Below are 212,578 nucleotides of genomic sequence, written 5' to 3'. Positions count from 1 at the left end.
TCAGTATTACCGAGTAATCATAAAAGCTTACACATTAGCAACTAGTCTTCTTTGCGTGTGTATAGTCTCCGAAATTGATTTTCCATCTCTTCTAAGGTTTTAAAAATCACCATCTCAAATCTGTTTGGAATATTCAACAAACTAATGAATTCATGTGAAACTACACCAGAGCATATTTTTCTAGATATACAACAATTATTAATTCATAGGTGCTATATGCGTTTGCAGTGTTCTTTAATTGTCCGAAAATCTTCCTTAATCTTTGGTTTTAAAATTAAATGAACATTATTATTACTTTATTTATACTGATGTAAAGTACATCGGGACAACAAGCCCATCTCTTGGAGAGGGGTTACCATTGCATTTCATCAACCACTTGCTCAGTTAAGTTTAAGTTTTCTGTTTGATTTTTGTGCTTGACGTTCATAGCCTATATTGTTATGTTTTTGAATTTGTCTTTGTGTAATGGATATGTATTTTATGTCAAGTTATACAAATAAACAGATAAAATGACTTTCTAGAGAATGAAATTCCTTTTACCCGTAAGAACTCCGATGGAACTTTCCACTTTTTGAGGTGAATTACGAAAAAGGAAAAAAGATTGGCATTACTTGAATGAAATACTACGTACTCTGCTTCAGCATGTATGAATTCATTTGATTGTGGAAAGAAGCAGAAACAAATCGATGTGTTTCTACACCCCATGCTCCATTATGAATAGTGGATGGACTCATCTTAGTAAAGGATGTTCGAACATAGGTGCCGATGCAAGAATTTCGTTACAAACGGCACCATTAGCTGTTGAATGAAAGGAAAATTTGAGAAGTACCATGAATAGAGACGATAAGCACGCATATTACGGTGAAGTGATATAGACAATAATTGGTAATTAGCACTTTTGTGCATGTCCTCCATATTATAATATAGTAAGTTAGTTTTAAGAAACATTCTATCAAAGAAATCGCTGTTCCGCGTCTGTTTAATTCCTCTGACTCAGGGACTGCATGTTAGTGTTCGTTTTAATACATACCTCATTTTATATACGCAACATACTTCACTCCCACCCAGCACAGAGGGGCGTGATAGTAAATCCATCCCTCTACATACAGTAAGGCTGGTATCAGGAAGGTCATTCGGCCGTAAAAAATGAAATGGCGTATGGCTTTTAGTGCCGGGAAATCCCAGGACGGATTCGGCTCGCCAGGTGCAGGTCTTTTGATTTGACGCTCGTAGGCAACCTGCGCTTCGTGATGAGGATGAAATGATGATAAAATGAAATAGCGTATGACTTTTAATGCCGGGAGTGTCCGAGGACATGTTCGGCCCGCCAAGTGCAGGACTTTCGATTTGACGCTCGTAGGCAACCTGCGCCTCGTGATGAGGATGAAATGATGATGAAGACGACACATAAACCCAGCTCCCGTGCCAGAGAAATTAACCAATGATGCTTAAAATTCCCGACCCTGCCGGGAATCGAACCCGGGACCCCTGTGATTAAAGGCCAGCACGCTAACCATTTAGGCATGGAGCCGGACGATGAAATGATGATGAAGACAACACATACACCCAACCCCCGTACCAGAGAAATTAACCAATGATGGTTAAGATTCCTGACCCTGTCGGGAATCGAACCCGGGACCCCTGTGATTAAAGGCCAGCACGCTAACCATTTAGGCATGGAGCCGGACAATGAAATGATGATGAAGACAACACATACACCCAGCCCCCGTGCCAGAGAAATTAACCAATGATGGTTAAAATTGCCGACCCTGCCGGGAATCGAACCTGGGACCCTTGTGACCAAAGGCCAGCACGCTAACCATTTAGCCGTGGAGCCAGACATCGGCCGTAGAACGTGGACAATTCCTCACGGAGTGTGCCGACCCCAACTAATTAGGAAAAGGTAAGAATAAATTTATTTATTAATTTATTTATGTATACATTTCTTTATTTATTTATACGTTTCCTTATTCGTTTATATAGTCTCTGTTTCTACACACAAACTCTCTGAATTATTGAGTATGTGGCAAGGGCGCTCATACACGGGGGAAAGGTGGGGCCGCCCCCCCCCCCACTAGCTCTCAGGGAAAGGCAAGAATGTAATGTAGTCGGGTGTTTTCCTTTCAAGAAAATGATTTAAAGGTCAGTATTACGTAGAAGTGGTAGTACCGTCTCGCACAAACTGGCAGGGGATACCGTGGGTTATTCTACCGCAAAATACAAGTCGCCATTTATCTTCCAAAATATTAAAAGTACTACGTACCCCCAGGTCTAGGCCCCCTACAAACTGTCATATGGGCGCCCATGATATGTGGTAGGCCAGTTACTGGCTGAATGCCGCACGTGTTGAAGTTAATGGAAAATTTGGAAGTTCCGTGTGTGTTTTATGGAGTATCCAGTGTGACCTCAATGTAACCGACAGCTCAGCGGTCTGTAAAATCAGCTTCTCCCTTCTCATCTGCCAAAGAGTTGGAGAGTCGTTACTCCTAGTGATATGGCTCCCTTGAGCACCACGTGGACGGACATCTGATCGTTAGTGGGCATATTATACACGTTATTTCTAATGATCTTAAGCTTCATAAACACAACTTTTACGCGATTTATATTCGGTCCTTTTCCTATTCTAGCAGAAGTCTGAAATCTTAAATTTTTAACTCAACCATTGTTACGGTGTATAGACGTCCCGAACAACAGGTACTGTCCGGTTTTTCAGCATTTTTCTCGGGGTCTCGAAAATATTACTTTAGGTTGAAAGATTGTCTTGGGTTTTTGCCATGTCATCGACAGAGAAACATTTATATGTGTATGTATAGCTAGATTAATTTACTATTTTCATAACCGCGTCAGTTGTCCATTGTTGAGCCGCATTCTGGTTGTCCGTAACGTTGTATGTTTTTAGCTGATGTGGTAAAGTATGTTTAATTTGCTGAAGTGATTTTTAAAATGTTATAAAGTTCCTTGAATAAGAGAAGACATGCCGAAATTTCAATGTTATTTTGAAGAAGCAGAAGGAGAAGGAGAAGAATGTATAATGTAAGACGTTTTAATGATGAAACTGAAGGTAATGTTTGTTCCTGGTTCTTAAATGTGGCGTATGGTGATCCTGTTGATATTAAAGATAGGTTAATATTACCTTCCTCTATATATATCAAATAAAAGTTTTGTCTGTACATTGTTCAGAATTTAAAACAAATGGTATTTTTGTATCGATTATGTCCACGGTAATAAGGAAATTTACTTTTTAACTTTCTGTCATCTCTGTCTGTACTGTACGTGCATCACGAGAAAATGGCTGAAAAGGATTTAATGAAAATTGGTATGTAAAATCGGGGAATGAGGCACTACAAACTAGACTATAAATAACTGTATTCACGCTGAGTGAAGTGGTAGTTTAGGGGAAGGTCTACATTTTAATTACCAAACATCTATGTTATTAGTGGTCCTATGGATTTAATACAACATAACTACAGTTATATAGAAATAAATTTCCGATATTGCATTTTAACGCTGTTGGCTATGACAAAGATATTCATGAATTTCGATTTTTGTTGCTAAGTCCATATACATGCCGATCCAGGAGAAAATGGGTGAACATAATGTAATGAAAATCAGTATATTAAATCAGGGAATAATTCTAGGCTAAAAAGAATTTAATTCACGTGATGAAGTGGTAGTTATAGGGGAAGGCACTTAAAATTTAATTTTTAATACCTATTCTATTGGTCTTATCGAAAAGTACAACATAGCAAAAGTTATAGAGAATACAATCAATCAATCAATCAATCAATCAATCAATCAATCAATCAATCAATCAATCAATCAATCAATCAATCAATCAATCAATCAATCAATCAATCAATCAATCAATCAATCAATCCTGATCTGCATTTAGGGCAGTCGCCCAGGTGGCAGATTCCCTATCTGTTGCTTTCCTAGCCTTTTCCTAAATGATTTCAAAGAGATTGGAAATTTATTGAACATCTCCCTTGGTAAGTTATTCCAATCCCTAACTCCCCTTCCTATAAATGAATATTTGCCCCAGTTTGTCCTCTTGAATTCCAACTTTATCTTCATATTGTGATCTTTCCTACTTTTATAAACGTCTACTAATGTTACTCCACGCCATCTCTCCGCTGACAGCTCGGAACATACCACTTAGTCGATCAGCTCTTCTTCTTTCTCTCAATTCTTCCCAACCCAAACATTGCAACATTTTTGTAACGCTACTCTTTTGTCGGAAATCACCCAGAACAAATCGAGCTGTTTTTCTTTGGATTTTTTCCATTTCTTGAATCAGTAAAGTAGCAGTTAAATACAGATGTGCTTAAAAAAGTTACTGTTTTTCCGATACAGAAAATGTCAGTGGCTCTCGAGTGAAAATGAAAGTCCAAGAACCGTAATTAGCTATATGTCCCATCATTTATGTCTTATACAGTTTTACCGTACCGACTATAACTGAATTCATTTATTTAGACTTTTGTTGCTTAGTCCATATAAACTGCGTGGTCATTACCCCATATCGACAAGGAAAATTGTAAAGGTGATCATAAAAATGAGAAAGAAATTCGTAAAGGAGCAATCTCTTGGAGAATAAGACAAGCGGGAATCATGAAAGAAAGAAAGACTCCTTTTACATTAGATGCCCTAATATCACAGTGTCGGAAGGGAAGTAAATGTGATTGCGTACAATATCGAAAGGTCACACAACTGATCAACAATAACATTACATTGACCATTGTGATGTGATTTGTCTCTTCTGTTACCACTCATCTCCGATAGATGGGATTACTTCTGTATCCCGAGTAAAACAGCTTGACGGGAAGTAGCTGGGGATTTAGATAACTTTGCACACGCTACATGATTGTTCCATCAACGACAGGTACTACAGCCAGTCAATTCTAAAAATATATCCGCTCCCAGCTCCAGTAAAAGGTTACATTCGTTTTCATACAGCAGAATAGACAGGAAGAAGTTAATGTTTGTGAAGCCGAATTACCTGAGGCCTATTACATAGTCAAGCGTCACCAAGCAAATTGTACCAATAAGCTAAGAGGTGTAATATTATTTCCAGACAGTAAAGTAGCAGTTAAATACAGATGTGCTCGAAAAAGTTACTGTTTTTCCGATACAGAAAAAGTCAGTGGCTCTCGAGTGAAAATGAAAGTCCAAGAACCGTAATTAGCTATGCGGAGATTTGCAATCAAGATCATCCCAGCAATGTTTCAAAAAGGCTTTGTACATCTGTCAGTACTTTGTGAATATTAACCTGATACCTGCTTTGTGTACTGGAATTTTGCGATCCGTATAAAAGGAAAGGAGTGAGGTGATAATATAAGGAAAGACCGCCACTGGGATAATCATACTAATGAAGTTGTAAATAGGGGTTATAGATCTCTTCATTTGGTTATTAGGGTATTTAGGGGTTGAAGTAAGGATGTAAAGGTGAGGGCGTGTAAGTCACCGGTAGGAACCCAATTAGAGTATAGTTCCAGTGTATGGGACCCTCACCAGGATTACTTGATTCGAGAACCGGGAAAGATCCAAAGGAAAGAAGTACGCTTTGTTCTGTGGGATTTCAGACAAACGAGTCGTGTTACGAAAATGTTACGATCTTTGGGCTGGGAATAAGGAGACGAGCTGTTTGACTAAGCGGTATGTTCTTTTCTGTCAGTGAACAAATGGTGTGGAATAATATTAGTAGACGAATAAGCTTGCAAATGGAGTTGGAAGTCGAGAGGGTAATTGGATTAAGTATTCGTTCATAAGAAAAGGACTTGGGATTGGAATAATTTATCAAGGGAGATGCTCGATAAATTTTCAACTTCTTTGAAATTATTTAGGAAAAGGCTGGGTAAACAATTGATAGGGAATATGTCACTTCGGGAAGCCTCCGTGGCTCAGGCGGCAGCGCGTCGGCCTCTCACCGCTGGGTTCCGCGGTTCAAATCCCGGTCACTCCATGTGAGATTTGTGCTGCACAAAGTGGAAGCGGGACAGGTTTTCCTCTGGGTTCTCCGGTTTTCCCTATCATGTTTCATTCTAGCAACACTCTCCACTATCATTTCATTTCATCTGTCAGTCATTAATCATTGCCCCAGAGGAGTGCGACAGGCTTCGGCAGCCGGCACAGTTCCTATCCTCGCCGCTAGACCGGGGTTTCATTCATTCCATTCCTGACCCGGTCCAATGACCGGAAACATGCTGTGGATTTTCATTCAATATTTTGTGTCTGATCTCCGAATAATTGGACAAATACAAATTTCTGAAACGTGTTTTTTTTTTTTTTTTTTTTTTTTTTTTTTTTTTTTTTTGCTAGGGGCTTTACGTCGCGCCGACACAGATAGGTCTTATGGCGACGATGAAACGTGTTTAACACAGAGAATTTAATATCGCGAAGTGATATGTAGTCATCAGAGGGAAATCTTACTAGGTGCTTGGAAAATATCACGAGCTTATTACTGCAGCCATCTAAGTACTGTAAAATAAGTACCGGTACGAGTAAATACAGTACATGTAGGGCTACTATCCTAGCGGTACAATTCCTGGTGAGTTGCTCAATGTGTGCACACATGTCTGTATGTGCGTTTTTGGAATTTCCCTGAAACTATTATGTATTGAAAATGCTTTTAAACCGTGGTTTACCGGGCGAGTTGGCCATGCGCGTAGAGGCGCGCGGCTGTGAGCTTGCATCCGGGAGATAGTAGGTTCGAATCCCACTATCGGCAGCCCTGAAGATGGTTTTCCGTGGTTTCCCATTTTCACACCAGGCAAATGCTAGGGCTGTACCTTAATTAAGGCCACGGCCGCGTCCTTCCAACTCCTAGGCCTTTCCCATCCCATCGTCGCCATAAGACCTATCTGTGTCGGTGCGACGTAAAGCCCCTAGCAAAAAAAAAAAAAACAACAACCGTGGTTTAATATTGTGCAGGGCAGTGTGGAATTAGTAGTACAATGCGTGTCGTCTCAAAACTCACGAGTCCCAAAACTCACGAATTCCAGGAAGAGGATTAATAAGAACAGGTTTCTCTACCTGGACCAGTCTCAAAACTCACGAGCAGGGCCAGTTCTTCTTTGAATGAATAAATGTCCACCCTATTATTTATGGGATAATGGAATACTTTTAATAATCGAATAACTTCCATCCGATTATTTAAATAATCGAATGAGTTTCAAATATCATTCAGTTATATCGCAACCGAGCTCGATAGCTGCAGTCGCTTAAGTGCGGCCAGTATCCAGTATTCGGGAGATAGTGGGTTCGAACCCCACTGTCGGGAGCCCTGAAGATGGTTTTCCGTGGTTTCCCATTTTCACACCAGGCAAATGCTGGGGCTGTACCTTAATAAAGGCCACGGCCGCTTCCTTCTCACTCCTAGGCCTTTCCTATCCAATCGTCACCATAAGACCTATCTGTGTCGGTGCGACGTAAAGCAACTAGCAAAAAAAATGTTATATCGCTCAGAATAATCGGATGCGTAATGGGTAAATTTTTTCGGTTTACGTGTGTCGGGTAGACTGTCTACTGAAATAAGCCAATAAAATGAACTCTTACTAAAAATAGAAATCCGCCTTTTTTCCCGAATGAATCTGCAAGTGTTGAAACTAAATGAGTGAATTAACTGTTTTGACCTTTAATGTCTCTAAATAAAATTCCTAATTCAAGTAAATGCCGCCTTCTGGCTGCATAATGGAACCAAGTACCAGTACTACCAACTGACAGTTTCTTTTAACTAGCAATGGGCAATATACCTACTTTAATTTTATGTCGTCCGTCTGCATGCATAAATTGTTAGCATGCTGGCCTCTGGACAAAGGGGTCGAGGGGGTCCCGGGTTCGATATCCGGTCGGGTCGGAGATTTTAACTTTCATTAGTTAGTTCCTATGGCTCGGGGACTGGGTGTTCGTGCCGTCTTCAGCATTAGCCTTCATCTTAGGAACGGCCTCATCCTCACAGACGTGCAGGTCACCTATACGGCGTCAACTCTAAAGACCTGCACCAGACCTCTCTGGAGGCCACACGTCATTATTATAAATTCATGTGAAAGGTAAAAATGCATTATATTAGCTTTAAGACAACAGCAAAATATTTTAATAATAATAATAATAATAATAATAATAATAATAATAATAATAATAATAATAATAATAATAATAATAATAATAATATACCTCTGTCTCTTTCATTCACCAGGCATTATTTTTCCCGTGTGGGTTGGGGTGGCAGAATCCACAGTATCCCGTGCCTGACGTAAGAGAAGCGTGAGTCACTGCGCACCTCATCCCTCCTGCGGTCATCGCTAGCACCTGCTGTCCGGACTCGTGAATTTTGAGACTCATTAGAATGTTTACTTTAGCAACCAGTTTGTAGTCGTGAGTTTTGATACTATTTGTAACTAATTTTAGCCCGTGAGTTTTGAAACTCGTGAGTTTTGAGACGTAACCGTACAATGTACACTTGCTTAAGCTGTATTTTGAGTCTCACTTTCCTTGATATAGAGTTTTGGGGGATCCCAGCCAATCCCAACGATTACAGAATGCATACTACCACAGACACTACAATAATAGAGGTTATCAAAAAGTTCCTATATACCGGGAGGAGTGTAAAAGATTTTATTCCATATCTGAACAGGGTACAGCAGTCCTCCTAGACGTTAACGCTGTCACTCTGATCAGAAAGATTTGTGTCAGTGGTGTGACTTTCGGAGATAATGACCAAGGATATCTAATCCCTAAATACAAATTTAAAACTTCTTCTTCTTCTTTATCAGTTTACCCTCCAGGGTCGGGTTTTCCCTCGGACAGCGAGGGATCCCACCTCTACCGCCTCAAGGGCAGTGTCCTGGAGCTTCAGACTCTGGGTCGGGGATAAAACTGGGGAGGATGACCAGTTCCTCGCCCAGGCGGCCTCATCTGCTGTGCTGAACAGGGGCCTTACGGGGGGATGGGAAGATTGGAAAAGATAAACAAGGAAGAGGGAAGGAAGCGGCCGTGGCCTTAAGTTAGGTACCATCCCGGCATTTGCCTGGAGGAGAAGTGGAAACCACGGAAAACCACTTCCAGGATGGCGGAGGTGGGAATCGAACTCACCTCTACTCAGTTGACCTCCCGAGGCTGAATGAACCCCGTTCCAGCCCTCGTACCACTTTTCAAATTTCGTGGCAGAGCCGGGAATAGAACCCGAGCCTCTGGGGGTGCCAACTAATCACACTAACCACTACACCACAAAGGCGGATCCGAATAAAAAATATGAAGAAATATAACTCCACTTCGCGAATCATGAGTCAGCGAGAGTCGAAAAGGGTGCGGTTAAATGCTTTAGAAACTGAATACTACTTATTCTTAGAAAGAATCAAGCAAGCAAACGACGGACTCTAGTTTAACGCGAAATCCAAACCAGTAATAATGCTATTTGCTTTACGTCCCACTAACTACTTTTACGGTTTCCGGAGACGCCTAGGTGCCGGAATATAGTCCCGCAGGAGTTATTTTACGTGCCAGAAAATCTACCGACACGAAGCTGTCGTATTTGAGCACCTTCAAATACCACCGGACTGAGCCAGGATCGAACCTGCCAAGGTGGGGTCAGAAGGTCAGCGCCTCAACCGTCTGAGCCACTCAGCTCGGCCCTAACCACATGAATGTGAATTTTCATTTCAAAAAATCTCTCGTACATTCGTTGCGATTTAAATCGTGGCCGTCTTGGTGAGTAGCCTGTGATGATGCCCCTCGGCTTTCACGCTCCTCACTTACTCTATATCTTCCTTCTTCAACTTAGGAAACATTAGGATGTCGAAATTAATTTTGTGACACGGGCTACTTTTAATATACTGTAAATGTCTACTGAATCTGCTGAGATTCAGTCTCGTAATCTTGAACGCTAGCACGTAACCACCTACGCTACGCAGTCGTTCTGCGGCGAGAAATGAATCAAAATAACATGTGGTACCAACGTCATTAATACTACTCAGACAAAAACAAGATCATGTTCATCGCATGAAGAGACAACCTTGGCCTAACGAGATACTAGAAATCATCCCAAGACTAAAATGACGGGATAACGTCAGAGTAGCCATATCTAAAGGAAGCAGTAGTTAAAACCATTGGAAAATAAACAAACGTCTTTGAAAAATGGGCTAATGGAGTTGTATTTACAATCTGTCTGTTGGGTCAACAGCCCAGAGGCTGGTTGGATCCTCAAATAGCACCACCAAAGGTTATGCGGTTATAAGGAAACCCCCAAAACCAATGGCAGCACCAAATGAGGCGTACTAGGCAAGATGAGGAGTGAGGTAGTTTGCCATTGCTTTCCTCACTGGGTCAGAAAGTACTATTGCACCACGACTGATCCTATGAGCAGCACCTTTCAAAACACCCAGATGCACTAGTCGTGATCTGAATGTCATTACTCAGCACTACCCATACCCCAGCAGCTTCCATATTGTCACAACCATGGATGTTGACTGGGACTTCGGTGGAAGCTACACTTTACTCTGGCGTGTGCCAAGAGATGGATGCAAAAGTACTGTATCCATCATAAAATAATAATTATAATGGCGGAAAGAAATTAAAAGTTCAGGGGTAGAAGATTGGGTGAGGCTAGGCTACAAGTATATGAATCTTACAAAAGACTGTCTACCCTTTGTAGATGATCTAGTGATCTTTTCAGACTTCATTGATAGGTCAGAAGAACAACTTAACCAACTGAAGACTCAAGCATTGAAGGCTGGGCTTCAAATCTCCTTTGAGGAGACACACTTCATGACAAACATAAAATCAGCGCCGAGGGAACTGGAGGTCGGACTAGGAAAAATTAAGGACGCAGAAAAGTTTAAATTCCTCGGCGAATGGAGAGAGCCTAACCTATCAGAGAAAGAAGCCTTCGTGTCACGCATTAACAGAATGGAAATGGCCTACCAACTAAATTTTCTTTTCTTTTGCTAGTTGCTTTACGTCGCATCGACACAGATAGGTCTTATGGCGACAATGGGACAGGGAAGGGCTGGGAGTGCGAAGGAAGCGGCCGTGGCCTTAATTAAGGTACAGCCCCAACATTTTCCTGGTGTGAAAAATGGAAAACCACGGAAAACCATCTTCAGGGCTGCCGAGAGTGGGGTTCGAACCTACTATCTCCCGAATACTGGATACTGGCCGCACTTAAGCGACTGCAGCTATCGAGCTCGGTGAACCGACTAACTAAAGACATCTATAATAAGAGATCGATTTCCTTAAACGCCAAAATTAGACATTATTGCACTGTTATTCGACCAGAGGCTCTGTATGCGGCAGAGACTCTTACAATGAACAAGAAAGGTCTAATGGAAAAACTAGAGGCTAAAGAAGGGAAGATTTTGAGAAAACGTCTGGGTCCCATCAAAGAACAGAGTGCAGAAGGTGTCACAACCACGAATTATACAAGCACGTGGAGAATATAAGTGACACGATTCGAAAAAGGATTGTCTTTTAAAGCCACGCGACGCGAATGATCCCAAACAGGATATCTAAACGGATATTAACGTACTTTCAAGAAAATAAATCCAAAGGGGCATGGTTCACATAAGTTGAGAAATATCTACGAGAAATGGTAATTTATCCTAAAGATATCCAGGAGCGTTCTCCGCTTAAGGAAAACCTACGTTCGCACAAAGGTTTCCAGGAAAAGCCGAAGCTGAAGACAGGGAAGGCGTGGACCTAAGAGAGAAAAGAACAACACCGGATACGAATACAGGAGCATTGGGTGGTAGTTAAAGCTCAAAAAACGAGACAGTTGAACTGACGTTGTCCGTAGTTGGCCGAAACGAAGAAGAAGAAAGAATAATAATAACAACATATTACTCAGTTTCCACAGGATTGTTTATGTGTAGCTACAAGTGACTTATTCTTGGAAATCACTGAAATTTCGAATTCAAGCTGAAGGATGTCTAGCTCTTTGGGTGAAAGCTCAGAAGAATGACATTTGGTTCAGAGGATCATGGGTTCGATTCCTGATTAGACCGGGATTTTAACTGCATTTGGTTAATTCCTCTGGCTAGTGGATTGGGTCTTTGTGTTCATCTTAATACAAATATCTTCATTCACATACAGCATTAGTAACCTCCTCAGAAACATGCAATAGGAAATTCATCTCTCAACATATAATTGGCGCTAGGAAATGTAGCTGGCCATAAAACTGGCCTTAAACTACGTGAAGAAATGGTGCTCGCATACTTGCTATACATGCGAGTGGTGATCACAATAGAAAATAAAGAAGGCTAAGGACTCCTGCTCCACAAGTACGTCGTTTTCACAGTTGTCCTCAATGGATCTGAATGCTGGCCTGCCTCGATAAAATATGAAGAACCTATACGTCACGAGATGCGTACGGTACACCTCTGGACCAGGTTAGACGAGGAAAAATGGGAGAGACAGCCTTGAGGACAGAGTTTTGAGAGACCTAAATAGGAACAAGGCACCTGGAATTGACAACATATCCTCAGTATTACTAACTGCCTTAGGAGAAACCAGCATTGCGAGGGGGAGAAGTGCCCATAAAGAAGAAGATGCAGGAAACCCGTTAGTGTTGGTCTGTTGGCGTCATCAGCAATAATGTGACAAAATGGGCCTTGGATCCTCGCCTGGAATTTATCCGTCCCTATGGAAGTCCCAGGAAACCGCGGCTAGATCATCTGAGGGAGGGAATGATATCCATCACTGTGTCCCTGAAGGACATACGTGGCAATCGGTATTCAGAAAAGCTTACCCTGCACCATGGGAAAAACTATAATAATAATAATAATAATAATAATAATAATAATAATAATAATAATAATAATAATAATAATAATAATAATTGTACCGGTTGGAACACCTATACGCCGCACATTTGAATTTTCCGCCTTAATGTACTCCTCTAAGCTGAAACTCTGAACTTTAAAACTGAATTAATTCAACCGTTTATCAGAAGATGTCACTGAGTTAATTTCGAATTCTTTTTGTTTACTAATTATCAAGAAGTGTGGACATTCTCTCACAGATGTCTCTACCAAAAACTATGATCATGCACCCTGGTGCGAAGTGAAGGAACTTTTCTTGAAGATATTTTGTATTCATAAGTTTTTTCTTTACTAAATGTTGTTATTTCATTTGTGGGTTGGCAATATTAATCTTTCTTTCCGCCAGTTTTGAAATTAGCCAATCGTAAATTTATGTCATTAATTTTCAGCCAATGGCGTCTTTCTTCCCCTATGTTGATGTGTAACTGTAAGCTACCCAATAAAAGACTGTGGGTGTGTCTTAATCATTCATGAAAGGTCTCGAATCTTCCCCGAGAGTATAAAACCTGCTGATTTTCCTGGCTCTCGGCCACTCGTACAACATCTAGCTTAGTGTATGGAAGTATAGCAGGAGGCGAGAAGCACCTCTTTCATCCGCCAGCAGCTCTTCTACAAGGTAATGGCCTTTTAACATCTTTATTTCTTGCTAGCTCAGCAGTTTAGCCCTCGGGGAAGGTTCGAAACCTTTTCAATGTAACCTACCTTTCGAAAAATGTAACTTAGTGCCAGCTTATATAAAAGTTTCTTATTATTTAACTGTAAATAGGGGATAGAGAGTGCTTTATCCTCTCGAGCTTCCCTTCATTTTGAATTGAGGTGACTACGTTTTCATAACCGATTTGCTACTCTTAATGTATTAAAATTGTTCTTATACGAGTCACCTCCCTAGTTTGGGAATAGCCCCTGTATCATCGGCCTAGTGCTCGTTAGGTTTTATAAAGTTTCATGTAGGAGTGCAAGCAACGCCTCCATTCATCTTGGTATTTTGGGCCATTTAATTAACCTATTACTTTTTTCTTTTAAGGTCCTGTAGGCTGGGTACGAGATACCCCTGTTTAATTCTTGTAAGTTGTGCCTCGATGGCAAGTTTTTGTAAAGTCTAGTATTGCCTTTAATAGGCTTGAAAAATTGAGAGCGGGTCAGCTATTTCTTGTGTTTGAAAAGTGCCTCTGGGAGACTTGAGGTTAAAAGTTGGGAGCAAGTGCTTCTTGAATGAAGGGGTTTTCTGCCCTTTCAATAAATGAGTGTACCTTGGTAATCTTGGGCTAGTAGCTCAAGGGTTGTGTAACTGAGGCTCGAAGCCAGAACTTGTAAAGACCCCGAAACTTGTGCTTTCGTTTGTAAAGTTATCAGTGTACCTGTGTTTTTTATTGTTATTCCACCTAGTGAAAATTTGTTAAATCTTGTTGTCTATTGAAAATATAACCTTTATTGAAATTTTAATTTATCTTTCGGACTTGTAGTTAGACCCATTCCAGCCCGCACCTTCTTTCACCTCTGCTGTTCCACGGATAACTCTGTAATAATAATAATAATAATAATAATAATAATAATAATAATAATAATAATAATAATAATAATAATAATAATAATAATAATAATAATAATAATAATAATAATAATAATTTACGATCGTCCAGGTACTCATGATGCCCTAGTAATCTAGGGCCGTGAAAACGACTGTTTCTCAGCCAAATACTATGCTTTTTTTCTGCTCGTGGTTTTCTTACAGGAAGCAACCAAACACTAGAAATAGTCACTCTAGGCCTATCTACTCATCTAGGTTCCACCATAAGCGAACAGTGGTATCACGCGCTTAAAATCAGATGTAGGATTAACAGAGCAAGAATGAAACACGTTCATGCTCTTTACAGTGGTCAAATTACCAGCAGTTTCACCCCAGTGTGGTTTTGTCAGTTGGATTATTACACCTTTCCAAGACGCTGGCGGCTAGTTCGCCGTTCAGGCCTCTTCTGTAGAACAATGCTGTTACGGCGCACTAGGGGAGGTATGCACCTCCACTTATATAAATGTCACCCTTCGTATTTTACATCACACCGGGCGAGTTGGCCGTGCGCCTAGAGGCGCGCGGCTGTGAGCTTGCATCCGGGAGATAGTAGGTTCGAATCCCACTATCGGCAGCCCTGAAAATGGTTTTCCGTGGTTTCCCATTTTCACACCAGGCAAATGCTGGGGCTGTACCTTAATTAAGGCCACGGCCGCTTCCTTCCAACTCCTAGGCCTTTCCTATCCCATCGTCGCCATAAGACCTATCTGTGTCGGCACGACGTAAAGCCCCTAGCAAAAAAAAAAAAAAAGTATTTTACATCTCACTGGGGCAAAACGCTGGTAATTTCAAGATTGAAATGGTCTACATAGCTTGAATGTTTACAATCGATGAAATTAAATTATACCGGGCGAGTTGGCCGTGCGGTTAGGAGCGCGCACCTGTGAGCTTGCATCCGGGAGATAGTGGGTTCGAACTCCACTGTCGGCAGCCCTGAAGATGGTTTTCCGTAGTTTCCCATTTTCACACCGGGCTGTACCTTAATTAAGGCCAGGGCCGCTTCCTTCCCATTCCTAGGCCTTTCCTGTCCCATCGTCGCCATAAGACTTATCTGTGTCGGTGCGACGTAAAGCCACTAGCCAAAAATCAAATGATGATTTTCTTCTGGAAACTGAATTTTTAATAGTTTGTGATAGCTGAAGCCATCTCTTTCAGTTTGGACTCAGTTAATTGTTAGGTTCTTCAGTGTGCCGGAACTAAAACAAATGGTAACAGGTATAATTCTATTACCATTTGTTTCTTGTTCAGATAGTTTATCACTTCATTTATTCAAAATTACGTGGTTGCGGCAGAATGAAGAACCTAACAGTTATAAATTAAATATCTGATGGAGCAAGAATTATTTTCATGTAGAAGAAATATCTACTACTCTGCCATGATATGAGTCTTTTTTTTTTTTTTTTTTTTTTTTTTTTGCTATTTTGCTTTACGTCGCACCGACACATATATGTCTTATGGCGGCGATGGGACAGGAAAGGTCTAGGAAGTGGAAGGAAGCGGTCGTGGCCTTAATTAAGGTACAGTCCCGGCATTTGCCTGGTGTGAATATGGGAAACCACGGAAAACCATCTTCAGGGCTGCCCACAATGGGGCTCGAACACACTCTCTCCCGATTACTGGAAACTGGCCGCACTTAAACGACTGCAGCTATCGAGCTCGGTGATGATCTGAGTCTAGAACTGAAGAACATACATACATACATACATACATACATACATACATACATACATACATACATACATACATAATCATAGACTGTTAACTGCAAGCCTCTGTGAATTTACAAAACGTCGCCACAATCCTCTGTTTGCAACTAGTGCTGTGGCCTCATTTAGTTCTTTACCTCTTATCTTTAAATCGTTAGAAACTGAGTCTGACCATCGTCGTCTTGATCTCCCTCTACTTCTCTTACCTTCCAAACAGAGTCCATTATTCTCCTAGGTAACCTATCCGCCTCCATTCGCCTCACATGACCCCACCACCGAAGTCGGTTTATGCGTACAGCTTCATCCATCAAGTTCATTCGTAAATGAGCCTTAAACTCCTCATTCCGAGTACCCTCCTGTCATTGTTCCCACCTGTTTGTACCAGCAATCATTCTCGCTATTTTCATGTCTGTTACTTCTAACTTATGAATAAGATACCCTGAGTCCACCAGCTTTCGCTTCCGTAAAGCAAAGTTGGTCTGAAAACAGACCGATGTAAAGATAGTTTCGTCTGGGAGCTGACTTCCTTCTTACAGAATACTGTTCATCGCAACTGCGAGCTCACTGCATTAGCTTTACTACACCTTGATTCAATCTCACTTACTATATTACCATCCTGGGAGAACACATAACTTAAATACTTGAAATTATCGACCTGTTCATTTTTTTATCACCAACCTGACATTCAATTCTGTTGAATTTCGTACCCACTGACATCAATTTAGTCCTCGAAAGGCTAATTTTCATACCATACTTATTGCACCTATTTTCAAGTTCCAAGATATTAGACGCAGGATTTCGGCACAATCTGCCATTAAGACCAAGTCGTCAGCTTAGGCCAGACTGCTTACTACATTTCCACCTAGCTAAATCCCTCTCTGCCAATTTATACCTTTCAGCAGATGATCCATGTAACCTACGAACAGCAAAGGTGAAAGATTACAGCCTTGTCTAACTCCTGTAAGTACCCTGAACCAAGAACTCATTCTGCCATCAATTCTCACTGAAGCCCAATTGTCAACATAAATGCCTATGATTGATTTTAATAATCTACATTTAATTCCATAGTCCCCCAGTATGATGAACATCTTTTCCCTCGGTACCCTGTCATATGCTTTCTCTAGATCTACGAAACTGAAGAAGTGGAGAGTAAAATGCTACGTCTTCGCAACTTTCTTATATGGCGTTGAAATGTGGACTACTTCTATAGCTACAGAGTAGAAGATCCAAGCTTCGGAAATATATGTGTCTGTCTGTCTGTCTGTCTGTCTGTCTGTCTGTCTGTCTGTCTGTCTGTCTGTCTGTCTGTCTGTCTGTCTGTCTGTCTGTCTGTCTGTCTGTCTGTCTGTCTGTCTGTCTGTCTGTCTGTCTATTAGGTCATCAGCCGAGAGGCTGGTTGTATCCCCAGATAGCACCACCAAAGGTTATGCGGTTATAAGGAAACCCCAAAAACCAATGGCAGCACCAAAATGAAGCGTACTAGGCAAGATGAGGAGTGAGGTAGTTTGCCATTGCTTTCCTCACTGGGTCAGAAAGTACTATTGCAGCACGACTGACCCTATGAGCAGCACCCTTCATAACACTCAGATGCACTAGTCATGCTCTGAATGTCATTACTCAGCACTACCCATTTCCCAGCAACTTCCATATTGTCACAGCCATGGATGTTGACTGGGACTTCGGTGGAAGCTACACTTTACGCTGGCCTGTGCCAAGAGATGGATGCAAAAGTACTGTATCCATCAAGAAATGACAGCAGGCAGAAATATGTGTGTGTAGATTTATACAGAGCATCTCCTCGATCAACCACGTGACGAATGAGAAGGTTATTCTCGAATAACCTTCTGTCTGGAGTTGTTTCCATCAGATGAGGGACCGTCTTCCTGTATCTTGCTCTCCACTTTGTCCGATCTTCAGCATAGCTCGCATGTCTTCTCGCAGGCAGTCCATCCTTCTCTTCCTCGGTCGACCTAGGAGGGTCTTCATTCAACTGCGCTGAGAATTAGTGCAAGTCCTGCTTTCATTGTTCGCACTGCCAATCAATCAATCAATCAATCAATCAATCAATCAATCAATCAATCAATCAATCAATCAATCAATCAATCAATCAATCAATCAATCAATTAATCAATCAATCAATCAATGATCTGCATTGAGGACTGTCGTCCAGGTGGCAGATTTTCTATCAATTCAAACTCTTTTAGGTTTTTCAATCGCCAAATAACTAGAAATGATCATAAATAATCAGAAATAACCAGGAATAAATAGAAATAACCAGATATAAACACAAATAATGAGGAATAACCGGGAATAAACACAAATAACCACGAATAACCAGATATAACAAAAAATAAAGAGAAAAACCAGGAATAACCAGAAATATCCAAAAATAACCAGAAATAACAGGAATAATTAGAAATAATCAGAAATATCCACAAATGAATTTTTAAATGATTTCGAAGGAGTTGGAATTTATACGTATATTTGTTTTACAAGTTGCTTTACGTCGCACCAACACAGATAGGTCGTGTGGCGACGATGGGGCAGGAAAGGGCTAGAAATGGGAAGGAAGCAGCCGTGGCCTTAATTAAGGTACAGCCCCAGCATTTGCCTGGTGTGAAAATGGGAAACTACGGAAAACCATCTTCTGGGCTGCCGACAGTGGGGTTCGAACCCACTATATCCCAAATACTGGATACTGGCCGCACTTAAACGACTGCAGCTATCGACCTCGGTTTGAAATTATACCTCTCCGTTGGTTAATTATTCTAATCCCTAATACTCCTTCCTATAAGCGAATTTTGCCGCAATTCTAACTTTATCTTCATATGATTTATATTTATATGCAGATACTTTTAAAAACTCCATTCGTTCACTAATATCATTCCACGCTGTACCTCAACGGTCAGCTCGCAACATACCACTTAGTGGCTGTAAGCTACGGAACCGTGCCATCGAAACGTTATCCTTATCTTGTCAGGAACGGAGAGAATACTGAAATTTTTGTTTCTCATGGGGTCAAATGGTGTTACTTCCATGGACTATCTCAGCATTCGTATCTCCAATACGTGCAGCATTTGTTCGTGTCTCTTCTTTGCTGGCCAGTATTCGGAACCATAGAACGCCACTGAACGGATTATCATGTGGTAGATCTTCGACTTGAAGCACACGAGGATCTCCCAGTTACGGAGGACACTGGTGACTTGGCGTCAGCTCATCAGAGCGGCTTTGACACAGTTCGAGCACTTAGGAGAGCCGTCCGAATTCATCAAGCCTGATTTTTCATTGATGCATCAGTCGTCAGCATAGAGCAGAATTCAAGGATGAGGCACTTCCAGTTTTCCGACACTACGTTCATACACAAAATGAAAAGCAATGGTGACATGACGGATGCTTGGTAAGGTAAATAAATAGATAAATACAGGAGAAGCAGAAGAAGACGTGGTTTAGCTCATATAGATTCGTTTTGGCGACGATGGAATAGGAAAAGTCTAGTATAATTAAGGTACAGTTTCAGAATTCGTTTGGTGTGAAAATGAGAAACCACGGATAGTCATAATCAGGGCTGGCGATAGTGGAGTTCGAATCCACCGCCTCCCGAATGCAAATTAACAGCTAAATGGCTCGAAATGTGCAACCAACTCACTCGGTACAAGAAGTCTTCATACTGGAAAGAGGGGGGGGGGGAGTGTGGTTAGAGCGACGTCTCCCTCAACCATAATTTCACAGTATTCATGATCGGTTTAACAGCACCTCATATCAGACGGATCTTCATTTGTACTTACATGTAGGAATGGACCCCGCCTATTCAGTAGACATGTTCTGAGATTAGGTTTTAAATCCCTGAACGCACCGGATAGCTATGCGTGCTCTTCCAAGTAGAGGGCAGAGGTTTTGCCTCAACACCATAGGACATGGACGATTAATAATAATAATAATAATAATAATAATAATAATAATAATAATAATAATAATAATAATAATAATTCCGACTCGTTGGTTGAATGATCAGCGTACTGGCTTTCGGTGCAGAGGGTCCTGGGTTCGATTACCGGCCGGGTCACTTCTGATTAATTCTTCTGGCTCAGGGACTGGGTGTTTGTGTCCGTCCCAACACTCTCCTATTCATATTCACACAACACACTACACTACTAACCACCACAGAAACATGCACTAGTGATTACATTCCTCCAAATAGGGTTGGCGGCAGGAAGGGCATCCGGCCGTAAAAACAGGGTAAATCCACATGTGCTATGCAGTTCGCAACCCCGACCCCACACGCGTGGGAAAAGCGGTAGGAAAAGAATAATAATAATAAATAAGAAGAACTGCTGGTTAGATATCGTGGTCATTATCTACGATGCTTAATCGTGGCCTTGCCATTTTCTTGAGCAAGAACTTAAAAAAAAAAAGAGAAAAAGTTAAAGATTGTGACGTACAGTGTGACCTCTCACGAATTGGATGAGGTCAAGGAGCTATGCTTCGAACTGCTACTGTAAATGTAGCTCAAGACAACTGGCATTAGATATGGAGTAAACTTTCAGTAACACAAAGACTTCACTGTCAAATTTCGTTCCTCTCTATCTAATTGGCTGATACGTTCAGAAGTAATCGAATTTAATGTTTCGAATTACACTGAAATACCAAAAGTCATGGGATAAGCGTCTAATATCGTGTACGCCATTGGCTAGCTCGGCTAAATGCAGCAGCTAGTCGCGGATCGATAAACAAGCGGAAGAAATACCTGCGGAGAGATTCTGACCCATACCGTTCGGATAACTACCCACAGCTTCCTACTCTTTGTGGGTGCAGGGTCTAGGGTGTGAATAGATCTCACCACTACGTCCCGTAAATGCTCGACGGCGTTCATATAAGGCGAACGAGATAGCTACAGCAGTCAATAAAACTCTCCAAACCGAGCTCGATAGCTGTAGTCGCTTAAGTGCGGTCAGTATCCAGTATTCGGGAGATAGTAGGTCCGAACCCCACTGTCGGCAGTCCTGAAGATGGTTTTCCGTGGTTTCCCATTTTCACACCAGGCAAATGCTGGGGCTGTAGCCTACCTTAATTAAGGCCACGGCCGCTTCCTTCCCACTCCTAGCCCTTCCCTGCCCCATCGTCGCCATAAGACCTATCTGTGTCTGTGCGACGTAAAGCAAAAAAAAAAAAAAACCACACCACTCTCCAAAACGCTCCTCGAAGCAATTCTGAACATGAAGAGCTCCAAGTGGTCGCCAAGCAGTTCAGTGGTAAACAACCTGTTCTGGTGGATTAACGGAGCCAGCTCATGCCATGTGAACACTCCCCACACCATTATGGAGCTACCACCAGCTTGTATGGTGCCCTGGCGAAAACTGGGGCCGATGGCTTTTTCCGAACCCTACTATCAGATCGAAACGTCTTGAACAGTGACTCATCGGACCAAGCTATTTACCGCCAGTCCTCCGTGGTCGAATTAACGACGCATAGTGGGGTATTTGGCCGATTTAGGCGGCCAAAATAATTTTTGTTGTTTCTGAAATTAGACGTTCCGTTATGTGTAATATTATTTAAATTTTAAGTTACTGAGTGCACGTGCGGGTAGAAAAAGTTGGTTTCAATATTTGGATGGACTGAATTATTTAAATTATATTATTCATGCCATGGTACAACAATTTTCGATTACGGTATTCTTAAAGTACACGAGTAGCAGCATAATGGGTTACTAGAAATGTACAATTTATCTTGTTTTGTTCCTCTTGAGTGTTGAGATATCTGAAGGGTTATGATGACAACCAAGATTCCTCATCCGAAGATACATACTCCTGTTCGTCTGAGAATTCATCAGGATCTACCCCTATGTACAGTAGTGGGCTCACTTGGCGGATGTGGAAGTAGCATATTCAACGTTTTTTTTAAAGGAGCTTCGTCCTCATTCTAGGTAGTGGCCTCATTTCAGTCAAAAGAGGATCGGAACATAGAAGACGTCGATGAAGCACATCTAGGTTACATGATTCTCTGGAGAACGTTCATGCATATTGTTCACGATACAAGCGAAAATACTTAATTCGTGCTTCAGCGGCCTCTTCAGAGAGCTGACCTATTGGAAGTAGAGCGTTGTTTATCGTTGTACGACCATGAATGGGGATTTTGTGAACTGTAGCTGTGATCTGATGCTATGGATATAACTGGACATACAGCTCTGTACTTGATATTACTTCTAGGATCACTTTGACGCGGTATATGAGATAGAAATTTACTCCTGTTATTTCAGCAGATACTTCTGGGTTGTGCAGCTTCCTCCAGGTATTTCAGAAATTGTGAAACGGTGTAGTCAAATGAAAAAAAAAAAAGAAAGAAAGAACACCCACAATGTTTCCGGTCATTCGACCGGGTCAGGAATGGAATGAATGAAGCCCCCATCTAGCGGCGAGTATAGGAATAATGCCGGCTGCCGAAGCCTGTCGCACTCCTTTGGGGAAATGATTAATAATTGACAGATGAAACGAAATGATATTGGAGAGTGTTTCTGGAATGAAATATGACAGGGAAACCCGGAGTACTGGGAGAAAAAACTCCGCTTTGTCCAAGCACAAATCTCACATGGAGTGATCGGGATTTGAACCACGGAACCCAGCGATGAGAGGCCGGAACGCTGCCGCCTGAGCCATGAAGGCTCTTGTGATCATACTTTGTAAATTGATTTCAGCACAAGTTTCGCTTGCTTGGTACGATTCTCTTCCTGTATATCACTCCCTTTTAGCCTTTTGAAGAAGACTGTGGCAAGAATAGAAGGTTTTATTTGAATTCCTCATTATTTCGTACTGTTTTCTAGAAAATCCTGCCTGAACAAAGATATTATAGGCAGAATTTTGTTCATCAGAGTATTTTTCGTCCGCCTCTGTGGTGCAGTGGTTATTGTGATTAGCTGCTACCCCCGGATGCCCGGGTTCGATTCCGAGCTCTTCCTCATTATTTCGTACTGTTTTCTAGAAAATCCTGCCTGAACAAAGATATTATAGGCAGATTTTGTTCATCAGAGTATTTTTCGTCCGCCTCTGTGGTGCAGTGGTTTTTGTGATTAGCTGCTACCCCCGGATGCCCGGGTTCGATTCCGGGCTCTGCCACGAAATTTGAAAAGTGGTACGAGGGCTAGAACGGGGTCCACTCAGCCTCGGGAGGTCAACCGAGTAGAGCTGGGTTCGATTCCCACCTCAGCCATCCTGGAAGTGGTTTTCCGTGGTTTTCCACTTCTTCTCCAGGCATGATACCTAACTTAAGGCCACGGCCGCTTCCTTCCCTCTTCCTTGTCTATCCCTTCCAAACTTCCCATCCCCCTCACAAGGACCCTGTTCAGCAAGCAGGTTTGACCACCTGGGCGAGGTATTGGTCATCCTCCCCAGTTTTATCCCCGACCCAGAGTCTGAATCTCCAGGACACTGCCCTTGAGGCGGTAGAGGTTGGATCCCTCGATGAGTCCGAGGGAAAAACCGACCCTGCAGGGTAAACAGATGAATAAGAAGAACTAATTTTTAACAAAATGTATTCACACTTAGCCCCTTCGCGATCCTGCATAATTATTTCGTTCACACTATAGCCAGAAGCAGAAATATTCGCTACAAAATGCGGACTCCAACAGAGCGCTCCGATGAGCTACGTGCACTTCAACAGGATACACTATCTTTGACTGCATGGCTTATTGACGTATTCTACTGAATCATCTCAAACAAATAGCCATATGGTTCCCTGATCTTCTAGCTTAGCTAAGTTGCGTATTTCTTCCATATACAGTGAGATTCAATAAATCTACTTCTGGCCGCCTAAATCGGCCAAATACCCCACTGTGCAGCGTCACGCACCCAGGTGAAACGCTGTGTCCGGTGTCGTGGTGTTAACAAGGGCACTCTGGTAGGTCTTCTGCTCCCATATCCCACTGATGTTAAGGAACGCTGCACTGGCCTGCTCGATATGCGTCTGGTACCTCCTGCATTGAATGTGGATGTGATTGGAGCCTGTGTGGCTTGTCTTTTACCACCGACAATTCTGTCTGCTAATCACAATTATTAAACATCCGTGGTCGACCACTGTGCTCTTCACTGTGGGTGGTAATGCCTTCCATGAGATATTCCCGATATACACGTGAATGTTATTACCCGCACAACTTCGACATTGGAGTGTTTCGTCCATCATGCCCCGTTCTAAAGGCAATAATTCACGCCGTCTTGACACGAGCAGCACAGTCAGTGTTTACACTCACTCTCGCGAAGTAAGATCACACCTGTTGCCGGTCTGGGCACCGACTATTATCTTTAAATACTTCTATCCCAAGACTTCTGGCGAGTTAGTGTAAGTTTAAAACATTTGAAAGGTCCACTGCGTCCACTGTTTATACGCATTGCCTATGGATAGAAGCCTGCATGGTTGTGGATATCCGCGAAATTTGTGTCTTGGCGGGTGCAAACTGTGTGGCAATCCACATAATTTTCCTGATAAATTCTAAGTAATGTTTATTGATTTTCACTTACGTATATTCGCATTTTTGCTTGCGGTTAGGCGATATCTATATATATAAAATAAGAGTTTTGTCTGTACATTGATCAGAATTTGAAAAGAATGGTATTTCTGTATCGGTCATGTCCACAGTAACAAGGAAATGCACTTTTTACGTTTCCGTAATTTCTGTCTGTCTGTATGTATGTATGTACGTATGTACACGCATCACTAGAAAATGGCTAAAGAGGATTTAATGAAAATCGGCATGCAAAGTCCAGGAGTACGTCTCTACAATGTAGGCCATAAACAATTTCATTCACGCTGATAGAAATGGTAGTTTAGGGGAAGACCTAAAATTTAATTCTCAAATATTTGTGTAATTAGTGGTCTTAATGAAAATCGGTGTGCAAGGTCGGGGAGTAAGTTGCTATAATCTAGGCTGTAAATAATTTAATCACGCTGAGTGAAATGGTAGTTTAGGGGAAGGCCTACAATTTAATTATCAAATATTTGTGTTATTAGTGGTCCTATGGACAAATACTACATAACTAAAGTTATATAGAATTACATTTCCGATCATTTATGTCTTATACATTTTTACCGTACCGGCTATGATAACAGAGATATTCATGAATTTTGATTTTCGTTGATAAGTCCATATCAGCGCTGAGTCACGAGAAAATAGGTAAACAGAATTTAATGAAAATCGGTATGCAAAGTCGACGAATAAGAAACTACAGTCTGCGCTAAAAATAATTTTGTAAGACACCCTAATATCACAGAGTAGAAAGAAAACTAAATGTGAAGGCCTACAGTATAGAAAGCTCATAACATTGGTCAACAATAATATTACACTGGCCATTGTTGTTTGGGGTGTGCTTTGTATCCGTTTTGCAACTCATCTCCGACAGATAGGATTACTGCTGTATACAACGTTTTTTTAAGTTTTCTTTACGTGGCACTAACACAGATAGGTCTTATGGCGACGATGGGATAGGAAAAGGGCTAGGAGTGGGGAGGAAGGAGCCCTGGCTTTAATTACGGTACAGCCGAGCATTTGCCTGGTATGAAAATGGGAGTCCACGGAAAACCATCTTCAAGGCTGTCAACAGGGGGGTTCGAATCCACTTCTTCCCAGATGCAAACTCACAGCTGCGCGGCCCTAACCGCACGCCCAACTCGCCTGGTCGTGCCGAGTATAACAGCCTGCCTGAATATTGGCGGGAAGTAGATGAGGAGTTGGTAAACTTTCTTCTTTAGTATGCCATTCCCCTGGTTCATACATTTTCTGATATTACTGGTACGTAACACACTGGTTCATCATAGCATTCGAGCTATTCAATCCCTACTCTGAGGCACTGATTGGAATGAGCAGTGTGCATATTTAACGGAATAATGGCAGAGGATTGTCCATGGGTGTCTGCGGCCTGTTCATTCCAGCACTGGAACTTTGGACTGTTAGATCGGCACCGTAGTACTGTTTGTTAAAGTGAGAAAATGTGTGGTTTTTCATTTTATCGAGTATTTTGTATGATAACATTACTTTTAATTACTACATTCCTACTGAAGATTTTGTAATGGCCTAAGTTGACTTCAGTTATGTAAGCCACGAAGACAGTCTTTCTGAGAATCCCGTAGCGAAGCACGGGTACATCAGCTAGTATATATATAAAGAGCATTAGGTCCATAAAGCCTAACTGACTTCTGCCCACAGTTAGTGGAAGAAGGCACAACGATTTCGTTCCGAAAGGGAAACGCTCAATACGTCGGTAGTTGTCGCAAGACAAATCTCTCATAAACCTGTGACTGTGGGGGTTCTGGTGCCAGGTGTCAGGCCTGTTGTATTATGTCTACAGATCTATCCGTTTCAATACCTTGGGTGCAATATAGTTAAATATTTACAATATCCGAGGGTGACCATTCGCGGATGCGGGTGTGGATGAAGAAAGTGGGAATGCGAATAATATTTTGTATATCAGTGCTAGGCTCTACCTGTGTGTCATACTAGGAAGCGAGATATACTAAAATGACAATTTCTTTTGTTTCAGGTTTCTACAGATATATAGAGGAGAGTCGTATAATATGGAATACCATTTACTTTTGGCAGTATAACTTCTTACTGAAATCAGTTATGAAATATAAATAAATATGGTTTGAAAATTCAAATAATTAGCCAAGATTCTCTATATTTTTAAATTGTAAATTGTTAATGTCTTCACGTCAAAATTATTTCTATCAAACAGTTGCACTTGGTGGGTAATACGGAATAGTCGGCTAATATGGAACAGTAGGGTAAATAATAAATGTAAATTAAAATACAGCTTCAATAAATTCTTTCAGTTATATTTAAGGGACGTTCTTAAAGGTGTACGTACAGAAATTTTAAAAAAATCGAAAGAATAAAATTGGTAATTAACTTAAATGATAATCTGTATACACTAATTATTCAGAGTTTCCTTTTTACAGTCACTTGTTCATTCAGTGACAAAAGTCACAGATGCAGAAACTGAGATCTATAGGTAGTTACATGTTATAATATTCCAGGATTAATGCAATTAATTTTAATTAATTTTAAACGTCATTTTACTTTGAAACAAAAACAGTATTCCATATATCCCGACACACCATGTTTGAATTAAAGAATTTGTCATGCCATAAACTTTGCACAACAAGGAAGTTACACTGGTGTAGCAATATAAGCAACTCTTGTACAATATATAACATTGGATTTCCCAGGACTAAACTCAGTGTTGGTAATTAATACAAGCTTTAAAAGAATTACCTGCAAAAGCTTTTCAAATATGAAAAACAAATATTCTTGCTCCACGCACTGACCTCACTCACGAGCATGTCGAAACTGAATACAAAGCATCATGAGAACATTTACCGTAATTCGACGAGTTTCCACCTGAGGGGAGTACGTTACAGGCAAGATATTGTGGTATTCCATATTGCTCGACTATTCCATATTACCCGATTCTCCTCTATTATTTTCTTAGCGATGAGGTCTTTCCAGTTTAGCCAAAATATTGATATTATTGATATTATAAGCTGATACAACCAAACAATTATTACCGCACATATCACGACGTTCTCTGATCCTTGCAGGAAAGCAGACCGTCACATCGTCAAGTAACAATGTTTACTGTCCGATAAATGTACAAAGGTTCAATATAATACACATGTTAATAAATACGTCGATATCTCTGAGCATTTTACTTCACATTATATGTGCACTGAAAAGAAACACAGGTGGATACAATATTATCATCATCATCATCATCATCTGTTTACCCTCCAGGTTCGGCTTTTCCCTCGGACTCAGCGAGGGATCCCACCTCTACCACCTCAAGGGCAGTGTCCTGGAACTTCAGACTCTTGGTCGGGGGATACAACTGGGGAGAATGACCAGTACCTCGCCCAGGCGGCCTCACCTGCTATGCTGAACAGGGGCCTTGTGGAGGGATGGGAAGATTGGAAGGGATAGACGGGGAAGAGGGAAGGAAACGGCCGTGGCCTTAAGTTAGGTACCATCCCGGCATTCGCCTGGAGGAGAAGTGGGAAACCACAGAAAACGACTTCCAGGATGGCTGAGGTGGGAATCGAACCCACCTCTACTCAGTTGACCTCCCGAGGCTGAGTGGACCCCGTTCCAGCCCTCGTACCACTTTTCAAATTTCGTGGCAGAGCCGGGAATCGAACCCGGACCTCCGGGGGTGGCAGCTAATCACGCTAACCACTACACCACAGAGGCGGACGGATACATTATTATACTTAATTATATTTGTTTTTTTTTAATTTCCTACATCCTTCCAAATGTATTCGAAGGATAAGTTGGATGGATTTATGTTTGTTATATGACATTTTGTGTCTTTGAGGATGTCGTTTATACTGTTATAGCTTTCAAGTTTAATTGGCAACAATAACCTGTCAGATGTTGAGCTGTGTTCCATTTGAATACAAAGATCACTTCTCTTTCTGATTTCGGACTTTAATGAGTAAGATTGTGAATGTTGTCGCTGTGATCATGGGACACAAAATGGCTTATTAAAATGGCACTGCGAAATATCTTTTTTTAAAAGTGAAAAGGCATTGCCAGAGGGATGGTTAGCGTTCTGGCCTTTGGTCCAGGGTGTCCCGGGTTCGATTTCTGGCCGGGTCGAGGATTTTAACCTTCATTGGTGTGTGTGCCGTCTTCATCATTAGAATTCGATCTTGCATACGGACGGATCCGGGGCGCATTCCATGATACTTAGATTCTGATCAAAGAATTAATCTATATCCAATTATGTGTGCTAAGCAATATCTCCTTAAATTGTGTGCGCGTATGCAATTGAGCAAGTGTAGTGTTAACCTGTTTTCTATTCATTGTAGGAGTGTTATCTGGAAGCTCCATGTGTAATTCATCTCTGTTGTAACGCCATCAAAGATGATATGATGGCCGAGTAATCTCCTGACGCTGCAGTTGTGCAGATGGTGTGAGTGCTGAAGACAACAAAGCTAAGTGGATATGTCAGATTTTTAAGCATGTGGGTAACATTTGAGGTCAGTTCAGTTTCATCCAGTTCTTAGGGTAATATTAACGGTCAATGTCAATTTGCTAAAGATGAGTAATTACATTGTCAATAAAGCAGTGGGAGATCCAGGGCAGCATGCATGCTAGTGCCCGTATTTGTTGCGGTGATTCATGGTCAGTTTAGTTATGGGAAAAAGGGTTGTAAATAGGTAAATCCTTTCAGAGCATTCCAAGGAGTATGTGTTAAGTGTTAGGAAGGTGGATAGTTTCATCATTAACGAGGCCAGGCCGCCTTCTCTTTGTGGAATAATTATCAGTAAAGACCAGTGTCGGCCTCTTATACTTTATCTGTGCGCGATTTCAGATATATATTCGCTGCCACAGGAACGCCACGACGTCGTCGTTGGGTAGTTAGGTTCTTCTAATGAGCAGAGACGACAGTAGATCGGGGTGGAGATTATTACGAGGGTTGAGAGGCTGAGATCGCCTGATATATGACGCGGAAGTCAGATATGGATTTGAATGCCTGTAAACATGGCAAGGAAGGGATGTTAGCAGGGCAAGCTGCTTTAAACAAGGATGGGCTTGGATATGCCCGCAGAGTAAAGAGACAGAGTCGAGAATCGAACTCCCGAGCCGCTAAGTCGGAAGGCCATGTGTGACGTTTTCCTTGAGAGCGATTTTTGCGGTTTATGTATTGAAAGGTGAAGAAGTGATGTTGCTGTTGTCATAGAAGATTTTATAAACGGGAGAAATAATTAGTTTACGTAACGAGGTAGCAGTATTTAGAGACAAACCTTCTTTTGTTGTGCGAGCAAGTCCGGCTGGGATAGCCGTGAAGGAAGCAATTACCTGCACCCCACCAAGTGTAAGCTGCACCCCGTTTGCCTGGAGTCCTTTGCGAGGCAGTATGAATCACGTTCCAGCTGTGTTCCGGTCCCATGAAAAGTGAAACTTTCCACTAGTCCAAGGGGAATGTCCTGATCGCCCTGGCGGACAGGGGCGTGCCACTAATGACCTGGTGATGAGGAAGTGCTCTGACTGCATGTATATATTTTCTTTATATTGTAATTATGCGGTTATTTTACAGGAGTTGTGTTTGTATACTTATGTACCTTGTATCGGAGTGCCTTGTCGTATTTGTGGTCAGTGTGTTGTGTCTTGACGAATTAATCTTTGTCTCTTAAATTTAGCCCGGAGCCAATTTTCTCTGGTGGTATGCAGCTTCAGGCTGGTTGTTTGCGACAGATCGGATCTGTCAGTAGAATCTGTGTAGTAGATAAGTTAGGATCCCTGGATTTTCCCTTATCAGGATTAATAATTTGGTATATGTAAATAGGTGTATTATGGAATGAAACTGGCGTGACTTTCTCTTGTCGAAGCATAGCTTGTGGACGGTCGTAATCGAAATTCCCCTCGGGGAAATCGACATATTCACTTGGCGGCGTTGCCTATAATTAACGATGTAGAACAGGCCAAGATTTAATATTTTGTTTGTATAATTTATTTGCTCGGTATTTGGACCGACCGATTTCAGTAATGTAATTTGTAGTTATTTATAATGTGCACGGCACATTATGCTGTTATTATGACAGTTTGCGTCATGTTTTATTGTATTTTGTGGAATTTCGTTAGTATGAATATTAATTATGTGCTCCATTGAATAAATCCATTTTACCCCTTTATCTGTCTCTTATTCACAACAAATGCAACTGTTTCCCATTCATATACACCATTGGTGATTATTTTTATAGAAGTTAGATTTAATTTTCGCCCATAGACCGAACGAAACCACGAAGCTCTAAGCGACTGAGTCTGGCATTGTGATATTGATGGATGGGAACGGTTCACCAGAATGTTGGCCTGTAGGGTAGAGGAGGTGGTGGTATACAATTTATAATCACTATATTGCGTGCCAAAAGCCTGGATTCAATTCCAAACCTTTCCGCAATGCTCATATGGAGTGAGGGTATATGACGATGTTGATGGTGATTCGTCTGTCGGATGGAGACGTTAAGCCTTGAGCAGACTCCTTGGTGCTATTCGACAGGAGTAGGCTGCGTGCCGGCACAGGGTTTCACCCTACCCCTTCCTAGTATCATATAACACGTCATTCATTTTATCTCATTAACTCCTCGGATGAGCTCGACGTCAGGAAGGGAATCCGGTCATAAAAACCCGCCACGACAGATTCATCTCACCTCACTTCATACCCGAACCCGTAGAGAAACGGGACAAGGGTTGGACAAACAAACAAACTGTAACATGCCAGACGTTCAAAAACATGTTCCGCTGATTCTTTTGGACAGTGTTTTAAGAATAACATGAAAAGGTGATGGGAGTGAAGTTCACAAACCAAACGTAGCATAGCTAAATTGTAAGTTTTAAATGTTTTGAGAAATCCCTGTAATTCGGTTACTCGTTAAGTATAATGTATTAAAGATATTAAGTATAATGATTTGACTACGTCTGTATTTTGGCCAATAATTTATGATTTTATGCCCTGTAAAAACAGATAAACTAGCGGAATACTCGACGTTTCGGGAGGACCTTGGTCTGCTTATGTACGAGGGCAGATCAAAAAATAAATTGCACTTCCCAGTTATGGCCATTTATTACACCACCTATACTACAGCAACACGACTATAACGACATACACTCTAACGTCACTTTTCCACATAGTTTCCAAGAGACTCCAAATATTTCTGCGAACGCACAACCAACTTGTCGATGTCGGATGTATAGAAATTTCCTCCAGAGTTCTGCAACCACTCGGAGACAGCGGCCTTCACCTCCTCATCGGTCGACCACCTAGCTCCGTTTTGAGCTTATCGAACAGTCACATGGCGCTAGGTCGGGACTGTAGGGTGGATGTTGCCAGACCGCCCTCTTGAAACGCTGCAGCAGTTCTCTCGTTTGGCGGTCCTTGTGAGGTGTTGCGTTATCGTGCAACAAAATCACACTGGCGCTCAATTTCCCCCGACGCTTCTCTTTAATCGCTTTACGCAACCGGTGCAACGTTTGACAATTCGACGCCGCGTTGATCTCGTTCCTTTAGGCACGAATTCCACTTGCAGCAAACCCTCCATGTCAAAGACCACTGTCGCCATAACCTTACCGGCTGAAGGTTGAACCTTGGCCTTCTTTCGTTGTGGTGATGAGGGGTGCACCCATTTAATTGATGTTCGCTTCGTTTCGGGGGTGAAGTGGTGGACCCACGTTTCGTCGCCTGTGACGATTCACCGCAGAAACTCGTTACCGTCTACGGCATAGCGTTGCAAAAATGCCAGGGAGGATTGGAAACGTTGTCCCTTGTGCTCAGCGGTGAGAAGACGTGGAACCCATCTTTGACACAGCTTACGATATCCAAAGTCCTCGTGAACAATGGCGAACACACTGCCATACGACATGTTCAGCTGCGTCGCGATTTATCTCAGTTTAATGCGCCGGTTCAGTCTAATGATCGCATTCACACTATTGACCTTTGCACGGGTCCTGGACGTTGCGGGCCTGGCGATGGTTGTCCGTGATATCCGTGCGTCCGGCTTCGAATTGCTGACACCACTTTACGATACCTTGCCGGCAAATGGCCCGCTCCCCATACACAGCACTAATTTCACGATGAATGTCCGTGCAATTCTTCCTTTTGGCCCATAGGAATCGGATTGTCGCACGCACCTCATATTTGGAGTGAACGTCCAGTTGACGCGCCATTGCATTTGGCCGCTATTCACACAATACTAGACGAGACACCACAGCGACCTGCCTAACAGACGTGTGGGCAGTATCTGTCCCTTTCTTCGCTGTGCCCACGTTTGCGACACACAGCGCGCTGCTGCGGCGCGTTAGTGCAACTAACCTTTTGATCCACCTACGCAGAAATGTAATGTGAGGTAGCTGAGAGACCCGGTACAGCTCTTTCTAGATGATGTCCATGGGCGACTTGCACGTCAGTGATGATGATACACGGTGAAACCCAGTGTTGGCACATAGCCTACTCCTGCCGAGTAACACGAAGAGGTCTGCTGAAGGTTTAACGTCTCCATCTGACGGACGAATCGTCATCAAGAGCGGCATATGCTCTCACTCCAGATGAACACTTCGGAAAGGTTTGGGCTTAAACCCAGGCTTCTTGCACTCACTCAAGCGATTAGAGGGTGTACATCACACCTCTTTTACACTTACGGTCAATATTCTGATGGTGAATTTTTCCATCAACGGGACTCGAACCCGATAACCAGGGTGCCAGACCATAAAGACTTAATGGCCATGGCCTCCAGGCGGTTATTTAGAAATGAACCACAGATACATAGTTTAACCATTCTGAAAATGTTGAATTTAGTTTCACCGTTGCTCTGCCCGAGACTGCCCGTGTGTGATTGGCAATGGAGAAGTAGCTCTGGTTTCCATATTTATACAGAACTTCGATGTTTGGGGATGCAACACAAATATGGCAGTATGAAGTGTACCTCCGCTTATAGCTGCGCATAGTGAGTTATTTGAACATGCTTTCGGTTTTATCTGACCATGCAGCCAGTCTCAATTTGTATTTTTGACATTGAAGAAATTCATTTAACTCACCTGCTGTGCAGAACGAGATGTAATGAAATCTATATTAAAGATGAACACAAACACCCAGTGCCCGAGCCAGAGGAATTAACAAGACGTGAAGTAAGTGACCGGCCCGGCCAGGTATCAGACTTGGGGCTCTCTATAACGAAGTTTGCTATACTGACCATTCGGCCAAGGAATGAGAGTATTTATCAATAAACCAAAGGTGGAATTGACAGTTCATTCATTCTTTCTTTCTTTCTTTCTTTCTTTCTTAATCTGTTTACCCTCCAGGGTTGGTATTTCCTTCGGACTCAGCGAGGGATCACACCTCTACCGCATCAAGGGCAGTGTCCTGGAGCGCGAGACATTGGGTCGAGAGATACAATTGAGAAGGAAGTCCAGTACTTCGCCCAGGCGGCCTCACCTGGTGCTAAACAGGGGCCCTGTGGAGGGATGGGAAGATTGGAAGGGACAGGCAAGGAAGAGGGAAGGAACCGGCAGTGACCTTAAGCTAGATACCATCCCGGCAGTTGCCTGGAGGAGAAGTGGAAAACAACGGAAAACCATTTCCAGGATGGCTGAGGTGGGAATCGAACTCACCACTACTCAGTTGACATCCTGAGACTGAGTGGACCCCGTTCCAGCCCTCATATCACTTTTTCAAACTTCGTAGTAGAGCCGGGAATCGAATCCGGGACTCCGGGGGTGGCAGCTAATCACCATAACCACTACACCACAGAGGCGGACGGAATTTACAGTAATTAACAATTTCAGGTATTATTATAACAGTTCTGGTTCACTTCTGAGGAAGCAAAGCAAGATCTTCGCAAGGCGTCGCATTTTCCTGCACTGTCTCGTTTAACCCAGAAAAATTCCAAAAGATGACCATGTCTGTACTTTTCCTGTTCAGACTTAGAAGCTCGTGCTGAAGGTAGATGTTCCGCGAAGAAAAAATGTCTTTGAGGCATCCATTATGCCTCGACTTTTTTTTAGATAGGAAAGTGCTAGGAGTAGAAAGGAAGCATCCGTGGCCTTAATTAAGGAACAGCCCCAGCATTTTCCTGGTGTGAAAATAGGGAACCACGGAAAACCATATTCAAGGCTGTCGATCGTGGGGTTCAAACCAACCAACCAACCAACCAACCAACCAACCAACCAACCAACCAACCAACCAACCAACCAACCAACCAACCAACCAACCAACCAACCAACCAACCAACCAACCAACCAACCAACCAACCAACCAACCAACCAACCAACCAACCAACCAACCAACCAACCAACCAACCAACCAACCAACCAACCAACCAACCAACCAACCAACCAACCAACCAACCAACCAACCAACCAACCAACCAACCAACCAACCAACCAACCAACCAACCAACCAACCAACCAACCAACCAACCAACCAACCAACCAACCAACCAACCAACCAACCAACCAACCAACCAACCAACCAACCAACCAACCAACCAACCAACCAACCAACCAACCAACCAACCAACCAACCAACCAACCAACCAACCAACCAACCAACCAACCAACCAACCAACCAACCAACCAACCAACCAACCAACCAACCAACCAACCAACCAACCAACCAACCAACCAACCAACCAACCAACCAACCAACCAACCAACCAACCAACCAACCAACCAACCAACCAACCAACCAACCAACCAACCAACCAACCAACCAACCAACCAACCAACCAACCAACCAACCAACCAACCAACCAACCAACCAACCAACCAACCAACCAACCAACCAACCAACCAACCAACCAACCAACCAACCAACCAACCAACCAACCAACCAACCAACCAACCAACCAACCAACCAACCAACCAACCAACCAACCAACCAACCAACCAACCAACCAACCAACCAACCAACCAACCAACCAACCAACCAACCAACCAACCAACCAACCAACCAACCAACCAACCAACCAACCAACCAACCAACCAACCAACCAACCAACCAACCAACCAACCAACCAACCAACCAACCAACCAAAGAATCCGGGTGGAATTCTATACGTCATTTTACACATTGTTTCCCAGAAACCACCAGTATTGACTAGACTATATGTACTTTTATTTTCTAAATCTTCCTCCACTTGGAGGCTGCCAAAGGCAAAGAATACACAAACAATTCATTCAAAAATAAAATAAGTAACTTATGTCTCAACCTGGAGAGTCTCAGTCTGGCGAGTATAAGTGGTGTTTGAGTATCAACAGAGAACCCCTGAGCGCTTTCAGCCCCCAGTCGATGAACTCATTGGTATTGATGTTAAAGGTCTTCATCAGTTCTATCGTCTTCTTAGGGACTGTCCTTCTTGCACCGATCATGAGACCCCTCACTTCTATGTCGTCCAGTTCGTATTTGTTCTTATAATACGGCACTGTAGGCTGGTAGATAGACTTCTTTTCTTGGTTCACTTCGTCTGGTTGGAGTGTGTTTCGAATCTTACTGTGGGGTCTAATATATATATCCTTTCTTCCCTTTGATTGCGATCATATCAATCCTTCTTGTACTGCCATTTACTCCGATGCCATGGACTTCCTCATGCACTTGATATCCTTTCTCACGGAGCGTCTGTGCTATGGATGACCTGATGTTATGATGTCTCGTGTTTCGAAGAGCTTCACCGAAGGCCAGGAACCCAAGACGTGAGGAAATGTTTCAATCTCACTACATCTTCTACAGCGGTTAGTATCACGGGACCTTCCCGGTACAGCTCTTAGAGGTGCAACGTTACATGCCATTTTCAGCGCATCTCTCCACTCCGTGCTAGTTAGGCCATCGTGGTTTCTAACCCAGCGGTTTGCAGGAGGGAACTCCTTGTACAGACACACTCCCTGACCTTTCACCGTGTTAACATTATTTGAAAAATGTCTCAAGTGACCGAGCCCTTGCCCAAATTTCGTGGTAAATGTTTAAATAATTAGCAAGTAGTCCAACGCCATGGCTGAGTGGTCAGCGTCTTGGCCTTCGATCTTCGGGGCCTGAGTTCGATTCCCGGCTGGCTCGAGCAATTTTAATCTTAAACGGTCTCTTAAATTCTCGTCCCTCTGAGACTGGAAGTTAATGCTGTCCCCAGTATTCCTGCAACTCAGACATTTCACGGTACATTATCATCCACCACAATGACGAATGACGAGCAATTTCCCATAAATGGCAGATGCTATCCACTCTTGTTGGCGGGGTCTTCTGCCTTCTGGCTACACCAGGCTAAAAATAGCCATACGAAATTATTTATTCACCAAGAATGATTTTTTTAAATTGTATAGATTCACTTAATCTCTGTAGCGTCTTCTATAAAGCTAGGTGATGTTCAGTGAGTGGCAAGTTACACATAACTATTTTATAAATTTCAGAGCAGATAGTCTTTAATTATGGACTAAAATATAAAATTTTTCCTAAAACTGACATACTTGTCTGATTTTCAACGAGTGGCACTGCTTCTGTGAAAGAATCAGCTGGTATTATGTTGATAACCCATCCAAGGATATAGACCTAAGTAGAGCGCGTTATCTTTCACGGTCTACTGGAGGGTCAGTGTAACTTGTTATTAGAGTAAACATACACCACCATCATCATCATAATCATCATCATCATCAACATCGTTGTCATCAACGTCGTCCACGGCGTCATTCCTGGTTGGTAGATAAATAGATACCGCGGTGTCTGAATGTATAGCCGGGAAAGAAAAACTGTTTGCATTTGATGACAACGTCAAGACCTTCCACTAGTTTCGTTTTGTTATTATTATTATTATTATTATTATTAATCTGTTTACCCTCCAGGGTCGGTTTTTCCCTCGGACTCAGCGAGGGATCCCACCTCTACCACCTCAAGGGCACAGTGTCCTGGAGCTTCAGACTCTGGGTCGGACTATAAAACTGGGGAGAATGACCAGTACCTCGCCCAGGCGGCCTCACCTGCTATGCTGAATAGGGGCCTTGTGGAGGGACGGGAAGATTGGAAGGGAGAGGTAAAGAAGAGGGAAGGAAGCGGCCGTGGCCTGAAGTTAGGTACTATCCCGGCATTTGCCAGGAGGAGAAGTGGGAAACCACGGAAAACTACTTCCAGGATGGCTGGGGTGGGAATCGAACCCACCTCTACTCAGTTGACCTTCCGAGGCTGAGTGGACCCCGTTCCAGCCCTCGTACCACTTTTCAAATTTCGTGGCAGAGCCGGGAATCGAACCCGGGCCTCCAAAGGTGGCAGGTAATCACGCTAACCACTACACCACAGAGGCGGACTCGTTTTTAATTACGGAAATAATCACTGTCATATGTACATTTGTCTTAAAAGAAGTTACTGGAATCTTACTCTTCCATCTCACTATACTTTCTCCACAAACAAGTTTATCGTTACATAACACTTTATGAAGATAAACCCCAATAATAACGGTAGCTTTACCTGAACTCCTGAACTCCAGTACTCCACAAGTATGGCACTCAACTTCGACAATCTCCCATGTGATAAAACGTGGCCGCCTCGGTGACAGGCTGCACTAATGTTCAAAACTAAAGGAAAAAAATAGATAATAGATGAAAGAAGAGTCACGGACCACCATTGTCTGCATAATGTATCCACTGTCAAACTCCAAGGCACGGGTTACTGCTCAGTAGGACGAGTGATCACCTTTGGCAATAATACAGGCCCAATAACAGTGCAGCATGCTATGAATAATGCTATCGATTTTGTTTTGCGGTATTAACGCCCATTCTTCCTGGACTACAACTCTTAACTCTTGGAGAGTGCTTGGTGGAGTCTGACATGAAGCAATTCGTCTCCCGAGAGCATCCCACACGAGCGGTCTGGCTCATTGGCTAAATGGTTAGCGTGCTGGGCTTTGGTCACAGGGGTCGTGAGTTCGATTTCCGGCAGGGTCGGGAAAATTAATCATCATTGATTAATTTCTCTGGCACGGGGGCTGGGTGTATATGTTATCTTAATAATCATTTCATCCTCATCACGACGCGCAGGTCAGCTACGGGCGTCAAATCAAAAGACCTGCACCTGGCAAGCCGAACATGTCCTAGGACACTCCCGGCACTAAAACCCATACGTCATTTCATTTTGTCGGGATTTAGTCGGGAGAGCAAGTAGGCCAATCTATGCGAACAGTATCTTCTGTTTATAGGAAGACATCAACCAGCTGCGCTGTATCAGATCGTGCATTGTCGCCATCAGTACGAAATCTGGGCCCACAGCATCTCGAAACAAATGAACATGAACTGTTGCAGTGGCAGCTGGGAAGACATGTACCTCCTACCGTGCAGTCCTACGGTTGTACTGTCTTGCTCTTATGGCCAAATAACGGTCCTCTGTTTCGGGTGTTACTCTTGGTCATCATTGTCCTGGTCTTTGGGACGCATTTTTGGACGCTAAAAATTGGTGCCACATCTGACGAACAACAAACCGATGCAAATTAATCCATCTGGTCACTTCAGTTTCCATCCGTTCAATCACCCTCCATTGCAGGTAGTCGTCCAGGCGTCTTCTCTGTGCAATAGCTGAACATTTACACAGAAAACATAGAAATTGGACGAATACGGTAAAACACACTACGTACGCCATTTGAGAGGGATACTGACGTAATCGCTTTCATATTTGTACGACGACAGGTATGCCATCTGACGGGCAGAATACAGGTGTAGTATCATTTGTTGTTGTCATCTGATCGTATTATTTACTCAAATTGATACAGAGAGAAGGAATTTCCGTTGGGTGCTTAAATTTTGGACGCTAGAGTAGAAGAGTGGTGGTGATAGTGGTGGTGGTGATTACTGTTTTAAGAATCATCTGGGCAACCATCCTCCAGTGTAGATGAGGAGATATTAGTTTTCAGGGTAAGTACAACTAGGCCACCATACACCTTTAACAATAGTCAGAGGTCTGACACTTCGGAAAATGAGGGCAGATCGGAAGCTTGTTGCTGTCCTAATTATAAGAGGGAAATCCTCATCAAATGATTATAATGAAATATACACTATGTTCATGTTGTCAACTGTGTGCCTCTTACTTAGAAGTTCTGGGTATGATTTACGGGTCGCTGAAGATTGTAAGGCCAAATGTAGTACTGAAGTGGGCATCATTCAGCCTCACGAGACCAACTGAGGAGGTGTGCGAGTGGCTATGAAGTGTGTCTCCATAGACTTAACAAAACACAGAGGTCAGATAGGAAAGATTAAAGTGAGGTGCCTGGCACAAGTAAGTGATGCCACACTCGATTAGGAGCCCCATTGTCACTATCTCAAGCTTCAGAACTAGAATCTCTGGATATTACCCATTTTAGTCGCCTCTTACGACAGGTAGGAGATACTGCGGATGTATTCTATCATGTCCACCCCATTTTTTGAACACAGCATTGGCACGCATCAATTGCATCTTAAGATGAAAGGCGGTTGAAAGCATGCAGTAAGTATATTCCTGTTAATAGTCATGTTTCTTGTAGCTCAAGTGAACTGACTAGCATATACTTCGACGTTAAATGCGGTAAAACTTATTGAGAAGATATACTCTATAATAAAGAGCTGAAAATAAAGACCTGCATCTTGTATATGAACGGTAAGCAACTGCGAATGGCGTTGAGTCTCCATTTGAAGAATAGAATAACACCCACGGTATCCCCTGCCTGTCGTATGAGGCGTGTAAAAGGGGCCCCAGGGGCTCTGAACTTTGGAGCGTGGGTTGGCGACCACGGGTCCCTTAGCTGAGTTCTGACATTGCTTCCACTTACTTGTGCCAGGCTCCTCACTTTCATCTATCCTATCCGACCTCTCTTGATCAACTCTTGTTCTTTTCCTACCCCGACGCTTTTAGGTTTGCGAGGGCTAGGGAGTCTTTCATTTTCATGCCTTTCGTGGCTCTTGTCTTTCTTTGACCGATATCTTCATTTTTCAAAGTGTCGGATCCCTTCCCTTTTTCCCTCTGATTAGTGTTAATCGAGGATGGTTGCCTAGTTGTACTCCTCTTAAAACAATAATCACCACAATCACCACCATCTGCATTTGAAGCACGAGTTTTCGGCCAGTGATACTTCCACCTCCAGTCTAACGCTGAGTTCTGCTGCTAACACTTGCCGGTGATATTCAGCTGAACCCATGATCGGAGAAAAATGCCAGCCTTAGCATCTACTACCAGAAGTATGTGGACTTTATAAACCTCGCTCTGAGTGATTATTATTATTATTATTATTATTATTATTATTATTATTATTATTATTATTATTATTATTATTATTATTATCATTCATTCATTCATTCATTCATTCATTCATATCATTTTTGCCCTTATAGATAGTGTTTGAACTCTAATATCTCATGATGACATAATTTTCACTTTTTTCCCTTCTTCCTCTTCACTTCCCAAAATCTTTTCATCCTTTACCGTGCTCCTGTTTCCTTTGTTCTGTCCACAATGTTCCTGTCTTCTTCTTCTTCTTCTTCTTCTTCTTCTTCGCATTTACTATAAATTTTGTATTCATAATTTTGTTTCTGAATTCCTTTCTGTCTCCTATCATTTGCCTGTTGATCCCCACCTGTCTTAAGTCTTCCTCCACTTCATGATACCAATTTTTTTCTTGCTTGAACTGTTTACTACATCAAAGATTTTCTTTGTAAGTCTGTTGCTGTCCATTCTCTGTATGTGCCCATAGAAAGTTAGTTTGCGTTTGATGATCATGTCTGTGAGTCTGTCAGTGTGCTGGTACAGCTCTTCGGTAGGCCGTTTCATCCATATGCCATCTCTGTGTATTGGTCCAAATATTTTTCTGAGAATTTTACGTTCTATTTTTTCTGTCTCTATGATGCCTGGTGCTCCAATTGTGGTCGTTTCTGACGCATACAATACTTCTGGCAATACGACTGTTTTGTAGTGTCTAAGTTTGGCCTGTCTTGATATGCTTTTCTTATAATGTGACCATGTGAGTTTGTATGCTTTCTGGAGTTTTTCCGTTCGTTCTATGTTAGACGCCTTGTTTGATCCTCCTATTTGTATGTATTCCTCTAAATATTTAAATTTTCCGACTCTTTTAACGGATCCACATACAGCATGCATGGTCTGCACATTGTTGTTCTGTCGTTCCATGTATTGAGACTTCTCGTAAGATATCTCTAGACCTCCTTCGGCAGCCATTTCATGCAAGCATTCCAGTGCTTCGTTTGCCTCCTGTATATTATTGCTGAGTATGGCTTATGTCATCTGCAAATGCCAGACATTTTATGATTGTTTTTGTTTCACGTGTTCTTCCCAGCTGTATTCCTTTAACTTGTTCCTCCCACTGCTTGATACTTTTGTCTAACACCATGTTGAACAATGGTGAGAGCCCGTCTCCTTGTTGGACACCTGCGTGTATCTGAAAGGGTTCTGAAATTTCTCCCATGAACTTGATCTTGGAAGTGGTGTCTGTAAGCGCCTGTTGTATAAGTGCTCTGCTTTTTCTGCCAATGCCATATTCTTCCAGTACGTCAACGAGCGTCTGTCTGTCTATGGAGTCGTATGCTTTTTTAAAGTTCCCAAAGGTAACTACAGTGTTTCTTGTTTGTCTGATTTTCAAAAGTGTTTTCAAGTTCCAGTTTTGTCCGAAACATAAGCTCCCTTTTCTGAAGCCTGCCCGGTATTCCCCTATTTGTGGATCTGCTTGTAGTTCTAGCCTGTTTAATAGCACCTTAGAGAAAATTTTGTATGTAACTGGTACTAGCAAAATATTTCTGTATTTATTTGGATCTGAATTATCACCCTTTTTATGTAATGGATGGATTAATGCACATTTCCATTACTCTGGCACTTTGTGACCCAAATTTCTGTGATAATCTTATGGATTTTTTTTTGTGATCTTGGAGCTTCCAGATCTCGGCGATAATATCATCCTCTCCTGCTGCTCTGTTATTTTGCATTTGTTTTATGATTTCCTCTCTCTCTTTGTTTGTGGGTGGATTAGAATCGGGGTTGGATGTAGTTTTTTGGAATGTTAGTTTTTCTGTGGGTTTGTTGAAATTAAGAGTTTTATCAAAGTTATGTTTCAGAATTTTACAGTTTTCTTTCGAGTTTGTTTCCAGGGATACGCGGGAAATTTTAAATGTCAGAACGCGTAAAGGATTCTTCGAGTCTGGTCATTATTTACTACAAGTTAAGATTAGGCCAATCCCAAGAGAGAAAAAGACAGTGCAGAGGTTAGGAAGTTGATAGCCCTTAATATTTTCTTTAAAAGTTCTATAAACATTTCTTGTATTATTTCTCTTGTAATCTTCCTCAATTTCTTTTAGCCTGTTATTGTCGTATGCTTGTTTTTCTCTTCTGATTTCCCTCGATGATTGTTTCTGAACTAAGTGAAATTCCTTCCATGTTTCTGATGTTCTGTTACTGCTGAACTTCTCCCATGCTTGTTTTCTTCTCTCAATGGCTTGATCACAAATTACGTTCCACCATCTGTGCTTTCGTTTCCTAGGAGTTTGTCCCCAGCGCATTACCTTCTGAACTGTCTTCGCAAGATCTGTCCCAGTGTATGTTAAATGCTTATGAATTTCTTCAACGATTTTATCCCTGTTTATCTCTAAGTATTGCGGATCAGGTTTGGCTATTTTGTTTTGCACTGTCTTTTTTTCTGTCTTGGGATTGGCCTAATCTTAACTTGTAATAGATAATGACCAGACTCGAAGAATCCTTTACAAGTTCTGACATTTAAAACTTCCCGCGTATTTTTATTGGAAATGGCCACATGATCAATCTGGAATTCTCCCTACACTGTGCTGGGTGCTTTCCATGTTGTAAGTTTTCGTCTTGGCTTTTGAAATTGCGTTGACATAATTCTGAGGTTAACATTTTGACAATATTTTATGAGGTGTTCCCCATTTTTGTTTGTGCGAATGTGTGCCGAGTATGGGCCTGTTATTTGTCCGTATTTTCTCTCCTTACCTAATTGCGCATTGAAGTCTTCCATTAAAATTTTCACATGTCTTTCTGGTACGTTGTTGGTTACTTCTTCCATGTCTTCCCAGAAGTCTTCAATTTCTTGTGGCTTCTTTCTGTTATGGTCATTTGTAGGTGCATGTGCATTGATAACTGTGTATGCTTTATTACCTGATTTGAAGAAGAGTGTGGAGATACGTTCTGATATGGAATTGAAGTCTATGATGTTATTCACGAGTGATTTGTGTACTGCAAATCCTGTACCAAACAATAATGGTGTGCCTCTTCTGACAGCAGGTTTACCTTTGTAAATCCTGTAATTTTCTGTGTCAAAATGGTTTTCATCTATAAAGCGCGTCCCTTGAATGGCAAGAATTTGGATGTGAAATTTTTCTAGCATGTCTGTGAGTTGTTTTAGTTTTTCAAGTTTGAAGAGCGTGTTTGCATTGAGAGTACCAATGTAGTGTTTGCGAAGAGATTTTGAGAAGCTCCGACTCTTCTCCTCATGATGTTCCTGATCCTCCAGAATCCGATGACCAGGAAAGTCCAGTGCGTTGACTGGGGTAGCGGATATTTTTCCTTTTGTTCCATCATGATTACTTCATGATGAAGTTGGTTGTGGCGATCTTTAATAAAGATCACGGTAATTACAGACCTGATTGTTGAGATCAAGCCATATTTCGCTGCCGCACCAACTAGGTGAACAGACGCAGACCCTAGTCGCTGGATACCAGAACAGACACTAGTGGATTCCTTGATGTTGATACTACTACTACTACTACTACTACTACTACTAATAATAATAATAATAATAATAATAATAATAATAATAATAATAATAATATACGAAGGAAAATGCTCGATAAAATCTCCAATACAATGCAAATCTTGGTCTTTATAAAGATACACTACAATAAATTTGACAGACCGAGCTCGATAGCCGCAGTCGCTTAAGTGTGGCCAGTATCCAATATTCGGGAGATAGTAGGTTGGAACCCCACTGTCGGCAGCCCTGAAAATGGTTTTCCGTGGTTTCCCATTTTCACACCAGGCAAAGGCTGAGGCTGTACCTTAACTAAGGCCACGGCCGCTTCCTTCCTACTCCTAGCCCTTTCCTGTCCCATCGTCGCCGTAAGACCTATCTGTGTCGGTGTGACGTAAAACAACTAGCAAAAAAAATTGACAGAACATTGGCCATATGAATGCAGATGAATGCATTATCAAATCATTACGTCCATTATAATGGCACCGAAAAGTATAAATTCCATGACCAATGCAACGCTGGTGAGTGCATGTAGAGTGTCTATCTTTTTCATGCTTTCCATGGCAGGGATGGCAAATAAAACAAGATGGCTGACACTCAGGGCACAAAAGACACAAAACATTTGTACCAAAACCAACAGTAAATGATCTCAGATCTACCAGATAATATCAACATACACTCAACACGTGCCACATCGTCACAAACACTGCCAGGAAGCCACGAATGAAGTACAGTTCCCATCCACAAACGGAGATACGATGCACCAAATCTACAGACTGCCTACCTCCGCCATTCTTCTTCTTGTTATTCTTCTTCTTCTTTCGAATGGGCCACCAGAGGACCACGTGCCAATTTCAATTCCTTCTTCTTTGTTCTTTCCTTTTCTTCCAGTACGCTTTCATCTGTTCACTATGTTTCTTCTTTCTGTCTTCAGACCACTTTGAACCAGTCGTTTTTACTTTCCTACCTTGGAATCCTTCTATTTTCAATACTTTTAACCGAAAGCCTTCTCTATTATTTATTTCTTCTGTTGTTATATTGTTTTTTTCTAAATCCTTTCTTACTTCGTTGACCCAGCTTGTCGTTGATTTCTTACTCCACAAATATCTGAAAATCTTACTGGTTAATCTACTATCTTGCATTCGATATAAATGTCCAAAAAACATAAGTCTCCTTTTCCTCATTACATCTGATATATTTTCTATTTTTTGATATATTTCAGCATTACTTCGTAATTTCCAACCTTCTGCTGTGTTTTGTGGGCCTAATATTTTCCTCATGATTCGCCTTTCTAGTATTTCTAGCTTATCTAAATTATAGTTTAATGCCAGACACTCGCTTGCATATAGGCATTCTGGCTTCACTACTGTGTTGTAATGCCTTATTTTTGCATTTTTGGATAGGCATCTTTTATTGTAGATATCTTTGGTGACACCATAAGCTCTCTCCATTTTATGTACCCTCTCCTCTACTGCAGATTTTTCTAAACCATTTTCTTGTTATTATTATTCATAATAATAATTATTTGCAATTTGTTTTACGTTGCACCGACACATACAGGGTCTTATGGCGATGATGGAATAGGGAAGGGCTAGGAGTGGGAAGGGAATGGCCGTGACCTTAATTAAGGTACACCTCCAGCAATTGTCTTCAGTCGACAATAGTGTAATACGGTACGATAATTTTGTCATTTTCCGACAAGATATGTCAAATATTCTTACTTGTAGGAATAAGAGAGGTGGAGTTTTAATGGCAGTGAACTCAGCGTACGGGCCGGTGCAACAAGTACGGTTCACGGAATTCCGAGAAACCTTACAATAGGTCGAATTCACCGAGTAGCAAAGCAAAATGACACTATCATTGGGTGCGGTGATTTCAATGTAAGTCAACTAGCCGGTGACACTGATGATTTCGGATCTGTTAATCCTATCCTTATCCATGTTAACGAAGAAGTCTGCTTTCTTCCAGAGATAATGAGCGAGTTTCCCAACACGAGGAAATAACTTCCTCGACCTTATTTTTGTGGCTGAAAAATGTATTAATAACACTCAGTATGAAGGAACAGAACAATTTTTGCCATGAGATATTTCTGCCCTTGAACTCAGACTCCTTCTTTTCCTCGTTTTCACCAAAGTGTTAAATCAGTATTAGTACAGATAAAAGCAGACTTTCTTCACCTATAAACCTCTTATCCAGCTGTCCGTGGAACTTGTTCGAATCCTGTTCATCCTTTGATGACGGAGTTTGTCTGTTTTAGGATTTATTGCACAGTGCTCATAACAGAGGACGTATCTTCCCGTATAATGAAAACCCAGTATCTTCCCTGTCAGTGTTATTACGGACTCACAGACAGAAAAGACAGAGGAGGAAAACAAGCCGCGAGGTCTTAATTTTCCAGCTCTAAGAAAGGAATTCAAACAAATGCAGTGACAAAAAAAATATAGAGAATATGTCGCATCTGTTCAGGAAGGTAATGACAGATACCCATAACGATTTTGGAAATATATGAATTACAAATCAAAATCTAGGCGTCTACCCTCTATATTGATTAGCGATGGCAAGGAAATTAGTTCGCTGAAAAAAAATCTGGATCCTTTTTTTGTCACTTTCCAAATATTGTATTACCTAGTGTTCTCCATTATTCTGACACCGAACAGTTCGGATAAATGAACTTATCAGTGGTGACTTCGGCTTCGAAAGTCTGGAAAATCTTGAAGTCGATGGGTACGAAGAAGTCATGTGGTCCAAACTACATTCCAGAAATTGTGTTACGTGAGTATGTTGAGGAAATGTAATGTCCCATTATCCATGATAATCAAATGGTCTCTTTGTACAGGCAATTTCCCGTCCGAATGGAAGAAAGGATATGTTATTCCAGTGTTCAAGAAAGGTGACAGGTCTTAATTTGTCTAATACAAACCACTAGTTGTTCCCTCACGCATTGTACATTGCCGGTAGTGGTTTTATTAATGTTAACCAGAATGTTTTTGTCGACAAATGTTTAACAACCACCAATGTTGCTGTTTACTCTCACTTCATATCTACCGCAATGGACAATTGCAAGCAGGTTGATTCCTTGTTCGCGTACTTTTCCAAAGCTTCCGACTCTTGCAGCACAGTGCTTCACTGAGTAAAGTGACAGTATACGGAATTCATGGAAGCTTTCTCGAAAGGTATAAGAGCTTACGAAAGGAGGTACGCAGTAAAATGCGATGGTCTCATTTCTTGTTGTCACCAACTCATGTCAAGAGTTCATGAACAAGGGTCATTACTGGGACCTATTAGTTTTTTCTTTTTTCTTATGTTTGTTAACGATCAGCCACCACACATTCATTGGGGCAACTACCTATTCTTTGCTGATGACCTTGAAGACGAGTGACTACGAATTGCTACAGCCAGATATAAATAGTTGGTGCGAAAAAATGACCTTTATCCCTAAATATTTCGAAGTGCATTGCTAGATTCTTCATGTGGAAATCAAAAGTTAATGCATTCAAGTACTATATAAAAGGTCAAAATGCGAAGTGTGTTGCCATTAATAAGGATCTTGGTGTTCTTTTTAGTATCCAAAATGGCACAAATTTCATTGAGCACGTGTTAAATATCGTCAGTAAAGTATTTAAAAAAGTAGTTTTCCTGAAAAAATTCCAGGAGTTTTCAATCCTTTGTCTCCTCCAAAACCCTATATTTGTCACTCATATGTTCGAGTCTAAAGTACTATTCTGAAGTGTGGACGCCTTCACAGCAATACTTAATTAATGCCTTAGAGTGAGTGCAGATCAGATTCTCAGAATGTATCAGTGCTAAGTGTTCATGTACTTAGCTGTCAGCGATGGAATCTGATCTCTTTTGTACAATGAATGGAATTTAGAACTCGACGCAGGTATGTTAATGTAAGTTTCATACAGAAATATGTCGGTAAATTCCTAAATTGTCCTAATTTACTCGAGCTACTACCAATTCCTGTTCCTTCCCGTAAGTTCAGACACATAGACAGTCTGTCATCTTTCGCTTACCCAAGTGCAGCAATGCTTTAGGACCCTATAATGAAATTAGTGGGATGAGGGGTGTACTCCACAGGCCAGGTAATGAAATTAGTAAATATCTTAAGGACGCCTCATATACAGAGAGTTCCTCATATCCTCATTTGGGTGTTTGGTAACTGAATGCCATATTTCTTTCTTTTATATATCAGCAATTTCAAACGTACATATATTTTTCTGTTTCCATGTTCTCTTCTTCCATATGTGTTTTTAAATATGTATACCGGGTGGAAAAATCTCATGCAGGAAAGTAACATAGGAATATATCGTAGGAAGAGATCCCCAAGTCGCAGGTCTGTAGAACATGACGTAGGACTGAGAAGACAGAGAGACACATTACGTGTGAGCATTCGGAAGCGAACTTTATAGGTCAGTGGCTAAATATTTAGCCACCTGAATTTTCCCTGAGTGATCAAATTTTATTTTTTATTAGAAGAACATTATTTGTAGTTGGATGTCATTTGATTTGATATTGTTTTTTCACAAAACCCTTTCAAACGAACTTCAGAACCTGGTGGCTAAATATTTAGCCACTGTTAATTTCTACTGACAATAGGCTGGTGGCTAAATATGTGCACTGTTAGCTATTAGCTTCACATGGATAATTGACAATAGTTAAAAATCATTATACATGAAATTATGAATATCGGAATATAATATAGCAATCACTCCACAAACGCTCAATATATAGCAACAAACTGAGAATATACACAACATGTGATACTGCTAGGTATGCAAGAACTCAGTGTCTAAATATTTAGCTACCTTCATCCCAAATGGCAGCAAAGTGCAGGAAATGACACACAGAACAGAAAGTGGCCAAATATTAAGCCACTGAACGTCTGCAGACACCACCAAATTCAATAAGGCTCAATATCAATGGCTTCTGTCAGGCATATCAACTTTATTGAAGTGTCTAAATATTTAGCCACTGTTCATGTACGCAAACTAAACATAAAGTAATGTGAGCGTTAAAGGGTTTTAAAGTGTGACTGCACTATGGGGCAGCATAGTGTTCAGCCACCACGTGGCTACGAACTATGTTTTCATTACGTGAAAATGCTGTACGAGGCCAACATTCCAGTGGTCTTGAGATCCGCTCTGTTAGAGTTTCTTGGTGAATGATGTGTTCTGAGTGCAGACAACATTCCTGAAATATCCTGTGAAGAACGTATCTCTCACTGTTCCGGTTCACCGCAATGTTGTGGAAACAGACTGCTTTTGTGGCTATCTGATCAAGTGTTCTCTTTTTTTTTCACTGTTGAGGATGGACAATTAAAAATGTAGATTAGGGCCGAGCACTTCATTGGAGAGTGGATGTTCTCACGCGCCGCGGTCGAAGGGCACGTAGCAGTGATAATCATTTCGCGAAGTCGCAGAGCAGTAAGCAGCTGAGCGCGAACATGAAGGGTGGACTAACTGGAGAGGATAACGTAACGTGGACCAAGGACGGCATAGCACCAGTCTTCGGAGTGAATCATACGGTTCTCAACAATAATAATGCCAAGGCTAAGGAAGCGGCTGGGACGGACGACTCAAATATACAGAAAATCTCTCTCCGGCAGATCCTGTGTAAGTGTCTCTGCTATCTCTATTGTTATAGGTCGGCATTCATGTACTTCAGCACAAATTTATAATAATTAACAGAAATAAACGGATAAACATAGCGTCTCCTAATTTATGTGAGGATGTAGCTTTTACTCCAATACAGTCATTCATTTTATTTTTATTTTTTTACAATTTGCTTTACATCGCACCGACACAGATAGGTGGGCTAGGAAGGGCTAGGAGTAGGAAGGAAACGGCCTTGGCCTTAATTAAGGTACAGCCCTAGCATTTGCCTGGTATGAAAATGGAAAACGACGGACAATCATCTTGACGGCTGTCGACAGTGGGGTTGGAACCCACTATCTCACGAATGCAGGCCCACAGCCGCGCGACCCTAACCGTACGGCCACTTGCTCGGTATACTGTAATTAGACCGATTGTGTGGAGTAATTTCAGACGACGTGGTACTTGTCTTATAAGGTTTCTTAGAGACCAGTGGTTCTCGATCTATTATGAGATTGTACCCCTCACTCATAGCTAAAAGTTCAATTTACCCCCACGATAAAATCCATAAATGGTAGGTTTAAGAAATATGATTACCTGGATAATTACTAAGGCATTTTAATTGATTACTAGCTGATGTACCCGTGCTTCGGTACGGAAAACTCAGAAAGACTGTCTTTGCGGTTTTCCCAGTTGAAATCAATAGGGCAATGCAGGCACTTCCGTGTACGTGGACCTTGCCATTTCTCCATCTACCACCTCTAAATTGTGGATATACAATTTAGGGGAAATAAATAAATAATAATAATTACAATGCCGTCAGTAGGAGTGTAGCGATTAAAAGCAATGTTATCATATAAAATACTCGATCAAATGAAAAACCGCACATTTTCTCAGTTTTAATGAACATTACTATGCTGCCAAGCTAACAATCTAAAGTTCCAGTGCCGGAATGACCAGGCCGCACACAGCAGCGAACACTCCTCTGCCATTATTCCGTTAAATGTGCTCACTGGTCATTCCAATCAGTGCTTCAGAGTAGGTATTGAATAGCTAGAATGCTATGATGAACCAGTGTGTTACGTACCAGTAGCATCAAAGAATTTATGATCCAGAGGAATGGCATGCTAAAGAAGGGAGAGATCTATCTCTCCAGCTACTTCTCACCAATATTCAGACAGGCTGTCATACTCGATACGCAGCAGTAATCCCATCCATCGGAGATGAGTGGCAGCAGAGGACACAAAGCACAGCACAACAAACAATGGTCAATGTAATGTTATTGTTGATTAATTTTATAAGCTTTCTATATTGTAGGCCATCACATTTAGTTTTCTTCCGACTCTGTGATAAGAGGGAATCTTATAAAATTATTTATAGCGTGGACTGTAGTTCCTTATTCGTCGACTTTACAGATCGATTTTAATTAAATTCTGTTTACCCATTTTCTCATGACTCGGCGCTGATATGGACTTAACAACAAAAATCCAAATTCATGAATATCTCTGTTATCATAGCCGGTACGGCAAAAAGTATAAGACATAAATGATGGGAAATTTAATACCATATAACTTTAGTTACGTAGAATTTATCCATAGGACCATTAATAATATAAACGTTAGAGAATTAAATTTTAGGCCTTCCCCTAAACTACCATTTCACTTATCGTGAAAAAATTATATACAGCCTAAATTGTAGCGACTTATTCACTGACTTTACATACCGATTTTCATTAAATTCTCTTCAACCGTTTTCTCGTGATGCGTGTACAGACAGACAGACAGACAGACAGACAGACAGACAGACAGACAGACAGACAGACAGACAGACAGACAGACAGACAGACAGACAGACAGACAGACAGACAGACAGACAGACAGACAGACAGACAGACAGAGATTATGCAATATTAAGAAGTGCATTTCCTTGTTACTGTGGACACGACCGATACAAAATTACCATTCTTTCTGAATTCTGAGCTTTGTACGGACAAAACTCTTATTTTATAGATAAACCATTATAAATACACATCGTAAATAAAACGAGATTGTGGAATTAAATACATTTTTATGACACATCACAAGAAATTTAAGAGCTTGTGTCTGTATCAAGTATAACACAATGATAAGAAAGTAACACAGGATACCCTGATTGTATGAAAAATTTCACAAAACGCTAGATTTTAGCCTCAATATCAAATTAATAAATAAGGATGAAATATTTTCGAACTTAATTCTGGAATTCAGACATTGCGAACCATCAACATTTCAATGGGATGGGTGCCCTTGCAGTTTTCTGATGTGTCGCAGTCCAGGTGAAACTTTGAAGCGAAACGTGACTCCCTATATACATATTTAACTTCTTATTTATTGCCATATTTCCCTATTTCAATTTTTCTTTATTGTTTCCCCTGAAGGCTGCTCGCGTACTCCAGTAAAAAATCTCAGGCGTACCCCTAGGGGTACGTGTACCACAGTTTGAGAACCATTGTGATAGACTGTAAAATCCTTCAATCATGTTCATCATTTATTTATTTATTTATTTAATTTAATTAATTAATTAATTTATTTATTTATTTATTTATTTATTTATTTATTTATTTATTGAAAACAGCGTGGTTCCTTGTCCCGGTCAAACCCGACAGGGGTAGTTGGGCTTTTAAAGAACGGAAGAAAGTCCAGTCGTCGACACTTCATGTCGAACAATGTTGGCAACAGAGGGGTCCAGAAAAATATAGACACTCTTTGATAGTCAATATTAAAGGAGCAAAACGACATACCGTTACAATTATTGCACAGGGGGAAGGTTATTTTATGTGTTCAAAGTGACCCCATTAGCAGCCCAACGACGTCGATGCCGCTGAACTGCTGACTGAACTACGGCTGTCAGTATTGGCGGAGTGACAGCTACACAGGACGCCTCGATGGTTTCTCGTAGCTCGTTCAGTGTAGCTGGCTTCTGTCGATAAACTTCATTTTTTTCAAGGTCCCTCCATAGGTAGATGTTAAGAGGTGTAAGGTCTGGAGACCGTGATGGGTATTCAAGAGCTCAGTTTCGACCTACCCCTCGTCCAGGTAGATTTACATCCAAGTAGGTTCTGACATCTCTATGGTAGTGAGGCGGAGTGGAGCGCTTTCTTGGTGTAGATAAAATCTTTCATTTTCAAACACCTCGCGGATAGCAGAAAAAATCGATATTTGCAGCATATGAAAATACACCTCACCAGTTACAGTACCTTTAAAGAAGAATGGGCCAATCAAACCGCGCGATGACAGACCACACCACACATTAACACCGGGTAGATTAACATGTTTGTTCACGTGAACGGGAGGATTTTCAGGAGCCAAGTACACGCAGTTGTGGCGGTTTACAGTACCGTTCAGTTTAAATTGAGCCTCGTCCGACCAGATAACCATCACTGCGATCCGTTCATCCTCGCGAAGCATGCCTTCAAATCACTCGTAGTACTCCATCCTTCGATCTGGGTCGTCATCGTTCGTAGCGTGAAGCGACCTTGGAATGTACACTTTCCACTTTGCAGCCTTCAGAATTCGTCGTACGGTTGATCGTCTTACCCCGCTCTCACGTGCATCTTGATTCAAAGATTTTTTAGGTGACCTAGTAAAATGATGCAACACAGCAGCGCTGGAAGCTGGACTTGTTGATGTTTTTCGTCGGCCAGACTTTTCTTATGCACATCCTGAACAGTCCCGCCGGCTTTATCCCGAATGCGATAAATTGTTGTACGTATTGATGGCTATATTCCGTGCACATTACGCCATTGCCGTTGTACCTCCATCATGTTTTCGTACTTCTAGTACCACTTCCATACGGCCTTGCGTTGCTCAAACGACAATCTTACTTCATTCATTGCTGCAAAGTCATCTGCTGGAAAACGCGCGCCAAGATTGTCGCGCCATTCCCTTGACCTTCATCATCTGTTGTCCGGCTCCATGGCTAAATGGTTAGCGTGCTGGCCTTTGGTCACAGGGGTCCTGGGTTGGATTCGGTTAATTTCGCTGACACGGGGGATGGGTGTGTGTGTTGTCTTCATTCTCATTTCATCCTCATTATGACGCGCAGGTCGCTTACGGGAGTCCTAGGACACTCCCGGCACTAAAAGTCATACTCCATTTCATTTCACCTGTTGAGAAAATAATGGACTACGCTACCGTGCAAGAATTGCATCGATATGTCATTTTGTTAGAGCCTTCATGGCTCAGGCGGCAGCGCGCCGGCCTCTCACCGCTGGATACCGTGCTTCAAATCCCGGTCACTCCATGTGAGATTTGTGCTGGACAAAGCGGAGGAGGGACAGGTTTTTCTCCGGGTACTCCGGTTTTCCCTGACATATTTCATTCCAGCAACACTCTCCATTAACATTTCATTTCATCTGTCAGTCAATCATTGCCGCAGAGGAGTGCGACAGGCTTCGGAAGCCGGCACAATTCCTATCCTCGCCGCTAGATTGGGGCTTCATTCATTCCACTTCTGACCCGGTCGATTGACTGGAAACAGGCTGTGGATTTTCATTTCATGTCATTTTGTTCCAAAGAGATTAACTATCAAAGAGTGTCTACATTTTTCTGGACCCCTCTATATAAAAGACAAATCATCCAACAGAGGTCCGGTTTCTCTGCCATCCAGTAGAATGAAACCGAGCGTGGAAAATGATACGCAGCCTGCATAAATGGCGTCAAATGAAGAAATACAAGCATACGATATTTGAGGCCAAGCTATTATTATTATTATTATTATTATTATTATTATTATTATTATTATTATTATTATTATTATTATTATTACTATTATAATTATTATTATTATGACGCCACTTTTACCATTATATTATACTTTAGTACTAATTTTTCTTCTGCGGTTTTTCCCACACTCATGGGTTCGCGAGTGCGAACTGTGTCGCACATGTGCATCTGTCCCGGTTTTATGGCCAGATGCCCTTCCTGATGCCAGCCCTATATGGAAGAATGTATTCTCTACTACGTGTTTCTGTGACATTTGGTAGTGTGCTGTGCTGTGTGAATATTAAGAGAAATGTTTTGGGACAAACACAAACATCCAGTCCCCGAGCTGTAGGAATTAACCATGTGCAGTTTAGAACTCTGGCCCAGCCGGAAATCGAACCGAGGGCACTCTGAACCGAAAGCCAGTACCCTCACAGTTCAGCTGAGGAGCTAGATTATACACTAGTACTAATAATATAATTACTACAGTAATGCATGTTGCTAGGGTCGCGCAGCCGTGAGTTTGCTTGTATTCGGGAGATGGCGGATTCGAATCCCACCGTCGGCAGCCCTGAAGATGGTTTCCCGCCGTTTCCCATTCTAAAGTTAGGCAAATGCTGGGGCTGCACGATTACTGAAGGACATTACCGCTACCATACCCAGTCTTAGCCCGTCCCATCCTGGCATCGTCGGAAACCTTCGATGTATTAGTGCGACGTTAAACCACTAGCTCTCTATAGTGCTGGGATTTGGAACCCATGTTAGCAGGTTCGGTCCCTACACAGACTTGTGGTATTTGAAGGTGCTCAAATACATCAACCTCAGGTTGGTAGATTTACGGGCACGTAAAGGAACTACTGTTGTACAAAATTCCGGTACTTCGGCATCCCCGAAAACAGTAAAAGTCCTTAATGAAACGTAAAACCAGAATGATTCTTCTTCTTCTTCTCCTTATTATTATTATTATGTGGTTCCCGCAGAGGCTTGGTGCAGGTCTTCCGACCTGTTGCCTGATAAACGACCTGCACGTCTGTGAGAATGGGGCCTTACCTACGATCGATGAAAATTCTAATGCTGAAGATGGCACACACATCCAGGCCACGAACCAAACAGTTAAGGTTAAAATCACCGGACGAGTTCCGACTAGTTGGCTGAACGGTCAGCGTAGTGGCCTTCGGTTCAGAGGGTCCCGGGTTCGATTCCAGGCCGGGTCGGGGATTTTAACCTTAATTGGTTAATTCCAATGGCACGGAGGCTGGGTGTATGTGTTGTCTTCATCACTATTTCATCCTCATCACGACGCGCAGGTCGCCTACAGGAGTCAAATAGAAAGACCTGCACCTGGCGAGCCGAACCCGTCCTGGGATATCCCGGCACTAAAAGCCATACGACATTTCATTTCATTTTTACCGGACGAGTTGGCCGTGTAGTTAGGGGCGTGCGGCAGTGAGCTTGCATCTGGGAGATAGTGGGTTCGAATCCCACTGTGGGCAGCCCTGAAGATGGTTTTCCGTGGTTGCCCATTTTCACACCAGGCAAATGCTGGGGCTGTACCCTAATTAAGGCCACGGCCGCTTCCTTCCCACTCCTAGGCCTTTCCTATCCCATCGTCGCCATAAGACCTATATGTGTCGGTGCGACGTAAAGCCACTAACAAACAAAGGTTAAAATCTTTGACCAGGCCGGGAATCGAACGCGGGACACCTTGTACCAAAGTACAGAAATATAGGTTCATTGAGGAAAGCGTATTTGTCCCACTTCTCATGTAGTGTGTTGGTGATCTACTCTTATGTGAATATACAGATTTCACCTAAGTCTCTCTGGTTTCTGTATTGTTATAGGTCTTATTTAATTTACTTTAGGACAAATTCACAATAATTAACGGAAATAAAGGATAAATATTTCTCGTGAACTTTCACTTGAATCTCTGCTTAGTATCATATAATTCTAGTGAGTAACAGTCCAAACTACTGACATCACTATCAACGTCTGGCAAATCATGGGGTATGACGTACGGCACAGCTGGTTGAGTTCGAGCTGACTACTGCATTATCCCGTTGCTGTTGTTGGACGTAATAGCAATGACGTTCTGTAACGCAGCATCGTAGGATGACAGTTCATTAAGTCATCATTTCTTCAATATGCCCATAAGCGTTTTTTTAAATCACACTTTTACCAGAAGAATTATACATAAGCCTACGTACGCAAGGGTAGATCGTGTGAAGTCTAGTGAAATCTGTGTCATGTATTCCTACACCTTACTGACTTGATGAATCGTAGTCTATACCTTCAACCTTTGTTCGAGTGTAGAATTTCCTTATGTAAGAAAAATACTTCTTTGTTGTTTAATAAAAAATAATGAGGTGAGTCTCTTGTGAAGAATGAATTCTAGGAGACAGGCAAGCATAGCTTATAGCTTTGGAACTGTGCCATGCGTCTCCTGCCTATTCGAGTTTGGCCACTTGTTATATAACTATAAGTTCATATCATCAGTCTATATCAAAAGATGTTGAAACAGGTTTGTGTAATGCAGTTTATTAGTAAAAGTTTGTCTCTTTAACATAGTGAACCCTTGAACTTAGCGTTCAATGTCGGTCGTCTGCCTCGGCTGCTTCAGTAGAGCAATATCGTACTCTTGGATCTTGGGGTCGTTGCGAGTTTTTTCTGTCACTTCATCGACCAAAAGATAGGGTTCAGAGGAAAGCATAACTACTTCAAATGAGGAGCAAAAATGTGCTTACTAAAATATTTATTCAATGTAAATCACGATAATTTATTAGTTAGATTGGCAAGAAAAGTCACTTAAAATGTTCACATGTTTTAGCGCAATCACAATGCAGAACGTGAGTGGTAAAGTTTTATTGACATGGTATATGAAAAAAGAATGAAAAAAGTGTAAAATTCGTGGACAGCAAAAACCAGAAAACGAGAATAAAACCTCAAAATCGGGCACCATTGATCCAAACGATAACTGAGAGTTAATCCACACGGTCCGTGGAAAATCTGGCCTTCAACAAGTAGAATTCCAGATTTATATATAATTAAAATTATCTGCCAGTCTACTATCCTATCGGATATTGAAACACCCCCTGAATGGATCATTAATCGAACCAAATCGACTATCAGTTGCTTTGGATAGGTTTGCAAAATATTACTAGAAAGCATGGTGTTCATTACAAATTAACAGCAATTGTCACAATCAAAAATAAAATTCCACCATATATTGTCATCCTGTGACACCCTTAAGTTACAGAAGAATCCCGATGCTGAAACATGCATCACCCCAAACAGATGTTCAGAAGGAACCAACAACACTTGATCCGATGGGATCTTACGTTACATCGTTCTGAAGGAACAAACCTGCGAAATGCAGAAAAACATTACTTCATTATCCATTTAGAAGAAATGTCAAACACTGAAGTTAAAGAAAAGTGATAAATACTTGAAAATGTTCTTACTAAACCAACTTTCAGATTATTAAAAAACTGCGTCGTTAAGTTTATTAAAATACAAATCCACAATAAAACACACGAAACGAAATCTTTCCCATTTTCTATAACTAAGACTACCATTACAATCTGTCTACCGGGCGAGTTAGCCGTGCGGTTAGGGGTGCGTGGCTGTGAGCTTGCATCCAGGAAATAGTGGGTTCGAATTCCACTGTTGGCAGACCTGAAGATGGTTTTCCGTCGTTTCCCATTTTCATACCAGGTAAATCGGTACCTTAATTAAGGCCACGGTCGCTTCTTTCCAACTCCTAGGCCTTTCCTATCCCATCGTCGCCATAAGACCTATCTGTGTCGGTGCGACGTAAAGCCACTAGCAGAAAACAAATCTGTCTACCTACACTTGGTCCCATGAAACTAAACTACAAGTGATCGGTAGAGCAGAACGTTTAATTAACAAACACATCCCCTCAAACACAGCCAGGTTATTGCCACCAGTGAACTCGTTATGTACACAAATAGATGTAGTCTTCCTTAGGAAATCCCTGACAGATAACACACACCTCTCCCCCTTTCCACCGCCTGCAGCTCAATTACCGCTCTGTTAAAAGAGGCCAAGGAGTTACTCTTGTCCCTCCCTTCGCTAGAACAACGTTATATTTAAATGGGTTTTACTCAAGGGCTGCTCGTACCTGGAACCTTATACCATCTGAGGTAAAGCTACTTCCTCTTCCTCACTTCCTCCGCGAAGTAAAGAAAATGTATATGTAAATATAAATCTATATGTGATGTATATACCTTGTATAAATTAGAATTGCAAGAAGGATGGGTGCAAGTACAGGTGTATGTGGGCGAATGTGTATGCGTGCGCGTGTGTGAGTGGTTGTGAATGAGTGTGTATACAGGGGTCTGAGTGAGAGTATAAATGGCTGGGTGTTCTTACTCTAATATTTTCAGGATAAATCAAGACAATTATTATTCTAAGGGTACAGTGTTTGTAGTGTAAATATGTAAATTTAAAATTGTCTACATAAGTTTGTATGTAAATATTCAGTAGAGTTTATGTGGAGATGGAGGCACTTCCGTGTATGTGGGGCTTGCCCTTTCTCCATCTACCACCCCTAAATTGTACATGTACAATTTAAGGAAAATAAATAATAATAATAATAATAATAATAATAATAATAATAATAATAATAATAATAATAATAATAATAATAATAATAATAATAATAATAATAATAATAATAATAATAACGTCTAACATGAATAATGTGAATAACAAAAAATGAAAATAAAATACATTAACAGCTGACGAATCGAAACCGCATTCGTAGTCTAAATCCTACATAAATCAACTAAGTGTCAACACACGGCACTATCATCATATATCGGATACTCGAACAGTAAATCATAAAGTAAAGACAAGCAAATAGAAAACGGAACTTCATCAAATTTGAACACGCGCGGGTAAGCAGTAAGGATCAGTCTCCATTAGCTAGGTTTCCACGTGGGACAGCCCTTACATTCATGCCACTACTGATGCAACGCTATTATGGGAGCACCTTCTGGCTAGAAAGAATTATGGCGAAACATGGCCTGAATAGTACCTGCTAGTATAGTAGTATAATACAGGGATTCTGCGGCCGCCACCTCCTCTGGCTCCCTCCCAGGGGCCTCCTCCTCCTCCTCCTCCTCCTCCTCCTCCTCCTCCACCCGAGGGGCCTTCCCAGGGGCCTCCTCCTCCTCCTCCTCCCGAGGGGCCTTCCCAGCGGCCCACTCCTCCTCCTCCTCCTCCCGAGGGGCCTTCCCAGGGGCCCGTGCCTCCTCCTCCTCCCGGGAGCCTTCCCAGGGGCCTGCTCCTCCTCCCGCGGGAAATTTGAATTTGTAAACAAAGCCACGTGCTTTTTGACAGCTGTCATCGACAACAACGCATCGCTAACCTCAGTACTGCCATCTTGACGGGCCTAAACCTCAGTGCTACCAACTTAACCTCACTAGCGGGAAATTTTAATTTGTAAACAAATCCACGTGTTTTTTGACAGACAACAACGCATCGCTAACCTCAGTACTGCCATCTTGACGAGCCTAAACCTCAGTAGTACCAACTTAACCTAACTAGCGCGAGATTTGAATCGGTAAACAAAGCCACGTGCTTTTTTGACAACCACGTGCGTTTTGACAGCTATCATCGACAACAACGCATTGCTAACTTCAGCGTTACCATCTTGACGGGCCTAAACCTTAGTGGTACCAACTTAACCTAACTACCGCGAGATTTGAATCGGTAAACAAATCTACGTGCTTTTTGACAGCTGACATCCGCCATCTTTTATCAACAGAGCACAGTGCTGCCCTCTTTAGCTACTTACCTTTGAAATGTGTTGGCGGATAATTTGAAAAATGGTTTTTGATAGCAGCCATCTTTAATCGACAGAGCACCGTGCTGCACTCTGGTGACAGGCAATTCCACGTGACAGCAGCTATCTTTAATCAAGAGAGCACAGGGCTGCACTCTATGTGGTGGCGGCAATTTGAAAAATTTCACATGCTCTTGTTTGGAAACAAAGGCACGTGCTTTTTTGACAGCTACCATCTGCCATCTTTAATCAAGAGAGCATCGTGCCGCACTCTCTAGTTGAAATGTGGTGGCGGCAATTTGAAAAATTCCACGTGCTCTTGTTTGGAAACAATGCTACATGCTTATTTGACAGCTAGCATCCGCCATGTTTAATCAAGACAGCACTGTGCTGCACTCTCTAGTTGAAATGTGGTGGCGGCAAATTGAAAAATTCCACGTGCTCTTGTTTGGAAACAATGCTACATGCTTATTTGACAGCTAGCATCCGCCATGTTTAATCAAGAGAGCACTGTGCTGCACTCTCTAGTTGAAATGTGGTGGCGGCAAATTGAAAAATTCCAAGTGCTCTTGTTTAGTAAACAAACTCACGCGCTTTTTGTCAGCTGTCATCCGCCATCTTACATCGCAAACCTCAGTGCTACACTCTTTAGGTACATACCTTTGAAGTATGGTGGCGGATAATTTAAAAAGAAAAATTCTACAGCAGCCATCTCTCGACGCTAATTGCACAAGATGGTGGCTATACATGACTCCTTAAAGGTGCTTATGCAAGATGGCCGCTATACATAGGTTCTTATGAGACTCCCTTGGGATGCTTGCGCAAGATGGCGGTTATACAAGGCTCCTTATGAGACGTCCTAGGGATGCTTGCGCAAGATGGCGGTTGCTCTTATGAAGCGGCTTAAGGGTCCTTGCACAAGATGGCTAGAGACGCCCTAAGGATGCTTGCGCAAGATGGCGGACGCAAGATGGCGGCTATACACGACTCCATATGAGACGCCTTAAGGGTGCTTGCGCAAGATGGCTGCTGCTCTTATGAAGAAAGCTAGCTTAGAGGCTAACGTGTCATGCTAGTTCGATTCATTAAATTTGGGGCTTAAATATAAAATGTTAAATATATAGAAAACGGTGCATCGTAGAGCAAAACGGACAAAAATTTTCTGACCAATACCTCGGTTCGCAGTATGAGGAACAAGAAAAACATAGTCTAATGATGAGATCAACGGTTCGGCTCCTACTTAGGCCCTTTGGCATTCGCTCTGTTTTAGCTTGTATTGAAGCAAGTCTTCGTAACATGATCAGGTCTAGCTATGGTAGAGAGTATAACGAGCCGTGCAGGTTCGATTCATTAAATTTGAGGCTTAAATGCAAAATGTTAAATATCTCGAAAACGGTGCATCGTAGAGCAAAACGGACAAACTTTTTCTGCTCAATACCTTGGTTCGCAGTATGAGGAACATGATAGCATAAGGAAAACATAGTCTAATGATGAGATCGACGGTTCGATTCCTACTTAGGCCCTTCGGCATTGGCAGCTATCTAATTCTACAAGATGGGGGCTATATATAGCTTCTTATGAGACAGCTTAAAAGCGCTTGAACAAGATGGCTGCTGCTGTTATGAGACTCCCTAGGGGTGCTTGCGCAAGGTAGCAGCGACAAGACGGTGACTATACACAGCTCCTTATGATACGGCCTAGAGGTTCTCACACAAGATGGTGGCTGCTCTGATGAAGAAAGGTAGCTTTGTATCGTGCAGGTATTTTTACAGCACTAAACCTCATACCATTGAAATGTCGTGGCGGGCAATTTGAAAAATTCGACGTGCTTTTTCTTCACAGCAGCTATCTTTAGACAAAAGCGGCTATACATAAGCTGTTAAGGCCTCCTCTTATGTCAAGGCATAGCTCTATCGAACAAGTTTAAACCTGCATTGGAATAGCTAGAGTATGCACGTGCTGCAGTGATGACGTCATTAAGCATGTTTAGACTTGCAAATCACGAAAGAAACGTAACAAGACTAGAATCGAACACTGCACTCTATGCCGTGAACTTTATCATGTGATCGGGACATTGATTGAAGTGTTTAGAACACTAAATAAGTAATCAAGACTAAAATAGAACACTGTACTCGATACAACATGTGTTTAGAACATGTCAGGGGATACCTTTGTTCTAAGAAGATTAGATTACCGCACATTCCTTGTAGGGCTAATAGGCTAAAGGGCTAATGGGCAAAAGGGCTAATGGGCAAAAGGGCTAAAGTGCTAATGGGCAAAAGTGCTAAAGGGCTAGGGTGCCTCTCCTCTCTTTATCCGGGCTTGAGACCGGCTCTACAACTAGAGGCGGAGTTAACACCCTATGGAAGGGAGAATGTTGGGAAATAATCTATACGAATATAGCTACTCGATCGGCTATATACTACAGATGGATGACTTGGGTGAGGGTAAGCGCTTACTTAATAATACCTACACGACGTAATTCATACTCTATTTCAAAAATATCTTCTTTGTACTGTGTGTAACCAGCATCATGATAGGCTCTTAGCAGTTGTAAACGTTTTACGAGTACGTTGGGGTCTTTACAGTATCTTATATCTACATAGGGTATCAGAGGCTTGTTGTGAAGTTTGAGTCTATATGCAGACAGTTGATGTGTAGGGACTTGTTTTTATGTAATACATGCTTCAGCAGTAGCGTTTGTAGGTACAAACTTAACTTGTTTCGATAGCAATGAAGCGTTGAAATTTCCTTCTTCTTTACCTTGCATCTCTTCTTGAGATGTTTGCACTGCGACAGAACGTGTAGTAGGTTTAGGAAATGAGGTAAAATCATCAAGCTGTAATGGCAATGAAACATTAAGATTTTCTTCTTCTTCTACTTTCCCTTTACTACTGTTTTGATCAACATCATTATCCTTAACATAATCATGATCTTGTCTCTCTTTATCTTGAAGTTTGTGCTTAGTAACAGAACTTGTAGCAGGCCTGGACAACAAGGGAGAATTAAAAATCTCTCGCAGAGGTGTACTTTTTAAACATAAATCAGTGTTCGCTTGAATATGGTTGAGCTCTTTGTAGTTTGTTCCCGATGAAGCTACATTACACGCGGCTTCATGACGTTGAGCGTTGTAAGCGTTCTTGAACTCTCTTCTACAATGTTTGCATTGAAAAATTGTCCTACATGATATCTCATGACGTCTCTTGTGATAGCTTCGGGAAAATGCTTTTCCACACTCTTCGCAAATATACCTAGAAATAGGTTTTTCCATGACGGACTTTTATCTTCTGCTAACAGATTCTTCTTTAAATCTACTTGACACTTGTTACTCTGTACTTCGATGATGCGAACAGCTTAGCGATTAACAGTAAACTAACACAAAAGCGTATAACCAAGGTAGCAACAGTAAGGTTTAAGCCCATCAAGATGGCAGCAGTGAGGTTAGCAACGCTCCTATCCAGGTGTTTTACAGATATGACTGACCGTGAGACAAAAGCTTATCTCCGCCAGTCTACAGTCCTCCCTTACCGATTACAAAAATATCATTGTCCGCAGTAATTCACAAAAGCTATCTCTGCTGTCTCTCTACGAGAAGTTCAGGAATCCTACAATTATTCAACTTATGATTTTCTCCCCCGATCTTGATAGATGTTGTAACTAGATAGATAGATAATGCCGTTATTGGTGGCGAAGTTAGAGCTCAAGGCCCTCTCTTACACTTAACCACTTAACCACTTACATTATTACAAACACAAATTAAACAATTAATAATAATAATAATAATAATAATAATAGAATCCTTAATTTTAAAATACACAAAATAAAGTACACTTAAATTACGTAACTACAATAATCCATTCATTCATCAAATTCATTTCTTCATTCACTCAACAATTATCCAGCAAGTCAGCGGGATATACTCAGCAAATGCTCGCGGCAAGCCACTTTGAACTTGCGATGGGAGGGATTATCTATAATGTTCGCAGGTTCGAATTCCATGACCTGGACACAGAGATCATGAAGGAGCGCTTGTAAACAGCAGAGCTGTTTATAGGTATGGCCAGGGAGGAGCCAGATCTTGTATTGTGGTCATGATATGACGAGAGGTAAGAAAAAAATGAAAACATAGTTGAGAGTATTAGTGGAAAGTATTTTATACAGAAGCGATAACATGTGAAGTTTACGGCGCTGGTGCACTCGAAGCCACGACAGCTACTTAAAATAAGGTGATATATGAGCATCATATCGCAGATTAAAGATATATTTTACGCAGCTGTTCAGGCTCCGATCCAGTTTCTTGTTACTGTCGCAGGTTATTTCAGTCAACACAGTATCACAATAATAAAATATAGGTAGTATCAGAGAGCGGATTGGTTGTATTTTAAGTCGAACAGAGAATATATTACAGAACCGTTTCAATGGATATAAGCATTTATGTGCCTTATTACATGTGCTGATTGCCTGTCGAGTCCAATTTATGGTCTCAGTCATAATAATTCCTTAATCACTGAAGTAGAGTAGGGTATGATTTTATTGTTTAAAATTATAGGTGAGATATCCTGTTGCTTGAGGGAGTATAGGTTTTTGCTGGTGCCAGTAATAATAACTTGAGTTTTATTTGGGTTTATTAATACACTGTTTTTATTTGCATAGTCACTAAGATGTTGAAGGTCGGAATTTATTTTAGTAATTGCAGTATAGATATCACCCGGTTTTGAATGATAGTAAATCTGTACACCATCTGTACATCATCCACGTACCTACACTTGCAATTTGCAGAATTTAAGTGCTTTTGATATATCATTAATTTGGATGTTAAAAAACAGTGGTCCGAGGACCGACCCCTGAGGGACACCGAGGGCCTTACTTTGCCATCCTGAACTTACATTTCCAACTGTCACACGTTGCCGGCGATTTTCAAGGTAATAAAAAAAACCGAAGTGACACATTAAAATTTAACTCAGGAAATTTCTGCAGTAGTAACTGAGGGTTGACAGTGTCGAAGGCACTACTGAGATCTAATAATGTCAGTACAGTCACGTCTCATAGGTCTATTGCACGTCTGATATCGTCACTCGTAGTCATGTTTGTAGCGAGAAATAAATTCAGTAGATTATTCGCGTCTCTAGTCCGCTTTAAAAGGCCAGTGTTTAAGACACCCATGTTTCAATAGTTAATTTTGTCTTCGTTCACCATTCATCATCATCATCATCATCATCATCATCATCATCCGTTTACCCTCCAGGGTCGGCTTTTCCCTCGGACACAGCGAGGGATCCCACCTCTACCGCCTCAAGAGCAGTGTCCTGGAGCTTCAGAATTTGGGTTGGGGATACAACTGGGGAGAATGACCAGTACCTCGCCCAGGCGGCCTCACCTGCTATGCTGAACAGGGGCCTTGTAGAGGGATGGGGAGATTGGATGGGACAGGCAAGGAAGAGGGAAGGAAGCGGCCGTGGCCTTAAGCGAGGTACCATCCCGGCATTTGCCTGGAGGAGAAGTGGGAAACCACGGAAAACCACTTCCAGGATGGCTGAGGTGAGAATCGAACCCACCTCTACTCAGTTGACCTCCCGAGGTTGAGTGGACCCCGTTCCAGCCCTCGTACCACTTTTCAAATTTCGTGGCAGAGCCGCGAATCGAACCCGGACCTCCGGGGGTGGCAGCTAATCACGCTAACCACTACACCACAGAGGTGACTTACCATTCATTACTTGGTAAAATATTCATCCCTCAAGCCAACTGGCTTTAGAGATTCTACAAGTCTATTTCGCTCACTTTAAGTCTTCTTAATGTTCCCTGGCGTAGGTTCACACTCTCGGAACAAAGAATGACGACTGACGCTCCTGCCTGAGGACGGGGTAGTTAAGCTTTTTCTAGGGACGCTCTGCTTGGCGTTATGTATTGTGGTGCAATCATTCCAACTGACGACCACTGGACCGATTTCTTCGAGACTCACTCCAGAGATTTCACCTATTTTTCCAGTCATGATGATGTTGTTTGCTGATTTTTCCCGTTACTTTAACGGGCATAATTAATTAATTTCGTGCATTAGGGTTGCCGCGCATTTTGACTGCATGTCCTTGACACGTGTCACTACTCTGCCGGTATGGATGCTAACTTCTCTCCAGGCCTAATTACATACATTTCCACCCTGTGGACTTTAGCTTCATTAGATATTTCCCAAAATTCTTAATTACTTATTTCTTTGTTAATGACAGTGCCGAAATCTCTCGCAAAGAGGGTTATTATCCAGAATTTCATTATTAATTACCCGAGGTCTTCCGAAATGTTCCGACCTTGTTCGAATTGGTGGGCCGCTCCCCGCTGTGAGTGGTCACGCCACAGAACGCGAGATGAGCTTCCAGTAAAAAATATGGTAGCACTCCATCTTGTAGTTGCAAATTTTTTAACAAGGTAGTGGATTCAATAGATCAAAATGGTATTGTGGATGGCTGCGCGGCCGAATAGGATTCGTGGACAAATTACGAAGTGTGTTTCGAAGAAATACTTCTTAGACTTTGATAAACCTGGCACCGCCGCGGTCTGTTAAGAAAACTGAATGAAGTGAGTCTGGGTAGAAGGAATGACACTCTGCTCGAGGTTGCAATAAAAAAAGAAGGAAAGAAAGATAGACAAAGAAACCATTATCGAAGCAGTGAGACAATTGAGGACAATATTGAAGAATTCAGTAGCCTCCGGGGCTCAGGCGGCAGCCTCTCACCGCTGGGTTCCGAGGTTCAAATCCCGGTCACTCCATGTGAGATTTGTGCTGAACAAAGCGGAGGCGGGACAGGTTTTTCTCCGGATACTCCGGTTTTCCCTGTCATAATTCATTCCAGCAACACTCCCCAATATAATTTCATTTCATATATCATTCATTAATCATTGCCCCAGAGGAGTGCGACAGGCTTCGGTAGCCGGCACAATTTCTATCCTCGCCGCTAGATGGGGCTTCATTCATTCCATTCCTGACCCGGTCGAATAACTTCTGAAAAATTGATGAATCCCCGATTCCAATGCAAGGCGTATATACTTAGAAGTTGTGGCATAGTGGTCATCGTACTTGTCTGCGAGCGTCGTAGACGTGAGTTCGAGTCTCGTTTCAGGGAACGTTATTTAAAAATTGGAACAAAAATATTACACAAATTGCAGTACCGGTACTCTTTGTTTTCTACCTGAAATTAATATCGGTCTAAACGTTCTCACAGTTACTGCTGGATCTCTTTCTCTGTATATATATTAATTTCGTCTTAATCTGTTTATTCTCCAGGATCGGTTTTTCCCTCGGACGCAGCGAGGGATCCCACGTCTACCACCTCAAGGGCAGTGTCCTGGAGCTTCAGACTTTGGGTCGGGGATACAATTGGGGAGAATGATCAGTAACCCCCAGGCGGCCTCACCTGCTATGCTGAACAGGGGCCTTGTGGAGGGATGGGACAGGGAAGGAAGCGGCCGTGGCCTAAAGTTAGGTACCATCCCGGCATTTGCCTGGAGGAGAAGTGGGAAACTATGGAAAACCACTTCAAGGATGGCTGAGGTGGGACCGAACCCTCCTCTACTCAGTTGACCTCCCGAGGCTGAGTGGACCCCGTTCCAGCCCTCATACCACTTTTCAAATTTCATGGCAAAGCCAGGAATCGAACTCGAACCTCCGGGGGTGGCAGCTAATCACGCTAACCACTACACCACAGAGGCGGACTATATTAACTTGAGGTAGGAAATAAAGTTCCACTGCAATTTGATCATTACATTTATTCGCATTTTTACCTTCACATTCCCTGAAATAATTAATTAAATTTGTATTTTTAAAAAGTAATCTAACGCGAGACTCGAACTCTCATCGTTGCGGTTCATACACAAATACGATGACCACTCGGCCACTGCTACACTTAACTAGTTTGCAACTTTTCAGGTATATACGTGGCGCTTTACAATCGGGAATTCATAATTTTTTCGGAAATTGTTAGTTTGCGGACCTAACAAGTTCAAGTTAAATGTGTTCGCATTTTAGTGTTCTATCCCTTCCACGTGGTCCGAAGCGGATCCTGCCTCATGACATTCGTCCTCACTTATTTCGAAAACGAAACTGTACGGTATTGACCCAAACCCTTCTACACGAGTTACTGTTGAGTGTCCCCCAACAGGTACATTAAGCTGGTTGAAATCGATTGGACGCAGGGCCTGACCCATCCTTGTAAAATCTATAAGCAACTGCTGCACTGGAGAGATTGGTAAGTTGCAATCTGTTGGAAACTCTAACCTATATCGTCTAGTACCTTGTTCATTATGGCTTCGGTAATTAGACATCTTTCTTCTGACAACTCTAAAAGGTCATTATTTCTTAGTATGGGTCGTCCTTTGCCTTCTTCAGTTTATAAATAGTCCTCATACAGCAGTAAAGCTTCAAACATACGTCTTCTACATGCCTCCATTTTGAAATTTTAGCAACTGTTCATCATCATCATCATCATCATCTGTTTACCCTCCAGGGTCGGCTTTTCCCTCGGACACAGCGAGGGATCCCACCTCTACTGCCTCAAGGGCAGTGTCCTGGAGCTTCAGACTCTTGGTCGGGGATACAAATGGGGAGAATGACCAGTACCTCGCCCAGGCGGCCTCACCTGCTATGCTGAACAGGGGCCTTCTGGAGGGATGGGGAAGATTGGATGGGACAGGCAAGGAAGAGGGAAGGAATCGGCCGTGGCCTTAAGTGAGGTACCATCCCGGCATTTGCCTGGAGGAGAAGTGGGAAACCACGGAAAACCACTTCGAGGATGGCTGAGGTGGGAATCGAACCCACCTCTACTCAGTTGACCTCCCGAGGCTGAGTGGACCCCGTTCCAGCCCTCATACCACTTTTCAAATTTCGTGGCAGAGCCGGGAATCGAACCCGGACCTCCGGGGGTGGCAGCTAATCACGCTAACCACTACACCACAGAGGCGGACTTAGCAACTCTTAAGAGGTTTAACACAAGTATTAACAATTGTTAGAGTTAACAATTCTTGATGAGACGACCATTTTGTTAAATTGTGTATTAAGTTTCCTTAACAGCAGTGTTAACACTTAACATTCGTTGAAGAAACCGGGCCTTAGTTAGTGCGACGTTAACTGCTACTGTCCTACAGTGATTGTGAGCGATTCTAATATCTTTAGTTAGTGCGACGTTAACTGCTACTGTCCTACAGTGATTGTGAGCGATTCTAATATCTTTAGTTAGTGCGACGTTAACTGCTACTGTCCTACAGTGATTGTGAGCGATTCTAATATCTTTAGTTAGTGCGACGTTAACTGCTACTGTCCTACAGTGATTGTGAGCGACTCTGATATCTTTAGTTAGTGCGAAGTTAACTGCTACTGTCCTAGAGTGATTATGAGCGATTCTAATATCTTTAGTTAGTGCGACGTTAACTGCTACTGTCCTACAGTGATTGTGAGCGACTCTGATATCTTTAGTTAGTGCGAAGTTAACTGCTACTGTCCTACAGTGATTGTGAGCGATTCTAATATCTTTAGTTAGTGCGAAGTTAACTGCTACTGTCCTAGAGTGACTGTGAGCGACTCTGATATCTTTGGTTAGTGCGAAGTTAACTGCTACTGTCCTACAGTGATTGTGAGCGATTCTAATATCTTTAGTTAGTGCGAAGTTAACTGCTACTGTCCTAGAGTGACTGTGAGCGACTCTGATATCTTTAGTTAGTGCGAAGTTAACTGCTACTGTCCTACAGTGATTGTGAGCGATTCTAATATCTTTAGTTAGTGCGAAGTTAACTGCTACTGTCCTACAGTGATTGTGAGCGACTCTGATATCTTTGGTTAGTGCGAAGTTAACTGCTACTGTCCTAGAGTGATTATGAGCGATTCTAATATCTTTAGTTAGTGCGAAGTTAACTGCTACTGTCCTAGAGTGACTGTGGGTGACTCAAGTATCTGAAAGTGGCAACTCGCTAGTCCACCGGTTTTCCCCGTTCGAGTTACGTCCACCTACGTCCTGCATTCCACTCGAGCATGCAATCGACACCGCTACTTGCCGCTCGCGAATGGCAAAATATTAAGCGCACACAGTTCTCAAGTTAGTTCATAACTGATGCGCCTCAATAGAAGTTGAAGAAGAGTAAATACAGTCCGTGTATCCCCCAATATCTTAAAGGTGTGTGACTTATTTCGAAAACGAAACTGTACGGTATTGACCCAAACCCTTCTACACGAGTTACTGTTGAGTGTCCCCCAACAGGTACATTAAGCTGGTTGAAATCGATTGGACGCAGGGCCTGACCCATCCTTGTAAAATCTATAAGCAACTGCTGCACTGGAGAGATTGGTAAGTTGCAATCTGTTGGAAACTCTAACCTATATCGTCTAGTACCTTGTTCATTATGGCTTCGGTAATTAGACATCTTTCTTCTGACAACTCTAAAAGGTCATTATTTCTTAGTATGGGTCGTCCTTTGCCTTCTTCAGTTTATAAATAGTCCTCATACAGCAGTAAAGCTTCAAACATACGTCTTCTACATGCCTCCATTTTGAAATTTTAGCAACTGTTCATCATCATCATCATCATCTGTTTACCCTCCAGGGTCGGCTTTTCCCTCGGACACAGCGAGGGATCCCACCTCTACTGCCTCAAGGGCAGTGTCCTGGAGCTTCAGACTCTTGGTCGGGGATACAAATGGGGAGAATGACCAGTACCTCACCCAGGCGGCCTCACCTGCTATGCTGAACAGGGGCCTTCTGGAGGGATGGGGAAGATTGGATGGGACAGGCAAGGAAGAGGGAAGGAATCGGCCGTGGCCTTAAGTGAGGTACCATCCCGGCATTTGCCTGGAGGAGAAGTGGGAAACCACGGAAAACCACTTCGAGGATGGCTGAGGTGGGAATCGAACCCACCTCTACTCAGTTGACCTCCCGAGGCTGAGTGGACCCCGTTCCAGCCCTCATACCACTTTTCAAATTTCGTGGCAGAGCCGGGAATCGAACCCGGACCTCCGGGGGTGGCAGCTAATCACGCTAACCACTACACCACAGAGGCGGACTTAGCAACTCTTAAGAGGTTTAACACAAGTATTAACAATTGTTAGAGTTAACAATTCTTGATGAGACGACCATTTTGTTAAATTGTGTATTAAGTTTCCTTAACAGCAGTGTTAACACTTAACATTCGTTGAAGAAACCGGGCCTTAGTTAGTGCGACGTTAACTGCTACTGTCCTACAGTGATTGTGAGCGATTCTAATATCTTTAGTTAGTGCGACGTTAACTGCTACTGTCCTACAGTGATTGTGAGCGATTCTAATATCTTTAGTTAGTGCGACGTTAACTGCTACTGTCCTACAGTGATTGTGAGCGATTCTAATATCTTTAGTTAGTGTGACGTTAACTGCTACTGTCCTACAGTGATTGTGAGCGATTCTAATATCTTTAGTTAGTGCGACGTTAACTGCTACTGTCCTAGAGTGATTATGAGCGATTCTAATATCTTTAGTTAGTGCGACGTTAACTGCTACTGTCCTACAGTGATTGTGAGCGATTCTAATATCTTTAGTTAGTGCGACGTTAACTGCTACTGTCCTACAGTGATTGTGAGCGATTCTAATATCTTTAGTTAGTGCGACGTTAACTGCTACTGTCCTACAGTGATTGTGAGCGATTCTAATATCTTTAGTTAGTGCGACGTTAACTGCTACTGTCCTACAGTGATTGTGAGCGATTCTAATATCTTTAGTTAGTGCGACGTTAACTGCTACTGTCCTAGAGTGATTATGAGCGATTCTAATATCTTTAGTTAGTGCGACGTTAACTGCTACTGTCCTACAGTGATTGTGAGCGATTCTAATATCTTTAGTTAGTGCGACGTTAACTGCTACTGTCCTACAGTGATTGTGAGCGATTCTAATATCTTTAGTTAGTGCGACGTTAACTGCTACTGTCCTACAGTGATTGTGAGCGATTCTAATATCTTTAGTTAGTGCGACGTTAACTGCTACTGTCCTACAGTGATTGTGAGCGATTCTAATATCTTTAGTTAGTGCGACGTTAACTGCTACTGTCCTACAGTGATTGTGAGCGATTCTAATATCTTTAGTTAGTGCGACGTTAACTGCTACTGTCCTAGAGTGATTATGAGCGATTCTAATATCTTTAGTTAGTGCGACGTTAACTGCTACTGTCCTACAGTGATTGTGAGCGATTCTAATATCTTTAGTTAGTGCGACGTTAACTGCTACTGTCCTACAGTGATTGTGAGCGATTCTAATATCTTTAGTTAGTGCGACGTTAACTGCTACTGTCCTACAGTGATTGTGAGCGATTCTAATATCTTTAGTTAGTGCGACGTTAACTGCTACTGTCCTACAGTGATTGTGAGCGACTCTGATATCTTTAGTTAGTGCGAAGTTAACTGCTACTGTCCTAGAGTGACTGTGGGTGACTCAAGTATCTGAAAGTGGCAACTCGCTAGTCCACCGGTTTTCCCCGTTCGAGTTACGTCCACCTACGTCCTGCATTCCACTCGAGTATGCAATCGACACCGCTACTTGCCGCTCGCGAATGGCAAAATATTAAGCGCACACAGTTCTCAAGTTAGTTCATAACTGATGCGCCTCAATAGAAGTTGAAGAAGAGTAAATACAGTCCGTGTATCCCCCAATATCTTAAAGGTGTGTGACTTATGGTGGGAGCCAGGAGCACGATACGCCTTTCTTCGTCGACTTCTGAAACAGACTCAGAATTAAGAAAGATGTCCATGCCGTTACCCTCACAGCACTGGAGTGATCCATCAGGATACTGAGATAGAGATCATGTGTATATTCATCCTCACGTTAAGGTACTCAATGCGCCTTAAATCAAAAATCTTCCATGTTGAAATTTATATTTCATTTCCCTTTTTCTTTTCGCCATTTATTTTACGTCGCACTGATTCTCACAGGTGACGATGGTTAGGACAACGCTGGGACTCGGAAGGGAGCGTCCTTGGCGTTAGTTAAGGTACAGACCCAGCATTTGTCTACGGAAAACTATTTTCAGAGCTGTGAACAGGGGTGTTCTAACCCGATCAGACCTACGTGACTTGCACCGCGTAACAAACTCGCTCGGTCATTTGATTTCCTTTATTCGTAACTGCTGTAGTAGTGCTGTATTCGGGATTCTTACGGTCACATGCAATTCCAGGCAGATTAATGAATGAACAAAATCTGCACTGGGTGTATGCCCACCCTTGGACCCCTTCCGTGATACGGGGTCGAAAATAAGGTGAGATGAAATGATATGGCATGTTTATTTATGGCCGGATGCCCTTCCTGACGCCAACCTCCTCAGTTAAGGAGCTAATGAAATGAATGATGGTGAATGAGATCGGGTATGGAGGTGGAAGAGACAGATTGTCCCAACATTTGCCTGGAAATGAAAACGGGAAACCACAGAAAATTATTCTCAGGACAGCCGATGGTGGGAAGCTTGGCTCCATAGCTCTAGCGCATAACGCGCGGCCACCCCCTCTCTGCAAATAAATATATACTGGATCACAGCTTATAATTTATGAATTAGATCTTATCATCTCTTCTTGCACCTTCATACAGTTGTCACTTCTTTCATACACGTACTTAATTCTCACAATTCTCTCATACATTTCTTTCTAGCGCTCCCTAACCATAACTCTGCATACTCTATCACATCGCTTCTCTATATTAGAAAATCCTTTTACCACATCCTTCCCTTATTTATTATATTACCGGGAGAGTTGGCCGTGCGGTTAGGGGCGTACAGCTGTGAGCTTGCATCTGGGAGATAGTGGGTTCGAATCCCACTGTCGGTGCCCCTGAGATGGTTTTCCGTGGTTTCCCATTTTCCCATCAGGCAAATGCTGGGGTTGTACATTAATTAAGGCCACAGTCGCTTCCTTCCCACTCCTAGCCCTTTCCTATCCCATCGTCGCCATAAGACCTATCTGTGTCGATGCGACGTAAAGCAACCAGCATATTTATATTTCTCCTGCAGTTGCCTTACTGCAAACACGGAATCTACCGTTAGTCTACGTCAGGGCCTCTCAGACGCCCAAAATCTCACGCGTGCAAATCGAGGTGCAAGAGCTCCGTGCACTGTGGATCGGTTTCGCTCGGCTCGACTCGGACCAACGCTTCGTCTCTGGGCTACTCGGCTAAGCTCGGCTCAACTCAGCTCGGATTTGGAGCGCTACGCAGCAAATGGGGAAGAGGAGACAGGGGGAGCGAGCGAGACAGGCGTGAGGAACGAGAGAGTAAGCGCTGTTGCTCCAAATCGAGGAGTGGTAGTCTGCACTCTGGTCAACAAAGCGAAGTCGTCTTTTGCACCGTGCACAGTGCATGCACTCTGAGAGGCCCTGGTCTACGTAGTCAGAAACCATATTGCTCTTCTCCTAATGCACTCTCTACAACCTTCCTTATCCGATTGTCCAGCATCTTCTCACAAATGTTTACACAGTGGCAGGTCAAAGTTATTTCCCTGTAGTTCTGGGAATATTTTCAATCACCTTTCTCAAAGGTGTCTGCTGCTCTTCCCCTCCTCCAATCCTCTGATATCGTCCCTTCATTCTGGAGTACTCTCAGCACTCTACATAGCCATTGTACCCGTACCACTCCAGCTGTTCCCAGCATTTTCACTCTCAACTCGACTAAACGTAGTGCTCTTCTTCTTTTCATACTGTTTACCGCTGCCTCCATTTCTGTCTACCTCATGTTCAGGCCTATTCAGATTTAATACCCCCTCAAAGTACTCCTTTCCATAATTTTCTAAGGTCATCTCCTATATCTCATTCAAAATGTATTACTTCTTTATTTACTATTTTGCTTTACGCCGCACCGACACAGACAGGTCTTATGGCGACGATGGAATACGAAAGGGCTAGGAATTGGAAGGAAGCAACCGTGGCCTTAATTAAGGTACAGCCCTAGCATTTTCCTGGTGTAAACGTGGGAAAACCATCTTCAGGATTGCCAACAGTGGGGTTAGAACCCACTATCTCCCGAATGCAAACTGATAGGTACGTGATCCAAACCGTGTAGCCACTTGCACAGTGAAAGTGTGGTTCAAATCCTCCATGTCCCAAATTCAAGGCAACAGCTACTCGGCCAGAACCACTCAGCTAACTTGTTCGATATATTAGAAAATGTTTAATCCTAGTAAGTTGCTGACTCTGCCGCCTCTGTGGTGTAGTGGTTAGCGTGATTAGCTGCCACCCCCGGAGGTCCGGGTTCGATTCCCGGCTCTGCCACGAAATTTGAAAAGTGGTACGAGGGCTGGAACGGGGTCCACTCAGCCTCGGGAGGTCAACTGAGTAGAGGTGGGTTCGATTCCCACCTCAGCCATCCTGGAAGTGGTTTTCCGTGGTTCCCCACTTCTCCTTCAGGCGAATGCCGGGATGGTACCTAACTTAAGGCCACGGCCGCTTTCTTCCCTCTTCCTTGCCTATCCCTTCCAATCTTCCCATCCCTCCACAAGGCCCCTGTTCAGCTTAGCAGGTGAGGCCGCCTGGGCGAGGTACTGGTCATACTCGCCAGTTGTATCCCCCGACCAAGAGTCTGAAGCTCCAGGACACTGCCCTTGAGGCGGTAGAGGTGGGATCCCTCGCTGAGTCCGAGGGAAAAGCCGAACCTGGAGGGTAAACAGATGATGATGATGAAGTTGCTGACTTTATACGATCCTACTAATTTTTACATGCTTTCGCTCTGAGACGCTTTATACTTCGCTCATGTTAGCATATATAGTCGAACCTCGATATCTCGAACCTCTATTACTCGAATTTTCAGTATCTCGAAGTACCTTCAATTTCGCGGCCATTTGTCCTATTCTTCTCCTGTATTTATTTTTCTATTACTGGAAATTCGGTTACACGAATTTCTTGATTTCTCGAAGCAAACGTTTCCTCCCTCGAAGCAGAAAATACTCAATAACTCGAATTTTGCACAACATTGACTGTGGAATACAGAATTTGTAGTTTGTGAGGAATAGTTAGCAAGTAAAGGAGCCTCCGTGGCTCAGACGGCAGCGCGTCGGCCTCTCACCGCTGGATACCGTGGTTCAAATCCCGGTCACTCAATGTGAGCTTTGTGCTGGACAAAACGGAGGTGGGACAGGTTTCTTTCCGGGTACTCCGGTTTTCCCTATCATCTTTCATTCCAGCATCACTCTCCATTCTCATTTCATACCATCTATCATTCATTAATAAATCACTTTGGGAGTGGCGACCCCATCGTACTAACAGCCTATATCTGTTTCATTCATTACATCCTTGCCCCGGTCAATGACTGGAAAACAGGTTGTAGGTTTTCATTTTCATTTTCAGTTAGCATGTAAAGAATGGGTTACAGTGATGCTGGAAGCTAATATGACGGGGAACGAAAAGGAAACTGCTAGTGATCGGAAAATCGGCGAAGCCTCGTTGTTTTTCGGGTGCGAATTCGTTACCGGTCATGAACGAAATCAACCCCATAAGTCGTGGATGACATGAGCCATTTACGAATCTTAGCTGCGTGGTTTTGAACCTGCATACAGAGTCAGTCGAATATAAATGAGAGTGTTTCTCACAGCAATGGATGTTGTTGAAAAGTATGTGGAAGGAAAAAAAAAGGTTAACAGCAAACAGAAGAGACTAACGATTTTTTTTTCCAAAGGTGTTAACGGAGGTATGTTTCTTGTTTCACTCCTGTATGCACTGTATTTTAACTTCTGAAAAGTTAGTTTAATAAGGGTCATAATTAAAGCGATGCCATAAGAGTTTTTTAGTATATTTTTAAATACTGTAAAAATATACTGTATTCAGTATAAGCCCGAAGACACATATGTTTCAATCATGCGCTATAAATGCTCAAAAATGGAATTCTCTATATCTCGAAATTTCGATAACTCAAAATAAAATTAGCTCGCGAGATTATTCGAGATATCAAGGTTCCACTGTACTATAAATTGTTTTATAAACAAAATTATTTATGCTTCTTAACTTCAAAATATATAATTCTGTTCTTAATTTAAATTACAATATGTGTATATTTATCAAAAATGCATATTGTTACCCTTAAAGCCTAGTGTCCTATTTTGAGAACGGTTCAAACTGCCCAAAATAAGAATACGAATATATATGACAGAGAATGCAATTTTTACAATTATGTGATTTATTTTCTCATTTGGAGCCATAGTGATATACACTGAGTGGCCAGAAGCCATGGGAAGACACTGAATGTGATATTAATAACGAGTTACTCATTCGCGAGCCCTCAAAACGGCAGTCCATGATCGTAACTTCTCTGAAGTGTTCCTCCAACCACCTGCGTGCCACCACAGAGAGGTGACATGGTGCATTGTCCCGTTGAAACATGCATCTCCATCAAGCTACTCTAGGACCAGGAAGGGATGCAGATGGTCCTAAAGAATGTCCGCATAACGTGCACCTGTCAGCGCTTCCTCCAGCCTAACAATAGGGCCTAATTGCGACCATGAGAACGCCGCCCAGACCACAACGGAGTCACTTTCCACCTGAACACAACCTTGTTGACACTCAGGATCCATAGCTTCATGGGGCATACGCCACACTCTCACCGACCACCAGCTCGATACAACTGGAACCGGGATTCATCGGACCATACCACGCACTGCCACTGTTCCATGGTCCATTTCTGATGTTCGCAGGTCCATGCACGTCGTTGAGCTCTGTGTCGAGGTGTCAGCAAAGGTACACGAGTTGGTCGTCGGCTGGTGAAGCCTATACGGTGCAGTCGCCTCTTTGCAGTTCAGGTAGAAATGGGTTCCTGACTCCCAACATTCAACTGGGCTGTGATCTGACTCACAGTAGCCCGTCGAGCGCCCAGTATGGTTCTGTGGAGGCGACGTGATGTCCGTTCGTTAAACACCTACGGTCTTCCCGTGCGGCGGTTTACGAGGGTGGTAACATTCTCTCTGCGATATTGAAGATCCATCCTCCCACTGTTGACCTCTGAAACCCGAATTCGCTTGTAATCTCCGCAATGTTATGAACCATGCGCCGTGCGCCGATGATCATTACACGTTCAAAATCAGTTAACACGCGAGTGTTTCCATCTTCAGGACGCTGGTGTCTGTGACAGACTGCTCAGCTACTCCGCAGCTAGCTGCAACGTTCAGGGGGTCATACACAGCACATTTCCTAACGGGACATCCCTTCCCGTGACTTTAGGCCACTCATTATCCATACATCTCAACATCTGTCTGTCTGTCTGTCTGTCTGTCTGTCTGTCTGTGTCTGTCTGTCTGTCTGTCTGTCTGTCTGTCTGTCTGTCTGTCTGTCTGTCTGTCTGTCTGTCTGTAGACTATGTAACGATGTTCCATTACAACCCGAAGACCACCTAGAGCAGTGGTAGCCAGGCAGGAGGGCTCGAGGAGCACTGTTTTACCAGGAAAGGTTTCCGTGTATTCATACTGAACTGCGATGATAGAACGCCGAGCTGAAAGTGTGCAAAGTTTGGACTGGGAAGAATTGGGAGAAAGAAGACGAGCTGCTCGACTAAGTGGTGTGTTCCGAGCTGTCAGCGGAGAGATGGCGTGGAATGACATTAGTAGACGAATAAGTTTGAGCGGCGTATTTAAAAGTAGGAAAGATCACAATATGAAGATAAAGTTGGAATTCTAGAGGACAAACTAGGGTAAATATTCATTTGTGGGAAGGGGAGTTGGGGACTGGAATTACTCACCAAGGGAGATGTTCAATAAATTTCCAATTTCTTTGAAATCATTTGGGAAGAGGCTGGGAAAGCAACAGGTAGGGAATTTGCCACCTGGGCGACTGCACTAAATGCAGATCAGTATTGATTGATTGATTGATTAATTGATTAATTGATTGATTGATTGATTGATTGATTGGTTGATTGATTGATTGATTGATTGATTGATTGATTGATTAAAGATATCCATACACTATATTCGTAAAAGTTGTAGAGCATGAAATATTCTACAAAACGTCCCCAGGACCACATACCTGTCTTTTAAATTTATCCCATAAAAGCAGTTTTAATGTTTATTCACAGAAGTAACTGCGCTATGTACGAGAAGAGCATTCCGTAACATGAGAACCAATGGGGAAGCTTTTATACGACATTCACTTTTGCCTAGAAGATCTCCCGAGGAAGATGTTCGTCTATTGAAGAGCGTCTTCTACGAAACAACTTGAAAGGGAAAAAGGTGACGGCAGGCGAACATTTTCTCAGCTTACGCTCCCTAAACCGTTAAAGACATCCACAAATTACACTAATGTTTGTGAAAATTGTGACCCTAAGAAGGAAACGCGCGACTGGAATTATCAGATTAGGAATATGTGAATACACAAATGCTTGAGTATTCAATATTTTGTGTAGCCTCCACGCGCTGCAATCAGAAAATCTAAACGAAGTGGTATGGAATCAAAGAGGTTCTGGATACGTTCCTGTGGAGTCTCTCTCCACGCAGTTTGTATGGGAGTCCACAAATCATCGACAGTGGTTACTGGAGGACGTGACGAACAAGTTGCCGACAAACTATATCCCAGACATGTTCGATGGGTGACATGTGACGCGAAAGTTCAGGCCAGGGAAGCGATGGTACCCCTCGCTTTTCGAAGAAGGCTTGGACATTTGTCGCCACATGTGGCCGGGCATTCTCCTGCTGAAATGTGGCATGTGGAGTTGCCCTAGGAATGGGGAGTATTTTTGATTGTGTGAAAATTTACGGTTGTCGTCGCCCCGGTTCAAGACTACTCCTTGATTTAGTATTCTTGATTAGTCTTCCCTTCGTAGATCCCCAGGAGTGGGAGCTCCGACTACCGCGCGATAACATTCAACGTTTCTTGCGGTCATCATTTCGGATCGGTAAACTTCTGATACTCAAATGATTCCATTATGTAAGCCTATGTTTCGTCGAATTCCACCTGGTGGAAATTCCTTGTTAGGTGTGACGGCGGAAACAGTGAAGTCATCTGCCATTGTTACTTCTGCTCACCGAACTACACAGATGCTGTAAGAGAAATAGGTGAAGTTCAATTTCTGCAAATTATAATGGAGGTATCATCGCTATAGAAATGACTTGTACCCCCAAGATCAAATTTTATTACGAACTTCCTTGGCGATGATTCAGATCAGATACGCGGTCTGTGACACAGGCTGGGGCTAGGTCAGGTCAACCTGATTCAAGGACGCCATTTCAGTCGTTGACTTGGTGACATCATTTGCCTAGCATTCAGAGTGAGAGTTCCGGCATCCAAAGTTCTTGTGGACGTGTCATCATCCCCTGCTAGCCCGGCTACTTATGGTGAAATTCATTTGGTGAAATTTAATGTCATATTATCCGATGCAGATGTCGCAGAAACTTCGTTAGAAAACAAACAATTCCTTTCTGAGAATATTTTTTGTTTATTTCAGATCCAGGTGTTTAGGACGACATCGACCCATATCCCAATAAATGACAGTACATGAAGATATGACGTCCTCGATCTCACTACCTCACGGCTAATTTCACTAGTACTTCCCTTCAGTGACGTCTAGCCTGTCTGTTATAATTCATTATGGATCTGTCGAGGCCTGCGGAGTTAACATACACACGTTGCCTCGGTTGCCAATTACAAATTGTTGACGTTAGGTCATTGCTTTGCAAATCGTTGACATCAGCTGCATTATTTTATTAAATAGTTGACATCAGCTGCATTATTTTTTTAATAGTTGGCATCAGCTGCATTATTTTATTGAATAGTTGACATCAGCTGCATTATTTCATTAAATAGTTGACATCAGCTGCATTATTTTATTAAATAGTTGACATCAGCTGCATTATTTTATTAAATAGTTGACATCAGCCGCATTATTTTAGCAAATCGTTGACACAAGGTATATTATTTTGCAAATGTTGACGCCAGATGTGTTATTTGCGGAGCAAGTTCAACGTTCCGTTCTCCTTGCCAGGTCACATAGTCAGTGCGTTACGTAAGACTCCTACTAATAAAGCAACGTATTAGAACTCCGAGAGATCGAATTTTACCGTGGACGTCGCATGCCTGCTGTAGGGACCTTTTAAATGCCGATATTAATGATATGGTTATGTTTAAAAACCTCTAGGCCTTAAATGGGATTGAATTCACGATTTGGAGCACAAGACATTCATTAACCTCCAGTGAACATTCTCGGGTGATCAGCTGTGGGACACCGGGCGAGTTGGTCGTGCGGTTAGGGGCGCGTAGCTGTGAGCTTGCATCTGGGAGATAGTGGGTTCGAACCCCACTATCGGCAGCCCTGCTAGATGGTTTCCCGTGATTTCCAATTTTCACACCAGGCAAATGCCTTTGCTGGCGAGATGTAATGTTTACAGTGTACTATGTCTTCTGGTACAGGCTAGAATAAATTTGTTACTTTCATTGTCCTGTCTCAGTCTCATCCTTGGCTTTGACAATGCGATAGTGACTGGGGTATGAGCAATGCTAGTAATACCATTCCTTATGCAGCCAGTCTCTGTTATGAATGGTGTGAAAATATCGCTCATAGGGTCAGTTGGTGTATGCATTTCAGTGGGCTTGGCAGACTGATATGTAATAGCAACTTCTGGCTCGGTGAGGAAAGCAACGGGAAACTACATCACCCCTCATTTCCCTAGTATGCCTCTTCAGTGACGCCTAGGCTGTTTATGGCAGCTCTTGACGGAGCTGTGGAGGATCAAACCAGCCTTCGGGCTGAATACCCAACATACATACACCAGACAAATGCTGGGGCTGTTCCTTAATTGAGGCCACGGCCGCTTCCTTCCCACTCCTAGGCCTTTTCTGTCCCATCGTCGCCATAAGACCTATCTGTGTTGGTGCGACGTAAAGCAAGTCGAAAAAAAAACTGTGGGTCAAAACTGAGAAATATAACCAAAAACTTTGTGATACAGCGCGAACGCGAACAGAGGCAAAACCACAAAGAAGCATGAATGTAGCGGTCCAACATTGCAATATATGAACACTAAAACGGTCTACTACGTGCCTGTATCTGAATATTACTGTTACCGTTTTTTTTTTGTGGTAGTTATGCGTGAAAGAAGGTGCGGGGTGGTGAACAGGTCTCAAGCTACGAAAGTAAAATTAATTTAAAATTTAACAAGGTTATATTTTCTTTTCAAAATAAAGAAATAACAAGCATGGCAGGTACAGAGTAGCAAGTCAAAAAGGTAGTTACAATATTTACAGGATTTGGGCTTCGCGCCCCGACTTCACAATGCTTGGGCAATCAGCCCAACCTTACTTCAAAATAAGTATTAACAGAGGGGCAGAAAACCCCATTCATGCTCAGGAGCACTTGCTCCAAATTACACCGAAAAGCCTCCACGAGGCATACAACACTCAATTTTCGAAAAAGAGCCACTCGCTCTCAACTTTAAGCCTCTCAAAGGCCACACCAAACTCCACCTTCAAGTTGTCCTCTCAGGACATAGACACAGGGGTAACATACCCAACCTACTGAGGTCAATTAAATGAAAAAGGGTAATTACAATGACCTCTAAAGAAACAATTTGAGAGGAGGCGATCTGCACTCCTAATGTATTTGTTTCAAAACCTAATTTGGCTCTAGGCCACTGATGCAAGGGCTAATCCCATACTACGGAGGTGACTTTAGAAAAGAAACAAATTTACATAATGTTAAGGAAGAATAGGTTGAGAAAATAAGTTCACCTCAAAACAATATGAGTGGGAGCTCGAGAGGGTTAAGCACTCTCTATCCCAATATGTAGTTTAAAAGATAGAATAGATACAAGTTTCTTTACATTTTAAGGAAGGTTACATAATGGAAAAACTTCGGACCCGCCCCGAGAGTTAAATTGCTGAGCAAGCAAGAAAAGAAGTAATTAATCGGCCATTACCTGGTTGTTGACCGCTGCCGGAGAAAGAGGCGCTTCCCGCCCCCTGCTATGTACTTTACACACTGAAAGATGGAACAGAAGTGGCCCGGAGACCCTAAAATCAGCCGTTTATATACTCTCGCGGAAGGTTCGAGGCGTTAGGGGAATGAGAACACCCTCCCACAAACACTTTATTGGGTAGGATACAGCAACATATTCAAGTTGGGGGAAGATACATCCGATTGGTCAGAAATTAATAAAAGAAATTCGGGATTGGCTAAATACAAAATAAGGGGAAAGAGAGGGGTATACAGCCAACTTAAACAATAACAGAAATAAATTTAACAAGAAACAAACTTTTGAAATAAAAATTTCTCCAAAAAATAGTTCTTTCACTCCGCACTGGGGTGCACTATTGTTGATCTTCAGTAGTGTCCTCTAGAAGAGAAAGTTCACACTTCTTACTACAAGCAAAACAAAAATACGTCGAAAATGACACAGTTCAAAAACTCTAAAATTTCCAGGTAGTGACATCTGCTGAGAAACTTGAAAATTAATACCGTCAATAAAGTTCAGACTTCCTCCAGCAGAGGAGTTTCAACTGGCGCACATTTTAAATTAGCGGCGTGGAGGTGTACCGCCCGGTACAGACCTCCCCCCCCCCCCTCAAAAGTTCCTCCAGGGGTGACACATGAAATCTGTTTGAAACAAGGTCCAAGTTATGATGTGGATATGAAGATTGATTGCAGAAGCATTTATAAGATTTTCTTAATTTGGTTTGATTCAGTTTCAAAAAATCTTGTAGTAACAGCGGAAGTACTGTCTTAATGTTTGTAGAAGGTTGAATTGAGAAGGAAAACTTTAGTTTTAAAGTTGTTGAATTCTCAGGTATAGTAATTGCTGATAGTAACTGTCCATGTAGTTGATGTTGATTAAGTTGGATGGCCAGACCGGCCGTTGCAGCTTGCGTCCAAAGGCGGCCGCTCGGACCCCACAAGTACCCTGAGATACCACTCGCCCGCACTATGAGGGGAGCAGTGGTGTAGAAGCACGCCGCGCCCGCGCTGAACATATACAGGCTGCGGGCAAGAAGCAGGTCGTGCGCCGCACATCAGCCTTGGCCGGGAGGAGAGCTCCGGCTCGCCGTGCACATGTTGTCCTCGCTGGGGTCGAGGGGGCCCTTCCTCTAGCCCAGTCGCGGCACGGCGCCGCGCGGCTGCGGGGGCACTGAAACATTAAAACTAGGCGGCAGAATTTGTTGGACCATCATCTTTTTTTTGAGGGCACAGGCTTGTGGAGAGGTTGAGGGGCCAGCGGCGTGCAAATATCCATGGCATAAGTTAAGCCACTGTGTAGAGTGGAGCAGGAGACGGGAGCGTGGTAATGGCCGTGGCAAGGACAGGATGGCAGTTTAATGGTTCGGGGCGGGTTTCACAAAAAAGCTTACATTTAATACAAAATCTTATAGAAGGGGCAGAATGCCTTAAAAGTGAAACCCCCCCAAAAAATATAACCTTCATATTCCTTTCAAAATAATATGAGGCAAGTTAGCACAGAAATTATACAGGTTTCACCTGCGACAAGTGAACCCTAAATATCCTCTCGGTGGCTGGATTGCTTAATAACAACGTAACCGGCGTAAGGAAATCGAGAATGACACACGGCCCGTGGAATCTGGGGGCAAGCTTGCCCGCGGGAACAAAATTCTTGACCATTGCTTGGTCACCTACCTTCAAAGGGGTGGGTCTCCGTCCACGATCATACCTTTCCCTAACCTTTTCATGAGACACTTTAAGATTGGCTTTAGCCTTCTTCCAAAGATCTTTAATGTTGTCCGGATCTATTGTCTCGGGTAGAATGTCACTCAGAGACCAGAGGTTAGAGAGCGGCGTGTTGGGAACGAACTTGAACATCAAAGAAGCTGGAGTAAACTTGTGAGATTCATGAACCGCCGAATTCAAAGCAAAAGCTAACCAATGCAGGGACGTGTCCCACCTGGAATGATCTTCATGATGATAGGCAATAAGCGCGGACCTGAGATTACGATTAACCCGTTCAGCCAGAGATTGTTGAGGGTAATAAGCAGAAGTTGTCACATGAGAGATGGACAGGTCAAAGCAGAATTTACGAAATAAATTAGATGTAAAAGCCTTAGCATTATCAGATACAATATATTGGCACGGACCAAAAGAAGCAAAAATATAATTTAGGCAAGTAATGGTAGACTGAGCGGTAGCCAGCTTAGTCGGAAATAACCAGGAAAATCTAGTAAAACCATCTACGCATACAAAGATGAACTTGTTGGCATTTCCCTTTGACTGGGGGAAGGGTCCTACATAATCAATATACAGGCGTTCCATGGGGCGCGACGCTTGATGCGAAGACAAAAGGCCTACCTTGGTGGACATGGTGGGTTTACTGAGCAAACAAGATTTACAAGCTTTTACAAGTTCACGGATTTCACCGTCCATACCCTTCCAGATGAACCTTTCACGAATCTATTCACGAGTTTTAAAGATTCCAAGATGCCCCCCTAATGGGGTCTCATGATAGTATTTGAAGATCATAGGCACAAGAACAGCTGGAACGACAACCTTCATCATCTTATCATGCCTCGATGGGCAACATAAAACACCATTCCTCAGAACATAAGGGACAACATGTTCCCCAGAAGAAAGGGTTTCCATTATCGGAGCCAGCGTCGGATCTTCACGTTGGTATTTCTCGATATCCCTAAAGAGCATGGGAGCATCTGTTAAGATGGCATTAACATCAGATAGTATGGACTCGGAAGGTGATGAACTGTCGACCGGTTCATGGGTCTCGACGTCGTTGGAAAACATACGGCTGAGTCCATCAGCAACAACATTTTCGGTACCTCTGATATGCCTGACATCGAATTGGAAGGCAGAAATACGGATGGCCCAACGGGCTATACGGCCAGTACGACGCGGCCTACCTAAGACCCAGCTTAAGGCTTGATTATCTGTCTCCAGGTCAAATTTGACATGTTCAAGATAGAGACGGAACTTTTCTAAGGCAAATAAGACTGCCAAACCTTCGAGCTCATAGATAGAATACTTGGCTTCTTGAGCCGACAAGGTCCTAGATGCATAGGCGATGGGTCGCCTCCCTAGTTCAGTCTCTTGAAGAAGGACTGCAGCTACTGCTGACGACGACGCGTCGGTTTGGACAATGAATTTCTTTGAGAAATCAGGGATAGCAAGGACAGGGGCATTACAGAGAGCTAATTTAAGATCTTCAAAGGCGGCTTGTTGAGAAGGTCCCCACTCGAACTTGATGCATTTCCTACGAAGAAGGTTTAAGGGCGCCGCTCTATTAGCGAAGTTAGGAATAAACTTCCTGAAGAAATTCACCATACCAATGAACCTGGCGATACCTTTAATGTCCTTGGGAGGTTTAAAATCACGGATGGCCTGTGTTCTAGAATGATCGACTGCTACACCATCAGGTGACACAATATGCCCTAGGAATGACATAGAGGGCTTAGCAAAGGCAACCTTGGACAACTTGACGGTTAACCCAGCCTTACGAAGGCGATCGAGAACTTCTCGCAGATGATCTAGATGTTCTTCAAAAGTCTCTCAAAATACGACGACATCATCCAAGTAGTGATATAAGTACTCAAATTTGATGTCGGAGAAGACCCTATCTAGCAGCCTAGTGAGTACAGCTGCTCCCGTGGGGAGCCCGAAAGGCACGCGGTTGTATTCGTATAAATTCCAGTCCGTGGCAAACGCAGTAAGATGTTTAGACTCTTCGGCTAGAGGAATTTGATTGTAGGCTTGATTCAAGTCCAAGATAGTAAAGAACTTGGCCTTACGAAACCACGAAAAACAAGAATGAAGGTCAGGAAGGGGCACGGATTGCAACACCACCTTCCGATTGAGAGCCCTATAATCAATGACAGGCCTGAAGCCTCCTTGGGGTTTCGGGACTAGAAAAATAGGTGACGAATACGCCGACTTAGAGGGCCTAATAATACCGTCCTTCAACATCTGATCGATGATTCCTTTCAGAGCCTTCATTTTAGGTGGAGATAGCCTATATGGTGGAAAACGGACAGGAATCGAATCCGTGACCTCAATTTTGTATTCAATAAGGTCAGTAACACCAAGAGTATCAGAGAACACCTCTGGAAACGACTGACACAACTTACGAATACTATCAGCCTGCTCCTCAGGTAGATGTCTAAGGTCTAACAACATCTCATCCTGGGTAGGCGAAATAGATGAACATGATACAGAATTACACTTTAACAAGGGAATTTTACAATTGGACGCAAATTTGAATGTGCACGACCTACTCTGGAGATCGAGCACAAGACCAGTGTGAGAAATGAAGTCCGCTCCCAGTATGATGGGGCAAGACAAGTGCTTAGCCACAAACAGTTTGGTTTTCCATGTAAATTTAAAAATACGAATTTTGACCTGTACAGAACCTAGAATTTCTAATGGAGATGAATTAGCCGAAACATATTGAACAGGAGATGAATCATAGTCAGGTAGTTTACAAACAGACTTCAATTTTGAATACCATTGGTCCGAAATAATTGAACAAACACTGCCTGAATCTAATAGAGCGGTTATAGGCTCGTTATTTAACTCAATCTTAAGAAAAGGAACAGGTGCGGGGGTATCCGCCGCAATCCTAAGATATTCTTTGGGGCATTCGAAAGATGGATTTACAAATTGAACGTTCCCTGAATTCACGACCTTTTTGCCAGGGGCTGAGCCTTGGGAAGCAGAATTAGTCGACTCAGCCGAAGCCGCTAGTCACATTTTATTATTGGCATTGGTGGAATTTGCACCAGAAGTTGAGCAGGAGGGGGTGCTATTTGAGTTTGGGCAATTCTTGGCGATATGTGAGAAAGCCCCACATTTAAAACAGCCTTGTGCTGAACCAGCTCCATTATTTGCCCTACTAGACTTGATCAGTGGACACTTATTGAGAAGATGGTCGGGCGACCCGCAAGCATAACATTTACGAGGTGTGACTGATCGGCGAGGTGGAGGCCGAGTATTACTAAAAGAAGGCGGGGGTTCTTTCGCGACACGCAAGGAATCGGCGCATCTCACTCCTTCCGCTGAGACGGCCAACGCTTCAAGTTCAGAGAAAGTTTGCGGGCACGCCGCGAAACACAAATATGACCTATAGGGTGGTGAAATTCCTTCTACAATAGCCTGTACAATCTGATCTTCAGGAAAATGAAGGGCAAACACCCTAGTATAAAACTTAATGTCTTGTATGAAATCAGCCAGATTTTCATCCAATCTCTGTACTCGATAATAGTACTTCTGAATCAGAGATGACTTCGCGCGGGCGGGAATAAAATTTGCAAGCAAGTGTGCATGAAAATCTTCAATAGATGACTGTTCGGCTATGGCTCTTACTATTTTGTCAGAGAGAATACCAATTGCATAAGGATAGATGATTTGCAAAATTTGACATGGAGAAAGAGAAAACACAAGGGCATGATCCTGAAATTCAACTAGAAATCTTAAAAATGAAATTACGTCACTGGTGGTATTAACGGAAAACTTAGAGATACCTCTGAGCAACATTGCCAATGGATGAGGCAAGCTGCTAAACCCGGGTGACATAGTAGGTAAAGGTTTCAATGGCAAGGAAGTTAATTCCGAACGTATATTATTCAACGATGCACGGCGTTCGGACTTGTCCAATGGGGCAGAGGTTGTTTGAGCAGCGATTGATTTCCTATTTACTTCTCCCTTAGGAGGCTCTTCCTCGCTACCTACATTCGCTGTGGTGGGTAGATCACTTTTGGGAGGAACCTCCCCAGTTAACAATTGAGTGACCTTGCTAGATAATTCAGAAATATTTTCAAGCAGCGTACTAGCTTCCTTCTTCTGAACGTCATTCAGCTTTAGAGACAACAGATCGTTAACTCTATATGAGAAATGAAACAACCTAGCTTGCACACGCTTAATTTGATTAGGAGAAGGATCATTTTCATCAAAAAAACTAACTACAGATGCTAGCCCAGTAATATTCTCGACGATCGTGGAAAGAGAGTCGTCAATTTCTTTCTCTCCCAAGGTGGGGATGGAAATGAGCAAATCAAGGGACTCTCTAAGCTTGTTTGTGTCTACCGCAACCGTGCCTCCAGATTGCACATTTCTAATAGTCAATTCATAGATCAACTCCTCCTTGCGCAAATAGTTAAGATGGAGAACATCGCGAGGGCCGGGCATGATGACAGAACAATTTTGAAAAACTCAAAAAATTCCAGCAACTGAGAAAATGGTTAGAGTTCGGATCAAAACAATGTTTAGCCGTTAAAAGGGGCTAAAATGAGACCCATTCAACCACGCTCTGCTACCACTTGTTACCGTTTTTTTTGTGGTAGTTATGCGTGAAAGAAGGTGCGGGGTGGTGAACAGGTCTCAAGCTACGAAAGTAAAATTAATTTAAAATTTAACAAGGTTATATTTTCTTTTCAAAATAAAGAAATAACAAGCATGGCAGGTACAGAGTAGCAAGTCAAAAAGGTAGTTACAATATTTACAGGATTTGGGCTTCGCGCCCCGACTTCACAATGCTTGGGCAATCAGCCCAACCTTACTTCAAAATAAGTATTAACAGAGGGGCAGAAAACCCCATTCATGCTCAGGAGCACTTGCTCCAAATTACACCGAAAAGCCTCCACGAGGCATACAACACTCAATTTTCGAAAAAGAGCCACTCGCTCTCAACTTTAAGCCTCTCAAAGGCCACACCAAACTCCACCTTCAAGTTGTCCTCTCAGGACATAGACACAGGGGTAACATACCCAACCTACTGAGGTCAATTAAATGAAAAAGGGTAATTACAATGACCTCTAAAGAAACAATTTGAGAGGAGGCGATCTGCACTCCTAATGTATTTGTTTCAAAACCTAATTTGGCTCTAGGCCACTGATGCAAGGGCTAATCCCATACTACGGAGGTGACCTTAGAAAAGAAACAAATTTACATAATGTTAAGGAAGAATAGGTTGAGAAAATAAGTTCACCTCAAAACAATATGAGTGGGAGCTCGAGAGGGTTAAGCACTCTCTATCCCAATATGTAGTTTAAAAGATAGAATAGATACAAGTTTCTTTACATTTTAAGGAAGGTTACATAATGGAAAAACTTCGGACCCGCCCCGAGAGTTAAATTGCTGAGCAAGCAAGAAAAGAAGTAATTAATCGGCCATTACCTGGTTGTTGACCGCTGCCGGAGAAAGAGGCGCTTCCCGCCCCCTGCTATGTACTTTACACACTGAAAGATGGAACAGAAGTGGCCCGGAGACCCTAAAATCAGCCGTTTATATACTCTCGCGGAAGGTTCGAGGCGTTAGGGGAATGAGAACACCCTCCCACAAACACTTTATTGGGTAGGATACAGCAACATATTCAAGTTGGGGGAAGATACATCCGATTGGTCAGAAATTAATAAAAGAAATTCGGTATTGGCTAAATACAAAATAAGGGGAAAGAGAGGGGTATACAGCCAACTTAAACAATAACAGAAATAAATTTAACAAGAAACAAACTTTTGAAATAAAAATTTCTCCAAAAAATAGTTCTTTCACTCCGCACTGGGGTGCACTATTGTTGATCTTCAGTAGTGTCCTCTAGAAGAGAAAGTTCACACTTCTTACTACAAGCAAAACAAAAATACGTCGAAAATGACACAGTTCAAAAACTCTAAAATTTCCAGGTAGTGACATCTGCTGAGAAACTTGAAAATTAATACCGTCAATAAAGTTCAGACTTCCTCCAGCAGAGGAGTTTCAACTGGCGCACATTTTAAATTAGCGGCGTGGAGGTGTACCGCCCGGTACAATTACTATTATTTTTTATAGCACTGAACGTTCAGTGCTACTGCAAGGTACGGAGCAATCTCATCTTCAAAACTGGCCGAGTAAGCATTGTCAAGTCCGCTGTAGGACAATCGATCATGACAATGCTGGTGTGTGCTCGTATATAAAAGCAATGCAAAGCTGTGATAATTGTATATTCATATTTATTTATATAAGATATTCGTGCTCAATTGTAGATACATTTCAGTGTTAAACGTATAGAAGAAAGAAGGCGAGTTTGATAAATACCGTTGCCTGCAGGACGTGCTGTGATAGCTACCGCTTATTAGCCGACGTTTTAAAGCAACATATTCATAATTTATAGTCCGGCTCCATGGATAAATGGTTAGCGTGCTGGCCTTTGGTCACAGGAGTTCCGGGTTCGATTCCCAGCAATGTCGGGAATTTTAACCATAATTGGTTAATTTCGCTGGCACGGGGGCTGGGTGTATGAGTCGTCTTCATCATCATTTCATCCTCATCACGACGCGCAGGTCGCATACGGGAGTCAAATCAAAAGACCTACATTTGGCGAACCGAACTTGTCCTCGGACACTCATGGCACTGAAAGCCATACGCCATTACATTTCTTATTTTTTATTTTATATTTTACTCTTCGGACTGCCTTCCATGTCTACATCTTCTTCCATATAAAACCTTATTTTAAACCCGTCCAACATTTTCTTTCCCTTATCCACATATGTTCTTCTTCTTCTTAATCTGGTTACCCTCCAGGGTCGGTTTTTCCCTCGGACTCAGCGAGGGATCCTACCTCTACTGCCTCAAGGGCAGTGTCCTGGAGCTTAAGACTCTAGGTCGGGATACAACTGGGGAGGATGACCAGTACCTCGCCCAGGCGGCTCACCAGCTATGCTGAACAGGGGCCTTAAGGGGGATGGGAATATAAGGGATAGGCAAGGAAGAGGGAAGGAAGCGGCAGTGGCCTTAAGTTAGGTACCATTCCGGCATTTGCCTGGAGGAGAAGTGGGAAACCACGGGAAACCACTTCCAGGATGGCTGAGGTGGGAATCGAACCCACCTCTACTCAGTTGACCTCCCGATGCTGAGTGGAGCCCGTTATCCACCTATGTTCATGTATCATTAATGCTATACTGTGAGCAATAAATATCATTTCAACTCGTTTCTGTATTTTAGTTAATAATGAGCATCGGAATTGAAATTTGGTCACTCGAATATTTGCGAAACAGTAGGCTTCATGAAATTATCGTAATATAAATAGGACGGGATATCGAACGTGACTCCTCCACCACGCAAAGAGGACCCAAGAGGGTTAATATGGCCAACATTTACACGTAAGACCGAATTGTTATTCTGTGGATCAGAGTTTCGGCCTCCGAATCCCAAGATAGCGGGTTCAAATCCGGCAGAGGTAGTCGGATTTTTAAAGGGCGGAAAAAGTCCATTCGATAATCCATGTCGTTCGATGTCGGCATGTAAAAGATCTCTTGTGACACATTTGGTGTTTACCAGACCAAATTCATTAAATCTCAGCCATAGACGCCCAAGAGAGTTTCGGTTTACTCGGTCTATCATCTAGTAGGCCTAGAGTAGAGCAGAACTTCGAAATTGACTAGCAGACAGCCAGATGGCGTCAAATTGAATTGTATGCACACGTTAACTGAGGCCATACGATTATTATTATTATTATTATTATTATTATTATTATTATTATTATTATTATTATTATTATTATTATTCCAACTATTCTGTTTAATCACGACCAATATAATATGAAGTGTGAGGATTCCTCGAGTTTAAGAGCACCTCGCCAGGCAGCGCTACAGTGGGCATGCTCCACAGAACCGATCAGCTGGTCTTAGGAATGATGCCAGACGAAACGTATTACTCCGTAACTGATAAGTATATACGCTGTCTTTTAAAAAACAATGAGAGATTGCAATTAAGATACCACGGCAGGGTACAATGGAAAAAAATCATACATGGAAATAAGAGCTAAGGCCTTCATCACACGTTGCGGAAAGCACAGGTTATTGGAGTATACATATACAGATAAATAGCACATAACTCCCAGCATATTAAAACAAACACCCATGAAATGTTTAAACAACATGTCTCATCTGATACATTTACATGATTAAGCTAGTTTTTAAGATAGATAAGATGAATGATATATTTGAGTTGACAAGTGATAATAATTGACTTGGTACTTGCCTTTTTCCTGATGCATCCCAAAACTGAAATACCAGAATGAACAAAATCGAATGCTCATCCTAAATAAATACATTCAGAATAAATAAATAAATAAATAAATAAATAAATAAATAGCTAAATAAATAAATAAATAAATACATCCTAAATAAAATAAATCGTAAATAAATAAATAAATGAATAAATGGTTAGAAGAAGAGTTATAGACGATGCTGAAATATAATATTTCCCAAGACAACTTGCAAAAAAAAAATCGAGAAAATTTAATTAGAGCATAGGAACATTTTCTTTTGTATATAATTAATAATGTGAGAAGACGATACGTGAATTCAGTTCAATAATTTTGATATTTAGAAGATTATTTATTTTTCTTGTTATACATAATTGTTATCACAATTCAACCAAGGATCCTAAGATTATGATGAAACGTAATAAATGAATTTTCTTTTGAATGAGATGATAATTTTCCTTTAATTATACTTCGTTTTTCTTGATTTTCTCAGAATTTTAATAAATAATAGTGAGTAAGATATATTGGTATTTATATTCTAGCATTTAGTGTTAATTTAAGGTACAATCAGGAAATATTTCTCGATATCTCTTGCAAATTGGTAGGGTGGAGACGTCCATCAGAATCTACGGCAGATGACTTGGAAATCTTTCGGAATCTCTTCGGAATCCACGAAAAATTTTTTTTTTAGGAAATAGACCCTGAGTAAGCTAGTCTGGATTTCTTCGCGACCCGCCCTGGACATAAGAAAGGTGCAGTATGTATCTGTTTTAAGCAAGTGCATCTGTTTAACCAAAGTCCATACGAAGATGTTAGTTCTATTTACAGGATGAAGATTTTTCCCAATCCATCAGTCTATATAATAAAACTAAGATGGTATTTGTTTGTTTGTTGCTGATAGGCTCAATAATAATAATAATAATAATAATAATAATAATAATAATAATAATAATAATAATAATAATTGAACAAGAGACGTGAATACTATGACTAATAATGAGGGGTCAAAAAATTGAAATATTGAAATATATGTTTTTCGTATGTATGGTCGTATATATATTTATTGTTATAAACGTTTCAAGCTCATAAGTCAACTAGAGGTATTTTGTTTAAATACTTTAAATCTGATGTTGCATAAAGATAGTCATTTTATGTCATTCAATGTCCTTACATGTATTATATACTAATCACTAGTCATAAAAGTATGTTTATCTGTGAAGAATCTCCACAAATGGGTTTTCTTTGGAACATGATGTGTAGTTCTGCCGCTAGGGAGCAGTATGTTATGTTTTGGAAATTTCCGTGTTGCAGATGTGTTGATATTTACATGAGGTTTCGATGAACTGGGTTCTGCACTTATGAAGCAATTATTAATCATGCCAGGAATCAAATCCTGTTTCAAGAAAAATAAATTCTAGGGTAATTTTCATACCAGGAAGATAATTCAGACATCAGAACTATCAGCTCAAGAACATAACCTATCAACTTCATTTACTAAACTTCGCTTAGATTTTCGCGGCCTAATTTAAATTGAAGGTTAACAATTTTCTACTTCTGGATATAGACTAATTGATCTTAAACTGTTGTCATAAGCTATTAGTGTTACGTGTTTGTTTGAACTGTAAAAATTCAATGCGTCTCAGTATTGTAGAAGAGAAGAGAGTAGGTTTAGTTAGTGAACTAACAGTTGTTTGTGAACTTTGCAGTAATAGTTCATCGTTTGAAACATCTTCAAAGATATCCTCTGGTATTTATGACTGTAATTACAGATTTACTTATGGTATGAGATGTATAGGAAATGGTAGGGAAGCTTGTACTATATTTTGCGGTGTAATGTATACGCCACCATCCACTGCAAGGTTTGATAAAATAAACAAACATATTTTGAAAAATGTCAGTGAAGTGGACAAAGTAAGTATGGCAACGGCTGTGAAGCATATCCAGGGGTTAAGTACAGGTGTTAGTCACAATCCTACCAAGCGTAGATATTTTCGTGTTGAAGCGTATTTTGTAATCGGGAAATTTTAATTTAAGAGGACAAACTGGGCCAAATATTGGTTTATAGGAAGGGGAGTTAGGGATTTGAATAACTTACCAAGGGAGATGTTTAATAAATTCCCAGTTTCTTGGCAATCGTTTAAGAAAAGGCTAGGAAAACAACAGATAGGGAATCTGCCACCTGGGCGACTGTCCTAAATGCAGATCAGTGTTGATTGATTGATTGATCGATTGATTGATTGATTGATTGATTGATTGATCGATTGATTGATTGATCGATTGATTGATTGATTGATCGATTGATCGATTGATTGATTGATTGATTGATTGATTGATTGATTGATTGATTGATTGATTGATCGATTGATCGATTGATCGATTGATTGATTGATTGATTGATCGATTGATTGATTGATCGATTGATTGATTGATTGATTGATTGATTGATTGATTGATTGATTGATTGATTGATTGATTGATTGATTGATTGATTGATTGATTAATTGATTGATTGATTGATTGATTGATTGATTGATTGATTGATTGATTGATTGATTGATTGATTGATTGATTGATTGATTGATTGATTGAGGAGACTGAGATTCCAACAGATCTCTGTGTTGCAGTCCATGTTTCATGGATGAAGGAGGGCACACTTCTCTCTATGGAGTGTCAACCATCATCAGCATTGATTCAGGGAATGTTACAGATGTTGAGACAATGTCTAAATATTACCATGGGTGTTCTGTTTGGAAGAAACTAGAAAATACCGGATCAGAGAATGCCTGGCAAGAAACACTCACATGTTTGTTACAAAAATTACAGTGGATCAAGTGGTGGTATGGCAAGGCAATTAGAGAAAACAACAGCAGTGTCGATGCTATGAAAACGGCTGTGCGTGATCTGTATCCTAAAGAAGAGTAGTGCAAGTACAACAGAGATAGCCAGACCTACATGCACAATAATTCACTTTCAGAGGCTGTGATGCTAGCCATCAAGCCCATACTTAGGTCTCTTGGTGTTCCAGAACTCCTGAAATATTGTTTGCATGACAAATCTCAGAACAATAATGATAGTTTTAATAATTTGATGCCCAAAAACAACATTTTGTGGTTTGAATCTGTTGAATATAGCAGTGTATGATTCTGTTCCCTAATTTAATGAAGGAATCAGGGGTAGAATTGAAGTCGTGAAGAGGGCTGGAATTGATATTGGTGTTTAAACTACACAATTCCTCCAAGAAATTGACTAGCGAAGGATTTGAAAAGGCCGAAGTATCACAAACTATCTGGAAAAGCAAGGTGAAATGGAGAACATGTCCAGAAGAACAGCACAAGAAGATGAAGAAGAAGACCAGGGTTATCACTGTGGTGGTATTTGAGAGGCAAAGTACCTCAGACGTGAATTACAGAACATTACCAACTTTAAGATGTTCTTTTCTCGACTTCAACATTTCCATCGCATAGGCACGCTTTTCTCTGAAACGTCAATTACTAAAGCACTGAAATTTTCAGTGATTATTGAATAATGGTACGCACTTTTATGAAGAATTATGCTTCTATTTAATCATCTGTACAACTAGCATGTCTTTATATTGACATTATTACTATTGTTTACAGTACCGGTACCCTAAATTCAAATTACCATAAAAGTTATTTCCATAATTCATCATAAAGTTAGAAATAATTACATATATTTACACTTGTGAAAAAATCAGCCAAATATCTTTTGCAGTTATGTTGTTAAGTGAACGTAAACAAGAGAATGTAGGAAACTCTTTTAACTGATTGTACTGGTGCCATTTCTCCAACCAAGGTGACTATTGTTTGCTACGTAATAGATGAAACATTTATAAGCAACTCTGAAAAATTTCAGATTTTTATGCCTTATATTGTAGACTCAGTGAACTTTTAAATCCAGCAATGCATTCTTCGTTACATCCCCCCTTAATTTAACCACTGTAAGCCCGGCTCATAAATCCATACGAGGAGCGGGTACCTTAGCTAGTAATGAATAAAGCATTTCCAAGCGATGGCGATCCATCGAGGTCTAATGAATGAATTAAGAACTGTTGCGTACTTCATATCTGTATCATACTGACTTCATGAAGTACGAATCATTATAGAGATATTATTACAATTTGCTTTACGTCGCACCGACACAGATAGGTCTTATGGCGACGATGGGATACGAAAGAGCAAGGAGTGGGAAGGAAGCGGCCGTGGCCTTAACCCATATATGCCCACCGCCCCATTTTTGGGGCAGCTGGAATTTTATTTTTATATTTCAAGGAATTTCTTCCTGAGGTAAGTTTGATGTTATATTTCAAGAAGGTTGGCATTGGTGGATAAGACCTGGGTCCCTGCCAACACACAGCTGCTTCAACAAAACAGTTATTCATTGTTGACTACAGCTCATTGTGAACATGCAACATGACCTCTCAGAACAAGTAAGTATTTTAATTATTATTGATAATTATTAGTATGTTTGTGTGATTCCTTATGGTATATAACTTGCATAATGTTGCTGTAATAGAATATAGCTGGTTATTTGTAATTTGAGTACTGTTTCCAGTCATTTCTTTCAATGCCCCAAAAATGGGGCAATGGGCATGGGCGGGTACACCTTATTTTATAGTACAATCATTACGGCAGCATATGTTCTACTGACTAAAATAATTTGTGTTATGATATGTAGATATACACGAGTTACAGATTCCCTATCCTACGCCGTAACTGATTATAAAACACAATATGCATCGAGTAATCCAGCAAAAATGTTGTAAAAATAACGGAACAAATGATTATAGACTATCATCTGCATTATATCAGTATTGTTAGCTACTGTAGATACATCGTTAAAATATTTTCACGTGTTTCTTATAATATTTTAGGTTGACCATCGATGAAATCTTGGCGATTCTTGAGAGTGACGACCAACAATTTGCAAGTGCTACAATATACACTTGTCCTCCGGAAAATCATCTTCATAGTGATGAGGAAAGTGGTGACGAAGACGGAAACATCAATCATCTATCTGGGAACCAACTTCTGGCTGAGGGAGAGCTGCGGGCTACTGTCATTTCTGAAAATCGATTTGAAGAAATGGTATTGGGAGTACCTGAGATACGGAATGATACTAGCTGTGCTGACCAAGTAGCATCATCAGGTAGTCACAATGAACAGACTGCATCCTCAGCTACTTCTAGTGATAACTACATTGCCACCAACACGTAAGTGGGAACATGTTGATATACCCTCCAAACCTGAACACGAATGGACAAGACCAGAATTTTTAAACACAAACAAATCTCCTGTAGAACTTTTCGAACTATTTTGGGATGACCAAATAATAAACCCCATTGTTAATGAGACAAAACGATATGCCATGTTCCAAGTTAACCATAATTTTGATGTTGACGTTAATGAAATCAGGTTACTTATTGCCATATTACTTTTGAGTGGATATTGTACTGTTGCTAGGCATCGTCTCTACTGGGATTCAGGTGCTGATACTTACCATCCCGGGGTCGCAGGTGCTATTTCAAGGAATAGATTTGAAGAATTACTTCGCTACTTACACATTTCTGATAATAACACTCTAAATCCAAATGATAAATTCGCAAAAGTGCGCCCACTTTGGGATCATGTAAATGGGAAATGGTTAAAATTATTTCCTAAAGACGCGTACTTGAGCATTGATGAAACCATGGTCCCATACTTTGGAAGACATGGAACCAAACAGCACATCCAAAATAAACCAGTAAGGTTCGGCTTCAAAGTGTGGTCTATGTGTTCGCGATTAGGGTATCTTGTTCAAGCTGAGCCTTATGAAGGTGCCTCTACAGGTAACACAAACCCTGACCTTGGTGTTGGAGGATCAGTAGTTGTAGACATGGTGAATAAACTGCCTCAAGGTTCGGCATATAGTATATTTACTGATAACTACTTTACATCCCTGCCTCTCTTATCAAAACTAGGAAGAAGTGGTCATGACTGCACTGGCACGATTCGTAATAATCGTATTGAAAATGCCCCTCTCCAGGACCCTGCTGTAATGAAAAAGCTTCCACGAGGTGCTTATGACCAAGTCACAGATGTAAACTCAGGAATAACTCTCGTAAGGTTTAACGACAATAATATTGTAACTCTGGCATCCAACAGAACAGGTGTTTCGCCAATGGGCATGTGCAGTCGTTGGAGTTCCAAGGAAAGAAAGAGGATATCCGTAAAACAGGTAGCGCTTGCTGCTCAGTATAATCTATATATGGGAGGAGTGGCCCGGCTGGACCAAAATGTGTCAGCTTATCGGCCTGGTATAAGGATGAAAAAATGGTACTGGCAGCTTATACTGTTACCGTTGAGCTGCAGTATCAATAATGCATACCAGCTGTATAGGATGACTCCTGCAGGAATGGATAAAGGCACTTGTGATTTTTTGGGCTTTATACGTTATATTGTCCAATGTTACCTAGGAAAATACACCAATCGTCCTGCAATTGGTAGACCTCTGAAATCTGTGAAACGGCGCGTGCAAGATGAAGTGCGGTTGGATGGGGTTGGGCATGTAATAATATCAAACCCAACCCAGATTCGATGCGCAGAATGCCATAAGAACACTACCAAGAAATGTAGAAAATGTGATGTGGGCTGCCATGCTAATTGCTTTGAGAAGTTCCATTGTTAAGTGACATAAAGCAAGTGATTTCCATCAAACGTTCTTATGTTTTTACGTGTATAATGGTAACAAATGGAAATAATTTAACAATCTCTCTAACTTGGAACACTATTCTTTGTTTATTTGACAAGTTTTATATTTTGTATTTGTATTTCTTGTGATGTAATTGAATGTGTGAACGTAGTAAACTTCTAGTCAAAAGGGAAAGTAATTTGCTTTACATGTACCCTCCCATGCCCACCGCCCCATTTATGGGGCGGCACTTTCCTCACGACTGGAATAGGAAACAATTTATTTTTCATTTTTTTACAACATCAGTGCATCCATTTGACCATTTTATGTGAAGATGTTCAAAACGAAAAAAAAAGTTGGGCATATATGGGTTAACTAAGGTACAGCCCCAGCAGTTGCCTGGTGTGAAAATGGGAAACCACGGAAAACCATCTTCAGGGCTGCCGACAGTGGGGTTCGAACCCACTATCTCTCGGATGCAAGCTCACAGCTGCGCGCTCCTAACCGCACGGCCACCTCGCCTGGTAATTGTAAAGATATCCCACATGTCATTCGTCATTCATACATGTTCTTGCAACAAAAGCTAAGTTGTCTACTATTTTATTTCCTATTCCTGTTCGTACTTATTTCTCCAAACTATCGAATAAACGACTTAGATGAGGAGAAACAGTCTTGAGGAGTAACTTAGTTATTTTTTGTTGTTGAAATAACCCATTTTCCACTCAGACTACCCAGCAAGGAATGTTCCCGAATTTCGAGAAGAAGATAATGTCACTTTTGTACCCTTACGACAGACTGTGTCCATCAACATGTTCGACAATCTACAGAACTGTCATGAACCATGCGTGAGAAGTGAGGGTGCACATCTTAAATAAATGTTGTACCGAAGTAGTTAGAGACGTGTTGTTGTCGTCGTCACTTTTCATGCTATAATGACGTGTTTTGATGTTCGGAGCATGTTTGTAAATTCACTACTGTTTGGTTTGCCACATACTGTGTTAATGACAACGGGTTTGTGACAGATGATTATTTTAAAATTATCCTTTATGGGGAAATTAGCTCTCATGTATTTAGGTATATGACAATCATGAAAAAATTGATGGTGGCTGAAAAGGAACATCTGTATAGCATCAGGAACCAATGATCCAACACTTACCTAACGACGGCTGGAAACAATAGAAGTACTGTAGGCTTAGATGTCTCTTATTCGGAGGCCCCAGGTTCGATTCCCGGCCAGTTAAAGGATATTTACTTGATCTGAGGACTGATACGAGTCCACTCAGACTACGTGAGAATAACTGGAGAGCAACCTGACGGAGAGATAGTGGCCCCGGTCTATAACCTCAAGAATAACAGCCATGAGGATCCGTCGCGCCGATCACGCGTCACCCCGTATTCTGCAGGCCTTCGGGCTGAGCAGCGGCCCTTGTTAGGCCAAGACGTCTTAGGGTTATAGAGCCATGGCGTTTGCTTTGGTTTGAACGATATTAAAGGAGAGCTTTATGCTGGCATAGTGATTGTGCCGAAGCAGTTATAGACGTGTTATCGTCACCTTGCACGTTATAATGACGTGTTTTGATGTTCGGAGCATGTTTGCAATGTTGGTAAGTTATTCCAATTCCTAACTACCCTTCCTATAATCGAATATTTGCCCCAACCTTAGCTTACAAATGTATCATACCTAATCTTCAGTATTATGGATTTAAAAAATCAGTATTGTCGTACGTTTCAGAAAAAAAACTTTAAATTTAGAGAAATATTTTATCACTCACTGTGAAGATGACGAAGATACATAGGTGTCATGGTGTCAGCAATCAGTCAATGAAACCATGCGAGGCAGTATGACCAGATGATAAATGCCTGAACGTGTCTTAGAAAGGGGAATTCCATAACAAGAGGTGTATGAGACAATGTAGCTGTAGCTAACTCCTGCAAGGGTTAATCTCGAATCTTTGGGAAGCTTCGGTATGCTTCGGTAGTATCATGAAATCAAGGGCCAAAGGTTACCATTGGCGCTACCGTAGATTGTTACGGCGGAGAATTATACTTCTACATTGTTTCTATTCACAGCATCTTCCGTCACGATAGTCATCAACCACCTGAGCGCGCTAAGTGTACCAACAAAATATCGGACAATGAGAACGCATGGGCATTAGTACTTTTTAAAAGTATCATATGATTTACCAGCATCGTACAGCCTAATATAGACATCGCTCCAATCCCGAAATTATCGTATGCTTCCAAAGGGTACAGGTTGGCATCCCTGGTTCAGCTAGCATGGGTGAGGGTAATGAAATGAAATGGCGTATGGCTTTTAGTGCCGGGAGATCCCAGGAGGGGTTCGGCTCGCCAGGTGCAGGTCTTTTTGATTTGACATCCGTAGGCGACCTGCGCGTCGTGATGAGGATGAAATGAAGATGAAGACAACAAATACACCCAGCCCCCGTGCCAGGGAAATTAACCAATGATGGTTAAAATTCCCGACTCTATCGGGAATCGAACCCGGGACCCCTGTGACCAAAGACCAGCAGGCTAACCATTTAGCCATGGAACCGGCCATGGGTGATGGTGATAGGATTCGATTGTTGTTCCTGCCTTATACGTTGGCACGAAAGTCTCAGTCTCCTGAGAAATGTATTCAGGATTTAAATAAGATGGAACCTGCCGCTCTAATCACATCAGCTGCTTCAAAGGAGACATTTTTACCAATTTCCGTTCGGATGGAAGGTGCAGACTTGAGCAGTGATAGAAACATGCCACGGTTGATATAGAGGTACGGTACCTAAAGAGATTGGAGGAACTACCATGAATGCTGACTGTATTCCACGTAAGGCACCGGGCGAGTTGGCTGTGCGGTTAGCGACGCGCAGCTGTGAGCATGCATCCGGGAGATAGTGGGTTCGATCTCCACTGTCGGAGCCCTGAAGATGGTTTTTCGTGGTTTCCCATTTTCACACCAGGCAAATGCTGGAGCAGTACCTTAATTAAGGCCACGGCTGCTTCCTTCCCATTCCTATGCCTTTCCTATCCCATCGTCACCGTAAGACCTATCGGTGTCGATGCGACGTAAAGCAAATAATAATAATAAATAAATTGTTTAATGCATTTCATAATATAGAAAAGTCAAGCCTCATTGTACTTGCTATTTGATATGGAGATATATCTTGTAATCGGATTCCGGTGATGATTGGTTTATCTCTCACATTGAGCTTACAAAACTGTTAACCCAATGTTTGTTTCACGAAGGAGGGAAATCCAGACACATTGATCAGAAATGTATATCTTATTCAGTTTATTTCTCACCACCCCATATGTTAAGAACACCATCTCTCTGTACGCATGAATATAATCTGATCAACTGTTCCAGGCTTACTCGGAGTGATTCTGGTGTTCCTGTTGAGCATCACGGGTACAGTCATTATGTGGGGCACCAACATGATCGAGGACATCGTAGACCAGGTAATATCTTACTACTGTACACTGATTACAACTACAAGTGCGAGTGCCAGTTACACGTCTGCTAGAATACAACGTGTAAGACAATTCAGAGAGCAGTGCGGTTTAGCAGACAGTGCTTCAAATAATCGGCGTCAAATATGAAACATAAAACCTTTTTCTTATGCGACTGTTTTGCTTGAAAAGGCACCGGAAAAGAAAGTCATTTATATACATGTTATCTTACTAACTTTTAAGCCAACAACATTTCAGTTGCCGGGCTGAGTGGCTCAGACGGTTAAGGCGCTGGCCTTCTAACCCCAACTTGGCAGGTTCGATCCTGGCTCAGTCCGGTGGTATTTGAAGGTGCTCAAATACGACAGCCCCGTGTCGGTAGATTTACTGGCACGTAAAAGAACTCCTGCGGAACTAAATTCCGGCACCTCGGCGTCTCCAAAGACCTTAAAAAGTAGTTAGTGGGACGTAAAACAAATAACATTATTATTATTATTATTATTATTATTATTATTATTAACATTTCAGTTATGTTTTAGAATCTAAAACCTTGAACTTACGTTTTTTTCTTCAGTAGCAATATTGATCCCGTATTGGCTTTGGCCACGAGGGCAATATTCGTCGATAATATTAAATAAATTTAACCAGACATATTATAAGGTAAATATACAGTACGATTTCCTACAAAGGAGAGGACAGGACACAATCCTGGCGCCGCGGTAATGGCAAAAACAAAGAAGGGATTATCAAGTGCGCCCCCCCCCCCCTTCCAAGACGAAACGATATTCTGGTAACAAGGGAATAACAGGCTGCACAGGTGCATGGAAGAAATAGCTTCCCCAAAACAAGGCACTTCCTTTACGCTTCAATTAAACTGTTAACCGCCGGAATTGGAAGTAAATAGACCTTGCACGAGTAAAACTATGCCAGATAGAAACTGAGAAATTAATCTGTTTTTGTGGATAGCAAACATTCAAGTATATGAGCTAAATAAATCAGTATTAAATCACGGTAGTGCATTGGACCAATAAAGTCAAGACAGAAGAGGGCGAACATGCCTGTGCGAGAGTGCACAATGGACTGTGGTATCCACGCCGCGCCGAGATAAACCACGGACCAATGGTGGCTGTATCATCGCACGATAGCAGAATGGAGGAGTAAACGTATGGGGCCTTCCTGGTCTGAGGTCTCATGGCAGTTTGCCGAAGGATGAGTTCACTGACTAGTCGTTGTATGTATGTATGTATGTATGTATGTATGTATGTATGTATGTATGTATTGAACCCATGACCTTTGTGCCCTAAGAACATTATGCATTATATAACAATTAAATTAAAAGTTGGATTCTTGATAGCATGGATTTGACACGTGACGAGGGGGGTGATTACCTTCGGTCCCACGCTCTGGGGTACGTGACGTCAACCACACGTGTCGACGGCGGAAGAATCTCAAGTCATTTTTATGAACTATTTCAAAGCGCGTGTACATGGCGTGACCACGCCAAGTCAAAAAAAATATAGTGCCTATCAAAGGAGGTCAATCATCTCACAAATCGAACCCGTAAAATTTTTAAATGTCCATGAACACTACCGCCAGAAATGTAGCAAGCATGTAGTCACTTTCAAAACTCTTGAAATTACAGTTTAGGTAAGTCAGAAAGTTTATAGGAAATTTCTTGGCGGCAAAAGGGAGAGATCCGAAGAGAGGGGGTAACTGCTATAAATATGAAGGGACGCCATGACGAAGCTTCCTTCTCCGGCATTTGTGATACAAAGCGGACGAAAAATTGTTGAGCTGCTCTGCGAAATCAAACCAACGAAAGTAGACTGAGTTCAACTGCAGATTTTAGCCATTGCGGCTAAGTCTTGACTCCATGACGAGATAGTTTTCTTGAGTGAAATAATTGTACCAGATAGGACGGTCAAAGTACTGAATAAATTCTAATGTGATTAAGTAATTCGTGTGCGGAAATAATTATAGTCCATCGTGTGCGTTCAAGCAAACAAGTGAAGGGTATTTTCTTTTTTTTTATGCTTTATTCCAGGAAACCTGAAGAAACACAATGATATGTACAGCCATGAATGTAAAAATGGCTAAATAAAATGCCAGGGTCGCAGGTGAGCCCTAAGACGAATACTGGCATGAAGACATGAGGTAGGTGATTTTCCATCTTACTACCTCTTATATCCTGTCTCGTGATTTCTTAAAGTGTATTTGAATGGGGATATACGACGCAGTGGTCGCCCTACTAAGTTTTGTAAATGTGAGAGTACGACTAAAAGAGTCATTTGTTTTATTTCCCACTTGGATAAAATTTTGAAGTCTTGCGAGTGTCGTATAATGTTCTAAAAGTTATTGAATAGGGTTCTGAAGTGATATCACGTCCAATGTAGATCGTCATCCGTGTGAGTGTACTGCCTGTATTTTGTGATGTCGAAGTAAGATGTTCATTCGATGTAATATTCTTCTGTCTGCAATTTGACGTTAATAATAATAATCCATGGTCACTCATTTTCAATCGAGTGGAAGCGCGCTGTCGGGTGAGAGCCTAGGGTGATGAATTTGGTCACGGAGAGAAACGTTTTTTTAATGCCCATTTTAAACTGTGTCTGACTGACAAATAAAAGATCTAGTAGAATGTTTCAGTCATTTCTCGTAAAAATCAAGTTATTAAATACGATATCATTTATGCGAAGTTATTCATGATTAATGCATTGTGCGATATTAGACGTCGGGATTTCTAGTAAGGATTTTATTCCAGTTCTTTGTCGATGATAATTGTGGAGCTGGGAAACAGAAGTTAGTTTGTTGATATGAGATTTGTGAATCAGGTTGGACCTGTCATTGAAGCCGGGACACGGTAGCCCGAGGATTGTTTTATATAAGTTGAGAGGAGATGTGCGAATCAGGTTAGAGTCCTGTCATTTGAAGCCGGGACATGAAAGCCCGAGGAATATTTCATAATGTTGAGAATGGAAAGAAATTCATTGAAATCCATAGCGGTATCAATTGGCGACGCGTATAATTAGTGTGGGCATCTTGAAGCATATCTGTGCATTTTGTTGGTTAGAATATCGTATTTGTTTAATCATGTCGGCAGAGTTTAAAGGGAGCATTTTGAGAAGTCAGTCAGGTAGAACGAACCGGGTGGTTTATGTAACTGCCAAGCGAGCATGGGGTGAGAGACCTCAGCTATGATAGCGGGAAAGAAGTGGAGTTGAGATTGTACTGTAATTCTCGGCCAGGGGAAACGTTAAAATGCTGGATTTAGTTGAAATTCATAGCCGGTAATGATCAAAGTATTGTGAAATACTGTAAATGGGGACGTAGTGAACATTTGAAATCACGAACTTTGAGTATAAGGAACAGAGTAACCCAATTTCAGGGTTGTCCAAAATATAGAGCGATGGTCGTGACGATCGGTTTGTCTGCGAGGGGTGTGCAAAATTCAGTGATGACGAGATATGACATCGTAATTATATGGCGAGTTGTTTGGTTTGTACGTAGATTATTATGATATCCAAGTGTTAATAACGGTTAGGACTAGATTAGATTTTTAAGCATGATATCACGAGATAGGATATATGTAGCTGGACATGAATTATGTAAAAATTCTTTTCCAGCCAGATAAACATCGCAATATTGAACTCACATCACAGCTGCGTAGGAATATGTGAAGAAACCAGAGTCCGCGGAGATAAAATTTACTGATCTTTAACATTTCGTTAAATCATTTAAATTTATTTAATTATTAAATTCAGTGAAACCGCATTTTGAAATAACTTTAATCAAGCGAATAACTTGGAGATGCATTCTGGAAATTTTAGTTTGTTTTCTGGGGAATATTAACATGTAGAGTAACGATTAAGGGGACATATCCGAAGGAAATGGATTTTACTGCCACAAAGTTTGTGAGCATTGCTATTGTTGTAATTATTGAACTTTGATTGATTGAACAGTGAATGTGCTGGGGATAGTAAAGTGGAACTTTGGTCATAAACCGATGTAACTTAATTGTGTTTAGCCTTCAGCCTAGAAACTTGGATGGTCAGGGGGTCATCAACCTCAGTGACTTAGATTAGGGCCATATGCCATCGTAGCATCATTTCCTTGCGGTCATCATCCACAATGACTTTAAAGTAACTTAGAAGATTAGATGTCGGTCCATGACATAGACGCAGGTCACATCGATTCAATTAAGGGTCCATGCCGTAGAACCACTGTGTGGCACACACCGATTGGACGGCCTTAATTATACTCAGAGTCCAGAATTCGTGTTACGAGGGCTGGACCATAACGAATCACTACGATGGTACATGTGGTCTCACATGGAAGCCGAATTTAAGGATTTCCAGACTTTCCTTTCTTAACTGATTAATAATTGAGACAATGGTTTCTAGTAAGAATGCCCATCAGGCAGTTACGTTAAAGTCTCACACCAGTGTTCTGACGTTTATGTAAAAATGATTGTGGTGTCCAGCGGACACAATTGACTTCTATGATACCATTGACATGCTTCAGAATTTTCCTGAATAAATAGGAATCTTTTAAACAGACCTTTCATTCCAGTAGATAGATTAGAATTAATGAACCCTACCTTTACCTCAGCAAGTGACGAAGAACCCGAACGACCCAAGAGACAGATCTCATGAACTTTGCTGATAGGTAAGGAAGGTAGGTATCCCTCAATATGGACCTAAAGGGTTCAGTAAGTTGTCGCACCAACGTTGGGGCATAAGTCACGATAACGATGAGGGAACCTAAGTCACGATAACGATAAGGATATTTTGAAAAAAATCGTGTACTAGGGGAAAAGAGAAATAATGTTGAGGCTATGCCACATTATGGATGATAAAATCGTGCGCCAGAGTTGATGGTGAACTCGAAGAAATAGATAAACGCCCGATGAGTAAGGCTAGGAGATACCACTATGAGAATAATTTATCTACTGAATGAAAGGTATAATTTAAGTGTGTTAGTGTAATTTCCCAAATTTTTTAATACTGGTTTGAGTGTTTTGGCTGATCACTTTGATCGAGTGAACATTGCATTTCACGTTTTATTAAATAAATTTTTTAGAGAATGTTGCATTAACAGTGTGATGTGTTAGATAGGAGGATGTTGTGATGTTTATCGTTGTAGTCTTATTATACGCCGTTGAAGTCTCGGGCTCACCGATGACCTATCGTTTTCTGTTAAATACAGTATGTTTATGCAGGAGGGAGAATTGGCCCAAGGGCAGGTGGTCCAAATGATGAAGGACTTTATGGAGAGAATGGAGGCCGATAGGAAGGTTGCGGAAGCCGATAGGAAGGACTTAAGTGAGAATATTAAATCTATGAGTGTAAGGTTGGAAACCGTGGACAATAAATTAGATAGTGCAGATGTAGAATTAAAAGGTATGAAGGAAGTTGTTCAAAATGTTGACATTAAAGTGCAGGACACTCAGGATAGTTGTAAGGAAGCTAGCGTTGATATTAGGAAGGACATTGGTGACTTTAAACATGAAATAAATCAGCAGTTTATAGAAACTCGCGAGCTACATCGTGTTCTTAGTGAAAATCAGGACATAATTAGGGGAGACCTCGATAGGCACGTCAACGGAAGTAGAGATCTTCATGAGCAGTTGATGTCAGATCAAGCTGAGCCTAGGGTCGATCTGAAGACAGAGGTAGTAGAGGATATAAGAAATTTAGGTACGACTCAGGAAGATACGCCTAGGAGTATTGAGGAGGTACAGGCAGACTTGAAGGAACCAATTGAAAATATAAAGGCGGATGCGAAAGACTCGAACAGGAAGTTAGAAACAGTGGAGGTTATACTGGCCCGTCTACTTGAATATTTTACTAACATGAAGTCTCCTAAATCAGCGTCACAAGTAGTTACGCATGTGGAAACCCAAGTGATTGTCGTAAACCATATCCAAGAGAGTAGACCGGATAGGGATGTCTCGCAGGCAGTCATATAAGAGAATAATGAGCAACGGTTTGAAACCATACTAAACCAGGATAGTAAGAACGTGGAACAGCCTAGCTACCTGTACGGAAAGTGCAATAGACGCCGTGATCCATGTAGGAGGAACCAGGGTCGATGTCGGGAAAATTCTTACCAAAGACGCAGACGCCGTTGTGTAAATGAAGCCGATAGAAGGTGGAATAATTACAAATCCAGACATTCTGATCTATGGCGTGGGTCTGAAGAGGAAAAAGCAAAACCTAAACGATTTGGTGCCAATAAGAAGAAGAGGCCTAAGAAAAGCAGCAGTGATGAGAGGGATGAACGTAGAGACGAGGATGCCAGTAATGACGAATATAGTCCGTCAAGAAAGGCTCAAGCAAATGCGAAGAAGTGTAAGCCTGCTGCTAAAATGAAGATTAGGATGGTGATGAAGAAGATGTGTAAACCAGCTGCTAAAATGAAGGACATGGGGATGATGATGAAGAAGAAGAGTAAGCCAGCTGCTAAAATGAAGATGATGATGATGATGATGATGATGATGAAGAAGTGTCAGCCAGCTGCTAAAATGAAGAAGATGAGGAGAATGATGAAGAAGAAGAACGGTAAACCACCTGCAAAAATGAAGAAAGTCAGTGACAACGATAGTAATGAGGACAGGGATTTGAACCCAGAAACTTCGCATTTTGATGTGAATGCAAGTTCGTCGAGAAGTTGGAAGGACAAACCACCTAACATACAATAAGTCAACTACAATTCACTGGAGATCTACCCCGCAACCCCGAACTCTCCAAGCAACCAAGAACTACCAGGAAGCCGAAGGCATCAACCAGTATCCGTACACCAGAAGATGACCAACTGCATAAGAGAGAAGAAAGGAATTTATGTTCAAAGGTCATGTTTCATCAGACGTCAAAATTAGAAATTTCGCCATCTGGAGTATTTAAAGGAAATTCCTTGTCACTGTGCGAAAGGAATTCGTGTCTTGGGGGAAATATGAACCCATGACCTTTGTGCCCTAAGAACATTATGCATTATATAACAATTAAATTAAAAGTTGGATTCTTGATAGCATGGATTTGACACGTGACGAGGGGGGTGATTACCTTCGGTCCCACGCTCTGGGGTACGTGACGTCAACCACACGTGTCGACGGCGGAAGAATCTCAAGTCATTTTTATGAACTATTTCAAAGCGCGTGTACATGGCGTGACCACGCCAAGTCAAAAAAAATATAGTGCCTATCAAAGGAGGTCAATCATCTCACAAATCGAACCCGTAAAATTTTTAAATGTCCATGAACACTACCGCCAGAAATGTAGCAAGCATGTAGTCACTTTCAAAACTCTTGAAATTACAGTTTAGGTAAGTCAGAAAGTTTATAGGAAATTTCTTGGCGGCAAAAGGGAGAGATCCGAAGAGAGGGGGTAACTGCTATAAATATGAAGGGACGCCATGACGAAGCTTCCTTCTCCGGCATTTGTGATACAAAGCGGACGAAAAATTGTTGAGCTGCTCTGCGAAATCAAACCAACGAAAGTAGACTGAGTTCAACTGCAGATTTTAGCCATTGCGGCTAAGTCTTGACTCCATGACGAGATAGTTTTCTTGAGTGAAATAATTGTACCAGATAGGACGGTCAAAGTACTGAATAAATTCTAATGTGATTAAGTAATTCGTGTGCGGAAATAATTATAGTCCATCGTGTGCGTTCAAGCAAACAAGTGAAGGGTATTTTCTTTTTTTTATGCTTTATTCCAGGAAACCTGAAGAAACACAATGATATGTACAGCCATGAATGTAAAAATGGCTAAATAAAATGCCAGGGTCGCAGGTGAGCCCTAAGACGAATACTGGCATGAAGACATGAGGTAGGTGATTTTCCATCTTACTACCTCTTATATCCTGTCTCGTGATTTCTTAAAGTGTATTTGAATGGGGATATACGACGCAGTGGTCGCCCTACTAAGTTTTGTAAATGTGAGAGTACGACTAAAAGAGTCATTTGTTTTATTTCCCACTTGGATAAAATTTTGAAGTCTTGCGAGTGTCGTATAATGTTCTAAAAGTTATTGAATAGGGTTCTGAAGTGATATCACGTCCAATGTAGATCGTCATCCGTGTGAGTGTACTGCCTGTATTTTGTGATGTCGAAGTAAGATGTTCATTCGATGTAATATTCTTCTGTCTGCAATTTGACGTTAATAATAATAATCCATGGTCACTCATTTTCAATCGAGTGGAAGCGCGCTGTCGGGTGAGAGCCTAGGGTGATGAATTTGGTCACGGAGAGAAACGTTTTTTTTATGCCCATTTTAAACTGTGTCTGACTGACAAATAAAAGATCTAGTAGAATGTTTCAGTCATTTCTCGTAAAAATCAAGTTATTAAATACAATATCATTTATGCGAAGTTATTCATGATTAATGCATTGTGCGATATTAGACGTCGGGATTTCTAGTAAGGATTTTATTCCAGTTCTTTGTCGATGATAATTGTGGAGCTGGGAAACAGAGGTTAGTTTGTTGATATGAGATTTGTGAATCAGGTTGGACCTGTCATTGAAGCCGGGACACGGTAGCCCGAGGATTGTTTTATATAAGTTGAGAGGAGATGTGCGAATCAGGTTAGAGTCCTGTCATTTGAAGCCGGGACATGAAAGCCCGAGGAATATTTCATAATGTTGAGAATGGAAAGAAATTCATTGAAATCCATAGCGGTATCAATTGGCGACGCGTATAATTAGTGTGGGCATCTTGAAGCATATCTGTGCATTTTGTTGGTTAGAATATCGTATTTGTTTAATCATGTCGGCAGAGTTTAAAGGGAGCATTTTGAGAAGTCAGTCAGGTAGAACGAACCGGGTGGTTTATGTAACTGCCAAGCGAGCATGGGGTGAGAGACCTCAGCTATGATAGCGGGAAAGAAGTGGAGTTGAGATTGTACTGTAATTCTCGGCCAGGGGAAACGTTAAAATGCTGGATTTAGTTGAAATTCATAGCCGGTAATGATCAAAGTATTGTGAAATACTGTAAATGGGGACGTAGTGAACATTTGAAATCACGAACTTTGAGTATAAGGAACAGAGTAACCCAATTTCAGGGTTGTCCAAAATATAGAGCGATGGTCGTGACGATCGGTTTGTCTGCGAGGGGTGTGCAAAATTCAGTGATGACGAGATATGACATCGTAATTATATGGCGAGTTGTTTGGTTTGTACGTAGATTATTATGATATCCAAGTGTTAATAACGGTTAGGACTAGATTAGATTTTTAAGCATGATATCACGAGATAGGATATATGTAGCTGGACATGAATTATGTAAAAATTCTTTTCCAGCCAGATAAACATCGCAATATTGAACTCACATCACAGCTGCGTAGGAATATGTGAAGAAACCAGAGTCCGCGGAGATAAAATTTACTGATCTTTAACATTTCGTTAAATCATTTAAATTTATTTAATTATTAAATTCAGTGAAACCGCATTTTGAAATAACTTTAATCAAGCGAATAACTTGGAGATGCATTCTGGAAATTTTAGTTTGTTTTCTGGGGAATATTAACATGTAGAGTAACGATTAAGGGGACATATCCGAAGGAAATGGATTTTACTGCCACAAAGTTTGTGAGCATTGCTATTGTTGTAATTATTGAACTTTGATTGATTGAACAGTGAATGTGCTGGGGATAGTAAAGTGGAACTTTGGTCATAAACCGATGTAACTTAATTGTGTTTAGCCTTCAGCCTAGAAACTTGGATGGTCAGGGGGTCATCAACCTCAGTGACTTAGATTAGGGCCATATGCCATCGTAGCATCATTTCCTTGCGGTCATCATCCACAATGACTTTAAAGTAACTTAGAAGATTAGATGTCGGTCCATGACATAGACGCAGGTCACATCGATTCAATTAAGGGTCCATGCCGTAGAACCACTGTGTGGCACACACCGATTGGACGGCCTTAATTATACTCAGAGTCCAGAATTCGTGTTACGAGGGCTGGACCATAACGAATCACTACGATGGTACATGTGGTCTCACATGGAAGCCGAATTTAAGGATTTCCAGACTTTCCTTTCTTAACTGATTAATAATTGAGACAATGGTTTCTAGTAAGAATGCCCATCAGGCAGTTACGTTAAAGTCTCACACCAGTGTTCTGACGTTTATGTAAAAATGATTGTGGTGTCCAGCGGACACAATTGACTTCTATGATACCATTGACATGCTTCAGAATTTTCCTGAATAAATAGGAATCTTTTAAACAGACCTTTCATTCCAGTAGATAGATTAGAATTAATGAACCCTACCTTTACCTCAGCAAGTGACGAAGAACCCGAACGACCCAAGAGACAGATCTCATGAACTTTGCTGATAGGTAAGGAAGGTAGGTATCCCTCAATATGGACCTAAAGGGTTCAGTATGTATGTATGTATGTATGTATGTATGTATGTATGTATGTATGTATGTATGTATGTATGTATGTATGTTTGTATGTATGTATGTATGTATGTATGTATGTATGTTTAGTCCTCAGCCCAAAGGCTGGTTGGATCCTCAACAAATCTGCCATCAGCTGTCATAGATGGCCTAGGCATCACTGAAGAGGCGTACTAGGGAAATGAGGAGTGAGGTAGTTTCCCGTTGCTTTCCTCACCGAGCCAGAAGTTGCTATTACATATCAGTCTGCCAAGCCCACTGAAATGCATGACCAACCGACCTTATGAGCAATATTTTCACACCATTCATAGCAGGGACTGGCTGCAGATGGAATGGCATTACTAGCATCACTCTTACCTCAGTCACTTTCATTTTGTCAAAGCCAAGGATAAAGCTGAGACAGATCAATGAAAGTAACAAAATTGCTCTAGCCCAGACCAGAAGACATAGTGCACTGTAAACACTAGGTCCCGCCAGCAAAGGCACGACTAGTCGTTACATTACCGAATTTTGGTACACAAATGGGGACACTGAAATTGAAATTCTACAGCTGTTTTCAGTCATTCGACCGGCTCAGGAATGGAACGAATGAAGCCCCATCTAGCGACGAGGATAGGAATTGTGCCGGCTGCTGAAGCCTGTTGAAAATCCTCTGGGGCATTGATTAATGACTGACAGATAAAAGAAACGATATTGGAAAGTGTTTCTGGAATGAAGACAGGAAAAACCGGAGTACCCTGAGAAAAACCTGTCGCGCCTCCGCTTTGTCTAGCACAAATCGCACATGAAGTGATCGGCTTTGAACCACGGAACCAGCGGTGTGCTGCCACCTGTGTCACGGAGGCTCAACAGGGACTATATGCTATATCAACACAATTAAACTGTTTATTTTCTAATGAGAGGTTTATTTCCAAACTATTAAAATCTTAGATAATACTTCTGCTAATGTTGCAGTGCTTAATGGCATACGATAATTTATGCCAAAATGTAATCGAAGTTCTGTCTGCATTATTTACACTCGATTTTGTAACAACATAAAATTCACTTCATGTTAGAAGATCTGCCTGTAAATAAGAACTGCAAGCAACAGCAAGCAATGTGAATTACCATGCTTGAATAATCACAACATATCGTGATAATGTAATCTATCGGGCTCCTTGGATGAGTGGTCAGCATTAAGGTCTACCTTTTCGAGGTTCCAGCGTTCGATTCCCGACCAGATAGGGTTTCTTGATGCATCTGGTTAATTCATGTGGCCCTGGAACTGGGTATTTTTGTCCGACTAAAGGTACACCTCTTCATTCACTCACAGTACACTGCATTACCAACCACGTCAAAAACATGCCAATAATGAATACATCGCTCGACGTAGAGTAGGCGTCAGGAAAGGCACCCGGCCGTAAAACGGAGTAAAGTTCACGTTTACCCCTGTGGCTCCACCAATATGTGTACAGTGCGTTGGGAAAAAAAAAGAAAGAAAGAAAGAAAGAAAGAAAGGAAATGTGTCTAATAATTTAATCCAATGGGACTGTCACTTTCTTTTTCTCATCTATTACCAAAGTGCTTTCAAATTTCCCCTCACTGAGAGATTTGTCTATGTCTCTTTCGTCACAGTCTTGAAAATATTATAATCACGGGATATGTTCGCTTCCTATTATGTTTTTAAAATCTACCTCATACTTTAACCAGGCATCCCACTGCTTTTGAGTTATTTCATCGATCAATTGGTTATCGAGATTTACAAATGCAGCCTGTATATTGACTCATTTAAATATCTGACTCCTTATCCCCCAGGTTCGATTCCTGGACGGGCTGGGTGTTTGTAATCGTCTTAATATACACAAAAAGTAGATGGAAATGATGGATTCATCCCTTCACATAGCGATGGCGAGAGGAAGGGCATCCGGCCGTATGACTGGGCTTAATCCATATTAGCGCTGACCCCACATAACTGGGAAAAAGGCCAGAAAGAATATATTAACTAATTTGGATGTGTTTACTTTTTCCAATGGCATTCTTTACTTCGATGACCTGAACAGTCATTCTGTGTCGGAGAAAAATACAGTGTTTGCCCAGAGGCATAATAGCCGAGTGGCGTAGTCACCGGATTGTCATCAAAACACCGTGGTCCGAATCCCGGCTAATACAAGTGGCCTTGACCATGATACCAACATTCGGGTAAAACTGCCAACTTGTTTTTCCACCAAATGTGCGTGGCATGTTATACTGAAAGTCGGCTTCCCTCCCTCATCTTTAAAATCATCTTTATTTTCGAAATCTTACCAGGTAGACTTTAACTGTATAGTTTTGATTCATTTATGTTTCATCCGTGGGTTCTCTGGAAATCCTAATGTGATGTATTTGTCGTAAGAGTGATCATTTTATAGTACTACAGCTATGTCACTGAAGTAGATTACGAATTTTTTGACTTATAGTAGAAATGCCAGGTTTTTCAATATTTTTAATGTGGAAGAGGTGGAACATTTATGAACTACTTTTCTCCTCGGAGCTACGGAAACTTTATGGAGTTACATTTACCCCTATCGTAAAATTCAAAAGCACTCCCACGAACATCTTTATGGAAATAATTCGTTTGAATCTTTTCGGGAAATTAGTAGTTCTATGTCTCCTGTATGTCGAAGACGTTGGTGTTCTTGGCAAGTTCGACTTCTTGGTCACTTGATATACACGTGCTGGAGTGAATTTATTTACGCCGCACGCTTTAACTGTGAGAATTTGACTCTTGGAGAAATCAAGTTTTGTTCTGTGTTCTTCTCTGATGCATTCTTCAAAAATAATTTTCATACACAAACTTCCCTTTCCCTCTTGTTATCGGTGTTTATACTTGATTTATTTAGCGATTTGTTTATGATACGGGTCCGATGACCTTAGATGTTAGGCCCCTTTAAACAACAAGCATTATCATCATCATCATCAGGCTGACAACAGCCGAAGCTGATTTAGACATTTCGCAAAATCACTGTGCGGCAAGGTGCACAATATCCCGTGTTATCAACACATGATCATCATAATCGTCATCATCATCATCATCATGTTTATGATACACATACAAAACACTAGAGCACTAAAAATCACATCACATTCAAGAAACTATGTTATTTCTAACAGCAGTATTGCAGACCCTCCAGAAACCGATTAAGAAATAGACCGAACTGATGGACCGGTACTCCGTAACCGTAAACAGAAATATCAGAAGATGAGGAAAGAAAACAATGAATAACATTCACCGTTTATTTATCTCATGCTGTTGACTAAAGAAGCATAACACGTGTGTCTTTTAAACTTCTTATCCAGATGTCTCTTAATATTAAACAGGCTGTAAGTCACTGTTCTCTGTAATCGTAGCTAACCATTCGTCTTGTTATATAATTAATCAGTCTCCCCAGGAAATCGCCATCTAACATCAGTTCCACCTATTTTAATTTGCTCTTTCACTTTAATCTTTCCTATTCGACTGTACTGTGTATTGTGTTGTATGTAAATGAAGATCTGTATTAAGATGTTCACAGACACCAGCCCCCAAGCCGGAGGAATTAACTAGACGTAGCTATAATCCCCGACCCAGCCAGGAATGGAATATGGGACACTCTGAACCGAAAGGCCCACTATCTTTTTTATTTTTGTTTATTTGTCATAAGTCTGTACAGAGTTCTCCTCCATTTTCACAGACACATATGTGTAGATAAATGCCTGAATGAGGTTTTTTTAAATGAATTATTCCATGACCGAATTAAATTGTCATGCATGCATGAATAAATGAATGAACACTTCTCTCCCAGTCACGGATAGCCACCAACTGAGGAGAGAGCACTCGGTTCGCAAAATAAATGCATGGATGGGATTATGCATAACTACTGCCCGGTCGTGTTATCCACCCCTGGTGAGAAAAGGAGCCACCTTCCCAAGGATAACAGGTCCGGCCCTTTCTCTTGAGGCCCAAACGGAAGACCTGATCTTATAGCTGTCAAACACTAATTTCTCACCATTCCCTAATTTCTGCGAGGCACACGTAAGCGGAAATCCCGCTCCCCATGTGCCCCCCTCCCTATTCTTCTTTCTCTGTTGCATTTAGGTCACTCTACATATTCGATTGGGATAGGCCCGTCCTATCCCGTCCTACTTCGGTTATAACCTTACATAAGTATATGAATGAATGAATGAATGAATGAATGAATGAATGAATGAATGAATGAATGAATGAATGAATTAATTAATTGGCTATGATTCCCTGCCTAAATTAGTGCCTCCTTGCACAGGTGGATCACCATTCCACATGCAAGGGCCACGCCTACGATCTTATCTACATGAATGTATGAATAAATGAATGAATTAATTAATTGCTGATTCTCTAAATGTATTGAGAAAACATGTATGGATGGATTTATGAATGGGTATATGAATATTCATGCATGCATGATAGGGGAGAAAAACTCATCCCTCCTAGTACCGATAACCAGTAACTGGGGAGAGAGCGAAGAGGCCACTACACTGATCATTCAACCAAGGAGCCAGTATCCAGCATCAGATCACGATCCTCAGAACTAAAGGAGGTATTACAGAGGGAAAACAACAGGCTGACAACAGCCGAAGCTGATTTAGACATTTCGCAAAATCACTGTGCGGCAGTATGCACAATATCCCGTGTTATCAACACAAGAAGCAAAGTCATTCTGATTACCATGACCTGCAGGACCGACGAACACTGTCAAAGTAGCAGAACCGCTCAGTGAGTGAAACTATAAACTGCAAAAATACTTTTCTCTTAATGAAACAGCAGATAAGCGTCCAGGAAAGCTAATTCGATTTATAATCAATCCATGCGTGATTTTGGAACGTTTTGAAATTAGAAGACATTTCCTGTGGTTTGGATTCTACATAGAATAGGAGGTCATATGGCTATGATCGCGGTACCAAAAGTCACGTCAAACTACAAGGTTGATTTTAAAACCTTCATGCCGAATTTCACGTCCAAATTAAAGAATCTCACTCTGGTAGAAACTGGTAGAACCTAATAATAATAATAATAATAATAATAACAATAATAATAATAATAATAATAATAATAATACAATACATGGAACGACAGAGCCACAATGTGCAGACCATGCGTACTGTATACGGATCCATAAAAAGAGTCGAAAAATTAGATTATTTAGGGGAATACATACAAACAGGAAGATCAATCAAGGCGTCTAACGTAGAACGAACGGAAAATCTCCAGAAAGCATACACACTCACATGGTCACATTATAATAAGAAAAGCATATCAAGACAGGCCAAAGTTAGACACTACAAAACAGTCGTATAACCAGAAGCATTGTATGCGTCAGAAACGACCATAATTGGAGCACCAGGCATCATAGAGACAGAAAAATCAGAACGTAATATTTTCAGAAAAATATTTGGACCAATACACAGATGAAACAACCTACCGGAGAGCTGTACCAGCACACTGACAGGCTCACAGACATGATCAGGAAACGCAGACTAACTTTCTATGGGCACATACAGAGAATGGACAACAACAGACTTACAAAGAAAATCTTTAATGTAATAAACAGTTCAAGCGAGAAAAGAAATTGGTATCATGAAGTGGAGGAAGACTTACGACAGGTGGGGACCAACAGGCAAATGACAGGAGACAAAAAAGAATTCAGAAACAAAATTAGGAATACAAAATTTTTAGTAAATGAGAAGAAGAAGAAGAAGACAGGAACATTGTGGACAGAACAAAGGAAACAGGAGCACAGCCAAAGGATGAAAAGATTGTGGGAAGAAAAGAGGAAGAAGGGAAAGAAGTGAACATTGTGTCATCATGAGATATTCGAGTTCAAACACTGTCCATAAGGGCAAAAATGATATCAATGAATAATAATAATAATAATAATAATAATAATAATAATAATAATAATAATAATGGTAATGACATTGATTTTACGTCCCATGAACCACTTTTAGTTTTCGTCGAGGTCGAGGTCCTGCAGCTCTTTTACATGCAGGTAAATCTAACAACAAGAGGCTGACGTATCTGAGCACTTTCAAATACCAACGGATTGATCTGGGGTCAAATTCGCCAAACTGGGGGTCAGAGTGCCAGTGTTCTATCTTCTTTAAGGCACTCAGCGTGGCACTGTTAGACATACTTCATTGAAGAAGATAACCAGATCTGACTTGTGTAATAAGTACACAGAGATGATGGCCACGATATTCAAATCTCTAAAGCAAATAGATTATAGGACAAATTTGTTATTACATTTCACAATTAATTTTACATGTGAAGTAATTCTTCGCCCTCATTTGGAGGTAAGCTCATTTCCAGCAAAATTTATTGAAGGTATTTACTTTAAATTAATATTTGGATCCATGATAATGATGATGATGATTGTTGTTGTTTTAAGGGGATAAACCTGGCATTCAAATTTACTTACCCCGATGCTGAGTTCTTCTTCTTCTTTAGGTGCCGTCTCCCCACAGAAGAACGACGACCATCATGGAGAAGTTTTTATTTTTTTATTTTGCATTTCCCATATCAGGGTTGCCATACCGTGGACGTTGAACCATTGTTGGAGATTGCACGTCCGGGATAATAATAATTTTCTGCAGGGCTGAGCGGCTTAGAAGGTAGGCGCGCTGTCCTCTCAGTTTAAGTGCGCGGGTTCAATCTTGGTTCAGACCGGTGGCATTTGAAGGTGGTCAAATACGAAAGCCTTGTGTATAGTTAAATTTACCGGCACGGTAAAGAACTTCTGTGGGCAAAATGCCGGCACCTGGGATTTCCACATCTCAGAAAACCCTAAACGTAGTTAGTGAGACGTAAAACCAATAACATTATTATTATTATTATTATTATTATTATTATTATTATCATTAATTTATTATTATTATAAACTTCTCCACCTACGCCAACGTTTCTCTTCTATAGCACCTTCTATGATCAGTTTTATCACGCTGCATTTGTCATTTCTGAAGGTGTGGCCGAAATAGGCTGTTTTTCTACGTTTTGCGGGGGTTAAGATTTGGTGTAATTTTCCGGCATGATTGGGTACCCCTTCGATGGTACGTGGTCTACCCATGGGATCTTGAACATTGTACATGCATTCGGACTTCAAAGACTCAGCATAATTTTTGTTAGTAACTTGCAGAAGCCCTAGTGTCCGACTCGTTGGCTGAACGGTCAGCGTACTGGCTTTCAGTTCAGAGGGTCGCGGGTTCGATTCCCGGCCGGGTGGGGGTATTTTAACCTTAATTGGTTAATTTTAATGGCACGGGGGCTGGGTGTATGTGTTGTTTTCAGTATAATTTCATCCTCATCACGACGCGCAGGTCGCTTACGGGAGTCAAATAGAAAGACCTGCACCTGGCGAGCCGTACCCGTCCAGGGATATCCCGGCACTAATAGCCATACGGTATTTCACTTTTCATTTCAGAAGCCCTAGTCAGCTTCCCAATGCTAGACTTCATTATGGTTGTAACTTTGACTTTCTGATAACAGAAAACAGGATATAACTTACTATTTAAATACACTGGGGGCCAGCAACTGTGATGCTCATGTACGTTGAAGTGCGAAGCGGTAGCAAATATAAGAATCTCTTTCTTGACATCAGTATATTCATGGATCCTTCATAAATACGTCATGAAATGGCAGTAATCTTGCTCACGTGAGTTACACAAGCAATGCATCAAAATATAGAGGGAGAACTTTAGATAGACAGCGAAGATTTATCTATGGTCGCACCAATGCACAGAGTCGATACCAAAATGTACTGGAGAATTATGAAGTAGCATATGCCAGAAAATAGATTTGTTTTATCTTTCTGTCTGTCCTAAACTTTGACCTTAGGGCTCTTTACACTTGCAGGCACCCACTTAGGCAGTGCACATACTTATTTACAAGAATACGAAGACGTATATTTCAACATTAATTGGCAACTTCAGCGCACAAAGAGTACGGGTCATGTAACTCAGTCTCTCCGACTCATCGATAACGTCCGGAGTCGGTTAACTCGAGGTGATAACAGAATATTTTCAAAGGGAGATTTGCTATTCTCCTCCACTTTCTCAACACATTGGTACGATGTGCCACACATGTGGTCTTGTACCTGTTTCACGGCCGGATGCTCTTCCTGATACCAATCCTATGTGGAGAGTTTTGTTCATGATTGCATCTGCCTGTCTATGATGGTTGATAATGTGGTGTGTTGTGCGTGTGTGAATAGAAGTGGCCACCTGGTCTATATGTTGGTTAGCCGGTTCGAGTCCCATTTGTGGAAACAAATTCACTAACAGAATGCTGGCCCGTGGGGTAGGAGAGGTGGTGGTATCAATTTCTAATCACTAGATTGCGTACCAAAAGCGCGGAGTCAATTAAAAAATAAACCTCTCTGCAGTGTGCATACGGAGTGAGGACAAAAGACGCTGTTGATGGCGACTCGTCCGTCAGGTGGAGAAGTTAAACCTTGACCAGACTCGTTGGTCTGGTCCAACATGTGATGATGATGATGATGATGCTTGTTGTTTAAAGGGGCCTGACGTCTAGGTCATCGGCCCCAAGTCCAACATATTGAGACTAGTTTCCCGACAGTGGGATTGGAACCCACCACTTCCCGAACAGCTACGAGACGCTAACCGCGAGGCCAAATCGCTCTGCTACTTTTCTTATTTGGACGTTTTTTTACTTTCGACTCACTGACCAGGAATCTTAACAAGTAGACCATAAGAGTATTCAGTTTGGGCACATACAATACGAGGTTCTGCAACGATATCTTCATTTATATCAAGCTGTTCCCTCTCTTCGGAACAGTTATCTAACACGAAAGTTAGTGATAGTAAACAAGGTCGCTGCCGACCACGTGATACTAGTAGCTGAATGAGCCACAAGTAGCATGAGGTGATGTGTGCCAGAAATGTCCTTGGGGACACTGGGGTTAGAGGTTAGGTGATAGTGAAATACTTCTCCATGGATCTTGCTCGTCATCCGTTAACTTTACAGTGAGAATGCCTTTGAAGTGTGCTGTTTCTTTTCTTACAACAGTCATCATCGGTACTTTTAAACGGACTGCCTGATATGGTAACTGTTTGCGTTGAACGAGACAGGTTTGGGGAAACTGGGGAAATGATCAATTAACATAAACTACTCGAATTTTTAATGGTGACTATCTACCTCATCCGCTAAGCATTCAGTCCAATTTACGGTCCGTGTGATAATCGACAATCACTGAAATATTATCGAACTGATATTATCATACCTGACTGACAACTGTTGTTGTTGTTGTTGTTTAAAGGGACCTAACATCTAGGTCATCGGCCCACAATGGTACGAAATGGGACGAAATATAATGACAAATTAAAAGTCCAAAATCCTCCACTGACCAGAATTCAAAACGTGAGGACGAAGAATGAATGGATGGATATGAATTTAAAACAATCAGTGGATCCGACCCGCAGTGCCTCACATTCACAGAAACTGACGTAAAACAATAGTATTACTGACCAAGGAACAGCACCTAAAGTACAATACTGTATCGATGATGCTTGCAGTCCAAAGGGGTACAAAATCCAATTCATCGGCCCCTCATAATGGTAAGTTACTTATCGCTAGGAAAGTAGAACCATGGTATTTGTCAAGATGCGATACTAATCAAAAGTAGCAGAGACTCGCGGTATTCCACACATTATGGTACTACTCACAGGTAATGAAATTCGCACATGTAACACAGACCTATGGTGTTTCGTACATTGCGGCGCCATTTACAGGCAACGCAAACCTATGGCGTTCATCACATAAGTGTACTAACCACAGAGACTCGTACTATCCCGTGGTGTTCCTCATATGATGGGTACTAATCATATGCAAGCCAGAACCATGGTGTCGCTCATATAGTGGTACTAATCAGAGATACTGTAAAAGCCGACAGTGCACTCTAAGTGCGGGGCTGACCGCACGGTGCTCCTGCGTGCTACTAATCAGAAACCTATTTGGTACCTAACATAGTGGTAGGCCTACTACTCGCAAGTGAAAGCGACCCATGGTGTTCTCCGTGTGGTGGTACTAATCACAAGTAGTTTCATGGTTCTAGTACAATCAACCCCTTGGTCGCCGCTTTTAGTCGCCTCTTACAACAGGCAGGTAATACCGTGGGTGTATTCTTCGGCGTAGTATTTAACAGGTATTAGCCCACCTAATGGCCATAATCGTTAAGGTGTGAAGCCCATATGGTCTGACACTGTGGTAGCCGGTTCGAGTCCCATTGTTGGAAAAAAATGACCATCAGAATGTTGGCCGGCAGGGTAGGAGAGGTGGCAATATACAATTTATAATCACTAGATTGAGGACCAAAAGCCTGGATTTAGTTCCAAACCTCTCCACAGTGTTCATATGGAGTGAGGGCGTATGACGCTGTTGATGGTGATTCGTCAATCGGATGGGGACGTTATGTCTTGAGCAGATTCATGGGTGCCGACACCGAATTTCACCCTCTCCCTACCTCATTATCATCATCATCATCCAGTCGCGATGGTCACCAATGGGCATCAAATAGACTTGCACCAGGCGAGTCAAACATGTCCTTGTACACTCCCTGCAATAAGTGCCATATGATAAATAATTAAAAGTTCAGTACATGTCACGCAACATTAGTACCATGGTTACCGCTTGCATCGGCAATATCTACGCGCGGTATGATTGTCCTATGTTTGTTTCTCGCAGATGACTTGCAGATGACGTGATGGAGCGAAGCACAACGCTACCAACCACTCTACTTAGGAACTAGACCATCAGTGAGCATAGGCCTCAAGGGGAGGGGACTGATTGCTCGTGATGTTAAATTATTCTTTTCGTTGCTATGGTAATCAACAAGTCTCTTTCTGGCAGCTACTGATTTCCATTAAGGTACGTTCAATGACGGTATGAATGTTCCTTTTTTTCTATATCCCTATATCCCTATAAATACTACGCGTTAGGTTACAAATCAGAAACAACTGCGAAACACCTTCGATAATTTCCAAACAGTTGTCATCAATCAGATCAAAAATTAGATGTATGGCTTTTTCAGGCGTTTGCTCTATTAACCAGCGTTTCGTCTTAGGTCTGACTCTAAGACGAAACGCTGGTTAATAGAGCAAACGCCTGAAAAAGCCATACATCTAATTTTTGATCTGATTTTTTATATGCTCTATTGGTGGAAAAATATCTAATTCCCTCCATGGGAACTTAGAATTTCCATTCGAACAGTTGTCAATCAGGTATGATAATATCAGTTCGATAATATTTCAGTGTGTGTAAAATAATTTTTCAGTATTTCTTTTCCCTGGACCAGTAAGTACCGCTACCTCTGAACCATTTCAACATGTCCGGCTAGTGACGAAACCATTTTGGTCTGTGAACAAGCAAACGTTAGAAGCCGCGAAGCGGCATTAGGCCTCTATTTCTTATTAATATTCAATCATAAGTCGCGTAGCTTTAGGCCTCTATTTCCAATTCATATTAAAGTATAAGTAGCCCAATCTATGCTTTCGACTGTTCAGAATCGTAATTACTGCATCGCTACGTCTCAACTATTTCAATATGTTATTATTTCTCTTTGGTGTGTTCATATACAATCGTGGCTGGCGGTGCCACGAATGGACTCTGCCGTCGCCTGAAGATTTGCCCTATGAAACGTTCCTCCCATAATTCAAGACGGCCGGATATTGTTATTCTTATTCTTATTTATTTCATATGCTTATTCTTTTACATTGCCTCATTCTCTTAGGTCTTTTCATCGCGTAAGTTGGTCATAACTTCTGGCTGTCTTGAATTATGGGAACGATATTTCATTGGCGTAACCTTCAACCAATGGCAGAGTCCATTCGTTCACCGTCAGCCATGATTACTAGACTATATTATAAACTTGCGAGAGTGATGTTGAACTTTTACCGATAAATAAAAAAAAAATAAATACAAGGCAGTGAATAAATCAAATACGGTGGCAATTTAAAAGGAAGATGAAACACACTCGTTATATCTCTTTCACTGTCTTAATCAGACTGCCTTGCTTTCCCCAAACTGTTCTAAAACCTCTTGCGCATAAGCAAGAAACCTACATAGAAAGAAAATTAATTTTCTTAAAAGCTATAAAAGTCATTCAAAAATAATAATTCCAAGAACACAACGTGTTACCGGCAAAACAATATCGAGAATACCACTGTCATCTTCATCACGATTGATATTTTCATAGTCATTAGGTTCACCTGAACTCTCACTTTCACTAAATAAGTCATTATCACAAAACAATTCTCTTTCAATACCATTTAGCAAAGAACACGAAACACCATGCGACGATGAAGCCATAGTGTAACAAATGGCGACTAGTGTCATTCTTTTGTCTCTAGTTCAGTCATGTAAGGAGGATAAATAGTTAAAGCACCGCTATTGCAAAGAGAATATTTCCGTGATTAAAACTATGGGCAACAAGCGGCGTTTGCATTTATTTCGACTAAAATTAAGGCAATTAAGGCAAAGCTGCACAAGCCTGAATACGTACTCGGGCTGACACCGTGCTGCGGTAAAGGGGAGGCCGAGTACGTGCTCGGGCTGACACCGTGCTGCGGTGAAGGGGAGGCCGAGTACGTACTCGGGCTGCCACCGTGCTGCGGTGAAGGGGAGGCCGAGCACGTACTCGGGCTGACACCGTGCTGCGGTGAAGGGGAGACCGAGTTCGTAGTCGGTCTGCCACCGTGCTGCGGTAAAGGGGAGACCGAGTACGTACTCGGTCCGACACCGTGCTGCGGTGAAGGGGAGGCCGAGCACGTACTCGGTCCGACACCGTGCTGCGGTGAAGGGGAGGCCGAGCACGTACTCGGGCTGACACCGTGCTGCGGTGAAGGGGAGACCGAGTACGTGCTCGGGCTGACACCGTGCTGCAGTAAAGGGGAGACCGAGTACGTACTCGGTCCGACACCGTGCTGCGGTAAAGGGGAGACCGAGCACGTACTCGGTCCGACACCGTGCTGCGGTAAAGGGGAAACCGAGTACGTGCTCGGGCTGACACCGTGCTGCGGTGAAGGGGAGACCGAGTACGTGCTCGGGCTGACACCGTGCTGCAGTAAAGGGGAGGCCGAGTACGTACTCGGTCTGCCACCGTGCTGCGGTAAAGGGGAGGCCGAGCACGTACTCGGGCTGACACCGTGCTGCGGTAAAGGGGAGGCCGAGTACGTGCTCGGGCTGACACCGTGCTGCGGTAAAGGGGAGACCAGGTACGTGCTCGGGCTGACACCGTGCTGCAGTAAAGGGGAGACTGAGTACGTGCTCGGGCTGCCACCGTGCTGCGGTGAAGGGGAGGCCGAGCACGTGCTCAGGCTGCCACCGTGCTGCGGTGAAGGGGAGGCCGAGTACGTGCTCGGTCCGACACCGTGCTGCGGTAAAGGGGAAACCGAGTACGTGCTCGGGCTGACACCGTGCTGCAGTAAAGGGGAGGCCGAGTACGTACTCGGTCTGCCACCGTGCTGCGGTAAAGGGGAGGCCGAGCACGTACTCGGGCTGACACCGTGCTGCGGTAAAGGGGAGGCCGAGTACGTGCTCGGGCTGACACCGTGCTGCGGTAAAGGGGAGACCGAGTACGTGCTCGGGCTGACACCGTGCTGCAGTAAAGGGGAGACTGAGTACGTGCTCGGGCTGCCACCGTGCTGCGGTGAAGGGGAGGCCGAGTACGTGCTCGGTCCGACACCGTGCTGCGGTAAAGGGGAAACCGAGTACGTGCTCGGGCTGACACCGTGTTGCGGTGAAGGGGAAACCGAGTACGTGCTCGGGCCGACACCGTGCTGCGGTGAAGGGGAAACCGAGTACGTGCTCGGGCCGACACCGTGCTGCGGTGAAGGGGAGGCCGAGTACGTACTCGGTCTGCCACCGTGCTGCGGTAAAGGGGAAACCGAGTACGTGCTCGGGCTGACACCGTGCTGCGGTGAAGGGGAGGCCGAGTACGTGCTCGGGCCGACACCGTGCTGCGGTGAAGGGGAAACCGAGTACGTGCTCGGGCCGACACCGTGCTGCGGTGAAGGGGAGGCCGAGTACGTACTCGGTCTGCCACCGTGCTGCGGTAAAGGGGAAACCGAGTACGTGCTCGGGCTGACACCGTGCTGCGGTGAAGGGGAGGCCGAGTACGTACTCGGTCTGCCACCGTGCTGCGGTGAAGGGGAGGCCGAGTACGTGCTCGGACAGACAGCGAAGGAGATATTACCCTTGAAAATCACTTGGCTGTGAAATCAACGACATTGTTTTAATAAATAATAATAATAATAATAATAATAATAATAATAATAAGAATAATAATAATAATAATTTTACGTCCTGGTAACTAATTTTACGCTTTTTCGAGATGCTGAGGTGCTGGATTTTTGTCCCGCAGGAATTCTTTTACGTTTCACTAAGTATACGGATACGAGGCTGATGTATTTAAACAGCTTCAAATACCGTGCGATTGCATTTTTTTTTGCTAGTTGCTTTACGTCGCACCGACACAGATAGGTCTTATGGCGATTATGGGATAGGAAAGGGCTAGGAGTGAGAAGGAAGCGGCCGCAGCCGTAACTAAGGTACAACCCCAGCATTTGCCTGGTATGAAAATGGGAAACCACGGAAAACCATTTTCAGGGCTGCCGACAGTGGGGTTCGAACCCACTATCTCCCGAATATTGTATACTAGCCGCACTTAAGCGACTGCATCTACCGAGTTCGGTACTGTGCGATTGAAACGGGATCGAAATCGCTAACTTAAACTCTACCATCTGAACTACTCAGCCCAGTTAGGTGAAAAATTTCGTAGCTGGGCGTTTCACAGCAGTTAGGTGATGATGACTTACAGCAGGGGTTTCCAATTTGTAAGGGCTCGAGAGCCACATTGGGCGGTTGCCGTGTAATTGTGGTCACGGACATTTGCAGTCGCCGGACATTTGCGGTCACTGAGATGAACTTGTGCTTACTCACCGAAATTCCTCAGTTGTCACAGGACTTTTGCGGTCACTGCAGCAGGGGGTGGGCCACATTAGCTTAATCTCGGTGTATCCCCGAAAACCTGCCTGAGCACCTGCCCGCTCCTTGCAGATCAACATTTTTCTCTCGCGGGCATTATTTAGGGATTGATACCTTCAGCCACCAACACAATTCTACACCGAAATTTTCTGGTGTGAGTACTGTATTTACTATTGTGTGCTGTAATGGAGTTGACAGTTACTAATCAGGGAAATCGATGTGCATTTTACAAAGGTTATATGTACAGAAAGTATAGGGAAAGTCAACCTGGTATCGTCACCTGGGTGTGTCTAAAGAAGAACAAGTGTAAAGGACGGCTTAGGACAAGAGGCAAAGAAATACTTCATACCGTCGTTCATCAGTGTGGACCACCTGAAGAAGAGGCCTTCACAGTGAAAAAGCATGTTCAAGAGGCAAAGAAGAGAGCAAGAGAAGAAGCGACTCCACTATCAAAGATTTACGTGCAGGAGTTGGGTGATCTGCATAACAGGGGCTACGACGTTGTCACTGATATGCCAGTTCAAGAAAAACTAAACAGAACAATGCGTCGGCAACGAAATAATGCACGCGGACTTCAAGTAGAGCCAAAAACAAGTGCTGAGATAATTCTTAATGAAGAGGCGTTAAGGATTAATGAAGGCAGCCCGTTTCTTTTAGGTGACGACGGCATGGGAGAAAGAATTATAATTTTTAGTGCCAAGAAAGGTAGAGAAAGTCTTAGGCATTGTGTACAATTTTTATGGATGGCACGTTCAAGAGTTCCAGCAAACAGTTCGCTCAGATATACACCATTCACGCAGACCTTGGAGGCCGGAGTGATGAAAGCAACGTTTATCCAGTCTTGCGTTCCTGCCTAACGAAGCGAAAGAACCTTATATTCGTTTCCTTCACCTTATCTCTGAAGCGGTTACCCAATGGAATCCTAAGAAAATCACTATTGACTACGAAGCACCTACGAGTAGTATTTCCGTCAACAGAGTTAAGTGGCTGTTCTTTTTTTTTTTTTCATATCAAGTAACGTCTGCGGAGAAAAGTACAGGAACTTGGCCCGACGAGCGACTACATCCGAATGTGCGCTGCTCTGGCATTTTTGAAGCCAGATGACGTCAGTGAGGGATGGCTGGTGATACATTCTCAGGCTCCTTCTACAGAAAATCTTACTGGCTTCCTCGATGATTTTGTAGACGTATGGCGTGAAAACAGCGAGATACCAATCACTAAGTGAAGCTGTTGCAAAAAGCGATATCGAACAACAAATACTGTAGATGGCATCACAATATCAACTCTTTAGTTGGAAATCCACAACCACGATTCGACAATTTGGTGGTTTGTTTAAAGAAGGAAGCAGAAGCGACCAACTGCATGTACCTGAAACTGGAGTTCATTCTTGAAGGTAAGAGGAGGGAGACGAAATATGTGAAGAAAGATGACAGGATTGAAATAACCCTTAAGAAATATGAAGAAACCAGCGACATCAGGTCCTGCTTAAAGGCCATTTCGTACATAGAAAAACTAGTGTAATCTTCTTGCTGAGAGCCTCCGTGGCTTAGGCGGCTGCGTGCCGGCCCCTCGACGCTGGTTTCCGTGGTCCAAATCCCGATCAGTTCAAGTGAGATTTGTGCTGGACAAAGCGGAGGCAGGACAGGTTTATCTCCGGGTACTCCGGTTTTCCCAGTCATATTTCATTCCAGCAACACACTCCAATATCATTTCATTTCATTTATCGTCCATTAATCATTGCCCCAGAGGAGTGCGACAGGCTTCGGCAGCTGGCAAATTCCTATCTTCGCCGCTAGATGGGGGCTTCATCAATTCCATTCCTGACCCGGTATAACGACTGGAAACAGGCCGTGGATTTTTTATTTCAATCTTCTTGCTGCTTCAGGTATTGCTAATGTAAACAGGTATGTACAAAGGAACAAAATTATAACGACGCTTACATTAAGTCGACAAAAGTAATTGACGAAGTTTAGTTACAGCTGATTTTATTCACGCCAAAATGATTTTAATACAATCATTATGCCAGTCCAGGGCCTGGATAAAGTGTGATGGGAATCAGCATTTTAAAACATCATTTACTGTCGACATAATTATTGTATATACTCGAGTTTGGAGGTTGTGATCTCCTTGTAGGTGGGGACGCAGACGAAGAATACATCCACGGTATCCCTTGCCTGTCGCAAGAGGCGACTAAATGAGACCCCGGGGTCACACAAGTTGGGAGCGTGGGTTGGCAGGATCAAATCTGCCAAGTTGGGGCCAGAAAACCAGCGCCTCAACTGTTTGAGCCACTGAGTCCGGCATTTATAATTCTTTCCCATCTCATTTTCTCCGAAAAATATTTTAGCGAGACGTTCGACTACCATAAATAAATAAATACATTAAACAAATAAAATTAATTAACGATGGATTAACTTTTGTTTTTCTAAAAATGAAGGACTGGTGCGGAATAAAACAGTGTATTTTACCTTGGCCTACGTTTAATTATTCCACAATAAATAAATAGGAAATGTATTTTTTTGAATAGCCTCTGATGTTTGTATGTAAAAATTACTTTGTGGTGTATTATAGTTTAAATATCAAATGTACGAGCTTGTATATCTGCGTGTCTTTTTATATCATGGTAGCCACGGGACCTTTTCGTGATGGTGGTTGTTACCGTGTTTTAGCGGTAGGTAGAGGCGTAAGAAGGTGCGGGCGTGAATGGGTTTCAAACTACGGAATCAAAGTTAATGTAAAAGTAATTTAAAATTTAACTAGGTTATATTTTCTTTTCAAAAACAAAGCAATAACAGACATGGCAGGTACAATGTAGCAAAACAAGGGGAGATGCAATATTTACAGGTTTTGGGCTTCACGCCCTGACTTCTGCGATCAGCTCAGTTTTACCACAAACACAAGTTTTAACAGAGGGGCAGAAAACCCCATTCATCCCTAGGAGCCCCTGGCTCCGAATTACAAAGAAAAGCCTCCACGAGGCATATGACACTCCATTTTCCAAAAGAGCGATCCGCTCTTAAAATTTAAGCCTCTCAAAGGCCACACCAAACTCTACCTTCAAGCTGTCCTCTAAGGACGTATTCACAGGGGTAAAATACCCAACCTACAGAGGTCTATTACATGAAAAGAAGGTTGATTACATGACCTCTAAAATAACAATTTAAGAGGAGGCGATCTTGCACTCCTAATACACTTTTTTTTTTTTTTTAAACCTAATCTGGCTCTGGGCCGCTAACGCAAGGGCTAATCCCATGCTACAGAGGTGACTTAGAGAAGAACACTTTACATTACATAAACGAAGAATAGTTTGAGAAAATAAGTTCACCTCAAAACAACTGTGAGTGGGAGCTCGAGAGGGTTAGCACTCTCTATCCCAATATGTAGCTTTACAAGAAAAAGATGAAAAGAGTAATTACATTTTAGGAAAAGGTTACATGATGGAAATGCTTCGAACCCGCCGCGAGTGTTAAACTGCCGACCTAGCAAGAAAAGAAGTTATTAATAGGCCATTACCTGGTGTTGAACGGCTGAAGAAGAAAGAGGCGCTTCCCGCCTCCTGCTATGTACTTAATACACTGAAAGATGGAACAGAAGTGGCCCGGAGACCCCAAAATCAGCAGTTTATATCCTCTCGCGGAAGATTCTAGGCGTTAGGGGAAATAAAACACCCTCCCTCAAAGTTTTTATTGGCTAGGGAAAAGAAACCCCTACATAGAGGAAGAAGAAACACATTATTGGTGGAAAATTAATTAAAGAAATTCGGGATTGGCTAGATCCAAAATAAGGGGAAAAAGAGGGGTATACAGCCAACTTAAACCATGACAGAAAGAAATTTAACAAAGAACAAACTCTTGAAATTAAAATTTCTCCAACAAAATAGTTCTTTGATTTCGCACTAGGTTGCACTATTGTAATTCTTCAGTAGTGTCCTCTAGAAGAGAAAGTTCACACTTCTTACTTCAAGCGAAACAAAACACATCAAAAGTGACACAGTTCAAAAACTCAAAATTTTCCACGTGGTGACATCTTCTGAGAAAGTAGAGAATTAATAGAATAGATAAAGTTCCACCTTCCTCCAGAAGAGGAGTTTCAACTGGCGCAACTTTTAAATAAACGGTGTAGAGGTGTACCGCCCGGTACAGACCTCCCCCCCCAAAAGTTCCTCCAGGGGTGACACATGAAATCAGTTTGAAACAAAGTCCAAGTAATGATGTTGATACGAAGATAGATAGCAGAAGCATTTACAAGATTTCTTAATTCAGTTTCAAAATGTTGTTGTTGCAGGTGAATGAAAGTCTTTATGTTTGTAGAAGTTGAATTTCCAAGTGTAGTTATTGCTTATGGTGACTGTCCATGTAGTAGATGTAGATTGAGTCGAATGGCCGGACCGGCCGTTGCAGCTTGCGTCCAACGGAGGCCGCTCGGACCCCAAAAGTACCCTGAGATACCGCTCGCCCGCACTATGAGGGGAGCAGAGGTGTTGAAGTACGCCGCGCCCGCGGTGAACAGATACAGGCTGCGGGCATGTAGCAGGTCGTGCGCCGCACATCAGCCTTGGCCGGGAGGTGAGCTCCGGCTCGCCGTGCACATGTCGTCCTCGCTGGAGAGGAGGGGGCCCATCCCCCTCCCCAGTCGCTGCACGGCGCTGCGCGGCTGCGGGGGCGCTGAAACATTAAAGCTAGGCGGCAGAATTGTGTTGGACAATCATTTTCTTTGAGGGTACAGGCTTGTGGAGAGGTTGAGGGGCCAGCGGCGTGTAGATATCCATGGCATTTACTATTATGAAGCCACAGTGTAAGGTGGAGCAGGAGACGGGAGCGTGGTAATGGCCGTGGCAAGAACAGGATGGCAGTTTAACGGGTCGGGGCAGGTTTTACACAAGGCTTACATCTAAAACCAAAATATTACAGAAGGGGCAGAATGCCTTAAAAGTGAAACTCAAAAAAAAAAAAAAAAATATAACCTTCATATCCTTTCAAAATAATATGAAGCAAGTTAACACAGAAATTACACCGGTTTCACCTGGGACAGGTGAACTCTAAATATCCTCTCGGTGGCTGGATTACTTAGCAATAAGGTAACCGGCGTAAGAAAATCGAGAATGATACAAGGCCCATGAAATCTGGGGGCAAGCTTGCCCGCGGGAACAAAATTTTTGACCATAACCTGGTCACCTACCTTCAAGGTGGTGGGTCTCCGTCCACGATCATACCTTTCCCTAACCTTTTCATCAGATACTTTAAGATTAGCTTTAGCCTTCTTCCAAAGATCTTTAATGTTGTCCGGATCTATTGTCTCGGGCAGAATGTCATTCAGAGACCAGAGGTTAGAGAGCGGCGTGTTGGGAACGAACTTAAACATCAAAGAAGCTGGAGTAAATTTGTGAGATTCATGAACCGCCGAATTCAAAGCAAAAGCTAACCAATGCAGGGACGTGTCCCACCTAGAATGATCTTCATGATGATAGGCAATAAGTGCGGACCTGAGATTACGGTTAACCCGTTCAGCCAGAGATGGTTGAGGGTAATAAGCAGATGTAGTTACATGAGAGATGGACAAGTCAAAACAGAATTTACGAAACAGATTTGATGTAAAAGCTTTAGCATTATCAGATACAATGTATTGGCACGGACCAAAAGAAGCAAAAATAGAATTTAGGCAAGTAATGGTGGACTGAGCGGTAGCCAGCTTAGTCGGAAATAACCAGGAAAATCTTGTAAAACCATCTACACACACAAAGATGAACTTGTTGGCATTACCCTTTGACTGGGGGAAGGGTCCCACATAATCGATATACAGGCGTTCCATGGGGCGCGACGCTTGATGAGAAGACAAAAGGCCTACTTTAGTGGACATGGTGGGTTTACTGATCAAACAAGATTTACAAGCTTTTACAAGTTCCCGAATTTCACCGTCCATACCTTTCCATATGAACATTTCACGAATCTTTTCACGAGTTTTAAAGATTCCAAGATGCCCCCCCAATGGGGTCTCATGATAGTATTTGAAGATCATAGGTACAAGAACCGCTGGAACAACAACTTTCATCAACTTATCATGCCTCGAAGGGCAACATAGAACACCATTCCTCAGAACATAAGGGACAGCATGTTCCCCAGAAGAAAGGGTTTCCATTATCGGAGCCAGCGTCGGATCTTCACGTTGGTATTTCTCAATATCCCTAAAAAGCATGGGAGCATCTGTTAAGATGGCATTAACACCAGATAGTATGGACTCGGAAGGTGATGAACTGTCGACCGGTTCGTGGGTCTCTACGTCGTTATGAAACATACGGCTGAGTCCATCGGCAACAACATTTTCAGTACCTCTGATATGCCGTACATCGAATTGGAAGGCAGAAATACGGATGGCCCAACGGGCTATACGACCTGTACGACGCGGCCTACCTAAGACCCAGCTTAAGGCTTGATTATCTGTCTCCAGATCGAATTTGACGTGTTCCAGATAGAGACGGAACTTTTCTAAGGCGAATAAGACTGCCAAACCTTCAAGCTCATATATGGAGTACTTTGCTTCTTGAGCTGACAATGTCCTAGACGCATAGGCGATGGGTCGCCTCCCTAGTTCAGTCTCTTGAAGAAGAACTGCAGCTACTGCTGACGACGATGCGTCGGTTTGGACGATGAATTTCTTCGAGAAATCAGGCATAGCAAGTACAGGGGCATTACAGAGAGCTAATTTCAGATCTTCAAAAGCGGCTTGTTGAGAAGGTCCCCACTCGAATTTGATGCCTTTCCTACGAAGAAGGTTTAAGGGCGCCGCTCTATTAGCAAAATTAGGAATGAACTTCCTGAAGAAATTCACCATGCCAATGAACCTGGCAATACCTTTAATGTCCTTGGGAGGTTTAAAATCACGGATGGCCTGTGTTCTAGAATGATCGACTGCTACACCATCAGGTGATACAATATGCCCTAGGAATGACATAGAGGGCTTAGCAAAGGCAACCTTGGACAACTTAACAGTTAACCCAGCCTTACGAAGGCGATTGAGAACTTCTCGCAAATGATCCAGATGTTCTTCAAAGGTTTCGGAAAATACGACGACATCATCCAAGTAGTGATATAAGTACTCAAATTTGATGTCGGAAAAGACCCTATCTAGTAGCCTAGTGAGCACAGCTGCCCCCGTGGGGAGCCCGAAAGGCACGCGGTTGTATTCATATAAATTCCAGTCCGTGGCAAACGCTGTAAGATGTTTAGACTCTTCGGCAAGGGGAATTTGATTATAGGCCTGATTCAAGTCCAAGATGGTGAAGAACTTGGCCTTACGAAACCATGAAAAGCAAGAATGAAGGTCGGGAAGGGGCACAGATTGCAACACCACCTTCCGATTGAGAGCCCTGTAATCAATGACAGGCCTGAAGCCTCCTTGGGGTTTCGGGACTAGAAAAATAGGCGAAGAATACGCTGACTTAGAGGGCCTAATAATACCATCCTTCAACATCTGATCGATGATTTCTTTCAGAGCCTTCATTTTAGGTGGAGATAGCCTATACGGTGGAAAACGGACAGGAATTGAATCCGTGACCTCAATTTTGTATTCAATAAGGTCAGTAACACCAAGAGTATCAGAGAACACCTCGGGAAACGACTGACACAGTTTCCTAATACTATCAGCCTGCTCCTCAGGTAGATGTCTAAGGTCTAACAACATCTCATCCTGGGTAGGCGAAATAGATGAACATGATACAGAATTACACTTTAACAAGGGAATTCTACAATTGGACGCAAATTTGAATGTGCACGACCTACTCTGGAGATCGAGCACAAGACCAGCGTGAGAAATGAAGTCCGCTCCCAATATGATGGGGCAAGGCAAACGCTTGGCCACAAACAATTTGATCTTCCATGTAAATTTAAAAACCCGAATTTTGACATGTAAGGAACCTAGAATTTCTAATGGAGATGAATTAGCCGAAACATATTTAACAGGAGATGAGTCATAGTCAGGGAGTTTACAAACAGATTTCAATTTAGAATACCAATCAGCCGAAATAATGGAACAAACACTGCCTGAATCTAAGAGAGCTGTTATAGGCTCATTATTTAACTCAATCTTAAGAAAAGGAACAGGTGCGGGGGTATCCGCCGCAATCCTAAGACACTCTTTAGGGCATTCAAAAGATGAATTTGAAGGCTGGTCGTTCTCTGCATTTACAACCTGTTTACTAGGGGCTAAGTCTCGGGAAGATGGATTAGTCGGCTCAGCCGACGCCACTAGTCACTTTTTATTATTGGAATAGCTGGAATTTGCACCAGAAGTTGAGCAGGAGGGGGTGCTATTTGAGTTTGGGCAATTCTTGGCGATATGTGAGAAGGCCCCACACTTAAAACAGCCTTGTGATGACCCTGCTCCATTCCTTGTCCCACTTGACTTGATCAGAGGACACTTATTCCGCAGATGTTCAGGCGACCCGCAAGCATAACATTTACGGGGATTGACTGGTCGGCGAGGTGGAGGCCGAGTGTTACTAAAGGAAGGCGGGGGTTCTTTCGCGACACGCAAAGAATCGGCGTATCTAACTCCTTCCGCTGAGACGGCCAATGCTTCAAGTTCAGAGAAGGTTTGCGGACACGCCGCGAAACACAAATATGACCTGTAGGATGGCGAAATACCTTCTACAATAGCCTGCACAATCTGATCTTCAGGAAAGTGCAGAGCAAACACCCTAGTGTAGAATTTGATATCTTGAATGAAATCAGCCAAGTTTTCATCCAAGCGCTGTACACGGTAATAGTACTTCTGAATCAGGGAGGACCTGGCCCTAGCCGGGATGAAGTTAGCTAGCAAATGGGCATGGAAATCCTCAATAGATGATTGCTCGGCAATGGCTCTTACGATTTTATCAGAGAGAATACCAATAGCATACGGATAGATAATTTGCAAAATTTGACATGGCGAAAGAGAAAAAACCAGAGCATGATCCTGAAATTCCACTAGAAATCTTAAAAATGAAATTACATCACTGGTGGTGTTGACGGAAAACTTAGAGATACCTCTAAGCAACATTGCCAATGGATGAGGCAAGCTACTGAACCCAGGTGACATAGTCGTTAAAGGTTTCAATGGCAAAGAAGTTAATTCAGAGCGGATGTTACCCAATGACGCACGGCGTTCAGATTCGTTGTTCGATGGGGCAGAGATAGTTTGAGCAGCAACGGTTATCCTATTGACTTCTCCCTGAGGAGGCTCTTCATCACTACCTACGTTCACTGTGGCGGGTTGATCAGTTTTGGGAGGAACTTCGCCGGTTAGCAATTGAGTGACCTTACTAGACAATTCAGAAATAGTTTCAAGGAGCGTATTAGCGTCCTTCCTCTGAACGTCATTCACCTTTAGAGACAACAGATCATTAACTCTATTTGCAAAGTGATACAGCCTGCCTTGCACACGCTTAATTTGATTAGGAGACGGATCGTTTTCATCAAAAAAGCTGACTACAGATGCTAGCCCAGTAATATTCTCGACGATCGTGGAAAGAGAGTCATCAATTTCTTTCTCTCCCAAATTGGGGATGGAAATGGGCAAATCAAGGGACTCTCTAAGCTTGTTGGTGTCGATTGCAACCGTGCCTCCAGATTGCACATTTCTGATAGTTAACTCGTATATCAACTCCTCTTTGCGCAAATAGTTAAGGAGGAGAACATCGCGAGGGCCGGGCATGATGACAGAACAATTTTGAAAAACTCAAAAATTCCAGCAACTGAGACAATTGTTAGAGTTCGAATCAAAGCAATGTTTAGCCGTCAAAAGGGGCTAAATTGAGACCCATTCAACCACGCTCTGCTACCACTTGTTACCGTGTTTTAGCGGTAGGTAGAGGCGTAAGAAGGTGCGGGCGTGAATGGGTTTCAAACTACGGAATCAAAGTTAATGTAAAAGTAATTTAAAATTTAACTAGGTTATATTTTCTTTTCAAAAACAAAGCAATAACAGACATGGCAGGTACAATGTAGCAAAACAAGGGGAGATGCAATATTTACAGGTTTTGGGCTTCACGCCCTGACTTCTGCGATCAGCTCAGTTTTACCACAAACACAAGTTTTAACAGAGGGGCAGAAAACCCCATTCATCCCTAGGAGCCCCTGGCTCCGAATTACACAGAAAAGCCTCCACGAGGCATATGACACTCCATTTTCCAAAAGAGCGATCCGCTCTTAAAATTTAAGCCTCTCAAAGGCCACACCAAACTCTACCTTCAAGCTGTCCTCTAAGGACGTATTCACAGGGGTAAAATACCCAACCTACAGAGGTCTATTACATGAAAAGAAGGTTGATTACATGACCTCTAAAATAACAATTTAAGAGGAGGCGATCTTGCACTCCTAATACACTTTTTTTTTTTTTTTAAACCTAATCTGGCTCTGGGCCGCTAACGCAAGGGCTAATCCCATGCTACAGAGGTGACTTAGAGAAGAACACTTTACATTACATAAACGAAGAATAGTTTGAGAAAATAAGTTCACCTCAAAACAACTGTGAGTGGGAGCTCGAGAGGGTTAGCACTCTCTATCCCAATATGTAGCTTTACAAGAAAAAGATGAAAAGAGTAATTACATTTTAGGAAAAGGTTACATGATGGAAATGCTTCGAACCCGCCGCGAGTGTTAAACTGCCGACCTAGCAAGAAAAGAAGTTATTAATAGGCCATTACCTGGTGTTGAACGGCTGAAGAAGAAAGAGGCGCTTCCCGCCTCCTGCTATGTACTTAATACACTGAAAGATGGAACAGAAGTGGCCCGGAGACCCCAAAATCAGCAGTTTATATCCTCTCGCGGAAGATTCTAGGCGTTAGGGGAAATAAAACACCCTCCCTCAAAGTTTTTATTGGCTAGGGAAAAGAAACCCCTACATAGAGGAAGAAGAAACACATTATTGGTGGAAAATTAATTAAAGAAATTCGGGATTGGCTAGATCCAAAATAAGGGGAAAAAGAGGGGTATACAGCCAACTTAAACCATGACAGAAAGAAATTTAACAAAGAACAAACTCTTGAAATTAAAATTTCTCCAACAAAATAGTTCTTTGATTTCGCACTAGGTTGCACTATTGTAATTCTTTAGTAGTGTCCTCTAGAAGAGAAAGTTCACACTTCTTACTTCAAGCGAAACAAAACACATCAAAAGTGACACAGTTCAAAAACTCAAAATTTTCCACGTGGTGACATCTTCTGAGAAAGTAGAGAATTAATAGAATAGATAAAGTTCCACCTTCCTCCAGAAGAGGAGTTTCAACTGGCGCAACTTTTAAATAAACGGTGTAGAGGTGTACCGCCCGGTACAGTGGTAATTATTGTTTTTGTGAAAAAGTAGAACGGTGCCACCATTCTCCCTTAAAACTAACCAGAAAAACAGTCGAGTAGGTCCGACTCTCTTTTAGGAAAAAAAGAAGGGAAAGACCAAGAAGGATGTGAAGACGCAAGACTGCCTGGGCTAGGCAAACATCGTACCGTGGGCGTCGGAAGAGAACAAGGGTTGACCAAGAGAGGCCGGATAGGAAATAAAATGGTATAAATTTATGTATCATCTACAGAATTGTATGTGAATATTGAATTTACTTAACATCTCTTCAACACGTACTACATGTACGTAACACGACCTAATACGTTGAAAGTCTGTTTCGATTACAGAATTGTATGTTACCAAAACATGACATGACTTGTTTTTCTCCTTCAGACACACCCAGGTGACGATTTCATGTTGACTTCCCCTATACTTTCTGTGCATATAACCATTTGCCTTACCGGTATTAGTAACTGTCAAATCCATTATAACACACAACAGTAAGTACTTACACCAGGAAGCTTAGATATAACATTGTGTTTGTGTCTGAAGGTATCAGTCTCTAATGCCCGGTTTCTGGAACGTGAGATATCGAACCAATAGTGGTATCGAATGGTTAACTTGTGTTTTGGCGTTGAACGAACGTAAGATACATCTATCGGTTCGATAAATCGCTTGCTAACTTAGAGGGCCCTGAGCAGGACATATCTATTTGTTAACTTGGTGACGCGTGCGCAGTACTTCGGTAACAGCAACTAACATTGTGTTTGTTAAAATTTTCTATGGCTATCTCATCTTCTTCCGACGAAGAAATTGTAGAAATGGTCAACATTGTAGAACGACCACGATTATATCATCGTCGGCCTGATGTTCTAATGAAGTATAGTGAAAATGAATTCAAAGACAGATTGAGACTAAACAAATATACTGGCATAGGTTTCGTAGAGGTTACAGGCGACAATTTGCGTCCTGTGACAAATAATTTTCCATTGTACCCTGTTGATCGAATATTAATTACGGTACCCTTTAAGACTCATATTTGTATCTGTGACTGCATTCGTGTCCATAAAAGCACTGGTACCAGTAACTGAGTATAACAGATAATTACACATTCATCCTAGTAGGCCTACTGCAGGCCTACTTGCACTGACAGTGAGCATATACCGGTACTTTTATCGTGGGATTGTTTTTAATTAACGATATTACATTACAAGGAACTAACAGGTTATATAATTATGTTAATTAAACTAAAACCAAACCAAACCCCATGGCACTACAGCCCTTGAAGGGCCTTGGCCTACCAAGCGACCGCTGCTCAGCCCGAAGGCCTGCAGATTACGAGATGTCGTCTGGTCACCACGACGAATCCTCAGTTATGTTAATTGCCCGATATATATCGTTACACTGTGGTCAAACAATGTTCATATTTTGGAATAAATACGTAGATAGATACATCTTCATTGAATACTGTTATGCCTTCCACCGCTCAGTCTTCAAGCCTCACAGTGCATTAATATATAAACATATTATGAATATTATGGTTAAAATACTTTTGTATCCTTTTTAATGGAAGCTGAAACATTATACAGCATGAAATCTTGGTCATGTATATCCCCTTCACACTCTGCGCCAACGTTTGATGGTGGACATATCAGTTTCTGGAGTTTCATTACTGCTATTATGACTATCTATAGAAGAGATTGTTTCTTCATCCAGAGTTCGCAGGTCATTTTGGACGTATGTGGTCCTTAGAAACATGCCATTTCAGGCCTAGTATCTAATTATGTGGATAAAATTATAATTATATTCACAATTATGTCAAAAGTATTGTTTATTTCATTCATCAACAGATTCAGTATTCTACTCTGCATTTGCACTGCAAATCAGCCGTTCCGCAATTTCAAATTTCAAATAACTCAAACAACGAATGTAGGTTTTCTTTGCAAATAGAACCAAGAATGTCCTAGAAAGGGACGTGTAACCATAACAGTAACCAAAATATGGTATGGGCACCACTGTCCTTTATATGTAGGATGTAGCTTCAATCAAAAAATTGTACGGGACAGTGTCATTGTTCTACCATCAGCCCAGTTAGAGCCTCGAAGAGGTCACAGAATGTTAATAGACAGTAAGTTTAAAAAAATAAGCTTTGAGCACACGCACTAAACAATGCGTGTAGGAAATTGAAATTACACTGATATTCAGAGCTTAAAATGTGGACTGGGGAGTTGTCTTGCACGAACTGTATTACCTCATCAGGATAGCGCTCTTTCACACTCGGAACCGTAATATTCTGCAGAATGTCCAAATATTGGTCCTATTTGAGACGGTCGCCTATCTGATGCAGCAATCCAGTCCAACGAAAGACGAATTTGTGAGCTATCAGGTATCCAACAGGAGATGACACACTCAAAGTCACGATCAAGGGTAATGGTTACAACGATGTACAGATTCACAGACCCCTGAATCCCAGAGGGACAACTAACCAAAGCTCACAGAAAGAAGTAGTGAAGGGAACTGCCTACCTGAATTACATTCAAAATACTACAGCTCAAATTGCCAAGGTCCTCCGCAAGCACAATATAAAAACCGTGTTTGGCACCGTCGCTAAACTGCTCACACTTTAGGTGAAAGCAAGGAAAAATCGCCTCCACTATTACACCCTGGGGTGTGCAAAAACCCTGTGACTGAGACAAACTATACGTTGACCAAACATGCCGGTCTATTGGTACTTGTATCAAGCAACACCAAAGAAGTATCCGTCTCAACCAGCCAGACAAGTCAGCAACAGCTGAGCACGCCCTATCGTCGGGCCATGATGTCACGTTCCAAGATGTTCCAGCTCTTACCCCTACTAAACACTGCAAGTATAGGATTATACGGGTAGCTGTGGAAATGCGTAAAGGTACTAACCATTTAAACAGGGACAGTGGCTATCAATTAGGTACTACATTGTTGCCAGCCATCCTTCCACTATTGTTATTTTGTTTCGGTGTTTTCCAAATTCGTACGTTCCTCGTCACCAGATGGTTCATTCCAGGCTATGTGTTAAGTGCCATACTTTCATAATGTTTGCACACCGATTATGCCCCCCTCCCCACTTCCGATACCGTCTCACATTATTTTCATCCTCTAGTATTTTCACACTCTCTTTCCGTTCTTCAGCCCGGTTCTATTCTAGGCGTCTTTCGTTGCACTTTATTTTATTTTATTATTTTATATTTGTTTCTTCTATTACATTCGTCCCTGATTCGTCTGATGTTCTTTCTCTCTGTTACTTCTCACACACACACACGATGTGATAGGAACATCTTAATTGGAGCTTAATGTTGTCAGCTCCCGCTCGGAGCGCTGTGCTATCATAGAGCGAGCCATCTGGTGACGAATGAGCGTACCACTACAGTGATCAGCGGTAAAGCACTCTTAAATTTAAACTTTCATTACTGTAGAAAGTTTTCCTCGTGAACAGTCGAGATTTTCTTCTGAAAACGCGGAGCAATGTTCTCTGCGAAGCGTAAAGAATTTCACCTTGTTTTCTCGACACGGCATAACCCGTACAAGTACAGGCCGTGAAAGCATCAATGTTAACAGTACATAATATAGTTATTGGGTGAAAGTGTATATCTTATTGTGTCAGTATGGAATGTCATTTCTCTCACTTACAAGTCCGTTCCATCAGTGGCATGTTCGACCATTCTGCACATCGTAATCAGTTCTCAGTTGCTGGACTGTATTCAACAGTGATTGACAAGTTAAGCACTTACGAGCGAGCTGATATGCTTGCTTTAGTGCAAGATAAGCAGAAGACTCGCTTTGGAAGTGACGTTCAATGCCAGTAACGTAATCGTCTTATTATAAAAGAAAGAACACATTAACATATCAAGAGAACTCAGCAGTATTAAATAACAATTAAGATTTTTAACTATAAATAGGCCTATTTGGCAAACTATCTGACACATACAGTCAGATTTTCAGAAAAGAAGGAGGTGATATTAATCCATATTGAAGAATTAAATGTATATAATGTTAACCGTTAACTCTGTGTATGTTTTACTGTTGCGACAATATTTAAGACAGGGTTTCCCAAACTGTTTGTCTCTGCGTACCCCTGAGCATATTACATGCATGTTCAAAGACCCCTTAGCCACAAAACATAATACTGCGTTCAGTAAACAAAAAAAAAACAGAATTTTGTAATTATACCGTGCTGATATTTATTTTAAAAATTTAATTTTACTTCATTTATATAAGCACAATGTATACATGCACATAAATTATAAAGCAGTGTGGCACTTAGCTCATAATTACAACAGTCTGGATCTGGAAACTTACTTGAGGAAATTCACTTGTTGCGGTTATTGGATCCAAAGACTAAGCGTTTTACAAGTGTAGTCACTCGAACTGAAGATCAGACTCTACATTCTCTGTTTCTGTACGTCGTTCTCATTCATGTGATAACAGAAAAGGTACACTCACACAGGTATGTCATCATAGGCAGTAAACGCAGTACAGTAGAGTCTCGTTAATCCGAACTAATTAGGACCGGAGTCTGTTCGGATTACGAAATTTTCGGATTAACCGTAAGATATTTTCTAATAATAATGTTATCGTTTTTACGTCCCGCTAACTACTTTTACAGTTTCCGGAGACGCCTAGGTGTCGGGATTTTCTCCCGCAGGAGTTCTTTTACATGCCAGTAAATCTACTTACACGAGGCTGACGTATTTGAGCACCTCCAAGTACCACCGGACTGAGCCAGGGTCGAACCTGCCAAGTTGAGGTCAGAAGGCCAGCGCCTCAACCAGCTGAGGAAAATAGAGTACAGTACAACTAGCATCACATTCAGATGCCGCGGCCGCCTTAGAACTTGCCGTACGCTACGTCGAGCAACACTCCGCTGCTACGCCCACTGATGTGATGTTTATGAGACGCTAGTTTAACACTGCATCTTCAAGCAGGTTCCAATCACTACGGCAAAATAAACTAACAGAATTTGTAAAGATAAACGACCAGTGATTGATGGTTTATGATGTGTAATTATGTTATTCTAGTAAAATATGACTAATAAATTGCAAGTAAATCTTCATTCTATAATATGTTATTTTATTTCAATAAGGATAATTTTTTAAAAAATTGAATATTTCAGTTCGGATTAACCGGACATTCCGATTAACGGGGTTCGGATTAACGGGGCTCTAGTGTATTTCCTTTCTACACATTGTAAGGTATAGGGGATATCATGGACACAAAAGTCGATCAGAGACGTGAAGTTGCGATACATTCATAGACCTTCCTGGAGCTAAACGTGCTACTCCACCTCACTGTCCACCCATAACACACTTCAATTTATTTTTCACTTTCTCTCTGCCAAGATACTTCGGCTAGTTGGTCTTTCTCAAGGTAAGGCAATTCATGTTTAGTTTCAAAGAAGATATTTCTGATCCACGAGATATTCTCAAACAGGAGAGGAAAATATGCTCTGAGTGTGAATACTAGCAATTCGAAGTGTTTCCCATTTATAGCACTTACACTGCCTTGTAGTATTTCTTCTTTCTCCGATGCTAACTTGTCCTATCTATGGGCCAAGTTAAGGGTTCTACATCAGCGAAGACATAATTCCTAAATTTAGTATAATGGTCTATAACCACCACAGGAACACGCAATAGTGATTACATCCCTCCATATAGGATTGGTGTAAAGAAAGGCATCCGGCCGTTAAACAGGGCCAAATCCACATGTGCGACGCAGTTCGCACCCGCGACCCCGCAGGTGTGGGAAAAGCGATAGAAAAAGAAGTATAATGGTCTATGAATTTTGTGCGTACAATAACATTTCGCTCTTTAAGTACTTACAACTTACATTATTATCGCGAATCCCTTGGATTATCGTTGCGCCCCCCTAGGGGTCCGCGAACCACAGTTTGGGAATGACTGATTTAAGAGATTCCTCGGTGGGATTCCTTAGAACCACGTTATATAAAATTGAATTAACAACATCTTAGAAAAAAGACTTTAATAGTCTATATCTCAAGTATTTCATATGACCTGTCATGATAATTATTATTAAGAAAAGAGCGCACCCAAAATTAAAATCTGTAAAAAAATAAATAAATAATAATTTCTATTTCATTTCGATCTGTTGATGTATTTATAAATGTAAATTTTAAAATTAAATTAAATGAGCATAAATTTGCTTAATATACAGTACTACTGCCTCTCAACAGAGGGTAGCCCAAAGGACACAGTATACTCTCCTATGATATTGCTATAATAACGATAAGTGCATTATGGTATTTATATAAATGAGAGTTATTTACAGGTCAGTAACATGCAACTTGCCAGGCTGAGTAGCTCGGACGGTAATTAGCTAGCCTTCTGAACCCAACTTAGCAAGTTCGACCTTGGCTCAGTCCGGTGGTATTAACGGTGCTCAAATGAATACGTCAGTCTCATGTCGGTAGATTTACTGGCACGTAAAAGAGCTCCTGCGGGACAAAATACGGCACATCGGTATCTTCGAAAATCGTAAAAGTAGACATGACAAACGTTTTGGCGTTTGCCTTGTCGAGGAAACAAGGTGAAATTCTTTACGTTTCGCAGAGAACTTTGCTCGGCGTCTTCAGAAGAAAATTTCGTCTGTTCACGAGGAAGGCTTCTCTAATAATCAGAGATATGTAAAGAATATCTCCTTATTTTCTTGACACGGCAAAAGCTCAAAAGCTTGTTATCATCTCTACAATATATTACGGACCGTGAAAGCAGCAATCTAATATCGTAAAAATAGTTAGTGGAACGTGAACCAATGACATTATTATTGATATGCAACTTGTGAGTAAGCACTCACATAGTGAAATATAATCTGAAATGACCTATTAAGACAAAAGTGATGATGTCATCTGTGAGGGTCGTAGGTAGTCCGAAGTCGTGATGAAACTTTTCAAATTACTTCGGAATAACACCGAAAACGCGTAGTTCGCTGGTTTCAGTTAAAGTATGGGATTGTATAGGGATAGATATGTATTTAATTTCCGTCTACTCTTTGCGTCGTCTACCGGGCGAGTTGGCCGTGTGGTTAGGGACGCACAGCTGCGAGCTTCCATTCGGGAGATAGTGCGTTCGAACCCCACTGTCGACAGCCCTGAAGAGGGTTTTCCGTGGTTTCCCATTTTCACACCAGCCAAATGCTGGGGCTGTATCTGAATTAAGGTCACGGCCGCTTCCTTCCCATTCCTAAGCCTTTCCTATCCCATCCTCGCCATAAGGCCTATCTGTGTCGGTGCGACGTAAAGCAAATTGTAAAAAAACAAACAAAAAAACACCTCTTTGCGTGAGTTCGCTTATGACTGACCTTATGAAGATAATGTCATCGTCATGCTCCCAAACATGTAGGTAGTAATCAGGGGGATAGATAGTTCACCCCAAAACACAAAGTCCCTATGAACATATGTCCTACGGGGGATCGTTTCGAGTTATAGACTTTCCAACTTTGTACGGGAACTATTAGTAATAGCCTTTATCGTACGTCGAGTAGCTGTGGTCATGAACCAGCATGCATACTGCATTTCAATTAGAAGAAGTCCTCAAAATGTCCACCATGCACCTAAGTGCACGACTGAACACGCCACCTCATTAATTGTCGGAGACGTTCGAACACTTCAGGCAACCTTGTTGCACACACTCGCGAAGTAGGCTACTGCAGTGTCCATAACGGCATGTCTGTATGCAAACTTAAATACGAAATACCACCCTCCCCCTCCCCCGACCTCCTCCCCTGCAGCTAATAATTAACAAATACGTAGCACGTAAACGATCGATTGTGGGGCATATGTTCATAGGGACTCTTTGTGCTGTTTTGTGGTGTACTATACGCTTTCCAATTGTTCGGGGACACTGTATGTCCACATTTGGCATTTTGTTCAAAAGGATTTTCAAATAATCTATGTGTGACCTTTAAGTAAGGTGAGATAAACGATTTTTGTTACTTCCAGGGATTGTATATAGCTTTATTTAATTGTGTAATTTTCACTTATCTACTTTTCCATATAGAAGTCTATGTACCCATATATTTTAGGGTCGTTAATATTTTCCAATTCATGTGCAATTAATTTGTTAAGTCCTTATATCATACATATTTTGTACTAGTTTTTAAAGCAAAGTATAGGAAACATAAATACTTTCTAAAGTAGCTTTATTTTCTATATCGTTCATGAATTAATCTGGTTATCATCTGTGAGAACTCTTTATTGCTGATCATAATATCCGAAGATCCTAAAGATAACAATTAAATATTTTCTGGACACTGTCGGTTATAACTATTACTAACTAAATTGATGGTGGTAGAAGCAATATTGCTTCCGGTACTAGATGTGTCTGGTTTGATTCCAATTTTCTCGTACAAACTCGGGAAGTAAATAAGGAATAGGTTAACCTCCGGGCTCTTTGGATTACCAAGGTCTACTGTTTCCTCTCAAGTTATCACTTATTTCAACAACTGATGGGATAATTAATGAAATATCGTTTGATTGATTGATTCCTTGTTTACTTACTTCAGAGACTGGTGCTGAGGAACGGCAGCGATACGTTCCAGAAGTGGATTAACCCACCAGTCCATTCCATCCGCAAATTCTGGTTGTTCAACTACACTAATGTAGAAGCATTCGAGCTTGGCAAAGAACCTAAACTGAAGGTGGAGGAAGTTGGACCATACGTCTTCAGGTAAACTGTACATACATTAGGAATTAAGGAACAGTTACAGGTGAGAATACATGTGGTGAATGCAGGTTCTTATTTTCTAATTACCATTATCACAGCGGCTTATGTTCACAATGAAGTTTTCAATTTATTTACCGCACTATATTCATTCTCAAGATTATATGCCATAGATTATGTAACCCATTGCAATCAATATTATCATAAACTTTATACGCTTTGCAGCCCATACCAGTGGAGATAGATTTTAAGAAAGAAGTTCAACGGTAAAAGTAACTTTCCAATGAAATGGATTGTATTGCAGTGACATTAACAAACGGGTGAAGAAAATGGGAAACCACGGAAAACCATATTCGGGGCTACCGACAGTGGGGTTCGATCCCACTCTCTCCCGAATGCAAGCTGATAGCTACGTGACTCGAACTGCGTGATCATTTGCTGAATAGGTCCATAGCACTTTTACAATTAAAGAACCAGAATACATTCCGTAAGATAAGTATATGAAAATTATTTCTCTCCTATAGATTTCAGTTTGTACTACTTTGTCTACACACTTTCTGTTCTGAGGCATACCGTCTCAATTCACTATACTTTAAGTCACGTGGCGAGTGTATTTTAATCAATCCTGACATTCATTAATCAGGACAACAACGGACCCTAATCAATCCATATTAATGTTTTACTATGAATTATATTTGCAGCAGCAGAACCCAGTGCCTACTGCCAACCAACAGGATCACTTCAATGGAATTTCCTTTAATCATAAATCGTGTATTCTTTCCTCCTTATCACCTCGAAAATTTCCCTCAAAATGGCCGGGAGCTTTATGTTATAAGTTATTTTGGACTATTAAGAAACATCTAAGCTCACGAAAACTATACATCGTTTTGGAAAAGTCTCCCGCAGGACGAAAATAATGCTTACAGTTGCCTTACTTAAACTGTTCTGTTCGAGTTTCCTTTAATCATCAATCGTGTATTGTTTCCTCATTATCAACTAGAAAATTTCCCCCGTCTGGGGCTTTATGTTAATGATGTTGGACCATTAGAAAACATCCAAGCTCACGAAAACTATACGACATCGCTTTGAAAGAATCTCCCGCAGGATGAAAAAAAGCATACAGTTGCGTACTTAAACTGTTTTGTTTCTGAGCTCCAATTTTGAAACCCCTCCCCCAGATAGGTCCCCAGAAAATATTTCTTGGAATTTCTATATTTTTCTAGGAATCTTGGGAATATGAGGTCCCTTGGTACCACGTTTTAAGTTCCTAGGAAACCTAGAAGTACCTTATTAATTCAAATCTATTTTCGCTTGTGTACGTAACGTAACACATCACAAAATTTGAATTCCATTCGTTAGTACTGATGGAAATTTGGGCCAATATATAGACACGCAAAGAAAGTATACCTTATTCTATTTTTGATAAATGCCAATTTTTCTCTCCTGTGAATCATGAGACCTTTGCGTAACAAGGAGCTTTACACATCTTCGTGAAGCACACAGCCACAGCCGCATCCATATCAAATCCATACATGTGGAGAAGAGCAGCAGGGCGATATTAACTGATTACAAGTTGAAAATATTCCAGATATAATGCCAAGTGAGCTGGTTACCTGGTACGGGTGAATAATAATAATAATAATAATAATAATAATAATAATAATAATAATAATAATAATAATAATAATAATAATAATAATAATAATAATAATAATAATGTCTCACAAGGAGCATTCACAAAGTGCCTGACTGATCATCATTATCATCATCATCATCATCATCACTAGTGTCGATTTATTCACTTCTGAGTATCGTGATCACACTGGTTTTGTCTTTGCTGGTCACATCTCTGCTGTAGCGTCGCCATCCCAGACGACCCTCTGTTTCACTTAGGACACTTTGGAAAGATAAACCAGTGACAGTCTTCACTTGCCCCATCTTTCTGGTTGCAGTCCTTTTCCAAGGTCTACTGCCCTCAACCTTACCTACTATGATCAACTTTTCTAAATTTTCTCCAAGTCGTCTCGCAATGTGTCCAACGAACTGGAGTATGCTTTCATTGATACGAGAAGAAAGGCGATTTAAAAACCTTCAGCTCCTGAAGAACGGGCGCATTGATTCTTTGTGCGGTCCAAGGCACACATGCATTCTACGCCAACACCACTGACAATGGTATTAAATAAAATACGATGGAAAATTCAGCTATAATTAATGCTTAGTGTAACAATTTTAACTGCCCATAGCAGTAATTATACATGGTTATTAACCTAGATAGATATTGGTATAATAACGAATACGACATCGAACTCAACCATAAATAATGGGTATTGTACTAATGTTTGCTATCCTCACATATGTTTGAACATGTTTGTGGGTCTGGATGTAGAAGTATGTTAAGCACAAATGTAAACGACAATAAGTACATTGAATGAATCGTGCATTTGTGCAGTTGTAAAATGAGCAACTCGAATCTTTAGTCTCCCAGATAACAATGACAGCAACATCAAAAAACCACTTTCAACTGGAAATATAGCTTTTTTCCAGGCATGCTTAATCATGTTACTGAACAGTGGGGTACTGAACTGATTATGGCATAGCGCATGAAGGTTGATGATATCGTTACGCCTCTGCAAGTCAATATCAATGTTATCGTGTAAAACTCACTCGCAAAAACGTTTGGAGAACTTCTTCCTTTCACGATAAAAGGATTGTACCGGGAAATTATTCAATGATAAGCGACGACTAGTTATTTCGGAGAGTTTAAGATATCTTAATCACAGGGAACACTAGGTGTAGACCTGGGGTAGAGTACAGAGAGAGGTCCTAACTACAATGACTTTTATATGTTTTTAAGTTGAATTTGTTCACATAAGGTTTACTTTACAATTGTGCTGGTTACAGTGAAGTTGTCTCCATAGATCCTCCTTGTCGAACAGTGACCCTGCCATGGAAACACGATCCCTCGTGTACAGGAACCACACCATGGAACCACGATCCCTTAAAAACAGCAATCGAGAAATGGAAACACGATCCCTCGTGTACAGCAACTACACCATGGAACCACGCTCCCTAAAGAACAGCAATCAAACAATGGAAACATGATCCCTCGTGTTCAGCAGCCAAACCATGGGACCACAATCCCTTATAGGCAGCAGTCGAACCATGGAAATACGATCCGTTGTAAGCATCATTGGTTGATTCTAGAAGGTCTCGGCGCGGGGTAATCACTCACTGATTATGTTACGCGAGTGTCCATACTTAACTGTCCCCCGAGTATTGGGATGATTTCACGTAAACCACAGCACTTCGTAATCGTAACGTAATATTTAATCATTGACTCAGCTGTGACTTAGAACCAGAATGCTAGTTTAAGAAAATAAGTTGCACTTGTGTGCAAAAATTGTGGTTGTTTCTCCCCCCCCCCCCACACACACACACAAATACGAAGCATGAATCCCGTCTCCTGCGTGGTGTCTTCCCACCAAACTGGAAATGAACACTGTTCTTTTGCAATAATAACTGCACAGTTTATTCCTAATCGCATCAGGAAATATAGTGTCTGATGGAATAATTTAGAATGATTCCTAAATGTTCTATAATTTGTAATGAAATTGAATGTCTGCAGCGACCGACCAAAAGCACTTATGAGATGAAGTGTAAATTAGTAAATCACAGTTCAAATGGAAATATCACTAGTAATTACTGCATTCTACACGAATGTCTGAAGCAATCTACGACTGAACTTGTGACATCAAATGTCTATTTGCAAAGTACAATTCACTTGGAAATAGCATTTATAATTACTGCATTCTACACGAAGCACTTACTATTATTATTTTCCATCAGCAAAGTTCAATTCACTTGAACATATCACTTATAACTACTGCATTCTTCAAATGACTGAAGTGAACTACTAGAACACTTGCAATACGAAAAGTCCATTAACAAAATATTCTATCTCTCAAGTCGTAATGTTAAAGTTTTCAATTAAGTTCACTTTTAAAATGTTCTGACATATGTCACATTGATTATACTGTGATTTACAAGTCTTGGAGTAGAACTCGAATATTTACAAGTTCCTCAATAAGGTTCTACTCACTGAAAATGTGTAAGTTTCGTAACACCGGAATTATTCTATGTCCAAGAGTTTGTATTTCATTCGGACATAGTCTCGTCTTGCAGGTACGACTTCGTCGCACGCGGCGAACTAACATTGTCGAGGCGTAGACTGCTGTTGAACTGTTGGTGAACTGAACTGAACTGCTGAACAGATTTTGTTGATGTAGTAAAAATGTACGAGGCAGTACGGGCAGCTAAAACTTACGTTACTATCATCTAGTGGATCATTCATACTTATTTACAAACTATGTGATAAGTACCCGCCAGATAGTTCACGAATATTCCTTATTGGTTACTGTGTGCGTGTATTGTAGTTTCATGCCACTTAGATTGCCAGCTTGTCAGTTTCGATGTTCCGATTCATTCTACCAAATGACAGCGAGGTAATCAATGTTTGGTGACCTAATGCCGAATTTACATTATTTCTTCCGGTAAAATACGGAGTGTATTACCAGAGATATTTTAGATGCCGACATCGCACGACAAGGAGTACCGAATACATTTTTTCCACCCTGCGAAACTCCGACTAACTCTCTGAGGTTTGAACCCCGATTTTGGGGTTCGGGTGTCAGAACTAATGACTGATTTACAAAAACTGTCGGCAATCGTGAAGATGGTTTCCAACGAATTTTCTCAAATTTCATATCATTCATACTTTAATTAAGGCCATGGTTGCCTCATTCGTGGTGGCCCTTACCTATCCCAGAGGTGTTATAAACCTTCAAGTGCAATGCCCGGTTTCTGGAACGTGAGATATCGATCCTATAGCGGTATCGAATTGTTAACTTGTGTTTTGGTGTTGCACGAACGGAAGATACATCTATCGGATCGATAAATCGCCTGCTAACTTAGAGGGCCCTGAGAGGAGATATCTATTATTCTATTTGTTAACCTGGTAGGCGTGTGCACGAAGTACTTCGGTATCGGCCGCTAATATTGTGTTTGTTAAAATTTTCTATGACTTTCTCATCTCTTCCGACGAAGAAATTGTAGAAATGGGCAACATTCTTGTACGACCACGATTATATCATCGTCACCCTAATGTTTTAATGAAATGTAGTGAAAGTGAATTCAAAGACAGATTTAGGATAAATAAATATACTGTCATACGTTTTGTTGAGGTTATAGACGACAATTTGCGTCCTGTGACAAATAAATTCCATTGCCCCTTTCGATCAAACATTAATTACGATACCCTTTACTACTACTGAGAAGTATCATATTTCTATCTGTGACTGTATTCGTGCCCATAAAATCACTAGTGCCAGTAAGTGAGCATAACAGATAACTACACATTTATCGTAGTAAGCATACTGCAGGCATACTTGCATTGGCAGTGAGCATGTACTTTTATCGTGGAATTATTTTTAATTAACGACATTACATTACGAGGAACTAACAGGTTATATAATTATGTTAATCACCCGATATTTATGGATGTACTGTGGTCAAACAATGTTCATATTTTAGAATAACATGGAATAGATAAATAAACCGTATCAGTTCGATAAGTTAGCTGCTATTCCGCTGTGCAACGCAGCGAAGATTTGTCGAATCCTCAGCTGTAACAAATTAATAGCCATTGGACAGATATCTCACCATTCCAGAAATCGGGCATTAGTGTGATGTTAAACAGTTACTAAAGTAAGATGTGCCCTGTTTGAATCTCCAGGTGCAGATTACGCAAGAAGGGGTGATCGTTAGAAACTTGAGTACTGATATTCTCCGAACCGGGTTAGTTAATATTTGATTTATTAATATTTCAATGGATTACGACGTCCGGAAAGTAATGGAGTATTTTTAATGCAAGGTTTCATTAAGATCGGAGAGTGACAGTTACGTAGGTTTAGCTTTTGCTGCTTGAGTGAGCATTAGAATGCATTCTTTAGTTCTCAACTGATTTCTGTTTTCTTTGACAGGGAGAAGATGACTCGTGTCAACGCAGTGTTCAACGATAATGGAACAGTCACGTATCAGGCGAGAAGACTATACGAGTTCTTACCGGAGCGCTCTGGAGGTTCCTTGGATGACATGATTGTTTTCACCAATATCCCACTCATGGTAAGTACTTCTCAGCGGTGAGGAGAGTGGACGACGTTTCCTTATTTTTATACTAGCGAATGTACCCGTGCTTCGCTACGGTATTCTACATTGTATTCGAATATCGAAGTAAATAGTGTACATGCAGTAAATAAGATAGTTTTAAAATTGCATGTCTCTTAGCGTTATCCGAGAAAGAGCATGGGGAGGTCCCCGTACGTTTCCAATGTAAAGTGTTTGTTACGGATTTGTGATATAACGGCAGGCTCACTTGCCTACTGGCATTCACAATCAGGTTGGGAAGTTTACATTATAATTGCAGGCCCCATTGCCTACTATGCGGACAGAATCGATTTGGGGAGTTTTCGTTAAAATGGCAGCCCCCCTTTCCTACCTCCAGACAGATTACAGTTTTTATTATAATGGCAGGCAATTACCCTACTATCACTCGAAATTGAGTTGTGCAGTTATCATTATAATGACAGGCCCCTTTTCCTACTGCCAGCCAGCGTACTGCCAGTCACACCAAGTTGGTGAGTTTCCATCAAAATAGCAGGCCACTATGCCTAATGCCAGTCACATTTTAGATGAGTACATTTCTTTATAATGGCGGGCACCCTTGCCTACTGCCAAACACAATCGGGTAGGGGAGTTTTAAACAAAACTGCATGCTCACTTACCTTCTGCAAGTCAAATCGAGAAGGGAACTATCCATTACAATTGTAGGCCTTCCTTACTAATGACAGTTACACAGGAGTTGGAGAAGGAACCCTTTCCTACTGCCAGTCAAAGTCGGTGTGGGGAGTACTGATTACAATAGCAGACCGACCCTTTCTCGATTGCTAAATCGACATCAGTGAATATATATAGATCGACATACGAAAGTATATGCGTGTTTACAATATTGAAGACCTTCATTTACAGATTAACTGCTACTAAACGTACGTCATATCGACAAAGGATTATACCATAAGACACGCCGGATTTAGTGGCCTAAATGGCTGGTCCAATGATATGTCATCTATTCTTGGGTCAGATTTAGAAACGTGGAACAGGGTAAAGGTTTTGTAAGATCATCTCACATTACATTACTTTTCGGATAATAATGTGACAGCTACATACGTAGCATTTGGCTCACATATGGCTACTGAGTGGGCCAATTTTCGTGAAGAGTTTGATGATTCTGTATTTCATATAAGTAATTGAAAGTATGAATAATGCATGTGAAAATTCCAAATTGACTTAACATCGATTAATAGAGAAAAATCAAACGTAAAAGGGATACAGATACGGCATAAAGTCATAAGACCAAGGTTGTAGATCATTCCAAATTGAACGGAGATTGTGCAATCCGTTACGTGATAGGAATTTCCGAAGGTCTGCACCATCATTAAAATTGCCTGCATATTTCGATATTCTTCGGGGATAAAAAATGAAAAATTTAATGATATAGGATTTTTCATTCGTTACAGGCTAAAACGTATAATTTTGTCAAATTTCAATTATCTTCTTATTCTTCTAGCAGATTATGCCACAATGTGGATTTTGGGCGAGGCGGGTAAAAATTAGGACTTTCAGGAAATCAAAAATTATGGAGATTGTTATTATTACCCCTTAAACGGAAAGCTGTACGAAAATTTCGCCAAAATAGTCAGTGTAGAGGTACACAGTCGTTACGATTTGATTTATATAGATAAGGAATCTGCTCCATGTAAAACACCTTTTGGGCTATGTCCGCTGGACTTAACCTGCAAAAGTGACCATTCATGATATCTCCCTTATTAATCCTCCTGACGAAAAAATGCACATGAAAAAAAAGGTTTAGAGGTGGAATTCCATCAGGTTTGGTCGATTTCCAGTCAGGTTGGTCTTGTTCTGTATATATTGTGGAAGAGTAAAATCACCATTTCGGTTCCTTATAAACCGCCAGTCCATTCCGGAACATGAAATGTTATTTACGTTTAAAACCTACCTTTGGACAGGTGGATGCTAAATATAAATTTTGTTTCGAATGTCTTCAGTAGTTTTCAAGTTGTAAGGAATACGCTTTACACGCACCCGCTCGTGAGTTAAGTCCGATGGGACTTGTACAGAAAAACGGTCCTTTAATGATATCTCCCTTATTGATCCTCGTATCGAAATGATGCACATGAGAAAAAAAGGTTTAGACATTAATTTCTACCAAGGTAGGTAGACTTCCATAAACTTTTGTTGTGTATATTTTTTGGAAGTGCAAAATCACTGTTTCGGTTTCGTATAAACCCCCAGTTAGTTCAGGGATTTAGAAACAATATTTGCCCTGAAACCTATCAAGGACAGGTGTATTCTAAATACGAATCTTGGTGGAAATGCATCCAGTAGTTTCTAGCATTCACGTACATACGGCGTAATTAAGGAAGAAAATAATACAGTTAAGAATGTTGAAACTAATAGAAAATGGATTATAACTGAGGACAGCCGGATAACGACAAATAAATAAATGCCGTGAGTTATGGATATAATAAAGCGCTAACAGAGGAGAAATTTAGGTTCAGTGATTCTTAGGTAAACAAATATGAAGATGACTAATGGTGTTATTACTTAATCTATTCGAGGGCGGTTATAACCTCCAACGATATTCCGCCAATATCCCGCAGATGAGCCGATTGATGCCTCTCTTGCCATCTACCCAAGGAACAACCACGAATTTAAAAGCATGATGAGGAAAATGGCAATACGTTACTTCCCTACTGGCATGCAGTCAGAGACGTTGCCATGGTAACCTGTAGGTTCGTTCTCGGTCTGTCGGTCACTAAATGCAGAGCATCATACCAGCAGAAAATTGTAAATTTCTCCGTCATGTGAAGAGTAAGGTAAATTATGAACATAACGAAAGTTGTTTATAATGAAGAGACGTTTTACGTACGGTAAACGAAGTTTACAGAAAATCAATAGTATAAGAGAAAATAGAGGAAAACCACTGTGGTTTTCCTATAAACACCCCGTCTATTCAAAGATTTTAAAATTATATGCATATCGGAACCTTTCCTGGGATGAGTATACTCTAAATATGAAGTTTGGCTGAGATCTATCCAGCCATTTCGACGTGATGGTGGGAAAACCACTCTGGTTTTCCTATAAACCCCCCGTCTATTCAAGGATTTTAAAATGATATGCATATCTAAACCTTCCCCGGGATTAGTATACTCTAAATACAATGTTTGGTTGAGATCCATCCAGCCGTTTCGACGTGATGGTGGAAAAACCATTCTGATTTTCCTATAAACCCCCCATATATTCAAATATTTTAAAATGATATGCATATGGAAAACTTCCCCGCGATGAGTATCCTCTAAATATGAAGTTTGGTTGAGATCTATCCAGCCGTTTCGACGTGATGGTGGAAAAACCATTCTGGTTTTCCTATAAACCCCCTGTCTATTCAAGGATTTTAAAATGATATGCATATCAAAACCTTCTCCGGGATGAGTATACCCTAAATATGAAGTTTGGTTGAGATCTATCCAGCCGTTTCGACGTGATGGTGGAACAGACAAACAGACAGACAAACAGAAACAATTTTATTTATATAGATTTTTACACTCGTTCTTCACCCCCTTTCCATCCCCGCCCAAAGGAGTCCTACGAGTGCCTTACACAACAGTATATTTTTTCCCAGATATTAAGTCTTATTTGTACCTATTTTGGTTGACAGCTATGCCCAAACGTACATCCATAATCTCACTGCTCTAGAATCCTGGAGCTGACGTTGCCATGGTTACGGCAGTTCATTTCTTTATCCGATTCCTAGAGCAGGGGTAGTGTGGTGCCAATATCTCCGTAACGGTTGGTTTTAGGGCCTTAAAACATGGTTTTCGGGCCCGTAGGGCTTACTGAGTTTTGTTCTTTGCGTCAAGAGGATTAAATTGAGCTTTGTCTCGTCCTTATACGACAAATTCGATATTTTGCCTATAATAGTATAAGAGAAAATGGAGGAAAACCGTTTTTCCTATAAAACCCCCGTCTTTTCAAAGATTTTAAAATGATATGCATATCGAAACCTTCCCCGGGGTCAGTATACTCTAAATATGAAGTTTGGTTGAGATCTATCCAGCCGTTTCGACGTGATGGTGGAACAGACAAACAGACAGACAAACAGACAAACAGAAACAATTTTATTTATATAGATAACAACAATGCTTCGTAAGCGAAATATGCATTTTGTGGAGAATGACATCTATGGAATAGATATCATCGAAACCATATGCCTTAGAAATTTTTAGATAACTATTCACATTTTGTTCGGTTTATGCTTTCAATATTAAGCTGGCAGATGCGAAGGGACAGTCGAATTCCGCGAACTTGAGGATCCTGATTAGAACTAAGTACAGTATCACTAAACGGCTATCTTACCGTGTGGGTGAAAGCTATTTCCAGTTCCTTGGGCACATTTTGAGGAGGGAAGGGCAGAATTTGGAAATATGTTGTTTTACAAAGCAGTGTGGAAGGCACAAGACCCCGAGAAGGAATAGCAAGCAGATGGCTTGATCATTTAAAGAAAAATCATCAGATAATTCCACCTTACACCACGAGGAGCTCAAGACCACTCTGGGTGTGAACTGATGGGATATTAATCCATTACTGTCTAACGCTATGCTCGTAGCGGTCGGATTCTTATGTAAATACACCTGTAGACCAGTGAAAGGTCGACGAAATATGGTTCTGATATGGTTATACTTGGGTTTAATTTTACATAATTTTAAATATTCTTAGAAATAATACATGTTTTACATATTATGTGAAGAATGTAACATTTTTATACATATAAATAATATTAACTTCATTTATTTATTTCATTTTCTGGGCATGAATCCAATAGGAAATTAGCTAGAACAATAAATCGTGTAAAATAGTACAGTGCAGTCTGCCTCGTTGCGATGGTCGTTAAGCAGTTAAGTCTAAATGATCTGACACTATGGTTAGCCAATTCGAGTCCCGTTGGTCGAAAAATGTTCTTCATCATCAGAATGTGAGCCGGCAGGGTAGTATAGGTGTTGGTACACAGTTTCTAATCACCAGATTGCGTGCCAAAAGCCTGGATTCAATTCCAAACCTCTCTGCAGTGCTCATATGGAGTGAGGGCATATGACGCTGTTGATGGTGATTCGTCCGTCGGATAGGGACGTTAAGCCTTGAGTAGACCCCTTGGTGCTATAGAACAGGAGTAGCGTATGTGCCGGCACAGCGTTGCACCGTCTCCCTTCCTAGTGTAATATAGGACGTAATTCATTTCATCTCATTAACTCCTCCGATGAGGTTCACGTCAGGAAGGGCATCCGACCATAAATATTCACAACGAATATTCATCTTATTTTCATACCCAGCCTCATACCTAACCCTGTAGAGAAACGGGGCAAGGGTTGGATAGACTCTCAGTGTATGGTTAATCTTTCTAAATAGTTGAAGTATTTTGATTATCCCCTAAACATGATTATTAATAGGGTAATTCCGGGAGAGTTGCCGCACTTTTTATGTCTTTTGTTATATCTCGGTATATTTACTTTAAAAATTGTTGCAAATTCATCGAGCATAATTTGAAAACATGTACATTTGATCAGGGATGAACAAAATATTGGCAATTGAAAGTAAATGGGAGAAAGGAGTGAACAAAGGAATTGTTGCATCTGCGGCGTCTCTCCCTGGATCCCGGTATAGATGCCGACTTGGCTCGGGAGAGATGCCGCGAGTAAAATAATTAATGACAAAATCAAATTTAAGCCAATTTCTTCAACTTTAATATAACCGAACACTAGAACGTACTACAAGACAATTATATCCACATAATATAATCATTCAAAGGAAAAAATCTATCTGATAATTTACAACATTAAAATCATATTTTAATTTCGATTTACTATAAATGTGCATGTGCAATGGATTCTTCACTGTGTTATATAAAACCCCACGGCACTTTACACCCTTGAAATGGCTCTGGCCTGCACAGCGACCGCTGCTCAGCCCGAAGGCCAACTATCAGGGAGAGACGCCGCACCCTCCTGTTTTCATACCTCAAGGCTATCATGGCCCAAAATTAGCTTACTCTCAACTACAGTTATGTTTCTGACGTCTACTGTACTAAAAACGTCTGATTTAAGCATTTGAAGCCAACTTAATATACAATAAATTAACACACGCAAAAACTTTGTCAGGAGGAAACATGTACTCGCCTCATGATATCGGCTATAATTGGCGTAATGTACGAGCAAATTTCGTCACACTCGCAGACAGTAGTTCTTCCTTAGAAACTGAAAAACCACACATATTGCCATCTAGCTGTAACGATGGGAACCTTTAGCTACAGTGTATGCGGCATCTCTACCGGGGCGGCATCTGTCCCGGATTTACCTTAGGTAACTATACTTACTGTCAAAGTTAGATAATAGGAGATAGACTATGCAAATTATCTAAAGCAACAACGATAACTTTGTCGTGAAATATGGAGTAGTGGACCCGTGCGCTGCTCCTCAGCATTATTTATAAATAAATAGGTTAGATAACTCGTCTTGATATGCCTGTCGCAATCATATTGTTTCGCCTGCCTTTTTCAGAACATTTAATATCGGTACATAGTAATCGATTCTTAATTTAGTTTATAACACTTCTTTCCATACAATATTCTCTGTGCTTCGATCGTTCGGCCGTATCTGGATCTTAACCCTTTCAAACGATCTTGGCCGATATTGTACAACATACAATTGGTCGCGGCTGATTACTGGTTAGGGTAAATAGACTACCCACATTTCCGGGCGTTAGTCCCTGCGTTTTATTTAATGGACATACATGAGGCTACTCGACGCGATACGTACACTGTTTTCTCTTAGCAACAGGTAAGTTATTAGGAACGTTCTGCCATCTGTTGAGTATATTCAGAAGCTGGCGGAGGTTAGAGAATCAAAGAGTATCTAGCAGAGAATAGTATTCTTCCATCATCAGAGGAAGTGTATACTCTCTGACTAGACATATAGTAATCATTAATGAAAATATTAGTCGCTTAGCAACCTGCTAAGTACAGAATGTATTGCAGGTTAGGGTAAGCCTTCGCCTGCAATTATTGGAGTGATCATTTAATGATTTGATCTTGAAAACAAATATATATCCGTTAACTTTTCAAGAAATGCAAGATTTTCCTGTACTGTTCAGATGATTTGGAAGATGTTCGTACAATCCGCAAATTTTAACTCCCTCTGGTTGAAGAGCTTGAGTTTAGTGAAATATACACGTTAGTGTTTTATATGGAGAGATTTTATCGTCTCATATCTTAACCGTAAATCTTAATAAAAGAACATGTTTGTAAATTTAATGCATTAATATTACTACATATTTTAGGAATATTACATATTTCACTGATATTTACTACATGGGTATGTCCGTATTTCGCATTTTGATATTACATAAAAATCCGGGCCCTACTCATAGCCATAACTCCTGCCCTCTCCAAAGCACTAGAACGGTCGGTACATGTTCAAATCCAGGAATACCTTCACTCTCATTCCCTTCTGGATCCGCTGCAGTCTGGCTTCAAGAAGGGCCATGGTACAGCAACTGCCTTAATAAAAGTAACTGACGGCATCAGACAAGCAATGGACCGAAGACAAGTGACTATAGGGAACGTGCAAGTCGCAAGGTTCAGAGCGCTCTAGCGGTTTTCCCTGAGTTACAACGCAGGCTAGCTCTGCGAGTTGCTAGTGAACAAGGAGTGGTCATCAAGGGATATTTTCATTTATGATGGATTTAATGCCGTGAATATCATACCCAGAAGTGAATCAAATAATACTACAAAAGAGCACGCAATTTCAAATGATAATATACATGTTAAATAACATAAGTTTCCTTTTATCAATTTGCTTTACTTCGAACCGATTTAGGTAGCTCTTATTGGCGACAATGAGATAGGAAGGAAACGACCGTGTCCTTAATTAAGGTACAGCCCCAGCATTTACCTCGGCATTTACCGGTTGATTTTCAAGATATGGAACGATGCCATGTAGGTATGTAAACGATCAAAGTTTCAGACCCATTGGATTGTTGCTACAGGTCTCCCCACGTGATTGGTCGCGGAGGAATGAACTCCAGTATACGGACTCTGGTGTAGCGTAGTTGACTTGCAGTCTGTGCAGTGAAGTATTCCCCGTCAAACGTGCCTCGACGACAGAGAAGAGCACGCTATCAACAACTTGGGGTCAGAGGGACCTGAAAGTGTAATCATCGAATCACAACGGAACACTCGTCCTGCATGTTCAATTGCAGTAATGTAGCACCACTCCTTCTTGGTGTTGCAATTTCCATTTTCTTCAGTGTACTTGTTCTGTCCATAAAATGTTCAATCGGAAATATCAGGTTATTGAATAATGTATATTTCTGAGACGGCACACATCTATAGCTGAACCATCTTATGTGTAGTAAATTCATAATGTACATAACTCCTACTCTTAAATGCAATAGTATGCTCGTAATATTCTTTGAAAACCATGGTATATTACCATCTCACCATCTGACGATGGAGAAAAGTCTTTGAAAAGCGTAGTAGAGTAAATAATTGAATGAAAGCGTGTGACTGGTAACATATTTACCGAGCTCGATAGCTGCAGTCGCTTAAGTGCGGCCAGTATCCAGTATTCGGGAGATAGTAGGTGCGAACCCCACTGTCGGCAGCCCTGAAGATGGTTTTCCGTGGTTTCCCATTTTCACACCAGGCAAATGCTGGGGCTGTACCTTAAGTAAGGCCACGGCCGCTTCCTTCCCACTCCTAGCCCTTCCCTCTCCCATCGTCGCCATATCTGTGTCGGTGCGACGTAAAGCAACTAGCAAGAAGGTAACATATTTCATAAAAGTTAGATCTGCTCTATCTAACGAATACAGAGTTATTGAAAGAATCCGTAATTATAATATTTAACTTCTATACTAAGAACTTTAAATACATTAGTGATTCGTAACCCATTAGTAATGAAGCGTAGTGGTGAAATAATTTCACACAAACATATTCCAATATTTAACAGAAAACCGTTTTCTGAAAATATCTGTATGATCACAAGAACATCGCCATCTTTGGACTTAGAGAGAATTATTTCGAGATCATGGAAATGTTCAGAACATCCTTTTATAACTACCACTGCATAACCTTGATTTACCCAGAAACTAACACGCCATTTTCTGTATTTCAGACAATGCACCACCAAGCCTATCAGTTGAACTACTTCCAGAGATTAGGAGCAAGTGCCGGTCTAAAGATGGTTGGAGCACAACCTTTCTTTAAGAAGACCGCCAAAGATTTTTTCTTTGGCTACAGAGACACTTTAATTACTCTTGCAGAGTTCCAAGTGCCTGATGTCAAAGTGGGCTTTCTTCAAGAGGTAAGGATGTGTTCAGCCATACAATATGGGTAGTCCAATGTTTAATTCACCTATAGGTAAGAAAATGTTCCTTATTCACTGAATTAATAAAATTGAGTTGGAAGATAGAATATCTGGAACAATGACAGTTGTCCAAGTTACAATCGTGCTGTTGTCAAGTAGCAGATCCTGAAATAAATGCTAGGTTAGTAACGCTTTTCAAATTTCAGGAAAGCTATCCCTATCATTAGTTCGAATGTAAAGTTGAATATATAAATTTAAAAGCATGTGCCAACAGCTACATTTATTTTTTATTATAAAGTAGGATAGAAAGTTGCTTGTTAATCAATGCTTTTTAAACTACTGTATTTTAATGGATATGTACTAACATATCCACATAATTATTTAGAGAATAATAAATTCATTTCAGTTTAAGTATTCGTGTTCCGAAGTAAATAACCAACTAATCAAATTTTATAAATACAAAATAATATTTCAACAATCATTTGTTTAAACTTTGCTCCAGCTCGAAAATCTAAGGTGTAAGATAAAAGACCTCATCCAGTGGAGAATAATTAAATAGTTTCGATAGATCATAATAGCTATCTCTGAATATTGTTCCCGTAAGACAATTCTCATGAAAATAGCAAAGAATGAAAATGAAATATTCCAGTGATTTGTCGTTTGAAACTGTATTAATTAATAGTATTTGTACTCTAATTACTATACAAAAAGGCTAAGTGAAAATACGTTTTAGTTTGTACTTCACAGTTTTTGTGACACAATTTTGTTGTATCAGTTTGCTTAGTTTGATTCTAAGAGAATTAGAATACTCATCTGAGTCTATTGTAAATATAATGTTATCCTTAATTTACCACAGTGACACTAGTTCATTATGGAGCTTGAAGTCAGCTAATCCCTGAACTCAACGAAAACATACCACGGTCACGCAATATTCGCTAAACGTCTGCAACTATTAAATTACCTGCACTTTGTGGAAACTTTACAACACAAAAGTGTCCGGCTCCATGGCTAAACGGTTAGCGTGCCTGCCTTTGGTCACAGGGGTCCCAGGTTCGATTCCCGGCAGGGTCTGGAATTTTAACCATCATTGGTTAATTTCCCTGACACGGGGGCTGGGTTTATGTGTTGTCTTCATCATCATTTCATCATCATCATCATCATCATCACCACCACCACCACGACGCGCAGGTCGCCTACGGGTGTCAAATCAAAAGCCCTGCACCTGGCGAGCCAAAACCGTCCTGGGATCTCCCGGCACTAAAAGCCATACGCCATTTCATTTCAACGCAAAAGTGGGAAAAAATGCCTTAGTGTATACAGAATGTTTGAGAGATAAGTACAAATAACCTTACAGTTCGTAAATTAACACATTTTTAAAAAAACATTTAGCCAATGGCTTGCCCGCTGGAAGAACTTGATGTAGATTACGGCGTTTGTGAGGTGGACAGTAACTTCGTTTACCCTCGGCTTAAACCACCTGCCGTACCATGCTTCAGGCAGTATGCATGCGTAAGTTGTATGAAAACATTCTACGTACAAAAGCGAACGTGTTCGCACCGGAAAATATTGTAATGTATGTCAGCGAAGCCTTACGTTGTTCATCATTTTATATTTCTTGAGGTTCAAACATAAAGATTTCAACTTTATTTTTATTTTTTAAATAGGACATACCGGGCAAGTTCGCCGTGCGGTTAGGGGTGCGCAGCTGTGAACTTGCATCCGGAAGATAGTGTATTCGAATCTCACTGTCGGCAGCCGTGAAGATGGTTTTCCGTCGTTTACCATTTTCAAACCAGACAAATGCTGGGGCTGTAATTTAATTCAGGCTACCGCCACTACTATCCCACTACTAGCCCTTTCCTATCTCATCGTCGCCATAATCCTATCTGTGTCGGTGCGACGTAAAGCAAATTCTAAAAGAAAAGGAGAGAAACAGGACAGTATTTTGGTGTCATATTTATTCACGGCCCTAACAACAACCAGCAGAAAAAAAACATGTGTGCTTGTCTCCGAATCACTTTCTACATACACTGACTGACAGAGCAAATGCAACACCAAGAAGGAGTGGTCAGAACTTTATGCCAATTGCAGGGTAGACTGACGTCACTGAGGTATGCTCATGATGTGAAATGCGCCGCTGTGCTGCGCACGTAGCGAACGATAAATGGGACACGGCGTTGGCGAATGGCCCACTTCGTACCGTGATTTCACAGCCGACAGTCATTGTAGAACGTGTTGTCGTGTGCCACAGGACACGTGTATAGCTAAGAATGCCAGGCCGCCGTCAACGGAGGCATTTCCAGCAGACAGACGACTTTACGAGGGGTATGGTGATCGGGCTGAGAAGGGCAGGTTGGTCGCTTCGTCAAATCGCAGCCGGTACCCATAGGGATGTGTCCACGGTGCAGCGCCTGTGGCGAAGATGGTTGGCGCAGGGACATGTGGCACGTGCGAGGGGTCCAGGCGCAGCCCGAGTGACGTCAGCACGCGAGGATCGTCGCATCCGCCGCCAAGCGGTGGCAGCCCCGCACGCCACGTCAACCGCCATTCTTCAGCATGTGCAAGACACCCTGGCTGTTCCAATATCCAATATAGACCAGAACAATTTCCCGTCGATTGGTTGAAGGAGGCCTGCACTCCCGGCGTCCGTTCAGAAGACTACCATTGACTCCACAGCATAGACGTGCACGCCTGGCATGGTGCCGGGCTAGAGCGACTTGGATGAGGGAATGGCGGAACGTCGTGTTCTCCGATGAGTCACGCTTCTGTTCTGTCAGTGATAGTCACCGCAGACGAGTGTGGCGTCGGCGTGGCGTGGAGAAAGGTCAAATCCGGCAGTAACTGTGGAGCGCCCTACCGCTAGACAACGCGGCATCATGGTTTGGGGTGCTATTGCGTATGATTCCACGTCACCTCTAGTGCGTATTCAAGGCACGTTAAATGCCCACCGCTACGTGCAGCATGTGCTGCGGCCGGTGGCACTCCCGTACCTTCAGGGGCTGCCCAATGCTCTGTTTCAGCAGGATAATGCCCGCCCACACACTGCTCGCATCTCCCAACAGGCTCTACGAGGTGTACAGATGCTTCCGTGGCCAGCGTACTCTCCGGATCTCTCACCAATCGAACACGTGTGGGATCTCATTGGACGCCGTTTGCAAACTCTGCCCCACCCTCGTACGGACGACCAACTGTGGCAAATGGTTGACAGAGAATGGAGAACCATCCCTCAGGACACCATCCGCACTCTTATTGACTCTGTACCTCGACGTGTTTCTGCGTGCATCGCCGCTCGCGGTGGTCCTACATCCTACTGAGTCGATGCCGTGCGCATTGTGTAACCTGCATATCGGTTTGAAATAAACATCAATTATTCATCCGTGCCGTCTCTGTTTTTTCCCCAACTTTCATCCCTTTCGAACCACTCCTCCTTGGTGTTGCATTGTCACTGTCAGTCAGTGTAGGAACATACAACTTAACAATATATATGATCCCGTTCCTCTTTTAATAAATGCTTAGTTGATTTCCAATCTTGAGATTTAGCCAAGTGGAAGCTGTTAGAGAATTTTCGTCTGCTGATAACTAATTCCAGTGTGTATTTATTTCTCCCCATATCATAGCTCACTCGATGGACACATTGTATAGTGTCGTTCTCCATACCGTACGATATTGGCATGTGAAAGATCTCTAGTGACATTCAGCGTTTACCCAGCAAAACCAATTAAAACTCTCCATTATATAACCCGATAGATTCCCCGTTTTTCTGCTATTTGTTAGAGTAAAATGGATCAGAAACTGGATAACTCTTGTAAATGATCAACAAATTTAACTCATTTCCTTCCAATTCCAGCTCTGAGATGTCCTTTATTATTTCTGAGAAGTACGTTTCAATTATTTGAATTACTTTCACAAAAGTATTCTTATTTATTTATTTATTTATTTATTTATTTATTTATTTATTTATTTATTTATTTATTTATTTATTTATTTATTTATTTATTTATTTATGTGAGGAAAGCAACGGGAAACTACCTCACTATTCATTTCCCTAGTACGCCTCTTCAGTGATGCCTAGGCCATCTATGACAGCTGTTGGCATAGCTGTGGATGATCAAACCAGCCTTCGGGCTGAATACCCAAGATAACATTTAAGGTTTACAGCAAGGTAGCACACCCTAGTAACAGTAAACCTACGATGATTATTACAATATATAAGCTATCTTAGTTAAAATATAGCCTAATATAATCTATATAATTATATAAAATAACATAAAATCGTAACGACCGTGTGTCTGTACATATACTATTTTGGCGAAATTTCCGTACAGTTACCCGTTTCAGGTATAATAATGACCATCTGTATATTTTTTAGCTTTGGTACTTGTTTGTTTGTTTGTTTGTTTGTTTGTTTGTTTGTTTGTTTGTTTGTTTGTCTGAGTTCTTATATTTTGAAAACTACTGGTTATATTACTACCAAACTTGATATTTAGAATCCACCTCTCCTTGGGTAGGTTTTAGGGCCAATATTATTTCTGAATACCAAAATTTACTGGTGGTTTGTCCGAAACCGTAACCGTGATTTTGCACTGTCACAAAATATGCACATACAAAATTAATAGAAATCAATTTCTGAAACTTTTTCTCATGTGTATAATTTCGATAGGAGGATTCATAAGGGAGATATCATTAACGGACGGTTTTTCAGCACAAGTCCCAACGGACTTAACTCAAAAGCGGGTCCGTGTAAAGCGTATTTCTTATAACTTGAAAACTACTGAAGATATTTCAACCAAACTTTATATTCAGCATCTGCCTGTCCAAAGGTAGATTTTAAGGTCCATACAATTTCAAATTACGGGGATGGACTGGAGGTTTATAGGGAACCGAAACAGTGATTTTATTTTCCCACAATATATACAAGACCAACCAGACTGGAAATCGAACAACCTCGATGGAAATTTATTTCTAAAACATTTTTCTCAAGTGCATTTTTTCAACGGGAGGAGTAATAAGGGGGATATCATGAACGGTTGGTTTTGCAGGCTAAGTCCAGCGGACATAGCCCAAAAGGTGTACGTGGAACAGATTCCTTACCTATCTATATAAATAATATCGTAACGACCATGTTTCTGTACATTGACTATTTTGGCGAGATCTTCGTACAGCTATCCGTTTAAGGGGTAATAATGACCACCTGCATAGTTTTTAGCTTATAGTTTCCTGAAAGTCCTAATTTTTACTCCCTTCCCCCAAAATCAAGATTGTGGCACAATCTGCCAGACGAGCTAGAAGATTAAAATTTGGCAAAATTATACTTTTTAGCCTGTAACCGACGGAAAACTTTCAAGATCTTTACATTTTTCGCTTTTTGTCCCCGAAGAATATCGAAGAATGGAGGCAATTTTAATAACGATGCAGACCTACGTTTCGAGGCATTTCGTGATTAAACGGTAAGTCCTATCACGAATCGGATGGCACAATCTCGAGTGATCTACAACTTTGGTCCTATGCCATTTTGTCGTATCCTTGTCCCTTATACATTAGAGTTGTCTCTATTTCTCGACTGTAAGTAGATATTGCCATTTTTTCACGCATAATTCATACTTTGAGTCAGTTATAGGAAATGTAGGATCATCAAAATCCACACGAACATTGGCCAATTCAGTAGCCATATGTGAGCCAAATGCTATGTTTGTACCTGTCACATAATTATCCGGAAAGTAATGCACTGTGAGTCATTCTTACCCAAATTTCACCCTATTCAACGTTTCTAACTCAATCTGACCGATCAATAGATGAGATACGAGAAAATATCATAGGACCAGCCATTTAGACCGAAAATACGGCGTCTTATGGCACAATCCGTTTGTCGATATGACGTACCCTTTAGCAGCAGTTTATCTATAAATGCAGGTCTGCAATGTTGTAAACATGCATATACTTTCGTAAGTTGATCTATATATATTCATTGATGTCGATTTGTAGCGATCGAGAATGGATGTGTCTACTATTGTAATCAGTAGGGCTCGGATATTTAGAAAAAGTCTTTTTTTTTTTGTCCCTATTTTCTTGTCTGATTGGATTTCGGTGCAAATCAGGTGGTTATCGTCACAATTAAGTGATTTCATTTGTCATATAAATGCATATTTTGGCTATTTTTTTACCATAAGGTCATATTTTGAGCTATTTCAGTAGAAACGTCATATTTTGGTCATATTTCAGCGGTTTGACGACAGCTGTGGTGTGCAAAATCATCTTCAACTTACCGAATGCGAACTAGTGTTCACAAAACTGCTTATCGGTGTCACGCTCTTCATACAAGTGGAATACTCTTTGTATACAGTGAAGGTCATAGACCTCACCCTAACCAACCCGCTGTACTCGGCAACTCGGTCTCCCAGGTAGAGACAGAAACAATCCGGAAAATCCCGTCCCAGCAGTGAGCTAATTACTTCTGGTAATCGCTCACTTGTCTTTCTTCAAATATTAGAATCTCAACCTCCTTTCACTTACATAAGCGTCCGTTCACAGTAGATCATATCCCAGCACACATTCCAGTATGCCTAAGGAAAAGTCTTCTACTAGTGTTAAGTTACGAAGCTTTGTTAAGGAATTTGAAGAAGAATATTTCTGTACACACGGTTTAGTTCTATTTTTCAAGTTGTGTGAAGTGAAAGGCGTGGTTGAAAAACGTTTTAATGTGCAACAACATTGTAACACGGCAAACCACAGCAGCAAAGTCAAACGACAACATGTCGATAAGAAGAGGCAGCAGTTGATATTCGATGAGGCTGTTATATCTTCAGTGATGGACAGATGTTCTGATTTTTCAAAGGAAATTTGTGAGATGATGGTGTCTGCAAACGTTCCTCTAAACAAGGTGAACAATCCCCATTTCAAGAATTTCCTGGAAAAATACACTAAAAAATCTGTTCCTTACAGAATTAACACTGTGAAAAAACTATTTATCGCATTGCTATGAAGATACTCTAAATCGAATACGACACAGTGTAGCAGACAATAAGATGTGGATATCTGTTGATGAGACGATGGACACTTCAGGTAGATATATAGGGAATGTAATTATTGGAACACCCCTGGGGATATTTTTCTAACCTCAGAAGTTTCAGAGATAGCAAATCATTCAACGATTGCAATTCTTTTTGATAATGCACTAAAAATATTGTGGAAGGATGAAATTAAGAGGAAAAACATTGTTCTCTTTGTTACTGATGCTGCTCCGTACATGGTGAAAGCTGTCCTCAAGCTGTTTTATCCAAGAATGATTCAGTTCACTTGCCTTGCGCTAGGGTGGCAGGAGAAATTCGTGGAAATTTTCCTGAAATCGATAAATGAATATCTAACGTCAAATATTTTTTGAAAGCACCACTGCTGGTTGCGACTTTCAAGGAGTCAGCTCCTTCGACACCAGTCCCTCCACAGCCAGGTGTGGGACGTGGTTCAATGCTGCCGCCTATTTAGTTAACAATATGTATCAGAGGACTTGCCGTTTCGATTTATAATTTATTTTAAAATGGCCATATTTTTATTAACCTTCTAGGGTCATATTTTGCAATTTTACGTCATATTTCGTCACTTTTGAGGTCATATTTCGTCATTTTGAGGTCATATTTGTTTGCTTATTTCGGCTATTTTTAGGTCTTAAACATCCGAGCCCTAGTAATCAGTACTCCCCGCAGTACTTTGACTGGCAGTAGAAATGGGGTCCTACTCCAACTCCTGCGTAAGTGGCATTAGTAAGAAGGGCCTACTATTGTAATGAATAATTCCCTCCTCGATTTGACTTGCAGAAGGCAAGGGAGCATGCAACTTTGTTCAAAACTCCCCTACTCGATTTTGTTTGGCTGTAGGCAAGGGTGCGCGCCATTATAAACTAATGTACCCACCTTAAATGTGACTGGCATTAGGCATAGTGTATTTTAATGGAAAGTCACCAACTCTGTGTGACTGGAAGTAAGCTGGCTTGCAGTAGGAAGAGGGGCCTGTCATTATAATGATAACAGCACAACTCAATTTTGACTGGAAGTAGGAAAGTTGCCTGCCATTATAATAAAAGCTCCTCAACTGTAATCTGTCCGCAAGTAGGAAGGGGCCTGCCATTGTAACGAAAACTTCCCAAATCGATTGTGGCCCCATAGTAGGCAGTGGTGTCTGCCATTATAATGTAATCTTCCCAACTCGATTGTGAATGGCAGTAGATAAGTAAGCCTGGCGTTACCATCACAACTCCGCAACTCACACTTTACATTGGAAAGAACGTATGGGGACCTGACCATGCTGTTTCTCGGATAACGCCAAGAGACATGCAATTTAAAAAATTAATCTGATTCACTGCATGTACAGAAATTTACTTCGATATCCGTATACAATGTAGAATACCGTAGCGAAGCACGGGTACATTTGCTAGTATAAAACAAGAGTTTTGTCTGTGCATTGTTCAGAATTAAAAAAAGAATGGTATTTCTGTATCGGTCGTGTCCACGGTAACAAGAAAATGCACTTTTTAATTTTCCGTCATTTCTGTCGTGTGTATGTATGTGCGCTTATGACAAGAAAATGGCTGAAGAGAATTTAATTAAAATCGGTATGTAAAGTAGAGTAATGAGGCACTACAATCTAGGCTATATATAATTTTATTCACGCTGGATGAAATGGTAGTTTTGGTCCTATCGGAAAGTATTTACGTACATAACAATAGTTATTGAGAATACCAGTTACAATCATTTATGACTCATACAGTTTTACCGTACCGAATATGATAATAGAATTTATGAAGTTAGACTTTTGTTGCTTAGTCCATATCAACGTCGAGCATTGTACAGTCGTGTTAACTGGCGATGTTTATTTGTCATGATTGTCTTAAGGTGTAAAACGGCGTGGTCACCGGCGGATGTCGACAAGGGAAATTGAGCAGATGATTCATAAAAAGCGAGAAAAACCGTATGGAACGATCACTTGAAGAATAAGACGTGAGGGAGTCGTGAAAGAATAATGGACTGCCTTTACATTAGACGCCCTAATATCCCAGAGTCGGAAGAAAATTAATATGTGAAGGCCTACAATAGTGAAAGCTCATACAACTGATCAACAGCAACATTATATTGTTGTGATGTAATTTGTCTCTTCAGCTGCCACTCATCTCCGATAGATGGGATTACAAGTAAAACAGCCTGCTTGAATATTGGCCGAAAGTAGCTGGGGAGTTAGATAACTTGATTGTCTCATCAACGACCGGTACTACAGCTAGTGCTTACTGTAGTAACCTACTTATTCGATTCAGAATTCCCTCTCCTTAAGAAAAATAAAGTGCCTTCATATTGATAATATTGTCTTGGCTTCTTTTGTTCGCAGAAAAATGGTACGTTTCCAGAGAAATACACCATGTACACGGGTGAGACGGATGTAAACCTCATGGGTATAATCAGTCGCTATAATGGCATGGAGTATATGGATTATTACAACGACGAAGAGTGCAATAGAGTTGACGGAAGTGATGGCTCCAAGTTTCCACCATCCTCCATTTACCCTGGCTCAACTATTTACGTGTATGACAGAGATGCCTGCCGCAGAATACCATTTATCTACAATGAGAGTGTCACGGTAAGCACAATATAACATTATATATCACAGAAAACTGAAAGTCTGTTTGTTCTGTATACAGTGCTATACCTTTCTATCGATCACAACCAAATGTTTCATAGTAACATTTTAGGACTCTGTGGGTAGCACCGTCTACCTTACATTTGAACATTCCACTCGCATCTACAGATGTCAATCCTTTGATATTTTGGCGATATTAGTTTTTGCATTACGCAATTTAATTCCTGTCACTCCCGAGTGGGTCATAGGGTACATGGTACATTCCAACTACTGTACTTTACAATGGCAGCCACCTCCGCTTCCAATGTCTGACACCTTAGTACTCTCGGTTTCCGTCTTCTTTCACTTTCCATCCAAAAGCCTGTTTTGGCATACTATCAGGACGGCGTGACAACGATTTCCATTTAGGTTGCTTTATCTACACTTCGAGAATGTTCAAGATCTATGGGCAGACCGCGGTCTCCAACGAGCCGGGAAATCATGTGAAGTCTTAACCCTCGCAAGATTCAGGAAAGCAGACCATTTCGGGCACATGTTCCAATATGATAAATGCAGCCTGATACAACTGATCATAGAAGGGACGACAGAAGGGAAATGAGGATGTGGGAGGAGAAGAGTTTTCCCGAACGCGGAAACTTTGATAGTGGTTCGACATCCGCGATACGCAAGTATTATACGGGAAACTCAAAATGGGAAATTTACCCAATGAGACCACCAACCCTCTGTGAAATACTCTGTCATATGCCTTCTTTAGATCTGTTGCCATTTGGGCCATCAGTCCGTAGACTGGTTTGAGGCTGCTCTCCATGTCACCCTATCATGTGCTAAAATGTTCATTTCTACTTAACTACTACAACCTACATCTGCCCTAATCTGCTTGTCATATTCATACCTTGGTCTACCGCTACCGTTCTTCCCGGTTGTATTTTCTTCAAAACCCGACTCAATAAGTCCTGGGTGTCTTAAAGTGTGTTCTCTCTCTTCTTCTCGTCAAATTTAGCCAAATCGATCTCCTCTCACCAATTCGATTCAGTATCTCTTCTTTCGTGATTCGATCTACCAATCTCACCTTCGGCATTCTTCTGTAACACCACATTTCAAAAGATTCCATTAACTTTCTTTCCGATCTAGTTATCGTCCATGTTTCACTTCCATACAATACCAAGCTCCAGACGAAAGATTTCAAAACCATCTTTCTAATTCCTGTATCAATGTTCGAAGTGAGCAAATATCTTTTCTCAAGAAAGGCCTTCCTTGCTTGTGCTAGCCTGCATTTTATGTACTCCTTACTTCTGCCATAGTTGGTTATTTTACCCAAGTAAAATATTCATCTACTTCCTTTAAGACTTCATTTCCTAATCAAATATTTCTTGCATCACCTGACTTCGTTCGACTGCAATTCATTACTTTTGTTTTGGACTTATTTATTTTTATCTTGTACTCCCTCCCCAGAATTCTGTCCATAGCATGAAGCAACTTTTCCAGATCTTCTGCAGAGTCAGATAAAATAACAATATTATCGGCAAATCTCAGTATTTTGATTTTCTCTCCTTCATTGTTATTTCCTTTCCAAATTCCTCTCCGATTTCCTTTACCGCATGTTCTATATAAACATTGAAGAAGAGTTGCATCCTTGCCTCACTCCTTATCATATTGCTGCTTTTTCTCAAAGCCCTCAGTTCTTACCACAGCAGACTGACTTTTATATAGATTGTAGATAATTCTTACTTCTCGGTATCTGATCCTGATAAACTTCAGAATATCAAACAGCTTAGTCTAATTAGTATTATCGAATGCCTTTTCAAGATCTACGAATGCCATGTATGTGGGCTTGTTTTTCTTAATTCGATCCTGTAAGATCAGAAGTAAAGTCAGGATTGCTTCACTTGTTCCTACGTTTCTCCTGAAGCCAAACTGATCTTCTCCCAATTCGATTTTTAACTTGTCCTTCCATTCTCCTGTAAATACTACGTGTGTTAAAATTTTGCAGGCGTGAGGTATTAAACTAATGGTGCGGTAGTTTTCACACTTACCCACACCGGATTTCTTGGGAATAGGTATAACAACATTCTGCCGAAAATCGGATGGCATTTCTTGGTATCATACATGTTGCACACTAAATGAAATAACCTCGACACGCTGGTTTCTCCTAAGGCAGTCAGTAATTATGAGGGTATGTAATCAATTCCAGGTGTCTTGTTCCTATTTAGATCTTTCTCTTTCGAATTCTGACCTCAAAATTTCATCCCATTTCATCAGGATCAACGGCCTCTTCTAGTTCCAGAACCATATCATCTATTTCTTTCTCTTGGTACAACTGTTGGATAAGTTCCTGCTTTCTGCCTTGTCTTTTTTTCCGAGAAGTGGTTTTCCATCTGAGCTCGTAATATTCATACAACTAGTTTGCCTTTTATAAAGGTTTCCTTGATTTTCCTGTATGCAGCATCTGCCTTCCCTAGGACCATACAGCCTTCAACATCCTTGCACTTCTCTTTGAGCCATTCTTCCTAACCTGTTCTGCACTATCTATCCACTTCATTCTTTAATCGTCTGTTTTCTTTTCTGCCCTCCTCATTTTTTGCATTCTTGTACTTTTGTCGTCCGTCAATCAGGTCTAGTATCCCCTGAGTTATCTATTGATCCTTAGTTGATCTTTTCTTTCTTCTGCAGCACTACTGAACTCATTATACACGTCTCTCCATTCTTCATCTATTGTGTTTCCTTCAGCGTTTTCATTTAGTTCTTGTGGAACATATTCCTTGAAACAAACCCTCGTACAGTTTTCTTTCAACTTGTCTAGATTCCAACATTCCTTTTCTTCAATTTATTCAGCTTCAGATGGCATTTCATGACCACCAACGTGGGAAAGTATTGCAATCCAACACCTGGTTTCTGAATCTCTGCCTAATCATAATGAAATTTATTTGATTCCTTCCAGTACCTCCGGTTCTGGTCCATGTATACAGCCGTCGTTTATGGTGTTTGAACCAAGTATTAGCAAGGACTAAACTATGATCTGCGCAGAATTCAACCAGTCGACTTCCTCTTCCATTCCTTTCTCCGAATCAGAATTCTCCTACCTTTTCTTTCTTGGCCTACCACTGTGTTCCAATCTAGCATCACAATTAGATACTCGTCTTCTTTTACAGATTGTATTACATTTTATATCTCTTCATATATTCTTTCGAATTCTCCATCATCAGCTGATCCAGTAGGCATATATACGTGCAGTATTGTGGTGGGCATTGGCTTGGTGTCTATTTTGATAACAATAATCCTAATGGCCTGATGAGCAGGCAGACATCATTTTTTGGAAATGAGTTAAGGTCTCTCATTGTTGATTGGCACTGCCGGTAGCTCCAAATAAGCTATGCAGTGGCCTCCACGGTATGCACTAGCCATGTGTCTTATTAGGTATGTTATTCACCAACTGATGAGCCCAAATAATCACACTTGGGCGAAACGCTGGCAACCAAGAATGAGTTAGCTGGGAAATTTATAATGTCCAATAACGGACCAACTATATTGGTTTTACAACAATAATCCCTTCACCATGCTGGTCGTAGTAGCATACCCGCTGTCCTATTTTATTATTTATTATTTAACCATCTACTAAATTTTCCCCGTTTGATTTTGTGTTGATAATTCTGTAGTCGCCTGTTCTTCTTGCCAACGAAGTTCACTTACAGCAACTATACGGTATCTAACTTTAGTATATCCATCTCTCTTTTCAGATTCTCTAACCTACCACAACGATTCAAATTTCTAACATTCCACGCTCCGACTCGCAGAATACCGGTACCCATCTTCCTAATGATTGCCCCCTCTCGTGTATTCCCCCACTCCCCCGCAGATATCTGAATGGGGGATTATTTTTCCTCCGGGATTTTTTCCCGGGAGGAAGACATCATCAGTACATCATTCATTCAGAGATAGCTACATGTCCTCGGGAGTTAGTTACGGCTGTAGTTTCCCGTTGTTTTCAGCCGTGTAGCAGTATCATCACAGTATTACTACAAGGCCATATCAGTCAATCATCTAGACTGCCGCCCTTGCAACTTCCGAAAGGCTGCTGCCCCCTTTCGATGAGCCATTCCTAACTCTGATCTCTCGACAGATACCTGGTTGCACCTGCGGCTCGGCTATCTGCTTCACTGGGATTCACAAACCTCCCCACCCGGCAAGGTCACATGGTTCGCAGGGGAGGTCTATAGATCTACGAAACATAAAAGTCTATTCCTGTCATAGCATATTTCAGTTACCTGGCGCATATTGAGAATCTGATTCTTACAGCACCTCTGCGGCCCGAAATCGCATTGGTTTCATTCCAACTTACTCCCGACCACAGATCGCACTCTCCATTCCGAAATGCCAGTGAACATCTTGCCTGGTATACTGATCACTGAAATATCTCGATAGTTGCGGCAATCCTTGCTACTCCGCTGCTTTCGTCCAATCAGAAGATACCTAACTAACATTTCGTGCTAATCGTATTGTATCGTTCTATGAAGCAGTTTAATCCCTGCCTTCCCACGATATTTCAGCATTTCAGGTCTGATTTCACCTAAGTTATTCCCGCAGTTTTATGACAATAGAGTTCATTTACCATCTTTTCCACTTCCTCAAGCGTAATTTCACTAACATCATTATCGTCCTCCCCATGAGCTCGGTTGTTCACGAGATGTCAACACCTAGATTTCCTTTTACGTTGAGAAGATTTACAAAATATTCCTTCCACTGCCCAGTGATTCCTTGGGATCTATTATGAGTACACCTGATTTACCCAAAATACTATTCATTTCCTTTTTACCTCCATTTCTAAGATTATCTATTACGGTTCAGAAAGATCTCTCTGCCACTTAATGTAGCCATCCCAGGTTTTTATCGGTATGTTCCCATGACTTCTCCTTTGATTCAACAGTTTTTTTGTTTCACTTTGTTTCTTTCATCTACATACAATTCTCTGCCTGCATTAATTCCTTTTGGAGCCATTTCTGATACGCCTGCCTTCATTTCATTATTCCACCAAGGATTTGCTTTTTCCCATCTTTACACAGAGTTGTTCCCAGGCATTCCCTTGCTGTTTCTATTACAGCATCGCAGTATGCCACCCATCCTCTTTCTATATCTTGATCCTGCTTACTGTCTATTGTTCGGAACTTTTCACTTATCATATCCATGTGCTTTTGTTTGATTTCCTCTTCCTGGACATTTTCAAACCTTATTCGTCTTCATGCAGATTTTACTTTCCATATCCTTGGCCCAGTGGTACTTAGTTCACTACAGATCAGATAGTGATCTATATCATCGAATAATCTCCGAAATGCCCGCAAAGTCCTTACAAATTTCCTGAATTCAAAGTCGGTTAAGGTATAGTCAATTACGAATCTGGTACCCTTGCCCTCTCATGTGTAGCGGTGGATAGCCTTATGCCTGAAGAATGTATTCGTAAATGCTTGCACATACCAGCATAAAATTTAAGTAAAAGCTTCCCATTCCTATTAGCTTCTACATCATCCGCACATTTACCCATCCGGTGTTTGGAGTGGATAGTCACGATCCCAGGCTTCTGTCCCTATCAGCAACCTCACGCACACAGGTTCGAACACACAGTCTGTTAACAATCATGACGCACGGCGACTGTTCCTTCACTGACACAATCATTTCACGTGGTCGCTCCACACAGTGAATTAATCAGGCCATATCACTTGCCAAGTCAATAATACAGCACCACTTATTAACAGCGACAATATTTTAGCATTACTCACCGTCGTACTCCCCCTACACACTCAGCACTACTCCTGCCCACTAAATCCAACAACAATATTACTGCTTTCCAGATCCACAACATGACGACGACAACTACAACAACAACAACACTAGCACTGATACAACTCTCCAGCACTACTGCTGTCCAACTGCACCCTTGTTAACGCAGCTAGCCTCCTTTTATATAGTTGGTGATTGAGTACTAGAATCTTTATAATTGGTGGAGAAGGAATATTATCGTTTCGCGTTCCAGAAAGCCCCGGAGAAACTAGACGAAGCCGTAATACAATGAGAGGCCGGCCATGCCCTCAGCCCGGCTGGGAGGTCACCGACCTAACTCACTCATCCCTTCCAGAAAATACCGAAGGGGGCTACGACAGGGAAGGTTGTAACTTTGGCACGTACCATAATAATAATAATAATAATAATAATAATAATAATAATAATAATAATAATGTGTTCGTAAATTTAACAAATATTCATTCACCCCCTATTTTCTTCAGCCTCACATTTAATTATTTTTTCTCGTATTTATTTCTAGTTTAATATGTCTGTTCCAGGTGTGGGATGGGATTCCTGTATTGCGCTACATGCCTCCAGACAATGTATTCGATAATGGATTCGATAATCCGGACAATATGTGCTTCTGTGAAGATTCATGCCAGCTGTCAGGGGTGTCTGGCATATCACACTGTAAACGAGGTAACGATTGTTGTTATAATTACCAGCATACTTACTATTCAAATTTGAGTGCAAATCAACAATTAATTGTAAATGTCTTGTATCATATCTTTACGACCGTTCTTTCCTGAGAGTACTAAGTAAAGGGGGATATTCCCACAGCTGAACCATTAGACCAGTCATTATATCGAACATGAGTTTACTCTTGTGACCAGTTTTCTACTCCTCCACCTGACAACAACACTCGGTTACTTTCAGAAGAATAGAGCACACCAACGTTGTTTAACTCATGAGATTTCATACTGTTGAAATGAACGAGATACTTGGCACGTGTTACGAAGCTGTAAGCTTGCATTCAGGAGATGATGAATTCGAATCTCCCCATCGGCAGACCTCAAGATGGTTTTGCAAGGATTCCTATTTTCACACCAGACAAATATTGGGGCTGTACATTAATTGATGCCACAGCCTCTATCTCCCCAATTCAAGCCTTATCCCATCCTCGCGTCGTAAAACACCTTTCATTTTGCCACTGATGCTTTCACGGCCCGTACTTATAGACATGATGCTGCATAGGCTTTTGGGCTTATGCCGTGTCAAGAAAATAAGGTAAAATTCTTTATGTTTCGCAGGTAACTGTGCTTTGAGTCCTCAGAAGAAATCTCGACTGTCCACGAGAAAGGCTTCCTAAACAATGACTCTTTAAAATTTAGACGTTATAATAGAAGTGGAAATGGTACGTTCATTTGCACCAGATGGCTCCCAGGACGTGGCACAACGCTAGCGTTCGAAGCGGAAGCTGACCGAACCATCAGACTAAGCGGTTCACGTAACGTGCGTACGTAACATATGACATGACAGCTGTATGATATAGACACAAGCCTGGAATGAAACATCTGGCGCTAAGGAACGTACGAATTTGGAAAACACCGAGGCGAAATAACAATAGTGAAAGGACAGGGAAGGGAACTACCTACGGAAATTCTTAATGGCTGGCAATCAGGTATTAATTGATAGCCGGTGTCCCTGTTGAAATTGTTAAGATTTCTATGTATTTCCACAGCTTCCCGTATAATCCAGGACCTGTAGTGTCTAGTGTGGGTAAGAGCTCGAGCATTTTGGAACATGACATCATGATAGCGTGCTCGGCTATTGCCGATTTGTCTGGTTGGTTGAGACGAATATTACGTTCGTGTTCTTTGATACGGGTACCAATGGACCGGCATGTTTGGCCGATGTATACCTTACCGCAAGTACAGGGAATTTCGTATACCCCAGGATGTAAAAGTGGGGACAATTTGTCCTTGGTTTTACTCAGACTGTGAGCAATTTTAGTGGCGGTGCCAAACACGGTTTTTATATTGTTTTTGCGGAGGATCTTGGCAATTCGATCTGTGGTGTTGTGAATGTAAGGCAAGTAGGCAGTTCCCTTCACTTCTTGCTTCTATGTGCTTTGCTTGGTCGTTTATCTGGGATGCAGGGCTCTATGAATCTGCAAATCGCTGTAACCATTACCCTTGAACGCGACTTTGAGCGTGTCCATCTCCACCTGGATATGTGATGGCTCACAAATTCGTCTCGCCCTCTTGGCGAGTGTCGTGAAAATGCCTTATTTTTGTGCTGGATGGTGGTGAGAATCTGCATGAAGATAGCGATTTGGGTGGGTAGGCTTACGATAGACGGTATGTCCTAAGCAGCCGTCCGGTTTCTTTCTTACTAGAACATCCAAGAAAGGAAGGCATCCGTCCGACTCCATCTCCATAGTGAATTTTATTGAAGGACGTTGCTGATTTAGGTGGTTTAGAAATAGATGAAGTTTCTCAGGACCTTCTGTCTAGACCACAAACGGTAAAGCATTCTTACATTCAAACCTTGATTATTAGAGGTCTTTCTAGTGAACAGACGAGCTTTCCTTCTGAAGACATAGAGCAGGGCCTCTCAAACGCCCGAAATCTCACGCGTGAAAAGAGCGGTGCAGAGTTCCTGTGCACAGTGCATCGGTCCCGCTCGGCTCGGCTCGGACCAACGCTTCGTCTCTGAGCTACTCGGCTAAGCTCGGCTTAACTCGACTCAACTCGGCTCGGATTTGGAGCGCTACGGAACAAGTGAGGAAGAGGGAGACAGGGGAAGCGAGCGAGACAGGCGTGGGGAAAGAGAGAGACAGCGCTATTGCTCCAAATCAAGGAGCGGAGGTCTGCACTCTGGTCAACAAAGCGAAGTCGTCTTTTGCACCGTGCACAGTGCATGCACCAGGCGCATGCACCTTGAGAGGCCCTGAATCGTAGAGGAAAGTTATCCGCGATACGTAAAGAATTTCCCCTTGGGAAATGAATGGAGAATGCAATCTGTCGTTTGGTTCCAAAGCAAATACGCTCCACCCGCACTTTGATCGACTGTATAGAAACCAAGATGATGATGCTTGTTGTTTGGAGGGGCCTAACATCTAGGTCATCGGCCCCTAATGGTACGAAATATAATGACAATTTAAAAGTCCAAAATCATCCACTGACCAGAATTCAAAACGTGATGACGAAGAATGAATGGATGAATATGAATGGATATCAGTGGATTCGACCCACAATGCCCCACATTCCTAGAAACTATCGTAAAACAATAGTTGTTTTTTTTGCTAGGGGCTTTACGTCGCACCGACACAGATAGGTCTTATGGCGACGATGGGATAGGAAGGGCTTAGGAGTTGGAAGGAAGCGGCCGTGGTCTTAATTAAGGTACAGCCCTAGCATTTGCCTGGTGTGAAAATGGGAAACCACGGAAAACCATCTTCAGGGCTGCCGATAGTGGGATTCGAACCTACTATCTCCCGGATGCAAGCTCACAGCCGCGCGCTTCTACGCGCACGGCCAACGCGCCCGGTAAAACAATAGTATTACCACGGCCGACTTGATGCGTCGCTCTAGCTAACTCCTTACCGGCCTTGACAATCGGGTCCGCGCACTGTAATCGGAATAGTTACACAGCTCGACACGTGGCGCTGGCGGCCGACCTCTTTGTGGTAGAAATGCATACTTCTGTATGGAAAATATTTGACTTTGATTGCCGATTTATCGTAATTTAGAGTTATGGAGAATGTTACGTAGGTTAATACTGTTAAGGTGATTAATCCTAAAGGTTACTTTCGTTGATATTTGCTAAAATGGTGTCATGAAATGAAACTGCGGGCAGATGACTTAGTCCAGCTGACGTTCTGATATTGACCTTGATTGCCGATGTATCTTAATTTAGGGAATAAAATAGTATGTTACATTGACTAATATTGTTAAAATTATTAATCCTAAAGGCTACTTTCAATGATATGGGCCAAAATAACGTCGTGAAATGAAACTGCGGAGGATGGAGTAGTCCAACTGACGTTCCTTAATTGTGAGGAATAATAGTAATCGTTTTAATTATCATGGCATTTAGATACATAGCAGAACTTACCACAATACTTTTTTCTTCTGATGTTAATATTGAGATTAAGAGTCATTGTTCAATTAGAGTTTTTAAATTCTTCAAGCGCTGCTCTCAGGAAGGGGGCTGGACAAAACATAAAAGTCTTACTTTTTTCCATATTCGATGTATGCATAACATAAATATTTTGGCTCAAATATGTTTAAATTTTAATTTCAACAAATATAGTTTCAGATTACATTTCATCCATACCTTTCACTAGAATATTAAATACCGGGCAAGTTGGCCGTGCTAAATTCAGACAATAATTTTTACTTGAAATGCAGTAGGGTGGAACAAGCTGGCCGCGCGGCGTGCAGTTGTGAGCTGTGAGCTTGCATCCGGGATATAGTGGGTTCGAACCCCACTGTCGGCAGCCCTGGAGATGATTTTCCGTGGTTTCCCATTTTCACATCAGGCTGTACCTTAATTAAGGCCACGGCCGGTTCCTTCCCACTGCTAGCCCTTTCCTATTCCAGCGGCGTGGTAAGACCTATCTCTGTCGGTGCGACGTAAAAGAAATAGCGAAAAATAAGAAGAATAATTTTAAATAAAAATTCAGTGAGAGAAAAGTATTTTGAGGAAATACATTGTAAACTGTTCTCTGCTTGCTGATGATGCTTGTTGTCTAAAGGGGCCTAACGTCTAGGTCATCGGCCCCATTGCTCAGGTAACAACACTTCACACGTTGGCTTTACCGTCATAGCAGTAGTGATTCTTACTTTTCAGTGTTTAAAAGTTAAATTTCAGATTATCTTGGATAAAAAATGTGTTGTGTTGCTGTCATATGGCAAATACGACACCGCCTAAAGGATTATTCTATGAAAGAAAATTCATGGGTAAAAATGCCTCATTAGCGTGATTAGCTGCCACTCCCGGAGCCTCGGGTTCGATTCCTGGCCCTGCCACGAAATTTCAAAAGTGATACGAAGGCTGGAACGGGCCCACTCAGCCTTGGGAGGTCAACTGTGTAGATGGGGGTATCGATTCCCACCTCAGACATCCTCGAAGTGGTTTTCCAGTTTCCCACTTCTCCTCCAAGCAAATGCCGGAATGGTAACTAACTTTAGGCCACAGCTGCTTCCTTCCCTCTTCCTTGTCTATGCCTTCCAATCTTCCCATCCCCAACACAAGGCCCCTGTTCAGCATAGAAGTTGCGGCCGCCTGGGCGAGGTACTGGTCATCCTTCCCAGTTGTATTCCCGACCCGCAATCTCACGTTCCAGGACACTACCCTTGAGGTGGTAGAGGTGGGAACCCTCACCGAGTCCGAGAGAAAAGCCAATCCTGGAGGGGTAAACAGAGTAAGAAAGAAAGAAAGAAAGAAAAGAAAGAAAGAAAGAAAGAAAGAAAGAAAGAAGGTAAATACCCGAAATAGAAACGGAAAACTAAGATGAGAGTGCTACCTGCTTTTAGCCACACCGTAGTTTTGTCCTGGTCTACACAGAATTCGTGAAATGATAGTGTCCCTTTGCTCTATTTTCCTGTTCGGAATACAAAAAAGGCACACAGCAATATATATTCGAATATTTCCTAACACAGTTAAATAAAACCAAATCACCACACCATTAAAAAACGAATTAGCGCATAAATTAAAATCCTTGTTTAGGATGAATTTACAGCAAGAAATCACTTTGTTCTTGTTTTCATAAAAATTTTGCTCGAAGTACGAAAAGGTGCACAAGAATGTCACAAATTCCAAGATTTGTAAACACAATTTAAAAAATATAATCACCACACCACACAATAAAAAATAAACTCACTAGCGCATAACTATCAGATCTCAATATCAAGCCAACAAGCACCTCATTGCGAACACACTGCCAACATTTACGACAGCAAATCCATATAAATAAAAGTGGAAATGCGGCAATTTGCGGTATTCAGCTTCCTGTCAGTGGGTAGTAGGCCAGCGCTCCAGCGGCATTAGGGTGAAACTTTCCAATTACAGCTTTATGCTGGGCTTTACAATCGATTGTCAAGGCCGGTATAAGGAGCGCAGTGAGGGATCCAGTAGGCCGTGGTATTACTGACCAAGGGACTGCTCCTAAAGCACAGTACTGAATCGATGATGCTTGTTGTCTAAAGGGGTCCAAAAATCCAGGTCATCGTCCCCTCATAATGGCACTTATCGCTAGTAAAGTAGAGCCATGCTATTTGTTATGTTGTGGTACTAATAAAAAATAGCGTAGACTCGCGGTATTCCACATATTATGGTACTACTCACAGGTAATGTAATACGCACATGTGACGCTGAACTCTGGTGTTTCTCACATTGCGGTGCCACTAACAGGCAACGCAAACCTATGGTGTTCCTCACATAGGTGAACTAATCACAGGGACTCGTACTATCCCGTGGTGTTATTCACATAGTGGGTACTAACCACAGGCAACGCAGACCCATGGTGTTGCTCATATAGTGGTACTAATCACAGGCAACGCACAGACCCGTGGTGTCTCTCACATAATGGTACTAATCACGGGTATTGTAAACCCCATTCTGCTTCACACTCTTCCGGGCGAGTTGGCCGTGCGGTTAGAGGCGTGCGGCTGTGAGCTTGCATCCGGGAGACAGTGGGTTCGAATCCCACTGTCGGCAGCCCTGAAGATTGTTTTCCCTGGTTTCCTATTTTCATACCAGGCAAATGGTGGGGCTTTACCTTAATTAAGGCCACGGCCGTTTCCTTCCTACTTCTAGGCCTTTCCTATCCCATCGTCGCCATAAGATTTATCTGTGTCGGTGCGACGCAAAGCTACTAGCAAAGAGAAAATCACACTCTGTTGCTACTAATCACAAATCTAGTGTGTACTACTCTCAAGTAAACGCGACCCATGTGTTTCCCGCGTGATTGTACTAATTACAAGTAGTCCCATGGTTCTAATTTGATCATGCCTTAGTCGCCCCTTTTAGTCGCCTGTTACGACAGGCAAGGGAAGCGTGGGTGTATTCTTCGTCTGCGCCCCCACCCACACGGTGTTGTGTATTTGGTCCGCGAGAACTATTTTATTTCGCTCAAGTCCGCCGGCACGCCGGTTAGGACCCATCTATCCGCCACCTGGGACGCGCCACGTGGGAGTATAACCTCTCTCCCTTGCTACGCCAGCGTAGTAGGTTCGTGGCAGAAACAAAGATGTATAGATGTTGATGCAGGGAGCTTTAAGTGAACGAATCACTGCTCAGAAGGAATAATCTGAAATCTCTAATTAATTAAAAGAATATAAAAAGTGGTGTTTGCGTAAACCTGAAATCAGGCCAGGAATTGTCACTGCGACCCTTTATTTTTATTGTTTATTGCCTCTTTCTGTTTATTTTCTTTATGTAACATTTCCATGGTGGTGGTGGTGGTGGTTGTTGGGGGAGTGTTCTAACCCCCAGTACCCCTCCTCCTAGCCACGCCCCTGCATGTGACACAAGCGGGCGAGTGTTGGTTCCTGTGAGAGTATGGGATTCGAACGCGAACAGTAAGAGAAATACGACCGGGCGAGTTGGCCGTGCGCGTAGAGGCGCGCGGCTGTGAGCTTGCATCCGGGAGATAGTAGGTTCGAATCCCACTATCGGCAGCCCTGAAGATGGTTTTCCGTGGTTTCCCATTTTCACACCAGGCAAATGCTGGGGCTGTACCTTAATTAAGGCCACGGCCGCTTCCTTCCAACTCCTAGGCCTTTCCTATCCCATCGTCGCCATAAGACCTATCTGTGTCGGTGCGACGTAAAGCCCCTAGCAAAAAAAAAAAAAAAAAAAAGAGAAATACGGGAAATGTAAGAAATAACAATTTGATTTCGTTTTCAGGAACTTCATGGAAAGTGACATCGAATCCGAAGAGACCTTACTTGTAAAAATCAGAAAAGCATATCAATATATCAATCAATATATGGCCTAAACTCAGTGACTACAGTGGTCAAATCTGTGTGTCGTCAACATTCACGATGTGTCAATACAATAACATGTTTGTGCACCAGATTTCAGTTCCATAAAGTGCTATTATATGCAGATACCGTACTTCATCTGGTTTGGCTATTATTGCGCTGAAGGCTCAAATTACAGTTATACCTGACCAGTAAGTGGAGGCTAGACTACCCACTATGTGGTCCACCCTGTCCGTTTGGTGGGAATGCAATCTTGTATATATACTTCGATCTCTCCAACTTTGCTGTAAAGAATTAAAGTTAATTGAATATCAAATATTGTATTGATGCAAACTGGAAGGTAGCAATATGATTACTGGTACACCATGAATAGAGACACTGGCAGGAGGGTATTCATAAAAGAAGAAATAAATGAAAAATTACGAATGAACATACAGAATGGAGCTATTTCAATGGATCATCTTTAATATTGCTGTGATATCTCTAATCGCTTTAGTATCTGAGGCCATGTGATCAGCAGCGTAGCCGATATGGGGGAAGTTATAGTTACAAATGACGATAGAACACAATGAAGATGATTGTGCGTGTGTGGTTCGCGCATGCAAGACTTGTCATTTTGACTCTGATACAAGTGAATTATGTTGATATTCATATTACAGTACACTACACAATCTTACGTCAAAATACAGAACAAGATCAACAGTTTTACAGCGAATGGCATGTTCAGTTTACAATCTAAAATCCAACTTTCGGGGCTTCTTAGAAAGTAGATTCAACAGATCTATTGGTTCCACAGTTATGTCTCCGAATGGTTATTTAGTTTATTTTTAATTGTCAATTTCTGTTTATTTTCTTTTTGTAAGATTTCCATTGGGGGAGGGGGTGTTTTCACCTCCAGTACCCCCCTCCATGGCTACGCCCCTACATGTGATACTAGCGGACGAGAGTAGGTTGGTTACCTGTGACACTATGGGATTCGAACGCAAATAGTAAGAGAAATACGGGATGTCTAACAAATAACAATTTGATTTCGTTCTCAGGAACTTCGAGGTAAATGACATGGAATCCGAAGAGACCTTACTTGTAAAAATCAGGACAGCTTATCAGTGATCAACTGTTCCATTAACTCGGTATAATAATAATTATAATTTCGTGTGGCTATTTCTAGCCGAGTGCGGCCCTTGTAAGGCAGACCCTCCGATGAGGGTGGGCGGCATCTGCCATGTGTAGGTAAGTGCGTGTTATTGTGGTGGAGGATAGTGTTATATGTGGTGTGTGAGTTGTAGGGATGTTGGGGACAGCACAAACACCCAGCCCCCGGGCCATTCGAATTAACCAATCAAGGTTAAATTCCCCGACCCGGCCGGGAATCGAACCCGGGACCCTCTGAACCGAAGGCCAGTACGCTGACCATTCAGCCAACGAGTCGGATATTAACTCGGTAGTGTGCAACATATCGAACACCAATTCAAGGCTATATATTTAACAGATGACGTCAATCTAGATATAGACTGGCAATATTCACTCCTATTCCAAAAAATTCCTGACTCTAAAAACTTCCTTACCGTATTCTCTGACCTATTTCTTTATCAACTGATAACAGAAGTTACCGTACCACTCTAACCTTACGGTTTACAGTAGACCTATTTCTCACCAATCAATCGTCTTCAGCGCAGACAAGGTAAGCGATCATTCAGCTATTATAGCCACGCTTCACCCCCAAAAGCCACTTTCTAAGAGTTCGGTAAGGACCGTCTATAATTACAAGAAAGGCCGACTAGAACATGTTACCATCTTTGTCCCTTCAATACCTTCCCACTCCAAATTCACTGAAAATCAAAGACATGGACATAGTATGGAATGAGTGACATGACACCTTTCGATGCGTGGATTAGGGCATGCCGAAATTAACCATTTCCCCTAAGAGAAATCCTCCATGGATCACTAGGAACATTATAGAAATGAAGACGAAAAGGAATTTGGTGAGCAAAATGTGGAGAAGTTGCACCACCGACTTTACGTGGGAGAGGTTCAAGATAGTAAGAAATTACACGAAGCAGCTCATTCACGAATCTTTCAACAACTACATCCACGAAATAAGTGACAGTAACAAAGAGATGCGGAAATTCTCCGCAATAAAAAAGCGGCAGTTCATCACCTAGTTCTTTCCACACTAACGGTAAAGTAGAAACCACCCAGAAGACACGCGTGAGGCTTTCAGCGACAGTTTCAAGGAGAAAGCCAGTAACAGCCGTTTGCTTGCATTTGGCCTGGTCCTTTCCTCCACCCCCACCCCCCCTCACCCGTACTTGTTTGTCTCCGTACCTAATGTGACTGCCACCTTAAGGAAAATATGACCCCATACTGCGACAAGCCCAGACAACATATCTCTACGGATCTTATTCCGGTGTGCATAAGTTGTAGCGCCCTCCCTGTGCGGGCCGTGCCGTATGAGTGGAAGAATGCTAATGTGGTGTCGGTTTATATATATTTAAAAAAACAGGCGATAAGAAAATGGTTGAAAATAACAGGCCAAGTGTCTTTAACATCCATCTTCTTCGGTCAAGGTGACCCCAGGCTATTTCATTGTATGGATTGTCGTTTTATTTACGGGTTGAAGGCGTAAACCCATGTTTCATCACCCTTTATATCACTGGAAAGAAATTTGGAACTTTGTTGCCTTTGATCATCACTTAGGAGTCTAGGCACGATCTTTGAAGCAACACGCCGTATGTGTCAATCCTCTGTTTGAATTTTGTAGTCAGTTCCATGATCGATTTCGACTAGTGCAATGACATCAATGGTTCGACGACTTTTTTCTGCTAGTGATTTAACCTCGCACTAACACATCGACGATTTTCGGCGACGGAGGATGGGAAAGGGCTAGGATTGGGAAGGTAGCGGTCGTGGCATTAATTAAGGTACAGCCCCAGCATTCACCTGGTGTGAAAATGGGAAACCAAGGAAAACCATCTTTAGGGCTGCCAACGGTGAGATTCGAACCTACCATCTCCCGAATGCAAGCTCACAGCTACGCGACCTTAACCGCACGGTCAACTCAAGGTTCGACGACTGTCTTCGCGGAGAGTCTGGCGGATTTTTTCGACCATTTCTGGCGTTGAAGTGGACATTTGGTGGTGACAGCGCACGGCATCAATCAGTGTTCTATCCACTAAAAGTGGGAAAACGTCTCAAATGTTTGGGAACGTCCCATACCCTGCTCCCTAAAAGTTGCCTTCAGCATTTCATAACATTCTGAAGCTGTTTTCCTGTTTCTGAAGGAGAATTTGATGCAGGGACACTGGCTGTTGATGTAAATTTATCATTTCATTATTAGCAGAGAGCACGTAGCACGTAGTTACAAACACGAATGTATCGTCACTCCTGATGGACAGACGAGCAGTTCTTCAGCACACTGATTCATCATAGCACGGTGGTACTGATTTTAACGGGTGATAAGGGTAACAATGCTCCGTACGTCCGTGAATTAACTGACTAGAGTGGTATGTCTCTTATAAAAGTGTGTCCATGTTACTAACTTTATGAGTCTTGATGCACTTACTTTCTGTTACAGGAGCCCCATTATTCGTCTCTTTGCCCCACTTCTACAAAGCTGACCCACTACTCTTGGAAGCAGTGGAAGGACTGAATCCAGATCCGGAGAAGCACCAATTGTACCTAGACATACACCAGGTGAGAAAATAACAGTCTCTTCATGTCTCACTTTGTAGGTGGATCTGATGACTTGGCCTACGAGGGAAGCATCTGATATGATCGGAGGAGATCTTATACTATTGAGTATATTCTCGTGACTCCTTTGTTAACGACAGACACGCTCTTGAAATCCACACTTGGGTCCACGTGGAGGTAAGCATGGTACTGGTCAAGAGCCATCTCCTATTGCCCGACAGTGCAAACGACCCCAGACAACCATGCATGAGCAATCCGCTATTGGTCGAGAGTCAAGCCAGCGATTGGTCCTACTTAACGTTTCAGTCGTTGGTCGTTAACAAGGAAATCGCGAGAACTATAACACTTTGTATCTTAAGGTGCGTATACAGTACAATTAAACTTTGTTATAACGACATCGGTTTCAGTGGCAACTTGTCTATAACGTCATGTTTTCTGTGGTAGGTAGAACATATTCCTCGTAAGAAATTTGTTTTTCAGCCTTGCTTAATACGACAAACGTTATATGCGTCTACCTCGCATATAACGTCATTTTCAACCTTTTTGGGGTAAGATTTTCTAAGAACCAAAATATTTTAAGAAATATTTTGTTTACATCTAGCAATCTGGCAAATTCTTTCCTGTCCCCTTTTGTCATACACCTCGGGGATGCAGGCAGATTCCCCACCCCATTCTAATTCTTGCGGTAGTAACGGTACCTGCCTGTGGTCAGATTTGACTGGAAGTTTCCTTTAAGTGCACGCATTTAACACAGCATGACTACTAAAAGAAAAAGTTAAAGTGATTCACGAAACTGAGAAAGGAATTGAAAAGCTGACGTGTGTCGTGCGTTTGACCTTGTTAATTCCACAGTCCCAAACGATTTGGAAGAGCAAGGATAAAATTGGTGCTGCATTTGAACAGAATGGTTCGAAAATTAAGCGGCTAGGAAAACCTGAACGGAGCGACGTGGATGAAGCCTAATTAAGTTTATGTGACTGTGTTTTTCATTTTCCATCTCACTAGACTGATAATACGAATCTCGGTTACTACGACACTCGTTTACAACGACACATTTTGCAGGTCCCTTGGATTTCGCTATAACCAAGTTCTACTGTATACATTAAAAGTACATTTGTGTTGTAAAGTCAGGTATATTTTATATCGTCGCTCGACCGGTAAAAGGTTGTATCCCACAATACTCTTCCTATCCATTATTCTCCTTAAGACTGGTCACGCCTCCCAGCCACATATGGATACACAGTCCATCAGAACAATGTCGTGTTCGTTTTCCTATGTCGACGATTAAACGAAAATGAACCTTACATGCTTCGTACACTAGGAGTGCGTACATACGTAATGCAAACGCACATTCCTACAGTACGGTACTGTAAGGTTCATTTTCCTTTACACATGGGCATAGGAAAATGAACACAACAAAATTTGTTCTGATGGACTGCATATCCATACGTGGCTGGGAGGCGTGACTAGTCTTAAGGAGAATAATTGATAGGAAGAGCTTTATGGAATACAACCTTTTACCGGTTGAGCGACGATATGTTAAGGGTGGTTTGGTCTAAAAAAGTAGAATGGTTCCACATTTTGCAAAACACATTGTTCTAAAAATGCGTTAATAATTATTTAATATTTACACAATTAAATTAATTTTAACTCCCCCATCATGAATATTTAGTGAAGTATTTTTATTCAGACCCTATTTTAAAAATCTACATCTGGTATAGAAATATTTTATATTAGGTTACTCTATTAGAAGAAATGGGGGGGCGATACAAACATCGAAATGAATGAAATATTTTACATATAGATTAACTGAACTTTTGGAAAATGTACAAGAAAGAAATCTACGAGTATAAAACATAACTATGTATTATATTTGCAGATTTTGGTTAGAAACGATGCCGTGAAGTTATCTTACAAAGTGCCAGAGTTATTCATGTTTGAAATCAGTAAATTGTAGAATAAATCATGTCTAAAAAAACACTTTAACATTTATCATATTATTCCGATGTCTCATATGTAACCACTTAGATGATCATCAATATCCAAACAAGATAAGTATCCTGTAAAGAACTACAGATTTTTAGAACGATTATTATAAAAAGCCTATGTTTATCAAAATTTTTATGCAATTCTCCTACTGTACATGAGTACCTTAAAAGTATAGGCTTCCTGGCCGAGGCGGTCGATGAATGCTCGATTCACCAGGAAGGATGTAGGTTCAATTCTCTGACAGGAATTCGAAACATTCAGAAACGAGATTTCTACTTCAAGAGAGAGACATGGCCTTGAGGTTCACTCAGACTACATCAGTTCCTAGGGGCAAGGGCGGGAGGGCATAGAGCTGACCCCTGCAGCCCCCCTCTCTCTCTCTCTCTCTCTCTCTCTCTCACTTAGTACCGAGGTTATGGATATTGAAAGCCTTCACCTTTCACTTCTCTGAGGGTCTTCATGGCTTGTATTTAGAGGACTTTACCTTTTTAAAGTACAAACGTTACTCAGAGCTTTGTTTGTAATTGCTACCCATGGTACTTCCCCGCCGAGGGACCAGTGAAATTCGTCGAATTCCCCGACGAGCTTAATTTTCACCACTATCAGTGGAAATGGAGGAGTTACGACAGCAGAACTATTACTGCCAGGCTAGTTGTGAGATTTTGTTGGTTATATCTGGACAAGGTTTTATAATGATAATGAACTACTCGTAAGATCAGACACTAAAACTCCTTTATTGTCCACATCGGCAAGTACACGCCGTTACACAACCATTTTATTACATCAAAAGAGGGCAATTATCTGTCCCAACAGTGAAACAATCTACGGTATTAAAAAAGAACAATAAAAACATGGTACCAGCTTCGACATAATAAAAATATAACATAATCTAAACTTAATATACAAACCGCATTATATACACAAAATGTATTAAAGAAAACCAATTACCAACACTCCCCCCTTTAGATACATACTGAATGAACTAATATAGTCCAGGATCCTTGAGGAATTTCTGATATTTCCTCTTGGCAACACCTTTGTAAATAGATCAGATATACTATCAGAAGAAGGAATATACTTAAACCTGATAAATCCCTTCTGAACAAGTTCTTTACAAGCATGAAACATAATATCTATGAGCTTCGATTTATCACTCACGTCAGTATTAACTTTATAGCTGAAGCATTATCAGAATAAATTTCACGCGGGGTAGTATTCAAATTCTCCTGTCCTGATTCAATGAGAACATCCTTAAACCACAGTAGTTCCCAGGTTGCTTCTGCTATACTCATGTATTCAGCTTCCATTGTGGATCGAGCAACACAAGATTGTTTCTTGCTATACCACGATATGGCAACTGCTGAAAGAATAACTGAACATCGACTTACAGACCTTCTAGGTTCTTCGTCCCCCCCACCCAATCATCATCACAATATATTTGCACAGTTTGATTACCAAAACAAAAATGCAATTTTACATCTCTCGTCGCATAGTGATACCTAACCATAGGCTATGTTTTAGTTCCTTCCAGTCCCGTTTAGTAGAATTTTCAAACCTTTGACATAAAATGCTGACAGCAAAAACGAGACTACTTATTGCTGTTGCTGCACAAAAATATTGAAGAGTAGAACACATGGTAGAACACTTGCACTTCTATACAAACTAAAAACAAAACTTTCATCGTCATTGATGGCAGATTCCCCAGGTTATACAGGTCTGATACAGTCTTCCATTAGACAATCAATCAATCAATCAATCAATCAATCAATCAATCAATCAATCAATCAATCAATCAATCAATCAATCAATCAATCAATCAATCAATCAATCAATCAATCAATCAATCAATCAATCAATCAATCAATCACTACTGATCTGCATTTAGGGCAGTCGCCCAGGTGGCAGATTCCCTATTTGTTTTCCTAACCTTTTCTTAAATGATTTCAAAGAAATTGGAAATTTATTGAACATCTCCCTTCATAAGTTATTCCAATCCCTAACTCCCCTTCCTATAAACAAATATTTGCCCCAATTTATCCTCTTGAATTCCAGCTTTATCTTCATATTGTGATCTTTCCTACTTTTAAAGACACCACTAATGTCATTCCACGCCATCTCTCCACTGACAGCTCGGAACATACCGCTTAGTCGAGCAGCTCGTCTCCTTTCTCCCAAGTCTTCCCAGCCTAAACTTTGCAACATTTTTGTTAAGTTACTCTTTTGTCGGAAATCACCCAGAACAAATCGAGCTACTTTTCTTTGGATTTTTTCAAGTTCTTGAATCAAATAATCCTGGTGAGAGTCCCATACATTGGAACTTTCACCCCATCAACGCAATAATTACAACTGAGAGGACTTTTCCTATTTGTGAAATTCACAACCTGACTTTTAACCCCGTATATCATCATACCATTGCCTACTCTCCATCTCACAACATTACCGAGGCCATTTTGCAGTTGCTCATAATCTTGTAACATTTATTATTCTGTACAGAATAACATCATCTGCAAAAGCCTTATATCTGATTCCACTTTTTTACTCATATCATTGATATATATACACATACAAGAAAACATAAAGGTCCAATAATACTGCCTTGAGTAGGGATGAGTCCAGTTAGTTCATTTGCTTGAATTAGTTCATTAGATACCGTTCGTTCCCTTGAGCCGTTCAAATGAACTAGTTCAAATGAACGAGCTAGTTGTGATGTCGTTGAAACAGCTTTCGCGGCACTTTGTTCAAATAAACGAGTTAGTTTATTATGAGTAAGAGCAGAAAAGTACTACCGAATGTCGCCGCCAGTCTAAGTGGAAAAATAGTATCTACGAGAGACGGAGAGACAGATAAGCTTTCTATTTTTTTATAACTCACCCCTTCATCCCAGTTGAGAAGTGTGTGAGGAGATGTGCTGTCATGTGACCATTAACACGGCGCACCATTTCCAATCGCGAGCGAGCTTATTTTGTCGTTCAAATGAACGTGGTAGCTCATTTGTGCTGCCTTCATGGAAAGAGCTAAGTCGTTCAATTGAACGAGGTAGTTCGTTTGTGCTCGCTTCATGGAAGCAGCTCTCGCGGCACTTCGTACAATGAACGAAGTCATTCAAATGAACGAGGTAGTTTATTATGAGCTATCTTAGCAACAAGCAATAGCGGCGCGAGCTAGTACGTACATTTTACAATAAATGGTGCTTGCTTAGGTCTTCGTCCTCCCTTAATATAAGTTACAAACAGAGAGTATTACTCCCTGGTGACAAACCATATAGCCTTCGACCGCACCCCACGCTGTTTAAAGTTCTGCGGTTCGAGGGGCGTATGAATCAGCTGTTTGAGATAGCTTTCACACAATAAAATCTAACAGATCTCCAGATAACGTCAAGTTCTCATAAAATATCTTCCAACAATCCCCACAAATCAAAGACACCAGTGAAACAAGACCGGCAGAAAAGGAAACTAATATGGATTTCAAGAAGGTAAGAAAGGGGTTGCTATAGTTAGAGAAATAAATAAACATGAGTCAGAAAGCAAGTAAAATAAGAGCAAAATCCTGAAATAAACGTATTAGTTGGCTGAGGTAGCCGGAAACGATGGCGACAGGAAGTAAGAATAATGACAAAAACAAATATAAAAAAGATACTGAAAATTAACACTGGACCGATAAGCACTCCACACTCACACACACTCAGAGACCAAACACACGACGCAGAGGGTATACAAGTATAATAACAAGGCACGTTACGACAAGTATCCTAACAGCATGACATGATTCAGTCAATGGCTCATGAGCTTGACCTGAGAACACAGATCAGAAATCTGGGTCGCCGCAAAATAGGCCAGGCTCACCCAGTCTAAACACATAACGTAAATAACTTACACACCGCATAATACGTATTCATATCGTACATCTAGGCAAACATGAATCGTACAGTATCAGCGTTAAATCGCAATACAGAATATAAGCTCGAGCCAATACGTCGAAGATACAGAGAAAGAAAAGGTCTCCAAACAAAACAACAAGCAAACCAATCACACACACACGTACAATGGATCGGTGCCACCTTTCGCTCTTTGCAGAAACGAGTATGTGTGATTCATATTTTTAACTTTTCCCCTTATATTAGCGTGATTTTCATCATGTTTAGCGGAAACTAATCGGACTCCCTTTGATTTTGCGGAAGGGGAGTCGGAGTTGGTTTCAGGATTTAATGTTGAATACAGAAGTGGAGGATTTGCATTAATCTTTTTAGCATAAGCGGACATGAAAAAAGGAAAAAACAGTGAAAAAAGTTTGCAGAAAAATTATAAAAAATACACTAAACAAGGGATCTCTTTGTAAACAAGCCAGCATAAATGTGGCAAGCCGAGAATGGCTGCAACAAATATCACCCAGAGAAAGGATACGTAGAATAAATACCTCGATATTGAAGTGGTCATATTCACGACTCTAAACTTTGAGATCCATTCAAGATAGATTAAATCGTTTATAGTACCATCTGTATGAGACTAAAGCCACCTCGCAGATCAACGTCTCCATCTTTTCTAAAAACATATTACAGTCAGACGACCAGAGATAACTCGAATCAAAGGTAAGCTAGAAAGAAATGCTTTGGCAATCCTCCGTTACATGAGGTGCCATCTGTCTAATCGGGACGAACTATACGTCAAGTCTAGCATAGCGAATGCTAAGCAGCCATAACAGACTGACTTATGATATCGAAAAGAATTCAATATCTGTAAAATACAAAAGCAAGATATGGAGGTAATGAGGTGGGGCTCACAACATTCTGGCGGAAATCGGATGGCACTTCTCCTGTCTCATACGTCTTGCACAGTAAAAGGAATAAACTCGCCATGCTGGTTTCCCCTAAAGCAGTCAGTAATTCAGAGGGAATGTCATCAATTGCAGGTATTTTGTTCCTATTAAGGTTTCTCAAAGCTCTGTCGAATTCTGACCTCAAAATTGGGTCACCCATTTCATCAGCATCAACAACCTCTTTCTGTTCTAGAACCTTATTATCTACGTCCTTACCTTGATACAAGTGTTGGATATGTTCCTGCCAACTTTATGCCTTGTCTTCTTTCTCTAGAAGTGTTTAGCAATCTGAGTTCTTAATATTCATACACCTAGTTTTCCCTTCCCCAAAGGTTTCCTTGATTTTCCTGTATGCAGTATCAACCTTTCCTAGGACCATACTACTTTCAACATCCTTACACTTCTCCTTCAGCCATTATTCCTTAGCTGCCCTGCACTTCCTATCCACTGCATTCTTTAATCGCCTGTATTCTTTTCTTCCCTCTTCATGTTTTTGCATTCTCTTATTTTCGTCGTTCATCGATCAGGTCTAGTATGTCACGATTTATCCATTGATTCTTATGATATTTCCTTTCTTCCTAACATCTCTTCAGCCGCCATACTGACCTCATTCTTAATGACTGTCCATTCTTCTTCTACTGTGTTTCCTTCATTCTTTCCAATATGTCCTTGTTCAACATGTTCCTTGAAATAATCCTTCACACTCTTTTCCTCCAATTTGTCTAGATCCCATCTTACTGGATCCATTCCCTTCTTCATTTCATGATCAACGAGTCGTGATCAGAGTCCACGTCTGCTCCTGGGAAAGTTTTGCAATCCAACATCTGGTTTCTGAATCTCTGCCTAATCATAATGAAGTCTATTTGATACCTTCCAGTGTCTCCAGGTCTCGTCCATCCGTACAGCCGTCGCTGTGTTCTTGAACCAAGTATTAGCAAGGACTAAAATGTGATTGGTGCAGATTTCAATCAGCCGACTTCCTCTTTCGTTCCTTTGTTCCTATCCGAATTCTCCTACTGCATTACTTTCTCTTCCTTGGCCTACCACTTCATTCCAGTCTGCCATCACAATTAGATTCTCGTCACCTTTTACATATTGTATTAAATCTTCTATCTCTTCATATATTCTTTCGATTTATTCATCATCCGCTGAACTAGTAGGCATATAGACCTGCACTATTGTAGTGGGCATTGGTTTGGAGTCTATCTTGACAACAATAATCCTTTCATCTATTACAGTTAAATGCTTTTAATTATCTACTTGTACATTGAAGCTTCCAGATATATTTTTCTAAACACATTTCTGTGACCACTTCCTTACTTAGGAATTTCTAGAACTTTTCCTAAAGCTTTCTCCTTTTGAAATGTCTCAGCTATTTTTTGGTTTCTTTTAAATAGTTGAAGAAGATGCTGTAGGTCATGAACATCAGTTTTCTCTAGAGTTAATATGGCACCAGTTGTTTCCTCACTGGCTTGTAAAGTTAAAATCGTGAAGTGCAGTTAACGAGTCCTTTACAACTGATGGCAAATTGATGATTTGTCAAGCATGCAACAAACATATCACATGTTCTATGAAACCCCCAGCTTGAGCAACATGCACGAAGTGCTCTGCATAGAAAAAGAAACAACAATCATGTCTACAGAAGTAACAAATACTTTTAATAGACATGCAGTCTTCACCTTCAAGTAACGCTTTATATACAGATTTAGTGTGATTATTGCAGCCAAGAATCTAAATTCACATCTTTTCTGGAAAAGTACTGCAAGTATCGTGTTCCTCATCAATCAACATTGCACAAGAATTTTATTCAAGTCTGCTATGACGAAGCAATATACAAGATGAGACAGTATATAGGAAATTCTTTCATATGGGTTTCTGTTGACGAAACAAAGGATGTCAAGGGGTAGATTTATTGCAAATCTTGTGGTGGAGGAGGTAGAACCTGAAAGAACCTCAAAGCCATGTTTGAGCTACTGTAAATAACTGGACTATACAAATCACTCAACTACTACGAGATTTGCGAATTATGGATTAAAAGCTCTGTGACCAACTGAGATTCAAGAGGAAAAGGTATTAGTGACATATTCTGACGCTACGACATATATGCTTAAAGCTGAAACTGTTCTGAAAGTGTTTTATCCCAATATGGTGCAGCTTTCCGGGCTTGGCTCATGGACTGCAATGTATTGCGGAATATATTAGAGCTATGTTTCCACAAGTGAATAGATTGATGTCAGCAACAACAACAAAAACTGCTTTATAAAAGGTGCCCAACGAGTACTATCTTACAAACAACAATTGCCAGAGATACCACTGCCCCCGGAACCAGTCTTAACAAGGTGGGTAATACAGACAGAAGCAGTTAATTTCTATAGTGACCATCTATGTACTATAAAGACTGTTGTAGATACTTTTGATCATCAAAGTGCTGTTTCTATTTGTGAATCAAAAACTGCGTTTAGTGACTCCAAAGCGGTCTCCTCAATGGCCTACATCAGCGGCAACTTTAGCTGGATTCCAGAAAGCATCAAACGCCTGGAAATATCAGGACTCCCACTGCAAGATTCTATTGCTGTAATAGAGGATGCTATTGATAAACTAAATGCTATGCATGGGCAAACTGGTGCAAGCGTATTGAATAAATTGCAAAAAAAAAAAAGTGTCGAAGAGAAATCCTGGTTATTCAGCATTTCACAGTGTGTGCCGAATTCTAAATAGAGACGATGTTGTTCCACCCGAGGACATTTCTCCAGCAAAAATTCCATATCTAAAATTTGCCCCAATTACATCACGTGACGTTGTAAGATCTTTCCCTGCACATAAGAACATCCTGAATGATAAATGTCTTTCAGTGGCCTCAGGGGACATTGAAAAATACATAACTGTTCAGTGTGCTACAAAATTTAATGTATAAAATTACTTCGAGTGTTGTAACTAAGAAAACAATAATTTTGCATTGAATGTGTCCGATATATTGATTTAATATGACTCCAGAGAACATTAAGAACAAAATTTAATATAAAACATGTTTTTGAGTTGTAACTGACAGAATTTTTTCCTATTAGATATGTAATATTACATATTTTACCCATTCTACATATTTTAGTGCTATTTGTTACAATTTTTTTGCCACTTGATACTACATAAAAATCTCAGCTCTACCTATAAATAAACGTTCATATCATTATATTAATCGTAGAATTGGAGACCCTTACGTAAATCTACAAGCTTCCTTGATTATTATTATTAGTATTAATAATAATAATAATAATAATAATAATCGTATGGCCTCAGCTATTATGTGCAGACATTTGAATTTGACGCCATCTGGCTGTCTGCTCGTCAATTTTGACGTTACGTTTTACTCTAGGCGTATTATTATTATTATTATTATTATTATTTAACTGTAGAAAACATAATAATGAAGATAAAGTTGGATTTCAGGAGGACAAATTGAGGCAAGTACTTCTGTATGGGAAGAGGAATTAGAGATTGGAGTAATTTATCAAGGGAAATGTTCGATAGATTTCCAATTTCTTTGAAGTAATTTGAAAAGATTAAGTAAACAACTGGTAGGAAATCTGTCACCTGAGTGACAGACCTAAATGCAGATTAGTGGTGACTGAATTTGGTCATTATTTTTGAAAGTACATACTATAACCTCTATCGTTTCAGCGAATCGGAACACCGTTAGCCGTGAAGATACGTATCCAGGTGAACATCCTAGTGACTAATGGTCTGATGCAGACTATTAACTCCAAGCTGGAGGGGGAAATAATACCCATCGTTTGGATAGAACGAGTATGTATACAAACCGTTACTCTAAGATATGTTTATTTAACTGTACGGGGTATAACCTATGAGAGTGATTTTTGAGTTATCTACTGTATATTTATTTTTGAAAATGTCTTTATACTTCAAATATTTGCCTCATTTTAAAAATTCTCAGATTAGGTATTGAAAAGTTGGTTCAGTTCAATTTTTGTTTATCTGCCTGTCTATCACATGTAAACGGTTTGATAGAATTTCTTTAAACTAGGTATTTCATTTCAAGGATATCTGCGATATTCTAGACTAGATAGTACATTATTTGATTCTTATACCGTGGAGTAGCAATATTGAGTAAACAAAGCAGGATGTGTCAAATATCTCTGTTAATATTAAATGTATAAAAAGCTGTGCATTATAAGAGTTTTGTAAAATGTAATTTAGGATCGTTTATGTTTTAAACACCTTAGAAATAATAATAACGGACATATTCGAGGTTATTAAATTTTTCACAAACTTTCGAATGAAGCGGCTGTACCTTTTTTAAGGTGCCCAGGAACTGTCACCACAAACGAGAATTGTTGTATACAAGGATCTTTGTATACAGTGAAACAACATAAAGTTTATTGCTTCAATGATTTGATACAATATACTGTATATAAGAAATAAAACTGAATTCTTCTTGAAACTTGTTTGAATGCACGCATTTAATGTTGAATGGGTTGCATACAGGGATGCTGTAGTAGAAACAGCAAGGGAATGCCTAGGAACAACTGTGTGTAAAGATGGGAAAAGGCGAACATCTTGGTGGAATGATGAAGTGAGAGCGGCCTGTAAACGTAAAAAGAAGGCTTAGCAGAAATGGCTCCAAACAAGGGCCGAGGCAGACAGGGATTTGTACGTAGATGAAAGAAACAGAACGAAACAAATAGTTGTTGAATCCAAAAAGAAGTCATGGGAAGATTTTGGTAATAACCTGGAAAGGCTAGGTCAAGCGGCAGGGAAACCTTTCTGGACAGTAATAAAGAATCTTAGGAAGGGAGGGAAAAAGGAAATGAACAGTGTTTTGAGTAATTCAGGTGAACTCATAATAGATCCCAGGGAATCACTGGAGAGGTGGAGGGAATATTTTGAACATCTTCTCAATGTAAAAGGAAATCGTCCTGGTGGTGTTGCAAACAGCCAAGCTCATGGGGAGGAGGAAAAGGATGTTGGTGAAATTATTTTTGAGGATGTGGAAAGGATAGTAAATAAACTCCATTGTCATAAGGCAGCAGGAATAGATGAAATTAGACCTGAAATGGTGAAGTACAGTGGGAAGGCAGGGATGAAATGGCTTCATAGAGTAGTAAAATTAGCGTGGAGTGTTGGTAAGGTACCTTCAGATTGGACAAAAGCAGTAATTGCACCTATCTATAAGCAAGGGAACAGGAAGGATTGCAACAACTATCGACGTATCTCATTGATTAGTATACCAGGCACCGGGCGAGTTGGCCGTGCGCGTAGAGTCGTGCGGCTGTGAGCTTGCATCCGGGAGATAGTAGGTTCGAATCCCACTATCGGCAGCCCTGAAGATGGTTTTCCGTGGTTTCCCATTTTCACACCAGGCAAATGCTGGGGCTGTACCTTAATTAAGGCCACGGCCGCTTCCTTCCAACTCCTAGGCCTTTCCTATCCCATCGTCGCCATAAGACCTATCTGTGTCGGTGCGACGTAAAGCCCCTAGCAAAAAAAAAAAAAAAGTATACCAGGCAAAGTATTCACTGGCATCCTGGAAGGGAGGGTGTGATCAGTCGTTGAGAGGAAGTTGGATGCAAACCAGTGTGGTTTCAGACCACAGAGAGGCTGTCAGGATCAGATTTTCAGTATGCGCCAGGTAATTGAAAAATGCTACGGGAGGAATAGGCAGTTGTGTTTATGTTTCGTAGATCTAGAGAAAGCATATGGCAGGGTACCGAGGGAAAAGATGTTCGCCATACTGGGGGACTATGGAATTAAAGGTAGGTTATTAAAATCAATCAAAGGCATTTATGTTGACAATTGGGCTTCAGTGAGAATTGATGGTAGAATGAGTTCTTGGTTCAGGGTACTTACAGGAGTTAGACAAGGCTGTAATCTTTCACCTTTGCTGTTCGTAGTTTACATGGATCATCTGGTGAAAGGTATAAAATGGCAGGGAGGTATTCAGTTAGGTGGAAATGTAGTAAGCAGTTTGGCCTATGCTGACGACTTGGTCTTAATGGCAGTCTGTGCCGAAAGCCTGCAGTCTAATATCTTGGAACTTGAAAATAGGTGCAATGAGTATGGTATGAAAATTAGCCTCTCGAAGACTAAATTGATGTCAGTAGGTAAGAAATTCAACAGAATCGAATGTCAGATTGGTGATAAAAAGCTAGAACAGGTAGATAATTTCAAGTATTTAGGTTGTGTGTTCTCCCAGGATGGTAATGTAGTAAGTGAGATTGAATCAAGGTGTAGTAAAGCTAATGCAGTGAGCTCGCAGTTGCGATCAGCAGTATTCTGTAAGAAGGAAGTCAGCTCCCAGACATCGGTCTGTTTTCAGACCAACTTTGCTTTACGGGAGCGAAAGCTGGGTGGACTCAGGATATATTATAATTTAGAAGTAACAGACATGAAAGTAGCAAGAATGATTGCTGGTACAAACAGGTGGGAACAATGGCAGGAGGTATTCGGAATGAGGAGATAAAGGCTAATTTAGGAATGAACTCGATAGATGAAGCTGTTCGCATAAACCGGCTTCGGTAGTGGGGTCATGTGAGGCGAATGGAGGAGGATAGGTTACCTAGGAGAATAATGGACTCTGCTATGGAGGGTAAGAGAAGTAGAGGGAGACCAAGACGACGATGGATAGACTCGGTTTCTAACGATTTTAAGATAAGAGGTATAGAACTAAATGAGGCCACAACACTAGTTGCGAATCGAGGATTGTGGCGACGTTTAGTAAATTCTCAGAGGCTTGCAGACTGAACGCTGAAAGGCATAACAGTCTATAATGATAATGTATGTATGTATGTACGTTGAATGTCTGTTGCATATGTACAATTATACAATACAAGAGTTCTATATACACTTAGTTCTATGTTGAGGAGATAGTCTGTTTCACTAATAAATTGTCCTGATAGTCCAAAACTATCTTCTGTGAAATTACAAGCGTAACTTGTAGAGAGAGGCAGAATGCTGGTACTAGGTTTATACTTGCAAGGAACTTGCATTAATTTATTCAAATAGCAGAATGCTAAGGTGGATGTCGGAGCACTGGTGAGGGTTAAAGGGAGTAGCAAAATGCTACACTCGGGGCTCGACGTGACTACGGGGATCAGGATAATGAGGCAATGTTCAGAGGTGAGACCTCACGGCCAGTAATGTTGTCCACCTGTTCAAAACACGTTTTTAAGAGGAATGCCTCCGTGTCTGACTTGCGGTGTGGTCTGGTCGTCGAACATTGGGGTAGTCCTGGAGAAGCTCGGAACGAAGCTCCTTATATATCGCTGGCTGACGTCATCGGTGAGCGTGCCAGGCGCAATGAAGACACCTCGTAGCTGCTAGAAACCGGTGATGCGGCGGGTTGCGGAGCTTGTAGGCGCAGAGCTTGCGATGCGGAGGACACACACAACAAGAATCACGGACGAATTCTCCAGCAGGTGTTCCACTCCCCAAAACACAATCTACGACGTACATCTTTGAAACACTGGATCGACTGGGAAAGAAGACTGAAATCATGTTGACCATTAACAAGTGGAAGCTGGAATACTTCTGCCATACCCAGGTGGCCCGCCAGTGCAGTAGTTTTCTATGTCCCGTATGCACTAATGATGAATGGGATATCTAACGATTGATTTTCAAGGGGCATTATTGCCTGCAGGTTAGTTATGTCCGAATTTGAAAGAGATAACAACAGGACGGCCGTTCGCTGCATATTCCTCAGCGCTAGCCGTTAAATGCGCCCCCTTGCGTTAGTAAGCATCGTTTTCGAACGCTCACTAGTAGGCTGGTGTTTGGTTGAGCAGCACTACAGTTGATGACAGCATATCGACAATGGCTGGTGCGTGCAACAACGGTAAATACACAGACATAGTTTTAATCTACGGAGAATCGGTCGGAATGCAGTCAAAGCTTGCAGACGGTATGCACAAGAGTTTCCAAACAGCCGCCTACTTTCTATACCCGTATATTGTCGGTCAGAGTTGCAATTATGTTTCGTTCAAGGCACATACATGCAACATTTTGGTAGAGTGGAATGTCTGTAATGAGTTATTAAATTTTATTTTCTACATCATTAGACTGCTTAAAAATGCACCCTGTTACAGAACGTGTGTAGTAAAATGACTGCTATTTGTTTCACATCCGAAATCCAGCATATTATAGCGCTCCTTTGTAAACCAGCGATCAGGCAACCCATTCATCATTACTGCATGCGGAACACTTATACGTAGAAAGTATGGGACTGGAGAGCTACCTGGTATAATGCGGAATGATAAGTACAGAATCCTCCAACTTGTGATACGAGGAAGAATAGAAGGTCGTATGAGACTTGGCAGACAATTAGATCTGTAGCTGAAGAATCTCGTGGACTGGTACTTGTTGAACACGATGTCCCTGTTCCGCGTCCCTGCATCCAAATTCAAGATCGCCATTTTGGTCGCCAACCTTCCCTAGAATATGGCACAGTAAAGAGGAGAAGGGGGGAGGACAAGAAGAAGACGAACAAGAACAAGAAGAAGACCACTTAGGAGAAGTCAGACTGTTCGAACGTAAGAAGTTTTTGAAAGCAAATTTTTGACGATTTCTTCAAAGTTTAACTGTTATTATTATTATTATTATTATTATTATTATTATTATTATTATTATTATTATTAACTACCGAGCTCGATAGCTGCAGTCACTTAATTGCGGCCAGTATCCAGTATTCGGGAGATAGTAGGTTCGAATCCCACTGTCGGCAGCCCTGAAGATGTTTTTCCGTGGTTTCCCATTTTCACACCAGGCAAATGCTGGGGCTGTACCTTAATTAAGGCCACGACCGCTTCCTTCCCACTCCTAGTTCTTCCCTGTCCCATCATCATTGTTTCAGTTGTGTCTTCCCCTTTGCAATTCAGATCACATTCCCGACAGTCAACTTGAGCAACTTGAGAAGGGTAGACATAACTCTGACTGATTTCTTACTGATGTGGCATTCCACATTTTAAGTCACAAACCTGCGCTGAGCCTTTGATCTTGGGGGAGGGGGGTGCAAGGAAGAAAATAAATATAGTCGAGGGGGGGGGGGGGCAACTATTGCTGTGCTGCTTACTTGAGATCTTAACCGGCAATATAGTTACAATTACAAGGAGCCAACGTGAACACTTCCGTAGCAACTAGCGAATTGGACGTTCCCCCCCTCTCATCCACGCCGCAACACATGGACATGATGCCCATATACGAAACTCATATTATGAGCAGGCAAGGTTTTGTACCATCAGACAGTGATCTACGTCTACCGTGTTCCACCCATTCTGCAGGTATTTCGTAGCACAGAACAACATCGTTCCTTCAGCTGTTTCTTTTACATTTGTAGCGGCAATCGTAGTGAGATTGAGTCTAGTTATTGAATATACAGTAGTGCTCGAATACATTTGATCAGATAGAGTATGTATAAAGCTGTAGTATAATGATTCTATGAGGATTGTTATCATTTAAGAGTTAGTGGGTGAAAACAACTGTAATGTAAAAGTCTTATGTACTGTACATCAAGTTTAAACTAATTATGTATTTCATATCCAAATACTGATAGATTCACCACTGGAGATTTTAAATCCCCTCCGTAAACATTCACTGCATGAAGGACAAGACATGCTCTAAAAACAATTTTATTCGTATAGGATTACGGTTCAGACATAGACTTAGGTAAATAAAATTACTTTCGTTAGAAGTACGTATATGAACAAACCAACGTTGCAAGAGCTGAGCACCGCACATACTTAAGACAAACAGGTTACTTGTTTCAGATTTTATTTCCTCAGACTTAAAATATTTACATCACTGTTTCACTGCAGAAGTAGCGTAGCTATGATCGCCGATGGTGGGAGGGGGGGGGGGATGTAGAACACAATGAAGGTGCAGGAATACTTGTCATTGTAAGGGCACCGATATAAGTAAATTAGAGATCTGTTGGTTCTACAATTATGCCTCTTAATGTGTGTTTAGTTTATTGTTTGTTGGCAATTTCTGTTTATGTTATTTTTAAAAAATTCAATTTGCGGGGGGTATTAACCCCCAATAACCCACTGGCTAAGCGCTTGCACTGCAGCCTATCTAGTAGGGAAGAAAACAAATTCTCTACTGAGAGAACTTGTAAGGTGGTGATTGTGACAGTTCTTTTTTTACATGATAACCCCATGAAATCAAATCAACAAGATTCCTGATAATATAAAATACACTACCTTGATACCAATAAGTGTGATACGAAAGAAGAGTTATTTCAACGGTAATCAGCGTCCTTCTTTGCGAAGGATATAGAGAAACTTCTTTAGCTCTGGGACAGGTGCCATTGTGTATTTTGCCCAATATATTCAGTTCTCGTTTCTAGACACCAGACTATGCTTCATTTTTTAATCTGTATATTAGTTGTCTTCTATATATTGTTCTGATGATCTATTGTTTATTTGCAGGAAATGGATACTTACCCAGACGACGTGAAAGATATCATATACATGATCACTTTCACGCTTCCTGTCGTGAAAACTGCACTCAGCTACATATTCCCACTGCTCATAGCCATCACGGGCATTGTCTTGCTCATATGCGCTTACATCGAGATCGCGGCGCTGTTGCGAAAGGACCCGCCTTCACGCGCCGCCTCCGAAACGGTCATCACCCGCCTCTAGATTGTCTACATTGGAGTTTCTCGTCGCTCATGCAAACTCCACGCAGTAGTTTGGTATGGCCTTTGGTTTCCTGGCCTGCTAAATCTTAGATCATCGACTTGCTACTCTGCTTAGGCGCTGTCTGAAGATTGAGCAAAATGAAACCTGCAATAATCGACAGAACAATATATTCAAGATGGCCAAACGTTCTGGTCATTGATAGGTAACATGCAACATTTTCATGGCTGGGCAAGAAATATCAAACTTCATCTTCGCTGACCCTCTCGCTGCAAAATTCTCCTCCTTGGCTCACACTTTAACCATAACATACATTGATACTGATAATTACACTGAGGAAAATGGAAACTGCTACACGACGAAAGGATGTGCGTACACCGCCCCAGGTGTGCTTAGTGGGCGGATGTGAGGCAGTGATGCAATGGAAACACGGTCAGGTGCCTCTGTGTACACATGTGGACACGGGTCAGTAGAAAGTATGCCCACTCGAAGCTGCAAACGTTTCCAAACCATACGTGGTATGGGGTCAAAAAGGCTTTGGATCACAGCCTGTGGAATTCTAACCCATGCTTGCTGCACCGCGAGTGTCAGCTCGTCCACAGTTCAGAGTGGCTGAGAGTAGTGATATAGGCATGTAGTCTTCAAGTTCCACACATGTTCAATACATCTTAAATCTGAGGAGCTGGCAGGGCACTGCAGAATCTCAATGTCTTGGAGAGCATCTCTGAAGATGTGTGCAGTATGAAACCACTGAATTGGCTACTTTGTCCAAATCATTGTGCCCTCAACAGTCACTAGTGGTGATAGATTTAACTTGAAAGCCAACCGCTCCTCTGGCTGTGCTGTGATACAGTACTTGGCTTCATGTGCTGCTCGGCGATACGATCGGGGCGGCCGCTCCCCCTATACGCTGTCGGACACGATTTGAGACGATCATCGCGAACACGACAAAAGCACGAGTCATCACGGAAAACGACACCATGACATTCGTCTGTCCGGTGTGACCGTTCTCAACCACAGGACAGCCTCACATATCGATGTCGTGGGATCAGGGGAACACTTGCTGCAGGGATACGGGATCATAAGCTAGTTGCACGGAAATGACTACCAATGGTTTTTCGCGCTAGAATTCCCATTGTTGTTGCTCGGGGTCTGTATGGGATATCCAAATATCGCGGTGATCTTCCCACACTATTTTCCATCGAGGTGGTAATCTCCTAGGTCTCCGAGCAGGTGTCCCTTTATTTGACCACTGCTGCCACACACGTTATACCGTAGAAGTATTTCGGCCACCACGTGCCGCTACAGCCCGTACAGATAACCCATTCTCACGCAGACCATATACGCGGGCCCTCTCAACCAGTGACAACTGTTAATATCCTACTCGTACCCATTGATGAGACATGTTTCACAAACGAACGCTTCACGTCACTGCATCACTAAGCTCTACTGGGCTCCGCATGCATGAATTGGCTCGTCCATAACCAAGCAGGTGGGGAGGGCCATATGAACAATCCGTCTAGCCTGAGACCGGTACTGTTTACGTATCTAGCTCGCTTCATTCTGTAACTCCAATATCAGCACGAATCTCTCATACCTTGGTAGTGTTGTAATTTCCATTTTTCATAGATTATACGATGCATAGCACTCTTGGTCCTTTTCACCTACTCTCCCTTTACTGAAAAAGAGAAGTTTGATATAACTCGTGTATCGTATTCCCTAAAGACCATGCCTCCGATCTTAGGTAATGTACGGTAACCTATATGCGTATTGTGTAAGTTCACCAAATGTCTCGTATATCATTTATTCATTTTCATTTCATATTTCCATTTTAGTATTTAGGAAATAATTATTTTTAATGTAATTCGCCAGTGAAAAGCTATATAAATGTCCTCGATTAAGCCTACTCGTATGCTGTTTCCGTACGTGTGTAATCTGCTAATTTTCATTGAACGCACATGGAAAACTTCATGGAGGAATACTCGCAAAACGAAATGATTGAGAGCGCTCAAATTTTCAGAAGTTGTTATGTTCCAGTACAGAACTTGAGATAAACACAGAAGGGCTACATCAAATGACCGGAATATATAGTCTACTTCATAGTAATACATAGGGAAGAGAGTACAGGAAAGATGAGTCAGCCATTCTGCGCAACGTTGCCAACCACAGCAGAATACTGAGCATAGCAGAACTGAGGTTTTGGAGCGGAGGGCAGACTGTATGTAGCAGACTGGTAAACCGCAGTAGAGTTTTATAGCTAAGACACAATTGTCGAAAAGAATGTGTTCAATCTCTCTTCTCTCTCTCTCTTTCTCTCTCTCTCTCTCCTTTTTAACATTCTCGAGAGGAAACGTCCATACCATACCATACCCCATGGCACTACAGCCCTTGAAGGGCCTTGGCCTACCAAGCGACCGCTGCTCAGCCCGAAGGCCTGCAGATTACGAAGTGTCGTGTGGTCAGTACGACGATTCCTCTCGGCCGTTATTCTTGGCTTTCTAGACCGGGGCCGCTATCTCACCGTCAGATAGCTCCTCAATTCTAATCACGTAGGCTGAGTGGACCTCGAACCAGCCCTCAGGTCCAGGTAAAAATCCCTGACCTGACCGGGAATCGAACCCGGGGCCTCCGGGTAAGAGGCAGGCACGCTACCCCTATACCACGGGGAGGAAACGTCCTTTTAGGTTTAATCAAATTTTAGTTGTAATGGAAAGGAAAGGGCCTTTATCATACCTTAATTTATTATATTCAATGTTTATTTTACATGATTTTTTAAAAGTAACTAATGTCTTTAGCCTTATGGTATGATGACTAACACTGCTGGCAGATAACTGACAGATGCTGGGTTGGATTCTCGACTCTGTTAGTAATTATTTCTCGAGTTGGGATTATCCCTGCATAGTTTATATGTTATTCATATTTTTCCTTTCATATTCCAAAAGTTGTCCTGCTCTGTGAGTACTGTATTTTCGATCCCCATACTGCACGAGCAGAAAAAGGATGTTAGTAAACGGAGGAACGACCGTAAATCTTAAATAGCCTATACGTTGTACTATACTGTGGATACATACTACTGTATTATAATATTTGTTGTTTTTTAATCATCAGTCCGGTTTGATGAAGCTCTTCATGCCACCATATCCTGTGCTAACCTTTTCATTTCTACATATTGACTCTAATGTGCTTGTCATATCCATGCGTTGGTCTACTCATACCGTTCTTACCGCGTACACTTTCCTCAAAACCCAACTGAACAAGTTCTGGGTGTCGTAAGATGCGTTCTACCTCTTATTCTGGTCTATTTCGCGCCGACTGACACAGGTCTTATGACGACGATGAGATATGACGGTGCTAATATACGATCCAAATTTAAAACATTGATGAAGTCTGAACAACACATAAAAACTTGAAACCAAATGACACATCAAGACTACTGCGGTTGGTGGCGAACTCCAGAGTTGTGACATACCAGATTGTTTATTTATTATCGCTTGTGTCTGTGCATACAGTATGTATTCCAATTGGATTGTGGCTGAAGATGACGCAATATATATGGGGTCGAAACT

At 41.5% G+C, this 212,578-nt stretch overlaps 1 protein-coding gene across 1 annotated transcript; it reads left to right on the top strand.

The window, feature by feature from the left end:
- Positions 1-49,764: 49,764 nt before the first annotated feature.
- Positions 49,765-211,327, top strand: LOC136869341 (scavenger receptor class B member 1). The gene is made up of 10 exons (XM_067144844.2): positions 49,765-49,933; positions 103,416-103,507; positions 148,780-148,943; positions 154,976-155,117; positions 164,297-164,485; positions 173,858-174,106; positions 180,436-180,577; positions 191,447-191,565; positions 202,039-202,164; positions 208,800-211,327. Exons 1-10 carry the CDS (start codon positions 49,765-49,767, stop codon positions 209,013-209,015), a joined length of 1,608 nt encoding a protein of 535 aa, XP_067000945.2. The 3' UTR covers positions 209,016-211,327.
- Positions 211,328-212,578: the final 1,251 nt, after the last annotated feature.

The sequence above is a fragment of the Anabrus simplex genome, chromosome 1 (genome assembly GCF_040414725.1).
Source record: "Anabrus simplex isolate iqAnaSimp1 chromosome 1, ASM4041472v1, whole genome shotgun sequence".
Lineage (NCBI taxonomy): Eukaryota > Metazoa > Arthropoda > Insecta > Orthoptera > Tettigoniidae > Anabrus > Anabrus simplex.
This window is presented reverse-complemented; position numbering and strand designations above follow the sequence as displayed.

Excerpts from the sequence above, each read along its gene's own strand:
- LOC136869341 (XM_067144844.2), top strand. The coding sequence starts at position 49,765 with ATGAAGGGTGGACTAACTGGAGAGGATAACGTAACGTGGACCAAGGAC. Across the intron at positions 49,934-103,415 it reads CTCTCTCCGGCAGATCCTGT|GCTTACTCGGAGTGATTCTG; the intron begins GTAAGTGTCTCT and ends CAACTGTTCCAG. Across the intron at positions 164,486-173,857 it reads AAGTGGGCTTTCTTCAAGAG|AAAAATGGTACGTTTCCAGA; the intron begins GTAAGGATGTGT and ends TTTTGTTCGCAG.